The sequence below is a fragment of the Anser anser genome (assembly GCF_964211835.1).
Source record: "Anser anser genome assembly, chromosome: 3".
Taxonomy (NCBI): domain Eukaryota; kingdom Metazoa; phylum Chordata; class Aves; order Anseriformes; family Anatidae; genus Anser; species Anser anser.
Genome location: NC_139722.1, coordinates 70293725 through 70582082, shown reverse-complemented (window position 1 = coordinate 70582082; position 288358 = coordinate 70293725). Strand labels below are relative to the sequence as shown.

The 288358-nt window shown below is 41.5% G+C and overlaps 2 protein-coding genes and 2 long non-coding RNA genes across 20 annotated transcripts in view; 3 read left to right on the top strand and 1 right to left on the bottom strand.

The window, feature by feature from the left end:
* Positions 1-65001, top strand: part of SASH1 (SAM and SH3 domain containing 1) — a gene marked incomplete at its 5' end in the record, with an annotated part of 511807 nt that extends 446806 nt beyond the window's left edge. For 12 of the 15 annotated variants that reach the window (XM_083830239.1, XM_083830231.1, XM_083830241.1 and 9 more), the window contains 19 exons: positions 1162-1212; positions 1330-1379; positions 12715-12755; positions 14267-14353; positions 15626-15738; positions 16986-17087; positions 31546-31678; positions 35601-35947; positions 39671-39799; positions 40376-40447; positions 42861-43004; positions 45177-45312; positions 46337-46506; positions 47529-47738; positions 48464-48614; positions 50848-50961; positions 57446-58581; positions 60194-60325; positions 61174-65001. In XM_083830239.1, coding sequence (XP_083686365.1) covers positions 1162-1212; positions 1330-1379; positions 12715-12755; positions 14267-14353; positions 15626-15738; positions 16986-17087; positions 31546-31678; positions 35601-35947; positions 39671-39799; positions 40376-40447; positions 42861-43004; positions 45177-45312; positions 46337-46506; positions 47529-47738; positions 48464-48614; positions 50848-50961; positions 57446-58581; positions 60194-60325; positions 61174-61434 — 3579 coding nt within the window. In that variant the 3' untranslated portion in view covers positions 61435-65001. The remainder of the gene's footprint in view (positions 1-1161; positions 1213-1329; positions 1380-12714; positions 12756-14266; positions 14354-15625; positions 15739-16985; positions 17088-31545; positions 31679-35600; positions 35948-39670; positions 39800-40375; positions 40448-42860; positions 43005-45176; positions 45313-46336; positions 46507-47528; positions 47739-48463; positions 48615-50847; positions 50962-57445; positions 58582-60193; positions 60326-61173) is intronic. The other 3 variants (XM_083830240.1, XM_083830236.1, XM_083830238.1) reach the window with 2 other exon arrangements.
* Positions 65002-66878: 1877 nt separating this feature from the next.
* Positions 66879-72519, bottom strand: LOC310897071. Its single transcript, XR_014582028.1, has 2 exons — positions 68214-72519; positions 66879-67604 (listed from the first exon to the last, which is right to left on the bottom strand). It is a non-coding gene; the product is annotated as an uncharacterized lncRNA (long non-coding RNA).
* Positions 72520-81830: 9311 nt separating this feature from the next.
* On the top strand, positions 81831-104007 carry LOC310897285. Of its 2 annotated transcripts, none has more exons than XR_014582184.1 (3): positions 81831-83119; positions 96852-99235; positions 101677-104007. It is a non-coding gene; the product is annotated as an uncharacterized lncRNA (long non-coding RNA). The 2 variants fall into 2 exon arrangements; XR_014582185.1 differs by having other exon boundaries at positions 101653-104007.
* Positions 104008-110767: 6760 nt separating this feature from the next.
* On the top strand, positions 110768-275730 carry UST (uronyl 2-sulfotransferase; the record flags this gene model as incomplete). 2 transcript variants are annotated; one of them, XM_083829999.1, is made up of 9 exons in its annotated part: positions 110918-111424; positions 170727-170770; positions 190379-190534; positions 197459-197538; positions 212419-212572; positions 237345-237442; positions 239525-239682; positions 269526-269805; positions 275667-275730. In XM_083829999.1, exons 1-9 carry the CDS (start codon positions 111154-111156, stop codon positions 275728-275730), a joined length of 1305 nt encoding a protein of 434 aa, XP_083686125.1. In that variant the 5' UTR covers positions 110918-111153. The 2 variants fall into 2 exon arrangements, with proteins under 2 accessions (XP_083686126.1, XP_083686125.1); XM_083830000.1 differs by lacking the exon at positions 275667-275730 and having other exon boundaries at positions 110768-111424; positions 269526-273172.
* Between the last annotated feature and the right edge of the window lie 12628 nt (positions 275731-288358).

The following is a 288358-nucleotide window of genomic DNA, read 5'->3' as shown; positions in this document are numbered from 1 at the left end:
TTATTCTTTAAAACAAATTGTCAGCAAATCATCTTGAATTTAACTAATAAGTTGTGTGATGGTATAGTGTAATTTTTGCATCTTTTATATCTTTGCTTCTTTTTAATCCACAGCTGTAGTAGAAATACAGATACCTACATGAGGAAAGTTCTTGTTGGTAGTGGTATTTTCACCAAAGGATGTTTTGTGATGCATAACCCCAAACCTCAACTGCCTAATTTCTGAAACTCATTTTTTATTTTATTCATTTGAGAAACTAAAGCCTGTGAATGTTTTTTCTCGCCACATTGTTAGTATGATAATTGGGACCCAAAAGTTGTAGGCATTGTTCCTGGCTCTTATGCACTGTCACTGAGCAACGCCCTGAACACTGGGCTATGGAAAATGGTTATTTTATCTGGCAGTGAACTGACTTGGCATTTTCTGTCTGGCTTGGAATAGAAAATATTTAGTGAAAAATACTGCTTTCGCACTTAGTTATTATCTATTATTCTTTATAAATGATACCTTAAAGTTTCAAAACAGCAATTTTTTTGTTGTAGCTAAGCATTTGTAAATTATGTTTTTTGTAAATCTTGTATCACAGGTGCCAATGGTTAGAAGGCTGGGGAATGGTTCATGATGTGTATGTAGTCACAGTCTGCTCTAGCCAAGTACGTTTAGGCTCATGCAGTCTGTGAACAGAAACAGATCCTGAGCTTTCACTCTGTCCCCCATGTTTGTCAGGTACTGTAACCTTTTTAGAACCCTGTACAGAGCCTAGAGACACCAAGTGGCTTAACAAGAAATCACTAATAAATATATAAGGGAGGGAATTCTGAAATACGGAAAGGAGTAACAGGCCTTTTCCATGAGCATCTTTTAAGCATTGACCATTTAGAGAAAACAACTCGTTCCTCCTGTTAAGTTTTGAATCCCTTCTGTGTGGCAATCTTACATTTTTCTGTAACCTCCAGTGATAAGGAATAGAATTAGCTTTTGCTGGAGTATTTCAGAATGTATCCAGAGAGTGGTTCCTCCTGGAGAGGTTAATGTTTCCCATTCAGCAGGTTTTGAGGTAGCCCAAGGTTCTGTTATCCTGTTTCTTCCTTTTTCTCCGCTTCCAGTTTCTTCTTCCTGTTGTTTGGACATTTTATTAACCTGGCATCTGTTCTGTTTTAGGAGAAACCTGATGCCAGCCCCACATCTCTACAGCTGAGATCCCAAATTGAGGTAAACACTTTGGTTTTGGTCATCTATTTTTGTTTGTTTTTTAATTTGATATTCTGCATAAACTGGGCAAAGGCTGCTCTCACATCTGCTCTCACTGCTGTGTGTCTTCTCTTGCAGGAGTCACTGGGTCTCAGCAGCACCGCGTCAACACCAGACACTGAAAGAAAGTAAGTGAGGGCACAGGAGGCAAGAAAGGAGAGGGGAAATTTGGTGTTTTCTTTTTCCTTGTAGTAAATTAATTTAAAATTGCATTGGTACTTCGAGATTTAAGATCCAGCCTCTATTATGTTTGGTTCCCATTTTGGAACCTGCTCTCTCTCTCCTCTTTTGGCATTTTATTATTTTTTTTTTAAATCAAGGGAGAGTTATCTTTTCTCCCTTCTGTGTGCACTTGGGACATGCATACACTGATAAAACTGGTAGTCATTTCTCAGAAACATCACTGATTGCACATTCTCTGCAAATTAAACCTGTTTAAAAATAACTTTCTGGGGCTAGACCTAAATGCAGCCAAAAAAGATAGATTAGAGGAAGGGAGAGCTACAAACTTAAACCACTTTCCTTTTCCTGTGCACTCCTGGGTTTGTAACTGTGCTTTTGAAGAAGGTGCCAAGGGAGTGAAGTATTTAAAAACCAAGTTAAAAGGAACTTTAATTTTAGCAGTCCTTAATAAAAAGCTCTCTGTGTGGACTGAGAGGGTTTCTGTTTACTGTCACCTCCTGCTGCAATGCGTGCTTGTTTTCTGCACCTCCTTCCTTTGATCCCAAGATCTCGGTTCCCTACTGCTAAGGGTAACGTGCACTAGTGCATGAAGACAACTGACACTGTATTTCCAATTGCCTGCACGTCGTAGGGTTGTGCCAGCTGGACTAGTTCAGAGGCAGTGCACGGAGTCCAGATCTGAATGTGAGGTGCTTTATTTAGTAAAGTTTTACGGTCTCGCATTTGAATAGCTTCTAGCGGAGCCATGATTCACCACTGGACCATAACAGGAAGGTTTTATAAAATTGCTGCCCATGCTCTTGCTCATTCAGGAGAACCAGCGTCAGTTCTAGAGAGAGCTGCAGTAGATGTGGTGCATGGGACTTGCCTCACTGAGTGTTGGCCGTATGGAAGTCAGGTGTTTGGTATGGAACAGCTCTTTAGGAGCTTCCTGCAAAAACGGCTAAAAGCTGATTCATGCTGAAGATCTTGGAAAGTGATGAATTATGTTTTAGAGGTGCCTTGTCTCTCTTCGTCACTCACAGAGAAAGCAGTGGATGGCTTGCTTGAGGTAGATACCTTATCCATCTTAGGCTGTTTTGAAAACGAGTGAATTTTACCTTGGTACCATCACTGGCCCCATTTGATGTGCTGTTAAGAGAGAAAGCCTACAAGCTTAAGATTTAAAAATGGTGCTTCAGATATTGAAACATGGAGAAGTTCTTTTCAAGGATACTTCCCTGCCTAGCATTGTAACGAAACTAAAAATGCCAAGTGGATGGGAACATGATGAGTACTGTAGTCTGGGAAGTAAGCCTCCAAGGTTATCCTGTAATCATAATACTTCTCCCTCAGTCTCAAAGCGCTTTCCCCATGGGTAAACAACATCATTATCCCACCTCAGATAATGATGAGATAAAATCTCACAGAAGGACAGCACACAACTGGTAATGAACTCCTCTTACAAGTTCTAGCCAGCTTCCTAAAATGTGTCTCTGTGTAGGTGTTGTACCACAAGTAACTGAGTAAGGAGACAGTATCTACAGAAACATCTTCTGAATGACTGTATTCCAAGAGTACCCATTTACTTCACTGAAAGGAAATTAACTTCATTATCTTAGTTGTGGTGGAAGAGACCTATGATTTTTGTAGACCTATCAAGAATACAGGTGTCCTTTTTGAGGATTTTTCTGTCAGCTGAGGGATGCATGTGGTTAACCCAATCAGATATGTGCAACTGGCACAGGGGAGGTCAGATCAAAACTTCGCACTTTAGAAAACAAGCCAACATAATGGATGCTAACTGGGCAGAGTGTTGAAAATAACAAGTATCTACTCGATGACATAGAAAATAATCAAAGCAGAAACGATACAGGCCTGTGCCTATTAGTGGCAGCCTGCCCCATCAATGCTAGTTTCAGTTCTCTAGCTTAGAGGCATTCCCGTGTCAGTTCAGCCCTCTTCCATGGAGGGAAAGGTTATAAAACTGATCTGCTGAAAAATGACTATTTTAAGTCCATCTGTACTTGTTACTAAGATGCTGAGTTTGATGTTTTGGGGGGAGGATGTGTCAGAACTAGAGCCTTTTTGTGTGCATTGTCTAATTTATGGCTTTCAGCTGAATTTTGCTGCATGGGCATGCTACAAGAGACAGGCAGTTTGTCCTTTTGGGGACAGTGCTCCTGTGGCCACCGCTGTTGTGTGATAGATCTGGGGTGAACCTTTTACAAAGCTTCTTTTGTTGTTGGAAGACTCCGTTTTGTCAAACATGAAACTGGACGTATATGTGCATTGGTTTCTTACATTCAGAAACAGATTTGGAGGTCTGAATTAGAAAGATTTGTCCCAAAATGCCCATCCAGACTTTTCGGAGCTGAAAAATCTGTTGTTGTGCATACTCTTCCAAAGCCCAAGTAAACACTTGGCCGACAAAAAATTACATGTCCATGTATTGAAAATACAAACTTTTTTCTAGGGTAAGCTAAGAAGAGTTGTTTGTATGGTGTCATGAGCGGGTTGCTTCAGAAAGTGGAAAAAAAAAAGAGAAAAACTCCTGTTGGGATGAGGAGTCGAGAGCAAGTGGCACAATGTATTGCAGGAGTCACCAGTAGCTCCCTCACCCAGAGCTGCTGTTTGCACACCCTGCAGCTTAACCCTACCAGGATCTAAAGCTCTAAAATAACACACCTGGATGGTTGTTTAATTTGACAGTTGAGAGATTCCAGACAGAAAGAGGCTTTGAGAGAGTCTGGAAGAAACTGTGTTTGTTTTAACCTTTGGTATGGTTTTCCTTTTCTGTGGTGCCCGATTGAAGAGAAAGTCTGACAGGCTCCACTGTGCACCGCAGTGAAAACAGCTCAGCCTTGATGCCCTGTGGTAGGAAAAAATCCCGTTTATGTGGACAGGCAGTGTATGTTCAGTCTTGCCTTGAGTCTTACTAACCGTACTGCCCAGGTCATTATTATTACCATCTGTTCAAAGCCAGCATGAAATTAGTTGGTCCCCTCAGTCCAGCAAGTTGCCGAGCAAGTCTCTGTCTAGTGGGTGATTTGCTGTAACACAGAAGAACAGCCGTAGTGCCTGGAGGGAGGCAAAAAGGGGTTAAACGAGCCTGGAGACAGCATGCTTGTCACTTCGAGTGGTTGTCCCTCCGAAAGGCATTTGGGGCGATGCCACCTTCCTCTGTTGCTGGCAACGCTGTTCCTGCTAATTGATGAAACTACAAGTAAAGACTGCACATATGAACCTGCTCTATGCATTATAAATGCCCTACCAAAGATGCTTTTTGTTTGATTGATTCTGACAAAGAGAGAAAAATCTTCACTGTAGCAAAGGCCTGTGAGATTCACGTGAAGGAGTGTGGAGGGTAACGCCAAGGGTACTGATGTGGCCTGGAAAGCTATCAATAAAGAGCAGAAAAGAAAGTAATGTTTGTTCAAGCTTCAGCTCACAATTCCTTTGAGTTTTTGGCCATGCTAGAGTTACTTCTGTAAATGAAGCAGTTGGGCAGGCTTCCTAGTCATATAATATTCAGCAAATAATGCAAGGCATGGAATGAGGTGTTTATAGTTTTTTTTTTCTCTTAATAATTAATTTCATTTCCCTTTGCCCTTTCCAAAATTTCCTTCTTTTAAACTGCAGTCATAGCATCAGATGTAGTGCTGGTGTAACTTCACAGATTCTCAGTCTGCCTCCAGCAAAGTGGCAGCAGCATCTCCCTCTATCCGTGACATTTCATTTTAAACAGAAGTCTCCCCAGAACTGCAAGTGCTCCTATTAGACACACTGACTTCTGATTTGCTAGAAGAATAATCACTGTAGCGAATAGGCAATAAGTGTGTTCTTAGTAGTTACTATTCCTTCTTTGTCCCCATAGCATGTTGATCTGGGGATGTGTTTGTATATACAATCCCTATTATTTCAAAGTGATGGCAACACCCCAAGGATGTTTACCCAGGCAGGGGACTGAGCAAGGTTTTCTCATAATTGTAAACAGAGCATTTAAAACAATGTAATCCAACTTTTAGCCTGTTCCCATTTTTGAGTATTCAGGCCTACATGACAAACTGATGAGCTCTGCATGTTTGCCAGGAAATCCAGGTTAAACCCAGTCCCCTGAACTCAGGCTTCTGCATCCTGACTCTCATCCTGTTTTCAGAAGAACTGGGGATGTTGCAGAGGGGAAGTTGTGTATTTTCCTTCTTGGGAAATAGATCTGCTTGCTCTTACTGCTCACTCCAGCAGCCTCTGGGCAAATTTCAAACGTGGTGCATCAGAGAACTGCCCGGAAAGAGAGAAGAGTGGGTGAGAGACCCAAGAGCACTACGTACAGGCAGGATGAGGTACAGTCACTCCTGTGTACTCATTCTTTTTTATTGCAGCTGCTAGAGAAAGGAAGGACACAAAATAATGCATGGGGTAATGCTTGTGGCATTTCACAGGCATCTTGCCACCTTTGCATGCCAGTGAATGTTGTGAATTGCCAACTTCTGCATGAGTCACTGGCTCTTTCTAGATCTGTACCACTCAAGAACACTGCTGACCAAGTAAATGGTCAATACTTCATATCAAGTGCCATGATTTGTCCAGCTATACTTCTCAGCCTGCAGCTCAGTACATTTTAAATGTTCTCTACCCAATGATCCTGAAATCCCAGACTCTGCCAGAGCAGCGAGCTGAGCAGAAACAGCCTCACGAAGCAGAAGATGCTGGCAAGCAGCTCATGCGTATGGGGCAGCATTGCTCGGGGGCTTTGCATTCCAGCACAGGGGAGCTGCTGTGCCTCTGGCAGCTGCGTGCTCAGCTCCTGGCTTCAGCTGCTCTCCAGAGTGAGTATCTTTGTCGTGTGCTCTGTGTGTGCAGGGTGCACGTCTTAAACCGAGCTTCTCCCACGTTGAGTGAGTGCATGCAGTTTGGCCGGCTCCTTGGTTGCTTGTTGTGGATGTCAGAGGAGGAGTTGCAGGCTGCTCAGTAGTTGGGGTTTTCTCTGAGGCTGTTAGCAGCCAGCCAGTGAAGCCAGGACAGAAGTGGTTATCTGCATGTTGTCAGCCCTGTAGGAGAAACTATTGACTGACTGAATCTGTTCTTAAGGATTTTCTGCAGTGGATGTGCCGTAGTAATGCCAGTCACACTCCTGCGGAATAAGCTTGAACTCCGCATCAGCCTAAGGCTGGGAGAGTGCCTGCAGTTTGGTGTCCCCATGTTCAGCAGTGTTTTCTACTGAAAACAGCAGTCTTTAAATAAAAACAGCTTTCATTTTACAGCAGAGTTCATGCAAGCCTAAATTCTGCCCCCTTTGGTACACTAATCTACTGGCCTTTGCCAGTAGTTTTTAACGCTAGATTTCCTAATCCTCTTCCCCTACCGCATCCAAACTACAGGTCAAGCTCAGAAAGCAGGAGGTTGTTAAATCATCACTCCAGGTCATGGATGGGGGGGCTTAAATTCTGTCATATTTGATTCTGGCAACTTGACAGGGTGCCCAAATTAACTTTGGCAGATATTTGAAAGCTCTTCTGCAAAGAAACAGGAGTCCTCTGCCAGAGGACGTGAGGCAAGGAGAGGGCAGAAACTGAGGAGAACAAAGCAGAAAACAAACAAAACCCTAAAGTGAGGATGCCAAAGGCTGCACTTAATTACTGACAGAATAAATTGTTCCTTTTGGGTCGGTTAAAAATGGAAAGGAGCGTTGGAAGGAAAAAAAGGAAGAAGTAAAAGCTTGCCATACTCGAGATGTCCTCATTTAAGACGCGTTTCTTTATACCCTGTGCTTGCAGGAATCAGAAAGAAGCAGTGAATGTGTACGGCCCTGTTGTCACTTGTTTGAGGCCCGATTTAGTCAAAGCCAAATTATTCATGCTGCCTTTAAACAGCCTCCTCGAGAGAAGTAGGGCAGGAAACTCCCACAATAACCCTCACAATGGGAGCGAGAGGCCAGCCAAGCGCCGCCTGGGACACGTGAGGAGGGGAACCAGTGCTCCTCCGAGCCGCTGGCAGGAGCTTTCCGTCCTGCCAGTTGGGTGCTGGGCAGCGTGAAGGCCGCCTTTCACGAGGAAGCCGAACTGCGAGCAGTGCACGCGGTGCGTCACCTCCGCTGCCTCATGCTTGGCCGTGGAGGAGCTTTCGTCTGACAGCGATCTGCCCCTGCCTCGGCCCGCTAGGCTGCTCGGGCGATGTGTGACGCAGCCCCACCGCCGGCCTCCATGTCGAGTGCCCGCGGGCAGCCCCGTGGCTCCGCCGTGGTCGTGGCAGGGGACACGCACACGCGCCCGCCCGCGGGCAGCCCCGTGTTTGTTTCCACTGAGAAAGTTTTGACCTGCTTAAAGAGCCATTGCTATGGAAACCTAATGAGAAGATAATTGAATGAAACGTCTTTGCTTTCCATCTCTTTCTCACACTGGTGCCAGCAAGGTCAGAATCTTGCAGGCCTGCTTTCTCTTCAGGTTCATGCAAATTTGATAAAAATACCAAAGGCCCATTTTCTTCCCTGTGCCAGCTCTGGTTAGATAAATTACCTTGTGTTCAGTCAGGAGCAGTTACAAGTCTGTCAGTTGATACTAATTATGTGACTGGGCCATTTCTAATGCACACGGATAACCAAATGGCTTGGCGGCAGAAGCCAGCGTGGGCTTTTACATCAGTTTGTCTGCTGCTATGAATGTGAATAATATCTGTAGACTGAAAATCCCATGAAAAGCATTTTCCTTAATGGTCTATAAATAGTCATCGGGAAAAAGGAGAGGGCCAGTATCAGTTTATTGAAGATCATAGCAGTAGTGGTTTCATTAACAGATGGTGCTGTGCACCTGTGGATTTTATGTGCCATAAACGAGACGTAGCTGTGTGTTAAAGCACATCTGCATCGAACATACTTAGTGGCAAAACAGAAACCCGTCAGCCTTCCTGTCATTCTCAGTCCCCGTGTTAGTTCTGCTTCAGGAATGATGAGCTTTCAAAAATGCTCGGGTGCATTCATAAAACCAGCACGTGGTGTCACTGGTTTCTTTTTCCCATTCTGTGGTGTACCAGCACACCATATCTTGAGGCGCGTGTGAACATGTGTCTTGAGAAATCAGCCGCTCCCTGTGCAAGACAAGCCATGGCATCTCTCTCTCTGGGTCAGAACCAGCCCAGAGTTAACAAGGGAAGCTGAACACAGCCAAGTTAAAAGCCTCTTTATGACCAGATTCAGTTGCAATGGGCTTGTGAAGCAAATTTGTGCATCAATTCTTCCTTGTATTCCAGTTTTTAGAGCCCACCTCCAGGATTTCAGAGATAATTTATAAAGGGAGAAGTTGCTTTGGTACATCAAGGTCATCCTAGCTGCAGCACTTTTATGGACAGATGGATTCAAAGACCATTGTGCTTGGCTGGCTTTGCTCTTGTTCATACAAAAGCAATGAACCCACAGTCTGCAAAAAGAACTAGAAGTGCCCTCCAGAGGCAGTCCTCATGTCCAGCTCATCCTCATCAGATGTCTGGTCTGGTCCACATCTTTCAGGCATCTTATCAGAAGCAGTTTTTAAAGCTGCCCTCCCATTCTCTACCTACTGGTCTAAGTTTGTCCAAATAGTTAGGAAATGGTAACTCCCTGTTTCTTACCACCTTATGTCTGCTTGTTCCTGTGCCTTTTTTATTAATAGGCAGTAAATTAATCTCCTTTCAGCTTTCAATTTGGCAAGCTGAAGAGGCAAAACTTTTCTAGCCTTCTCTGTTAAGATGAAGTGTTCAGTTCCCTGATCCTTACAGCTTTTCTCTTTACCTCTTCTGGTTGGAATTCATTTTTCTTGAACATGAGTAACTTCAGTCATAGAGGCTGTTCCCATATATATTCATTCTCCATACTGTCATTGGAATGTCCCATCCTTCTTTGTGCCTTTTAGGATTAAATTGTTACTGCATGGTTTTTTTTTTCTTTTTCCTGTCATTTTCTTCAGCAGGTATGTCCAAGTACTCTGTCATCTGCAAACCTCCAGCATTTGAAATACTGTCTTTTGTGTCAGTCTTGTTTGTGTATTAGCACATTTTGGCATTGAATGTTAAACCATTTCTGTTAAGTCAGTCTTTTTGATCATCTAGTTCCAAGCTACCAGGTCTTGCGTCACTGATCACTGAGTGTTCTGGTGTAATTTACTCACCTCCACTGAAAGCCGTCATCTCTCTGAGGCAGGAATGAAGTAATATCTTGTTATTCCCCAAAGTAGTAGCTCGATTTTTAGATACTCTATAGTGCTGCTTTTTTGTTGTTGTTTGTTTGTTATGGCAGCGTGGCTCTGAGAGGCCCTAAGTAAAGGCCTAGAAGATGGTTTTTAATTTGTGAGATTAATGGATTAAAGTTTTGATCCATTCGGAAGCTCACTCCCAGAGATTTGGGGCAGATACAAAAGTACTCCTTCCCTCTGGCCGTAAATCTTTTGTCTTCCTTTCTGTCTGAACATATACCCGTATATTTCTCCTGCTATATGCTGTGACATAGTACATTTCATCTGAAAGCTTGCTAATGAAGTTGTACATCAGACCACAACAAAAATGAAGGCCTCCGTGGTGGAGTAATGGCATTTGGCTCCCTTTCAGGCACGCAGTGCTGAGACTTCTGCCAAGTGTCACTGCATCATTAACTTTCAGTACAAGTTATCAGTCTATGAATGGAAGAACACAAATCACTTTCAGCGCACGTTCACAGAGGAGCTGCAGATTTAACAGGGTAAGGGAGTGTAATTGGCAAATCAGACGTAAAGCAACTCGGAGGTACTATGCTAGGAAGTAAAGCACTTGATTGATTTCACTGAGCATTTTTAAGTGTCAGAGTTGTCTGATAGAACTAAGAAGCAAATGCTTTGTCAGGCTCTGCGTGGTAGGCTTTGTTGGCATTTCCATCCTTTAAGACCAGCTGTTAGCATTTTCAAGGTCAGCCCAGACATGGAAGATTTCCTCTTCAGGGAATGCATGAAATGATAACTGGAATTTGCATCCTCTGATGAAACTCAGTATACTTATTAAATCAGATATAAAGGAGAAGGCAGTCTGCTTGCTGTGGATCCTACTCATCTCCTCACCCTCTCTGGCTCAGGAGCATCACAAGTATGCTCCTGTTGCTCTTCCCCTTCTTTGGAAACCAGCATGGAATGAGTTGGTGGCCTCAGGCTAATTCCCAGGGAACAGATGTCCACATCACAAACATTGCCACTACACCTGCTGCTTACTAGCATCATTGTTGGCAACTGTGGAAGAGAAGAAAAGAATTCAAATGGATTTGGAGGCTGAAGAGCGCAAGAGAGCGCCTCTGCTTTGAGGCTGATTTCACTAGTGAGGCGAAGTTCTGATAATTAAGAGATTTCACTCTCCAAGGATGGTGATTTGGTTCATTTTGTGAATACTGAATTAATTTAAGATAAAGTAACTGTTCACTTGGTGGGTGAGGTCAGTGCTCAGGTACAAAACATTTACTGGTTTAGTTCTGTCACTTCCAACAGGAGTTGGCTTTCTTTTTACTTTGTTGTCTCTGTATAAAAGCCCACATACTTTTAATCTGTTTTTCCTTTATTTAAAAAAAATACTCACTGACATCTTTACTTTAAATGTCTGGATGTGGAAAGTCTGGTTTTGGCACTGGATTTTCTGGTTATTTTACCCAGAAAGTATAGAGGGTTATTTTTCTTCTGCATTTCTTATTCTGATTTCTTAAATACCAAGCAGTTGGTGGCATACACCTATATCATTAACTTTTTCCCTTCAAAGGTAAACTTTATCAGCAAGGAAAACACTAAATGTCTCCCTCCACCTGATGCACTCCAAATCTGAAGTTTAGCTACTTCAGTTGGTTTGCAATCTGTGCTGGATTAACTTTTTAATCAGTCTGAGGTTGAAAGAGGTCAGATTTCAGCGCTTTGCTATGCCAAACCCTCTTTGCCTAGATGAATTTCTAAATCAAACTGAAACTTCATACTGTCTCATTTCCCCTCTAATGATGTCTTTGCAAATTGATGAGTGTGTTTTTCATGCTTACTAAACGTTGGCCAGTAATTGCTTACATCTTTTAAACTCGGAACTGGTTTAAACTAAAATTTCCCTTCAAGAGGTTTACTGAATTTATCAAAAACTCTTCATTGCCCTCTTCTGGGAGTCCAAGAAAATGCAAGGAACCCGTGTAAACACTATAGATGGCAACTAGAATATGACATGTATGTATTCCATGGCCTCATTCACAGAATGATTTGGCTTGAATTCTTCTTGGTATGCTGGGATGTATGTGTTTCCATTTTGCATGGGTACAGCACAGGCATGGCACAATAGGGCATTGTCATGTAACAGGGCAGAGCTCTCAGCCAAAAATACTGCAGTAATGCTTTGCACTTGGAGCCTCAAGCAAAGCCGTTGAAGCTGGCAAGAGTAATTTCACTGGCTTGGCTCAGCCTGGTTAGAGATTCCTGTAGGAAGGCTTCAAAGAATTTCACAAGATTTGGTAATTTCTATTAGCTCCATTTACACAGAGAGAAAAAAAGGCAATGAGGGGGGGCTGGGGGTGGGAGGGTAATGTTGTCTCATCAGAGGTCCCACAATGAACGTTGGCACTGAGTTGGAATCCATTATGGAAAACTGGTTCAATGAACATAAAGACCGAGAACAAAAGACTTATGTACTATATTAGTGGGTTGTTTGTAAAGTCCATGTTCGGTTAAAATAAGTCTCTCTAACTAGCTTTTTAGTAAGGGAGCATAAACTGGTGGGAAAGCACACAGAAGGGAAAAAGGAGGAAGCAGCTGTAGTCGCCGGTCATCTGTTGTCCCACTTCACGGGGTCTGGACAAGTTTTCTTCAGCGTGTCTTTAAATCTCTACTCCTGTCTTCCTCGTGGTGGCTTTCTGAAAGTTTAATGAATGCGTATTTATAAAGCATTTCCAGATGAAAGACAAAAAGGCCCACAACTGTTAAAACCTAAACAAATACAGCATCCCAGTGCTACAGTTTCTAAAGCAGCCAATGAAATGAAAGGGAGGGAAGTATGTGAAAAAGTCTTTTTCTGAGGGATTCCGAGACGCTTTTGGCTTAACCATAGGCTTCTGTCAGTTATGTTTTTCTGTGCTGGTCAAAGGCGTTTTTCAGAGCTTGCAGAGGGAAACTCAGTTACTGTGGTCAGACCAGTGGGTTCAGGTTTTGTTTCCAACATGCTGCATTTGGAAGAAAGAGGAAGAGAAACGGCTCATGATGTATTGTTTGGAAACTATAATTTACTGTAATCAGACAGCTCCCATGAAATGTGAGAAGTCTGCATCAATAAGTCCATTTCTCTTTTGTGTTCTAGGCTCTCCATTCATAAATCAAGTTCGGAAGAAGGCTCTGTAGGTCAGTATATTTCATTTTATTTGATACTTATATTGAATTCTTAAACAGGTTTTCAGTTTCGCTTGTGCTAGGATGTGAAGAGCTGAGTAAACAGAATGCTAGCAGAAGTCAGCAGCATTTCTGTGCATGGGGAGGGAGCTTTAAACGTGAGATGCCAGGGGTCTCGGTGATCTCAGAGGCAGCTCAGCCAGCACTGCCATGTGATAAATGCACAGCTTTTGACTTGTTATATTGAATTTCAAATTCCTTAATGTTTGATCACTGCTAGCCTATCCATTTGTATTCTGAAAGTTACCACCACCAGTGAATAACTGTGTTTGTGCATGTCGTGCCAGAGGCTCGTCTTTTGTTTCTGAAATATTTTGCATTCTTAAATATGTATTTGTTTTCTGTTGTCTTTCACTTTTTTTTTTTAACTTACCATAATTAGTTCAAATTGGTATCCAAACTCATTAGTGAAATTGGTAAAATTCTGGATAGGGTGTTGGTTTTTTTTAGCGTTATTTTATTCACTGGAGAGTTGAAGAAAAATTAGAGCAGAGGGGTTGTTTCTTTTTAAAATTTTTTCTAGGATCATTTCCACACAGTGCAAAATTAAGCTGTTTTTCAAAGAGTCAATAAGCCCAACTCTGGGGCTTCTAAGGCAAGATCCAAAATACCATAGTCACGTGCTGAAACTCAGTGGCACAGAACAAACTGCATTCACTTGAATTTTTGAAAAACAGAGGGATGAAGTAGATCCAAATCGGTAGCATTTGTGCCAGATCAGGCACAGTATGTTCTCTTGCAGATGGCATAAACTTGGTAGCATGTGTCCTGGTTAATTCAACAGAGCACAATTATATGCCTTTTTTTGATCCAGATCCTGTTACTTTTCTAGAATAAATAATTTACTTCTGGGTCATCAAGCAGTATGCAGATCTGATTTTAATGGACATGTAGTCCCAGCCTTGCACAATCAAGGCATACAGTGAGCAAGAGTCAGATGTAGCTGAAGGTCTCCTGAAATTTCTCATGCCAAGTAGCAGAATGTATGTGTGTGTGTATTTATATACACAACGTGTTTATTTTCTATATAGATATGTACACATATATCAGAGAATTCCTTATCTGACTTGTAGCTTTTGCTGCGTAATCGTGGTTCAGCTAGAGAGAATAAAACAATGAAATACTTCAAAAACACTTCCAAACTTGACATTAACAGCTCAACAGATATCAAAATGAATGTAAAATATTTTCTGTTTATAGTTCAAAATATGTAAGTTATTGGCTTATCTCGGTCGTCTATAGCATTGGCAATTATAAAAGAATGTGCATTTCTCTGAATTAGCTACATCAGCATAGTTCTAGTACAGACTAACTCAAGAAACAGAGAAAATTTGGGATTTTTTAATCTCATTTTTGTCTTAGAAAATATAACTTGATAGCTTCTGTAGTGTTTACTAACTAATGTTTCCTTTTGAAATTCTTCTTCCCTTTCCCTTCTTTCCCCCTCCCTCATTTTCTCTTAGGGAAAGCAGACTGGAAAAAGAAAAATAAGTTTTTTTGGCAGAATTTCCGAAAGAACCAGAAAGGACTAATGAGGCAGACTTCCAAAGGTAAATGTTTTTAAAGGGCTTTTGAACCTATCCATATAAAATATAAGGATCCAACCTTACAAAAGAGTAAAACTCATTTGCAGCAGTGTGGTAGTTACAGATCTGTGGATCTGGAAGTATCGCTGACTTGGTCCATTGTGTCAGGGCTCACAGAAGGATGAGTTGCATTCTGTGAGGCCACAACTCCAAGTTGCTAGGACACCTTCAGTCCTTGTTGTCAGTGATGGCACATGCACAAAATGATGTGATTAACAGATACTTATAAATAACATATAAAAATGAATGATGCTTTTTCTTCTGATCCTGACTTGATGAGATAAATTTTTACCTGTTTTAATTAGAAAGGTGTTTCTCCTTTCTTTGGCATTTGATTATGTAGACCTGTTTGCGTTAGGCTTTAATCCAGCCTCTCATTGCAGGAAAAGACACTACAAGGAGTAGTGGAAATGCATCTGGTGAATAGTGAAAATTTAAGGATTGATTCCACTTAAACTGTCAGGTCTCCTTCTCTAATTCTTCAAAAAATGCAGCCGTGCATTGCTTTAAATATTTTGCTTCACAAAGAAAATTTCTTTTTTTTCCCATGTGTATCTGTTGGATCCTTCTGTTGCAAACAGATGCCTCCCTGCATCACCGTGACTGTGTTCAGATGGGTTGTGAAAAAATTTAGGAACCTGCTTATGAGGTTGAAAAGGGGCTCATTTATATTGTCAGTTAAGTGTGGGTCCTCGTTGGCTCTCAAGTTTTAACTCTCCATGCTGACGTTCCAAGCTCATGTCAGAAGAGGTCCTGGAGCTGGGAGGCCAAATACATCCAGCACTGTGTGCCAGCTCATGGCTCTACAGCAGAAAGCTAAGAGGGCCCAGCACACTTTTCCTGGAACGGCTTCCCATCCACTCAGCTGACCGAAGTATTCCTCAGGGCTGAGTTCAGGACTTTCCTGGCATTAGCACTTTCTCTTGATTCTTGTCTTTAGGGTCAATAACTATATCAGTCACATTTTATTTCTACTTCTCCTTCTACTGTCTTGATTTCAGTGTCAGTACACTTGTTTTTTCTAGCCCTAATTTACTTCATATCATTGCTTAGTTACTTCCAAATCATTCAGTCCTGTCAAATCATACTGAGATTGGTCTGGGGAGGGTCTATTCTGGCCAGCCAGATCTATGCGGTGACCACATCTCAGAGTCCAGCTAAAATCCAATTCCAGTACATACCACTCTGTGTGTGACCTCTTTCACACGGTTGTTTTATCGGTGCATTTCTCTGCAGGAGAGGATGTCGGGTACGTGGCCAGTGAGATCACGATGAGTGATGAGGAACGGATCCAGCTAATGATGATGGTCAAAGAGAAGATGATCACTATTGAGGAAGCACTTGCTAGGGTATGATAAGTACACACTTCAGTTTTCCTGGGAAACATGTTTTATGGTGTAGGATATACCAATTCAAAGTTTTCAGTTGCTCACAAAACAGAGAAGAAAGGGGGAAAAACTGCCTGTTTGTTACTTAGCACTAGGTAGTATAAATTAGATAGGAATTGCATTGTTCATGGGAAAACATAGCTTAGCTTACCCAAAAATAGATGCTTAATATATGACAAATGAATTGAGTCCTAAAAGTAAACATACTCAGCCATTTTTGGTGTTTGACATTAAAATCAGAACAGATGTAATTTTTGACAGGTTAGTGACTGACACAAGTGTTTCTTTACAAAATCTGAATTTTGATGAGCCACAGGAAAAACAACTGTTTTCTCAGAAGCCAAAAGGCCAATGATAAAGTTTGTATGCCACTCGTCATTTTGTTCCCTTGAGCAAAATAACGTGGTGGAGCACAGGATGTTCTGTATGGGTACCTGAGATTCAGAAAACATGAGCTCAATCGTGACTATAGGCTATCATAGAATATAAGGTTACATTATTGTCTGAAGAAAATACTGCTTTACTGGGAATCATAACATGAAAAAAATGCAAAAATTTGAAATCACCAGGGGGGTAATATTGGGATCTCTGCTGTTAAAAAAAAATTGTGGGAGAGAATTCTACCTGATCTTTAATATTCACTATATATACCAGTATTGTTTCCCTCTAGTGGTCTGAGCTATTAGCAGCAACTCTTTTTTTTTTTTCTCTCTTTTTTTTAATCATCAGTTCTTGATGATCCTCTCAACAATTTGACTCTGGTAGGGTTGGTTGTAAATATTTAGACTTTTATTGGAAAGTGGAAAAAATGTTCTTTAGTTGTAAAATTATAAAAATCGGTTCCTAGTCCTCACTGCAGATCATTTTCTTTATCAAGAAAATTGGTAGAATATTGTGAGTCTGTCCAGTATAAACTGTGCCTCTGATGGGGATGGGTAATTTATATTTTGCCAATGATAATTCATCAAAATTCGGTATTCACAGATCACCTTCTTTAAAAAATAAATCTCATCATTAAAACTGCTGATTGCAAAATAAATGAGTTTATTTTAAACAAGTGAGACAGACAATGCGAAAGGTCTGATTCTCCCCATTCCACAGTGATACTGGGGAAAAAAGAATGAAAAGACATTAACTCTTGCTATTTTAAAGAAGACTGATAGCTCCTTCTCACTGGAAAATGTGTTCTCTGTCTTTTCAAATTTCAGCTGAAGGAGTATGAAGCCCAGCACAGGCAATCAAGTACTGTAGATACTACAGACTGGCCTGATGGTTCTTACTCAACATTTGATGGGTCTTCCAATTGTAATGTAAGTACCTGTCCTTTTGATATAGCTTCCCAGTGTCATTTAATATTTAAAGTCTTTCATTGTGGTGCAGCAGTATCCTGATTTACTTGGTGATTTATAATAGCAAATCTATCATTTGACCTCATGATGATATGTTCTGTCTACAGCAAATCTTTAATAGAGATTTTAAATCTTTGGGTTCTGTTATTGTATTACATAGTTTTTGTTTTTTAACGCACAGAAAGAGGTGTGGGGTTTTTTTGTTTTGTTTTATATATATATACATATATTTAGAATTGTTTCACGTTACATCTCAGTTACTATGAATCATCAGAGTTTCTCAGGTCTTCCCAGCTGTTGATGCATCCTAGCTGAGGGTCTGGCTAAGTCCTAGCTGCCTGCTGCTTTCAAACAGTTTTAACTCTGTATTTTCTAACTCTCAGCGCAGAGTTTGCAGCTTTTGTGAGACCCATAAGTAGTAAGGCAGCTTTCTTCCCTTATTTTTACTTCTGAGTTTTGTAGCTTCTCTTGTTTTTATGGGCATCAGTCTTTGTGTCATGCCATACTGAATTAATTAATTTTTCGTTCCAAATATCTTCATTTCCACAGAGTAGTTTATTTCACTTGATTTCTCTAATTGAAAGTTCACTGATAAATCTTACAGAAGAACACATTTGGCTGTCAAATCCAAGCTCTTAGTAACCCATATAATTGAATCATAGACTTCTGAGCCCATTGATTGATTTATTTATTTTATTGTCAATGGAATTTCCTGCTAACTGCAGCAGACGGTTAGCTTCTCCTCCCTAAATGAAAAGAGGAATGCTGTGTCATTTTATGAGATGTTTAAAATATTTTGTGGTGGAGAAGGATTTTCTTGTTTGTATTCAAAAAAAAATGCCCATCTTCAGTTAGGTGGGAACAGAGAGGAACAGATGTTGCCTTCTACTCTGTTCAGCTATATCAGAAATGTGCAAAGAATATAGAAGGAAGAATCCTTGCTCTTCTGCATTGGTTCTTTAGCCAAGGGAAAGTGTCTTGATCTTTTTCCTCATTAGTGTTTATAGCCTGGACAGTCCCCCCTTAAGGCCTTTGACTAAAATACTTAAAGCAGAAAAGCCACAAAACTCTCATTTACTTTAGTAAAATCTCAGAGGTCTACTGAGTTTTACTCTTAAATATTCTGATAATGGTTTATGCTTGTGTTGAAGTTACCGAAAGCTGTATATACCTCTGAGGACTAAATATGACTCAGTATTTGCTCCCGAATGGAATGACTTGGCACATCTTCTCTAAAATTATTTTCGTAAGCTGTCTTTACTCTTCCAGCCAAGAGCTTTCTTGCATCTCTCTGTTGTTCTGGTGGGATTTGAACCATCTTCCTGCTAACATCAATGAGGGAATCCGTATTCTATTGTTCTAAATACCTCTCCAGATTTTTGCCCTTGTTGCTATTTTTTATCCTCGTTACATTTAACAGAAGCTGTGAAACTGCATGTCTTCAAGTGAAGAGCAGATCATGTGCAGAAACAAAAGTTCTTGTTAGAACAAATGTCAGCTTGGCTTCTTTCTGGACCAAAAAGCAACTAGGGTTAACTGGGGTGAAAGACTCTGAGCTGTAACTGCCGTGCAAGAGGGAGGAAAACAAGTAGTGTAAAGTGTCAGATATGTCTAGAGATAGCGCATGTGTTCACCCAGACTGTTTTGCCAAAGGACATCTCTATTAATCTAAAATGACCAGCTTGTGAGAGGCACAGAGATGATTCTGTGTCCAAGCACTTCCTTTGCTAAATCGGTTGACTTTCAGTGCCATTTGTGTGATTTGTACTCTGCAGACTTGGAAACTCAGAACTGCCACACTCATTTTATAGAGTCCAAGGAGCAAAGATGTTTTTCCATATATTAGAAACATTCTGTTAGATAGCCCACTGTCTTCTAGCCCCAGAAAGCAATTTAAAATATGAGTCACTGAAATTGAAGTTTCTGGTTTGAATTAAAACTCCTTGGGCAATGACTCTTCTGATTCTGTTGGCATTTTTTCTGATTTCTGTTTTTTTCAGTCTTGTGGCCAAATTGTTACTAGGCAATTTCTAATGGAACACTGTGATCATACTTGATCATTTTGTGAACATTTCGTACACACAAATGATAAAAGTGAATTGTAGGATACTTGCAGATTGAGGAAATTCAGGAAAATCATAATTTTAATTCACTTGTTATACATTTGTTTAATAACTTTGGGGATTTAAGAGAGATCAAAACACTAGTATAGTTTGGTTTTTTTTTTCCATTTCTTGTTTTCTTGTTTTATTTTCCCAGGCAAAGAGACCTGCTGGTAGTTAGGAGGACTTGGGAGGATGGGTCATTATGTTTTTACAGAGAATCTTGGTCTAGTTTTGCCTGATAACAACATTTCAGGACCAAAAAAAAAAAAAAAAAACAAAAAAAAAACCTAAGCATTCAGAGAATCTAAAAATGTAGGCAGAACATCTGGAGATCTGTAAGTGCTCCATACTTTCAAGTCAGGTCTGCCTAAAACATAAGAACATCCACCAATGAGATAACCTCTAAAGGGCAAATACCATTAGCTGTTGTTTTTCTTTTGTTAAAAAAATAAATAGGAAACTCACACTTTTTTTTTTTAGCTTGTGTAACTGTCATGTGTTTATGACTAACATCCTTGGTGTTGCTGCTAAACTCATTTCAAAGATTTAAAGATTCTTTTTCCCAGCTCCTCTTCTTTTAAATTACTGTGCCAGGGAATGGAAACTTGCATTTCGTACCCTTTTAAAATTAAATCCAAGAGATAAACAACAAAGGGCTGAAGGGTCATCTCCTCAGTATCCAAAGGGAGGCAGCCCGATGTAATTTCTGTGTTGTTACTTGTATGTCCTGTTTGCTTGCTGTTAAGAAACAAACAAACAAACAAAAGCCTTCCCAAGCCAGTAGGTGACTTGGTTCTCTGCCACTTTAGAGCAGTTGGTGGGTTTAAACCTCACTGTGAACCTTTGTTTCACAACAAAGTTATGTGTATTATTTATTTCATAATGTGGAAATGCAGTTGAAATTGTTTTTCTTCTTAGTGAGATGTATAAAGCTGAAATACCTCACCATTTTTTACAAATTGATTTGTGAATATTGATTTTTCATCTCTGTTGAAATGAAGGCTGCTCACTGTAGCTCTAGACAAGCTTTCATTGCCTTTTGCCAAGTGTTGGGTTGTAAAACAGGTGCAGATTACAAATGAATCCCTTTCTGGGTTTTAGATAAGGACCTATTTGTCCTCAGGATTCAGAAAGTCCAGGGAAAGAGGATTTCAAAATTACCACATTCTTTCCCATTACTGAGGTGCCTTTTATGCTTCTTAAAGACAGGAGCTCATTTGATAACTTTGGGGGGCTGAAATTCTCTGTCCATCTTAAAAAGAAGCCTGGAAGGGCAGCTCCATCCCCAGAGCTCTGCTTGAAGGACCAATATTAGGAGAAACCCATATAAATCCTGTTCTGTGCCCTCTGCTGAAAGACTGCTAATTGGTACCGGTTGTCATATTTGATGCAGAAGTTGGGGAAAGGAGAGAAAAAGGAGGGAGATTGTGACAGAAGTGTGTGTATCATGCGCACGCTGTCACAGAAACAAACCACTAATTAGCTTCACCGACAGCTTCTGTAGATGCAAGTTCAATGAAGTTGTAATTATCCCTGGACTGAGCTGTTTTGTTGGTCTCGTTGGGCTTGTGCGCTGCCGTTTTGATCATCACATAATGGTCGGCCACGCAGAGCTCATTAGCGCAGGCACCCAGGTAGCGACACATGCCTTCATTTGAGGAGAGCTGCCCCGAGCCCCCCTCCCCGCTACGTACCACCTTATCAGCCTCATTAGAGAGGCCTTACAATTTATGAGCCTGGAGAACAAAAAACACATCTCCCTCTGACAGAATGGCTGGGTGAGGAGAGAGCAGCAGTGCCTTCACCTGCTTTCTGGAAGCTTCTTCGGCCAGGTCTGCCAGCACGGCACCTTTACGGGTAGGAAACTTGCCCTCTGCTTGTTCTCCCTGAAGCAGTTCTGCAAAACTGGAGGCGAGCAGTGCAGATCTTCATCTACCATGAGGCCATAGCTCTGGAAAGCTTCCAGTCCCGTTTTTGCTCTTTTCCATCTGCTATTGATCTGTCTCATAGCAGAAGGCAGCAAATTGAGTCCACACAGAGACAGGCCTAGTTAGGCCGAAATATCCTTTTGTTGTTCCTGGGTTTTGTATTATATTTCCTGAGGGCTTCTTCATTTGTCCAGCCATTAAATGGGGCTAAAAGCTGAATAAGCATTCGGTATTGGTTCTGTATCTACTACCATTGTGAAAAGCAAAATAATGGGCGAGAAAGGTGTTTGGGTCCTATTCATTTGAGTGGGTGACGTGTTGTAGCTGTTGAATCAGGATTGTATTACCCGTGCACCTGCTCCCTTTTTGGCATAAAGCTAACTCTGATAAAAGACCAAGTCTGATAGTTATCTCTGACTCACAACAGTTACTACTATGTTGTTACGTGCAAGACTAAGAAGAAAAGAAATAATTACAATATAACTTCCATAGCACCAATTGCCTCCGAGCAAATCTAAGTGTAGCTACAGCAAATCCATATTATTCAGGGTTATACTGTATTTCAGTGATTCAGATTGCTGAAGCTTTCTAAATACTTCAGTTTTAAAATTGATTTTTGTTCTTATTACTGATGGATTTTTGAAGTGGTTAACCATTTGTTAATGTTGTCATTGCTAATTACATAGGGCTGTATGTTACAGGAAAAAAAAGCCCTTTTTAACTTGTTAGAGCTAAGGTAGAAGTCAGTGAATATTCAGAACTGGTGTTAGATGTGAAGGGAGACTAGGGTAGGATGAGATTTTGTAATTTAAATAGTAGTGTTTAAACTGAAACAACATGAATACTTTGAGCATTTTGAAAGCTATGCACTTTCAGGCCTGGATTTGCTGTTACCAGAGGATCTACCAGTTTTTGTAACTTTTTTTTTTTTTCCTTGAAAGGCTTAGGAGTGGCACAGGATGTTCCCAAGTTTCAGTTCTTGGAGATCTTGTTGCTGCCTCCAGGCCCTGTGTGCTCTTTGAAGTAGCAGAGGGGAGCTGATACTCAGTATGGCTGTGAATGAATGCAGAGCATTCAGCTTTGCTCTGAAGAGTCTAGTGACCCAATTTGTGTGAAGATCTCCTGAAAGACACTAATGCCCCTCATTGTGTTGGATAGTATATTTATTATTCATTTCCAAGTTTCTGTAATATTCCCAGCACTTATTAATAGTAACGATGAAGAAAGAGCCAATAATAAGACAGCATCAAAATGCAGAATTCCCAGGCTGTATGTACGTCTAGCTGGGGATCTGTCTGGGGTGGCACTGTCTGTCCTTGTTCTCCAGTGATCTCAGTCAGCGGAGGTGTCCAGCACCTCGCACTGGAATCTAGTAGCAGAAGAATAACTGCATTTTTATTACGAACTTCCCCCTCATCTCTGTCCATGCTTAACAGCAGGGTTTCCCATGCGTGTAGTAACACAAGAGCATTCGTGAGAGAAACACAAATTGCCATTACAGTTTCCAGGGCACTACACAAAGTTTGAAGTTAGATCAGTGCTGTACAGAGTGGGAAATCATGGATGTGTTTATATGTTGCTTTGAAGAACACTGTAAGGTGTTGGCTGGGTTGTTTTGGTTTTCTTTTAACCTATTTGGTCTGATTTTTTCCAGAATGTTTTAGAATTTGGAGAATAAATAAATTTATTTAGGATTAAAACTATATCGCTTCAATAAGTACTACTTACCATGGAAGACCTGCCCAAGTTGTCCTCATGTACCGTTTAGCTACGTGTGTGTCTCTTTAGCTGGTGGGACCAAATATTGCCACCACAAGGTTGTACACAGAAATTGACAATGGTATAGGCCAAGTACACCTCCTGTTCACTGCCAGTAGGAGTTGCTCCTGCATATGTGAAGACTGGATGTAATTAGTCTGTAGGAAGGTCTCTTTGAAAAATCTTCCTGCTATCATGACAGAGAAGAGAGAGCTTGCGGTGATGCACAGGTGGTGACTGTGATTAACCACTTCTGTTTTGACTGCATTCAAACAATCCCCATTGACTAACTTCACCACAAAATGTGTGGCCACATATTACAGGAGGGTGGAAGGTGGGAAGGCAAATTAGTTGAATATTCATTCTAACACCTTATTTTGTCTTGTATACCTTTCGGCCTTTGGGCAGCTGCCTAATTTCTCTGCATATTACCTAGAGGGTGTGAGACCATGAGTTACAGCTTTTTCCTGTGACCATTCTCACTGCATGCATCAGCCAGCAGGAGATGCTGTAATCCATAATGTGGTTTCCCTGCCCCCATCTTTTCAGAGACCGAGCCTATTAAATTGGAACAAAGCCCTGCTCAGTTCAAGAACTAAGAATCTCAAAAGCCATGTGTTTCACTGCCCTATTTGGCAGACCCAGGCTGAATAATCTTTACTTGTGGTACAATAGAAGATTTTAATTGTGCTCCTGTCGTTTACCACTTGCCCCTTTCCCCCTACACTGCTGGTGTTTACTTCTCGCACATAGGACAGTAGCATTAATAGTTTGATTGTTCAAAAATACGATAAGAATATGATTTAACTTACCACACCCTTTGCTAAAGGGCTATCATTGTTTTCTTGTTGTTGTTGTTTTCCCTAAACAATCTCTGATATGAATTTCACTGTATTTCATGTATTGCCTTTCCACCGCTGGTTTTCTGAAATGCTCGGAAGTTGGTTTCCAGGTCCAGTGGTGTACTCCATTCATCAATAACAGTCTACACCAAAGAGTAGGGATTCTCCTCATGCCCTCTTAGCCTTGCCAAAACACGCGATGAAGTAGAGACTCTCTCTCCCGTGTGTAGAAAAGTCTGCAGGAGAATTGGAAAGGAATGCTGTATGGTAACAGATACAAAGTAATGTAACGCAGAGCTTCATTCTGCCATATACCTATGACGGGTGGTACGTGAGCGCAGTCGTAATGTCATTAAAATTAATTATTCTAATCAGCAAGAGAAACAGTTCACCGTGAAGAAATGTATCTGGCTTGCAGATGCAAACGTCAGCAATGTGCTTCTCAAAATTATTTAACTAAAACCTGGAAACAGTTAACATCTAGGAATTTGCCTAAGCAGCTATTCTAGTATCAAGACAGACCTCCAGGGGGAATTAAATTATTGTGCTCTCGTTACTTATGACAAATATTTCCCACTAATTTCAGCAAGCAGTGTCGTCACCAGCTAATGTGTAATATGTCTTTCACCAAAGTAGTCGTTAGACTCTCCTTTGATTTCCTTGTAAGTAACCACAGGCCAAACCCAGACATGGGACGGCTTTTTTCTTCAGTTTACCTGGGGGGCTGACACTACTGCTACATGTTTTAGACTCACGGAGTCTTTGCAATTCATGCTCTTGCAGTTAATTTTGTGAAGTGGCAAAAAAACTTTATGACCATGTGCAATTTTCTCTAAAATTTTGGAGGCCCTTTTTTGTAACCTCAGAATATGATAAGAATTATCACATCTGAATTTCACACACTTTTCTATAAACAGCCTCTCTAAGGATTAGAGGTTTGTGAAAATTTCTTAGTGAAACCCAAAACCTTCAAAACTCAAGTTGCAAGCCCAAAACTAGATCAGTTTCACTCCCGGCCATGAACTTTAAGGGAATCTGGGATACGTTTCAAGGAAGTCGCTGTCATGTTTCACTTGATGTGGGCTGGTATGTTATTGAAATTGGAGAACACCAGCTGGTTTTATCCGAAGCTTAGAATTTTCCATGGGGCTTTACATCAGAGTTTTGGGGCTGAAGTAATTCAAGGGTAAAATCCCAGCTACAACATGCCAGTAAATCTAGTTTACATGACTGTTAGGGAATAGAAAAGCTGTAAAATTGGTAATACAAAGATGGAGAAAATTGAAGAAAGATACGTGGCCAGGTGGCTATTTAAAATCAGCCCGTCATCAAAGGAAGTAGATACTTAGTCCTGCTATGATTTCATCGTGTGACTGATCTGGAGTGAACCCAGATTAACTGTCCATTAAAGGTATTGTTCTGAGTAAGGGGAAATCGTATATTCTTGGCTTAAAGAGGGTGCTGTTGTATTCCTTCACTACTGCTTCCCACCACTGGATAGCATTGCTCCTAATTAGCAGAGGTTTTGCTCCATTTTCTTGTGCTTTGGAAAGAATTGCCCAAATTCTGGATTTGTCTCAAGGTCCAGGATTAGGTACGGTTGACTGTAATTTACTTGAGCATCTCAGAGCCTGTTTCTTAGGAAGGGAGGTTTGAGCCCAGCCTAGGAGGAGAAGTTGGAAGTCATGCTACAGTGTTTCATAAAGCCACAATGTGGCCAATTCTAGACCAGGCTGAGATTGCTGAACTAAACATCATTGCCAGTTGTTAGTGATGTTCTTTTTTTTTTACAGCACTGCAAACCAAGAAAAAAAAAAGTAAGTTTGCTAATTTAAAGAACATTAAAGTAGGTTTATTTTTGTGTCAAATTAGCCCTTTATAAAGGGAAATTATCAGGGGGGCTTTTGTCAGAAGAATTTAAAAGTGAAAATTAAAAGCGCCTGGTAAAGGGCTTAAGTTATATTTCCTATAGACACAGCCTCTGCTCTAGCGGTTGCGTTTGAGGGTCAGTCTTCGTCCTGGCTTTGCACAGATTCTCTGTATTTTTTTCTTTAACTGAAATTCCATAGACAGTAATTAAGGAACTGGAGGCCAGCAAGAGGTCAGCAAGCCTTCGTCAGTGAAAACAGGGATTGTTTGCCATGTACAACACTCCCTTTTTTCCTTGTGGTGAATAGAAGATTTGCTTAGAGCTGATGACTTATGCCTTTCTTGCAAGTTATGCAGCTAGCGAGTAACTGGGGGAATCAATCAGTGAGCAGAAAACAGCTAATTGAGTCCAGCATCACGCTTTTTTTCTTCTTTACATATTCAGCGCTGAAATCAGAGCCAGTTTGGTGTCTGATAATGTAACTCCAGAGAAGAGGCATTTTGTGCACGGGATTCTGAGCGAATGCAATACTTCAGAAGAAGGGTCTAATCCTAAATTTCAGGGTAACGAAGCTGACAGCAGCTGAGCACTCGGGGGGAATTACTCGAAACTGAGCTTTAGGCCTATAAATGCCGAAGCTGGTAAGTCGCTGAGCATGTAGCGTGATGTGGAGAGGATGTGCCTCCTGTTTCAGAGAGGGAGAAAGAGAAAAGGCTTTTGTGGTTATTCTTAGGCACAGCACAGCATGTATAGCTTTTCTTAGTTTTTCTCTTCCTTTCCTTGGGCTTTTAAGTTCTTTTCTGTTCTATTTTCCTGTCTCTGACTTTGTCCAGGCATCTTTAATACAAAAAAAAAAGTTAGAACGGTTGTTTTTTTTGGCGAATGCAAAGCCTGTTTGAGAGAGAGAGAAAGAAGAAAGGACACGTGTAGCCACGTCTCCTAAAAGGAGCAGCAAAATGTCTTTGCATTTGCAGTGAGCTTGTAGTTCTGAAGTGAGCTGGCAAGGGGTAGATGATGTGATATGCCACAGATCTGCATGTGTATTTGTGCCCCTCTTTGCTGGATAAGAATTGTCTGATAGCCAGAAATAATTGAAGTTTAGGCGTAAGCAGATATTAAGAGATTCTCCAGTTCCTTAGATGGGGGATTTCCTAGAGATTTCAGTTTGGGGCTGTACGATTGCTGGGCATGAAGTGGGTTGTAAAAGTTTAACATCCCTCTAAATGGCTTCATACGGCTCACGTAAAAGTTATGTATGTTTTTGTTTATGGAGCTGAAACAGATTAATCACTTGTGATACCTTTAACTGCCTGTTGCCCTGATGCTTCTTACACATTTTTATTAGGACCTGGTCAGCGAGTCTTGCGTATCTTGTGTTTTTCAAGCGCTGCTGCTATAACCCTGTAGTGTTTCTAAACATAGTCGTGCCGAAAGCAAGCTACTTACTTCTGGTTTACATTTGGCCTATTAATTCCAAGTACCATAATAAACGATAGCTGTGTGCGCACGCGCGTGTGTGTAAAGCACTAATTCAGAGGGCGAGGTTAGGATTGTGGGCTCTTGTTCTTTCTGTGGCGTGTGAAAGGGGCTCGATGTTTTACAGCTAGAGAGCCACGCGTGCTGCTTGCCTCCAGAGCAGGCAGCAGTGAAGAGCCTGTGTGAGAAAAGCAGCCGAGAAAGCGAGGAGGATGCCGGGAGCAGAATGCTGCAGCGCACGTGTTAATTTCTTGCTTGTTCCTGGATGCGCGGCTTTTTGTTTGGTTTATGTACGAGGCGACGCAGAGCGCAGCCTTTGGGATGCACACGTAGGGGAGGTGTCCAAGCAGACGGGGTGGTAGGGACAGCAGAGGGAATCGGTCTCTCTTTCAGATTCGAGACCGTCTTTGCAGGCTACGGCCACGCTCGCTAGCGGCAGAGAGCTGTGTGGCGGGGCTGGGCCTTGGCCTCTCCGCCGTTTCCCAGCCATGCGGTACGTGGTGGCTGCTGTCCTCCGCGTGCAGCCCTGGGTACTTACAGATGCTGTTAATTTAGTCCCCGTTTCCCCGTGGCCCCGCACGCGCTCGTGCAGCAGAGCTCTCCAAGCTGGCGGCCTCGCGCGCTGTGAGAGCAGCGCAGATGTGTCGGGGCCGCACTTGCTCCAAGGCGAGCGGGAAGGCGACTCCGCCCGGCCGGCCCCGCCAAGGGGCCCCGCCGGCCGCGCTGGCTCCCCGGCAGCGCTATCTCTTTAAAGCGAGCGCGATTTTTGTGCGTTGGCTTGGCCAATTTGTTATGGTTTAGGACTGTGGAGCCAGCTGTCTGCAATCTGATGTAATGTTGCTGTGGAAACCAGAAATGAAACACTTAAGCATTCACCACAGAATTACTACATACAGCATTAGCCAAAATAATTAAAAGTTGAGCCATATGGGCCTTTGGATGGAAAAATTTGGAGCGGAGGAGATGGAAGTTCAGTTGTTCCTATTTACAGTACTGCAAATCCATTTGTTTTCCCCTTGGAGCACGCGGAGAGGCCTGTGCCCACGGCCGCGGGGCGGCGGAGGGGCCCGGCTGTTCCACCAGCCCCGCGCGCCCGGCCTGGCCCCTGCCTGGCCATTGGCAGGCACGTTGTCCCCTTCTCGATGTGTTTCTGCCCTTCTGTAGTGCCACAGAGTGCTGAAACACACGAAAGGACGGAGAAAGAGAGAGGGGGCATGAGGGCCGGCAGCGCTGCAGCCCCCTGCTAGGACATTGCTGCCCCAGAGACCTCGTGCCCGGCCCGCCACGGGTCAGTGGGATCAGGCTGATTTTCCCATCCGAAGTCAGGAGCCGCAACCAAAAAAGGCCATTCTGTCGTCTTGAAACCCGGAGAGGAAAAATGGGCCGTATGAGTCAAAACGTCAAAGTTTGATAATTTCCAAATATGTCATTTAGGCCTGGATGCTTTACATTTCTGTTTTCTGTTTAATATTAGCTGCAAAAGAAAACACTGCTTGAACTGGAAAATTAAGCTCTGTTTTCCGTGTGCCAAAATGGAGTCTTTTGATAATTTCAAGGTGTTTGTTTTTTTGTTGTTGTTGTTTTTTAAATCATTTGGAAATCAGGAAATGAAACAAAAGTGATCCTCTTTCAAAACAGTTTCATTTTCAAGCAATCAGCATTATTTGACAAAAAAGTTTCCTGATCAGCACCACTGGCGTAGTCACAGATGTTTTTAGGCCTTTCTGTGTAACCTTATTAGCCGTCCTTTTCCTTTACAAAAGATTTTCCATGCCACTTGCGACCCAATGTGGTAGGAAATAGACTGTTGGAGAGAAGCTCTGACTTAGTTTTTAGTCAGGCTATTATCCGGCGGTTCCTGTTGTTAAATACAGGCTGTTCTCGGCTCTCCCAGCCGAGCATCAGGGCTAGGAAGTGTCTGTCACTGCACATAAAGGATCCTGGCTGCTGGAACAAAGGGTACCAAGAGTCCTGAAATGGCAGGAAATACCAGCTAGCCTTTTATTAGGACGGTACTTCATGTATTTTGAAGTGTGGTAGGGATCCACCGTACCACCCACTCGGGTTTGATGTCAGTACCTTGTATGGAGGCTATTTCGGCACTTGCTTTCGCTGCGGTAGTAGTGAATGCAAATGTCAGACATTGTAAAAGCTTTTGTTATTGCTGCGGAATCTTTGTGGAGGACACTGAGGGGACAGGTCTTTCTTGGACACCGGTAGTGCAGAAGTCAGGCCAGTTGATTCTCAACGCAACTTTCGTATTCGTCAGTGACATCCTGGGAGGGAGGACCGGGTGTGAGCTATTCCCCAAATCATACAGAGCTCACGGTTCTATAAACAGGAGCCTTGCATACCAAGGATGGATGCAAAGTAATGAAGGAAAGCAATTGCTTAGAGTAATTGCATTTAAAATAAATGTATCTGGAGTGCAGAGCATGCATGATGGTTGCTTGCCAAGATGTGCTTAGTGGCCTAAGAAGTCTTGACTGAAGTTCCTGATTACAGTCAATAATCCATTCTTCATCTTATCTAAATATGTCTGAGGTATATCTTGTTGTTTGACATGTCACTAAGTTGTCCCAGCCGGAATCTGTGAATTAATGCTCTTCTTGCTGCTTAATTTATCTTGATATAAACAAGGCTGTTACCCCTCTCTACTGCCTTATTTCTCCTGAAGGAAGATTATTAATTACCTCTCCAGTCTGTACCCATAATGAATGCATTCCTGCGGCTCTTGGATGGCAGCATGGTAATTCCTTCTGCCATATGTGGTCCATTCGGTATTCCGTCTTGTTTCGGAATATCAGGAAGTTTGTGGGGTATCGGTAATTGGCAGTGCCCTCGCAGAAAGTGGCTGGCGTTTGCTCTGGCACGGTTCTGCTGGCTCTGTGAAATGTGTTCCTACAAGGTAGACTTTCAAAGCTGCGCTGATTCCTTCAGGCGCTATTTGTGCCTTTGAAAACGTACTCGTGCATATACAGCTGCTAATTGGTGTCCTGTCCCGTGGCATCTAATGCTGCTACCACATCCTGATATTTAAGTACCTTTGAAAAGCAGAAAGCGTTTTTATACTTGGGCTGTCTTTTATTCGGTCCCTGGATAAGCAAAGAGAGCATTTTTATTGGGGAAGGGGAGAGGGTGAATTTTTACTTTTTTGCTTCCCTTTTTTTGGCTCGCGTCTGTTTGGGATTTTTCTTTTTTCCAAGTTTAATTCGGGAGAAGGAGAAAAAGCATGGGAGCGCTGTGGAACCCCAGATAGCTTCACCGACAGGAAGTCGCATTAAGGTTTTAGAGCCGACCATTACGAATGCAGGGAATTGGCTGGGACCACGGGCGAAAACAAAGTAAGGTATACAATCTGTACCGCGCTCCAGCTGGAGCCCGCGCGGCGCGCAGGAATGTGCAGCGCACAGTGCCAGGGCTGTCCTGGCCGGGCTGGAGCGTCCTGCCGGCCTCCTCTCCCCTTCCCCCCGCCGCCTCTCGCATTCTGAACTGATTAAAACAGAGGAAGTAGCACATCGAGCGCTGGATCTGGCTCGAAAATCGAAGTCGTCTTCTCGTTCACAAGGAATGGATTGTTTCAGCTTGTTGTGTCACTGCTGCTGGAGAGGGAGAATTTTTTTTTGTCTCTGTAATGTTTGATACTTGAGGGAAAACAGCTGGAACTGAGCATACTGGATCAGATGCAAAACGAAACGGGATGCTGGGGAATATGGACTGCACTGTATATCTGAAAAGGTCAGAGTTTTCCCTTGGTCAGTGTTGGAGGAATGCTGTGTCCATCTTAATTCCAGCCTCGAGAGCCTTCAGGAGGAGTGTAGGGAGCAGGGAGGAGGAAAGGAGTATTTTGTAGCTGTGGCAGTTTCTGAGCAAGGCAGATGAGGTCTCCTCCTTCCTTTTCCTTCCCGTCCCTTTCTTGTGCTGCTGTTTTTGATTTTCTGGGAAGACTGAGGGGAAAAAAAAGAGAAGTCGTCAATGACAGAGTTTCGGTTTGGAGAAGCTGTTTATAACCAGGTTTAAACAGCAAGTTCTGAGATGCCAGACAGACCAGTGACTGACCCAAACCACAGGAGCATAACTGGTATGGTAAGAAGAGCCCTGGGAAAGAGCCCTGCCTGAAACGCACTGAGCGAGGACGTGGAAGTAGTTATTACACAATGCATGGGAAGAAAGACAAGGGCAGGAATGCATTTCAATGCCTAGGATCTTACGTTGCACAGATTTAGAAATCAAAATGGTATGTCACGCTTTCAGAAAAAGAAAAAGAAAAAAAGAAAACCCTCGCTAATTTAAATGTTTCTCTCTGACCTGGGCTGAAAATGTAATACCAGTTACAGAGCTGCATTGACACAGCGCAGCAGATGAACTGGGTTAACTTGACTCGAAGGAGCAAGCCGTGGAACGACTACTTTATTAATATTCCCTTTGTTTCTTTGCCAGTCAAGAGAACAGTCCGATGATGAAACAGAGGAGTCGGTGAAGTTTAAGAGGTTGCACAAGCTGGTAAATTCTACTCGCAGAGTCAGGAAGAAACTCATAAGAGTGGAAGAAATGAAAAAACCCAGCACAGAAGGTAAAATCGGTGCGCATATGGTTGGAGTGTATGTGTTAATGCATTTTTCTGTTGAGAGGGGACAGAAAAGGGGCGGGGGTGGGAAGTGTTCTTAGGGGGCAGTGGGAAAGGCTGCCTTGTCTACGGTGCATGCATTACCCAAGTAATTACATTTTGAGTCTGTAGAAGGAGGAAAGTGACAGTCTAGGATGTGGTTACTGCTGATCTCCAGGCGTTCCCAGAGCGGTGCTGGAGAGCCCTTCATTAAGAGATTAGAACTCGGTTTATGTTTTGTGCCCCGCACTGGAGGGAATGAGACTGGGAGTGACTCCAGCCGGCTGCCCCCCAGGCACTGCAAGGAGGTGAGCAGAGCAGTTTTGCTCCCTCCTCTCAGGCCTGGGAGACAGCTGGGGAGGGCGCACAGGTGAGGCTATTAACTAGTTTTGGGAGGGGAGCAGCCGATGGGTAGAGCAGTTGCTCTACATGGCCTCATCCTGTGGCAAAAGTACAGAAACTCCATCAGACATTCTTGTGGGATAGCTGCTGCCTCATGTAATATTACCTCCTCGTTCAGGGGGAGCCTGCTTGCAGTTTGACTCCTGAATGAGCCACGCTGCCAAGAGAGAGGGGGAGTGGGAGAGAGAATGGAGGAGGACTAGGAGGGTGGGGAAACGGGAAGCAGTTCAGCCCCTGGGAATGCCATGCTGCAAAATTAACTCTGGATGACCTGTATCCGTGTGTGAGCACGCAGCCTAAAGAAGCCTGAGCCTCAGTAGCCTCTCTGTGAAGCCCTGCTTGAGTCCTTACTGGAACTGCGGCTACTTCTCTCTGTCAGTGGCCTTCCCAGGATCAGACACTGTGATTCCCTTCAGCTTTGCAGTGAGCTGAACCATATTATGGATCCTTCTGAGTGTATTTAAGGAGAACACGTGCATCTTCTTGGGTATGTGGCAGGAAGCTGTTGGCAGATTTATGGTCGAGCCTGCCTCTCCCATGCACAATGGTCATGTAACTAACTGGAGTGAAAGGCTCAGCCAGCCTAGAGTTCTGGGCAGCTATCTTGGTCTGAAAAGGTTTATTCACCTCACAGGGGAGACAAAGAGAGCATGAAGGTGGGTTATCTTGGAAGTAAAAACATGTTTTATGGGAAGGAGCAAACAAAACAGGGCTGGTTTTCCCCTGCTCTGAGGGAAGAACGCCAGAGATGCTTTTCCTACCCCCTGGGGGTCTGGGAAAAGACTGCAGGGGTAGGAGCAGCTGCAGGACCAGGCAGCCCAAGGGCATGCAGGCGCCTTCCTACAGTTTGACCAGGCTGTCTCTTCAGCATGTTAACTGTTTTGTTCTTAATTCCTTCTCTCGCAGTGCTTCACTTGCAATTCTATTTCATTTCCTTTTTTATTTTCTCCCTCGGTCTTTCACTTACGTGTCTCAGTTCCTTCCAGGTTTTTTTCCACTGAGTTTTTCCACCCCTGCTCCCCAACTCATTGAATGAACTCCAAAAAATCTTGCCCTGCTTCCTTGTTTCTCCATCTCCTGCCCATCTTCTCTGTTTTAATGCTAGGCTTTTCTGAGTAATTCATCTGTAATTCAGAGTTTGTGCTTCATTCAGGACAGTGGAGTTTCTTTGTAGATTGGCTCTTGGTGAATTCTGTAGCAAAAAAATAACGTTGTTAAATAACAAGATGGATTACTTCTACATAAGTAGAAGGTGCCTTAAGGCATCAATTACACATTAGGAGTTGATATCCATCAGCAAGGTCTCCCCATACCCAAATTTTCATAGGGCAAACTAGAAGTGCTTCATAAATGCTGTCCAGGTATTCCTGTTTGAATATGTCAGAGGACTCTGCAAGATCACAAAAGATATTTTGGTCAGATTTGGGGATTGCCATCTGCCCTTCCAAGTCACCTGCAGTTGACTAAATCGGTTCTTGAGGTGTTTGCTGCTATTATTTAACCAGTATATAAATGTGAAGTCATGTGAAATCCTAGATGGCTAGGATTTTGAGAGCTGGACTGAGTGAGAGATGTATTTGATACAGTAGCATCAGCATAACTTCAGTAAATTCACTGGTGTTCAACAGCCTTTGTTAAAGTATGACAGTAGGCTCAGTTTGAAAACCAACATGAAATTCCCCAGAAGAAAGATTCCTCATAACCCTCCTCAGGAATTTCTTTACAAAGAAGAAAAGCTTTTCCAAATTTCCTTACACATTACCATTGTTTTTAAAGTACCTTACCCCCAGATCCTTCTCCCACATTTCTGCTAGTGAGTCTTTTGTTGCACTAAATATAAATTTGACAGTCACGAGAATGTGCCAATATCTGAATCCGTGTGTATTGTGTTAGTCTTCTCTCAGTGAGCTGACTAAGTGAAGGTTCTGATTCTTGGGCACCGCTCTTATATAGCATTTAAAAACATTTAAATCTACATCTGTGTCATTATGGCTTTGTGTCATGGACTGACTCCAAATAACATCTGTTACAATGTTGACACACAATGCATATTTTACAAGCTGTTTGAAAACATATTTACTCAGTGGACTAAAATTGTTTATCAGCACATATTCAGTCCCAGGAGAAAGTCAATTTTCTGTTCAAACTGAGAATTAGGGGAGAAAAAGAGCAAGCTGGACAGTCCAGTGAAAGTGGAGTTAAAATGAGGCTCCAATCTACAGACCTACCCCAAAAAAGTTCTCAGCGGTGAAAGTTGTGTCAGATGCGATCTGCTATCCCTTCACTGTCACAGTGAGTTTTATTTTGGTAAAACAGTGTCTTAGGTTTCAGCAAATAAGTGTCAAATATGTTTTGCCAGCTGAGTGACTGAAGATGAGACAGGAAGCCTGTACAAGGCAACTAATTTTTTTTGTCTTGATTTTTTCCCTCGTTAGTGAATAAATGACTTTAGTAAATCATAGGTATTTTGGTAATGATGTTTCTGATATATACCCGTGACTGCCATGAAATTTGTCAAGCAGGACTGAGCAAGATGTGTATTCTCATTTGATTCTTTCCTTGTTACTACATCTAATAATATCTGAGCTTATATTTTGCTCAGTAGAAAACACTAGACAAAAATGTTTCTTGAATGATAAATGTGAAAAGGAGTCGCAGTTCCAGGTACTCTTCTCCCTTCACTCCATTCCAGAAAGGAGACCTGGCTACTTTCCCATATCCACTTGTGTTTCAAAAAGTTTTCTTCCCTTTCTGTGAAATATGTATTTGCTGAAAACAATGTGTTTCTGTCATTAACAGGACAGTGTTGAAATTGGCACAACCACAATCTGACCTACTTTGGCTTTTTTTACTTTGCATCTGTTTGTTAAGTGAATTCTGTATCATTAAAATTGGTTCCTTTTCCCCTGTGGAAATCCCAGATCTTTTCATTTCAGCCCTGAGCTTAACTCTGTAACTTTCTGGGACAAATACTGTTTTCTACTGCAGAAGCATTGGGTGTTTGAAAACTGGACCCAAATGAGAGATGCATGTGGTTTGGTTTGGTTTGGTTTTTAATACCTGGGTATGCTTCCGACTTACTGTGATTTCATTAGAGCAGAGCTTTAGTAGGCCATCGTAGCAAGCATCAGAAGGAGAACATGAGAAACAGATCCCAGTTCCAGCTTTTCAAGGATTTCTAAGTGAGAGCATCTGTGGTCTTATTTAGCAGCGGATGAAAGAGAGAAACTTAAAATAGCAGTTGTTTTATTTACATGCTGTTATAGTCTATTTATTGTTATCTCATCCCAAAACTCTCACTTCGCAAATGGAAGTTGCTGATTCAGATTTATCCAGCTGCAAATACCTTCTGGGCTTCTTGAATCAGGAAGAGTTTTGCTTCCATTTTAAGTGGATGATTGTTGATAATTAAATAAAATTTTACAGGGGAACGTCTTAGAGAGTTATGAACAATGACATCCGTTGTCCTGCTTTCGTCCCCCTGCAGGTGTGGAAGAGCACTCACTTGACAACTCGCCTATACTGGATGACAGATCGGCACTTTACTCTGGAGTTCACAAGAAGCAATTCTACTTCGATGGCTCCTGTGAGAAGCAGCCAGAGGATGACTCGGACTCACTTACTACTTCTCCCTCATCTAGCAGTCTTGATACGTGGGGAGCCAACCGGAAGCTGGTGAAGACCTTCAGCAAAACTGATAGCCGTGGCCTTATCAAGCCTCCCAAGAAACTTGGGACATTTTTCTCTTACCCAGAAGAGGAGAAGACCCAGAAAGTTTGCCGCTCCTTGACAGATGGGGAAATGAAGAAGAGCCTCGGCTCGCTGAGCCATGGGGTAAGTACAGAAAGCATTTGCTTTTATGACAGCAACAGGCACAAGCACCATCTTCTGGTGTCCCTGGAGGAGATTCAGAGTGTAAGGAAGCAGATCCGATTGAAGAAAATGGATACTAACTATTCCTGTTCCAGAGCTTTTCTTTGCCAGCGCCCTGCTAGGAAAGGAGCATCCCCCACAACTTGCGACCTACAATTACTGCGGCACAAAGCGAAAGGGGGTGGAGGTTGTGGCTTCCCAAACAGAAGGCTACGAGGGCGCACTTCTGTCAGCGAATTCAATATTACCTATGTGGTGGAGAAAAGCCTGTACAGTCACCTCAACCTCTCACAGCTGGTGCGTCCCGTTACTGACAGGACCCTGAGCAAGGCCGACAAGCAGGACCTGAGGAGATGCCTGCTAGAGGAGGATGAGGAAGCCAAGAGGAAGTGGGCTGCCACAGTGGATCGCTGTACTAAAAGGGTTCTCTTGAGAATCCACCAAAAGTCTGTGAGTCAAAGAGTTGTCATGAAGGTGGTCTTCCAGTTTCTGTGAGGTTGCAGTCAACACTGTTTCTGCTTTATACTTTTAACTAAAACTCAGCGCTTCTCCTGCTTTCATTGCCATTATAAACTCTTAAGCACTGGAATTCAGCTATACGGGAAGAGTAAGCCATGAGGAGCTTGATGTAATTCCATCAGAGAAGAGTTTTGTTGATTCTGCAGTTTTTATGTGCACAGAGTAACTCGATGAGAAAGAGCAAATATGACAAAATGCTGTGTTTTTTTTTTTTTAAATTCCCTTAGAGCAGAAATCGAGATGACTGATGAAAAGCTTTGAGACAGTATAAAAATGTTTTTTATGATGCTTTGGAAGTCAGCATTCTCTTAAAGGCACACTGAGAGATATACAAGATTTCCAAAGGATTAGAGTATGCTTAGTCAACTGTGCTCCGTTTCTCTCCTGCCCTCTGTCATTGCCTCATCTTGGCCCTTCACAACTCAGTTTACATCTCACCAGGTTGCCCATCCAGCTCTGTAGTCTCTGTCAACACACACAGCTGCAGAAAGACAGGGAGTTTTACGTTATCTAGACACTGCCCTCCTGCTTGCTGCTCACCACCACCAAAAGTGCCCCTTCTGCTCTGTCCCTGGCCACTGCTCCTCCTTTCTTGCATGAGGTGAAGGTGTTAGCTTCCCTCAGAGCATTGTGGAAAAGGAACAAGGGGTGGCCAAAAAAAGAAATGGTGCTGTACAATGGGAAATTAAGTGATTTGAGCACTCCAGAGACCCAAAGTCTCTTCCTGACTATATGACCCAGTTTTGACCATTCCCTTCACCATGATGCTGAGTTTCCTGGGAACTTGCCTTTGGGGCCAGCCAGATCTCCAAAGCTGAACCAGTTAGTCTCTTGTCTTGTAGAAAATATAGGCATGTTCTCTCCCTCAGTGGGTGGAAACAGCAGTACACTGATAACATTTAGCAAGATATCCCAGTGAACAATACAGTAAAAACAGCTTTTCTTCTTGAATTACAGGTTTTATTTTGAGAGGCCTCTGCTTCATTTCCACAGGTGTGAGTTATTCTTAATATAAGAGCCCACAGACATGGTCTCCCTGAATAACATGTGGGAGCTGACCGTATCTTTGTGGTCCACTTTTTGCTCTATGGATGCAAAATTAAGGGATTTTTTTCCTTCTCAGTAGCACGAATATTCTTTCTCGGCTGCTTCGCTATTTCTTCTGCATTTACTGCTTGCCCTGCCGCTGACATGATACTGTTTGTTTTCATAAACATTGTACTCAGAAGACATTGTTTTCCCATAATGATATTACAAAGATAAGAGAAAGCTTTTTTGTCCTTCTGAGGGTTGAGCAGTAGGTGGTATCTCAGGCAAAAGAGCATATTCGTTTGGGCTAGAGATGCTACATAGTTAAAAATGCTTTCTAAAGCTGTCTTTGTAAATACTGATGTCAGAAACAAGCTTTTCAGTTCTTCTAGAAAGTGGTCTTACTATAGTAATTTCTTTATGAAAACCATCTGGGCTGACTTTTGTGTATTCACAGAGATACAGTCAGAGAAGAAATGGATAGCATTTTGGTGTTGTTGTTGAGGAACTCCTCAGTTAACTGCTTCTCCAGCCTCATTACAATGAGATGAAAGGTGGAGACGCACTGCTCTTACTAGCTTTTTCAACGCACTTCTTCCTGAAACCACAGAAAGCCGGCAAACTTGAGCTAATGCCACTCCTTCTTCCTAGAAACACTTAATGTTTGTTTGCTGCAACCTCAGGGAAATTGCAATGCCTATGTATTCAGTGGAATCGGTCACTATGTCTTGCCTTGCCATTCATTTGTGTCATTTATATTTGTTTCAGTGACCTGGACATGCATGGAATTTTCAAATAGCATCAGTTTTTCTTTTCTCCCAAAATGATAATATTTTTTAATGCATGGCCATTCCATTGAATATCCCTTTCCTCATCCACAGACCTTTTGTTTGGTACAGAATTACCAGGATCATTACTGGAATTGAAGGCTGAAGATAATGTTGTACATAGGGGAGGTCCATAATGAATAACAATGTCCATAACAATAAAAGTCCTTAATATGGTACATTTATGCAGAAGCTTTTAACCAACAGGCATTTTGCTGTCTCAGAAGACTGCTATAGGAGGAGCTTTGGCTGGTTTGACAGATGAGTTTGCTCAGAGCAGTTCCAGATGTCCTGTCTTCATTGTTGGATTGACCATACGCTGCAGGATTAGTTAGAATGGACTCTTCACAGGAGAACATTACTCATAGCTGAACGCGCTGTGCTTTAAAAACTGATCTTATTCCTTGTGGTTGGTCTCAAATCGCAACACTTTTTTGGATGGGGGGGGCATAGACAAAGTTGGATTTGAGTTTAGGTAGAGCTGTGATGGGTACAAAAATTGGCATTCAAGCACTGTGTACAGCACCCACCATAAAGCCAGAAAAGAAAACTTTTTAAAAGCAATTAACGCATATGTTGATTAGTAGTGAATGGGGCAAGAATAATGTTCACATTAACAGAACTAGTTGATCTAATTGTTTGTTAAGTGGCACAGTTTATAGGGCTTGCTTCATTGGAATAGAGTGTTGAAGCAGACCACCGGCTGGTTCTCAGGTGGTGGATCTTTGCAGCTCCCAAGTACACACTCATAGGACTAATTTGGCAATCCTTTGTAGGTCTGATCTGATGCTTAAAGTGTCTTAAGCTGAGTCTTAAGGTGTCTTTGAATTTACCACATGGAGTGGTTCAGGCCCTAAGAATTTACAGTTTGCAAGTTGCTGATTTTCTCCTGTTTGTCTCAGGTCTAACTCTAAAGAGGATACTTATAACAGAGAGGTGACCATCTCAAAACCCCTGCCTAGGGCCCAGAGTTGAAGCTGTGCAAGTAAATTTTAGCGGCCATGTCCTCATTTTCCTGGATTGCCCTGTGAGGCTGTTGTCAGGGGCGGGTATTTGAGTGCTGTGCAGCTGGTTGTTCAGTGGCCAGAAAAAAGTCAAAGGTTTGGCCTTTTGGGTTACAAGGCAAAAGCTGGATTCTCTCTGAGCCCCCTAAGTGGCTGGTCTGTTTTCAAGCAATACCAAAGCTTTAGCAGACTCATCTGTTACACAATCTGGTTTTGGCTGTGGAAATGCAACTGTACTGAGTTTAGTTGCCTTCTGCTCTTAGGAGGGAAGTGGTGTCATAGTGCTGATTTTCTTTCTTATGCAGGATGATTATGATAAACTGCACCTGTGCATTCAGCCAAAACTGAGTCACTCAGGTGATTGTGCCACTGCAAATATGACGTACTTTCTCCCAGAAGTAGCAGAGCTGCCATGTGCCACCAGAGGTGTGATGGTAAATACCTAATCTGGAATTGGGGCTTACTGAATCACTGGGGACACAATGCTGACAGATATCTGGGTGGCTTTTTCCCTCCTCTTACCGAGGGCTTTGCCCTACAAGGTAGCATTTCCCTGTATTTCAGTGGAAATGGAGTGCATGCAGCAATTCCCAGAAGGTAGGTTATTCGATGCTTTAAAAGATTGGTGGTTCTCTGTTCCAGTGCCACTGTGGACTAATTTATGAAGGCAGATGGGAGTGCTGAGGTGGAGTTGCCAGCAACCTGGAAAACTTGATGCATAAGATCAACAGTTTCCTCAGACCAGAAAGTCTTTTTTCTTTTTAAAAAGAAGAGTAGGCAAGAGATGACTCAACAGCAGCAGACCTTAGGCCAAGGAGTTGTCTCTGGAAAAGACAAATGACTCAAATTGCTTTTAACAGCATTCTTGGTTTATAATCTCCCATCATTTTGTTTGTTTGTTTGTTTCCATTTTTGCAGATGTGTGTGTTTTCACTGGTGTTCTTCAAATCACAATGTTTCAAGTGTGCTAATCATTGTGATAGAACTGTTTCCATCCTTTTTTTTTGCAGAGAACCTGCAGCTTTGGAGGATTTGACTTGACAAATCGTTCCCTTCATATCGGAAACAATTCTGAACAAATGGTGAGTATAAGACAAGGCACAGCCTTGAAATAGCAGAAAATGAAATGCACAATAGAGTTATAATAGACTGAAGTGTAATTTAGGTCCATAATAGCAGTTTGGGGATCCAAGAAAGTAAATTATCTTTGTTAACCACAGACTTCCTTAGCTTTGAGAATAACATATCCACCCATATCCATGTGTGTGTAAGTATTTATACACCATATGTGTAAAGGGGCAGGAACAAGTGATCAAAGCACAGATCTGGGGGCACATCTGTGGACTATCCCTGTGTCTGACTTCCTCAGAGCGACACCCCAGGCAAATCATAGAACTACTACCTTTTCTTGGTAAAACTTTTTGGAATAATGAGGAATCTTTGTTCAGTTGAAATCTGCAGGTTATTGGGGTGGAAGTCATTTTGTAAGAGACATTATTTCTTTTCTCATTGTATCTACAAGTTCTGAAGTAGACCAGGACCCAGTTGTTCTGGGTGCTGCACAATTGAACACAGAGCTCTTTGTCTATAAGAGAACTTTTTCTATATAATAAAGTATCTCCCCAGAGAGTTAATTCCATTTTATGTTACTCATGTTGATCCTAGTGTTGCTGTTGGTCAGCCTGTGGCTAAAAATAAAAGAATAGAAATGAATCAGAATGTTACATCAAATGAAATTGCCAACATTTTTTCTTTTCGTCCATATATTTTTTTCTTTTCTGATTCAACTTTGGCTCTGATAACTTCTCTGTTAACTTAAAACAAATCTAAATTGTGAAACATTTTACATGTCAGCGTTTAAACAGCTGGTTTTTGTTTTTGTTAGCAGTGTTTTGTTGTTGTTGTTTTAACATTGTAAATTCGCCCTTTATTGGTCAAAACTGTGGATGGATATTTTATTCATCAATTTTCAACTCAGTAAAAAAGCTAAATTCCAAACTTACACTGATTATCCCTAAACATAGCTAATTTGACATGTTTTGTTCAGATTATGTTTTTAACATTGGAGAGTGTGAATTCTAGATGTTAACGGTTTTCCTACTAATGTCACCTGTCTTGCATGGTGGGACAGGTGAAGTATGCCAGATTAATTAATATATGCAGATCAAGGTTGTTGTTTGTTTGTTTTTTAAACGTTTAAGTTCACTAACTTAATGTGTGTGGGAGGGGGTCCAAAAAGGCAAAGAGCTGTCCTTATTTTCTACTGCAAGACCAAAAGTTAGCAAAGACATTGTAATCACTTATAAAGGGAAAAAAAAATAGAATGGTCAGTAATAAATTGTCAGTTGAACATCAGAGAATGTTTTTGGCAGAACATCAGTAAAGTAGCAAACATGCATAAATTTAGGGGAAAAAAAAGATAAATCTTTTATGTAGAATATAGTGTACACTTATTTTACTGTTACTTTGTGTACTTAAGTTTTCCTCTAAAGGATTATTGAACCAAGTCAGAGACCAAAGTCAGTATTCAATTTGATTGTTGCCGAGCAGATTTTGGTCCTTCTTGCATTGTGATTTTTGGTGCATCTGTACTGATGGCAGTGCTGGTAGAACTCTAATAGAGCTGCCTTGCTGTGGTTCCTGAAATGCTGTAGGATGAAGTACTGTGTTTAACATGCAACTTGGAATATCTGAAAAAGGGCTGAGTCATACAAGTTCTGCAAAATGTTAGCTGATCCGTGGTAATTCTTTGTGTGTGCTTGTGGCAAAAGTAAATGCTAGGTATCTTAAGCTAGTTTAGAAAAGGTTAAATGCATTCAAAGCAGCTGGCTTTTGTCATCCACTATATGTGGACCAGCTAATTTAGTTCAGCAGCAGTTTATGGCTGTGTTTTAAGAATAGGTGTGCAAGTGCAACCTTCCACCATGGCTGATGGATTTAGTAGCTTTTGCTTGCATTTTTTTTAATAAACAATCCACAGTAAAACCACAAAGACAGTCATCAAGAGAGGTTAGCTGAATGCTTGTCTGAAAATAGAACATAAATTTGAGTAGCCAAATATAGGTATCTGTGTGTATATATGTATATATATTTGTCTAGGATTTCAGACGTACCTTGAGTCCTGTAAAACTGTAGTACTGACCAACATGAGACACAACTACTGTTGTATGTCCCATCAGCAGCGCTTAGCCTGAGATCATTGAGCTCTCTGTCAAGTCAAATACTTATCTGAAACCCGAAGGGACAAAGACATGCCAACAGACCCCAAAACTGTCTACACACAGTACCTGCAGGAAAGTTACAAGTCAGGCCTTAAGAGTAAGTTATGGCAGACTGCTACAGTGGTTCTCGGAAGGTCTCAACAGAGGATTTAAAGCAATAAACAGAACACCACACTACCATCCTGCATCTGTCTGGGTACCTCTGCAGTGACTGCTGGACGGAGAAGAAATTGGATCTATATTTTATAGGTGTAAACCCTGGTTTGTTTTACAGGGCAAAGAAGGAGACTTTGTTTATAAAGAAGTGATCAAATCACCCTCTGCCTCCCGTATATCTCTGGGGAAAAAGGTGAAATCTGTAAAGGAAACCATGAAGAAAAGGATGTCTAAAAAATACAGCAGCTCTCTGTCTGAGCAGGTGTGTAAGGTCTCATTGGACTCTGCTTAATAACGTAGAAGCGATAATCAGTATTGATTACCAGGCTTCGAGGTATCACAAGACATCTGTAAAGAAATTTCTAACAAGAATGTGTGGTGTGGCTTATTCCTATGTTCTTATAAAATCCCTCACTGTGAAATGGCTTCTTGTAGAAGCACAACCATGAAAATGCATTTTCAGATTTTCATTCAAGTAGCTCATCAGCAGAAGCTTGTGGTTGATGGCACTGCACATCTTGCTCTATATTTCCATCTCTTTATCTATCATCCTTATTTATTAAGGGAACTGGCCTGTGACACGGGGTCACAGTGATATATTTAATCTGCAATTTACACCTGAGTTTAAATTCCCAGCATAACATCTCATACACAGTGCCTGTCTGTTATTACAGAGCTGTTTTCCATCATAGCTTGCCTTCTGTAGCAGCTCACTAAAACAGATGCACAATGTAGTCAGAAAGGGGCATCCCACAGAAGATTTTCCTATTATTCTTTCATTATGGAATTTTATGGCTCAGTCTTAAAGGCAAACCTGAAGTACATTAATTGTAAATAAGGCTTTGAATTTTAGTGGCCTAGGAACAATTGCTGGCTTTTTCCATAGATACCCCTTCTGGTATACTTTGGGTTCGTTGCTTTGGTGGAGTGTCAAAAATTCGTCAGCGTTTGTTTAAAACTATTGAAATGTGTAAGTAATAGCTTACAAAACCGCCGGGAAAGCAGAGCTTTCTCTGGCAAACATCGCCCCCAAGTGGCCTCTTACCAGTCGCCGGACGACCAGGGATGCTCGCAGCAATAGAAAAATGGAAATGGAAACGGAAATGCTGTCATGCCCTACCAGACAGGGCGTTTTGGCATTAATGCAAAGCGCTGTTGCTTGTAGAAGGAGCTTCAATTAATAAGATTCGAGATAACAACCCCAAAGTGCAAAATACAGAGACAGCACAGCAGGCAGGTACATGAACAGACTTACGCAATGCACTGTAACATTAGAATTCCTTTCCTGGGGGACTGCTTGCCCTACTGGTTCATAACCAGGGGCAGTGCCATAGTTATGGTTACATTTCATTTATAATTAAAGCATTTTAAGGCCTAAAATTATGATTTGATAGTGATAAGATGCTTTGGTGTCTTACTGTCCTTAAAGTGCCCCTCCGGAAAATCTCCCTGAGGAAGGGATGCACTGAGAACTCAGTGGGTTAGCAATACTTCTGCTCTCTAGCTCTCTGCAAGATTGACTAGGCCTCTGAAGTTTTATGCTGGGATGACCTTTTTTCTGATGATTCTGCAGTATGCAAATAATAGGTTTCATCTAAAAGCTTCATGACCACACACCAGCTCAAAACCCTCTTCTTGTATGCAAGCTAGAATTCTTTTCCAGCTTCTTGGCACAGTCATTTCAGAATATTTTTACCTTCTATCTTTCTGGCATGACTCAGACTATGTGCCAATATCCCTGCCTGCATTCAGAGAAAACAAGCAAAAACTGTTCTGCCACAAGTAATCTGCTTTGCTTCAATTGTGTGTCACAGAGGCTGACAGAATTTCAATTTAGGAAAGACCTTGTTGGATTTCCTGTAATGTTTGACTGAATGAAAAGGGAAATTGCTCACCTATTGCATATGTGGCAAAATCGTTCTTTTTTTTTATTTATGCATTTAGGTTTGTGTGTTGTATGTACGTATATAATGCACAGGCTGCATAAAAAAATACTAGTAATTCACTGCAAAAAAAAAAATTTACATTGCTGTGTTTTTCACTTGCATTGTCTGATTTGTTTGTATTCACCTTTATACAAAATCCTGATTCAGAAAGCTGAATTTGGCTTTGGCTGTTTGGCAAGCACTGCTGATAAAAAATATTGTGTGTTTTGAAAACCTTGAATTTGGAGTTTTGTGTAATGTTTCTTTCTACTTGCAGTGCTAGCTTTCTCAGAGAATTATTGATTTCTCCTGTGTTTGCCATCATGCCTAATAAAGTGGGGTGTCAGCCACAGCTGAGTATCACTAAATAAGTTGATAAATGTGTTATGCTTCTGTCTTGTCTCTGAAGAGCGGGAAAATACAAGAAGTTCTCTCCTCAGATATGAATGAGCAGCTCCTGTCAATACCTGTGCTCGTTTACCAAACTGAAATGGTTCAATGCCTTGCAGGAGTCCAGCCCTGGGGTCATGCCAGGTTCTCCGCAGTCACCGCCGCCAGACACTGACTCCCTGGACAAGCCCAAGCTGAAAGCTGGTGGCTCAGTAGAGAGCCTGAGGAGTTCCTTAAGTGGCCAGAGCTCAATGAGTAAGTCCTGTTCTAATTGTGTTGCTCCATTTTTGTGGCTGCAGGAAGCAGAGATCTCCACAGTAAGCAGAATCAGAGAAAGGCAAAACAGAAACAGTGGTTAAAAGTAAAAAAGGGTTAGTCACTAAGGGCTTACAAAGAACCGTAAGCTATTTGGTGCAGAGACTGTCTCTTTTGCTCAGTGTTTATACAGAGCCCTGAAAAAGTGAAATCCTTTCTGGCTGGGTCTGCTGGTCCTACTGTTATAATGCAAATGATTGGAGTGAGAATCACAGTCCGTCACCTGTAACAATGCAGTGAAAGTGCTTTTTTGATTCCAGATCAAGGACAAGTAGCAAACAAGCACATCTTCACACTAGATTTCTGCTGGGCACTCCTGCTGGGCTTTTTTTTGGTTCCCCTCCGGAGAGACCTTGAGGTTTTCTCATTAAGTAGCTAGAGGAGTATTATTTAAAACCTCTCTGGTTAAGATTGTCTCTAGCACAAAGCAGAGTTCAAGCAGGATCCAGATGGGGTGAACTTAATGCTATGAACTACTGATCAATAGAAGACAAGAACATACTGGGCAAAAACACTGAAGAAAAAGCTCAATGCTTAAATAACTGAAAGTGTGTTCTGAATATAATCTGATTTTTTTTTTAAATAACAACACAAAGTGTCACCATAAAACCAAACTTGTGAATATGAGGGACCCGTCATATAGGACTCAGAGCTCAATTTCCTCACATCACTATGCTTTTTTGTGGGCAAAACTTCGCAAAAAGATGACAATATCACTCCTGTGACATATCATAGGTGAGGCACTAGTTAATCATCTTCTCAGTTAAATATCGAGGAGAATAATTTGGTGTAAGAAAGGGCATTCAGGGAGTTCCAACTCCCATGACAATATTTTGTAGGAAAAAAAAAAAAGTTTCCTAGGAAGCTCTGACTGCTTTTTTGGTTTTGCTTCTGCTTAATAACCTTCACAAAGAGTTTGTTTTTTTGTGGACTGATATTAAGTATGTCGCATACATGTGCTTAGGTGGTCAGACAGTGAGCACAACGGATTCCTCAACCAGCAACAGGGAGAGCGTAAAATCGGAAGATGGTGATGATGAAGAACCTCCTTACAGAGGACCTTTCTGTGGAAGAGCCAGGGTTCACACTGATTTCACTCCAAGTCCCTATGATACAGACTCTCTGAAGCTCAAGGTACCAGCTATGTTTGTTTTTAAGGGGTCAAATGTTTATTTTGGCAAAACTCTCACATAAGAGCTCCTTGTAAGAACTGTACAATTCTTGGTCTGTTAATGAGGTTGCCTGTGGGTTTTTTAGGCCTTTTAACCTATCTTATTTTGATGCATTTGAGAGTTGCTCAAATTACACTGAAAGGTTAGAAAACGCAAGTAAGTATTAGTATTTCCACACATCCAAGGAAAGACACTTACATTTTTAGGAAAAATAAAAATAAGTCACACATTCGTTTCTCTTTTGCAAGGATTTTGTTTGAAAGATTGGAAAACTACTTTACCTGCTGCAATGACTTAGTCCATCAATGGCATAATTTTCAAAATCTTTGGAAGAAATGTGGTTGCACCTACACACAATGTCCTATAAAGGCATTTTAGTTAATTTAAGTTAATTTGAACTAATACTGAATTAATTGACCATGAGTTGTTACTCCCTTTTAATTTTTCTGGGTATCAGTGTTTATTTTATTTGTGCAGTATTCAGTCCAAACTATCTGACTTTGTACAGGGCATTAATTACTTAAAATTCCAAGGGCAGCTAATTCCTATTAAAGCAGGTGTAAGTAAGGTAATCTCTCTGAGGATACAAAAACTTGTGCATCCTTTTCTTTGTTACGGTCAGATAATTGGTAGGAAAACCAACAGTTTTGCAGAGCTCTTTCTGCATGTGCCTACTTCCCTTGCAAGATCTGATGCAAGAATGTATCCTTATATGCTGAGCAGTCTGATCTGTTCTTATTTGCACCAGTTTTGGATAGTTGCACTGCTTGGAGACATCTGTACGAAACAGCAGCAATGCACCACTGGGCTGTAATCTTTGCAAAAGGTCTCATTAACTTTTTGAAAACTAAAGGGTGTTTTCCATTCTGTGTACTGTGTTCTGTCCATTCTGGGCATACGAAAAACTAAGGAAAAATGATGTGTTTGCTTGAATATTCATCACAAAGCATGCCTAAATGACTTCCTTGCTTTTTTGGTCTGCAGAAAGGCGACATCATTGATATCATCAGCAAACCCCCCATGGGCACTTGGATGGGCCTGTTGAACAACAAAGTCGGCACTTTCAAATTTATCTACGTGGATGTGTTAAATGAAGAGGAAGAGAAGCCAAAGCGGCCCACCAGGAGACGCCGGAAAAGCAGACCCCCACAACCCAAGTCAGTTGAGGATCTCTTGGATCGCATCAACTTAAAGGTCTGACCACATTTTTTATCTGTTTTCCCTTCAGTTTTGCTTGTGGGAAGGGTAACACCTTTGGAGTTACTAGTTTTGAAAGTTGCACAGCAGATTCATAGTCCTAAAGAATATTACCCCACTTAACAGAATCAGGTCTTAGCTGCAAAGTGGAAATAGCTATGGCCAGGCAGAACTGCCCGTGAGGAAGTGCTGCAGGCTTCTTTGTTGTATGCGCCCAGGGAGCACATTGTAGTCATTATAAATCTTTGTGTGGTATGCCTACCAGCTAACACTCATCAAAAGCAAGGAAAAGTATAGAAGAAAAAAAAAAAGAAAATAACAATAGTTACCCTATCTTTAAAAAGTAAGTTATTTTCCACGGTGCTGTTCAGGGAGCTGGAGATAAATTGGTGTGGCTGTTGTTCATTGTTTGCAGTACTCTGTTCATACGGAGCTGTGCCATATTACGCGGATGGGTAGCACGCTACCCGGGCAATTTAATACACTGCATTCCAAATACAGAAATATGCGCAGTATTCTAGCCTGGCACAGCTACCTCCCTGAACTCTGAGCAATGTTTATACAAGCTGTAGTCCTATAATTTTGCTGTTATACAGTGGTTTGCATTTGCTAAACTACTGATATTTTTGCTGGTTGTGAAAATCTCCTCTAGTATTTTTATTGCCAAAATAAGTTGAATGAATATGTTGTCTTATAGCTCTTTGCTTTTTCATCTTATGCAGGAGCATATGCCCACTTTTCTGTTCAATGGTTATGAAGATCTGGATACCTTTAAGCTTTTAGAAGAAGAGGATTTAGATGAACTGAACATCCGAGATCCTGAGCACAGAGCTGTTCTCCTCACAGCCGTGGAACTTCTACAGGAGTATGATAGTACGTGAGATGTTTGAGGTTTTCAGTTTCAACAGAGCTCTGCCAGGAACCTTGTGAACCCCTTAAAGCAGGGAACTGGTTCATGGATTTACTTTTTTTTCCTACTCTAGTTATTTCCAGGGTCTTCCTATGTAGCAGCATGTAGATTTTTGAGGAATGACTTAAGATTTGCATTTGTTCTGACAGAATTCTTTGTTTTTGTAAGCCCTGCATACCTAGCCTATTCAAATGATGTCAAACATACATCACCTACCCATTAGAATACTGATGTTTGAGAATAAATCCTCAGGTAACCTACTCAAAATAAGAAGCTGAGGTATGGTGAATAGTCAAGAAGACACTTCTAGACCAGAGAGAAGAGATTGAGGTTATCAGGGATAGGAAAAAGATCAAAGCTGGAGGGCTGTGGAGAAGGATAATGTGATTTAAGCTTTGTCCGATTTTACCTGCAAATGAATATGATTCTTGGACTTACAGGATTGTACAGGTAGCCTCAGATTGTGCATACATCAGTACAGCGATTTTCACAGGAGGGAGGAACTATATTGTTCAAATACAAAGAGTGAAAGACAGTGAACCAGCTGTCTAATGTGCAGCAGTGCAACTCTGTCCATTGTCCAGATGGTCTCAGGCGAGTGGTTACACAAATAAGGGAAAGCAGGGTAAGCACTGGCAGTCAAACTGGACAGGGTCTTTGCTGCACAGCAAGAAGCGGTGCAGTAGCCAAGAGTCACAGTACAGTAGAATCATTTATATGAAAAGCAAGTCTTGCCTGAGACAGGAATTGAGATGCTTTCAGTGCCTACTTGAAACAACCAAAGATGTACTGAATTTCCCCTTCATCCCTAAATTTTGGCAGAAGTTTAGTATCCCACAGATGAGAATCGGTGGAATGAATTGTGGGAGGACTTTCTCAGCTGCTTCTGTGCAAAATCCTACAGTTTAGCTTAAACTGTCATAGCAACAATTTAAACAGCTGCTTATTAAGTGGGAAATGCTTAATTCTGTTATAAAGAGATTTGTGGTTAGCATCTTTGGATTGTGCTTTTTGGCCTGAGCTTTCACTGACGTGTCTCTCTCTTGTATGGTTCCCAAAGAGGCATCCAGAGTTTCTCTGCCTTTTGCCACCACCCAACAAAACTACAGTTGCAGAATTGGATTATTTTCACTTATAACAGAGTAGCTTCATGTCACCTAATATGAACTTCTCTTTAATATTTGCAAAGCTATTTAGAATGTTTGCTTCCCTGAAGGAATCTTTTTCTTTTTAGGGACCTTCAATTTTGGTCAAGAACTATTTGATGTGGTGGCTGGAAAGTATAAATTCCGGCTCCAAGTCAGGATGTTGAGCAGAGAGAAATGGGGACCAGACAGCTGGAACCTGGGAGGGGCAGCAGCACTTCTTTCCACTCCATAATTACCTTGCATGTGCTGAGAATAGGAATCAGAAGAACCATTTCTGACATTGTGTTGCCGGGGTGGAGAGGAATGCAGCATAAACTGAGTCCTTGCGTCATGAAGTTTCTTTTCTGTGTCTTCAGCTCCAGATTTAGTTTCTTTACAAGACGTGGTTTCTAACTGAATGCTATGAGTAAGTTCCTGGAATCTGGTCTATGCAGCCTAAACTGGACCACACTCAAGTGTTGGTTCTTTGCACAGATCAAGGAAGGAAGGAAATTTTTACCACCAGTCTCTCCCTTGTCACTTCCCGCTTTCTCAGGAGACATTGCCTAACTTTGCCAGACTGATTCCTGATTCCCGATCCTTCCTCTTGGTCCCATCTGGAAAATAAGTCAGGGTTAGGATTTTTTTTTTCCCTTTTTTTTTTTTTTTTAACTTTATTTGGTTCTCTCAATTCTTTTTGCCTTTTTTTTTTTAATTCTTAGAAAAATCTTTGACACCATAATTTTAAATAAATTTTGGTGGTTGTAAATTGTAGGACTTGTCCCCAAGGCAACTGAGGACACACAGCTCATTCTGCCTTTATTGTGTACAGCAATGTTCCCTGACACTTGTGCTGATGTTGTTGCTTAATCCCGTGCCAAACATGATGAATGCTTACAACAGTGTTTACTACTTTGTGATGGCTGTTCCTAATGCTCACTGTTTTTTAAACATGGATCTGTTGTAGTTGTTATAACAATGAAAATAATGATGTTAGAAATGGAAGGTTGATAAGTTCAACTGGATTCTCTGTTTGTCTCTGTTTTCACTGTATTCTCATTTCCTCTAGGTAACAGTGACCAGTCAGGATCTCAGGAGAAACTTCTCATCGAAGGCCAAGGGCTTAGTGGATGCTCTCCTCGGGATTCAGGCTGCTACGAAAGCAGTGAAAACCTGGAGAATGGTAATAATGTCCTCAAATAGCCTTAAAATCCTTGCAGCCTGTTTTCAGTAGATAACTTAGTACATTTTCTGCTCCTGTGCTAGCTTATGCGAACTACTTCATGCTTGACTTTCTCCCTTGCTCTGGCTGCCTCTTCCCTCTTGATTTGGGCCATTGGTTTTCATTGCTGCTGTTTCTAATTTATTTATTTGCATTGGTAGAAAACATCACGATTCACAAATCATCTGCTATTTTTTTGTGATCATAAGGCAGCAGGTACTCTCACTGCCATTCTTTGTCTTGTCCACTCCCTATCATAGTCTTGCAGCCATGCCTCGTGAGGCTTACGCTACTTACACCCAGAGAGCATTTTGCTAAGGGATCACTGACAATGGAAAAGTATCTGAACTACACTGGGATTAGGCGAATTGCTGCTTAACTTATACAGAAACTGTTTATAAGATAAACAGTTAAAATGCACTGTGGTTTTGGCTGTTTTTTTGTTGTTGTTATTTTTGTTTTCATTTTGCTCAGGTTGCATGTTGCATTCCCATCTGATCAGAGGCCAGGTGCAGAGATTTAGGATTTTTAGTGTATGAACGAGTAGCTAGCAAGTTAACTTAATTGAAAAGCTTGTGAGAAAATAAACTAAAACAAAAGCAAGAACTGCTTATGCTCAGTTCCAACTACCTTGTCTTGCGCATCAATGAAAGGTGATGCGCTGAAAAATTACTGAGATGGATGCTAATCAAGATTACTCTCCCTGTTCTGAAGAAATCAGATTGTTGTGTTGACTGAGGATTGCTTACTTGAGGGATGTAAGCTTGTACACACAAATATTTCATTAGAGATTAAATATTGGAGTGGATTAAACTGGTTTGTATTTCACTTGGTGCTTGGCATTATCAGTCCAAGCTTTTGAGTCTTGTTTTGGCCTCAGACTGCCTGGTTTCATCACTAACATCCAGTATAAACAGGAATCCAAGAACAAAATAAACAGAGACGCTGTATGCCCCTTGTAGTAGCCATTTCTCCCATTTAAAATACAAGCTAAAGATCTTTCTCTTAGTATGTGCATTTTCTGTCAGTCTGTCACTCAGAAATAACCATTTATTGAAGAAAATTGCAATTTGCTTTGAAGCTGAATGCCTGAAATTGGCAATATACTAAATTCCTGAAAGCAGAGGGAATTTTCTTCTTGAACATGAATCCTCGTGGAGCAGGCATGCTAGAATGTAATCATAGCTAGATATATGGCATATGTGACAATTTTCTTTCCTTTTTATCTCTAAGTGCCATCATTATGATAGCTATAGCACTGAAGTTAAACTGCTGCCTGTACATTTTCCTTATTTTAACAATATAATAAAATCTTTTGAAAGCAATTGTTATTGCCTGTCTGCTTAGATACTTTTACATTTAAGCTATTATTTTTATCTGAGTTTTGCAGAATGTGAAATACCACTAATGATTTTTATATTGCTTTTCATCTATGGCTTGCTGCATTTCTGTATCATTTTTGCTCACAAATGCATTTAGTGCTTGCTTTGAAAACCATTATGAAAAGAACATTCAGTATGGGAGTCATTCAGAGATTTTGTCAAGGCTGGTTAATCTGAAATGTGCTCCACCTTCTCTGCAAAGTTCATGGACAGTAATGGCTTGCATATATATTGTTTACAAAATACATTGGAGGCTCAACTGTTAAAATAAGGATAATCATTTGTCTAATATAAACATCATAATGTGCAGATCAGCAATAATAAACTGCTTTTCATAAAGAGGAAAATTAAATTATGAGACGAAACCGGCCTTCACATTTCCTGGGGAATGGTTTTGCATAATGTTTTAATGGCCAGTATAGGGCCCTCTTTTAGGCTGATATTGCACCTTTTGGCATCAGTTCAAGATTTCAGAGCTCTTCTTGCAGTTTGGATAAAAATGGCTTGCCACGTATTATGGCAGTGATACAGGTGTATTTCTTTAAGGTACTTCTCTGGATCCCCCTGCAGAAATACTTACATTTCTCATAGGTATCCACAGTGTACTTACAGCAACATTGTGATTTTAATGCAATTTGCAGAGAGCAAGGACTATAAAGTTTGCAACTTACTTGGTTATAGACAGGAAGAAAATAAGAGCAGAAAGCAACCATACAGGATCAGACCATTAGTCCATATAGACCAGTTCTTTGGTTTGAAACAAGGCACAGAGAGATGAACTCTCCTTTAGACTTCTGATAACAGTGCAGTTACTTGAGAAGAGTTTTTCTTGCATGCAGTTGTTGTCTGTCTGAGACACATTTGGAAACCTTATCAGAAATCTAGTTCTTTCAGGAAGCAGCCAAAAGCAAGTAGTTGGGAGAACAGTGTAAGAACAGAGTAAGCATATTTGAGGCTTCCCAAGGTATTCTTGGGGAATTAATCATTTAAGGAGTTAAGGATTCCATAATTTGGTTCAGTTTCCTGGCATTCATCCATTTTCTTCAAACTGTTTCTTTTTATGAACATCCCTGGTCTTCCTTAAAACCTCCGTACTTAGCATTGTCTTTGTATAGACCTCTGTCATACTCCTTCTCAACTTATCTCTTTCCTAGTCTAAGTCCTGTTAATTAGTCATTATAAGTCATTCCATATCTCCGATCAAGCCTGGCTTCTTTGAACCTTTCCCAGTTGTGATGCATGGCTTTTTAAGGAGGGAGGGGCTGTGAAAGGAATAGGAATTGCATATGCAAGGCACAGAGCTGAAGAGGCAGACAAACCATGACTGTATCAGGTGGATAATGATGTTCTCTAATTTGTTCAGGAACTGAAGCCCAAATTTCCATAGTGCCAAGTGAGCATCCAAAGCACTTAAGCATTCACTACTAATTAGTCAGAAGAGGAAGCAACAAAACAGATGGCACATTGTCTGATGTAGGGTGGTTTTCTGCTAGTTTGTATTCATAAAAAAGCAGTGATGTAAGGATTGTCTCAGGTGCCATCATCTTCATTGTGTCAGTAGAGATGTTTGAAATGCACACAGAAATACTGGCACAGAAAGCAACGCCAAAAAGAAGTTAAAGAAATCTGGGATCTATACAGGCCATTGAACATGTTCTGTATCTGGTTTTGAGTTCTTAATTCCCTGAGGGTGATCTTCCACACAGAAAAGGTTTTGAGGGAAACACTCAAAATTTATTGCTGTAGCTCTGGTACCTCTGGAAATATTCCCAAGGAGAATTTTCTTTCTTCTGAGGCAGATGATGACAGAGTATTGCAAGGTTCATTCTGTGTATTCTAACAGCAATAACTATATCATGAGGTGGACACAGCTTTATTTAACAAACACTGCAGCATAACGTTAGACAAAAGGGTAAAGTATGCTTGTAGCTTGAACTGAACCTTCTGTATTGAAAATAATACAAACTTTCTGTTAATTTTGTGTAAGGATCACCTTGGTTATCTTATTTTTCACCCAGACACCTATGTTCTTCTGCACATATATAAATCAGAGATGCAGCTGTGGTTGACAGCACAGTGAAAGGCATTAGACTGCTTACCTATACCAGGGAGTCATAAAAATGAATTATTAGCAAAAATGCTAACATTAAAAAATGTGTTTTAAACCTTAATAGCTATATACTTAAACCAATGTAGGTTTTCTCTTTTTCATTTTCTTTTTTTTTTCTTTTTTTTTTCGAGATGGAAGGGAATGTTACATTTGTAGACATTGCTTATATAGGTCCCCACTTTATAAAAACAACTTAAAAACATACTTAAAAGCCTGTTTTCAGGAAATATGGCCTTCCTTTCTTAATTTCACAAGAGCATAATGAAATTATACCCCTCAGTCAGGAGGAGGGAAGGAATAGGTAGAAAAGGAGAAATCACAGTGGTCATACTGGTACATTGCTCATGACAAATCTATGTAAGAGAAATTATATTCTGAACCCTTGTCCTTTGTACAAAACAGTAGCATTGAAGCATTGATCCCACTGCTTTTTTAAACAATTTTGAAGCAGAGACCTTAAAGATTACATATTCAGTTACTTACTTTGCAGAAAAAAATGCTTTTTTTCCCCTCACTCTCACCACTTCTGTATTTTTTTGTGAATCAGGGCTGGAATGAACTAAAGTTTGCTTTTGCTTTCCTAGATTTTTTATTCTCTTATTTTTTCTGTTTTCTTCCTCCTTTTCCTATTCCCCATTTCTTCTTTTTCTCATCCTCAGGTTACTGCACTTTACACAGACATATCCCAAAGAAACAAAATGATGTTTACTAGATACCATTATAACTTCAGTAAAAGCCTAATATCGCACAGCAGTAGCATTTGTCAGAACTTTTCTTTTAGGTGTTGAGGTACCTCAGTGTGCCTTTCTAAAACCAGTGTAAGCCCTGATGAATATTTCAGGCTGAAAAGAAAGTACACGGATTTTGTTAAGTGAGCTGTGACAGCAAGCCCTAGACAATATGGTGAATCTCTGCCCAAGTCAGACATGTAGTAGCAAATATGAATAATGAACAGAGAACACTCCTTTCCATGCTCACTACATATTGACGTTAGTGCCTGGGGCACTAAAAAATGAATGTAATGTTTCTTAAACATGCCTTTTTAATGTGGTTGTAAGTTATTTTCAGAAGGCAGTGGTCTCACTCCACAAAAAGGTGCAGGTAGTTAAGTTTTTCTACTACTTCTCGAAGTTACCTGAATACAAGGATGTAGTAAAGGGACCAAGTTCATGTGTGATGTGTCTTTATTAGCTTTTTGGGAAAATGGTGATATTTAGCTGGAGCTGAACTGTACAGATTCTGAGAAAGGAGTTCTTGTATGCTTGTATTCATCATTGTGGGCACATGTTGGTTTTAGACAGAATAACCTGGCTGGCATACCAGTAAATGTGGCCAACTCCCTTTTGAGGGGGAATGTTTTCCTTATTTCTCTTTAAAGGTAACCTCAGCCTTCTTTGCTAGTTTTCTGACTACTTTGATTTTAAATTCCTTGAGCAGAGAAAGAGGGAAAGCAAGCTATTTCCCTTTTAGGTTATGCAAGTGCTTTCTTTGAATAACAGAAATTTTGGAAATAGGATATTCCTAAGTAAAACACACACTAGATTTATGTTAGCATTCATATTTAAGGTGAGCAATATATATTATTCAAAAACAAAACATTAAGCTTCTCTTAGGATAAAGTTTTGAAGGCAAACTAAAGAAAGCATCTATTGCTTAAAAGTACACTAGGTTAATTCATTTTGAATGAAGTTAGCACAAGTTCTCAGATCTCTAAGACTAAATGATCCTTTAATTGACAGCAATTAATTAGCTGTTATTATTGGATTTTGGTAGCATTTAGTCAAAGCTTTTTTCTTCCTTTTCTCCACTGGAAAAAGAAGTTCCAAGCTTTAGCTATCTGTCATTGTTTTAGAAAGTTTACTGTAGGTGGGCAAAAGTAACATTGTCACCCAGAAAAAAATAATTATTCAGGATATGCTGTTCGTTCTGAGAGATTGTCTGCTCTGAGACGAATTTACTTCAGTCTTGTAAATATATATATATCTACGCAGCACTGGAGAAATGGCCTTGTATTTCATGCTCATGAATAGAGTAATGAGATCAGAATTTTTCTGTCAAGCAGATTTGATGGACTTCTACACTGTCTTAAAGTATTGGTGCATATCTCATAAAAATATGAAATAAAGCTTACAAAGGACATGTGGTTCATATTGGTTCAAGTCCTCACATCTTAAATCGTTATAATAAAACACCACATTTCTAAGAATTTCCACTCTGATAAAGCATATGGCATGAGAATAACACTAAGATTAGTCACTCTTGAAAATTACTTTTGTAACAATCTCAGTTTCATAGTGTAAGGCCTTTTTCCATAAAACCTTTGTTCCTAAAAGTAACTTTACAAAGGGATTGTTGCAACACCAGTCTTCCTGGAACCTTTTTGCTTTCTGATTTACCATCAAAAATAGTTTGCTGTTTACTTAAGAGATGAAATAACACTATTGACATACATAGTAATAAAATTAAAAAAAAAATCTTTTTTTTTTGAGCATTCCTGCATTTTTAAAGCAATCTAGTAAACTTCATTAGGAGGTGAACATATTTATCAACATCCTAAAGGAATTAGAAGAGTGGAGAAAAATGGCAGAACTTACGAGTTATTTCTGCATGGGGTCAAATCAGTTCATACAACAGGTATAGAGTATCAGGTCTAAGTGCAGGATATATTGTCATTTAAAAAGGTTTAAGTGACCTAGACCTCAAAGCTGTGTAAACAGGGGAGTAGACGGGACAGTAATTATTGTAAAGGTATTTTCCTTACTTGAAAGCAATTATCAGTTCTTCATTAGTAAAGCTGAAACTCAGAAATTCATGTTTAAAATGGCAGTGGGTTCTTGTGCATTTAGAGTTAAAAAATAGTAAGTTACTGTGTTTCAGAGTCATTTAGAAGTGATCCCCTATTAATACACAGGGGATATTTTTTAATGATGAATTGTGATTTATTTCCTTCTAGGTAAAACTCGAAGGACCTGTCATCTGCCCTCAAAATCAGCAAGTGAGCACAGCTTTAAGGACTTCAGCAGAAACCAGCTATCAAATTATCCTACACTCCCACTGACCAAGTCAATAGAAACTCTACAGCAAGGGGAAAAAGAAAGCCGGTTGAGTTGTTCACATTGTGCTCTGAAGAGCTCTGTCAAACCTCCAGCTGTTATGGGTCTGAAGAAGAACCGTAGGAGTTTACCAGTTGCTGTCTGTCGGAGCTATGAAACTCTGGATGGCCCCCAGGGTGTGGATACCTGGCCAAGATCTCACTCCCTGGACGATCTCCAGGGAGAATCCAATACCAACCTACAGGACACTAGCAAGAAAGATTCTTTTCCTCAGGATTCACTGGATATAGCAAAAAAGGCAACTGGATCTGCCCTGCCACCTCAGCCTCATGGGGGCAGTTGTATGGTAGGTGACTTGATGCCTAAGCAAGGTAAGGGAGCTGCCAGTTCTCAGAAGGGAAGAGGTAAGGAGTTGGACTGCTCTGTAATGGAAAGTGCAAGTGGAAAGTCTGTTCCGTTCCCCCTGAAAAACTGTGAAGCTCAGGCTGCCTTGGTGACACATCCTGCAACAAGGACACCTCTTGAAATACAGAATAAGGGCTTTCATGACCTTGCACGGGCTGATTATGCTCCGGTCCTCAAGGGCGGTCTAGAAGCTGAGCAAAAAGGCACAAACGAGGCAAGAATGCAACCAAAAAATCCCTCTCAGCCACCACCTGTCCCTGCCAAAAAATGCCGAGAACGCCTTTCTAACGGATTATATCATCCTCCCGTGACCGCAAGCGGGAACCACTCAAGTCTAGAAGCACCGTGTTTGCCGGTGAAAAAGTCCAGCCCATCTGCTCCCGTTGATTTTCATGGAGTCCCTGTCCATAGGACATCTTCTGAACAGGAGCCCAGTACTCCTCCTAGCCCACTGCCGCCCTGGCTGTCAGAGCTCCCAGAGACTGCTAGTGTTCAGCAGCACGTGATAAAGCTAGGTCCTGCTTCGGCAAGGAAAGTCTCCTGTAGCAGGGGAATGGATCTGGAAATGGTGATAGAAAACAAGTTGCAGTCTGAAGACATTGATCTTACTGAAGAACCATACTCAGACAAGGTAAGCGGAGCACATTGCTTCAGTCTTTTTATTCTACCGGTGTTCCAAGGGCTAGTCTTTTGTTTATCTATCTGTTGGGTTTTTGCAAGTAACCAGCCTAGATAAACCATAAATCATTAAGACTCTAGACATTACATATCTGTGCTTGTCTTTAATATTGAGCCTTCTTCCTAAAATATCTATCTAGATATGTTGTAGAGGGACGGAGATATCAGACTTATTCTGAGTCTTCATCTCTTAAGGCCACCAGTACTGTGGTGGCACCGAGCACAGAACTCTCTTCTTCTGCCACTGTAGGGAAGTGGAGCTGAAGAAGGAAGTCACGTAGATTTCCAAGAAAATCTGAATCGATAGCATAGTGATGAGGACATCATTTTGGGAAGGAAGGAGTCCTAACTTCCAGTCCGTCCTTTGAGGATTGCTTTTTCAGTTTTCTTGGAAGAGTCGTTGGCTAATATGCATGAGCAGTGTTAGAAGGAAGAAAAGAACATGGTAATTTCCCATATCCCAGAAGTATCTTTGTCAGTAAATAAGGCTTGTTCATTTCTTGTTTTTTCTGGACTATCCTCTTCTGCACCCTTCAGAAGCAGAACTGATCCAGCAGCTGACTTGCAGGAATTCTATGCTTCTGACCCCTTTCAAAAGCTGAGGCAAATTTTGACACGTGGTATGTCTCATGCTACAAAGGAGGATGTTACTAAGCTTGTAATAGCCCAAAGCTTTTGATGCCTGGGATACGTTATGATTCAAAACACAGTTGCTGATTGATTCAGAAGTCTTCTGCAGTTAAGTGGTGCCCGGGAGTAGGTGGTCTGGAGCAGTCGGGGAGAACTCTGCACCAGCACAGGATAGGTGGTCCAACTGCAGTGTCAGAGTGCATGGGGAGATGCAAGTAGTAGTTTACCGGTATCCTGTCCCGGTAGGAGATGTATAGAAATCCTTTTTTAAAGAGAACATAGAATAAACATGAACTGAGGAAAGATTATCAGTCCTCGCATGAAGAACAAATTAAATTAGGATAATTGGAAAGAGTAAATCAGAATTTAAGAAATGTTCTTTGACATGAGCTGTGCTGTTACTGGTCTGTCTCTGGCAGACCTTGCCCTGCCGCTGCTGTTGGAGACTTGCTGCATCTGTCACGCAGCCTCCGAAAGAACCAGGGAACAGCTGGGCTGAAGGATCACATCAGTTAACTGATTAAACCAAACCTCATAAAATTATCCAGAGAAACTTACCGTCGTGAAAATGAATTACCGTTCAGTAGCTTATGGGAGTCGAGTTTCATCAGAAAACGGTAACAACATACCCTTTGGGGACACCCCAGTTCAAGTTAAGCAATAGGATTTTTGCTGTTGATTTCAGTGAGACTGGAACTGATCTTAAAGCTCGTAGAAAGGTATGTACTGCTATTTGTTAAAGACACTGCTAAAGATATATACTGCTATTTTTGCACCTCCCCACCATCATGCTTTATAGCAAAGTAAAATTATTTTCGTCAATCTCAAGGAAAAATGCTTCTTGCTCCCATCCCACGCTTCTTTATGTTGATTGATCTGTACTGATACGATTCTTTCACCTGTCCTCTCCTTTGTGGCTGGCTGGGAACATTCAGCATGGTCGCTGTGGCATTCCCGAGGCTTTGGTACAGAGGTACTCAGAAGACTTAGACCAGCCTGTAAAGGATGTCGCCGCAAACATGGACCAAATCCGGGTAAAGCAGCTGAGGAAGCAGCATCGCATGGCAGTAAGTATTTCCTTAAACCCAAGTTTTCTTAATTATGAGCAGACCTTATAAAAAGGACTGACTACTGGTAAAGGGAGGTAGCTGTCAAGTCCTGGTACAAAAATGTTACCTGTGCTCACCCGGCAAGTATGACATACGTAGGGGTACTACAGGGGCAGTAGGTCCCTCCCCCTGTCCCAAGGGAGGACATTTAGTAGTTAAAAGAAGAGTGGATAGCCCTTTATCCTGACCAAATCCCTGGAAAGTCTAAGGAGACTGTTAGCAGGTGTAACAGAGTGTCGCTCACTAAGGATGGTGTGTATTGAACAGCTCAGTGTTGATATCTGAAAGGTTTTGCACCCTTTTTTCATTTTTGCACCCTTTTTTCAATTATCAAAATGTGCCATTTTGCACTCCTCTCCCTAGAAAAAGCAGGAGGGGGAAACAATCAAAAACTTTTATGTCTTTTTATAAAAGAGCTTGGTCTGTCTGAGGAGGTAATAGGCAAAAGTGGTATTCTTTTGCCTTGGATCAACCTGGAATGGATCAGCCCAGGAAGACTTAACACTGGGTATTTTTGAGTGATTTCAAACTAATTCAGAATGGTACGTGACAGTTGCCAAAGCAACGGAATACTGCCCACTGCATCTGCATTGCCAAAATTGTTGCTGTTTCTCCTTCTCTGTGGTGATCTTAGCCTTTCTGCCCACAGCTCACTCTCATACCTACATGCATCCCGTGAGAGGGAGAAGCTGTAACACCTGCTGTTGAATTCTACTGGCTTAGAAGAAGAACAGAAGATGACTTGCAGTAAAACAAGCAGTATGTTTAACGTTAATGTTTTTTCTTTTTTCTTCTCTTCTGCCCAGATTCCAAGTGGAGGGCTCACTGAAATTTGCCGAAAACCTGTCTCCCCAGGACTTATCACTTCTGTATCTGACTGGCTGATTTCCATTGGCCTACCTATGTATTCCAGCCCGCTCACAGAAGCAGGATTCAACACACTGAGCAAAGTGCCTTCTCTGTCACAAACTTACCTTCAAGAAGCTGGCATCACAGAGGAAAGGCACATAAGCAAGCTCCTGGCAGCAGCAAGACTCTTCAAACCTCTTGATCCAGAGGCAATTTAACGTGCTCCCTAGCATGGCATTGCCTGGTCAAGAACCCATTGCTCCTTCCTGCACCGATATTGCCCTAATTACTTCACATAGCTAAAGGGATCGAGGAAGTGGCTCCAAAGGACAGGCAGATATCTTCTTCAAAGGGTATGAAATGTTTCAATTGCTGTCTTTGGCAACCGAAGGAGAAGAGAAGCAACCACCAGGTAACATAGATGTGGTACTTCCCTCCCCCCTCACTCCCTTGTAAAGTATTCTTATTTCATAAAGTGCATAGGGCTGGCCTGAGATCAGACAGTCTCACAGAATTAAGGGACCCTTACATATTTTCCACAAGTTTGTGGAAGTGATACTAATAACAGGCCCCGTTTCTATGTAGAACTCCTTAGGTTGGGGGCCTTCTGTACACCTAGATACCTGGAGTCAAACCTACAGACCTTGTGCAAACCAAGGTGCAAGCCCCAGTAGAAGCTGTTTGGCAAACGCCATTTATTTAGCAGTCTAGAGCTAATCACATACCCCTCCTCCCTGGTCATCTTTGCCGTTGCTTGGTATAGGTCCCAATATGCCACAAAGCCTTTAGCTAGGCCAAAGTCAATGGACTGGAATTAGTTTACAGTATGGTCCATTTCTGTCACTCCAATGCAATTAACCCAAGGAGAGTCAGAAAGCTTCTTTTAATTTGTACAGAACTGAAGTCATTTTTATAACTGCTTTCTAGCAATCTGCTTTTTATTTGCCTTAAAACAAGCTTTTAAGCAGTTACCTAATGTTCACTTACCTGTATTCATGTTTCCCAAGCCTTTTTTCAACCTGTCACTCTTAAGCTGCATTTAGGGTGATATCTAGCTGAAGTAGCTTCTATAAATTGCCTCATCATGACATCTTATGGGTTATAGAGATGCTTTTACAAATGCAGGGTTATGCTAGGTTTTGGTTGTGAGGCTAACTTCTTGTTCACTACGGTCTGCATTTACTGTTCTTACTAAACAGTTCCAAGATATACTGCCTTGTATATATGTAACTGCTTTTCATTTTAATCATATTCTGTGTACTGTGTTATATTGTCAATCATTATGCTGCAGCTTTGACTTGGTATCCTGACCATATCGATTCCAAACAGTGGGTTTCTGCAAATGAAAAATCACTTGTGGGAGATAAAACGCATCAAAAAATCAAATTGTATCCCATAGAAATCATGAGATCCAGTAATTTCATTGCATGGACAAAAAATCCTATATAGTCTTATGAATTACACTGTGATTTTAAAACAGTTGATATCCTTCATGTCTGAGTGTTAATGTTACCTCTCACTGGAAGACAGCATTGTTCTGGCATATGTGGTGAATCATTTTTTCATGATGTAGTAATATTTTTCTGCCTAAATCCATGTAAAACGTTCCATTCATATATGTGGCTAATGACAGATTTTATTTTTCTATATGGGTACACATTTATATACCAAATACAGATTATCATGAATAGCGTATAACTATTTTTTTTTCTTTGGGGTCTATGTATGGTGTATCCTTTAGCTTCTTATAGCACAAGTGCTCCACGGAAGACAGAGCAAGCTTTACTCTGGTAGGCAAAGTGAGATGAAGAAACCTGGGCACAGGCCAGGAAGTGTGACTGTTTCCATTACCAGTTCTGATGTCAACTTACTGTATAAAACCAGACAAGTCACTTCACCGTGTGGTGCCTCAGTTATCCCAGCCTCATATTGAGCTAATTACGCTTACTTGTCCTGATGAAATGCTCTCAGGTTGATGAATGAGAAGTTGTGCTTACTACATGAGTCCTTACTATATGTGGTCCTTACATGGCCAAATTTTAAGTCAGATATATGCATTTTACTACAGATGACAATTAATTTGTCTCCTGGTGGAATTGATAGGTGTTAGGCTTGCTTTCCTAGCTTTAGAGCTGTTGACTGCTGGTATCATCAGCTTTGCATTCTGTCCCCATCAGGAATTACACCATCATGTGAAGGCAACTAATTCACCGGTATAACTTGAAATTGTTTCAAACAAAGTTCCTCCAGATATTTTGCTGCAATGTTGTCCTCAGTGTATAATTGGTGTGTTCTAATATGGCAGCATCAGGAAACATAACAGCATAGATGTTTCACACAGCTGGTGAAATTAAAAAAAAATTAAAAAGACTTTAATAATAATGATTTGTCATTTCCTCTCTGAGGTTTACATGGCAACTATCAGTAAGCAGGAGATGAAAAGAGTATTGAGACTTCCTGGGATTACTGGCAGGGGCCAGAACTGAGGAAAAGTAATTAGACAGCAGCTTCCTTGGAGCAAGGGAGAGCCCAAGCTGGCTATATGCAATAAAAAAAGGAAACATTTCTTCTTGTTGCAGGGAAGGCAACTCACATAATAAAGCCCTCCCATATTAATTACCTCCACTCTTTTAATAACAGAAGAAATACAGGAATAAGCCAAACCTGTGTGCCAAACTCTCTTTGTAACTCCTTGTTTTTAAATGATTTTATAGCCCAGGGAAACCAAATCCCACCCATCCAGGACTAGAGTGAGCAGTCTGAGGTGTGTGAGTTTTAGTAGTTGCTTTGTTTTCCTTTTTAAGACTGTGCTCTGTGGTCTTACTTGAATTATAATTTTAGTTTATATTTTAATCTAAAAAAGCCTTAAGCTTCTCAGTGTTCGAGCTTCCCTGCTGTGGTTTCAGTGACCCGTGGCATTCCCCAAGCAGGTGAGGCGATGCGGTGTGCAGCCGTAACACCTCTTACGTTTCCTCGCAGCCGTTCAGTGCTCTAAGCAAAAGTTTACTCTTTGACTCTTGGGAAGCACAAAAGAAACCTGCCGCTGGAATCCTAACCTGCTCTGCTCAGGCTAATGCTGTTAAGCATCTATCCATTGTGCCGTTGTAACTCAAATAGCTATTTAACAATAGAAGCAGCAAGCCCCAAATATTGCAGAATGCCGTCATAACTATGCGCTTCCATCAGTAACCCTCTACTACTACCCAGGTAGTCCTTGGGCTCTTCGAGGAGCCTGGCTTTAAATGCAAACTGGGAGCACGATCAGAAGCATTAAAACATTGTGTTACTCAAACAGGTCATCATCTCTAAGAGCAGCAACAGTGGTCGATTCACCAAGTCACAGCTGTGCAGTTGTACTGTATTATTTTTAGAATAAATAATACTTTTGGTCCAAGATACTTTTATCTTTAATTGACACCCTCTGGGGAATCAAAACTGTCAAGCAAGTTACGTAACAACTAACAAAGTTGCACTTTCTGTATATGAAATCAATATTTAAATAACTTATTTTTCTCCATTTGCTGTTCTTAAATGATGTAAGTAGCTGTAATATACCAGTACTCAATATGTCCTGCAGTTTGCTTCAACCCAAGAAAGCTGTGTATTGTAAAGAAAAAAAAAAGAAAAAAACAAAATATGAATGTGTAAAGATTATTGTGCTGTTTCATTTAGCAAAAAAAAAAAAAAAAGGTTGACAAAAGGGTTTTCCTGTGTATCAAAACTGTCTATAATTATATGTCATATGTTCATAGATAAAAAGTAAATAAATTTCCTTGGTCTCTCTCTTTTTTTGGTTGTTCTAAATGTAGCTAAAAGATCTACTTACTGGTGTGGTAGCAATGTGCAGCTATTTAATTTCCAATCCCAGGCTTCCTCTCTCCAGCTTACCAAGTCCATAGTTCCTCATGGCGTAAGCGTTCTCCACACATACCTACAGCTGGAAAAAAGCATTAAGAAAAAAAAATATACAAGCCCTGATAATCCGTGACTAGCAGGAGTCCTAAAAATGTGACGGAGTGGAACGTGAATCATCACTGTCTGAACTTCCTTGCCATGGTTTCAGTGAACTCAGCAGTTTCATGAACGGTTGTGGACTCTGCAGTTTATCAGTGTTAACCTGCTGTCCCCCTTCCTTGTCAAAACTCAGTACCCTGAACAGCCCTTGCTATGTTAATGCCTTGAGGAGGTTTGGATCTTTGTCTCTTACATACCTTTAATGTCCAGCTGCTGGGTTTAGGAAGATCTGGATGAGAGGTCTCTGAATTCTCCCCTTGGGAGCTTTTCCAGTTTGCAGTGGAATAATTAAATATTGGTAGAACCAGAGGAAGATACAGGAGCACAACTCGCAGGCGTTACAGCTCTTGCCTGAAAGAAGGGATTTCCAACCTGATTTTTGAATGCAGCTCAATGCCTTTGGGCTGGCGTAGGTGCCTCGTTGCGGAGAGGGTGGCTGTTAGTCCTGAGCAGGTAGGTCATCCCTGCAGTCCGTAAGATGTCAGTGTCCAGGTGGGAGGGCAAAGGAGCCTTAGGACGTGACTTCCTTGCTGCTGACCTAAGTCACTTCCTGCTTAGTGTGTTGGTCTTTGTTGCTCTAATTAAATTTGCTGAGTAATTAATGAGTACGATTAGCAATCTAGCAGTGATATCGAGTCCACTTGGCAACAGTGCACCATACCTAGAAGTTAATCCTGCATGGATCATTGCCCAAAGTGACAAGGGTGGACTGTGCCTGCTAACTTTTGCCATTGCTACCTGTGGAAATGACAAAAGGACAAAACATACCAAAAAATCCATCCTTTGGGTTGGGTCCAGGCAGCTGGATCTTCAGTTCCCCTTAAGCAACGCTCCCATCAGAACTGTACCACGTTGCAAACAGTTCATGGGAATGAGGCAGCATGCAGTAAAAATGTCAAGGATGAACTCTGAATTTTTTCCCCTCTATTCTTATCCTTCGGTTCAGCTGAGGACCAGGCCACTGCTGTGCTTGTGCACCAGAGGGCACTGCTCTGCTGGCTAGGGCAGCGCATTCAAACAGCCTCTAGGGACAGCAGCTGGCTCAAAGACAGGCTGTTTCCAAGAGTCTCTCAAGTAACAAAATAGAAATAAAAACAAAACAAACACTGAACGACATGAAAAGCCAAAGCGCTTGCCATTTCTGCAGCTGGAAGGAGTACTGCTTCCCTTCCAAGACTGCTGTGGTCCAGGATTGCTTTGGGAGCAGCTGAAACACAAAGCCCCTATCTGTTGCTCTCAGCATTTTGCTAGTTTGATCCAAATGTGTGCTAACCACCGTGACCACTGCCAAAAACAACCACAGCCACCCCCCAACACATATGTACCTATCCTCTTATTCTAAACATTCTCTCTTCACAGTGAAGCGTTACATCAGAAAAAAAAAAAAAAGAGAGATATAGAAGAAACATGTTAAAATTCCCTCTACTAATACTTCCAGAAAGAAACTTCATGCCTGAGCAGAAGGTTCACATGTAAACCCCTGCCGCACAGAGGTGTGCTGCCATTCTGGAGCGGCACGGGCTGCACTCGCTTACTGCCATCTCTCTCTCCAGTATGAGAGAATGCTGGAAAGGAGACCAGAAGGCAGTGGAGCTCACATACGGTAGGTCAGTCTTTCAACTTTCAAAAAAAAAATACCAAGGCTGCCTAGAAGAACTGTTTGGTGTGCCTTTTTTTTTAATTATCATCTGTTCCCATGCCCTCATAACAAGACATCTCTTTATTTTGTTAACTAGTCCTAATTTTTTAAAAGCCTCTTGTTCTCAAGTTTCACATTTCAGATAGCATATTCCTTCTTGTACCCACTTGCAGGCCTAGAAGACTAGTGGGGAGGAAGCCTACAGAGAATTGAAATCACCATGGAGAAACTTATTTACCCCCACTACAGCTTGGTCATTTTGGTATTCCCATGCAATGACATTTCTTCATAATATATATGTGTTATTTTTTTTAAGTTGCAAAGAGTTTTTTTTTTTGGTTGGTTGTTTTTTTTGAGTGGCCTTCAAACTTGCACTTCTAACATGACATAAGCCTCAGTTATTGCGAGGTCAGCTTTCCACCTTGTAGCAGAATACAGCAGGTTCGGAGAGAGACAGATTTAGTCCATATCCATTGGTTATGGTGATTCTTAAAGCACTGAACAGGATCTGTTTCAGGCTTGGGTTTTAACACAGTTTATAGTTATATGAGTCCACTGATTGACTGAAACTGTGTATTTTGGCCTGTGCAGTGTTTCCAGCTCATATTCTTGTAAGGATCAGCAGGACGTATTTGTACTATTTGGTTTATTTCATTAAGTTCTTCCATCTCTTGCTCTACAACTTCAAAGTATGAGCATCATAGAAGGTGCTTTGAATGTGAAGCAGTGTGGTTCCTGAAGAGCAGAAAAATGGTTTAGATTAATTCAGTTACACAAATAAGCACTCATCTAATTAAATGAGAGGAGAGACTCTCTCCATTCATTAAGCCTTTTCCCCTCGAGAGAGACTTTCCTAGCCCGCAAGGGCTGGATTAAGAACATCCCTTGGGACCAGTTGCTGCCATGTGAGTTTGCTCCTCCACAGCCTGATAAGAAACTGGGAAAGGATTTCAGGCTGCTTTCTAAAATACATGCACGTCTGAGTCAAAATTTGCCTTTTGGCACACCAAAAACCATGGAATGACTCGAGGCTGCCAAGAACCTTAAGTTTGTTTGTTTGTTTCTTCTTTTTTTGTGTATTTTAGCAATTTGATCAACTGTGTCTTGCTTCAGGAATATGTGAGGTTTCTATAAGAGCCTAGGAGGATTCATACAAGTTAACATTAAAAGCAATGTCACAAACTCATGCTTAATACCTGTCAGAGTGAAGACAGGCCTCCCCTGGAGCAGACAAGCATTTGCAACACACAGTGTTTAACCCAACCACAGGTATTTCGTGCCCAGGAAAAAAACAAACTCATCTGTGCTTGTCTGTATCGATAATAAGCCAAGATTCAGCCTTACTCCTTTTTGCAATCAGCATCTTAGTGTCACGGGGGCAAGAGGGCCAAGGCCAAGGTCCTGCTGAAGTCTGTTCTCCAGCTCATCTTTCAGTGCTTATTTAGGTGTGTGCATGAACAAAAGCAGCCCTCTGACCCCTGGTGCATGTAGCACCACAGGTGTGAATTGTCATGGAGAAACTCCAGCTGCTGTGACCTGATTTGGTGAATGCCTTGTCCGTGCCTCACAAAAAATACCACATTCAAATGGGAACCAGCCAGAGGCCTTCCAAGCTGGTAGCTATCTCTCTCTGCCCATTTTTTCAGGTGTATCTATTTTGCTGACCACTTTTATAAAGTTCTATGAAGTCAAAGTACCATTTGCAGAGGAGAAATTCAGTTAAATCAGGTAAGTGAGAGAAGCATTCAGGACAGATGCACTCGTTAATGCTGAGTAATGTTGCTTTTACTAGAAGCATTTGGGCCTGAGGCACAAACAACAAGAGACCCCGGAGGGCCAGCAGGTACAGGGGATAGTGGTAGGGTTCCCCAGGCAACATCTTCTTGATATACACAAAGTACATCTGGATAAATTTTATTTAGAACAAACTGTAGTGGTCTGTTGGATTGCACCCTGCGGCTTGTGTGAGATTTGCACAGCGCTAGAGTGGGAAGCATTTCTTTTCTTGTACTTGCTTTCTATCGTTTGATTTTTCTCCTTAGCCTCCATTATCATCCCCCTCAGCGTTCCTTCCATACTTCTGTGCAGCCCTGCTTCTGCTGGTGTGCTGGGTTTATGTGGCAAGGTTTTGGCAGTGTGGGGCTGCAGGGGTGGCCTCTGTGAGAAGAATCCAGAAGCTGCCCCATGTTAGATAAGGGCCAGCTCCAGCCAGCTCCAAAGGGATCCACTGCAGCCCAGAGTCAAACCAATAAATGATATTGTTTGTGCCTCTGTGAAAGCAGATTTAAGAGAGGGAAATAAACTGCACAACAGCAGCTTGGAGAGAGGAGTGAGAACATGAGAAAACCAGCCCCACAGGCACCAAGGTCAGGGCAGCAGGAGGGCAGGAGGTGCTCCAGGCACACAGCAGCAGTTCCCCTTTCCCCTGCGGCCTGTGGAGAGGCCCCTGGTGGAGCAGGCTGTCCCCCTGCAGCCCACGGGTCCCACACGGAGCAGATCTCCACGCTGCAGCCCGTGGAGGAGCCCCCGGTGGAGCAGGTGGATGTGGCCTGGAGGAGGCTGCGGCCCATGGAGAGCCCCCGCAGGAGCAGGCCCCGGGCCGGAGCTGCAGCCCGTGGAGAGGAGCCCACGCAGGAGCAGGGGTCTGGGGGGAGCTGCTGCCTGTGGGGGACCCGTGCTGGAGCAGTTTGCTCCTGGGGGATGGACCCCGTGGTACGGAGCCGTGTGGGAGCAGTTCCTGAAGAGCTGCTGCCTGTGGGCAGCCCCCGCAGGCTCAGTTCGGGCAGGACGGCATCCCGTGGGAGGGACCCCACGGGGAGCAGGGGCAGGGAGGGACCCTGAGGGAGCGGCGGAGACAAAGCATCAGGGACTGACCACAGCCCCCATTCCCTGTGCCCCTTGGGGGGGGGAGAAGGTAGAAGAGGGTGGATGGGGGCAAGGTGGTTTTGGTTTGTTTGTTTTTTGTTTGTTTCTCACTGATCTCGCTTGTTAACAATAGGTAATAAATTTTATTCATCTCCCTATGCTGTGTCAGTTTTGCCCATGATGATAATTGTTGAGTGATCTCCCTGTCCTTATCTCAACCCTTGAGCCCTTTCCATTGTATTTTCTCCCCCTTTCCCTTTGAGGAGGGGCAGTGAGAGAGTTGTTGTGGTGGAGCTCAGCTGCCCAGCTGGGTAAAACCACCACAGCTGGGGACGTAATGCTGATGAGCTGTGCCTCTGCTCTTCCTTCATGCCCTCTTCATCTGCAGCTGAATCATACAACCCTGACATCTTCCTGAGCAGTCCAAGCATAAAACAGGAATATTCCTGTCGCTTATTTGCTCTAGTCTCATTAGGAAGACAGGAGAAGGGAAAATGGGTCACCCAGCTCATGGAACAGCTGAGATGGTGGTGAGGACTGCTGGGAGAGAGAGGAGCAAGAGAAGGAAGGGATGGGTAAAGAAACTAGTGGAAAGCTGATAAATGTCATAAAACTAAGAGCAGCATTGCTACCTTCCGGGAATGTAGAGGGTTTCGGAAGTACATTTGTTGTATCTTAGAGAAGTCTGTCCATCAATCTAATGAATCAGTTCTAAACCACATGTTTCAAAGAGGATCTACTTAAAAATATGTGAAGAAGTTAAGGAAAAAAACCTAAGTTCTAGTTTATTTCTAAGTGCTTGTGGCAAATCCTGGCCATTAATCCTCAAAACAGTCATCACATGGCTCAGGACAATTACTACTAGACAAGACACCAGTTTTTCAGAGGTAATGAATACATGCAACCACTTTTCACTTGTTTCAGTAGAGTTTGTAGATTTGCAGCACTTCTGCAAAACACACTGTAGGAAAGGACCCCATTGGCAAATCCTGGTGGCAGAATAAGTTTGATTATGCCAAAGGACAGAAATGTTTGTTTGTTTTAACTTTTATTAAGTATTTCTGTTAGAAGTTTGGATTCTGCAGTTGAGTATGTTTGCCAGATCTTCATTTGATTTAGTTATCAAGCAAAGAGGTACTTGTCAAACTCTGGTAGAATTGATCAGATCTGAAATCATCAGTAATTAGCTTTAATTGAAAATATTTCTATTTCACTTTTCTCCCTACGAGTCTAAATTCCTTGTCAGCATTTGTTGAAGAAGCAGAGACTACCAGAGGAAGTATTAGAGCACACAGTATAAAAGAAACAAGAGAACTTGCTCAACTCTTAGCATGGCAAGCCATTCTTTATTTCTGAGCTCTTATGAGCAGGCTGTCACTAGCTCTAAATCACAACAGTGTCTGATTCATCCTTTCTCACACAGAGGAATGGGAATACAAAGTAGGTTGTTAATTTTTCCAGCCGCGTACTTTCTGCTTGCTGGCTTGACTTTTAAAGAAAGTAGCAGATACAAGGTTTGTCATTGCCATTGTGTTAACTACCTCTAAAGACCGAGGGCTTAAAAATAAATAAATAAATAAAGATGAAATCACACAAAATTAGCAACCCCACACTGGTTGCTCATGAGGCAATTAACCAATATATGGTATGAGTACCTCTGAAGGAAATAGAAACATAGAAACTCACTTAGTGCCTGTTATCTGCATCCCATGCAAACCTAAAGTTTGCCTCCAGCTCCTCTTCGATCCAAAGTAGAATACAAACAGTAATTGATGCTAGTATGAGGCTCTGAAAATGGAAACTGCTCTGCAAGTGCTGCTGCCATTCATCTCTGTTATGGAAATGTCAAATATTTGCCCAAAGGCCCTTTTTGCATCTATCAATCCACACTTTTAGAAGATACAAAACTTCACACTAAATGTATAAATGGAACAATGAATAAAACCTATGTGGTTGGGCAAGATTATTAAATATAAGAAAAATGGAGTTGAATCTCTATTTGTATTTACAGGCACATTTGCTGTAACTTCTTTTCTGTGTCTGTGTACTGAAAAACAATAGAGTTGATCTGCTGTGGAGTATGGTTTTATCACTTGACTAATGCTAGCCAGGTGTTGGTAAGGAATACAATCCGTCTGTTATCAAAACAAGTGGTGCAGTGATTTTATTGGAAATAAGGACATCACTCTTGAGAACTTTCCCAGCAAAAACAGAACAGAGCTTTCCTTCCCCCCATCTCACAAAGAAAATTCGTCAGATGCCCGAGCAGGGACTTACTATGGAGACCAGGACTGCTCTTCTTGGAGGCTGGGACGTCTCTTGTGAGTGACCTGCTCTAGTTCTCACCTGACATGAAGGAAGCTTGTAAAAGTGAGCACAGGGGAGGAAAATGATCGAACCATCAAGTAAAAGGAAAGTTTTAAAAGTATAATTTACTTGGTAAGTCTGTCTTGGAATGGGATATGTTTCATCTTGGTTATACTAAGAGTTGTTCTTGCAAAACTAAGGTAGAAACTAACGGTGTGTCTTACCAAATCTTTGTTACAAAAATGGCCTTCTAAGAGGAAATAGCATATTAGGAATTGGGACTGCTAACTGTGCTTTCCTTTAACGCACTTTAACTGGGGGTGGGAAAGGTATCTAACTGATTGCCTGGACAATGCAAAGAAAATAACTCCTCATGCTTCAAAGATGTCCCTTCTATCACGTGGCCCTTGCTGTCTTCCCTCTCCTTTGCAACTTACTGACTTGTTACGCTTTTTCACACACCCACACCCGCCCGCTCACCCCCTCCCTCCCAGCTCTGCAGGAGGACACCACCGCTCTCACCGAGCCCAAGTTCAGCTGAAGCAGTGGGCAGTGAGGTGAGTGTCCAGGCTACCAGCTGAGGCAGGGACTCCGCCCAAGCTGGGGTATTTTGTGGCTTGGATCTTACAATGACAATCTCAGAAATGGTCCTAGAGCAATGGTAATATGCAGAAAATCACGGGCACATAGGACATGTAGCCATGGTCTGGAAGTAAGTCAAATAGAAGGGAGAATATTCAGACAGTTCTGTGCAATTTTTTTATTTTTTATTTTTAAACACAGGAGATTGATTTACACTATGTTAAGTGCAACTGAAATTCCAAACAAGTAGACACTAAAATTTATATATATATTTTTACCTCCAAAGGCTTCTAAATATGTCAGTATAAGCGACTGTCAGCACTAAAACAACCGGCATCCCTTCAAGATGGAAAGATCTTCCAATTTGCTGACATTTCCCCCACACACTTCTCAAGTCAAATTTGTGCTGGTGTTTGTCCTGAGCTGGCCAGCAACGTAACATAACATCAGTTAAATGATTCACTTGGATGATGTTCTCAGTCCGAAGTTGCACTTACAATATATAATTAAAGCCCCTGTGGACTTTTGTACAGAGGAGTTTCTTCACATGATAGTTTTACTGGCCAAGTACTGGATTGCCATCTACTGGAGGCTAAAGAAATAAAATCCCATAAACAGATATTACATAGCAGGGGAACTATGTGGTCTGTGCTTTTTTGTTTTTCATTTTCCCTGCTTCTATACAATTAATCCAAGACTATGATGGCCTATAAAATTGTTTTTCTGTTGTGGCAAATATAACTATAATATTCACCATCTTCAAAGTTCTCCTCACAAGTTAGACCACATAAATATTACTTTTATTAAGGCACTTCAAAAATAATTTTAAAAATATTTCTTCAAAATGAGCATATATAGTCCTTTTAGAGCTGGAATTAGTAGATAAGCAGCTAGGAACAAATGTTGCCAGGAATTAAATCTTTCTTAGTCCTGGACTTCTGTATTTGTGGTCTGAGTCATAGGAATGGCTACTGGATAGTTAAAGGGTATAACTATAGGCAGATAAAATTGCTATTAGCAGAATTTATGCCAAATACAAATTAAAATTAAATTTCTAAAACTTTCTACCTCCGTCCAACTCCTTTTGCTTGTTTAATGAATCTGGGTGTTTAAGCCTGTTAATATACAGTAATCTCTTGCTGCCTTCCAGAAATTAAAAAAGAGGACTTTAGAGTAAAATGTTCTTAGAAGATAGAAAGTGGAAGAATGAATGCTGATTTTACGGCCTCCGTTCACCCTGTCGAGTCCTCTGCAACTGCCCCTGATGATCTGAACATGTTCTCTCCACGATGCTCCTCTCAGTCCATGCAGAACCGGACTTTGCATTAAGAAACAGTCCAGGTGGAAAATTGAAAACAAGAAGAAGAAAAAATAGATATTTCTATAGGACTGTGGGCTGCATTGCTAAGGAAATTTGGGGCAGATAGCAAACAAGGCCGAGCTGTACAGTAACAAAAAGAATGGGTTTGTGTCTGCGTCAGCTGAGACTGGTTTAAGTCATACCTGTAACACAAGAAATCCAAAAACAAACAAAAAACAGATATTTTTTTTAAAAGGACAGATGAAGAGTATTAAAAGGCTGGCTGTGATTCAAGAAGAACATGCTCCAGCCACCACAGCTCTTCTGACCCTTTCTGTCCACCTGCCACCTCCCTGCATCTCTTTCATTTTGAAGTCTCTCCTGTGCCAGCCCTGTATTTTCACTCCCCCTTTTCTTCTCTTCACCTCCCCGTGCTTAGTCTGTCATCATATAACCTGTTAGGGTGCCTATGCCAGCAGCCTATGCCTTCCACCTGAATGCTGTAGCCGTGGGTATGTCACAGAGGATGATGTAGTTGCTCGTTGCTGCCTACACTCAACTGGAGCAGCTCAAGAAAAACATTTCAGGGAACGCCCCGGTCAGACCCAGCAGTGTTACAGCCAGTTTGCTGAACAGCTTTGCATGGTGCCCAGTGGCTGCAGCCAGCATTAAGACTCAATTTATGCTGGACCATTTTCAGTGCAAAATAAACTATCTAACTATCTCATTATTTAACTGTTACACTTCAGCAAGTAAAAAAAGATCACAGAGGGGATATGACCCAGACTTCACCAACATCCATGATCCTAATGAAATGACATAGTGAGTGCTTGATGAGAAAAGTTTTTGTTATTATTATTATTTCCTTTTTTTTTTTTCTTAATTGGTTGCACTATTTTTCTTAGGGGAGAAAAATAACAGTCAGTAGTATAACCAGGAGAGTCCAGCCTCCCAGTGCTGGACACTGCTAGTTATTAGAATAGGGTTTACCATCACATTGATTTGGATTTTTCTTTCTAGAGGAAAGTAAATTTATGCTAATCTCGTTTACCCTGAAACCAAACCACATACTAGTTTTATTCTCTGCCCGTCACACAGTGCATGCTGTATCTCTCCAGAGACAATCCACCATGTTACCTGACTTTGACTGTACTCCAGTTTGTGGCAACCGGTGAGACAGAGGCAAATCTCAGTGCTAAGCTTTGCGAGTGGTACAATTATCCTCCAGGCTCTGAGTCAGGAAAACACTCTATCGATTTAATGTTCTGTGCAGCAGTTTGGATATTTTTCCATTTTGATGAAAATATATTTCTTGAAATCAAAGAGAAGCAGCCAAATAGGGTGGATGTGGGGATGTTTACAGGTCAAGCTCTGAGAGACAGTGGTGCAAGAGAAAGCAAATACAGAGACGATGTTATAATTCTTTTGTCCAATAACTTTTTCTGAATGACATCAAAAGAAAATATCTCTCTGATGCACTGTTGTTCAATAACTTTTCATGTAGCTCTATGCCATGCACCTTTATATGTTAGTGTTAGGTCAGAGGTTGGACTCGGTGATCTTGGAGGTCTCTTCCAACCTAGATGATTCTGTGATTCTGTGATTTATCTACATCATGTAACCCCTACAATAATCAATATTACATGTTAGCCAACCTGAGAGTCTTATTTTAGAGCTTTCTGATAGCCTTGAATTTGCATCCTGCTGCCAGTGGCTGCTTTACATATACCTGAAAATGAGTGTTCATGTTCCCTTTGCCTCATCGTGAGTCAGTTAACCTACAGCTGTGACGCAGGGTGCAAAACCATTATCCTGGATATCCAGAGTATGTCTCGTGGAAGCTGAAACCATTACAGGCACACTTGGGGAGGGAGAGAATGAGAAGTTGGCAAAGTATTTTTTTCCAGTTCTTTCAGTATTCTTATTCAGAGACTAAAGATATTCTGCAGTATCACAGGCACCTCCACAGGCTGCCCTGAACTAAGGTCCTGGAAAAGTAACTCCTGTCATGAGCTACCATGCACCAGCTGAGCCAGTGCCCTGCCCTGCCCGTGCTTTTGGCCTGCAGCAAACGGGAGGTAGGCCTGGGGAGCTAGAAGCTGTGCAAGCAAAGGGGTTTTTGCTTTCCAAATTTGAAGTCTGAGAGAGCGGTGGCTCACTGGTGTTTCATTCAGTTTTTGGTGAAGGGAGGAAAAGAAGACCATCCCTGCGGTGCCCGAAAGACCCCCAGGAGAGCACGAAGGAGAGGAAATACGTCTGCTGGAGAGCAAAGGGAAAGGGAAGGGTCTGCCATGCTTCTTCTGTGGAGAAATTATGAGCTCACATTGCTCAGTCCTAAGGTTAGAGAGGTTGTAGCGTATACCTTTTCAGACATTTAGAGCTGGAAAAGGGAGATCCTCTCAGGACTATTGTCGGGTAATGCTTCGCCTTCTGAAAAACTCAGTTTTTTGTAGGAAGTCTTTTCTTTTATTTCTCTTTTTACTATCATTAAATTTCCATTAGTTTTAAATCCCTGTTCAAAAGCTCCTGTCTGGGATTGGATTATTATTCGTTCCTGAGCACCGTGTATATGGAGCTGGAGTTTGAGCCAGCTGTGGGGGCCCGGAGGCGGCCATCCTGGACGGCCCACTTGGAGAGGAGATATTCGCGATACCCTTGGGCTGAATTAAGGTGACGTAGCACCAAACGATTGATTGAAAAGTTTTATTGACGGCAGAAGCTACTCTGGTAGAAACTGATTAAGCCATGTTATCTATAATGGGAGCAGTTTAAACCTTGTTATTTCACAACGGGCTGAGTGGCCCATAACATATGAGGGGGAGAGAGAGAGAAAGACAGAGAGGTAGAAGCAGAGGAAAGGCCCGGATCACCACCCTGGGCTCCACCAACATCTCTGGTCTGGGTCTTATTGTCTACAATGGTGCTGGGTGCTCACATGACTCCTCTGAGCTGTGCTACCTACAAGCAAGCCCCCACTTCCAGTTCTGGCTTTGTGTGCTAATTACTCCACATGTGCAGCCTGTGTCCCAGAGCCTTCTTGAGAGGAGGAGGTCAGTGGAAAGAGGTTGTTAATACTTTTCCTCCCCCGGCTGCCAGAACCACAGGCTCCAAGATGTCTCAGATGGTTAACCAAGATAAGAAAGTAGACCCCAGAAAAGTGCAACCCCACCTTCACAGGATCCCCTTTTCTGACTGTATCTTGTCACCCTTTTCTGCCAAGTGCCTGAGACGTCATTCTTTTTTTGGCTTCTCAGTCTCTTATACCAGCATCATTTCTAATTTTAATATAAATCACCTGGAACTCAACCCGATTCTTTTTGCTACCAAACAGCTCTTGGGAGAAGGGAGAAGCTCAGATTTCAGGTGAGCTAAAAGCACGTGTGCTGCCAATACCACAGCTCTGCTGACACAAGGAGGAGTTTGCTAACACACTGTGAGCCAGCAGTGTGGCTGTTCTCTCCTGGCTTTCCTTCCCAACCCCTTCACGAGCCCTCCTGGCCCTTCCCTGTCATTTTTCACTCAGCAGCAAGATCCCGATTCCTGCTTCCACTCATGGTTACATGTCATGGTCTCTTCCCTGGCCACATCCCATGGCTGAGCAGACCTCATCCATAGATCCATGCCAAGTTACTTTACATCCTTCAAAGCTCTCTTTAAAGATTCCCTGGTGTCACTGCAGCCTCAATGGTGTTTCAGGTGCTGGTGTGGTGAAGCCTCTAGTTCATGTTTTGGCGTTGGCCAGGACCATTCCTCTTGCTGCTCCCCATCCAGAGGCCGTATTCCCCATTTTTGCTTCTCATACCTGGGTTGTGAGTGCTTCAGGGAACCAATCTTTCATCCTTTGGTAGCACAGTGATGAGCCCAGCTGGGTTGTGGTGCCAGCTTCCAGGCATTCCAGCAGCACTGGCTCCTATGCCATGGCAAAGCCTGCTCTGAGGCTCTTCTCCTGAGCAAATGGCTCCTAAAGCTTCAGTTGTTCGAACTGAAGGATGGCTGTGTTACTCGTATTTGAAAATAATTTGTGTAAGCTTGGCTCCAACAAACGCGGGGATTTCTGCTGTTAATGAAGCATGGCAGGGAGCACAGCTTCTTGACAGACTGCAGAGAGGTTTGGGTAATTGCATGATGCTCTGCAGGAACATGTCTCTCCGTGTGATATATGTTCCTCCTGCTAGAAACCGCTGAGAGGCAAACATCCGAGCTGTCTTTTACCGTGTTTTCAAAGAGATTAATAAACTAATAATGCCTTTCTCTGTGAGGATTACTGAAAGAAGCAAACCGCTCTTTCAAGTGTGTCCTTGTACAGAGGTCAGCAGTGGATTCCCACTGACTGCAGTGAAATAGTGGAAACAGTCCCCATCCACCTGTCTTGTGACATTACAGGGGCACACATTTATGTTAACAGACACAGGTTTGGAGCAAACCCTGCTCTGTGCTAGGGCAAACCGAAGCGTGCCCTGCACAATCAGCAGAGCCCACAAGGGCTGGATTTCTGGTAAGGTAAATGTGGGTCACAACCAAGCAGGGGGGACTTTGTTCTCTCAGTGCAGCTGAGCTAGTAATATTGAATTTAATAACTTTCTTCCTAACTTAATAGCTGTGGAGTTTAAGTGTTTACCAATCTTTTACCTACTTAATTAAATAAGGTAGAGGGAGAGGAAAGGGATGATCAGTGCAGCACAGCTTTCATGTGAAGAGAGATTAAATAGCTCTTGAGGTTTGAAGGGAGAGACTGAGGCAAGATATGGTGAAGGCCAGTGAAGCAATGATGGCCAGGGAAAATGTGAATGGGAAACAGTTTGCTCGTGGCCTTCATGAAGCAGTGAATCACTGCCTTTAAATCAGCAAGAGGAAACAATTGTTCATGACACTGCAGTTAGACTGTGGAGTTCCTTACAGCAGGCTGATTCAGAAGCCAGGAGAAATAAAGGATCGAGAAGCTTCTGGAAGATAGATAGCTTCATTTGTGGCTGATGAAAAAATGATGGTGTGAATGTAGGCTTGATGTCAAGACACACTTAAACCACAGATAGCTGGGAGAGTATACAGGGGAAATGGTCTCATACTCTTTCCACAAATTTCCAGTTTAGGGTGCATTTGAAGAAGTGATACCAAGACGAATAAAACTTCAGTCCAATCTAACGTAACTGTTCTTAAATTAATGTACTCATAGGCTGGAAGATGCAGCTTGTGCTTTTCTCTTTGTATCTCATTTTTTCCATAGTCTGGACTAGCGGTAACAAAGTGGGTTTTGCCACAGTGGTCAAATGTGAGATCACTTTTCTTCTGGCTGAGAGGGCTGCAGTACCTCACACCCCATTTTAATTGCCCAGGATCCTGGGAGAATTCAAATGAAAAAGGAAAGGTCTTTCCTATTAAAAATAAATAAATAAATAAATAAAAACGAGCAGCTAACTACTGTGTTACTCCACAGGACTTCCCAAACTTCATCTGATGCCAACAGCAGCAGCTGAGGAATGCTCTCCTGGCTTACACTCCCTTTTCGTGTACAATATATAGAGCTTAGTTTTAATATATAGCCTTAAACACATGCTGCTTTTCTCCTTCTGTGTGATAATGAAGCTTGTGACAAAACCAGGAGTACCTGATGAGAAGGACTGGATGCAGAAGGGTCACCACGGAGAGCCGTGGGTAGGCTTGACCACTGTGCAGCCGGTGATGCAGACGTGGCTCGGGCGCTACCTTTGCCCTCCCGTCCTCCCTTTCCAGCTTTCCGCTCAGGCCTTTCAAAGCAGGAACCAGAGGAACCATCCCGCTTAGTCCAGACAAGTTCCAGACATCTGCTTTCTCCCTGTTATTTCAATCACTATTTTTTCAGGGTTGAAGTGACCACGCAAACCAGAGGAACAACAGCGGCAGCATCGGCCAGGCCCCCATCGCCTGCCCTGGGAGGAGGCCAGAGGCCACCTGGCTGAGCCTCCCCCTGGCCCGCCGGCCCAGCACACACCCCTCAGCTCTGCTTTCACCGCTGTCCACCACAAGCAAACGGCTCCTTGCAGCCCATAAAGTCCTGTTCGCCATCCACAGCGTGAAGTCTACTCCCAGCCATTGTTTTTTTCTGCTGGAAAGTGAGTAAAAATCCTTCTGTCAGTGCCATGTTGTTTTTCCAGGAACGGGGCCTGTCGTGATTATGTGCGCATGAGAGAGCTTTCCAAGCTTGAGCAATCCATCTGGCACGAGCGTGCAGTGCTCTAAGGTCTGCTTCTGCAGCGCAGCACCAAGGCCGATTTAATCGTGTTACTCGCCCAGCAGCAGCACCGCTCTGCTTGGACCTGAGGCGCTGGCCGACCTCAAGCCTCGTGGTTATTTTAACTCTGTTTGCTTGACCTTTTCGGTGGTCCAGGTCCCTCGGGGAGCTGAAGAATGCCTCTTCCCCCTCTGTCACCTCTGAAGGGAAGAGCGACTAGGGCCAAGGGTTAGGATAAATATCAGGATTCATCTTCACAGGGAAGGCGCTGCCTCTTACCGACTGGCTGATGAGAAACTGATTTTTAAATAGAGACTGAATTTGGTGGGAAAGGAGGAAATGAAGCTGGCTTCTGCTTACTGCTTCCATTATAATTAAACATCTCTTTCTCTCTTTTTTTTTTCTTTTTTTTTTTTTTTTGTTAGCTGTGAGATTTCTTTATAGACAAATAAATGAGTAAATCCATAGAACAGAATCAAAACCTTACACTTAGGCTCGGATTCAAGTTTTCCCAAAATTGTGGGCATTCGAGTCATGCATGTCACACACTGATTCAAGCAGGATAAAATAAAGAAGCTGAAAAAGTTATATCCTGATAGAAAGCTTTCAAAGTCCAGCAGGGCTCTGTCTTCGAAGCAGATCATTTGAAGGTACATATTGTGTACCTAATACCATTACTTGCTGCAATTCCTATTACTGTAGACAAAGCATTGCACAAGTTTGAGTAAGTCTCCAAATAATGTTTCTAAAAAACTGTTTACTGCCAGAACGTTATTTTTTTAACCTCTTGAGCCAAACTCTCTCAAACTCCACAGCATCTGGGGAGGAAATTACTGCTCAATTTGCCAGTGTCAGGACACACGCCAGACAAACTTTTTCTGTAGCAGTGATATCTCACTCATTGCTGTCTGAATTACACACTTGTGCCTTGGACTCCTGCACTCTTCAGCGTTCAGGAAAGCACTGGTCAAAGCTGAGCTGGTGCAGCAATTTTTGAGGAAGCCTGGTCACAGCTGACTTTGACTCCCATCAGCTGGATTACTCCTGCATGGCAGGGCCAGAAAGAGGAGAAAAGCCAGAAGGAAGCTTGGATCAAACATTCTGTAAAGCTGCGACACTTACAGACAAGTCATATGGAAATAAAGACTAAATATATAAATTTTATTGTATGATACCTGAGATTGTATTATATGCATCATATGGCGTTTGAAAGACCTCCACACAAACCATAAATTTGATAGCCCAAAATTATTGAATCATAGCACACTACCACAAGAATCAAATCTCTGTTTTAATTATCTTTATCTCTCAAGATCTTAGCAAAATTTGACAATGTATTCTTTTTAAAATATCCAACAGCACTGAGTTTTGAGTATGACAAAGATGATCTAAATGTACTTATGGGTTATTTCTGTTCACCTCAACAATGAGCTTCCAGGTTGATGCTCCCAAATTTGGAATACTTCCCCCTCCAGGCAAGGCTGCTTTTAGCAGAAATACTTTTGAAACTATTTGAAATTTCCTGATTAACGCTTCTGGGATCCTGTCAATCACTGTCGAGGAAGACATCTGTGTCCAGATAAAAGGTGTTCACAGATTCCCTGTCAGTGAGGTGCAATCCCCAGAGCAGCTTTACCAGCAACCTCCATGAGCCAGAGCAGACTGTGAAAATGATGCCTCTGCTACTGCAAAGGGTGAGAGAGACAAGCGGGTGGCCACATGCAGGCACTGACTCTGGAGGTCAGCCGGGACTCCAGTAGAGCCTCCAGTGCAATTTTTAATAGGAAGAAAGATAACATTTAAATTCCACAAGACATATATTTGCTAGATTTAACTCAGCTCAGGGAGTTGTGGCAATCAGCAGCTGTGTTTTCAAAATTCACTTTTATGGCATGAAACTGCTTTGCAACGTAAAGGCAGGGGAGGGAATTGAGGTTTGGTTTGAGCAGAAAGTTAGCTAAGAGAAATTTAGTCTGAAATGTTAACTAAAACATGATAACCTTTCTTCCTGTACTGCCATATAAACATGTATGGTATGGCTCCGTCCCAGCCTCTGAGGTTAAGAGCTCCAACTCCATCTCTACTCTGAAAAGATGTTCTGTAAAAATACACATCCGCATTTATCGTCTCTCAGTCACTCAAACCTCAGATTTGTTCGTGTAAAAGTAAAAAAAAAAAAAAAAAAAAAAAGTATTTTCCTGCTGCCAGTGCTTAAACTGCACCTGGCTCACAAATCATCTCTCGTACATTTCAGCTGCACCTTAACTATGCCTGCGAGGCATCTTGCTGGGTCGGGATTATGGATGAGGCAGTAGGTGCCAGGAAGTACACAGCTCGTCTTTCACATCCCTGAGAGGGTGTGCAGGGCTGGCAGCCTCATAAAGCATCTTTTTTGCTTCAAAGCTGCAAGCATTCAATCTGCCGGCCAGCCAAGAAGTTCCAGAAATCACACGAAGTTGTGCTGGATGCCCAAAAGCAAAGGTTAGATGCGGCACACGTTCATCCAGCAGTTAATTGGGGTGGTCGTTATTCTTCCTTTAATGAGGTGGGCCAGCTCTGTCACCACACATCTGGCTTCCTGACAGCTCTCTGAGCAACGTGAGGACAGCCGGTGGCTGGGGGGACCGCAGTGGCCATGGGGAGGATGCGCTGTGGTGGGAGATGCCGGCCCTGCCCCAGCGCGACCGACCGCTGGGCCTATCGGCAGGAAACCCACAGGGCCTGCAGCAGGATGGGTTGGGGCTGGGTGATGCTGAAATGCTCGTGGGTAAGGTCGATCCTGTGCTAGAGACAGGGCTAGAGCCAAGCAGAGAGGCACAAGTGTGGCTGCACCTGTAGTGAGGCTCAGCTGAAAAAAATTCAAAGGGGAAAAAAATAAATAAAGGAGGTGTGCCCCTCTGCTAATTGCTAATTAGTTCCTACCTGCAGGGAAGCTGGAGGCTGTGTCAGAAGTAGGGAAGGAGTGAGCAGTGAGCTGCTTTTGCTGAGGTAAGGGCTGCACCCGCACTTCTGCCCAACGTTTCCCCTTGTGTCAGGGCTGTGGTGTGAGGGGATGGATGTTGGGGCAGGGTGGACAATGGGTCAGGCACACCATGTCCCTCGAAAGAAGCCAGGTTTGGGCCACCCTAGACCTTCTTCTGTAAGTGTAATGCTCCCCAGGCATTTACTGACTGCTATGGCAGCAAGAGTGATGGCTCTCAGGTGTGTTTCTTGGGGAAATGTCTGTATTTTACCCTTGGAAAATGAACTTGTGTCAGGAAGCACAGGGTGAGCTGAGGGAGTGTGTGTCCCATGGCTGCCTGACACAACTCAATGCAAGGTGTGTCCTTTCCCGTGGCTGAGCCCAGGTCTGGTTCCTCAACATGTGTACCCAGCAGGATCGCTTTGCCACCCCCCTTTCTCAATTTCTTTTTCAGCCTCCCCCTTACCCCAACATGCTTTGACTTATTAAACTAATGGTTCATCACTCAGCTTTAAAGTCTGTCATCTCTCACTAAAAGCTTTCATTGTAACTAAACCACTGAACTCCTTCTGGTTGGCTAAGCAGTGCTGGAGAGCTCTTTGCGTGTTTTCCATTCCCTTTGCAACTTGTTTTTATTTCTCTTGTGCAGTTTTCTGAATGTCCTTTTCCTGTTGCCTCTACTCCCTCCTAATAAGTTTCACCTTCCAAATCTGTTTTTCCACTTCAGTGATGGTTTTTATATCTTATCTAGGCATGTGTGGCTGTGCATATACTAATAACAGGGTTCAGTGCTTTGCAACACAAGGTAATTTTCATTGCATTATGAACATGCATAAATATGCTTATTTGGAAATGGTTTTATCTGTGCTCTCACTTGTTAGAATGATAAGGAATAGTCTTGCTGAGTAACTGCCCATCTATTTTCAAGCAGTCCACTTTAAAGAGGAAAAAAAGTTGGCAGATATTTAATTTATTAACTTAATGTCAGTGCAGTCATGCTTTTAAATGGATAAGGTCTTTTAATGGAGGGGTGAAATCTGCCTAGTATTGGCCATCATAGTGTTGTTATGAATTGCTTCTAAGTGGCAAAGCCAATATAAAGAATCTCTGTGTGGCTAATAAATTCATTATCATCTTTAAGCTATAAAAAATAAGCTAGTCTCACCTCCCTTAGGAAGGAAGGTAGGTATCATTTATCAACCGATGCGGCTTAAGGGGGGTAAGAGTTCAAGATGCTGTGTGGTGATGTAAGCACACTTCTTGCACAATGCTTAACCTGTAGGGAGTGACTTCATTTCTGTCTTAAGGCTAAGAGGCAACTGAACTTCTAACGTGGGTCTAAGGTATACATATATATGTGTGTTTATTTTGTTTGTAGTTCGGTTAAATCTCAGTAAATAGGGTTATGCGTACAACGATAAAAATAATTTTTGACAGTGATGGCAGAAAGCAAGAGAGGCTATAGGATAGTTCACAACACTAAATACTGCCTTCTAATTAGGGATAAGGCATGTGGCTGTGAGGTGTGGGGGACCATCCTTTTGTTTACTCTCCCCAGGAGCACAATGGGAGAAGAGGTCTAGTTCCCACCAGTAGCTAATTCTCTTTGTGCTGTGCAATTTAGAGGAAGGGTGGGTTGTTTGTTTGTTTTTCTTTTTATTTCTGAAAGAAAGAGGGGAAATTAATGCCATGAAATGGATAGAGATTGTGCAGCTCATCCTTTCTGTTTTTTGTCATGGCTCCAGGGAGCACAGAGCTTTGACGTCAGCCTAACCCGATCTATTGGTGGCTGTAATTTCTACCATCCCTTATATTAGGGAGATTTACTAGGGCTTTATTTCTCTAAGTCACTGTGCAAAAGTGATGGTATTTGCAAAGAGGCAATGATGAACTACTGCTACCTGTGGGAATCACTCCTGCTATATACAGGAAGCAGTGCTGTTGGAGGGTAGTATCTGCCTGGTAGCAGGCAGTGGCAGGAATACAGTGAGAGCGGTGGGACTAGAGAGGCTAATCACCATCGCACTCTTCCTGCTCTGCAGCAGCTTGGCTTTTAGTGGGATGGCTTTGGGGCTGATATAGTAAATATGCTGTTTGCATTACTCACTTAGAGATATGCTTAAACACTGCGTTTGCTGAAACAAAAGGCTGAGACCTGAGAAGGGAGTGAAACCAAAAGAAATATAGCACGCTCCTCTGCAACGTGCTCATCCCATTCCCCTCTGCAACACTGGCTGGATCTTCAAAGCTCTCTAGCAAATGTATTCCTCCAACATCACCTATGTTTACGTTTTCACAAAAGTGCCCATCAGGGTCCAATTAAAAACAGAATATGCTTCTTCTAGACCTGGTCTGGGTTATCAAAGAGTTAGTCTGGTAGAGCCAGAACGCTCTCTGTAGGTGGGTACAATCCTGTGGGCATATCCTCCTCTCACACAGGTCTGCTCCATGCCCCATCCTACCTGCTACCTGTTTTCAGGACATGCTTAAAAATATCAATGCTGGGAACATATTTAAAATCTTCTAAGAAGACAGTCCTTTAAAAATAGAAAGGAATGCAGGCTGCTTCCCCCACCCCCCCTGCCTTTTAGGCCCATTTTTCCATATGGGAATAATGAGTATAGAACTGTGCAAAAATGATACCCTCTTCTCCCCTCACTTTCAACTCTAACAGGCTTGTTCAGAACATCATCTGTTCAGAAAAAGCCAAAGGCATCAAAGGTTTCTTTCCCACTTCAGGAGACTGCAATCTTGCACAACTGCCAACTGCCAAGATCATTCATCCAGTCATCTGTCACTTACCATCTTGTTTCATGAACTTAATGACATTTCAGGGGCCTCTTTTTATGGAAAGAGGAACAAACCTAGTGAATTTTTGACTTTGAAACAAGTCAGTTCCACAAATGCTGCTCACTGAGGATTTCAGATATAAATAAGCCAACATAAAAGCTTTCATTTAGTTATTTCTGTGAAAAAAAATATTAATTTTTCCTGCATTGTGAAAAACACTCATAAAAATGCAGAAATATAACATTCTAATATTAATATATGAAATGTATGTGGAAATGTATGTGTCTTGGCTTCGAGAGCATTTAACCTTATCATGGGACTCACGCTAATTATATGACTTTTTTCGAGTGCGTGCATTTGTAACAAAGGACCTAACATCACGGAGGGCACGCTCCCACAATACACAGGAGCTATTCAATACCCGTTTGAATAATTAGGTGTTTTGTAGTGTGCTTCATGGTCTTTCCTTTTCACCAGTCCTAACCAAAGAGAGCAATGCGCTGTGTTCGTGCAGTTACATTATAAGTACCGTGTCTAAGCAACTTCCTAGTTTGGTCACTTCTACCTCATCCCGAGTACTGGCACGATGACAGAGCACAGATAACAGCGGGAACATTTGCACAGGCAGGCATCCAGGAGGCTTTGTTTGGAGGCTGGCTGGCACGGAGCTGCACGCAGATCGTGAGCCCTACAAGCAGGCACCCTGGGCAACCCCTGGTTGGGGTGCAGAGTCGCTCTGCACCGTGCATGGTACCACAACAGGCCCCGAAGCTGAGAACAACATGGCAAAGATGTCCAACCTCAGACCATCTCGGGCAAGCTTTTTAGCTCCGGTGTGGACATAACCAGCTCCGGGGCATCTCTGAAATAGAGCAGTGGTGTGTTGGTGAGGCAGTTGGAGGGGATGACGCCACCCATCATTTAGATATGGAAAACCACAGGAATTCAGTCTTTAGGGCTATTGAAAGTTACTCTCCTAAAAAAAGCAGCTCCTAAAAAAGCTGCTCTTCCAGAAGTACGAAACTGTCTGTTTTGATCACTGTCTTTTCATCTCGGTACCAGACTCAAGCCCTCTGGGAGTTTAATGAATTTTTGAATATATGGCTTAATGTATATATGCACTAAATGGTAGTGTTGTGACCTGTCACCCAGATCTCACAGGGCAGAACCAAGCTATGGAATGCCTGCATGTTACTTGATTTATACATGTAATACACAGTTTCTGTAATTATAATATGAGCATTATAATATTGTGTACGGGGTATAAAATAGCTTGCGGAACCATGTTCAAAATTCAGTGACATATTTGAAATACTATTCAGTATAGCAAACTGAACAAGGAAGAAATTCAATTCAACCTGTGGTGTACCTGAGCACCTGAGTCTAAATGTAGAGACTGAAATGCTAATTGTGATATTTTCAGATTGATGTTTGCAATTGTGCATCTTTATTGACAACCAGTTCTACTTTGTGAATACTGCAAGAATTAACTTGTGACTCCCATATGATCCAATGCTAGTGGGAGGCCAGTCCTCTGTTCCCCTTACCTGAGTAAATGCTTTATACGCTCTGTGAAAGAGGAGATGCAGAAATAGATTCTTACCTCTGCACAATTCAGGGAAAATTGTGTGTTCAGGTCCTTCATCCCCAGAACGTCTGTAGCTAGATAAAGAGAGGTTACGGTGCAGTGTAAATCCAGATCACTATGGCCAATATTTGAAAAAAAGAAGTTATTCAGATATTTTGTTGATTAAATGTGCTGATAGAAAGGCAAAAATCTGCGGAGTGTATCTCATTTTTATCACGCTGAGGTGAATTCCACTGAGGCTTCATGTTGTGTAGGAGCACAGCGAGATTGAAAGCCAGGTTCAGGAAACCTTTAGTATAATCAATTCAAAATTTGGTTGTTGGATTTGTTTTTCTCCCAGTGGAAAATCAAATAAGGGTTCAGGATTGCTAACATGCTAGCTTTAAGGAAAATAACGGAGAAATTTCCCAAATCTGTGGAGCAGGATTACAAGTAGGGTTTCTGTGAGTACTATCTGTTGGCCTAGTTTAGGTTTAGATCTTTTTCAGAAAAGAAGCATTCTGTTTTACCATGGCTGAGTGTTTCTCCTGTTCTGTTTTTAAACTTTAGAGCCAAAGCTTTATTTAAAAAAAAAAAAGGCTGACAGGGATCCAGCACACTTTTGTAAACCTAGCAGTTTTTGTCATTTGGAGATGTTGTAGACCACCACTGAGTACATATATTCTATACATATACATTCCTACATGTAGTTTGGCACTTTGTCTGGATAATTTTCTATTAATGATCTAGGCAACCTATCTAAGCTCCACCTCCTGTGTATGCCTTACTACTTCTTGGTAAGTCTTAACATTTTCTTCATCACTGAAACTCGCAGTGTGTACTCAACCATCTGTTGCCAAGAGAAATAATGTTCCTCATGATGTTCTTAGTGATGAAAATGTTTTTTTAAGGCTTAAGTGCTAATGCCAAACTCATTTGCAGTTACTTTTAGTGTTGTAGGCAATAGGGCTGTGCATTCTGTTCTGAAAGTATGTGAAAACTTCAGTCAAGTAAACAAAAAATCCTTTTACATTCCTTTTACATTCTATATAGAAAGGGGGGGTAGCCTGAAGAAAAAGTGTTGGAAACTTATTTCAAAGACAGGTTACAGATTATTGAAGAGAGAAATAGTAAAATCGGGGATGAATGATCTGTTCCAGAGCCAAAAGAGTTTGAAGAAAAAGCTCAACCTGTTGGAAGAATGCAATAGATGACTTGGTCAGCTTCAGTCAAGCAGAAGAGCAAAACCTGATTTCCTGGGAATTCATGAAAAGAGATATTTCAAAGAATGAAATAAAGTGATGATGCTGTATCCATATGGTCAAAATTACGTAGTAAAAAACTGTCTTCACAGGTGGAGATTGCCAGCCTTTTCAAGTGCTGATGTCAAGTCTCATCAGCTGAGGAACTGCAGATGTGAGCAGTAGCTGGGCAAGAGGTGTCAGAAAAATTCACAAGCTCTTTACTTCTCACAGTGACTCTTGAGGTGTTTTTTCTTACTCGGGACAGAGCACATGCCCTGTCTTGGTGCCGAAAGGTGCCATCCTTACAGTGAAGGAGGAAAATTGAGCTGCTGGCCTTCATAGTAATCTTTGCATAATTAAGAGTGATGATTTCCACCCCAGTCATGGTTTTTGTTTTGGTTTGTTACTTAAAAACATTTCCTGAAGGACAGAATGTCTTAAAGTTTTGAAAACAATAATACAGATGTAAGTGCTGGGACTGAAATATCTGAACTGGAGATGAGAAGCAATGAGCTAGCCCAGAAATACTGACTCCAAACCTTTCAGACTGTAGATGTCCTCTTGAGGAAAAACATATGTAGTGCTGCCCCTCTGCTGGAGGATGAAGTTCTGGGAGTCAAGAAAGAGGGATTGCTGGCTGCAAAAGTTCCAGCCATCTGAAGCTCTCCTACATTAAAAAGGAAAGTTTTGAGTACAGCATTACTGTGTCTTCAGGCACTGTTTTTCACTTTTTCACAACTTGTACTGTTGCTGTTGATTAAAAAATCCAGGTGGTAACTTTTCTTCTCATTTCCACTTTCCCTCTTTAATCTGCCATCCGGTCCTTTCTTGTATCACGGTTTTCTTTGTTTTGTTTTGTTTGTTTTTCACATAATCCCTATATATTCACCTAGCATTCTACATTTATAAATTTGGGTCGGTGAAGATAGTAAGTTGTTATTCTTGTGCTCATCTGCCTAGACTGTTGACGTTAAAATCCTGAAATAGTTTGGTGTGGTGTTTTTGTCATTATTCATATATATAGATATATGTGCATGCTCACAATTTACACACAGAAAATCCAGAGAGGAATATGCAACAGCAATGAAACTTATGAAACACCAACTGAAAATGCATTTGTAATGGAGAAAACAAATTGTTAAGAAGCCTAGTGAAAGAGAATCCCATTCTATGTCTCTGAAAGGAAGACTTCGAAAATCTACATAATTTTGCCCCAGGATGGTCCAAGGTGCCAAAAAAAGCAGAGGAGCCAAATGTTAGTTGAGCTAATGAGGCTTTAGGTTCAGGTTTTGTCAAAGACTTCCTCTTTTCGCTTTGCTTTGAGGAGCTTGTCCTGAAAAACCAAGTAGAAAGACTGCCAAAAGAAACTTATGGAAAGCCAATTCTAAGCAATAGGTTTCAGTGAAAAATAAAGTTTACTTGAAATTAATTTGATGATAGAAATGTGATAATTGTCACAATGACTAAGTAATATAAAAACTTGAAAAAATGACCTTTCAATTTGGGATGAGTGAATCAATTTTCAGCTACTGCCTCTAGTTTTTTTTTCTAGATGGCCTTGAAAAATTGAGTTCATCACAAATATTCAGAAAAGAATGATTTATGAACATATTTTTGAGATTCTGTTCAGAAATAGTACAATCAGCTTAAAGTGGAAAATAATGTCATTCATATACAAGGAGGCTGATTCACTGCTCTAAGTAAAACAAGCATATTCTTGTCTTTAAGTATAGTTTTTATATTGGCAGACTTTTTCTACTAAAATGATCAGCAGTAAATGATAACAATGTCAACATTTAATCTGTCATCTTCAGATTTCAGAGTTAGTATTGTATAGGGATGAGCTGTTCACACCAATTGAAAATTATTCTTTTGACTGCCTTTGGTCTCTTGAAGATAAGGCTGCGTCAGTTCTGTCTCATGTTTTCAAGGATTTCTTCATGGTCATGACTCTTAGGAACAATTTTATTTTACATGGGAGGTAAGACTTCAGAGCACCAGCTTGATCACAAATTTAATAATGGTATAAAACTTTGTCTGAATCCAGTACAAGAAATTTCAGAAACATAGGAATTCAGTCGAGGATGCCCTTCTTCCTTCTACCACCTTGCTTTCTCCCTGTCATATCACAGAATAGAAGGGGTTGGAAGGGACCTCGAAAGATCATCGGGTCCAACCCCCCTGCCCAAGCAGGTTCCTTAGAGTAGGCGTCCAGATGTGCCTTGAATATCTCCAGAGGAGGAGACTCCACAACCTCCCTGGGCAGCCTGTTCCAGTGCCCTGTCACCCTCACCGTGAAGAAGTTCTTTCTCATGTTGGTGCGGAACTTCCTGTGCTCCATCCTATGGCCATTACCTCTTGTCCTGTCCCCACAAACCACTGAGAAGAGGTTGACCAAATCCCTTTGTCTCCCACACCTCAGGTATTTATACACATTGATGAGATCCCCTCTCCGTCATCTTTTCTCCAGGCTGAACAGACCCAGGTCTCTCAGCCTTTCCCCATAGGGAAGATGCTCTAGGCCCCGTATCATCTTTGTGGCCCTCTGCTGGACTCTTTCCAGGAGGTTCCTGTCTTTTTTTGTACCGGGGAGCCCAGAACTGGACACAGTACTCCAGGTGAGGCCTGACCAGGGCAGAGTAGAGGGGGAGGATCGCCTCCCTTGGCCTGCTGGCCATGCTTCTTTTAATGCATGCCAGGATCCCATTGGCCCTCTTGGCCATGAGAGTGCACTGCTGGCTCATGGTCAACCTGTCATCCACCAGGACCCCCAGGTCCTTCTCCTCAGAGCTCCTCTCCAGCAGGTTGTCCCCCAGCCTGTACTGATACGTCCGGTTGTTCCTTCCCAGGTGCAGGACCCTATGCTTGCTCTTATTAAATCTCATTTGGTTTCCTCCTGCCCATCTTTCCAGCCTGTCCAGGTCTTGCTGAATGGCAGCACAGCCTTCTGGTGTGTCAGCCACTCCTTCCAGCTTTGTGTCATCAGTGTACTTGCTGAGGGCAGACACTATTCCCTCATCAAGGTCGTCGATGAAGATGTTGAACGAGACCAGACCAGCACCGACCCCTGGGGAATGCCGCTAGTCACAGGTCTCCAGCCGGACTCTGTGCCAGTGATCACCACCCTCTGAGCTCGGCCAGTCAGACAGTTCCCAGCCCACCTTACTGTCCACTCCTCTACCCCACACTTTCTCAGTTTTGCTATCAGGATGTCATGGGAGACAGTATCGAAAGCCTTGCTAAAGTCAAGGTAGATGACATCCACTGCTCTCCCCACATCTACCCAGTTGGTGATGCCATCACAGAAGGCAACGAGGTTGGTTGAGCACGACTTCCCCTTGGTGAATCCATGACTACTCCTGACTACTCCTCATAACATTCTTCTCTTCCAATTGCTTGGAGATGGCATCCAGAACAAGCTGTTCCAACACCTTTCCAGGGACAGAGGTGAGACTGACCGGCCTGTAGTTTCCTGGATCCTCCTTCTTGCCCTTCTTGAAGACCGGAGTGACATTGGCTATCCTCCAGTCTTCAGGCACCTCTACTGTTCTCCAGGACCTTTCAAAGATGACAGAGCGGTTCAGCGATCACCTCTGCCAACTCCCTTAGCACACGTGGATGCATCCCATCGGGACCCATGGATTTGTGTGCGTTGAGCCCGCTCAGATGCTCCCAAACCACTCTTTTGTCAACCAGGGGGGAGCCCTCCATTTCCCAGAACCTTTGTCCATATACTTAAGTTCAGATTGGGGTGTGGTTTTTTGCGTATATTTACACAGGAAGCTAACACCAGCTATCATCTCTCAGTACTTCCTGTCTGTTTATTACCAACACCATGAAATATTTAGTGCTGTTTCTTCTATTCTTATATCCTGAGGGTTATAGGTTTTGTTTACATCTCAATAGCACTAAGTAGGAGAATGTATTTGCACAACCTTACAGGCACGTTCTTCTTTGGTCAGTTTAGTTGTTAATTACTACTGCTCTTGAGGGACTTAAAAGCTGAAGTTTTATAAGTAAAAATATATGTTTCTGGCAGAAAAGGAAGTGTTTTACATTACATAATGGGAAGGAATGTGTAATTTGTGGACAGTTTACCCAGCTGAGCTGTTTATTTGCCTGTGGTAATACATTTACTTTGTACATTTCTACTCTTGATGTGTTTCACAATTCTGTACACTTACCCACAAGGAGGCAAGGATACAACCTGATCATCTGGCAGAGGGTTTGATGGTTTAGAATTTGTGTGTTCCCAAATCTACTGTCAAACTACTCCTTATCCGTAGTTAAATTTACAAAAAGAGGCAGTGCTCTTACCAGAGTAACACTTGATTTACAGGCAAGCATAGTTCTGCTATGTAAAGTGTGTGAGATGAGTGGTGAGCCTTCCTCCTGCCTCAGACCATTTAGGTATGCCTGTACTGCTAAATAAACTACGGAAGGAAGCAATACACGGCCAAGTGGTGTAGGACACATCCTGTCAGTCCTCCCAGTGCCTGGCTGCCCTCCAAGCAGAAAGTGCCCAGATGGCCTGCGCAGTGCTCAACCCTGCACTTTTTTGAGACCTCAGTTGATGCACTGAGATCCCGGGAGATGATTGTTTTTATTCTTTTTATTTTTTTTCTTTCCATTTCAGAGCATCTGAAGCAATCTGAGCTGCACTACAGCCCGCAATGTTAATGTTTTTACAGCATGAAACCGAGGTTATTGTCATATTCCATGGGGGTCATGTGGGAAACATTTTGTAGTACACAGCCTGCTAGAATAATGTTAGAAAACTGTGCAAGGTGGAGGGAGACAAACTTGGGGCAGCTGGGTCCATATTGCACTTTGGGAACCATCCATGGCGTGATTTCCAGATCTGTGACCAGACTTTGTCACAGAGAAGGTTATCGGGTGTAGCCCAGAACAGGAGCTCACCAGAGAATGAGTAATATAACTCATCAGACCTATGGTGCTGAGGCTTGCTGCATGGTCATCTTTTAATTCAGCAGCAGGGTCATGCTCGATGAATCTCAGCAGAGGCCATGAGCTACAGTTTGTCCTTGTGCAGAGGTAGGCTGTAATGAGGGAACACAGGCTGCTGGAGGGTTTTTGCTTCCCAAATTGCAAATACTGAGTTTAATTGAGCCACAGGATGTTTTTGGCTTGGAAAAAGAAAAACAAAGATGACTCTTGCAACTTTTAAAAATCTGTACATTTAATATGGTTTTAATAGTCAAAATACATCAAGGAAATATGTGTCTCTAAAAAGAAAAAAAATCAACAATAAAAACAAAAGAAATTGAGACTGGAACAGGACATACAAAGAAGGATTAGGAGGTTTGAGGGTATTTTTAAACATAGATAAAAAATAAACATTTTATTTCTGATCTTACATTGGTTTTTTTAGATCTAGGCCACATATTTCAAAAAACTAATCTAATAACCTTTAATACATAATAAAGCTCCTAAATCACTTACATACTGCAGAAATGAATCCCCACCTCTAGTTTCTAAGTAACTTGTTAACTTACTTAGAAAAAGACAACCTTGTTAAAGAACAGCTTAAGTTAAAAGTTTGCACATCCTGTCATTTGTTGTATGGAATAAGAAAAGGTTGCCCAAGAAGTCAGGAGAGCCTTGATTAATGTTCCTATACCTGCACGAGAATAGAATTTAGACTACTTTTGTTATGTTTCAAGGAAAATGTTAGTGAAAAGATTATTGGTTGGCTTCCAACTTTCACTGATAATTAGGACTCTTAATTAGGACTCACTTCATCACCTTGCTGCTTGCATTGTCTGTGAAAATGAGAAGTTTGGGTCCCAGAGAGCAGACTTAAATGGCTCAAGGCAGAGCTGCCTGCTCTGGTGAGACATCATCAAACTTTAGTACTGTCTCTGCTTTTCAGCACCACGTCATAAAAAGTGTATTGAACAACTGAAGAGTCGTAGGAGAGCAACAGTGGTGAGCAGAGCCTGAGGAAACAAGATTGGTGATGAAAGGCACAGGAATTTGTTTCAGTTAGCTTAGAGAAAAGATCATTTAGAAAAATGGTAATAACAATTAGAAATGCTTTAGCAGAAATTCTAAAGACCACCAGGAAAAAGAAAAACAGTTATTAAGCTGTTCTCCACAACTGCTGTGATTGGGACAAGAAGTAATGAACTCAAACTGGATCAAGTGAGATTAGCTGAGACATCAGGGAAACCTTTTCACCAGTCAGAATAGTGAAGCAGTGGCAGCGTGTGTCCAGTGAGGCTGCAGGCCCTTTATTGTCAGAGGTTCGAAGAATATCTCTTCAGATGTTTAAGTGCAAACATCTTTCAGGATAGGTTAGGCATAGCCAGTTCTACCTTGGGAGCGGTGGACGTGCTAAATGACCTACCAAGGTTCCTCATGGAGCTATTTCCACCATTCTCCTGCTCTTTGTTTTGGTTTTGTTTGTTTGTTTTATTTCAACAAAAACAAAACACTGTTTAGTGTTTAGCTACTATACAGTATTACACATTAAGAAAAAAAATATATATATTGTTTCCTAATGCTATCTTCTCCAGGGCCACAAATGATACAGGGATCCAAGAGCTGTGAGAATTCTGAGAAACTATTTGGTAAAAGTTTGGATGTTTTTCTACCCCTTCTCACCCCTACATAGTCCTAGAAATTTGTTTTGCGTTTGAAGGGGGGGAAAATAATTATCTTCATGCTCAGCCTTCACCACGGTAATTCGGAAAGAGACGTGTTTTACATGAGCAAAAACATGTCTCCCTTTTTGGAAAGTGTTTTTCATGTTTATGATCTTGGCTACAGGAGAAGAAAGCGAATGATATATAGCTGTACCCATTGCACATTGCTTTTTTTCATTGAAGGTAACGGCACAAACCACAACTACAGTATTGCCTTCTGTTATGTCCTTCAGTTTCCGTAATTGGCTAGGATTGTTCCTGGAGTCACTCCACACCACTTTTAAGCTTATTCAAAGATATGCAATCTTTTCCTACCTCTAAAATTTAAAGCTGCTTGGCCTTTCACGTTACAGTAAGTATGAGAGAGATTTTTGAAATAATAGCATAGATTTCTATTCAGCAAAATGTGTACAGATGTGCTTTTGGAATCCATTTAATTCACTGTTGGTACCTGAATACACTCAGGCACGAGCCTTGCTGAGTTGCAATTGTGCTGTCCTTAGACTCTGATGGTTCGTAATTGCGAAGCTGGTAGCTTAGAAGCACAGCACTCCCTGAGAAGGCTTGAATACCTCCTAAATATTTTGAAATGAAAATACACAATAGTGAGAAGAATAGCTTTATTTTCTTCCATTCTATGTGTGTACTGCACTCTTCTCTTTCTGGTCCTGATATGTTTATTGAAGCCTGCCTGGTCCAGCTGACTCGGTCATTTGCTTTTGAACATCTTCTGTTAACCAGTGGTGACTCAACTCGTTATTCAGCACGTCCTCTCTGCTGCCATGCCGCCCCCTTCTTAATGTCACTGTTCCAGATTACACTTCTTGATTCTGATTGCTTCTCATTTCAGATCATCTTAGGTGAAGATCAAGTCTTCTAAGCATCCTGTCTATCTTTCTTAGTCCATATAATATGCATATATCGCTATTATACCTTGAAATGTCTATTCTTCAGAAAATGCCATTGAGCATGTTTTACACTTCTGTTCTTGTTACTGGTTTTCACTTCTGCCTTCTGCAGTTCAAGTCGATCATTAATATATACCAGCTTCAGCCACATTCTCACACTGTTTTATTCTCCAGGGATTTAAATTCGAGGCTTCAGTAGCATCGGAAACCCCACACCAAGAGCAGAACACTTTAAAACGTAGCATGTCAACTCTTGGCCACAAAGAGGCATCTATCTCCCAAATGCTATGCCTGGGAGGCATGACATGGAAAGATCAACAGCATTACGCTGGAGAGCTCTGACCAGGGTTAAGCCTAGTAATTGGGCCATGGGACTTGTGAGATGAGCAAGCCGTACCCCACCGGAGTGTTTCGTTAGGATCGCTGAGCACTGACGTGACCCCGGGTCTTCCCATTCTGCTCTGCTGCACCCAACAGTAATTTCGCTGGGGCAGAGCCCTGCTTGCCTTGTGACTGAAAGTAGAAGTCTCAAAACGAATGTTATTTCAACAGCTTTCATTTCTGGCTTTCTTTCTGGACAGGAGACCATTCTGAAGTGAATCTGGAAGACAAGAAACCAAATATAACTGCACTGTGTTCATAGCTCGTATCACCCAGAAGAAAGGTGTGGAGGAAGAAGAGGATGACAGTGCCTGCCGAAGGCTGGGAAGGACAACAGGGCTCCTCCAAAGGAGGAGGCAGGAGGGAGAAGAGCAAAATTGCAGCCAGTTATGGAAGCAAAGGGGAGGACCAGGTTTCGAGCAGTCAGCAGTGCCCATAGCATCTGGCAGGCAGCTGAGGACATGTTCTGCACTGAGCTTTGGAAACCTTGACAAGAGCAGCATGCCTGTTCTGTAAGCAAGAAGCTGCATTTTTTTAGCCTCTAAAGTAGCAGTATTTCTAAATCACTTCTAACCTCCCCAGGAAAGGCCCCAGGTCAAAGTTAAGTATTGTAGTTTGATCTGTATCCCTGACTAATGTAAGAGACAAGTTTTGCTTATCACCTATTAATTTATTCATTCTTCCTGTGTTCAAAAACCCCTTATGTGACAGGTATTCTGTAACAACAAAACACCAAAGAAATTGTACTGAGCTGACATATTTCTCCTCAACTAGATTATACTCAGCTAACTGCGTCATCTGAAAGTGGATAAGCAAGCTACCTTTTTGTAGTGTGGAGGGAATAGGAATTAAGCTGCAATGCATAGTGTTTGTACGTCCATCATGTATACAACTACTCTGCTTCCAAAATATTAACACTGCAATTTGAGTTAGAAAAATCTATCCAGTCATTCACCAGCATAATATTACACAAAGAATAGATAACATAAAACACTGCTGTCTTTTTCTCCCTTCCATTTTTGCTGCTATTACTAAGGACAGTAAGAAGTAAGAAAAAATCTATTATGCAAGGTAGGTTATTCAGGAAGCTAGTTACAATTCATACAGAATCAGAATATTGATTTTATGGAAAGGCTGAAATAAGATGAAAAGATATAAAGCATACTTATGTCAGGTACATTTATGGGGCAAAATGCTTCAACCACATTCAGAAACAAAACCTGCACATCTAAAAAGAAATAATCTTGATAACAAGACTGCAAGACTGTGACACATCTAAGTAATAAAATTTTTCTCATGAAATGACAATGGGTGAAAATAGGAACACTTATCATGGACAGAATGATCCACGGGAAGAAAGTAGTAGATGCCAGTTTCACTCTAATTTCTTTTTCCTTTTGTTCTTTTCCCCTGTGGAAAATCAATGACCTATGATGTATAGTAAATTAGTTAATGATGTATGATGTCAGACCTTGTAAATGATGTGAGGTTTGATCTTACCAATCAGTCTTGCCTGTGAGAAGTTTTGCAATAATAAGTACTAGTGATTAAAATGCCAGCATGAAAGACTGCTGCGGATTCTACCACTATAATAACAGAATATAACAACTGCATGCTTGGAAAGCCCACATAATAAAAAATCAAAAGTTCAAATTATTTTAAAGGGTAGTTACAATTGAAAATTAAGACACACCTCTAAGGTGCAATAAGGTGCTCTCCACATGTCCTTTTTTCTTTTTTTTTTAAATCAGAACATACTCTACAGCTGCCTTTGCAGAACAGGTACTACCCTGCCAGCCAGAGAACCCGTGTGTGGGGACAGTGTCAGATTGTCCGTGTCTGGCTTTTGCAAGAACTGTGCATATTCTGAACATGATGTATTTGGAATTTCTTAAAACACTTTCCTATTTTCAGTTATTTGCATTTTTCATTTCCCAGCCAGCCAAATCCCAACAGGAATTGACAGTTTTAATGACAGCAGTTTCTTCTCACATTCAAATGCATAACAGAAAGAAAACACAGCAGGATTCCAATAGGCTTTACCTTTCTTCCTTACGTAGTACTTGTGTTCAATATGAGATTCAGTCCTTTGTCTACAGGTCTAGTACTACTGTTTTTAAGTGTGAAAGAGAATTCTTGCATCACACAGTGATTACAGCTCAAAACTGAACTCCTGCAGTGGCAATTTAGGTTTACTTGGTAGGCAATGTCTTCTTCAAACGATAATGCGGCATTATGTGTATTTGGCACATGCTTAAATGTAGAATGTTGGAAAATAGTGGCCATGGGGAAAAAAAATATTTGGGTGGTGATAACAGGATGTGTCTCAATTTGGAAATTTCCCTACTGTATTTTTTTTACATTCTTTTCCAATTTAGAATTGCCTTCCTATAACTTGCTTTCATTCAACTGGAATACAGTTTGTCCAATTTTGTTGTTGTTACAGAAGCATCTTGCATGCTTCAAGACTTCTGATGGTATTTTTTTGCTTCTTAAACTTCTCAAAAATTTTTCTTTTAAGCATCATTGTCCCTGAAACACCCTCTTCGATAATTCCTTCTAGCTGGCGACACTGCCAAAGCAGGTATGTAATCATTCCTTTTGGGGAGAGAGTGTTACAGAGCGTGCTAGAAGTGCAAACATCTGGCAGCCTGCTTTCTGAAGCCATTGACTGAGTTGTATATAGCACACCAAGCGTCCTGTTTCAGACTGGGCACTTTCAGACCGCAGGCGCTCCCAAAGCACTAGCATGTTTTCATATTCACTTAGTAAAGGATAGTTAGAGCTTAAATTAGGAGACACTGGACAAACTATGGAAATTCTCACCTTGCTATCACTAGCTAATCCTTGCCTCTTTGCAAGTTAGCCTGCAGTGCTGCAGGAGGGGGTAGATTTCTACTCACAGTAGAAATCGCACTATGAGTAATTTCCCTTGAAAAACATAAGACAATGATGTAAAGGTTATAAAATGTTTCACAGCCTCTCTGCCAAACTTCTTTGGGATCTTCCAGCCCTGCTTTAATTTACAAAAGTCTTGAGCTATGCAGAAAAACAACACGTGGGGTACTTGCGTGCCTTCACCATTTAATAAGCAATGTTATCCAAACTCTTCTAAAAATATATAGATTTAAGGTTTGATATGTTTGCTTGCTTCTCAGAGTTTTCCCAGCCATAAAACTCCAGTAAAAAGACTACCATCACCCCCTTCCTAGTTATGGTTGCTTAGCTGTATGTTTGCTAAAACAAACCTATTTAATCTATTGGACAGAAAAGGCCTATATGACAGATCCAAGGGGTGAGAAGTAGAGGCATCCTTAGGGTTGAAGGTAGTGTTGGTGAATTATCTTGATTTTAATTTTGTTCCCTGTAATTTATCAAACAAAATCCAATGGAAGGAATATTCATATGGCTGAGATACAGGAAATATGTGACTGTCTTCAAGTGAGGTGTGGTTTTGCCCCAACAGTAAATGAGTTACCCAAGGAAAGGGAAAGACTTGGGAAAGGCAGCTTGTAAGGCTTGTAAACCAGGATTCACCTTTCTACAGACTTGTAGGCAGCAGATATCTGTTCAAATATTCGCAAATGAAGCGAAGGCCTGGAGACTCATTCTGTGTAGCCATTTGGCCACTCAGTTTTGCAGAGGCTGGGAAAGAATTTAAATGAGAAGATTAAATTAGTTGTGTCACACAAGATCTTGCCGTTCCATAGATCATCAGGAGACATGTATGGCTGTCAGCAGAGGAAGGCATGTTGTCTCCTTACAATTTGAGAGCAATAGGAGTCCTGGCTTGCAGTACGCAGGGCAATTTAATTGACCCCCTGCTGTATGGCCCACTGAACTCAGATACCAGATGCTGAGTTTTTCTGGTATTAGGCATATAATAAGTGATATATAAATAATAAAACTTCGAGCTTTGTTTCAATATTACAGCAAATATCTGAACTTGTAGTTCTTGTGCATCCAAAACACTCCCAAGATGGATTTAGACTTCCACATCCACAAGCTCAGAAAAGTTGAAATGTCTCCAATACAAAGTAAGAAGACTGGTAATTACAAGAACCTTAGTTGTGTATTAATACTAGATATTTTGACTGGTAATAAATAGAAAATAAAAAGTGTTTTACTCATCTTGTGTTGTCTTAAGAATTCAGAGAACACAAGTGAAAAGACTTTTAAAAATAGAAAATACAGTGAGTTGCAAAAGGAGTCAGGAGAGAACAGGAAAATAGGAGAGAATGTATCCTCTGTAACAAGAGATGAATGTTTGTCATTAGTTTAATGAAGGGGCCCCAGAAACCTCCTGCAGCCCCCCATTAGTCTAACAGTTAGTCTATTGTATGCATATACAATACACAGTCACTTGTCCTTGTGGGGGATCACGCCTGGGTCAAGTCTCAAGGCTAAAAATGAAGCCATTTCCACTTTTCTGAAGCTTAAAGTATTTTATTTTTTTTTTTTTAGAAAACATTCAGGGTCCATGTTTTTCTAAAATAATGTGTCGTTTCTCCACCAAACTTTCTCCTTTGCTTTTGGCTGAGGGTGTAGTCTAACCATGATTGATTTCCATCTAATATTTAAGTTTCTGTTAGAAGGAGAAGAATTTTCAAAACACCAGAGTTCAGTTTTGCACCTACTTTCCCTGGCTTGAACAAGCAAGGTACATTTGTGAAAAGAGGGACATTTTGGCACTTGTGTGACCAATACTTGCAGTAGCAAAGAGTTGCAAAATTATAGACTCCTACCATGAGAAGAGTTAGCGACACAAGGCTGTCATTTGGAGCTTGAACAACAATAAGAGGTGCAGTTTGTCCTCTAACTGCCATGATCCATAACTATATGGATGCTGATGTAACACTCAAGAGAATTGCAGTTAAAGTAGTTGTTTAGTTACTCTCTTGGGGTGAAATTCAACTCTTGCCAAGATCAACAAGCCAATCAAATCTCTGAATTCAGTGGGAGAATCACAGTTTTGACCCTGTATCATAATTTCTTCCACAGCACTTGCATTTCTTACATTTGCAGTGTAGTGCTGTAGCTGTTTCCTGACCTGGGATCAGACGCAGATGATCGCAGGAGGAATAAATCTGCATCGTGCTGTGCTTGGCCCAAGAAACCTAGGCTGGGGTCCAGAGGAGTGGAGATGCAGCTGGTGCAATGTGTGGATTTTGGAGAAATAGCCTTGTCCTGCCACCCTGCTCTCGTTATCTGCCCAGACAGAGGGGGATTTATGTACCATGTGATCTTCCTTTGTATTTGGGGGTTTCCATTACCCAATTCAGGGTGAGATTTCCTACCCAGATGCACATCTGTCATTTCCCATCCTTTGGCCAACACAAGACTTGACAAATCTGCGAGGTCTGCAACTCATCTAGAGAGTGTAAGCAAGGACTGTCATACATAGTCCTTGCAACAAACTTCTGTTGCAAGGATGGATGGATGCGGTTGTGAATAAAGAGGCAAGGCTGAGCAGAAGGTGATGTGACCTTTCTTTTGCAGTAAATTAACAAACATTTATTGTAAAATTATAAACATACACCCTTTTTTGCTTTATGTCATTTCAGTATGAAAAGGCATAAACACTTTAAGCAGATCTTCCAAGGACAGGGTGTACTGTTCTCTAAGTGCAAATGACATATGGTTGAGCCTGGTTGTGTTAATTTGAGATAAAAAGAGGAAAAAAAAAGTTAACATCTTTTGAAAGAGCCTCCCATAAGGGCAATACTAGCTGCCTTTACAAGGTGTGATGTGAAAGTCTGGCTTAGCTCAATCAGCAGCACGCACGGTCCCACTGAAACAGCAAAGGTTGCTGCAGCAGGAAGCACAAAATTAGAAGTATAAAGGATACAAAATAATAGCAGCAGCAACAGCAGAATCAATTGTTATTTCATCAAGCAACAGAAATCAGACCAGTTGATCGTGTTGGTTGCTCTGGTTTTTAAACTCAAGTCTCCCCATCAGGAGATTGCTCAGTTGAAAGCCCCGTACAGTGAGAATATATGCTTTCTTTTTCCACAAGAATTGGAAGTAGTATCAGCTAAGACTGACAACCCCAGCATCTGGGAGTGCTTAAAGCAATTCATAGTTTTGCTCCAGTCACATGACTCTGGCCAAAGACTGCAGAAAAGCCAAACTGGTCCAGAGGAAGCCTTGGTGTTGGGTAAAATTCAATAAATTGAGAAAGGATCCTTTGACTTATTTGTCCTAGATCATTGTAAATGAATTATATTCTTTCTCCTTTTGCAAATACTTATCTGCTATTTATTACATATCCAACATTCATGACCATGCTAATTGCATTGTATCTTTTACCTTAATTTTATAAACATTATTGTTCTGCTTTAGAGGTCCTGATTAGTTGATTTATACAGTCTCTTTTCCACAGGCATTTTCATAGGCATTGTCTTCCAGATGTATTTTGTATAGGTTTAAAGGAAATGTTTACTGCATTCCAGAAATACTGCTGCCAAGGTCTCTAATTTAGGGGGGTGGGAATAGTTTATGATAGGCAGATCTACTTGACACTTTGCATATTTCACTTTTAACCAGATGAAATTGTAAGAGTAACATGAATGAATTATACAAATGAGAGAAATTCTTACTTAATTAAAACATTAAAAAGTTCCATATATCCAATAGTTACTCTACAGCTGGCACCGAATAAAATTCCTAATCTGAACAGAGAGAATCAAAATGAAACTTTACTCACAACTTTAAAACTTTCAGGTTTATATGTGCATACATTAAGGAAATGATAGGAAGCCAAGTTTATATATGTAACTGTGTGGGAAATGAGTCAAAACCAAGTTGGAAAAAAGCTCTGGGCTGTTGAAATACACTAGTTCAGGCAGGCTAAGTTACACGTAGTATATGTGTGTGCCTACTTGTATACAGGACAGGCTCTTGCGGAGAGTTATCAGAAAATTACTCTAGCAATTTGAATATTATTCTGTTGGCTTGAGGTTTTTAAATTTTGACCTGCCTTTTCAGTTCTCAGCAATGTATCACCATTCTGCCAGTTACACACTTGCTGGTAAAATTGAGTACCTGGAAGACAAAGTTACCTGTGCAGTAGAGGCAAACCATTTGGTAGGATGTTCCCTCTGCTGTAGCTAACTAGTGAAGTTTATATTATCTGACATAGGGTCCACTTCTGTTTTGGGGTTGGAAGCAGCAGGTCATCGCATTGGTAACTGAAGGAACAGCAAAGGCAGTTTCATGCAAAAGTTTTGTGCAGTGAGGGACCACAACTTGTGTGGGCAGTCAGAAGATGAAGTGACCTGATTTACAGACCTTACAGTAAATTTTTAGCTTGTGGGTGTGTCCCTTTTCTGTACATTGCTTTTTCCAAAATTTGACCTAACATATGTAATGACATCCCTATGGCAGTTTATATAAAAGCAGTTGATGCATAATAGTATTATTTTCTTTATTATTTTTTTTTGTGAATACCACTTTACCGAGTGAAGGATTCATGACAGAGCTTGACATTTGCTGGCTTTTTGATGTGTGAACTAACAGTTTTTCTGAAATACTTTGGTTAGATGAAATCTGCATATGAATAATTCAATAAGGTAACTTCCAGCTTGTGAATTGCTAATTGGTTGAGGAAAGTGATTGTCCTGCTCTACTCTGTGCTGGTGAGGCCTCATCTCGAGTACTGTGTGCAGTTCTGGGCACCACAGTACAAAAAGGATGCGAAACTGTTGGAGTGTCCAGAGGAGGGCTACGAAGATGTGAAGGGCCTAGAGGGGAAGACGTATGAGGAGCGGCTGAGGTCACTTGCCTTGTTCAGCCTGGAAAAGAGGAGGCTGAGGGGAGACCTCATCGTGGTCTACAGCTTCCTCATGAGGGGGAGTGGAGGGGCAGGCGCCGACCTATTCTCTTTAGTGACCAGCGATAGGACCCGAGGGAATGGAATCAAGCTGCAACAGGGGAGGTTCAGGCTGGGTATCAGGAAGAGGTTCTTCACCGAGAGGGTGGTCGCGCACTGGAACAGGCTCCCCAGGGATGGAGTCACAGTACCAAGCGTGTTGGAGTTTAAGAAGAGTTTGGACTGTGCACTTAGTCACATGGTCTGAATTTTTGGGTAGACCTGTGTGGAGCCAGGAGTTGGACTTGATGATCCTTATGGGTCCCTCCCAACTCAGGATGTTCTATGATTCTATATAATGCCTGAGATGAGCTGAAAATACACAGGGCCAAATTTACCGAGGGATTTAGACCCCCAGTTATTCAGACCTCTGCTTTTGAAAATCCCATCAGGAGCCTGCCCTGAGTGGCTGGCCCTGGAAGTGCTCACCTGTGGATTAGATCCCCTGCTCCTTAACTGGCAAGTGCTGTCGGTCCTGGGGTCTGAGAGTGCATCTGCCACACAGCTCTGCATCAGCTTACAGCACCTGCCTGCCAGGAGCTGAAGCAGCATCCTCCAGGACCGGCAGCTCTGTCGCTTGTCCACTGATAGCACCTGGAGGGACCATCCGATGGGCATCCCTGGTACACCTCTTCCAGACTAGACGCCACAGAGAAACATCCTACCTCTTCTGCTGTTGAAGGATTAAAGCGGGATAAGAAAACGTAAAGTTCTCTCTCCTGTCTGAGGGCGTTTGACTGCTGAAGGCATTCACTGGTAAGGAATGAGAGGAAAAGAGAGACCTTTTTCTACAGGAAAGAGAGACCTGGTTCATAGGTATGCCTTGTTTGATAAGAGAGTAGTGGTGTTACTATTAGTAGAACATGAGTAAAGACATTTTTAGGGGTGGTTTCGGAGATGTGGATTGAGGTTTCCTATAGGCTAGGCTAGATGTATGCCAGCCTGTTTCACCGTCCCATAACATTCCCAGCTGCTGCATCAACACACCTCTTGGTGCATCAGCTTACTTCCCCCAACATTTTTCCTTGTGATACAGACTGCAGTGCACTGCAGGGAGCTGTGGAATCGCTCTGGGACAGGAGGAGGTGAGGCAGTGCCAGGATGGCTCTCTGCCCTCCCTCATTCATTCTGCTGCGAGCGCTGCGCTGGCCTGGCTCTGCTGCTCCCTGTTATCACCATGGCATAGCCCCGCATGGTGCTGCACACACCCACTGGCTACTTTAGAGAGAGCCTGGTGCTCCTAGCATATTCTGTACAATTCCTAGATTCAGACATGTCTCACTATCTATTTTATTTGGTACCTCATTAGCACCAGTGCTGTATTTTCCCCATGTGACGGTCTCCGTCTTTACATGTCTAAATCTGTCCGGTACATCGTATGGTGCTATTCTGTTAACTGTCTAAACAAGCGTGGCTTTTAACGGGTCTGCTGTGTGAAAACTCATGTTTACACATGGAAACTTCTGCCTTTCTGCTGTCAGTTTCTGGAGATATATGCAAGAATTAGATTACTATTGGAAAATCAATACAAAGAGGACACAAAGTCAAAGTCAAATTCAGTTGGGCTGTTATGAGTGGGTATTTATGATGGGGGAAAAATTGATCATTAAGACTATACATTATACAAGGTCCTCTTGTACCATCTGCTTTCATTGCTGCTTCTCAATAATATGCATACTGCTTAAAAAAAGAAAGGGTCCTGGTTTAATTCCTGTTGGCCATTTTGTTTTCAGATAAAATTAAACACCACCATTGTAATCAGGAGTAAGGACAGCCCTGCGAGTAGCACTTTGCTGGGGAGAGCCAGCAATGTCAAGAGATTAATATGAATTCATTTTGATAAGTCCTATTACTCTCCAAGTGACGTTGATAGACCATGTTCATGTACTTTCAAATAGCATTTTAATTAAAAATTATAAATGCCTTTTCTGGAATGACCCTGCACTGTCAGAGTGTCACTAGGTTGTACCTGTATGACGTATGAGCTATAGGATGTGGTTCATGTACCTGTCTTCAGCCATTTACTGTCGTATTTTTCCCAGAAATGTATTCCTGAACCTTCCACAAAGGACAAAATTAATACAACCAGACAGCACAGACCTACAATCCTAGTGCAGTCAAGGAAGATGAAATTTGCAAGCATTTTGTGTGCATGAAATGAAAAGCCATGGTGCACCCTTATTTCATCTCCATCAAATTATCGACTGTTGCTGAATAAAGTAAAATAAAGCCCACACGGCTGTCATCAATTACCCTGTTATGCTTTCAACCCTTTCCAAATCAGAGAGAGAGTGCTGGAGGAATCTCAAGCTGCAGTCTTTCATGGGTGCTTCTCAGATGACATTACATTAGGTTATTCCATTAAACCAGTGAGTCTTTACTCAGTGTAGCCTTGCATCTAAATTTCCTGTCTTTGCTGTCTTATGAAAATCAGGGCCTGGGTTATACCTTACCCCTCTCGAGTTGCTTATGCCTTTGCAAACTGCCTATTATGGCATACCCCAGCTGGGGAATTTGGCATAATGAGAATTTATCTAGAAAATTTAAACAAAAAAAAATATTCAGATGTCAGTAAGAATAAGTGAAAGATGTTTTGCCTACGCTAGAATCAAAATCCTACTGCTGCAAAAATGAGAAATTGCAATGCCTCTGCTCCTTGGAGCACCGGTGTTTGTTTTTAGGCATGTGGTTTCTGCTCTTCCCATGGAAGACTACAGATCTCGACGTGACCTCAGGCTGTGTGCGCTCAGCAGAGCGGAGCTGCAGCCCCCAGCAGCCTGGTGCAGCCATTCCCAGGCAAGCAAGCAGTGCACTGGGCTCAGAGCCATGAGCACGCAGCTCTGTGGGTGCGTCGGCATCCCTGGGCTGGCGAGCAGCCGACCTGACAAGCTGGGCAGATGAGGCCACTGGGCTACTGGCACCTAAACCAGGACCTTTGCCAAGTGCAGCCGTGTGTCGCACTGACACACGACCTCCTTGTGCTCATCTTGCTCACTGAGCTAATTTCTGAGTGGGGGTTACAAGTTTGCTCATCAGTCTCTAGCGTAGTGCTGAGGTAGACCCGCCTGGGAATTTTTGGCAGCGATATTCTCCGCTCCTTTGATGGTTCTGAGCATCCTCCTCCAGCCCCTGGGAGCTACCTCTGTGCTCGCAGTGTCCTCCTTGCTGGAACCATTGCAGCCAGGAGGGGGTTCAGCCGGCGCAAAGCTGAGCAAAAGCTGGACCTACTCTGGATGAGGTCATGGAAGGAAACACACTTGGACAAAGATCCTGGAGCTGAGACTGGGTCTAGGAGAGGAGGAAAAAAAGGAGTGGGACAAGGTCAAGACGGGCAAAGAGCAGGAAGACTGCTGCAGGGAATACTGCTCTGAAAATTATCGGTGGTGTGCCTGCTAGCACCACAGCAATCCTGTGTGGTGTCGAGCCAATTGCTTGAACTGACTGGCCACTGAGTGGTCGTTTTATGCCTGGTGTTCGGTCTGAGAGCCTGGGCTCTGATTTGTACAAGTCGTTATCATTCACAGCTGTGTCTAAAGTCCATGGGAGCTATGCTTTGAACGTACAAAGTGCTTCATGATGCTAAGTATTTCGCTAAGGCAAACCCCAGTCATCTCAAGCCTGGCAACCTAAATTAATAGACATGTTTGACCTTAATCTCTCTGTGTCCCATTTGCACAATCTGTAAAGTGGTGATATTAGCTGCATCGCACGAAAGTAATTCAGAAACATTCCTCATATGCTCAAGGTACTGTAACAATGGATGCCGTGGAAAAGCCTATTACGACATTAATAATTCCATATTACAGACAGGATTTAGATAGCTTTAAACAAAGCCTGAGGACATATGTTGAACAAAGAGATTAAAAATAAACCGAAAAGCTGCGCGTTCAATGATCAGTGACTGTCGCAGACACCATACGAGGCGGCAGTCTTGGGAGCAAACAATATAATCACGCAATTAAAGGCTGAATTGCGACTCATATCCTCTACAAGTTAAAACAAGATTGTCTGAAAAATTTTACCTTTGGATTTTCCTCAAGCGTTGACATGGCTTTTCAACCATATCATTCCTTTAATGTGGGTTTTCATTCTTCTGTGTGTGTATGTGTGTTTGAATGCAAAAATCCAGCTAAGGATACATATGTTTTAATTGTTTCATGCTGTGCAAGCAAAATCGTACTGTTTTTGTAAAAGTTGATAAGTAACAGGGGAATTAAGAATAGGGAAACAGTTACACTACATCAAGCTATAACATAAAGTAAACAATATTTATTTTCCTACTCATTGTCCTCCTTTGATTTTAGGCATTTTAATTGATAGAATAACATAGGTGTGATAGTTCATACATATGAAAGGACCAATGATTTCTCTTCTTCCTCTTAAGAGAATTTTTATCTGTCGATGGAAGGAGCGCTCTCAACAGCACCACCTTCCCAATTAATTTTAACTCTATTGAAAGGATTGCTTTTCTATCTTTTTTTTTTTTCAAAATCTCTTCCTAGAGATCAAAGACATTCTTTGCAACTAGAAAAATAAAGATTTATTGATTCACCTTACAGATGTTGTCTGTGTTCTTGCCAAAGCATCCATTTTTCTCAAACGTTCAATGTAAATGCTTACCCTTTTTTTTTTTTTGCAACAGCAACTAGCACTGCGAAATGAATATGCAGTGTGGTCATTGCAAGCTGCCTGGTAGACAACATAGGTGTTCAAAAGAATATAAAATAATGCAAGACATCCACGGCAGCAGAGCAGGTTATGTAAGCCCCTCACACTTAGTGGTTCTTGTGAATGTCAGTTTGAAACACAAAGTGGTAGTCGAACTGTGCAAATACACGTAGGACTGTATCTGCTGAATATTATTGGGGGTTTCTGTTTAAAGCAACTTGCAGTCCTAAAGATTGACCTTTTATGTCACTTTTGATGCTTAAGCACTAGCCCAAAGTGGAACTTTTATATTATATCATTTCTGTTTTCTCTTTCTGAGAAATGAGGTGTCATTGTTCCTAACTTTGTTTTTGTTTGGGTTTTGTGTAGATTTTGAAGGATCTGTGCAGTGATGCCACAGACTGTAACCAAACCCAATAGATTCCTCTCCAAGCCGTCTAAGGTCTGATCTTTCAACCACTGTGGGGGTATTGTTTATCAGTGAATCCAGTGGGATTGCTCACTAGTTGTTTATTTTCAGGTTCTGGCTCTATGGTTCTATCCACGCCACCAAGGTTAATTTCCCTGTTTCAGCAGATGCACTTTACTGCTGGAAGCCAGCAACAAATCTAAGCCAGTAAGGTAGGTGGGATTCAGGCACTTACACGTGCCTTTCAATGTCAGTGGCAAAAACGCCTGAATCCAGCCTACTGCGCAGAATTTGCAGCTGCGAGTGCTAAAGGATTATGAGTCAGGGCCCCTCAATCAGGATGCATTTTTTTAAGCCTAAAAAGGAAAAGGGTGATTGCATTTTGGTTTGTGACCTGGCGAGTTGCACTTGGGTCATGATTTCCTACTTTTCTCCCAAACCACAGAGGACAGAACTTGCTGTTGGCTAAAAGCGAAAGAAGACTGTCGTGGGATCGCATGAAGGGCAGGAAGCCCTCCCCTTCCAGCGAGGTCCATAAAATGCGACTGTGGACTGGCAACACCGTACCAGGCCTCCTCCCCCCATTGTTGTGTTGGCAGTGCGGCCACAGGATGCACCGAAATGCACTGCAGCTGCGGACAGTGCCTGGGGGCACGAACAGTCCCAAACGAGACGTACCTTGCATGAAGAGGATGAAGCCATTAAACAGCCCAGCACGAAGTGAGGACCCTTCACCCTGTGCGTTGTGTGAAGCAGCTTTGTGGGCACGACCAAGTCATGAGGGACAGCACCGTGAGCCACCTGTGGAAGGGGGTCAAACTGGGGTTGTGTGAGGCGATCTCCGTTTCGTGATCCCCGCTCTCTCCCAGAGCCTCGCCTCGGCGGTCCCGTCGCCCCCACGACCGTCCTGAGGCTCGGGGGAAGCCCCGCGGCCCCTGCCCGAGCCCAGACCGCGGGGGCAGCCCGAGGCCGAGGCCAGGAGCGCCCGGGGCAGGTGCCTCGGGCCGGGCCGGGCCCATGGAGGCGGCGCCCGCCGGCGCCCGCAGGGGTCGCTCGCGGGGAGGCAACGGCGGCGCCGCGGGGACCGGGGCCGGGCCGGGCCGGGCCGGGCCGGGGTGGGCGGGCGGCGGGGGCCGGGCCGGGGGCGGCGGGGCCGGGGCGGGGGCCGGGCGTCGCGCAGGGCTCGGCCGCGGGCTGCGGGCGGGCGGCGGCGGAGCGGCGGCTGTAACTCGACACCGGGGCGAGAGGCCGAGCGGAGCGCGGCGGCGGGGCAGCAGCGGCGGCAGCAGGAGGAGGAGGAGGAGGAGGAGGAGAGGAGCCCCGGGAGCGGGATGGTGGCCACCTCCTTCCCCTCCCCTTAGCGGCGCTCCGCAGCCGCCGCGCCGGGTTCTGCCGCCTGCAGCGGGGGCCGGGGGCGGCGGGCGATGGGCACGGGACGGGCCCCCTGAGCCGCCGGCAACTTTCCCCGCCGCGGGCAGCCGGAGCCGAGCAGGCGGATGGAGGATGCGCCTTCCCCGGCGGGCTGCGTGACCCGGCGGCGGCCAAGGGGAGGATGAAGAAGAAGCAGCAGCAGCAGCAGCACGGCGGCGGCGGCGGGGGCTGCCCGGACGCCCGGCCCCCCGCGGCGGCGGCGGCGGCCGGAGGGGGCCCGGGCCCGGGCGGGGGCTGGAGGCGGCGGCGGCCGCTGTCGCTGCTGCCCTTCCTCTCGCTGCGCGACTACGGCTTCTGCATGGCCGCCCTGCTGCTCTTCTGCCTGGGCTCCCTCTTCTACCAGCTCAACGGGGGGCCCCCGCACTTTCTGCTGGACCTGCGGCACTATCTGGGTAAGCGCGGCCCGGCGCGGCGGGGACTTGTTGCGCCTCGGGGCGGGGGGGGGGGGGCGCCTCTTTGTTCGCTGCCGAGCCGGGGCCGGGGGGGAGCTGCGGCCGCTGTCAGCCGGCGGCGAGGGGGCGAGGGCACGGCGAGCTCCCCCCGCTCAGGTGCGTGCGGGGCCGGCACGGGACGGGCGCGATGCTGGGCGGCGCCGTGCACGGCAGAAGATGCCCGCGTCGCCCCCCCGGGGGGCAGAGCCGCAGCCCTGCAGCGATCCGGGATGGGGTGCCCCCCGTGCCTGCCCCGCTGGCAGCTGCTTCTCCCTGCCCCGCAGGGAAGCTGGGGGAAGCGGAGCGCACCGCGAGGTCGTGCAAGTGCCTCGCCGCGGCAGGACTGATCCGCACGGGGAACGAAAGCTGCGGGCTTCTCCTCCTCACGGGGAGGTACCAGCTTTTACCACGTTAGCTCCTCTTGCCTGCGAAGGCAAGCCGTCAGCATGAAGCCCTGCAAAAGGGCAGCCCGTAAGAGACAGCAGCACTAGGTTGGAAACTAGAGCGCAGTACTTGTGTTTCAGAAAAATAAGCTGAAATCCGTATGTGTGCATGCGTGTTTTATGAACATCCTACGAGTACATCTCAGTGTGTGCCTGTGTTGCTTCTCTTTAAAGGAAAGCTGTCCCGTATCCTCAGTTAAAGGATGAGAGGACAAAGCCGGGCTCTTCTGGGAGGTGCACGGCAGTGGGACAAGAGGCAACAGACGAAGTTGCAGCAAGGGAAGTGCCAATGAGATGTTAGGGAAAGAAATTTCAACATGAGGGTGGTCAAACGTCTGAACAGGCTACCCAGAGGTCTGGCTGTCCTTGCAGGCACTCAGAGCTCAGCTGGACGAGGTCCTGAGCAGCCCGCTTCGAGTTGTCCCTGTTTTGTGGGTTGGGGGCGAGGACCAGGCGGGCAGAAATCCTGTCCAGTTCGTAGTCTGTGAGTCTGCTGTAACTGGAGAAAAAGGTCAATGAAAATTCAAGTGAGAACAGAAGAAACTCTTTGAATGTTACTTCGCAAATGCACCAGCATATTGCCTTTTTGGCTTGGATTTTACTGACCCTTTTTCTTCATGTAATGTTAGTTAAGATATTCCTCCACTGAAGAGGAAACAGACAAGTTTTCCACCAAGGCAGAAACAGGTTTTGCTTACAACTGTTGGACTTTTTAATTGGATCAAGTACAGATATCTCTGTTTCAAAGCAAAGTAGATGCCAATTTTTTAATTTTAATCTTCACCAAGGATGAGTCTTGCTTGGCTTGTGTGAGAATAGACTGTGAGGAACACGGGGTTAGACAGCTTCTCATTTTGTGGCCTTTTGACTGCTCTTGAAGGATCCAGGAAATAAAACTGGGTTCGGATGCTTGAACCACCATAGCCGGTAGCTGTCTCTGCTGGAAAGTCTTCTGAGGCCTGGAGATGAAAAGCTTGGAAGACGCTGGATCTTGGTGAATGGGTGGTGATCGTTTTTGTGAGGTGCTTAGCAGGTGCCAAGGAGCCTTTGCTGTACGTGCCTAAACGTGGCAAGTTCCTGGGGAAGGGGTGAGGTGTTCTTTGAAAAGGGGGGTGGTTGTTTTTGTTGTGTGGTCACTTTTTTTTTGTTGTTTTTTTAAATGTTGGCTTCCCTCAGGAGGAAAATAGACGGATCTATTCATATCTCACCATTAGCAAACTTCTGCACTTGTTAGCCTAGGAGTTTCCTCCTTGTGCCCAGGTCACCTGGGATGTTGAGGGCGAGGACTTGTCTCAAGCCCTGCAGCAGGCTGGTGCCTGGGTGGGAAGCAGGGTCCTTGTGGCTTGAACCCTGGTACCCAACAAGCAAACTGCACCGCTGCCACTTCTGGTGAAGGGAGCATGTTCTGCCTCAATGTAAACGTGCTTGTTTGAACGGTATTTTCTACAGCTACTTTACCCTTGCTGGTGTACGGTGCCATTTGGGCTGTCACCCTATGGATGACATTGTTAAAGAGCTTTTATATATTTAGTGTACATTTTGCAAGAACAGTGCCATACTCCTTGATTTGCCCAACTGGTAAGGTTTGCAAATTGTGAACGTTTCTTTGTAGCCAGGTAGTCTTGTTGCCTTCCAGGAGACTTTGAAGCATTTGGAGGAGTAGGCAGCGGACACCTGGCCTTGCTAATGACCAAAGCCCTACATATGTGCATGGTGCTTTGTAAAACAGCTTGACTAGTCAAGTCTCATGGCGTTAAAGAAAATCAAACTTTTTCTTTCCCCTGAAGCCACAGATCCAGTGAACAGGCAACTCTTTCCTTCCAGTCCTTCCAAGCCACAGTTTATGGTGTGAAAATTTAAATCCCCAATCAGACAGACAGCTAGTTTGCAAACCATGTTTCCAGTGTGTGAATTTTGCAGCCGCCCTTATTGCATTTATAGCTACAAGAACCGAGAGGCAGTAGACCAAAGGGAAAACTTATTTCTCAGTTTAATTACTCTGAGGCCTCCGTAGCGTGAGGGGGGCCGTCTTGTCCAGCTTTGCTTTTTTATTTGCATTTCAGGTTTCAGTGTGTTGTTCCTGGTTAGTTATGTTACTCTGGAAGGAATGCTTGGATGTTTTTTACTTCAAAACTTGAAAGAAAGTTCACAAGTAACAAGCACAAGACTTCAATGGCAATGAGGATGCAAATCACACCTGTGTTGGGCAGGTGTGTGCTTTAAAGGAAATCTAGGTGGTGAGAGAACACCGAGGCTGAACAGCTTTCATTTAGTTCTTAGGCCTGCAGCATACTCTGTGGAGGAGGAATAAGTTTGTTTTCAAAGGAATTAAGTGTGAAGGTTTGCTAATTCTCTGAACTTACCTTTGGTGAGGTAGGGGACGGGGTTGGGGGCAGATGACTGTATTTTTAGAATATTCAGACTACTAGTAACCTTTTTTCCTCCTGGACCAGATTCACTGGTGTTTTGTCCATATTTGTCTCCCTTTTTGCTTAGTTGCTGTACTGACTGGGGAGAATCAGTTGGAAAAATGTTGTGGCATCTTGTAGGGGGAGAAAGTAGCTCTATTCAGTATTTCCACTTTGCGTTGCCATCTCTTCTCTTTTGCAGAGCTCTGGAAGGGTCATATGGGGAAAATGGGAGGAGATCTGTAGATATGAGGCTGCGCTTTTTTTTTTTTATCCTGTTCTGAATTCAAGCTCATAATAGGTCTAATAGGAATAAAGGTCTGTGGAATGCTGTTGGTTTCCGCTGTCCGTTCTGGCTGTGGTTCACGAGAACAGGGCTCAAGTTTCACGCTGTAGTCATGCCATCGGGATAGATGTAGAGCACTGGTTTGCAGCACGTAATCTGTGGGAGCATGGGTATTAGCCAGCTATTTCTAAAGAATCTGTGGAAGATAGTTCATAAAAACATGCCTGTTGCCAGTGGGCTTAAATTTACTGTGTGGGGGCGCATATCAGTCCTGGACCATCTATGAGCTTCAAAAATAAGAAAGCTTAAAAGCTGCCAGGCTTTTCAGTAATGCACTGGAGTATTGGGATTTACACAACATCTATGAGGTCTTGCTTGTTGCTTCTGCCAAGGTAACCCTGGCTCGCTAACCAAAATGCGGCTCCAGCACTTGGAGGAAGTGAGGAGGATCTTCTGCAAGATGTGTAGGACAGAGCTCGTAAATCTTGGATGGTCCCGTGGCATCTGGGGAAGGCACTGGGGACTCCTTTCCCTTGGAACAGCGGTGGTTTTACATTGCTGTAGTCTTCCCTGCTTTGGCTTGTGATACAGACATGCTTCAAAACACAGAAACGGGTATTTCCAAGGGCTGCTAGCAACCCTCTAATGGCCAATAAAAAAAAAAATATATATCTTTTGATCTTCAGTATTTGCAGTGCAAACTTGTTGTTGTTGTTGTTCGTGTCAATTAAATCATTTCCCCTGTTGAACTCCCCGGGAGACTGCCAACAAGTGCACCGCTTGATGTCAGTGGTTTGATTGCATGTGGAAATTGCCTGTGCCGTGCTTCCTATGCAAGACAAAAGGCTGAAGTGGCCAGTTGTGCTGAAGCAGGCTCTAAATTGCTCCCCGCTCTCAATCCTCATTCCGCTGGAAGCTCTCAAGTGTTTTGGCCAGGAGATGTGCTCCGTAGGCTTGAAGTTGTCACAACAAGGGTGACTGTTTATTTTGGATGCACGGGAAAATCCAACCGTAATTCTGTCAGGTGGAGGCAGCAGAAAGAAATCTTTCAGGGGAAGCTGTAGCAGAAATCTTCAAAATATTTTAAAGCAAACCCAAAGTGAAGAATTTTCATTGAGGTAGTATGAGTTGGTTTTATTTCAGTACAGTTTGGCTGTTGATTTCTATTTTGTGTTTTTTCTGGTGTCTCTTTTTCTCCCCGTTAACATGTTAAGAGAGGTGCAAAAGAAAAAAAGAGAAAAAAAAACAACTATCCAAATGAAATAATAAAAGTGGCTGACAGAGTGTTGAATACACCCTTTATTTCTAAGCTGTTGGAGGAGGGAAAAAGTCTTTTTTCCCCTTTCTTGTAATATTTCACTTATATCTCAAATGATGAAAAGCTCATAATTTTTCAGAGCAGGGTTTCCTAAGGAGTGAAAACACCTATCATGCTTCATTTTAGGTAGACAGCATGTTATTTTGTTGTTGGGGTTTTGTTTTGTTTTTTAATGGCCAAAAAGTTGGCTCATCCAGTTTTGTTTTTGCATGTCGATCGTCAGTATGGTTTTCCACAAAGTTGTCAGTTTTGAATGCCTGTCAGGCGTATGAGTAGGAGAAACACGTTCAAGGAAAGACAGCCTCCTCTATGGATGAAGTCAATATGGTGATACGCAGTATCCGCTTCTTAAATTAATATGCTTTTAACAAGGCCCTGGTTATGTTCCTATTGACTTTTTTTTTTCCCCCCTCATCATTTCAAGAACATGCGGTGTTCTCAAAAGAGCTCTTCAGTACTTTTAAGCATTTCGATTTTTGTCTGGCTTTTCAGTGGGCTGTTTAAGAATACATTACGCTTGGAATTTATTACATTTTAAAATTCATTAACGTTACAAGGCACTGAAAGGTCAGCTTAGAAGCTGCTTCTTAAAGCTTTGAAAAGAGAGATGCTGAGCCAAAATGACAAATCTGTAGCTGTATCTTTCTTCATTGACTTTTCTGTTCTCTTTGGACTTCCTAATTTTGCTATGGAGAATGTGGTACATGTTTTCTTTTGAGGTAGAATATGTTCGGACTTCAATGTATGTTGCTAGATTCTCATGTTATAACCGAGCTATTTTGGAAAAACAAAGATGTGCCTCATCTCCAAGAAACTTCTATTAAAAGGCTGCAAGACATGCTCATCATTCACCACTTGTCCAGTTGTAAGATCAACAGAGCTCTACCTAACACATGATGCTGTCAAGGAATACTCTAAGCAGGAACGGAATGCCCCTTGTTTTATGACTGACTCAAGCCTTTTCCTCTCAGAAAGATGAAGTGGTCGCTGCACTACGTTACCACAGAATCACAGAACGTTATCCTGCCTGGCCATGAAACACTTTGTACAGCAAAGTCATAGCAAAAAGTGTTTAAGCTTGCATGAAAGTGTGATGATGATATTCTAAATATATTTGGAAAATTGGATGATATTCATTCAGAGGTACATTTTCTGCTTTACAAAGTCAACCGCCAGCCTGGAAATCAGGTATTGTGTATGTGCAGCTGTGTACATTTTTCTGTTTCATCTTGTCAGCTTTGTCTGTGACCTTGAAAAGATTAATTCAATTCTTGATGAGAGGGAATATTACTGCAACTTTTTCCAAAATTTATTTATATATATATATATATTTCTAATTTGAAATTATATGATACAGACCTAGGTATATACACCTGTGAGAGGATGAGTCTACTAATAGTAAATGGGATGCTACAGTTGGACTTGGGGGAGTGGGGGATGCTTCAGTTCTTGGCTGTGACAGACTTCATGTGACTTTGAACAAGTTGTACATTAATTCCATCTTGTTTTAATCCCTTTTGCCCAAAGGACATAATGAAGATAAATGTGTAATAGGATATGATACTCTCAGATAGTATGGTGATGTTAGGCATAGAAATATTTAAAGAAAAAAAAGATACTCGTGATTTTGGCCATTTTTAAAAGTGTTAAGGCAGGCAGAGTGTTGGAAGGGAGATCCCATGTAGGCTGAGGCAGTCAGCAGTCCAGCTATTCCTATTAACAATATTGCTACTGTTCATTAACACAGTCTCTATGCGGTTTTACTTCAGGAGTTACTGTCATAATTGATAGCCACAGTCTCATCAAAGGGTGTCAGTTTCTAATAGTTGTGCATGTATGTCTTCATAGCAAAGGCTTCGTGTCCAGGGGAACGCAGTCGGATCGTGTACTTCTTGCTTCCATTCGTGCTGCATAGACTTCATTTGCAAAAACAAAAGTAAAACCATAGTTTCCTGAAGCATCGTTCACCTCCAGTGGATGGCAAGCATTTTGTGCTCTGTCAGGGAATACTTAGCCAAATGAATGGTGGCTGTCACAGGAGGAAAAAAGGTGATTGATGGAGTAGCTCTTCTATTTTCATATGAAATTAGGGAGGAAGAAAATTGCTTTTGCTCAGGGTTTGGCAAAGAATGATAAGCATTAAAGGGTGTTGGAAAGGAGACTAGCAATAGTTACTCATACAAAAGCTTCATAGTGCACTGTGGGGAGAATAAAGGCTATTTAAAATAATATTTAAAAAAAAAAACAGTAAATGGTTTGGATTAACATCTGTGCTAGCTCTACCACACTGATTCCTGATAAAACTATTCTGAAGTCAGTAGCTCATGTCAGAATCAGCAGAGACAGTAAGTGAAGGTTTTTCATCTGTTACTTAAGTGTAGGTCTAGCTTGTCAAAATTTCTGGAACATAGGATAAAAGTACAATGTAGATCTTTGATTTTTGGTGGGAACACTCTGTAAAATGGCTGAACAGGTCAACTTCGGTCCTAGGACAGTTCTGGCACAAAAGCCTGAAAGAGAAAATACAGTGGGGTAAAAAGAAAAAGAACATCACTTTTTTTTTTTTCCTTTCTCTCTCTTTTTTTTCTGGTATGCTGTTCTATCCCTTGTTTCCAGCTGGTAATTGATTCTTTCTCCTACCTCTTCTTCTGATTCTGTCATTTAAAAGTATATATTAGGCACAAAAAAAGAGTTTCTAATCTCTTCTGTGGGTAGCAAGAAACTGAAATTACTGGAACCGCTTGAGTGGTATTTTTGTGATATTAACCTGTTTTTTTCAGACAATAAATTTGGGGCACCTAAGAGGAACAGAGCCCTTCTTCCTGGGTTGTCTTAGCTTTGAGGGGAAGTGCTCACATGTTAACTTCTGATTCCAGTAACTCATTCAAGAAGTTTCTAGTAGCTATTTTGGACTTGTAGCTGTTCCTATAAGCAAAGACGAAGTTTGTAGATGAGATGTAAGAATTTACTTTTTTTTTTCTTCCAGTCCAAGATTAAAAAAAAAAGTCTGTTTATCCTTTTTTTGGAAGTTGTGACTGTGCACCTGCTGCTGACCCCCTGCAAGCGCTGTTCCAAATTGCAGCGCTGTGAAAGGAAGCCCTGTGTTTTTCTGGTGTTATGAAGCACAGCCAGCGGAGCGAATAGCTGCTTTCTGTGTTCATCCGACTTTGGATGAACACACTCAAGAAAATAAACTACCACGTTGTTACTCAGGACACATAATTTTTAAGGACAGCCAATTCAAATTTTTTTTTCTTTTGTGGAGCATTGGGTGGTTGGGGAAGGTCCCCATGCCCACTGCTCTGTGTTGTTTTACTTCTGGAATAGTGGGTTCAGGAGCCAGGGCTTACAAGGGTCCAGAACCTGATCTTTCGTAACATGGAGGTACAAAAGGGATGAGAATCATTTTGAAATGCGTGAGAATTAGGTGCCTGTTTGGATCTTGCTCTAAGACTGTATCTCCTGAGTTAGGTATCCACTCTCAGCTAGTTATCCCTTCTCTAATCATTAAGGGGTGAGAGCTGCTTCCAGATCAATACAGCTTGTGATAGATGTGTAATACAAGTGGGATCAGTTATTTTCAGAGACGTCAGTTGTAGCATGTTGCCATTAAGGTGAAAGGGAGCACCAGGCTTGGGTACCCCACTGCTGTCTCAGCCACAGCCGCCTTCCCGTGGGCAGCGGAGTTTCTTGTCTCCAGCACCTCATCTGACCAATGCAGCAATGGCTCAAAAGCATAAGCTAAAAGCTTGTTTGTTTGCTTTGTTTTGTTTTTTAACTTTTGAGTGAAAGCCATGGAAAATGATGACACATGACTTTTCACCAAAAGTTTCCCCATCGTTATTGTTGAGCAGGCAAGTAGATTTTTAAACATAGCTTATGTTTATATATCAAGGCATTTGTTTTTCTTTGTTTTAGAATCTGGGTTAGAGGATGTTTGGAGAATGGAGGGTGGATAGGAAGTGGAGAGCAATAATTTGTCTGAAATTTATTTTACTCTCTTGCTCTTGAGAGCTGCAATGAGGGAAGCAGGGCTTGTTGTGTGGAAAATAGATGTTTGGCTTTAAGTGTGGAAGCGTGATGAAGAGGTTTGCATTAGGGTTTGTGAGTACTACTGCTTCAGAAACGGGCATTTGGATGCTTGCCAAAGCTTTCTTCTGCCACACTTAATGATTCAGAGTGGAAGTTGTCATGAAACTGGGATGGAGATCATGGAGCCCCTGGCAATTTGGGTAAAGAAGCAGAGCGTCTCTGCCATACCTGAGAAGCAGGTTTTAGTGCTCCCACTCCTGAGCTTGTTGACTTGAAGGAGAACCAACCATCCACTTGGCCAGCAGAGGTTTTTAATGTGTCAGCCCCAGATACGTTGTGAATAATAACATAGTATTCATAGGAGGTCACCAAACTGCTAGCACATCGCAGATCTTTGAGATGAGCTGCCAGCGGCCAGATCAAAAGCTGCTAATCAAGGGGGTTTGACTCATCATTTCCATTTTTTCCCCAATTTGGAAAGTCTGTTGTTTTTCTGAATAGACTATTTTTGTAATTACCTATTTAGAATATGAAATTGTACTCTTTTGCTCCATGGCAGTTTCATTTTTCAATTTTAATTTCCATTTTCAACTTGTGTTCAAAACAACGTGAGACCTGTGGGGATTGGGATGGGTGAGGAGATCTGAAAAGAAAGCAAGTCTGATGAAACTTTTTCAGGAAGTGTTTGAGAATTTGTCTCCCAGTGTACCACTTCCAGCTTCAATTTCAAATGACACAATAATTTTATGAATGCCTACACTAATTGATTAGTATTACTATCGCTTTATCTCACAGCAAATACCATGTTCAAGGCTTTCATATGGCCACTTTTTCCCACTTATTTTTATCAGAAAGGAGATAAATATAGTACTGGTCTTTTTTTTTTTTTTCTGGTTTAATTTCCTCATTTTTTCATTGCCTTGTAAGATGTAACCATCTCCGTTTCCCTCTGCTTCTGTTTTATTTACGGGTAGTGGCCCAGTCCCCTGGTTAATCATTTCCTGTACAGCACCAGACCAAATTTAGCAGCTGGTGGCTTCCAGAGTGGCTTCTCTTTCCTTGGTGGCTTCCATGCCTCTCTTGTCTGACCTACATCTGGCAAAGAGCTATCTGAATCTGTGTTGAAAATCAGGAGTAAGGATCTTAGGAGAAGTGTCCCACAAGTATCCTGTTCCTTTGTGTTCTTAAAAAGCAAGGAAAAATGCAAATAGGGTATTTTGAAACACACCAAAAGGTCGTAGAGATGAGACATTTGTAGGCCTCTTTTGAAGTTTGATGAGTTAATAGATGGAAATGGCACTCAGATGGGACAACAGTGTTCCAAGAAGAGATTAAGTGGAAGAGAACTGCTTGGGGGAAGAGGGGACAGGAAGGGGTCTTTGATGATCAGAAAAAGTTGCATGAAATTTAGACCGAGTCTGGCATGTCCTCAAGGCCCTGACTTCTCCTTTCAAAGGTTCCCTCTGAAGCCATCAGGGAGAGGCAGAAGTCACTCCAAAGAGCAATAGGGCCACCTGTGTCTTCACGACAGCCAAGTCCTTGACTTCTGAAGTTTGATGGCAAGAATCTGGGTCGTCGTGGCATTTATTCTTAAAAATATGGGTTGATGACTAGTGGAGATGAGGGGGAGGGAGAGGAGACTGGAAGCCCCGCTACCAAGATTTTTAGGTTGAGAGAGCACTTCATGTCAGTGGGTCATGGAAACCTCAGTGCTTAGGATGCCTAGAAATAAAGACTGCATAAAACACTGGAAAACTAACACCACAGGGGATATCTATCACTGCTTGATGGGTGGATTTGATAACACGGTATGCGTATTTCTCCCTAAGTCTCACAGTTCCATGAAAAGGGTGTGCGAAAAGGGTTGTGATATAATCTAAAACATTATAGCAGATATTGTAAGGCAAAGGCTGTGAAAATGCTGACTTCTCAGTTCTTTTCATATCTGCAGCTGATTGTTCTTTCCTACCAGAACTTCCCATACAAATGTACAGATTTCTTTTGTCTTGCCCACTGGGACGTAGCACAATAAGTAAATTATGTAGAATAACAAAATAGCAGTGCCTAAACCTTAGCACCTGTGGTTCTTTGTGATTTTTTTTTGTCTGCTTTTTCCAGTTGTGTCATTTTGGTCATCACTGCATCTGTGCAACAGGCTGATAGAGGTAACAGTATGTATAAGTAATGAATAATATATAAGCAAATGTATTGGCTGCCATTAGGAAGAGGCATGGAGGCAGGTGAGACTGAGAGTTAGCTGCAACCTGAGGATGTGTTGCCACTTACTGGTTGAGGAAACATTGAAACCAGAGGTAATTTGGGAAGAAAGACAAGGCTGTTTTATGAAAAACAAGGTGTGGCCTCACCTTCTGGACAAGGGAATGTGATTTGGGAATGAGAGGGAAGTCCTTTGCAAAATACAGGCTTCCTTGGAAGTCTGTTTCAGCACGTATATGAGGGAGAAAGGAATCCAAATAAATACCTAGTGCTTGCATATTGCCTTTTTGGTGTTGATTTATTTCTTAAATCACTTTTGAACTGATAAACAGCCTTGATTATTAATCTTGTTGCATTTCCCCACTCTAGTTTTGAATCTTACACTCATCTAGTCAATGAGGCAAGCCTTGGGGAAGCTCTGGGATTCTTTGTAGCTCAGCAGTCACCTACTTTCTGCGCTGTGCTACATGGAAACAGCTGACAGCTTCATTTTTTTTCCCTGGAATGTTTTGGTTATGAATGTTGGAAGCTGAAAGATTTTTAAGTTGCGTGCAGTGTCTTTCACCTTCTGACCCCAGCTCCAGTAGAGCTGAGGTTGGCAGTAGCTGGATCTCATTACTGGGGTGAGGTGTTCAGTGACTCGCATGCAGTAAGTTCATTGTGTAAGCCGTGATACCATTGCTGGCATTGCCACTCGCATTTTTGCTCCTCTGGCTCCAGACTAAGGCATGTCAGGCTGGAGTGTGAGCATGCAGCAGCAGCACTGCAGGGTCCGATGCTTTTTACCTGGCAAGGATCCCAATGAGCTGCATGTTCTGGGCTCGGTGCTGGCACACGCAATGCCCATGCTTTGGGCACAAGGGAAGTAAGACTCGGTGAGATTTTACTGAGGGTATAAAGCTTGGGGGGGGTGTTGACCCAACTGTCCCCAAGATAACAGCAGTCTCCGTTTAGTAGATTTGTTTGTACTACCCCTGCTCTGCATGGGAGAGATGTTTGTCTGGAGCTATTGTGTCAATTATAAACTTATTTCTTAAAAATAAAAAAATCTTGGAATTTCCTGCTTGGTGTCATAGACCAAGAAGTTTTTCAGCTTTTGCAAGGGAGCTGCCGAGTGTCTTCCTCTCTTCCGCTTCTCTCTGACTGCGGAGCAGAGTACATCTTTCTGTTTTTTATCTTCATGCAGCAGTTTCCATCCAACACTTCAAAGAGGAAAGTAAATATTAACACCTTTTATTTAAGGCACACAGGGAGGCTTTCTAACTTGCTTGGTGTTGTTTGCTTGGTGAATAGAAGTATCAAGAATAGATCCACAATTTCCTGGACTCAGAAGGACAGGGATTTGCCTGGAAATGCATGCAGCATGTCTGATGAAACACTGATGCTTAACAAAAACAGAAGCCCTTGTGCTTGCCTTTTTCACAGCACTTACCTGGCTTGCCTGGTAGGGGTGATTTGAGTTTATGCAATCTCTGGGGTGCGTATCTGCACAATATTCCTGAAAGGCAATGGAGTTACTTCTTTTTTTTTGGGGGGGAGGGATGCTTTTTAAGGCGCAAAATAGTTCAGAAGAGAGTGAAACCAAGTTTGACCAGGTTAGATGAGGCCCTGGGCAACCTGATCTAGTGGGTGGCAGCCCTGCCAATGGCAGAGGGTTTGGAACTGGATAAGGTCCCTTCCCACCCGAGCTGTGCTGATCCTGTGAAGTCTGCCAGGCTGCGGAGTAGCTTTTACCCAGCAGAGCCCCTGCCCTGTGTACATATGGTAACTTGCATTTTCCTTTCTGCAAGCAGCCACTTTTTAGTCTTCGCTCAACCTGTTCCCACCAACAGGAGAAGCCTGCTGCTGCAGAACCATACGTAATGCTTGAGTCTCTCAAAAGAAAAGCAAAGTGCATGGGAAGAAGTGATAACTGGGAGGGGAAAAAGTGGGGTGAGAGAAGGACAGGTTGCTGGGTGAATCTTTCCTGATTTAAGCTAGAACAGAATACCTCTTACTGTGCTCTGCTTAAAAGGAGTGAGCAGGAGACAGAAATAGTAGTGGGGGAGCAGATAGGCGATAAACGGCACGTTGTGGAGCCTGTTCCCCCTGAAAAGGTAATTGGCCTATTTCTTGTTGCCTTCTGCAGCTGTCTTCATCACCTCTGTGTAATTTGTTCACCAAAGCCCCTACTGTCATTGGTAAAAATGTATTTGTGGCATGGGTAGATGTTAAAACAGCTTCCTTTGTAGCCAACAGAGTTTAAAAGCTGTATATTCAGCTTCAGAAACACTTCCTTATCTGTGCTGAAGACAAATGTTTTTAGTACAAAGGATCTCATAATGTGAGAGAGTCAATGAGCTTCATGCAAGCTTCATCTATTTAGGCCCTGTGGCTACAACTGGTTAAAATTTTACATTCACAAATTGCCTTAATTCACAGGTAATTACTGCATGGTATGAGGAAAAAAGACCAGGGAATTTATTTTCTCATTCTATCAGAATCGTTACCATGTAAAAACAAAAGAGCAATAAAAAAAAAAAATTAAGGCAGATCAATTGAGTGGTTTATGTGGTAGCTTTTTGCTCTTATGTGATTACATTTTGGCTAAGAAAGTACGAACATTTTCCATTTTCAGGCACAGTACTCTGGATCCTAATTCAAACTTGAAATTTCATTTATGTAACAAATAAATGTGGCGATCTTGAACTATTTTTTTTGTGTATATGTTCAACATCAAGGAAAATAAGAGACTCACAGTGCTTCAATATATAGTTAAGTTTGAGTTACAAGTGGCAGGTTTAGCTGTTCAATTGTAGTATGGCTCTGGTTCAAAAAGATTTCCTTACTCCTACTCCATAAATAACATCATAAGTATGGTTTACACTCTTTTCTTTCTCCAAACATCCATGCTTTTCTTCTCTTGTAGGCTGTTTGCACTCCTGATCCTTGACTGCACAGGGTCCTGCCTACTGACCAAGCATTAGTAATCTCTTTTATTTGCTTTGGTAGCGTGCTAGGGCAGTGAATGGTTGCTGGATTGCAGACCCAAGGATTTTGAGTCCACATGACTGGATAGATTTATTAGTGCATACCTGTATGCGTTTGGTCGTATCTCACAGAGGCTTACAGTACTGTGCAGGTCACATGTGTTGTCTGGAAAATGTTCCTGTTCAACTTGGAAAGAAAGTTGGAGGGAAGAACAAGGAAGAGGAAAAGTGTAAGCATTTTTCCTTGTTCCTTCCCTTGCTGTGTTTTTGGACACTTATAACAAAATGATGTTAGTACTAATGTATGGCTAAATGCGTTCTGCCTCCCGCAGCTGTAATTCTTTGTGAACCACAAAGAACAGTTTATATAAAGTACAAATTTGTGAAATGCTCTTTTGTGTGCTTTTGAATGCATTGCAATTTCTTTGACCAAAAAAAATTTTGCTTTACCAGCTTAAAAGTCCTGTAGAGTAAAGGAGTTTAGAATGGGAAAGTGTGTGTTAAGCAACTAAAAAGCCAGAGCTTGCGTTAATAGTCCTTATGTGAATTATACCAATTTCAGTGTGTCTGTGACACAAATGCTAAGTTACTGCTGAGGACTGCAGTTCAGTAGGGCCTGATGTTTATTTTCTTTAACTAGAAATAACATAAAGTGTGTGACCAAACTAGGTTTATTGTACTGCTGTATATTGAAATTTCTCAGAATTTACATTTCATTATTTAATATTATTCTATTTATGTAACTTTATCTTCAGTTTGTTTTATTTGGAGTTCAGTCTGTAGTGTCACATGTTCATTTTTTAGGAGGAAGATCTGCTAGATTTTTCTTCAGTGGTAGTTTTTTTCCTGCATGTTTTTGAGTACGGAGATGGTGCAGAGTTTAGGCGCTGGGTTACAGGACTCTTACCTTAATAGAAATAAAACGTAATGTGATTATGGAAAAAACAGCATCAATAATGTGTGTATATGTATGAAAAGAGAAATTATATCCTTTGTTACAGTTTAATCAATATGAAAAAGATGCATAGTTTAATGCACTGTTGAGCATGTGCTTACTTCTTTGCCTTGCTATGCAGAGGTCAGTATGTGTGTCTTCCCTCTAATTTACAATCGAATTAGGAATGGCTGTAAGGAATTAAAACATCTACCGTTGGATCTCCTTTACTCTTGAGATACAGATGGGAAGTTGAGGTTCTGCTGCTGAATAAGGTGGGGCCCTGGTGACAAAGGACACAGAAGAGGCTGAGGCGCTTAACAGCATCTTTGCCTCAACCTTTCCTGGTGCAACCGGCTTTCAGAAATCCCAGGCAAGGAAGACTTGCCCTCAGATGAGGTGGATCAAGTTAGGGAACATTTACACAAACATCACGTACAGGGTCTGTGGGCCCTGATCTAGTGAAAGATGTCCCTGCCCGCAGCGGGGGAGTTGACTTTAAGGGTCATTTCCCACCCAAACCATTCCATGATTCTATGAGCATGCAGTGTGCTCCCACAGCAAAGAGGGCCAGCAGCATCCTAAGCTGCATGAGGAGCAGTGTTGTCAGCAGGTTGGGGGAGGAGGTCCTTCCTCTGTACTTGGCCCTGGTGAGCCACATTAGGAGCACTTAGCCCAGTGTCGGGAGTGAATCTGGTGCAGGCCCACCGGAGTGAGGAGGGGCTGAGAGTGCTGGAACTGTTCCTCCTGGAGAACAGCTCAGGGGGATCTCATCAATGTGTACAAATATCTGATGGGTGAGTAAAGGAAATGGAGCCAAAATCTTCACAGTAACGCCCAGCAACAGGACAAGAGGCGCAGTGGGCGTGAACTGAAATACAGGAAGTTCCATTAAAACATTTTTTTGTGTGTGTGATCAAGCCCTGACATAAGTTGCCTCAAGATATTCCAAACCTGTCCCTGAGCTCTGTGCTCCAGCTGACCCTACCCTGAGCAGGTGGGCTGGAGTAGATGACCTCCTGAGGTGCCTTCCCATCTCTGCCACACTGTGCAAAGCTGACTTCACGTTCTGTCCTACTAGAAATTTGGTTAAGAGTGGGAATGAAAAGTCAGCTCTAGCATGAAGTGTGAAGGAAGTGTTTCTTCTCTTGTGCTGGGAAGTGAAAGGGCATAGAAAAAGCAGTCATCGTACTACTCTGTATTTCCAGTTGTAGATGAGATCTTGTAAAACAAAGCCTTTGAATGCAGTGAGAACAGAATCCAGTTCATGAAGCCAGTTTTTCACTGTTTGTTGTGCTGTACTTTGCGCGGAGCTGTTTAGAATCTAGAGTGGGGGTGCGTTGAGGGCGATCGGTGTGACAGACATGTTGCTGATCGGGTGCAGATTTAGGAGTAGGGCCTAGGTCCAAGCTTCAGTTGCAGCCTAAAGGAGATGGATATGTCAAAATTGCACGTCACATTCACAAATCACTTCTAAAACTTGAATATTTTTTTGGAGTCTGGACTTTATTACTAAACTTGCTCTTAAGTTTTACACAGTTAAATATCCAGATGGACATGAGCCTAGGAGTCAAAATAAAACGATTTAGACCTACAATTTATTGTAGCAGAAAACATTTTAGAAGTACGGTTTGATGCATGTATTTTGCAAAGTTAAGTTCTCCCAAAACAACAACAACAAAATCCTGGAGAACATATATGTCTGAGGGAGAGGGAATGGATAGGAAGTTCAAGAGAGGATGTAAATATGATTATAGTGGGAAGGGATTGCTCCTGAGTGATTCCAGCTACCTTTTACCCTTTTCAGCGCAATCCTTTTCTCTCATTTTCATCTCGTTTTGTGTATTTTTTCCTCTTAGGCCAGTAGGAGAGCGATTTCTTAGAACAGGGAAGTAGTACAGTAAATCCATTGTGCCTCTAGGATGTATTAACTTCAAAAGATATGATGCTTCAGTCTCTTCGCTGAAGTTAGATAAAAGCAAGCCTGCTTGTTTTTGTTACTCTGACTCCAGTGTGATTCTGTCTTGAAAGAAATTAGACTGTGCCTTTGCAAGTTAAAAATATTGAAGCAGATTTGTTTCAATGAAACCGATACCTCTGGCAGGTTGGATCTAATCCAGATTGGTGTTCCAAGGATGGGAGACTTGAAGTTTGAGGAGACAAAAAAAAAAAAAAAAAAAAAAGAAAACCTTTTATCAATTATAGTTTAATTTAAAAGAAATTATAGCAAGCTTAGCTTAAAATTACTTGTGGATTGAGAGAGGAATTGCTATTGTGTTAATTTATTTTCTGAGATTAGCAGTAATATTCTGAGATTTCCTTCAGCACACACAAGACATTCATATTTGGCACTGGCAAGCATTCCTATCTGAAGGAATTTTGCCTGTTTTTTCTTCTTTTTTCCTCCAGTACTTTCTCCGTTTCCTGGAGTTAAGGAAGATCAGCTTGAGTACTTTTGTATCCTTTTTCCTACTGTCCTCCTGTAATTGCATATGTTAGGTGGATCTAGTTAAATTGTTGGGAGACTTGGAGCAAGTTCTAAAGGAAACCTTTAAAGTTTAAAAGGAAACCTTTAAGCTTCAAGACTGAAAGAAGCAGAGGTGCTTTGTCAAGGCAGGTTCTTACGCCTTTGCAGAGGTTCAATGCCCACAGTGATACTGCATGCTGGAAAACAATTCATTTGAATAGTTCAAGTTATAGAATTGGGACATAGTTCCATATCATTGATGTTTTTATCCTCCACTTCCTTTTCATCAAATGTTTTAATAGATCACAGAAGTCTTTCTTGTGAAGTTCTCCATTTAAAGAGATACCAAGTACTTTTCTCTTTTAGAAGGCTTTTTCTCTTGATTCTTTGTTGCTCTCCCAACTGGATTGATTGCCCACTGGGCAGCAATTCTCAGGTAATAGGGATGTGTAGTTTTCACATAAAATTGTCAAATGCTTTGTTGCTCTGAGAGTGGTGATTTGCCCTGGGAGCTGCAGGCCATGCAAAAGATCTTTCTGGTTTCTGTTACCGTGACGGGTTGGCTTGCCTAAGAAATAAATTAAAAGCATTTCTGCTGTTTTATTGACCTGATTCTTTGACATAAACTTAACCCAGTGAAATTGTTGATGAACACCAGCACCGAGACTGCAAGTAAGAGGTGGGTGAGAGTGTCCTTGAGAGGGAAGAGGATCAGTTGGATCAGTGCAGGACGGCACCACTCACCAGTGGTCACTTAGAGCTAATGAGTCTTGGCTCTGAGAAAGAAATACAGATCAGCCTTGGTACTATAAAGTGAATATTTAATCCTTCTTTATTATGGTAGACTTGTGCGCCATTTTCACAGTGCTGCACTTTGTTGCTCTATAGAACTGTATGTGCTGCTGCAAGGAATAGGAAATAAGGTAACAGCCGTTTCTCAGCCCTTTGTGAGGTGGCAATTTTGTGATGTGCTGGCAATGAGCATTCATTCCTTCATCCACCATGTTTGCTTTTCAGGTCTACCTCACCTTGGAAAGGCAGGGCGTAAGCAGTAGCAAAAGAAAAGATTACGGTCTGTAACATAAGTGTGCATGTATAATAATAATATATGATGTAATAGCTAGAGTAATATGATAGTATAAGTACATGATACAAGGAACATATCTTTGGAGATGAAGGAGAAGAAATGGAACTTTTATAGTGGAAAAAACAGTACTTTGACCAACAAACGTGAACATCATTATAGGGTAAGGTAGAGTAATGTAGACTTAGCTAAGAAATGCTTGTGTTGCTTGTCTTTCATTAAACCAGTCATAAACAGTTCTCTCATGCACAGCTCCAAGCTCAAGTTATCTGATTTACTTTCTATCAACACACTGGCTGAAATAATTTAGTTTAAAAAAAAAAATCAGCTTCCATTACGAATTATGCTTAGTACTCAAACATGAGCAACTCTTTGAGCAAGATCACAAAAGTGCAGCTGATTTCTTCATGGAAAGACCTTTAAGCCTTGTGCTGCTATGATAGAAGTCTCATTTTAGAGTGTATTGTGGTGTGCCCCATTTCTCTCACTTGCAGATTATTATGAATATTGCTTACTTGGTAAAAAGTAATTTTTGTTATAAAAAATATACAGGGAGCCACTGTAAGGAAAAACTCTTGTATGTGATATCTAGGAACTTTTCCAGAGATCCAGAAACTTTTGTTGATTAGTGGTTTAGCTAGGTTTAAACTCATAATGTCTTCACTATATATATAATATAATATATATATATATTTATTTATTTGTAAGGTTTTCAGAGCAGCTGGGTTTTGTTTCAGCTGATGGGTTCCTACAAGAGATGTTTCTGTCATTCTGTCATTTCCATCTTCAGTTCATAAGAAACCCATGAGCTGTTACTTGATTTTGCTTCTGAAATAGTCATACCGGTGACATGGCCTGCAGTAGAGCTAGCTAATAAGGAAAGAGTTTCAGAAGGAGTATGTTCATAGATTGTTTTTTTTGGTTTTGTTTTTACTTTTAATAATTGGTATCAAGTATATTTTCACTCCCTTTCTGGACTTTTGTTGTTGTTGTTGTTCTGTACGAATAGAATTATCAATCAACATTGAAAAAGTGTTTCATAACTATAGCTGTTTTGTTTTTTTTAATGAAAGTTCATCTGGACATTTCTATAGTTCATGGTTTGCTGTGTTTTTCCGTTTGCTTTTTTTTGGAAAGGAAATCTGTGATGCTTTAATCTAGAAAAAGGACTTTAAACAAGACAGGGCACTCATGGAAATATTCGAAGAGTTATGGTTCTGGCGTTTTTTTTATATTCCAGTCATAATAATGCACTGCATTATGCTTTGTCTGTTCTCACATGTAAATGGAGCTGAATGACAGCTGAATGATAACCATTTTAATGATTACATGATTCTTGTTAATATGGTAATAAGAATTTACATTGAAGTTGCATAGGAAATGAAAACTAATCTCCTTATTACACACCCAATACTTTACACTGTGGCTTAATTTTATTGTTTGTAAAAGTGATTATGTGATTTCTGGTGCTTCTGGAGCTGTAATTTCCTTGCAAACTGAAAAGTTCTGAAGTTACAAATCCAGGTTATCAGAGCAAGGTTGTAGAAACAATGCCTATCAGAAACCAAAACTAAAAACACAACACAGATACCTTATAAAGAACACTTGAGTCAAAAAGAGGAAATAGTCTAGGAGATGATGTTCATTATTATTAGAAACATAAAGTAAACGTCAAGATGTATGAACTTTGATCTAGATAGACAAGAACTCACAAAGAGGGAACCTTCTGTAGCTATGGGGCAAAATGAGAAAATTGCTTGAGTTTTAAACTTGTTTCTGTCAGTGTGCCGTTCATGTGGTGCACAGAATGGCACACTGACAAGTATCTAGAAACAACTGGGAAATCAGCAGGGATTTCAGAAAGTTAGCAGTGTTTTAATCTTCAGCGAGGAACGTTTGAAAGTGCAGGAACTTCTGAATATCACTTTTGCTGGTCTCTTTAAGAGACACCTGGGATGTGCATCTGAATCTGGCTTTCTGAAAGTGAGTATCAATATGTTTTGTAAATTTTTAAAATAATGCAGTTGTCATCCCATAGCTGATGCTTCCTACTAATAGTTAAGAAAAAAACCCTGATTTAACGAGAACAAATAACCACTGCTTTACTGTTGGACTTGCATCAAAATCATTCTCTCTCTCTCAGAAAAATGCAGTTGGTTGTAGCTGCCAGCTAGTGTACAAACAGAGCTGAGAGAGGGAACAGCTGCGCTCTGAAAAATAGCATAGCTCAAAGGCAGCAGTGCTGGCCACGCTCACTGTGGTGGGGTTTTTTGTCTGTTTTTTGTTTCAGACTGTTATCTATTTTGGGGGTCATTTTGCATATGTAAATAAGCTTTTCTATGTGATATTTAGGATTAAAGATTTTTTACTCAAAAAGAAAAAAGTATAGCAATGTGTTGGCTTTAAGAGTTACTGCATCAGTTTTTCCTTACCTTTGTGCTTCTCCATGTTTCTGTGATACTCAGTCAGTGGCTGTCAGATGAGGACAGCTGGCATCCTTGAAGCTATTTGATCATGCGTTGGTCAAAAAAATTCACTCGCGTGAGTAGGAGTATCATCTAAAAAGGCGGTGGTGGTGGCCTAACAGGGCATTTTTACTTGGTGGTCTTCTGTGTTGCAGGATGTGAGTACTTAGGAGCAAATAGTGGGTGTTGCATTTCAGTAAAGACTGCAACTGAATCTGCGTACTGGCAGATTTAAAATAAAAGAATAAGTTGTGACTACAGTATAAGGCAATAAGTGACAGTATAAGAAAAATGGAAATACTAAGTATAAAGCGATAAATATAGTGTGCATTCATGCAGCATTTTGTGTGTAGCACGGTGTGCAAAATATCACTTTATATCTCATTGGGATGTTAAACTTTTGTTTCCATACGACCTCTCTTACAAGCTATAAACTCTTGACTAACCATTTTCTAGTGAATATAAATTTAGTACTGCCATAAAATCTGACTGTTCTAAGTGACTCAAGGTTTTTATGTAGTATTATTTCCATCAGTTATTACTGAGAACTGACACGGCTCTGTCTGCGTTGCTGTTGTGTGTCCTGTTCCAGACGGCGCAGGACAAAATAACTTACTTCTGAACTTCACAAAATAAGCTACTGCTCTTTTGGCTTGCAGCAAATAGTGTTATGCACTACTTGGGTCTTAGACAATGCACAGTATTTTAGAAAAGGTGGAACACTGGAATTTTCTAGGTAGTACAAATATAATTTGTCATGCAGGAAAACATTTGCGTGTAGCTTGTCTTAATTTCTGCAGAGGTAACGTGATTCTGGATTCATGTTGCTGAGTTTTGGATTACTGCCTGGATAAGGTTTGCTCCTCATGGGAGCATATGGCATTTTGTTTTCTGCGTAAAACCTAGTAATTTTCAAAGGTCTGACAATTGCAACTTCTTTTCTGTTTTTAGAAACTTGGGTGCTACTGTAGCCAAACATATAAAGTAATGGTTTTCGTTGTTTTTTTGACAGGGACTAACGTGTAGCCAGGATCTGTGTCTGCTCCTTCCTTGATGCCTTGCTCCTGCAAAGTCCTCCAATTCAGGGAACATTTCCACCTGTCCCCACCTTGCTGCCCTGGGGTCCGTCACCTCACCTGGCCATGGGGCACACTGTGTGTGGGCAGAGTAATGGTCTTCATCACTGGGTGTTGTTCTGAACACAAATTGGCTGATAAATGATAATGAATTTTCTAATGTTCTTCATCAAGCAGGGACACTCTGGCCTTGGTTATGATACCTGATTCCATCTGTCGTGTCTGTTGATATCTGTTTAATGTTCTGTCATCTTACTGGAAAGCATGTTAACACTTGAAAGTAGTTGTTTGCTCGTTTGTTTTCTGTGATACAAAAACTGGCAATATGAGATTGGAGAAATCTTCCCTTTCCTGCAGATTTGAGAGAGTGACATTCTCCAAAGCTGGAGATAATGCACTGGATTAGGTTTTGGAGGTTTTTTTATTTTATTTTTTTGCTTTTTAGTGCTGTTGAAAACTGATGGCAGCAAAGTTTTTGATTTGGGCACTGCCAAGTTCCCAAGGAGTGCTGTCTCCGTCTTTCGAGCTGTTTGGATGTCTAACATTTCTTTAGAGTGCTATACAGAAGTGCTGAAAATACATGCATTTAGCTATGGCTTTATGGAAGTATTTGCAGCATAAAGAAGTGAAAACACTGTTGGGCTGTGTCTTCTCAGATGCCGAGAATCTTTGGAATACAGTGGTTAAGATGTTCTGCTTCTTTCTTTTCTTTTTTTTTTTTTTTCCTGTATGTTAAGCACTGTTGACATTTTAGGAATTTTTGTAACAACAATTCAGCGGAAGAAAATGTGGATTGGAGGATTGGGATGAGGAGACAACCCATGTTTTGTGTGCCTCTTCCTACTGGTTACATTTGGTACGTTTAATATAGCGTACCTTTTTTTGGCCTTTCGATAAGCATATGGGCTAAGCCATTTGTTTTTAAATAGCAAACCACACTGCGGTGGTTCTGGATGCGTAATTACTGGAAAGACTCTGAACGTAATCAAACCTGCTCTTTTGGCATTGTCTCAGTTCGACCAAAATAAACAGCTTTTAATAGCACGTATCAACAAAGCTGTTTATTTAAAAGGTGTTGACTTTATTACCGACACTTGAATTTTAAAATTGAGCTGAAACTTTAAGATGATGTGGCATCATTTGCTGAAAACGTTGTTTTTGTTTTATTATCTCTTGTTGTGTTGTCAAAAGTGGAAATTTGCAAGTAGGCCAAAAAAAATCTGTCGCTGACCCACTTCCAGATTTGATTTGTATGTTCAGCGGCACAAGCGTGGCGCTGTGTTTGAGGAGGCTTTCCACACATTTTCTGAGGACATTGGCCATCAGGAACAGAATGCAGAAGTGGCAGTTGCCGGAAGTCCACAACAAAGATTTAGTTTCTCTGTTAGGTATTTGTGGATTGAGCCCTATTATTAGAAATGGTCTAGCTTGTAATATTTTCTGGTTACAGGTGATTATTTTTTTTTGTAATGCAGCTCAGCATACATCGCTTACTACAGATTGAAAACAAGAAAAGTGCAAACTAAGAGGGAAGAGTTGGTGTTAACTGTTTTGGAATTATCTGAAGTAGGTTTTGTTGAAATTAAGTTTAGTCTCTCTACCTCATAGGTAGCTATCACTCCACTGTGCGTTTCATACCTGTTGGTGCCTCTGCATGTTGATTGAACTGTAAGGTGAAGGACTGAAGTTGTGCTGGGGGGATGATCTTGTGTTAAATCCCTGATCTGTCTCTCTAGAAATACCACCGGAGCAGTAAACTGTGGCCCAAGAGGCAGCAGTAATGGTGTTGAAACTTCTGGTGTCAGATCTCTCAACCCCAGCAGTTAGCTGAGGTTAGATTTTCACCTCCTCCTTAGCAAATTATTTTTCTAATTTTACATCACAGTAATTTTTTTAGATGACTGAGCTTGCAAGTGGTTTTGAAACTGTAGCAGAGTGTTGTTAAGGTATCGGGGCACCCAACTGTAAGGGCTGATCATCGTTCTTGTGCATCCCACTTCAGCATCATTTCTCCTTCATGTTCTCTCTGCCTCTAGGATGACTTTGAAAACTTAACCTCCCTTTTTGGAGTTCTCCTGATCCCAACTTGCTTACTCTGGCAACAACATGAGATTATGGGGGTGGAGGGGTGTGTGTTTTGCCCAGCAGCTGAAATCCCTTCCCATGTGTTTTCTAAGAATATGCATAAATCTGTTGACAAAAGAAGATTACAGGTTTGTTTGTACATGCTGCATTAAAGGAGGATTTTATGGGTACCAGGTATACTGGGATAAAACAAACTACAGTATCAGCTTGGTTGTCTGCCAGACTGAAAGGAGAAAATTGCAGAACATTACCTGAAGAAATCTCGGGTGCTCTTTCCTTCTTTTCTTTCTTCTGAGCAGAACTAGAGAGTTTTGAGCTATGTAATACAGAAATCAAAGTTAGCAATACAGGAGGGAAGGACCCCAAAATCCAGTCCGGTACTATTGTAAGCAACTAACTACTATAATCCCTTTTAATAACTGTTCAGATTTAATCTTAGAGCTAGTTAGGTTTGATTACTTCTGTATTCTTACTGAAAGCTTGGTACTGAACAACACCGCTCAGATGTTCAGAAAATTCCTTGGACTTCCAGCTGAAACTTCTCCATGACATCTTTGTGCATCTTTGCTCTTGTGCCACTTTTTTTTTTTTTTTTTGTAGCTTAAATAGCTCTTGTTCCTCTGAGCCATGCCCAGTTGACCAGCCTGTATGAGCTAACATAACCCTTTAATGTAAAGAAAAACGGTGCTTTTTAGGTTCTGCTGATACCCTCCTTACCTCTGATGGTGCTAGTAACATGTCACACACCTGTTACAGAGTGAACTACTCTTTCTAGAACAAAATTGACAAGAATGGTTTACAATATTCTATAAACAGTCTCCTTCAGTACTTTGTTCAGCGGTAATAATTACTACATCCTTTTCCTCTCCTGGACATAACTTTCCTGATGCATGTTATGCTGTTGTTTGCCTTTCTTGGCATTCACTGTTATCTTTTTATAGATCTGGACACAATAATCAATACCCAGTGTTTCCATCTGAAAAGCTCCAGCCTTATTAGGGAAGATCTCTCAGTGTGTGGTTTTGTACTACTTAGCTTTGACCCTTTTGCTTTATTCTAACCCTGAGCATCGCCACAGTTCTCCATACACCCCATTGTAATCCTCCTCTGCTGACAGCTCCTTTCAGCTTTGTGTCACCAGGAAACTTCATTGTAGCAGTCCTAACCTTTTCCCAAAGTAATTTCCAAAATTATGCCTTCTGATTATAGGCTACAAGATGTCCAAAGTAAGGTTTGTGCAACTTCTGGTTCATATTATACAGTTACAAACTTCCTTTCTGTCTGTCTCAGACAAAGGATTAGGTTGAAAGCAGAGGGCCAAATGCTTAAGTTGTGTTTTGTTTTGATGTTGACCTACAGTCATTGTATGAAACTGTAACAGTTCTGCATTTCTTCTTGTAACAGATTTAAGATTAATTGTGGTATAAGAAGCCTTTCACTTTCAATTTGCTGTTTCAGTTCTTATAACTTCAAATACATTTGTGAAATATAAACACACACTTGGGAATAGTGTACGTGCTGAGATGGGTGGTACCAGGGAGCGCTCCGGTTGCTAATTAGAACTGTGTAACTGTTACTTTGGCTTTTTGCCTCTATTCTTCTGCCCTGTACCTGAAGATGCTCCATGGCAGCTGGTGCCATGTGTTCCTTCCGCAGCCCTAGTGGAGCTTGCATGGAAACCAAAATCAAGATATGAGAAAGTGGGGAGATTCATGCATGGATGCTTTCTCTGACTGCATCCTAAAAGTCTTGTCACTAGTTACTTGTGTGTTGAATAGTAACACTGAATATTTGGAAACTCACAATATAGTTATTTTCGAAATGGTAAGATCTAATAATTCACTGAACTATAGTTTTTTATACATATTTTTTTAAACCAGGTAAGAAAAAATATTAGTGATGGGTTTTAACAAATCTCTCTTGAAGGGAGCTTAGTTTTGTACTCCATCTTACAGGAAGATTGCTAAACTAAGATAATGTCAGTCAGTTCTCTCATGGCAGTTTCTATGTATGTGATCTGGATTTAGAGATAGGGTTGAAAAGTTCTGTGACACGTTATGCTGAAAAGTCATTTTGGATATGAGGAGCCATTTCAGCAGTTGTTATAAGACCTGTGAATTTATTTTATGAATGAATACCACAAGTGAAATCTTAGTGTGGTAGGTGTAAGCTGCATACCTTTCCCTTTCCACACGTGTCAGATACAATACAGCTGACTCTGGATATTATTGGCTGGCTTCAGAGGACTTTCTTTCAGAAAAACATATGGAGTCATTTATGTGAGATACTAAAGTATCTTTCTGTCATTTAAAAATGGGATATACTTTTAATTGTTGACCTCTGCTGCCTCTAATTTTTTTTCTGTCCACTAAAGCAAATGAACTGTCATGATGAGGATAGATGTTTCTACCTTGTAAAACCCGTAAGAGCTGATCAATTAGGCAAAAGGAGGACTACACATCTGCGAGGGAAACTTTGTGTAGAGCTTTAAATGCATGGGTGGTCTTTTTTCACGCTTGGAGTTTTTGAAGGTTGGCAAATGAATGTGTTACCGCAAAGAAAAGCTTTCTGATGTTTTCTTGTGCCGGACATAGGCAGTGTTTGGCCTTTTGTTTGGAGACAGAGGGAGAACTAGTTTGAGTTTCATGTTGGGCAAGAAAACCCTGCTAAAGAGACTTGCAAACAAATTTTGTTGAAGATTGGCCTAGGTGCCCTGATCATGATGTGTAGCCCTGGAGTGGCTACATCATCTCTTGTTCTTCCTGCTGAATTAGGCAGTTGGTAACGTGGCAGATAGGATGTTTGAAAAGTAACATCTGCTGTTTGAAAACCTTCTAAAATGCCTTAAGTACACTGTTTCTGCTTTCTTACGGCATTTGTTTCTATCTGTTAAACAACAAAAAGTTTGTCCAGATGCTGACAAGTGCTGTAAGTGGTTTTAAAGTATTCACGAGATCTGCTCAGTATTGCCAAAACTGAGTTGCAGGTCTGTCTGTTCAAGTGCTCCCGCTCCCAGTCCTAAAGAGGTGGTTAGACCATCTTACAGTACCCTACCTGATGCAGTGAATTTTGTTAGGAACTTAGCTTGGACCATTCTGAAGGAAGTGGTAGTTTACATGAGCAATCACTGTTCCTAACGTGATAATGGATATGTAGGAAAGTGAATGTCAGGCAAACATTTTGTGGAAGATATGGGATTCGGGAAGCAACTTTTTAGTTGTTCAGAGTCTGATTGCAGTGGGACCTGTGCATATATCAGTGTGATGGATGATGCTTTGTTTAACCTCTGGAAACCTAGTCCTTGTTTACCAAGAGTGAACAAATTCCTACTTCATTTCTCTTCTGCTCCCACTCACTGATTCCAACGGGAGGGGATTCAGGTTTATTTGTGGACTGATACTCTGCGTTTTTTACTGTTGGTGTCTCTGTGTTCTTCTGCTGCAGTGAAGCAGAGCCCTATGTCCAGCACACACTATAAGAGTCTGATGGGCGTACAGAAGAACTCCCCAAAATGGGGAGAAGCTAGCATGTATTTATAGCAGAGTCTTTTATTCTCTTGGTTGTTCTTCTCAACTGTTGTTGCATATTGATGGCCCTTGAGGATCTGCCTTGAATAGAATGGGTGGCTCAAGGTGGAATAGGAATAGGAGGAGGGATCCTACTCTAGTCATCTTCCCTAACTTTTTTGGGGTTTTGCTGACACTTTTGGGTAAATTATTTCCATCTAAAATGGTTTAATACACAGTTGCCTGTAAAGCAATGCAGGAGCAGCCAGCCACTTTGCATCTGAAATTCCTGGTTTTATTGTAGCCTGTAACTTAAATGACTAAGAAAACTGTGAAAAATGGCACTGTGTCATCCTTCAAACTATGTTACTCTAAACTGCATTGAAGAAAAATTGCAGTAACTTCCGGGATACTTCTCAAAGCAGAGTAAAAACATTACAGTTCCCTGCCCATAAAACAGGCTGACAGTCTTGCAGGTCAGTACACCCCTGGTGAAGAACTCATCTTCTTACATCTTCCTCATACCTTATGACAACTGGCTTAAGGATTAATATGGAAAGTGGTAACTGGTAACAGTTACTCTTCCAACTCTTCCCTCAGCTAAGTTGGGAAAAACAGTGAAGAGCCCCCCCAGTACTGGTTTTAGTTTGTTCTGGATACTGACTGCCTTTCCATGGTTGTAAATTCTATTTTACTAGAATAAAGAATATCTTTATCATATCATGGCCATAGTCTGCAATTCCAACCTTCGTGAGCAGCTCTTACGGTTTAAATGTATAACTCGTTCAGTTAAAGGGAACGATGGAAAGTGGTTGAGTTTTGGCAATTATCAACTCCTTGTCCTAGGAAAGAGCTTGTGGTCCCAAAGAAATCCTTCTTCCTCACATCAGATAGTTCTCCCTCACATCAGATAGCACTCTTCATGCAAAATACTTGAAAGGTTTCCACTTCTATATTCACGATACAGACAAATTAACACTTAAAATTATTATATGTGGAGTTGCTCATATTTGCAGAAAATGGTACTCCGGGAGGTAATGAGAGCACAGTGAAGACATGGTCCTCATTGTAACAACCTTTAAAGTGTATGAGCATATTCAACCTCTGTTTCTTTATTCCTGCCTCTCCATGTGCCAGGACAAGGCTTTAAGCAGCAGTGAGCCTGCATCTGAAGTGATGCTTATGCCTAACAGGTGAAGGCCTCCTCTTCTGAAACAGGATTTCTTCTCTTTTTGAAGGTTATTTCTTTGTAATCAGCTTTGTTTGTTTTGAGTGACATGTTTAGTCCAGAGAATGAGGGTGGAAGGATGCTTTGAGTGCGGTTCATTACCTTTACTGCTTTTTCTCTGGAAGAGATGACTGCTCATTGTACTGTGTTAAGCCAGCAGAAAGCTTTTTTCTTTTTTTGTGATTAGTGTGCTGGTTAGTGTTGTTTGTGAAGTAGGTCAAAGGGGTTTGAAGATATACAAAAAGATGAGAGGCATATGTTGGGTTTTTCATAGTTAGGCGATTAAGTAATGGTGTTACAATAGCAACAGAAATGAAACAAACTGTGCCACATGCTAGAATCTGCAGGCTGAGGGATTTCATGCATATAATTGAAGCCCTTGTTGTGGATTAGAGTAATTTGCCTAAAACATAGGGATTGTATAATAATGAAAGATATTACTTCAGTTATATGTTTCCCAGGAGGAAGAATTTGAATCCTTTATTTAGGGAATACCTATTTTAGTAACAGTGCAGTCCAGCATTTCTATTCAGAGAATGGGCGAAGGGCGGTTGAATTGGCCGCTGTAAGAGAGCCCTTGGAGATGCAGAAGAGGTGCCAGGAGGTCAAGCAGTGGAGAACGTGGTTCTGGTGGCAACAGCAGGTCCTCTCAGGAGGCAAGAATACATCTCATTATACAGCTCGTTATACAGTCCCAGCCAGTTCCGGAGGTGGGCCCTGTGCCTACTGGAGGTGACTTGGGTCATCAGCATGTCAGAGAGAAGTGTTTCCTTCCGCCACCCTTCCTCTCCTGCCTATGCGCTTTGCTTACATGAGTAGTTGTGCTCACAGGGGCAGGATTACTTTGAGGTCTGTGGCTTTGGGTATCTTGTGGCCGCAACTCCTCCAGAAGTACAGGCACTTGGGAAGTGTGTGAGTGTTTTTAGCAATTGGAAATGTTTGGGAATAGCTATAAAACAGACACTTTATGTCTGGAGGGATAGAAAAGGATATAGTACGTAATATGAGGGACAGAGAGGAAAAAGAAACCTTCACAGTTGTCCCAGATTAGTACATCCCTTCTTGTTCTGGCTTGAAGAGATGAAAAATGTGGCATTTCTACAGAAGGACTGATGAAGCTGACTATTGTGGAAAGAGGGCTAGTGTTTGGTTTTTTTTATTAGATAACAGTTTTGATTGGGAAAAAAAATGTTGGAAAATAAAAATTGCTAGTTGAGGTGACAAGTTTGTGACAGCATCGTTTCTTACTAGCTCTGGAGATGTGCTCAATATTCATCATCTTTAATGTCATGGAGATCCTGTTTTAATTGCTCTTCATCTTGTAGGTAACCCCCTTATTTAGTATTTTTTATTTAGTCAGTAGGGTACTACACTGAACAGTATTTTATGGCTTGCTCTCATGAAGTATGTGCACATCTCAGTAAGATTTATGCTGATCTTCCTCATCTTGCAAAACTGCCAGTGGTAAATAAGCACTTTCTCTCTCAGGTAGTCTTTAATCGTTCTTGCTTGTGTATTTGATTAGAGAAGACTCCCTTTTTGCATATGTCAGATGTTAATTCCAGAATACCTACGGCATAAGACACATGTTTGATGTGGAAAATACTGGATAAAACGGCCAAAGCTCTTTTAGTTTCTAAGCAGCTGTAAATAAGACCTTGCAATAGGAGGTGAATGCCAACCTGGGTAATGGTCAGAGCAAGCAGCGTGCCCACAGCTGCCCTTGTGCAAGGCCCTGTGTCCACCTCGTGTTTCCGTCTGTCCAGGTCTGTGACCCTGTTCATACACAGGGCCTCATCTGCAGTGCTGTGACACCACGAAGAGCACCGAGATGCCCATGCCGGTGAGGGCAGATATCCCCAGGCATGGGACTGGGGCAGCATGCACGTGTCCCTGAGCAGCGCAGTGGCACACCATGGTGCTCTGTGGCTCTGGATAGCGTCCCAGTCCACACGCCAGCCCACCATCGGTGTGGTACACCGCTTGTTCCCAGGTGCGGCTCTGCTGTCATACACCACCTTCTGTGCGGAACAGAGGTGTCCACTGTTGCATGCTTTCGTGTTGTCATCAGTCATATTTTGGTGAAATCTAGACGTGAATACATTTAAGTGTTTCCTTGCTTCCCACCAGCTTTATGGCCAGCTCTAATGATGTTCATCATTTATTATGAGAAGGACTTGTCAGCATGAGGGTGGTTCAACAGATGCAGCAAAGAAATGCTATTTTGAAGAAAGGACTTCTAATGGAAACGGAATGTGAAAAAGAACTACTGGAGACCTTTGGAAAAAAAGTGTTTTTCTTGTTTCTGGTACTAGCAGAATGTCATGATTTAAAGCTGTGCCAGCAGATCAGTGAGGAAGAAGGAACTGGTGCTTGCAGAGGTGTATGTTAACATTTGGACAGATCGAGATTTTAAATTGTTAGTTGAGATTTGCTTGATTTGTATTTATGAGTAATCCAAAATATAAAATCTGTGATAGTCAAAATACAAAGGGGGAATGGAAAGAGCTGAGAATCTTCTTAAAATTCTCTGGGCATTGTCTGTGTTGTTTGTGTTGAAAGGGCAGATGTTGAGTGTAGTTTTTGCCTTATTTTAACACCTAAGCCAAGATGAAGGCAAGGAAGTGCTGATGCACATCTGTGTACATCTGTCTGTGTCACCATAACAGCTTAAGAAACTGCTTCTACTTATGGGAAAAAGGGAGAAAAAAATCTACAGGATACTCAAAAAAAATAAATATAACAAAGTTATTTGGGATTTAAAACATTGTAGCCGTTTTGACTGTGTCTAGGGAAACATTTCCTCTAGAAATTGAAGAATTGAAGGTTTTTCAAAGACCTTGAAATTCTGCAGGAAACTATTTCTTTTATATGGAGGAAAAAGGGCATTTCCAGTCTATATCAGGAATGCCAACAGTGTTTTCCTACAAAACATGATGTCTGTATGATGACCAAAAATGCAAACAGATTTTAATGACAGTCATGTTTTGACTTCTGTTGCTGTAGACTTCATTTTTTTTTTAATGTAGACATGCTGTTTCACTTCAGAAATATTTAATAACAGTGACTAACTTAAGGTCTAGTTCAATGGCAATTGACGAAATAGCAGCTTTAAATTATAATTTGCCAGAGATAAGATGCTGGGGTCCCTTTAGAATCAGTTGGTACCTGCTGTATTTTTGATTAAAATATCTGATGCTAAATATTGTGTCTGTGACCAACCAGAAATCAGTCCTAATTCATAGGTTAAAGACAGAATTTTTAAAGACTAATTCTGAAAATGAGTTGGACGAGTAATACTTGTAAACTCTATTTAGTGTGCGGCATTGTCCAGCTTGTTTTTTCTTATCCATTAGCATTGCTGGTATCAAGCGTAGTAACTGAAGGAGTAAAACTTGCTTTGGTTTACACAGATATTTTTATATATTTCAGTATTTTTAATTTTAGCGTAAGCAGTAAGAAGTAGTATAATGTTTGCTATCTAGATTTAGAATCCTTGCAAATATTAATGTACATAAAATTGCTCAGTTGTGAAGGTCAGTATTCAAGGTTAAGCTTGCTTTATATATAATGTTCTTTCTCTAATATATTGGCATGCGCTTCAGGCTGGTGCCGTAGTGAGAAGGAATAATTTGCTCTGATGCAAGTAAACAAAAACAATTAGAAGACATTTATCTCCGTACATAGTGTAATTTTGAACAGCCACATTTTTTAGAAGGAAAAATATATTGGAGAGAATACCAGGAAAATAAAAGCTGCTAAATTGATTTGAGGGCTGGAAAAAAAATGTTGCAATACGAACTCAGTAAGTATTGGTTTAGCATAAAGAAGACTGGGATATAACTTGGTTACATTGGTCAAGTACCTTTGCTGGGCAAAAATACTGAGAAAATTACAGTACACGAGAAACTTATAACAGGAAGCAATAGCTGGAAGCTGAAATCAGATAAATTTTTATTGAATGTAGCAATGATAATCTCATTACGTGGAGAAATCTGGGGTCAGCCCTAAGAGATGTACAGAGAAAAACCTGCCACAGAGCATCTGGCTGCAACAAAGTATCAGTAGCAAGTTTTTTGAAAATCACATTTTGAGAATCATTCTGGCTTTCCTGTGCTGTTTGTGTAGAAGCCATGGAGAAAAAGGGAGAAAAAAAAAACAAAACACAAAACAAAAAATGTAATGAAGGGAGGAGAAAATGTTCTGGGAAGTTATCAAAAATGTAGGACAAAAACATTTCTTGTGGCAAGGGCTCAGATGTGTCTTTTCTGGAAAAAAAGTGGAAACATTTTGCTGACTTCTTTGGTGAATGCCAGGGTTGAAATACTCAACACTTCAAAAACAAGTCTTTAAAAAAATAATAATAATAATAATCACGGCACTTTAGTTTTGAAATAAAACTGGCTGCAACAGTCTTTGTCAAAATCGACTTGAGCTGCTTTGAGCAGTATCAAATTCTTTGGTTCTGCCTTCAAAAGTGGCAGCTCTCACTGAGGGTGGGCAAGTAAATACTCCGTAAGTACTCCACTACAGGGGAGAGCTGGGCAGTAATTGAGGGGTAAACTTCTCTAACCTGTTGTACAGGACGATGATATAAGGATAATTTCTTCTGGCATCTGGAAGGGGAGCAAAGGGAAATTCTTTTCGCTTTCAGGAAGGAATCTGAACTTTATGCGGCATTTTCTGCTGTGTGCTCATTTTACATACTTTGCCCAAGGGTTAAACGTTTTGTGCTTGAGCTGGATATTTGTCCCTTTACAAAATACAGGAGCTGTGAGGCTTGGTATTACTAAACAACTGTGGATAATAGCTTACTCATGACACAGCCTTGAACAAGTAGCTTGTGTGCAAGCCAAGGAGAGAGGAGCACTCCTGGGCTCTAGCAAACTTTCAGTCGCCAGCAGACCTACAAAGTTTTGCTGAAAATGAATTCCCCATGAACTGTCCAAACAGGACGTGTGAGTTTTCATTTTGCTAAGTAAATTTATGCAACAAGAATAGTTTCCCATCTGTTTTTTTCTCCCACATGGTTCCCCCCCCCCCAAGATCATCCTCCCTTTTGACAGCAAGGGAGGAAGAAAGTTTGCAGACAAAATATGATTCGGGAGGGTGCCTGGGCACGGGCAAAGAAGATGCTTCACAGAGACAAGGTCTGGAAGAGCCAGTTGCGTTTTGCAGATATCAGCAGAGAGAGGAAGCAGGCTGAGGAGGAGGCAGTGGGAGCCAGGGAGGCTGGCAGAGGCTCTGCAGAGCGCAGCCAGCAGGCGAGGGCTGCCTTCGGGCTCCACGAGTGAGCCAGGTCTCGCGGCTGACAGCGGGAGTGCAGCAGGCCCATCCGAGAAGCAGAGCCAAGGACCAGTTAAACAATCATAGCTGCTCCTGGGAAATCTTCAGATGTGCCAGGAGAAGGCTTTGATGCTCATGCTTTTCTTGGAGCTCTGTGTTGGGCTTTTCGTAGAACACAGCGAGAGGTTTAGCGTTGGATTGAATTTGGAGTTTGACCTCCTGGGAAGGTGAAGTTGGAAAACAGCAAGCGAAGTGCATGAATTCCTGTAGCTTAAGAGCAGATGTCCAGCTAATATCATATACTTCCCCAAAACACGTAATCTTTCCAAACAATTCTAAAAGAGTACCAAATATCAACATCAGTATTAGTACCATGTTTCTGTATTGGTCTTGCGATGCTTGGGCTCCATTCACATGGATGGCAGTCAGTCTTCTCTCGTAATGATAGCTGAGCCTTTTGTACTACTCTTCTTAATGTTTTCAACAACAGGACTGTAAATGTTGAGTGATGATTCTTTCCTTACTGTAAAATTGCAGGAAAAGTAGGAGATTAGTCCTCTGTAATAGGGGAATAAACCCAGCTGCTCTTCCTCTCTGTTACAGTTGGTCCTAGGCTTTCACATGTCAGGAGTACCACGCACAGCATTACCTGTGTGAGCTGCATGCTGGTAATCTGTTCCAAGATAAACCAGAAAAGTGCTTTTTGCTTGGGCTTACCATCAGCATGTCACTAAGCAAGCTAATTTTATATATGGAATGGTTTTAGAAAAACAAACATACTCATTCTTGTATGCATGCAGTTTAGTCAGATGTGGTAGGTAACAATTTGGAAAGAAGTATTTTTGTCATTTGAAACTGTGTGACCTGAGGCATGGAAACGATTTTATAAACTTTGAGATGTCAGTTGCTTCTCACAGAGGCACCTCAAAACAAATGCTGTCATGTCTCTTCCCTATTTTACATGGAAGTTATTTATGTTCTGTAGAACAGGGCTTGACACTCTGATTTGAGTGTGCGTGCTGAGCTTACAGAAAGCATGAAGTAGTTTCTCAGGTTTTAAATCTGTTTATTCTGAAACCAACGTTTGCTATTTTGGAGAAAAATTAATACCTTAAAATTAATATCAGGCTTACAATGGCTGATAGGCATTATTATATTGTCATGTGGTTTGATTACTTCATTGTGGATTTGGTGCTGTATTTACAACTTCATAGAGGATTCACAGGTCACAAGCTGCACATCCCCACCCTTTCAATAACACAGCCTTTCATTCCCATATGCTGGTCAGCCTATTAGATCTCCAGCTTTATTAATCAACAGACAGTTCTCTCTATAAATCTGGAGGAAAGGCATAAATGCTTACATTTAAATAATGGGGTATTACAAATGGGACTGGATTCACTTACTTTTATTGGATGGTGTAGAGACAGCAAAAGAAGCTAATGGGTTCAAGCTGTGCAAAGGAAAGTGTTCACGTGGACAGTGTTGCAAGGCTTGTTGCTCTTACCCTGGGTGCTTGCTGAATTCTGAACTTCTGTCTTGTCTCTTGTTTTTGAACAAATATTTCTGGAAAGAAAGGTGGATCAGATACAAACAAATATTTCAATAAATTTTGGTTAGACATCAGAAAGGAGAATAAGGTGGTTTTTATAAGAAGAGAGTAGTCATGGCTCCTGTGAAATGCAGAACAGCCTGAGACACCTCTGTATGTGGAAGAGGATGCAACGTGCTAACACCTATCAGTCAGGGTAGCCACCCACAAAGAGACTGGGGGAAGAGTCCATTGTGATCTGTTAATGAACTAATCAGTGTCTGAAAATACCCTAAGTAGGTATTTTATCTGTATTGACTGGCTTGACTGGATCAGCATCTAGTATCCCCCCCCACAAGCTACTGCTGTCCCTCATTGGCAATAACGGTGTGTCTCCAATTTAATGTGTTTTAGCGAGAGTATTCCATCTTCCTCCCATGTGCTGTGTGCAATACTGCTGTGGGTTTTTGTGAATGTTCAAGATTTTGCACCTTTCAGTGCACGTGCTCGCAGCCCTGGTGGACAACTCTGCTCCTTGATGTCTTGTAACAGTGGTACTCTGTCCCAGGCTTCCTGGGTGAGCAGTGATGCTCTGTGCTCATGATCGTGGCAGGTTTTGGAGGGGAAGTTTGGATGGTCATTTACACCTTCAATCCTGCAGGTCAGTTCCAGCCTGTAGGTTTGCATATGAGACATTCTCCAAGTGAAAATTGGACAGTTGACGCCAGGGTTATGCTTCCAGAGAAACCCAAATAGTCACAAATGACAGCAGAAAGAAGCTACTGACTACTTCTGTGTTGTTGCATCAGAACTTTCTGTGTATCGATCTCTGCATATCAACTGTGAAATGATATTTGAAAATACTAGGCAAAACATAACTCTTAATTACATGCATTTTTCAAGTTTCCTGATTTATTTGAGTGGCCTTTATTTTACCAGGAACAAACTGAACTGTAATCTATCCTTTTCTGAAGAAAAGTCGTTGCAAAGAGGCACCTGGGAACAAATTAGCTGTATGCTCAAGACTTTGAGGAAAAACAACTACATCTGAAATTCAGAACATATGAATTAGTATAACAGCATGACTACGGCACATACCCCTGCACTACTGCAATGTGGTCACATTCCATGTTTCTTTTGCACACAATTTTTTTGAAAAACTTGGATTGTGCTTTTTCTGTCCCGTGATGCTGTCATTCAACAAAAATGAGATCACATAGTTAATTTTTTAGTATTTTAAAAAACAAAACAAAAACGCAAACCCCGTAACAAAACTTCTGTTAATTGAATTCAGATGTCTTGGTTGGAGGACATTCAATTAAACACAAAAATAGGATACTCTTTGGTTCAACAAAAAGTGGTTTTTAATTTTAATTTCTTTTGTTTCTTACTGTATAATTATGGTTTTTTACATGTACTGTAAACCCTCTGGATAGCACAATATCACACTGTTGTCTGCATGTGTTGTCTTGCTTTCCTATTTTTCTGCTTAGTAAAAAAAAAAAAGGTGCATTTCCAGCTGCAATTTCCATGTCTAGTTTGAGAATCTGTTTCAGAATAAATGTTCACTGTTTTTACATAAAAGTTTAGAAGGGAAATGCTGAAAGTTGTTCACACATTCTGCAGTCTTCAGATTATAGAAATGTCATTTGTAAAAATTAACATTTAAATCTTCTTCATAACATAGCTTTATGGCAGAAATGATACCATGTTGTGGAAATAATGGCTTTGCAGGGGTGAAGGAGGTGAGCAAAAGTGAGTGCGTTAAGTTGTAATACTGCCATGTGGAGCTGCAGACAGTTAAAATACAGATAGTTAAAACGTTAGTGATGTTTCTTTCAACCATTTTCATGAAAAGCATTCACCCTTTTCAATTAGGTGTTCTGTTGTCAACTGGGGGAAGGTCAGAAAGAGCAGGCAGTCTCCTGTGCCCACCTAGGCAGTCCCTGGGCAGCACAGTGTAACTGTAAGGACATGTATTGATACACGTGTCAGGAAGACATGTATTGATAGATTGAAAGTGGCAGTGATGGACGTCAAAGAGAGCAAGTAGAAAAGCTGAAAAATAGGTGCAAGGAGGAGCAGGGAGGAAATTAATTTCTTTTTGTCTTATATCAGGGTGGCAGGCTGCTCTCAGCTTCATCAAGTGCCACTGGTCACATGTGAGGCAGATAATGGGGGATAGGATAGGATAGGATAGGATGGAGCAACACAGTTCTGCTGCAGACTGGCCTTCACTCTCATGTCTGCAGCAGGTACGCCTCTGAGCAGCTCAGCTCAGTGAAAGTGTCTGTAGGGGGTCACAAACTGAGTATTCTTTGTTTTCTAGACAACAGGAAAAAAAATCAGTCAGATTTCTGAAACCTTTAGGTGTGCAAATGAAGTCAGCTGCGGTTCAGGCAGGATGATTCTTCTGCCCTATGTGTGGACAGCAGTCCTCTGCTCCCTCATGGACTAAATCATAAAATTGGAAAAATTCCAATTTTGGCTGATGGTAGTAGGATGAAGACAAGCTCCTAGGACTCACTTGTGTTCTGATTTTCCTGTCAGTCCATTTTGTACTTGGGGGAAAATTTGACCAAAGTGGTGTTCACCCACTTCTAGTATAGACAGCGGCCATTTTACCTCCTGCTCAAACCTGTCCAGCAAGTGAATTTACCCATCTGGTTTTGTTGACTGCTCTGTGACTCCAGCAGCTGTTGTGCCTATGGATCATGTGCTTGCTGATGCTCTCCAGTTGCATGTGTACCTTGGCCTGTGCTAGCAGTGAATATCGTATAATCATTTAGGTTGGAAAAGACCCGTAAGATCATCAAGTCCAACCACGACCTAACACTACCCTTTCCACCATTAAGCCATATCCACACATCTATTAAATACCTCCAGGGAAGGCGACTCTACCACTTCCCTGGGCAGCCTGTTCCAATGCCTAACCACTCTTCTCTGTGAAGAAATTCTTCCTGACATCTAATCTAAACATCCCCTGACACAACTTGAGACTGTTTCCTCACATCCTATTACTTCTCACCTAAGAAAAGAGTCTAGCACCCACCTTAGTCCAACCTCATTACAGGTGGTGGTAGGGAGCGATGAGGTCTGCCCTCGCCTCTTCCACACTAAACAACCCCAGTGCCCTCAGCTACTCCTCATATGTCTTGTTTTCCAGTCCCTTTTACCATCTCCATTGCTCTTTTCTGAACATGTTGCAGCAACTCAGGTTCCTTCTTGTACTGTGGGGCCCAAAGCTGAACACAGTACTCGAGGTGCAGCCTCACCAGAGCAGAGTACAGAGGGACAATCACTTCCCTCGTGCTGCTGGCCATGCTATTTCTGATACAAGCCAGGATGGCATTGGCATTCTTGGCCACCTGAGCACACTGCTGGCTCATGTTCAACCAGCAAGTAGCCTTGTTCCCCTGGACAGCCTTTCTCAGATTAAACATCACTGTGGCTGCCTGTGTGGCCGTGGCAAATTTACCATGGCCACAGGTCTGAGGGTTGGTGTAGGACTGCAGGGCCTCTGTGGGAGGCAGAAATTCCTGCTGGATGCCTGTGGATATGGGGAACATGAGTGTTTCCGTGGTGGCCTTGCACTAGGTTTCCTTGTGGCCACGCTTGCAGAATGCTCCCATGGGGGTGTCGGCCGGGGCCTGGCTCAGCTCGCGCAGGAGCTGCCGGTGGCGATGGCAACGGCAACAGGCCCTGCAAGGGGAGCGCGGTCACTCAGCTCCGCTGGGGGCTTGGATTCCTGCACTGAGGGAGGTGGCGATTCAAAAACTGTGAGACTGTAAGGTTCAGTCGATGCCCACCTGACTCACACTGTATGTATGCCATGGATTTCAGCAAGAGACTCTCAGAAAGCTTAGTTTGGTTTGTATCGTAAGTGAAATGTATCTGTAGCACTTGAGGGAAGCTGTCATTCCTATTTACTGCGTGTTTTGGGTTGTGGTTTGGAGCTTTTCTTCATTATTATTACATTAAAACTACATTGCTAACAGCTGAAGGAGATGCAGAAGTGTCATAGTTGACATGTGTATAGGAAACGTAAACATATGATGGAGTGTAGTGGAAGAGCTAGGCTTGCCTAGTGTTGTTAATCTGTTTTAATTAAAAAAAAATCACTGATGAGTAGTGGGTTATTCAGCTGTTGCTTTGAATGTTTGCACTCTCCATGCTTTTTTTTCCATTGTTGCCAATCAGGTGAATCACAGAGTCAGGAGGGGGTTCAGCAGCAGCCGAATCAGCAGTAGCACAGCTCTACCACTGTTCAGTATGGGATGCTCTTGGCACACCAGAAGTGTTGTTATTATCATTATTTTTAACCTATTATGCAGAACTGGAATTTCTGCTAAAGTAAAAGCAAGAGGTTAAATGAAAGTGTTCATGTATTTGAGTTTTTTCTCAAAACAGCAGTAGCAAGAGAAAGCAGATAAGGTCTGATTTCCATAGAAGCAAAGGGAGGAAAAAAGAATTGTCTCAAAACAGCTTTAATTCCTGTTTCACCTTTCTAGTTTTAACACTTAGCCAGAAGTCTCAAAAGCAACCAGCTTGTCATGGGTCCTGCTTTCAAACTGCACGATTTCAATTCAGGGCTGCTAGAAACTAGAACACAGTAAAGAATTGTGTCCCAGTGAATAATTTCATACGTGCCACGTTGTAGTTTTGGAACATTTGAAGCTGTAGTTAATGATTCAATCATAAACTAATTCAAGTTTATAGATGTCATGGTGTTTAGTGCTGGCAGCCCTGAAGTTTTTCTTATCGGAGCCATTAACATTTGAGTGCTTTGCACGGTGCGCAGAGGAAGCAGCGTGTGGCTGCTGTGTGCTTGTGACAGTGGCCTTGCTCAAGTGGCTCAGAGGTTGTAGTCAAAAGCCTTTTGCTTATTGTATGAGCTGATTTTTCTCTAAGATGGTAGTGAGTAAATTCCCAGCAGTGTCCTGGGCATGGTTGTCATGTTTCTAGTAAGTCTCAGTAGGTTTTATTAACTTCCTTCACATCAAATCTGGAGAGTTCAGAAGGGGAACCTTGTTGCTTACTGTAGTGACGTTGAGTAATGTGGTAGGTGGGTAGGGAGGACAGTAAGGCAACCTGGGCTGGCTCCACGTGCAGCTTGGTTTCATGCTGAGGAGTAGAGGTGGCAGAGCTGTGACTCAAACCCCAAAGCTGCAGCTGCACGAGCAGGAGCTGCACTGGGAATTTGCGTCCAGGTATCCCTCGGGGCAGGCTTGCAGAAGGCAGAGCATGACCATGTGCTGGTTGTGTGAGCCTCTTGTGGTGCTGAGGATGCTGCTGGTGGCTGGACGCAGTTTTGTACCATGTAAGCTGAGCTAGAGTGCATCACTGAAATTCTAAACAGAAAACTGATGATGATGTACAGAAGCTAAGTCTCTTTCCTTCATCTAACCCGCACTCTCCATTAGCATATATATTCTTAATTGATGAGATTAACAGCAATGATTATAATACTTTTCACGTAGTGCAGTGTTAAGCTCTAACAGCATATGTACGTGTTGAAGAAGGTATCTATTAAGGATCAGTACTCTCGTTTCGTTTAACATCTGCATTAGTGCTCAAGAAGTGCAGAGTTAACGTTTTGATTATATTTGCAGATGATTCTGAAGTAAAGATACTGTAAAAGCTGGAAAGGGCACAGATGTGTGTCAGAACAATCTAGAAAAATCAGATTGACAGTAAATACCAGGTCAGTTTTGGAAAAAATGTGGAGCTGGCATTTTTGCAGAAAAATAGTCCAAAACACAAAAACTGCATAATGTTCTAAGTACTAACTAGCATGCTAAAAACAGACGTCAATTCAAAAACAGGTTGTATGCCAGATTGCAAAGAAATAAAAAAGAGTATAATTTCAGCTGTGTGAAAACAGTGTTATGTTAGAGGTGATGGTATTCTTCCATTTGCAATGGCAGAAATTTCTAATCACTGAAGACATCCGAACTGGGCTTCTGACATTTCTGTGCTGCCTTTATGAGTTTCCTGAAAAGTGTGAACTGCCTTCATTTATTTCTGTATTGAAAACAATTTCTGAAACTGTAAAACGCCTGTTCCTCTGTGATCGTTTTAACAGAAACCTTAGCTCCTCCAGGATATTGGTGAGTGGCTGGGAGGAGTAAAACTACTTTCCCCTTTGTGATCTTTGAATGAGTAAATTATTCCTAGATCTTAGCTATACTATGAAATCACATTTCCCAACCTACTCTAATTACTTCTGATATTGCTGTCCTGTTCTAGCAGTGCGAAGCCGTTGCTGGATCTAAAAATGTCACACAGAGTACTTGAAGTTCTTGAAGTTTCAAAGTTGCTTTTTTGTGTGTATGTGGAAAGTGCTTGTGCACTTACGGATGCACGCATGCTTTGGGAAGGGTGCCTTGTCTGTCTGGTATTTTTGTGTTAACGTTTTTGGAATATGACATGGAATGTGCAGTATCATAAATGTCCATCTTATATACAACAACTCAGGTTCGTGCAGAGTTGTTCTTTAAGCAGAGAAACAATTTTGCATAGCCAAGAGATGGCTTCTAGCAAAAATTGTTTTAAAAGTTCATTTGGGTTCTAATGACTTGAGTATCTGTCCTCTGGAATGGTTGAGAAGTGGGTGTAGGGAATCCCTAGGTAAATGGCAGTAGTGGTGGGTTTTGTTCTTTTTTTTTTCTTTGTTTGTGGCTAGAACACCATAGTCCAATGTGATGATACAACCTATTCACTTCTTCTGCTTGGTCTGCCATAGTCCCAGCAATGATACCGATGTCAGTCAATGTCTTAGCTCGAGTCTGTTGAATCTCCAAGCTGAGGAAACAGCAAAGTCCCTAAACTCCTTAACAACTCTTCGGCTTACTAGTATTTGTTTGCCAATCCACTTTTGATAAAAGAGGAGAGGGACCTGCCTCACCTGATGCTTAACGCTTTGCTCCAGATTTCCTGGGGCTCATCAGTAGTGTCCTTTCTCCTTGCTAGTTCTTGCAGTAACTGAATGTTTTTACAGTATAAACCAAGACTCACAATTCCCAGGAGCTGTGAATGCTGGCAGTTGCGAAAACTGTCTCAGGCACTGTGGACGTTTAACTTAAAAGAAGTGGTCCAGCTGTTTGCTGGTAACAGTTCCAGGTTCAGCGGTGATGCTGAAGGTGGTCAAAGACCTGACCCGATCCCTTGAAGTAAGGCTGGCATTTGGCATGGGCTCTGGGCTCTGCCAGGGGTTGGCTAAGCTGCCCAGTCAACCCAGGAGGTTGCAGTGTAGGGCTAAGATTTTGCAATGTCACTGACGAGGTGTGATATCCTTGTTTCTGTTTGTTTGTTTTTTCTTCTCCCAGGGAATTCATAAGGGATGACTTCTGTTTGTTAATAGCTTTCAGTCGTGGTACTTAAAATGTGACTAAACATTCGGCGAGTGCCATGAGAATACATGGTAAAAATGTATCCTGTTAGTTAACTGCGTTATGTAAATGAAGAATACCATCAAAATACTATACTGGAGAATACTATCAAAACCACAGTTAGTGCTGGAAACAAGCAGAAGGTCTTGAAATCTTTTACTCGACTGGAGGTGGCGGAAGAGGGTATGCTGAGCATGCTGGCATCCTTCCCAGCCCCAGCAGAAATATAGTAGCTTAATACAACATGATAAATCAAGTACGAAGTTACTTTTCTACCCCTGGAAATTATATGTAGAATAATCTGTGATTCCTTTGTGATAAAGGCAGCCTTCTAAAGGAGTGGATGAGGGGGAAGGAGAGAAGCAACAAAGCCAAAAAGGATTTTTGAGGGCAAAGCTGGCCTTCCCAGTTCTGCTGTGAAGCTTTGGGCAGAATGCTTTGTGTGTTGTGCAGATTTTTTAATTTTATTTCTGGTGTGTGCGCACCCTAGTTTCCCGCTGTGACTCATTTGCCAGGCCGTTCGTTTTAGAAAGCAAACAAAAGAGACCCAACTTCCCCACTTTCCATCCACTGTGGTATGTGGGAGTCTAAGTCTTGTAAGGCTGTTGTAAAATGCTATAGTTTTATAGGAGCCTCGTATAGTCAGCCGCCTGTGCAAAATCCTATTTGTGTTTACTCACCACATTTTCCAACAGACAGCACCGTATTTATGCCTTTTCCTTTAATTTTCCATGAACTAAAATGGCAGCATATTGCAGGGATTCTCCAGAGCTGGATACGATGCTTGTTTACATCCCAAAGAAACAGGAAAAAGTACAAGAGTATATATAAAGTCCTGGAATTAAACAGATGAATACAAATCTCTTAGTGGTGCTGGAAGCTTGATGTGCTTTAATTAATTATGAAGTTAGTGAGTGTTGGGCGCTGTATGAACATGTCAGAGTAAAGTAACCCTTCACAGGGCTTTTAGATTGATTCCCTTCTGTAAGGGCTCTTACAAAACATCTCGAGCGATGATCTGGATTTTAAGATGGCTCGGAAGAAAAGCAATTCTTGTTAGAGATGTCGGAGGAAACACAGTTCTGTCCTGCTATAGGGAAGGATTGCAAAGGGAGGGAAACTGCCTGGCATCAGAGCAGGAGCTCTGGGCCCAGCTGAGTCATCTGAAACACTTTACTGCTTATGCCTTGGCTGTGAACACACGTTACAGCCTGAGCTGAGTAAATACACCGTTGAATTCCGAAATACGAATATTAGTAATCCCAGTACCACAGCATTTTGTCAAGGTTTCTACCCCCTTCTTTTACCTCCTTAACGTCCCATTTTCAACTTCCTAATTTTCAACAGATTGGCTTATTTTATTTGCAGTGCCAAGAGTCTGTCTCAGGATGATTTTTTTTTCTTAATTCCTAGTTTAATTTGAGTAAAAAAGTAATGTACTGTTTTCGAGGAGGCAGCTAGGGGAATTACATTCTTTCTTACTGTTTGACAAAAATAAGTTCTGGAAAGCTCTTCGTTGGTAAATAATGTAATACAGTGGAAACTGCTGTGGGAAACAAGAAGAAAACAGTGGAGACCTTTAAAATGGCTTGCATAAAATTGCAACAGCCACTGAGAGGATGTATTTTCACAGCTGTATTTTGTTTGGAGGCAGGGGAGCTGAGGAGCTGACATTCTGGCTGACCATAGCATGAGAGCTGCTGATAGTGGATCATAGTGGATCCATAAGGACATCAAGACCTGGAACATGATGACTTATGGTAGGAAGCCTGGGATGAATTCTTGAAGACCAGAGAGGAAAATAATGCCAAAAAGCCCTGACATGTGTCCCAATGCCTAGAGCTTTGTCAGGCCTAAGATGCTGGAGCATTAAGCAATCTGCTGCAGCCACTGGCCAAAGGTTATTTACCTTCATAGCAAGGTAGCAGACCAAGCGTGACCCCTGCTGTGGCAGGGCAGTGCAGTCGAATGCACTCACTTAAGGCTGCATTCAGATCAAAACAAATTTGATGTTGGCCTTATACCGATTTTTAGATGTTACCAGAAATAGAATTCATTTCCCACAAGAGTTCTTCTAAATCAGAGTTCGATATTCTTCAAAAAGCATCCTCTGTCTTTGGATCAGAGGTCAGAACAATCCACAGAGGTGTTAAGCTGTCCATGAGTGACTAATATCAGTACTGCAGGTACCATCCACGTATTTGTCTGTTTATTCTGATGTCCTTTACACTGCAGACCATTTTTTCTGCCTGGAGATGCTAGCTTCTTTGGCTCGTAGGTAATTTGCCACCATGTGTACCTGGCTTCAGAAAATTCTGAGCATCTACCCTCTGAAAATGGCCTCTTTCACGCTGTTAGCTTTAAAACTTAAGCATTAAAAAGGCAAAACCTTTAAGCAAAGAACACATCAATAAATGGGATGAGATTTGATTTAGTTTCTATGGTACCTATGTGAAAACTGTTCTGTTATACATCTCCAGGGTAAGGACCTCCAGTCGTGCTAAATAGGGCTCACTTTGGAGAACTGAGTTTTGCAATTTGCTGCTGATGGAACAATGCAGTAATTTAACTTCAGATTTAGTGTACTTACAGAACCTCTGCTGTAAAGGGAGAGAAATCCCGCATGACGAAAGAAAAAGCTGTAAGAAAATTAATGGATGAGATTGGGATGAGCTTGCCTTAGGAATATTTTCACTTAAGGAAACAGCACATAAGAGGAAACTAAGTTGTAGTTATATGTTAGTATTTAAACCTCTAATACACAAAAAAGGCATAACTCTATAGACTTTGTAATAAGGGAGAAGATGCTTTTTATGGATTAAATTAGTGTAAGTAATTTTTTTGCATTCTTATTTTCTCAGCTGTAGGAAAAAAAAGTCATGTTTTGGAGTTAATCATGAATTTTGTACATTCATATTAGCAAGTGCTCCAGTTGGCAGACAATATTAAACAGCAGCATGGCTTCACTTTAGAGGTTCTTCAAGCTTCTTTCTATGGAAAACAGTAAAAATTATGTAGAATTGTAGAAAGGTGAAGAATTGCATTTTTTCAGGTATCTGGATGTTAATTTCAGTATGCTTCAATTTCTTTATTCTGTATCTCAGCCAAGCTCAATGCAAATTTCTAGAAATTAAATACTGTCATTGAAATGACCCCGTGAAATGTTGCAGGATTACGCCATTATGCCTGCTATATGATTAGAACAATAAGCCTCTTCTCACTTTTCAGCAAAAGTGTAAAAGTTTTGCGATAATGAATGCTCTGGCATTAAAGCACTATTACCCTTACAAAATAGGCGAAGGCATGTCTTAGTGATAATACACCCTCTAAGAACATAATTCAATAATACATCTGTGTTATATTGTCCAGTAGTAAGTGCCAGTATGAACTGATACCTTTGCTTTTATTTTTTTAAACAACTAATTTCATTGTTGGTTAGGAGTCTCCCAACCATTCATGCAAACCAGAGTTTGTTGCTGATACATATTTATATAGTTATATGTAAATATAGTAAAAAGCTTTTCTTAATGCATATGTACACTGAGAAGCCAAATTTAGATTATGGCTAAATGGCTTTAGATATATGTTGATAGCCTACATAGCACAGATGTTTGTTGTGTATTTTGAGATGTCTCTTATAAGAATCATGGTCTGTAGGAGGGCTGGTGAGTGGCAGTTAGAGATCTATTAAACTACCATGTCTTAGTTGTGACATCCTGATGTGGTTCTCAAAGCTAAATAAAACACAGGAAAATGATATAAAAAGAAAGAGCACGCCTAGGTAATTGTTACCAGGAGTGAATGTTTGCATCTCAGAGTTCATAAGTGCGGTCAAAGCAACCAAGAGCAGTCCTAAATAAACAAACAGTTATCCAAGTGAGTCAAAATGCATTTGAGACCTTCTTAGCATCTTCATCGAGCTGAATTCCTCACCAGGAGGAGCAAGTGTTTAGTAGCATATAAAAGAGCAAATGTTTCTGGGACAGATAGAGAGCATGAAAGGGAATAATGCCGTTTTGAAAAATCCTGCTGAGGTCAATGAAACTTGGACTACTTGTGTGGTTGTATGACACTGCATTGTTATGACACTGCATAGTTCCTTTTTTAACATAAGAATGTTAATGTAGAACCTGGCATTGCTGACATTTTTGGGAGACTATTTTGGTCATTAGAGAGCTTAAAGCTGCAGGAATTAAGCAACACATCTGAACACTGTTCATATGTCCACTGTCTTCCACATGTTTTTACCTAAACTTCTGAAAGTCAAAAGTATACTAAATGCTTAATAATTGAGGGCCAGATCTTTTTTGTTCACAGTCTGGGAAAAAACACCAGTACATACTTATATTTTTTTGCTGTATGCTTTTTGTGAGTTCATGAAAGTCACGAGGGTTACACTGTCTTTTTCATACAGGTAAGTCTTGTGTATGCCATGTGGATCTTAGACTTAAGTAATAAAGGCAACATTAGATTTTGAAGAGCAAAAATGCTTTATGGCAATTCATTGAATTATTAGAGCACCTTACAGAATGTTTACAAATCAATCTAGCAAATCAAGCACTGGTACAAAAATGAGTACATGTCTTGCTTAAGATCATGAGAAGTGAGGCTGAAGGCAGGAAAACTCGGCTTTTTAAATCATGACATTTATACTGGACAGATAGATATAGAAGGAGAGAATTATTTCAGAAATGTTGAGTTTTATGTTGCTTGTTCCATGTGCAAAAATGACTTTTTCAGTAAAGGCTGAAAACTGAATTTGAGGAATATGTATTGCAAGGGGTTGGAATGGCAGGAATGGGGTCAATCCTGTCCTTTTGCATATGTAGGAGGTGAAGGGGTGCTCAAATGGAAAGGCAGGTTTAAGCAAAGTCCAGTGCTCTATGATTGCTAAATCTTGCCTGTTATTTTTAAAGATGCAATTTCTGCATAGAAGTCCCTAAAATACAGAACACTTACACTGAGAAGTCTCTCTGTCATTAAAGTGCATTTGTTTGAGTCAGGTAGAAAGGAGTTAAAATGTCTTCATGAACTGAAGCCAGTAGCTGGATAGTGTGAAAATTGAGTAGTTTGGCCAAAGCATTTATAGTAATGGAAAATATTTACATTAAATCATATTGAAGTCTAGAAAACCATCTGACATTTCAGCATTTTTTGTAATAGAGATTAATAAAACTTTATGCTAATGTGTCATAAAGAAGAAATAGTTCATTTAAGTACGGTATGTTCCTTATCTGGCCTACTTATATATTCTGTTTTGCAGTTGTAGGCTTCTAACAGACTTTGGCAAGAAATGCTACTTCAGTGTTTTATGCTTGTTAAACCTTTTGAGGAAGGGAAACTAATAATAGTTAAACAACTTGTATTTTTTTTTCATGTTTTCTTCACAGAGGAAAGCAACATGAAGGCAGTTCTGTGGAGTGCTTTTGCTTTCCAAAAGGTATATAAGTGTAGGGAAGAGTTTTACAGTGATCTCCTAATGGCACAAAAAAAATGATAGAGGAGAAGAAAAGGAGACAGGCTTTATTTTTTTTTTTAATAAAAAAGCAGAAGTATCTTCTTCTGTTTTCAGTAGTACTTTTTAAGATCAGATAGAAAGGGAGCCTGACTGTAAAGAAAGCAGAAGACTGTAGAGACACATATCTTGATCCTGCACAAATTCCTCAGATGGGGGGTCCATTATCCTAAATGCAGCTGCATCTATAACGATGTGTGACAAAGTCATAGCAACCATATGACCTGAGGGATGTTGTGAAAAGCATATGCACAAAAACTCATCTGCTTTTAGTATGATAAAAATATGAATAATTCTTTAGAGCTTTATGCAATCAATTATCTGTGAAGCACGTTCATTTCTTCTCCGCTAGGAAGATGCCGCTGGGGTCAGACCGCAGCCCCGAGCAGTTCTTGGAAATGTGCCTCCCGGGACAGGAACTTCAAACCAAACACCCAACAAACAACCCATTCTGGACAGCATTTGCTGCATAGTGCTTAATAATAATAACAGTAATAAAAATCTTCCTTGAATAAATGGTGACTTGCCAGCTGGGCGTTTTCCAAAATTCATTGACTTGCTGGTTTCCAAGATTGCCTGTGCAGGGGGAACAGAGAGAAAAAAATATCTGAAAATATCTGCATAAACGCAATGAACAGGAATAAAACTTGCAAGTTGGCATAAGTTTAACTAAGCAAATAAAATCCTTGTCTCTGGAAAAACATCATGCAAAAGACCAGAGCTGATGTCTGGTACTGATGTAATAGGAAACTCTTGAGAATGGTATCATCTGAGAAGGTGTCTGGTCGATACAGATTCCCTGGAGTTTGCAGTCTGAATGGCAGAGTGAAGTGAGAATAAGAGGCGTCGCACTTGACAGGGTCTTCATTGAAGCTTCATCATTATGTCCATTGTCCAGCCATCACGCCCATCTTTAAATTGTCGTCACTTTGGTAAGGAGAGTCTTGTAAAGAGAAAGTTGATCTGTGGAATTGCAGTCCCAAACTTCAGATGTGCATTTGGAAATTCCCTGAATTTGATGTGTCCTGACTCTGTCAGCATCTTTTGTCCAACAAAGTTTCTTCCTCTGTGTCATGCATTCTGCAGGTAACAGCAAAAAAAAAAAAAAAAATCCTCTGATGAAGGCAAATGGTCTTAAAATATCCTCACGTGAATCTCTCACTCTGGAGGAGGAGGGAAACAGGCTTTCAAGGCTTAATCCTAAGAAGATTAGTTAAAATGGAGTTTTTGCCAAGCTAGTGAAAGTATCACCGGACATTCAGCTGGAATGGAAGGATGAATGGAAGGATCTTTCTGAAAAGTTTTCACAGAGTACTCAAAGAAATCCAAAGGAAGCAAATTGGTATTCATTTCCCATCATCTCTCCCTGTGCTCTTCTTTTCTGCAGTTTCTCCATTGTTTCCCATTCTGCTTTTTTGAAGACGTTGCTCTTATCTGAGTTGAAATTTTTTTAGTTGTTGTTACTGAGTTGCATCTAGTGTTTTCAGGCCGTTTCATTGAATGATCAAGATCTTTTTGACTCTGTCTGTGGTGCTTTTAGCCAGCTGGGCAGCTGAGCTCCACCACAACAACACTCTCACTCCCCCTCCTCAGAGGAAAGAGGGAGAAAATGTCATGGAAGGGGCTCAGGGCTTAAGATAAGGATAGGGAGATCACTCAGTGATCATTGTCATGGGCAAAATTGACTCAGCGTAGGGAGATTAATATAATGTATTGCCTATCACTAGCAGATTAGATCAGTGAGAAACTTAAAGCAAAATAAAAACACTTTCTCCCCCCCATACACCTTCGCCCCCCATACACCCTCTTCTACCTCCTCCTCTGGAGCAGCACAGGGGAACAGGGAATGGGGGCTGCGCTCAGTCCCTAACGCTGCTTCAACTCCGCCGCTCCCTCACGGTCCCTCCCTGCCCCTGCTCCCCGTGGGGTCCCTCCCACGGGATGCCGTCCTGCCCGAACTGAGCCTGCGGGGGCTGCCCACAGGCAGCAGCTCTTCAGGAACTGCTCCCACACGGCTCCGTACCACGGGGTCCATCCCCCAGGAGCAAACTGCTCCAGCACGGGTCCCCCACGGGCGGCAGCTCCCCCCAGACCCCCTGCTCCTGCGGGGGCTCCTCTTCACGGGCTGCAGCTCCGGCCCGGGGCCTGCTCCTGCGGGGGCTCTCCATGGGCCGCAGCCTCCTCCAGGCCACATCCACCTGCTCCACCGGGGGCTCCTCCACGGGCTGCAGCGTGGAGATCTGCTCCGTGTGGGACCCATGGGCTGCAGGGGGACAGCCTGCTCCACCAGGGGCCTCTCCACAGGCCGCAGGGGAACTGCTGCTGTGTGCATGGAGCACCTCCTGCCCTCCTGCTGCACTCCCAGCTGCTGTTGTGCAGCAGTTTTTTTTCCCTCGTTCTTAAATCTGCCTCTCCCAGAGGCCCAGCCAGCATCCCTGATGGGTTCAGCTGTGGCTAGCAGTGGGTCCGTTTTTGGAGCTAGCAGGAGCTGGCTCTGGTCTGACATGGGGCAGCTGCTGGGCTCTTCTCATAGAGGCCGCTCCAATAGACCCCTGCTTCCCAAACTTTGCCACATAAACTTAATACGATGTCCCAGAGTTCCTCTGGTGTCAAATCTCTTTGTTTGGTATGGTTACCAAATTTAATACCAGTACTGTGTACTGCATTTTTCAATAAATGAATGAAAATATTGAATGATAGGACACAGTACAACACCCAGGGAAATTTTGTTTGATTAAAAAAAAATTAAGAAGTAAGGCTGGAATGGGATCTAGAGTATTATGTTTGGTCTAAGCAGCATGGTGATGCCTGTGTCATTCCTGGCAGTGCCTGCTTGATCTGCTCCTAAATATCCCTGGTGATGGCCAATCCTCACAATTTACTGCAACATCTTTCTGTGCTTAATCCTTTCAGTTTAAGAGTTTTGATATCTGTTTTCAGAGGATTGTCTTTCACTCATTCCTTTTCTACGAATTCTCAAAGATAGTGGTTAGTGCAGACTGCTGGCAGTTTCCCAAGCATGCAACGTGAATTTCTTTAAGTCTACCTCATTTCAGAATGTCATGTTTCTAACTACTCTCTTGCAGAGAAACTTGACAGTTTCTATGCGACGCAAATCGTTTTTGTATTCAGCCACAGTAATTTGACACAGCTTCCACTGTTATTCTCATGTTAGCCAGTTAGGAAATAAAGTCGGGGGCCAGTCTTTCTGTCTGAGTGATTTGAATTGGTGGCACTTCAGCAGTCAGTCTCAGCTTGCCCCTCAAATTTTGAACAGCATGGTTTGCAGTGGCCTAGCGAGGACAATTTTTTCAGAAGGACTCCCTGAAGGACACAGGGGAGTACAGTACTGAATTTATATAGATAATTTACTCTGCCTTTTTGTGGTGGTGAATCTTTGCTAAAGAAATAGAGAAGTAAACAAAAGTCATTGCAAAATACCTGGCACACATTGTGACAGAAAGCAGGGTAAAAATCTTCTCTGAAAAGAAAAACCTCTTATTTAATCAGTGTTCACTTGCTGTGTGATATCAGAAAGCAGAATTTGAGAACCAGCTGAAAAACAGAGTGAAGATGAAGAACAGATTAATGCAGATTTGAAATGCAGTTAGCAAAGAGCTACCTGGCAGTGGGGATAGACAGCAGTCTTTGTTCTCATAGAGAAACGCGTTCAAGTAACATTGAAATAGTTTTGCTTAATGGCACCTCCTTTTTTTGGATGTTAGGGTTTTTTTATACACTGTCTTGAGCACAGGAAAATAGCTGTTTTTCTTAGTTGATTTTATTTTGTTTTCTTCTCTCTGCCTCCAGTGGTAGTAAAGCAGCGTATTGACAAAACAAACAGTAAAATGGAACGCGTGCCTGTACATTTGCAGTGGAAAGGTTTGTTGCCTTTCTGTCGCAGGCATGTTGAAACAAAGCTTAAGCACACAATTCAGAGCTGTTTTGCCTTCTGGAGTCTCCTTTCTTTGCAGGAGGAGGGCTGTGTGTAGTGTGCACTTTCCCCTGCCCTGCCTGCATCTCTGCTGCACATGCAGGTTAGGAAAGGTCTCTCAGAAAGAGTCTCAGAGCAGAATATTCCAGTGCTTGGTCTGTACACGGGAAGAATACATGATGATATGGCTAGTAATAGGAAGATTTTGAACTTTTATTTCAAACTGGCTGGTTCTGTCTTTGTTAGTTTGTAAGATGGAAGGATTTTTCTCCTTATTTGAGACCAGTTATAGCCAAGAGTTGTCATTATTGAATATTTGGATTCCATTTCATCTGGACAGCATTTCTAGTTGTTCATTAAACTGTGACTTTCATCTTGTAGAAGTATAGACTGGAAAGTTTGTCTCATAAGAGTGTAGAAGCAAAGTTAAAAACAAAACAAAACAAAAAAAACATTAGTAATATCACAAATAAACCAATGTCTGTGATATTTCATAGAATCATATCATAGAGTGGCTCAGGTTGGAAGGGACCTCATAGATCATCTAGTTCCAACCCCCCTGCCATAGGCAGGGACACCACCCACCAGATCAGGTCACTCAGGGCCTCATCTAACCTGGCCTTGAACACCTCCAGGGACTGGGCATCCACAGCTTCTCTGGGCAACCTGTGCCAGTGCCTCACCACCCTCTGAGTGAAGAATTTCTTCCTAATCTCTAATCTAAATCTCCCCTCTTTTGGTTTACAACCATTCCCCCCAACCAAGTCCTGTCATTGTCTGATTGAGCAAAGAGTCACTCTCCTTTTTTTTTTTTTTTTTTTATAAATTACCTTTAAGTACTGAAAAGCTGCAATGAGGTCCCCCCCAGAGCCTTCTGTAGGCTGAACATCCCCAGCTCTCTCAGCCTCCCTTCATAGGAGAGGTGCTCCAGCCCTTTGATCATCTTTGTGGTCCTCCTCTGGACCTGTTCTAACACATCAACATCCTTCTTGTGCTGGGGACCCCAGCCCTGGATGCAGCACTCCAGGTGGGGCCTCACAAGGGCAGAGCAGAGGGGGACAGTCACCTCCCTCTACCTGCTGGCCACTCCTCTGGTGATGCAGCCCAGGGTTCAGTTGGCCTTCTGGGCTGCAGGCACGCACTGCTGGCTCATGTCAAGCTTTTCATCCACCAGAACCCCCAAGTCCTTCTCTGCAGGGCTGCTCTCAATGAGTTCTTCTCCCAGCCTGTTCTCATGTCTGGGATTGCCCTATTTCCATCACAGTGTTTACTGCAGTTCACACAATTTGGATAAATTTGGTCATATTAGAAATTTGGTTTGTTATTTGAATGAAATCACTGAAAGTTTTGATTTTCTTCTTTTATTTATTGTAATTATACATTCAGTATGTTGGAATGTAACAAATACAATTGGTATGGACATTTTTCCTAAGAAATTGATCTACGGAACAATTTAACTCCCTAGCCTGATTATATTAAAAGGGAAACGTATAAGCAGTAATAGATTTGGACAAGCTTGTAAGTATAAAGAAAGTCAGTATTTATATATGTGTGTGTATAAAATATATATACTGTATATTTTTCATATATATATATAAAGGTATTTTTCTTCCCTTAGAATCTTTCTTTGATATATGTTCTGCATTACTTTAGAACCTGCAGTTATTTAAACCCTCTGTGTCCATATAATAGTAGTATTCTTATATACATTACATATGTTGAATTACAAGTAAGTTTTCAAAAACTGTACTTGAATGCGCTGGTTTCTCTCCTCTTTGTGTTAGAGCAAACTTGCAGGTAAACAAATCTGAATTATATCTTAATGAAATTTCCAGGGTTCAGTGACTGGGAAGTAAAGCCAAACAGGTATTTTAGTCATCTTTCAGGTTCATTGCATGCGGTGACATGGAATTAGTTTAATATGTGGCTTTGGGGTTATTTTGGGGGTATTTATGACTTTAAAAAAATGAGAAATAACTAAGAGGTTTTGAAAGGCAAGAAAGGAAGCAGAAAAATGTATTTCAGAATGCTTTAAAAAATAATACTGTACATTTTTCCATTTTCAAAATGAAAATTTTGACAGGTGTTAGTCTTATGCTGAGGAAACCACTTGTAGGTACAGGACCTTTTATGTATAATGGAAGAAATTGCAGCGAATCACTGTGTATCGCAGTGCAGGCTGGTCAGTAGGGTTTTACTATGTTAATCTTTTCTGCACACCTGTGAAAAAAATCCCTCTGTTGAGGCTGGTACAGCTCTGCTGACCTCAGCAATCAGAGGGTTTTCTTTCTATATTACATTTGAGCTGGGCAACATCACACTGCTAAGCTCCTGGTTTTCAAGTTGTAGTCCATATCCCTCTTCCTGCCTTTGATCCATAAAGGGCTCCAGGAAATGATGACTAAGAATGTCATATTATTTCAGATGTGTAAAAATCCACAAGATTTCTGAGGATGTCCACTGCTCCCTTGAAAAAAAAATAGAGAGACCTATAAAACGCAGAGGGCTGAGAACAACCCCGGCACCTTCAGTCTGTTGTTTCTGGCAGTCCTGGCTGGTCTTGGTACCTGCTGCCGGCCACAGGCATCCTGATCAAATTAACGCTCCTACTGGTGGAGCCCCCACAGTCTTTCCCGTCCTGGGAAATTTTACATGGTGGAAAGAAAAGAGAAAGTGAGGAAAATGTGTAGTATAATTGACGATTGGCACTGGGGAGCCATGAACTGATTTTGATTGTGAGTGGCTTTTCAGATTCTTGTTTAAATAACTTTTGGCTGAAAGCAGAGCAGAACTAATCCTCTTCTGAGTAGTCATTGGCACTTTCATTTATTTTGTAGATGGTATGCCAAGAAACATTACATTGGCTAGTAGAAATTTGAGGCAGTGACCAAATGAAGAGAACAAAGTGGTGTTTTCAGAAGACATGATAAATTTGGCAGTAACTGCATCCCAGTTCCCTTAGACCACTTCTTGTGATCCCCACCAAGGGAAAAACCTGCTCCAGGAAAATAGTAAAAATGCCATATTTTCCATGTTGGCTTTCTCCCTTCATCTCTGACCATTTCTTTCCATATGATATCTAAATTGTTCAAATGGAGTGATTGTGTTTCAGTTACTATCAAAGGATCTTCAGTTCATACATAAGCCCGTTTACCACCTCTTCCCGTACTCTCCAGTCTTTTTTTCTTTTCTTTTCTTTTTTTTTTTTAAGATGTTTTTCCAGGATTGCAATTAATCTTGTCTTCTGTGGTTATGAACTGCACACAGTCATGTTTGTCCTTAATCCTGGAGACTGACCATCTTTTTCTGTTTAAACTTGGCTTGCTTCAAGCAAAAACCCCCACACTTCAGTGATTCCAAGAAAAAAGGAACATAACCACAAGGTTTCCCCAAAGATTTTGCATACATCTGATTCACTTAACCTCAAAGATAATAAATTATGGAGAAAATTGGACTGCTTCCATATATTCACCATGTTCTGTAATAAAGCTGAACTTTTTTTTTTCCCTGAGACACGGGAGAAGACTGTGTTCAGTCAGTGCAAGTGTGCTGCTGAGCGTGTTTGTGGAATGCATAATACCACTGTTTTGACCGTTGATTATTCTGTCTGCTTTGTAGTTTCTAATGGTTGACTGTTGTGCTATTAAAGGAAGGCAGAATAAGTTATAAGGCAGATTTTTTATTTATTTTTTTTAAAGAATAAATACTCTGTTCCAGAAAAAAAAAAATTAAATGTCTCATTGGATGACAGACAAGAATAAAAGCTTTATTAAAGGTTTATTAAAGGATTTCAGAAAAATCCTCGTAATAATTCAATGAAATAGGTTATTTCAGGAGAACGGAGTAGATTCTTAATGAAAAACTGTTGACTTCTATCACTTCACACAGAAAGCAACACCACAGAAAGCGTTTTCTCTTCCTGTGACACTTAGTAACGTCAAAAACCTATTTGTGTAAGTTCTAGTTGTTGTCTTCCAGAGCATATAAAAGCTGAATAATCATATTCTCCATCTGAGATTAGCTGGTTGTGTTGATGTAGTTACAATAAACACTTCAGCCTGATGAAGTGGTTTCAGTGTTTATGGTAGTCATTCCTAAGTTCCCGATTTTTACTGTGCAACTTTCCTTTTTTGTACTTCTGTGTCATCTCTTAGTATGAAATAGTTCATAGATTGGCTTTACCTTGATTTTTCTTCACTGTTGCAATACCTATCATGCTGATTTTTCTTTCCTTTTTTTTTTTTTTTTAATTAACATAGTCTGATATGTATTCTCTGAGAAGTGGCACTAAAAGTTCATACAATTTGTAAATACCCAACTTAGGAGCTATGTGTAACATGCATGGCCTCTTCTTGTATTAGAAATTATTCTTTCCTTCAGGTTTTCTGCAGAAATATTCTGAGCTTGGTGTGCATTTTTCAGGATATTTCTGCACATGTTAAGGCTCAAGTAGTGTTGCCCTGCTTTTGCTGGCCAAAGGGAATGATATCTTCTATGATAAGATGCTCAATGAGAGCACGTGAAGGACTTCACAGGGTTAAGGAGCTGGCAGACAGACCACAGAGCCTGCTCGCTCCACGCCATCACAGCTGGATTTGTTGAATTATTTTAGTGTTTTTACTAAGGGTATGGTATGAATCATACAGCAAAAGGTTTCACTTTTATTACTGAAAACAAATACTCATTTTAAACATGAACCTAAAAGAATTCAGACTATTGAATTGGTCTGGCACACTGTGGATGCTGAAATCAGCTCCAGTTTATATGCCTGAGGAGCCCAAGAAGAAGAACTGGCAGGAGAAGGAAACTAATTCAGCACGTGGCATTTGGGGCAGTGTAAGGGAGTGGTGAATTTCTGCAGCTTTCATCCTCTTCTCTTGATTTGTAAGGTATTCTGACTGGATTTCAAATCAGTACTCTGAATTTGCTTGACTACTTGTGTCAGTCTTGTGATTATTTTACGTAGCCGGTTGTTGCTTCTGGATTTGAGTAAGAAATTGCTATGAAAAAGAGCTTTATAAAGTGGTCCAAAACTTACTATTGTCTTAAAGTGGATACAGCAGTAACTAGACTGTGCTTAGAAAAAAAAAATTAAGAGCAGAAATCAAGCCTACAGGATACATGTTCGATGCCAGGAAGATTTGGATTTAATTTTAATAACTAAAAACTGACAGAGGAAGGAAAATGCAGTATGCATACTAACAACATAGATTAGTGATACAGAAAAGTGAAATTGCTTAGTTATTGGCTCCTTAATTTTAAAGGATATCTCAAAAATGTTTCTTGTAATATATTTCAGATTCTCTTGACACTGCAGTCTAAGATATCATATAAACAATGGCTGTAATTATCTGTTTCTCAATAGAAGACAATTCAAATCCTTCTCCTCGGCAAAATGAACTATGATGGGTGTTTGCTAAAGATGAAGTGGCAGTATTTCAGCCCGATTAATTGCAAAGAGGTGAAAGTTGCTATGAAGCCTGATCCTACAGGAAAATTAACTTCTGAGTAAGTGCAGGAGGAGAAGCACTAACAGGGCTTTCTTTGCACCACTCCAATGTATAACTCCACATTTTTCTGAAAAGCTTATTTTCGAGACCATCTCTATGTGTACAGGTGGCTATTTTACCAGAAAGCCATACAGGAGACTCTGTTAGCAGTATGTGCACTGGAAGACTATCCTGGTAATTAGAATTATAAGAGAAGAAAGGATAATAGAAATTTTTCATCCCTGAATATAGGGGATCGTTGAAATTATCCGTGGCATTAAAATAATCAGCCGTGTCATTCAAAGGATGGGTATTTGTGTCAAATATATAGAAAGGTGAGTTTTTCTGCATCAGAATTATGGAAAACACTTGAACGGTAAAATAGTATACCCCAGAAGGTGACTCTCACGGCCACAGAAAAGTTGGCCTCCTGGACCCAGTTCTTTGTGTTTGTTTTTTTTTCTGACACTCTCAAAAATTATGTGATACACCATCCTTTTGGCCAGATTGACAAGAGAGGAGCTCTTTGGTAGCAAGTTATGTTTTCCCCAGCTAGCTTGTGTTCCCCCAGAGGCATCACCTGCTGCTCCTTCAACACCCCAAGAGTAGAGATGCTCGCTAATGGGTCATGCTTTTTAGAGACTCACCAATGTGACGTTTGAGTATTTAGTAGACACTTGTTAAAAGTTATTCTCATAGTCCATGCTGCAGTAAGTTTAGTACAGAGGTATTTTTGCTGTCTTTGATATGAGGATGACTGAGAGGATATGTATGCATGGCCTGAGGAGAACTTCTCGGCCTGCTCCAAGGTTTTGTGCTCTGCTGGGACATGTTGGGAAAGCTCCTGGTTAATCCTTTGGCAGAAGGGTTCAGAAAGGACAGCTGGAGAGGAGACATCATGTGGATGAGTGTGGGAGAGATTATTTTATTTATCAGTGTGTGTGTGTAAGTAATAGGTGAAAACTCTGAAATTGCTGCCTTTTCTATTGTAACTAGCTAAAAAGGGAGCAATTTAGAATTTCAGAAGCTTTTTTTCTGAAGATTTTCTTCTGAAATAAAAGAGCATCTTGAAAAGGCAAATGTAAGCACATCGGAATACAGATCCTATTCAATCTGTACTGTTCAGGAACAAAGGTGCAGCTTGGAGGTTGGGAAAAACCCTTGTTAGAAGGAAGATAGTGAATGCTTGTGAACTACATCAGAGAAAAATCTGTTGAAGGCCTTTGATACTTTACTATTTAAGAATCTCTTTAAGGTTAACTGTATTCATTTGCTTGAAGTGTACCAGGGTGCAGCTGACAGCTTTTGTCATGCAAATAATTGAATGCCATGACTGTTTAATTAAAGCTGCCTTGGCCCATTTAATTTTATGCTTTAAAAAAAAAAAAAGTGCATCTAATCTTTTATCATAAATTTAGCCAAATCAAATTAATATTGTTTTTCTCATTTGAAGCAGAATTTAAAGCAGAGGGTATTTATTTTCCTTGAACTATTTGACACCACAGAACCAATGCAATAAAGGTACACTGTTTCCATGTATGGCAAGTTTTGAAGTTGCATTGAATGAGTTTTTATTTATTTTCACCCTTCTTTTTGTAGGAAATTCCACTTACTTGGATGACCATGGACCACCCCCTCAAAAGGTGAGCTGCTTGTATTTTGCATTTGCTTTCTTCTTGCTTGTGCTTTCTTTCATTTTATTTTTTAACTGTTAGCATGTTTACTTGTTCTGGAATATGTGCAAAACAGCCTTCCTGAGTTTACATCAACAGCACTTGGCCTTTCTGACTTTTTTTCCCAGTGTTTTCAGGCATTTGTAAGTAACTTGGGTTAAATGTCTGGGTGATTAAACTAATGGGATTCTTGTCATTGAGTCAAGGGGATATAGGATTCTAGTGATTAATTTTTTCTGTCAGCAAAGTCATGCAAAGACAAGATTTGTCTCTCTTGGACAAGCGTCCCTTAATTGTTTTGGAAATCATACCAGTTGTTGCAATGTTGTTTTTCTTGCAAAGTATTTGCTTGCAAATGGTCAACTCTTGGTGAACTACTTTCATTCAGTGCTTGGGGGAAAAACTGTATTGGTGCTAGAATGTCTGATCTATAACTGTTTTCATTTTGTATGAATATTTGAGTATTTGTATGGTTATAGCATTGCAAGTATGCAGCAGGAGGCCTGACACCACTGTGAGAGCTAATAAGGGAAGTGAAGATGGCCTTTTTGCTGGTAGCAGTTCCTGGAGCATGGGCTCTGCTGCAGAAGCAATCCTTTCAAGCACAGTGGAAGGATATATTTAATAAATGTACATAATGAGCCATTTTATGGGGATAGAATATACTTTTCCTATCAAGTATGGCTGAGTGGTGGTGACTATACCCTTACTGTAATCATGGCATCTCATGACATTACAGCTGAGAGCCAACATTGTGATGGTTTCTTCAAGAGGAAGAAGTGGAAGCAGAAATTTAGAGTCTCTTGTGTTGTTTTGTTTTGCTGGTTTATTTTCTAAAACCTGATTTGATACTATCTTCTATCTGTCTTTCCAGACAGTAAGGCTCTAATAACTCCTTCTGTATAGTAGCATTTTCAAAAAAAAAAAAAAAAAGATTTCTCCTGATGTTTTAATTTCTCCAGACTCACTTTATTTCTGCTGGTACAGTGTGTTATCTTACTGAGGTATTTGGGTAGAACTGTGGTTTTGTAGTCTTTATGCTGTGCAACTGAAACACTTCAAGGTGCATTTTTTATGAAAGTTTCCTTTCCAAATTATGCTGAATTTTCACTGTTACTTGTAAAACACCAAAGCAGAAGGGGACATACTTGAAGTAATGCTGTTTTAATGGGACTTAGATGCTTGAATGCTTTTCTAAGCGCTCTTGGCCTTTCAGTAGAAATTTTACCTACTTTAAGAACTCCTCATCAAAAGGTGAAATTCTGTGATCACTTCAAGCCAAAAAGGTGTAGTGTGCTGATGGAAGGGTCATTTTTCACAGTGGTGCAGGATTCCCACTGGGCTGATACAGCTGTTCACGTGGGAGAGCTGGAGCAGTTACCTGAAAATGCATATTTCTTCTAGTTTAGTTTTCAGACAGATTGCTTCACTGATGTGGCCCACTGTGAATGCCAATGCAGCAGGTAAGAGGAGTAAGAGATGGGGTGGAGGTGAAGAGCCACTCATTCTGATGGCATTTCCCACTCATATCTGTTTAAAGTGACCATGAAATCACATCCTGAGTCTTCAGTTTAAATGCCTTCACTTTAAATGCTCAACCACATGTGTAAGATAATGTGGTGAAACGGTTGGCTTTTGGTCAGAGGAAGTAGGGTAATGTGGAAACAAATTTGATTTAACTCAGTTCTCAGTGAAAGCAAGCTACTGGGATTCTTCACTTTATTTTTTTCCCCTGCAAATTCTGTGTGCACATGAGATCTGTAACTTTCAGCAAGTATGTGGAAATTTGTTACACTCAAGTTCACACAGTCCAATTAAAGAGGGATGGTGGACTTTTGATTTTTGTCCCCTCAAAGAACAGAAGTTACTTGTGTTTTCTGCATGCACAAATGCAAATGGCTGTATACAGAAGTGATTTAATCACCTGTTAACTTAATCATTATTAACTGAGATTGGGGTGAGAGGGAGGTAGAGGGGAAGTCTAAAGCTAAACAAATGTTCCATACTTAAAATTAAATTAGTACCCTCTTGTGGTCTTTAAATTTTTTCCTAATTATTTGGGTAGTCAGCTTCTGTTTCCCAGAAGTACATCAGCCTCCATGATTGTGTTTGCCTGGTCTCCACAGTGAACCCTCAGCTCCAAAGAACAAAGCAATGCTTATTCCAGACCTGTAGTTTTCATGCTTGCATTTGCATTCAGATATGCTTAGCTGTACCAGTAGGGAAAAGGCATTAATCTAAATAAGAGTTCTGAACTTTGAAAATTTTATTCAGATTTAGCATTTTGGTAACTTTTACTTCAGGAATTTTGTTTTGTTGATGAAAAGTACTGTGGATAGCAACTATGCCCCAATGGATAGTAGCCGTTGGCCGGATTTATCCAACACAGACACTTTCCTGTTTACATTGGGAAAATTTCCTTGCCTTTCTAAACACATAGTTTGAGGCTGTGTGAACACAGCCTCATCCAGCTGGAACTCAGCTGTCTCTAGAAAGGCCAGCTGATTAGGTACCTAGGTGACTGATTACTTACACAATCTTTGATTAGCTGCCTACATGGTCAGTAAAGTTTTAGGGCTTTTCATGTAATCATCCTCACTCCTGAAAGCTTGGTGGATAGCTCAGTGGAATAGCAGGATATAGCCTTGTATTAGTCACAGGTAATTTGCTTTTTGAAGTATTTGCCTGTGTTTAGAGACACTGATAACAGATGATGTGGTGGTTTTACCCTCCTACACAGCTGAGCTCCACCACAACCACTCTCTCACTCCCCCTCCTCAGGGGAAAGAGGAAGAAAATGTCATGGAAGGGGCTCAAGGCTTAAGATAAGGACAGGGAGATCACTCAACAATTACCATCAGAGGCAAAACAGACTCAGCGTAGGGAGATTAATATAATGTAGTGCCTATCACTAGGAGACTAGTGCAGTGAAAAACTAAAAGCAAATTAAAAACTTCTTCACACACCCCCCCCATACACCCTCTTCTACCTCCTCCCCCCAGAGCAGCACAGGGGAACAGGGAATGGGGGCTGCGCTCAGTCCCTAGCGCTGCTTCGACTCCACCGCTCCCTCACGGTCACTCCCTGCCCCTGCTCCCCGTGGGGTCCCTCCCACGGGATGCCGTCCTGCCCGAACTGAGCCTGCGGGGGCTGCCCACAGGCAGCAGCTCTTCAGGAACTGCTCCCACACGGCTCCGTACCACGGGGTCCATCCCCCAGGAGCAAACTGCTCCAACATGGGCTCCCCATGGGCTCCCTCCCCTCACCCTGCTGGCCACACTTCTTTTGGTGCAGCCCAGGATATGGTTGGCTTTCTGGGCTGCAAGTGCACACTGCCTGCTTATGTTGAGCTTCTCATCAACCAACATCCCCAGGTCCTTTTCCTCAAGGCTGCTCTCAATCCATTCTCTGCCCAGCCTGTATCTATGCTTAGGATTGCCCTGTCCCAGATGCAGGACCTTGCGCTTGGCCTTGTTGAACTTCATGAGGTTTGCACAAGCCCACCTCTCAAGCCTGTCCAGGTCCCTCTGGATGGCATCCCTTCTCTCCAGTGTGTCAGCCACACCCACAGCTTGTTGTCATTGGGAAACTTGCTGAGGGTGCACTCAATTTCACTGTCCATTTCACAGACAAAGACGTTAAACAACGCTGGTCCCAGTACTGACCCCTGAGGAACACCACTTGTCACTGATCTCCACCTGGAGTTTGAGCCGTTGACCACAACTCTTTGAGTGTGACCATCCAGACAACTTCCTTACCGAGCAAGTGATTCATCCATCAAATCCATGTCTCTCCAATTTGGAGACAAGGGTATTGTGCAGGATAGTGCCAAATGTTTTGCACAAGTCTAGATAGATGATGTCAGTTGCTCCTCCCCTGTCCACCAATGCTGTAACCTCATCAAAGAAAGCCACCAGATTTGTCAAGCATGATCTGCCATAAGTGAAGCCATGTTGACTGTTACCAGTCACCTATTTATTTTCCTTGTGCCTTAGCATAGTTTCCAGGAAGATCTGCTCCATGATCTTGCCATGAGGTGAGACTGACTGGCCAATAGTTCCATGGGTTTTACTTATTTCCCTTTTTTAAAATGGGGTTTATGTTTCCCCTCTTCCAGTCAGTGGAAACTTCACTGGACTGCCACAGCCTCTCAAATATGATGGATAGTGGCTTAGCAGCTACATCTGTCAGTTCCCTCAGGACTCACAGATGTATCCCAACAGGTCCCATGGAGCTGTGCACGTTTAGGTTCCTTAACTGGTCTCACACCTGATCTTTTCCTACAGTAGATGGTTCATCATTCTCCCAGTCCCTGTCTTTGCCTTCTGGGGCTTGGGCTGTGTGGATAGAGCTCTTGACGGTGAAGACTGAGGCAAAAAAGTCATTGAGTACCTCAGCCTTCTCCATATCTCAGGTAGACAGGTCTCCCACTTCCTTCCAGAGAGGGCCCACAATTTCCCTAGCCTTCCTTTTATCACCGACATACCTGATGTACCTATAGAAGCTATGCATGGCTTCTATACACGATACAGCTTTCCTTATTAGTATGCATAATGAATAGACAAAAAAGCCCTTGATTTGTTTCTTGCAATCCTGGCAGTCACTTATCCTGGGAAGTATATCCTTGTCTTGCTGCATTCAACTGGGGTCAGTCCTACTTGGCACTGTTATGTGAAGCTCTCCAGTGTTTTCCTAATGCCAGCTGCATTAATCAGAGGGAATTACAACATGCCATGAAGGAAATGAAAACATGAGAGGGATATTTGATGGGTTTATGAGGTAAATTTTAGAATCAAAGGGTTTCTAATTTTGTGTGTCTACTTTAAAATGCTTAAGAAATAGGAATGAAGTTAATGAACAACAATTCATTGTCCAGGGTTGAAATGAATGATAGTGATATGTATGATCAGTGATATGTAGTTGTAGAAGAAAGCCACCAACAGCTGATACTCACTGAATAGTAGCTGTTTTGCGGAATTTATTGTAATATTTTACTGTAAATCATATTTGTTTTGGTTTTTCATCATGGCTAGGTGCCTTTTTAAAAAAAAAAATTTGGTTTACGTACCATTTTTTTTCCCAGTGGAAGAACTGAAAGTAGCACCTTTTCTCTGAACAAGGAATAGCACGCTTACATGTCAGGTCAGGGTTCTGGGTTGCTCTTTCAAATAAAGGTATCAGCAGCAGTTTTCCCAATGCAGGTAGACAAGGAAAGTTTTGTTCAGTGGCACAGATGAATATCACCGAGGTGGTTCTGGTTCTCCCTTTACATCCCATTCAGCCGGCTTTTCCAGTCTTCCCCCAGCTGAGGCTTCCTTCATTGTTAAGGGGAATGTGCCAGTGGTATGAAGGTAACACACCTAGCATAGGCCACTCTTCTTTGGTCCTTGGGAACTGAAGGCTTGACCAGTGATTTACTAATCTTAGACTTTCTCTAGTTCCAAAATAGATCTGTCTGTGCTTTTCTGCGTGTAGAAGCAACTTCCAGTAACACTAACATAGCCTGATCTTGCTGGTATTATTAGCATGTGGCAGATAAAAAGGGAATACAGTTGAGCCAAACATAACCTCCTATTCTATCAGTAAAAATTAACTCTTGAAGTTAAAGCATTGGATTTCCTAGTTTGAGTGTCTATTTCATTCTCTTGGTTTTTTTTTTGTTTTGTTTTGTTTGTTTGTTTTCCTTATAAACATCTGAAAAGGTTAATTTTAAGCTTTTTGCAGGGTTTTCGTTTGTTTATCCATTCCATGTAGATTGGAATCTAAGTAATGCCTATCAATGACTAGCCTATTGTAAAAAACACTTGTGAAATTGATGCTAATTAGTGTCAGATGATGTTCAGTTGATTTTTTTCTTGTGTGAGCATTTCAGTGAATAAAAATGGTGTACTCTGTTCTAGTATTTGGGCTAGCTATTTCCTTAGCGAATCAGATGTTTTTTCTCCATCCATGAGGGTGAACCTGACCTTTGAGGGCTAGTGATGTGATCTTCATCAAACCTACTGTTTTTACTGATGAGAGCTTCTCCCCTGAGAACTTGCTAAGAGCATCAGGATACATCCCTCTTTTGGTGCAGCTGATATATATGTGTAAAGGAGCCCTGCACACAGATGACAAATGACTTTCAAGTGGTCCCTTCTCTTTTTCTTGATGGCTTTCCCATGGGATGCCTGTCATGGCTCTGATGCCTTTTGGCAGCTGTTTAGGTGTCAGTGAAATCTTGTCCTTAGCACTTGTGTGACAGTACTTCAAAGCTTTAAGTGAACACAAAAATGGATGTGGGTCAGGATGAGGTCAAAACAACAACAACAAAATGCGTGCACAAAATAAAATTTAAATTGATTTTGTTGTTTGAAGCTGGAAAGTGGATAAATTCCTTCTACACCGTTATTTTAGTTATTACCTACTACTTATGCACTAATTGTTCATGTTTTCCATATGGATCAAGACTACAGGAAAATATAGCAGAAATCTTGAGCAGCCTTTGATATGCACTGTACCCATTCATTGCCACACACAGCTATCAAATACATACTTTCTTTTAATTATTGTATTTTGTCGTGATGTCAGCATTGCCTCCATTACTTCGAGTTTTCGTATTCATCAGGTTTGCCAGCTTCATTTTTTCCAATTATTTGGTAGCACTACAAGGATAACAGCCAAGAGTTGTATATTTTTCTTTGTTAAGATTTTTTTTTTGAGTGGATACTTCCTGTTTCACTTGAACTTTTGCTTTATTGCTAGCAATCTTTTTGAGAGCATGGGTTTCTACTCCTGTAGTGCTATATGCTATTAAGTGATCAATTTGTTAGGGATGAATTAGTTGACTTAAAAAACTACACAAAAAATGACTGCTTTCTTTCATTCTGATTAGGAATTTTAAAATCATGAATCAGAAGTGTCTGTGCTTTTGATAGAATTGAAATTCTCTGTTCTAAAACAAATGGTGGATAATCTTTGAAGCAAGCCATCCTATAGTTTGCTGCAGTCTAGGTTAAACACAGAGAAACAGTCAATCTGGATGAGGGTGGAGGGAGGAAGGCAGAAATTTCAGTGATTTAAAAATAGCCTATCCTGCTTATAGGGTGAAGAACTGTTTATGACATGATTGTGCAGTGTGAAAGTTTTCATCTAGCAAAAATTGTCAGAATTCAGAAATGCTAAAATACAGTAAGTAACTTCCTGCAGTTGCAAGACTTATTACATGTATGATAAAATCAAAATATTAAAAGAGAATTCTGTGTCTTAACAGCAAGGACCCCCCCTTCACAGTTTGAAGTACTGTTTTACTATATGACTGGGCTTCTGAGCCTAGTACAATCAATAAATACTTAGATTTAAAAATACATATTAAATACTTCTCAATTTCCTTAATTTTGTTAAAGGGTTGTAAAATAATAGTTGAAATATTGGCAATCATTACTTTATGTTCTTCTGAAATTGTGTTCTTGCTTATAAATTACAGTATCTCAAGAGAATAAAAATATACCATTGTATATTATTTATAATCAGTTGGAATCCTCCTAAAGCTATAGCTGGTGAATGATGTAGCCCTCTAGTATTAGCGAGACATTGCCAAAAGCTACAATATAATCTGCACTATTAAGTTTGAATTGTTTTGTAAAAATATTTGAATAGTTCTAGAGCACTAATTTCTGTTTGGTTTGTTCATATTCATTTACTGATATAGAATCTTCAGGAAAATAAATAGTTTTACGCTGTTTTTCCCCAAAATAGAGAAGATTATTATTTATTTTTTTCTTCTTCAGTTCATAGTATATCAGAAACATGTTCATATGGGAAGGTTGATTGATAGTAAATGGACAGTACAAAGAGACTTGGGAAATTAAAGCCAGACTGCCTGTCACAAGAAGATAAATCCATGAGGGATACTATGCATGCTGATATCCTGAAAAAGTTCCAACAATGGAGAATTTGCTTTTTACTAAGCCTTACATTTTCAGCCTCTCAATTTTGAAAGACTGAGCAACAACAGGGATGCAGGTTTTTTGTGAATGGTAGCAGTCTGTAGTTTTCATCTAACTTATTTCAAAGATGCTTCGAAAGTGTCTTGTATTTGACTTGTGCTCTAATTGTCAAGTTGCATGCATAGTTAAAGGTGGATTTTTCTTGCCGATGGTATTAACACAGCAGCCACTCCAGTATTACACAAAACAGAAAAATTCTGATATCACCAACTTTTTCATCTGTAGTTTTTGTTTTATACCATGTACAATAGCTAAAAAACTGTCCAAGGCATTAGTGTCCCCACTTCTGAAGCTAACAGAGCTCTGTATTTTCATTGAAATTTAGGACATAATTTGTACTGAGTTGATTTTTGTTTACCTGCTAAGCATCCTTGCAGATTATTTCACAGCATATGAAGATCTTTTACAGATTGCAGTTTCAAATTTCCAGCTGCCCAGTTCATTCTCCCTGTTCTTCCCCTTCATGACAGGAATGTATTCATAAACTAACATAGCACAGAAGGACATTATAGTCACTTAGTTATATCCACTCGAATAAGAATACTGTTGTATCAAATATATTCCAATGGATATATGTTACAGTACATAAGAAAACTTAGAAGAAATACATGGCTCCACAGAATGCCAGGTAAATAAGAAATATAATAAATCACGTCCGCCTTGATTATATGTTGTTTAGGAAATGCTGGTTCATAATACTGAGGTCCAATTTACAGCTAGGTCTGGATGACCTAAACCTTCAGTGGAGAAAACAAAAATCTGCCATTCTGGATTAGAGTAGCACAACAGGATATCTTGTAAAAGTGACAAACTGATTTGGTTGAAGTTTCTAAGCCTTGTGACTCAGTTGAGTAACATTCATGATTTTACCACAAACCTCATCTTCCTTGATAATGTTCTTAAAACCTGAACTATTAACATTAAACAATTCTGAAAGAATCTCTGTTGACTTGAAAAAAAAATTCCTTTTCCAGCCACTCTGTTTGAAGAAAAAACAAACAAACAAACAAACAAAAAAAACATGAAAACCCAGATGTTATAAAGGCTTGCAAAACTGAAAAACAAATTCTAATGTTAATTTGAAAGCCTCATGATTTAAAAAGCAAGCTTGTAGCTCCTGGCACTTTTCTACTATATAGTTTTGTAACTAAGAAATATAGCTCAGGGAACAGTAAATAGTGATGAAGTACTTCAACAACAGCCATGAGCTTTAATCAGAAAGGAGATTGGGAGCTCAACTATGTGTGGTCAACCCTAGACTCAGAACTGAGCAAAGAGGACAGTTTGTCTTGAGTGGGCCAGTGTGAGAGTGATGGTATCATGGTAACTCAGGTGGAGGAGGAGTTTGGGTGAGTAATATAAGCAAGGGGCCTTGGGGATATGAACAGGTAATTCTCAGGATGATACCTATAATGCCCTGGCATCCTGGGGGAACATGGAGCCCTTTGCTGCTGGAACCATTTGGGATTTTTGAGTAGGTGCAGGGAGAAGTTCCTTCCATTGTAATGGAAAGGAGTCCTTCCCTGTCCAGCATGAGGTTTGGTTTGCCTGAGCAAGCCAGATTCATCATTTCAGACTGCAGCAGGGTAAAATGGGAGCACTTCATACTGGGCCCCCACAATGTAGCATCTCCAAAGTCATGGGATACACTTGTGGCTCAGATGTGAACTCTGGTCAGTTGGGAAAGTTATTCTGGCCCTGTGTGTAATAATGGCCCTGGAAGAGTTGCCCAGCAGTACATCATCCTTCATGTAGGTGCTTCTTGTTGCTCCTTCCAGGTGGTGACAAATTGTGATGAACCAGATTTGAATCTGTTACCTGCAGAAGCTCTGAAGGAAATCCAGATCCTCTGAGTTCCTCTGACCATGTGGAGCAGGAGCACCTCAGAGCCAGCCTGCCAGTGTCAGCACAACTGGCCTGTTTTACAAATTAAAATTTAGTTATGGCTATAAACAACATTTCATACTGCAATTGACTTGTAAAGTGCCTGCACGGAGTGCAATGGAAAATACGGACATGATTAAGACCATGCTGGAAAGATTAAAATAATATGTGAAAGTACTGAAGAGGGGCTAAAGTAAAGGATAGGAGGGCAAATTGAGACACAGCGTGACAGATCCTTGGTAGGGGTGAAGCCATGATGTGTTACACTAGCTACAGCCTGACTGATAGTCAACCACAATAGATACAAAAGAGTTAAACCTTAACGTGAAGCAAGACAAATGCATATAAAGGAATAAATTATTTAGTCTACCACTCACCATGGTCAAATCCAATATTATTGGCTCCCTGGGTGAATTCATGAATATTGCATTGGAAGCACAGAAACTGCTACAAGGTAGTTAGGTTACTTAAGGGAACTCCAATGCCACAATGTATTATAAAAAGTTTTAAAACCAGGCTTAGCTACTTAATATCTCTTATTTCGTAAGTATCCAATATAAATATGTGGGTTGGAAGTGATAGGATTTACTACTTACGCAGAGAATAACCGTGCCAGCGTGTTCTGAGCACATCACAGAGTGTACAAAACCCTGGGCTCAGGAGGAAAACCAATCAGTTTTAAACTTTACAGTTCCAACATTTTTATTTTCACAGATATATATATATATATATATATATATATATAAATGTGAAGGTGCTCTGGAGTTAGAATGTGGCTTGCAAAAATTTTGCAACTTAAGGGTTTTTCAATAGTACATGGAAACCTTTCAGTGGAAAGCTGGGTGATTGAAGTGACATGAAAAATTTTAACCTATCTGAATTCATGCTCGTTCTCTCAATTGCCAGCATCAGTGAACAATTTGCATCACTGATCTCCTTTATCTTGTTATGAGATAGGCACATGCCAGCAAGAGGAATTACACAATGTGAGGAACTTCATAACTAAAAGATGAAAATATTGCTTTTCAGAAGAGAACTAATGACAGCCTTACCATTCTTTATTTTCTGTTGTGATCTGCATACACCCATGTAAGATTGAGAGAGGTTAAACCACAGGAAAAGAGTAAGGTCTTTCTGTTCTGCACCCCTCTGTATATGAGAGACAGTCTTTGATTCTTTTAAATGTAATTCTCAGCTGTATTAAAAAGGGACATCTGCAAGATATGAATGGTAGTTGTTCAGTTCTCTTTGGTGCTAAGGTGAAAAGGTACAGCATTGTGTCTAATTTTGGTTCCAGAACAGGCGAACAAGTTGCCAACTGCAGAGGAAAGCAAGAAGAATGAGGAGGAGGTTGAAAAGCATGCTGTGCTAAGAAAGGGTGAAAGGAAAAGACATGGTTAATCTAGCAGGCATTCAGCTGTAGCCCCAGTCATTACCTGCTTGGTGGGGTGATTCCCTGTCACCTGCTTCATCCCCGAGAGGAATTGGAGCTGCCGCCACTTCCATACAGGTCTGAGGGATTAGATCCAGGAGTCTGCTCGCACTTCAAGGTGCTGCCTAATACCGGTGACCACCTGAAACTGCCAAGTGAACTGAACATCTGCTCTCTACCAGTCTCTTTCACTTTTTGTATGCATGTGCTGAATTTAAAAATTGCGGTCATTTCACATACCTGAAATAAACTTGGTCTCTGTTCTCTTTTCTGGGAAGTCTTGAGCAGCAGATTGCAGAAGTAGGGGTTTTGCTCACCTGCAAGCTGCTGTTGTAGGAAAATAAATCAGACATGAGGGATAAAATGAGCAAAACCAAATGTGTTGACGGGGTTCAGCCTTAACTTTGAAAGCTTGCTCTTTGCAATTTTCTTTTCGCAGGTTGTTACTGATATTATCAAAGTATCAATTTGCTGTATGTATAGATGTGGTATCTTGTAATAGGACCTGGTATCTTGTAATAGGATCTGATCCAAGACTTAACAGGCAGACATCTTTATGCTTTGGTATTAGCTCTTTTTAGAATTGTAGGGGTTCAGTACTTCCAAGAAAAAAAAAAAAGTATATATATATAGGTGGGTTTTGGATTGGCTATATAGATATGTTTTGTAGGATGAATCGGGAATCATTAACATTGGAGGACACTTTATAGTAATGGTTTTCTTCTGTCTTAGTAAGTGGAAGGACTGAGTCTACATCCAGTCTCCTTTTGTTGCTTGTGCTCCATGCTTATGTTTTTAATTATTTTGGTACTTAGGGATGTTGAATCATTAGGGAACACATTTTAACTTATTCGTCCAAATATGTTAGCTGCCAAAAAGATGAAATGCTTTGTTTTTAAAAGTCATGCTTTTTCAATTGAATTAGTTGCTTAATGAAGATGCAACAGAAGAATCTTCTGTTTATTCTTCTGCCTATTTTCAGGGCTCCACTGCAGCTGTATGGACTTCAGACTTTGCAAACAAACCTCACCCGTATCTTTCTTGTGGTTTTAAGTGTATTTTCAGTGAACCGTAAAGGGGATGATGCTGTCTAGTCTGCTTTAGAGTTGGTTACTTCCACAAGCTTGTCTTTGTCTACTGCCACTACACTCTACAGGTAGACAGACAGGTACCGATGAGTATCTGGACTTTTGCAAAACATTTGACACTGTCCTGCATGACATCCTTGTTTCCAAATTGGAGAGACATGAATTTGATGGATGGACCACTCAGTGGATAAGTAATTGGCTGGATGATTGCACTGAGAAAGCTGGGGTTATTTAGCCTAGAGAAGAGAAGGCTCTGGAGAAACCTTATAGCAGCCTTCCAATATTTAAAGGGGGCCTAAAAGAAAGATGAGGAGAGACTCTTTATCAGGGGATGTAGTAACATGACAAGGGGTAACAGTTTTAAACTAAAAAAGGATAGGTTAAGATTAGATGTGAGGAAAAAAATCTTTACTGTAACGTTGGTAGGGCACTGGAACGGGCAGCCCAGAGAATCACAGAATGGTTTGGATTGGAAGGGACCTTAAAGACCACCCAGTTCCACCCCCCTGCCATGGGCAGGTACACCTCCCACTAGATCAGGTTGCTCAAAGCCCCATCCAGCCTGGCCTTGAGCACTTCAAGAATGGGGCATCCACAGCTTCTAAAACCTGTATGCAAGTTTTAAACTAAAAGAGGGTAGATTTAGATTAGATATAAGGAAGAAATTCTTTGCTCGGAGGGTGGTGAGATACTGGCGCAGGTTGCCCAGAGAAGCATGATGGTACTTGACAGAATTGTGCCTATGATGTTTAGCTGGGAGAGAGGGAGGGTAACTTTTTCACCTTTCAACCACGCTTTCTACTGGCAAATCTTTGTGTTAGTAATTCTTTGTTGTAGGCGCTTTTATGTGAGAATAAGGTAATTTTTGTTTGGAAAGGGATTTTTTATTTTTGGCAATTCCTGAAGTTATCTTTGGGATATGCTATCTCTTATTGGCCTCAATGTTTGTCTTTTAGTAGCCTGTGTCAGGCTTGTTAGAAACCTCACAGAAAAAGAGGCATCAGATGGATCCAAGATCTCAAAGCTAGTAATTGAGTTATCTAATCTGTCTTCTTGAAACCCACAATGTGAGAATGAGTGTTCACTGGAACAGTAGAAGATAAGGTAAAAATTAAATGTATGGTGGTTAATAAAATTCTGGAATTTCTTTTGTGTGCTCTGGAAGAGGAGGAGAAATGTCAGAGAGAAATGGTCTGCAGCCAGTGTTGGGTGTTGCTTGCTCTCCGTAATGAGCATCCTCCACCACTCATGAGCCAAACAGACCGTTGCTTTGACACAGTAAGCCATTTTTGAAGTTTTATGATTGTGTCTCAGCTGTGCAGGAAGAAAATGGAGGGGTTGCAGAGGGAAGATTTAATATTACATAGAGATGTGTGACATCAGTAAGTGTTTTTCACGATCTTGTCACTTGCGTGTGTGTTGGTTGGCCTCATTCACATGGTTAAGGTGGAGCATCTTCTGCCCACAAGTTAGTGTCTGCTGAGAAAGGAGAAGCCAGTTACGGCATCAGCTTCAGGCCTCTCTTATACCTAAGGACAGGGTTCACTGGAGTGAGTCACTTACCTGCAAAATTTGTGGAGATAATGGTCTGCTTTTGAGTATGTGCATCTCTGATATGAGTTATTTATCTGGGGAAATTCTTACTGGCCTAAAGAGCTCTTTGACAGTTGTCATCCTTAATGCAAATTCATTTTGGGATAAAAATGATTTTTCTTCCACTGGATTTCATTCAGAATGGTTCTTGTCAACTTCTTTAACTGTGGAACAAAAGGGAAAAAAAAAAACACAGTTTGAATTGACAAGTAAATTGTTGTATAACTTTTCAATTCCTTGGAAAGAGCTGTTGTAATTATACTGTGGGTTTTACTTTTCTATAACTGTAAGTACCAATTTTGTAAGTACCAATTTGTATAACTCCAAAATTAATTATATGTTTGAATTGTTTTTAGTACCTCTGGGCTTTGATGCCATGCTCAACAAAGTCACTCTAATTGTTTTGAAGTTGTGCATTGTTACATGAATATTATGTTGCCGAGCATCACCTCAGCTAATTAGCCTATATGGTGCAACTCCCATTGCAAAATGAAATGTAACCCAATTAGCAGTTTGTAAATCCCAAACCTCTGTTTTCCATCTTGTTTTTTCTAATATTATAGGAGCATTCTTTTCAAGTGTCTCTTCTGCCACGGTCTCTTATATCGTCTGACTGTTGCTGTTGTGTGCATTGTGAGTGGGAAAACAAAGTTCCTCTTTTAAAGTTCCTTTTAAGTTCCTCGTTTTCTCTGTCTTGCATTTCTAGATCTGCCTGATACAAACTCGGGTTTCTAGAAGTGTTTCTTCTTCCAAGAAATTACTTTTACTCTTTCTAAAATGCAGAAAGCAGATTTGCAGTGTCCTAAGAGAAATGGACAAAAATTTGTTTAAGTACCAAAAGCCTCTGTGCTGCATGGCTTTGTGTATTGGGCACACTCTGTTGCATTTAGGTGTGTAAGTGGAATGGTGACGTTAATAGATAAAAGATTAGCAAAGCATCAGCAATGAATCCTTAAAACTAGCCACATTCAGCAGTGCTACAAGTGAAGTTTTGATTACAGCTAATTATTGTGTTCTTCTAAAGCAATCTTAGGGCTGTAGTGTTTATCTTGAATCTTGTCTGATTTTACCCAAGTGCATTCACATGTTTACTCAATCAAGGCATTGATATATTGGCCTGCTTTAAACTAAACAGTTGTCTGGAAATAATAGCCCTTTATTTCAGTTTTCTCTATCTGTAGTGAGCATTTGCTTTTGGTTTCTTTTTTTTTGCGTTGCCATGGCTATTTTCTGCATGCAGAGCAGAACTGCATTACATAAGAAGGTGAGTTTCAGAAACAAAGGTGAAAACTGGCCAAAATTGGTTAGTAGATGTTAGCTGGCAAAGTTATTTGCACTTAGGCCTTTGTAAAGTTTCTGTTCTACTTTCATTTTCTTTCTTTTTTTTTTTAAAGAATTTTATTATTAAGTTTCACCCGAAAGTTATTGGGTAATAAAATCAGGGATTTCATTAGAAGTTGAATTTAATCTGAGTGCAGCAAAATTTCACTTGGAATGAGTTAAGTATCAATGTAGAAAAACTTTTGCTCACTATATTGCAAAGTGCAACTCTGCTATGAAAATCAAAGCAGTTCATAATTATGAAGCATTGTTTAACATTTCCAAACTCTACCCTACATACTCGTACCAGTATCAAAGGTTAGCTACTGCTGCACCATCCAGTTCATCACTTTTGGAGTTCTGTAACCACTGAGGATGGGATTTTGCATTTCATGGGAAGCAAAGCTTCTGTAGGATTGTAGATTGATAAAGAATAAGGGGGCTGATTTTCTCATAGAAAACCTTTATATGAGTGTGGCAAAATAGTGAAGACGTGGTGTGTTATGTGTGTTTTATGGGGCCCATGTTCACTTGCTGAATCAGCAGATGAGATATACTGGAGAAAGCTCAAACAAGACAGTGACCACCAAATACCTACCCCTTCCACAGCTGATCTGGGGAGTCACAGCTTTTATAGTTATGTTGCAATGAAGGATATCCTAAACGTTGCTACTAGTAGCAATAGTAATGTTCTTTTGGTCTTGAAGTGTAATGATGATAGCAAAGTGCCATGAATGACCAACACTTTATATAATATTCAACATTATATATGATGTTACCATTATATATAAGGGTATCTAGATTTTTCCTTTTATTTTTGTTCTAGTTAGCAGTTCTCTATGAAAGTAATCTGAAGGGTTTCCTGAGGAAGCATTTTCCTTCTCTGATGAAGATCTGTTAGCTGCTCCAATATCACGAGAAGTGCCAGAAGCCCATATGCCTCTTCTGACTGCTGTTATGTTAGAAATCCTCCTGCTAGAGAACATGATTGCACCACCAGCAAAAGTAACTGTAGGTTGAGACACACCATTGCTTTGGCACATGACCTGTTCCTTGTGCTGAAAATGTCTTGCCTAGAACCACGTTGCAGGCCTTGTGTCAGGAAACATTTTGTGCAGTCGTCTTAATAGAAAAACAAGCTTTCACTAAGTGCCATACGTGTACTGCTGTAGGTGAAACCATGAGGTCCTGACAACGTTAGCCAATTTAAAGATCTTGAAAACAGATGACTCTTGGTCTATAGTATTAGATGCTGCTGCTATTTGCTATACCAGCTGTTTGTCTAATGCGATAATGTGACTTCAGAATGCCTTTTACTGATGGAATAGCCCTTGGAAATCATCCAGGAACAAAACAAGGCTGCATCCAGCTTTCTTTAGAACAGTGAATTGCTACTTGCACTTTCTGGTTTCCCAGTTTTATGAGTTAAGCTTCTAAAGCAGTCTGCAGATCTCAAATCTGATATGGAATAGTACTCTTTCCTCTTCACTCCAGTTTTATCTGTTCCTAACATCTCTTATCAGTAGTGACCCTAATCAGTAGAATAGCTCTATGTGCTTGTTTTATGTACTTCAATAGACTGCTTTTTACTTATTTTTATTTATTTTTTTAAACATAGTGCATGTAACAATCGTACTCTGACTTCTGACATATTAGAAGTATATACCGGAATGACAAAATACTCTGCTCTTAGAAGATAAATAACAAGCACCAGTTTTATTATCTTACAAAATAGGCAGGAGAGTCTTTTCTATATCCTGCAGGAATGGCTATGCAAAATGGTTTCCTACAACATTATGCAATTTCTCATCATTTTGCTTCGGTATCTAGCCTAAGTCAAGGAAATTGTGGACTATCAGACAGCAGTAACATTTGGTCAGTAAATAGTACAATGAAATGCGTTGTAGTGTGTTTTGAGGATCTGAGTTCCAAGAGACGCAGCATGGGTGACATGGAGCTGAGAGATTGGCATCCCCAGGAGCAACAGTAGACTAGTATAGGCAAGGTCAGTGCTTCATTGATCTTCTCTTCACTACCAGTAAGGAGCAGCTGAAATTTAGGAGCTAGAAGGGTTTTTTTAAGGCAATAGCTAAAATTAGCATGCAATACATAATGGATAAGAAACAGTGACCTTATCTCAATGTCACTGAAGAAATCAAAACTGCTGAGTGAGCAGAAAGCTAGTTGTGCCCACTCATTCCTGCAGAGGAAGCCTTGTTTGCCTCTTGTAGAGGTTGTGCTGTGCCTATGTTAGTGAGGGAGATCTGTAGCGGACATGGAGAGAGCACAGCAAGGACAGTACAGAAGAGGTGTTGCTGTGCTTGGGGCACCACGTCTGCCATGACTGAATCCAAACAAATCATTAAGTAGCAAAAAATGAAAGCTTCTGCATGAAAAATGTCTGAAGTGTGATAGGACATAGGGTATTTAAAAGATGAGTCCATCACTCATGACATTGGTTGTCTTGCCTCAAAGGCAAGACAGACATTTTCCAGAAGTGGAAAACAGCTGGTGCAAATGTATGAAAGCAGGCTTAATGAAGTTCAGTTTGTAAGCTGGCAGTTAATGAAAACTATTTCTAAATATTCATTTGGAGAAGTAATCAAAAGCCTTTTTCCTGCCGACAGTCTGAATGGAAATAGCCAAAATAAGGCTTCACTGAGTGGAGCAGAGGTGGGTGCTTACCCATGCATGGCAGATCTCAGCTTGGCAAGCCTGTAGGTGGTTGTAGAAGGCACTTAGTAATGCTGGACTTTGGTACCATTTAATGTTAGGTGCAGACTTGTGGCCATAATTCCTCACTGGACTTACTGTAATAGCGTTTGTGATTTTCATATCCTGTTGGTTTTTATGTCCATGAATCATGATATCAAATTCACCTCTCAGTTGTCCTATTCTTTCATCCTTGAAAGTTTTGACTGTAGCTCTGTTACCTTTCCCCAGGTGATCTGGGGTTAAAACCAAACTGCTTCCTGTATTATTGACCTTATTATTCCTGTGATTGCTCTAAGCTGAGTTTCAATATGTCTAGTAATAAAACTTCCTAATTAACATGCTAAATTTTCTCATGTTAGTCTAGCATACAAAGCACCATCAATGACATGTTGTTTTGTTTATTTTTGAAGCACTTCTCTTCTAGAATACCTGAGCTGTCTAAAAGCATTTAGTTAACTATTATGAGCTGCTCTTTTGGTTGTGCCTTGCAGAAATACTGTTAAAACCGCACAGGTACCCCACCCGCACCCCTGGTCCCTCCTTCTTTGCCTCAAAGACAGTAATAATTATAATAATAAATGTTGCCAAATTGTAATAGGAATTTCTGAGAAATAACTGAAAGAAGAAATTTCAAACTTTTCTACCTTCTGTTTGATGTTCTTGGAGCCAAAAAAAGAAACTTACCTTCAGCTTCAGAGAGATGGTATTCAGTAAAGAGCACTGATGCCTGCAACAGTTGCATGAAGAGTGCCAAGCCTGGGATCGCAGCTGCCCATGCTGTTAAATTATCTGAATAGTCCTTGGCATAGTTTTAGCCCAAGTCAACTATCAGTCTCCTGAGTGGGGACAGGAGTGTGGTGCAAGAGACTTGAGCTGGAGATCATTGCCGGTAGGTGGGTGGGATGTGGCTGGTCTGGTTTGATGCCTGGTGAATGTCACCTGTGTGGCTGTGACCAGACCGTGCCATTTGTCCTCCAGGCCCGGCAGTGTCTTCTGGCTTGGTTTATTGCACAAGTACGTACCTCACCAGTGGCATGATTCCTTCTCTAAAACTTTGGAAGATTCATGTTTATATTTTACGTTGAAACGGTTGATTAATTTTAGCGTTCTCCAATTGGTTGTTGCTTCTCTAAAGCTGAAGTTTTGCAACTCGAGCATTCCTCTTTCATTAGACCAACTTCACTTCGAGCTGCCAAACTGTAGCACAAGTTCACTGCTCTTCATTCTTGTATGGAGGCAGTCAACAAGCTTAAGTCCATCATCATCTTCACTGGAAGTCATCAGCCATGGCTTAGTGTTTCTTGTGTAGCTACTGATCTGTGCTGTTACTTTAAAGTAGGTCATGAGGGGGAAGTCTATGTTTGCCATCTCCTGAGCCACGTGTTTTTATTATAAAGAGCTTATAGCTTGCTGGTGGAAATGAATGTTTCTGACCTGGGCAGGGTCCTAGAAATTCTCTTCTACATACCTGTTGGCTGACGGGCAAAATATTCTGTGACTGAGATACAAAGCCAAAAATAGCAATATACTGACTCATTTTTTTTCAATCTTTATTTAGGTACTTCCTTTCCCCAGCCAGGTGGTCTACAACAGAGTTGGAAAGTGTGGAAGTCGAACTGTGGTTTTGCTTTTAAGAATTTTATCAGAGAAACATGGATTCAACCTGGTAACGTCTGACATTCATAACAAAACAAGACTGACCAAAAATGAACAGGTAAGTTACTCCTGCTCAACTTAGATCCTGTTCTCTTATTGTGTTTGTGAAGCTGAGAAACAAAGGGATCTAGCACAAATCATATTGAAAAGATGTATTATCTGAGTAATCTGCCAGTATTCATCATCTTCTAAGTAGCTTTAGTTAACAGGAGAAATGGATGGTAGAGCCAAGAGCAACATGATGTGGAGGGTTATGCTAAAAAAAAAAAAAAAAAAGCTTCCAGTGAGACAGCCCTTGAATGTACTCGACATAGCAGTTAGCCCAGCAGAGATGCAAGAAGAGTTACTACAAGTGAAGTTAGGTGCTAACAGCTTCTCAGACCTGTATTAAGGTATCTGCAGGGCACAGCCTTTTGTCACGTAGGCATGCCGGCTTATTCAGACCTAACTTGGATCTCTTTAAGCAGAGTATGAATAAATAATAGCCAACAGTTTCTCTGCTGGCTTTTCCCATTCACTTTTAGTAATCACTTGCATCAATTTTTTTTTTCCCCAGGCCATGCTAATTCATGTTGCTGTAGTCTGACACATCCCTGAACCCATCTCAGCATCTCACTTGTCTACCTTTTTCACATTATAATACAGCCCTCACTGAAGCAATGCCAAATGAAACCTCTTTGCCCAGACACCCCTCTTCATGTTCCCTTAAAGCTGTAGAGGGCATTATTTTTGCAGGTTTGATTCCACAAAAGATCTGGTTATTTAAATTCACTTGTATCTAGGGTAACCGTGTGCCCGCCAGAACTATCAATGCCATCCATAGATATTGATGCAAGTAACGCAAAAAAACTCGGTCTCCAAAGTGTGCTGATTAACGCAGATGCCTTACACACAGCTGTTTCACACGTTGCCCACAGCTGTTCTTTTGATCTGCTGATTCAGGCAAGTGCTGCAGTAGTTGCCTGCATCACTCCTGAGATGAGCGATCTACAAACCACAAAAGGATATGTGCAGTGATCAAAACACAGGGATGGGCCTACCAGTGGCATCATCCTGTGGTTAGGGGTTATTTATCTGTAACGTGTTTATGAGCATAAGTTTCAATGTTTGTTATTTTAGATATAGCAGTTCATTCCAGATTAAAGTTTGGGAGCGGATGTCACTGCTGCAGTTCCCGGGTTCCTTCCTTCCAGTGTAGCCTTTCGGGTCCCACAGGCAGCAATTCACCTAACCCTTTAGGTCATTTGTGTGTGGCCAGAGGCAGGGACTGGCTATCAGGGGCTGCCCACCAGCCAAAAGGCTGTGGAAGAGACCAGTGCCCCCTCTGCTGCCCCTGCTCAGCCTCACTGAGTGACCAAGGGAAGGGGCAAAGACCAGGGCTGTAGCTGCCACAGCATCCTTCTGTGCACAGCGAAATGGAGCCTGGGGAGTTTGCAGAATGGTCAGGTCAGGGGCAAACTGTCTTGTGTTATTTTTTCTGCGTTTTACTTTTTCTGGTTAACTGTTGGATATGCAGTAGGGGATTTCTATTGGTATGATTGTTTTTGTGTTTGGGGTTGTTTGGGTTTTGTTTTGATTATGTCCTTCATTGTGTTTCATTGCTAACTGGGAGATAAAATCTAAAAACCTCAAAAGTATTAACAGCCACAGTCTTTCATCCTCATAATCTGCTGCATTTCTCTGGTAGGCAGAGAACATGTTAAACATGATAACAGATCCCATGTAAACAGTCTTCCGTGCTTTGGTCCAACATGTCAAGATTCCAAAAAAGCCCAGACTGATTTGTGATGCAAGCAATATACTGACAGAGGATAAATAGGTGCATTATTTTTTTCACTCCAGAAGCTTTGGGTTACTGTTCAGTGAATGTGCAGGAACACAGATAGCGGTAGACATACTGTTACAGAGCTGATGATTTACTCTCTAGCATGCCCTGCTATAACATGAGTCTCTCTATTTTAATTTATGGCTTATTTACGTAGTTACAATAGGTTCATAATTTAATGAGTACTTTTGCTGAAAAGCACATTTGATCACCAGGTTACATGCCTGGAGACACTAACTGTTCTGTTGTTTAGGGTATTTTCAGTTGTCTTCCCATTTTTTATGAGTAAAATATGAAAATGAATTACTTCTCCCACCTTTAATGTGGTACACACAAGAGGAAATTAAGAGAATGAATGGTCTCAGGCTTCAGGCATTGGAATGAGAGAAAAGAGGTCTGGGCTGGGCTGCAGGCTCCCCACATAAGAAACTCGCTCGAGATGTTATTGCTCTCTCCCTTCTGTCATTTGTCTGTCCCGTGTTTGGTTAAAGCTCTGATCCAGCCAAGACTTTTCTGTAAATATTTAGCTTGCGCAGTCTGCTATTGTTAAATAAAGCATGTAGGTGTTCTTAATGACTATGGAGATTGCATTTAACTGGAGTCTATATGCTCATTGCCTTTTCCAGTCTTCATCCTACTAAGAAATTTTCCCAGATTGTGTCTGCCTGTCAGCAATTAGAAGTGTAGCCATTGAACATCCATGGGCATAAAGGAGTGGCTTCTGGAAGCAGATGAGTTAATTAGGTCCTTGCCATTTACTATAATATTTTCAATTAATAATTAGAAGCTTACAGCTACAGAACTTACGCGTAGTATTCACGTATACAAAGTCAACCTAATTGCTCTGGCTTTAAAGTGACAGATGTATGGGTGCAACATGAATTCTTGCCCATCCATGACTGCTCCAGTCCTGACTTCTTTTTTACACTCAGAAGTAAGAATGAGAGTGCTTACAGATATGCAAATACTGACCACATATAGGAGTACCTGATAGTATGTCCTCACATCATTTCCCTCTACCACCCATCCTTTGGGCAGACAGCTGGCTTTATATATAATTCAAGTTTAACACACTAAAAATCCATTGCTAATTTTTCTTAAATTCTTTTGAAGGCAGAAAATTGGTCATAGCAGCTCAGAGAATTTAAGAAATTTTTGAAACAATTCCAAATCTCTGAGAGTTGAAAATGAAGATCTGTTCTCATTCCTGTGAGCTGTGAATTGTTTATGGAAATGAAGTAAGACTGAGATGAAAGTGATACACCAAACGCCTGTAGATACTTGTGCCTCCTGGACACTACACGCCTTCATTAGAGACCGTAACCAGTATAAAAGAAGGTGAACAACTCAAAAGAGAGACAAATACTGAGAATTTTTTGTCCTATTTGCATCAATGTTAGCAGAAACCATAGTGTCATCCACTTGGAAAATCAGTTGCATCACCGTTTTTATATATTTTGACCTCAGATTCTCTCCCAATGAAATGAATCGGCTTCAAAAAGTAGGAACATGTTGGCTGTTCTCTAGATAAGATTATTATCTGATTATTTCTTTCTGTACCCAGTGCAATTAACTATTACAAATCTCAAACGCAATGGGACTGCTCTCAGCAGGCCAGCATGTGGAGCTAGATGTTTATGGAAGGGGGAAAGAAGGTGTCCTATCTCACAAGGCTGGGCTGAGTTTTGATGCAGGAACAATGCTGTGGCTGGAGCAAAGCCATCGTCCACGTTTCTTTCCTTTCGGGGAGGGCCCCAAGCAGTCTCTCTCCAAGTCATTTCACTGTGCCATCTGCTGGATTGTTATTTACAATGCAGCAGCGACTGAAAAATACGCCGCTGATGCTGAGCCATGGTGACTTGATTCTTTCAGCATGGCCAGCTGAGATGCTACAACGATAGTGTAGGACAGTAGTCTGAGGGAAATTTTTTTCCCTTGGAGTATTGCCTCTTGGTTTTCTTGCTCAGGTGGGCTTTAGGATTCAGAAATAGCTGGTGATTTACAGAGTTGCCTCTAATTGCAGATCTGGTCTTGTTTAAAGATCTCGTTTTAAAGTCAGAAAATTTATTTTGGAGAAAAAATAGAATGAAAGTTCAAGCAAGGAGTCACAGTGGTAGAAAGACTATTCCTTGCAGTGAATTGCTACTGAGGGGGATTGTGTTCTTCTGCTCATGTAATTTATCTTTAAATTTCAAATATTTCTGTCAATGATAGCAAATGCCTCAGCACAGTTGAACGAGCCACAGTGCTCCTTGCAGCTGCTCGCTTTGGTTTAGTAGCCCTCCCGAACGCCTGCTGTGGGCCGTGCAGTCTCACTCTCCTCGGCAGCACAGCACAGGCAGAGGTTTGGGCTCACTTTTGCCCAGAGACTGAGCTGAAGTGCTCGGGCAGCACCATGGGCTCTGCTGGCAGATGTGAGTACATGGGCCCAGGGTGCCACTGCCTGTCTCTGTCCACACACTCTTCATGTCCTGGCATTTCCCCCTCCCTTAGATCTTTATTCAGCAGCATCAACTTTCTGGTGCAATTTAGTTAATTTCCAAAGCATTTGGTATCTTTGTAAGCACTGTTTCACTGAAAGAGCTAGAGATTAACTCTTGCAGGGGAGCTCAGGGTAACAGTGAGAAAGGTGGACGGCTCTTACAGTCCCATGTCCTAGCGGGCGTGTGTGCCTTTCAGGCTTCCCCCAGATATTTTTGCAGCTTCCTTCCCCAAACATGGATGTGTTCTGGTTCCTCTCTCCCCCTGATGGCGTTTGCTAGCGTAATTGTAGTATCTGTTACTATACCAGGGAGTATCTGCTGCTGCTTGTATGTCTTCACCCCTTTTGAAATTTAGGTTGGTTTAAGACTGTCTCCTAGATGATCTGTACTTATATCTATCTCCTTCCTGCATGCCCCATTCCATCCAAAGGTGCTCACATTCCTGAGCTATCGTCCACTCCTCACTCTTCCTCTATACCGGTTTTCTTGTAGAAAAGAAATCCTAGACACCCTACTCTTCTGGGAGACATTGGACGATTTTTTATTTGGTTTTGCATCATCTTAAAAGGAGAGCTGATTGCTTGGTATTCCTGAGCAGTGCATTTGGCTTGTTAAGCTGAAATCAGTTCAGCACAGAGGGATCAGAGAGAGAGGCCCATGGGAAATATGGCCACAATTTGCATGTGGCCGTGAGCCATTACAGTTATTTATTTTTCCCTACTGACATCTGTGTGTTGTTTCTGTTGAGCCTTACTTACCCTTTTGGCAGGGTTTTTTAAAGAATGTTTTTTGCTTGTTTGTTCATATGCACGTTGTAGCTTTATCCACATCTGCTTACAAGCCCAGCTGAACATTAAGTGTCTAAGTATGAAGGTACTTCAAGTCAAAACAAAATTCTGTGTCTGCCTTAGAGTAAGTTACCATGGCACAAGACATTGAGTTTGGTAGCAAGAGCTTAAAAAAAAAAGCCAGGCACCCAGATGCTGTGCAGCCATCTGCATGCATCTTTGCAGACTGCCTGTGCTGCTGATGCCAAAGTGCCTCTGCTGGTCCAGCAGCAGGCTGACATAAGCCTGACGCATCACGTGAAGTGCAATAGGCAGCACTGCGGTACTGCACCATGAATCAACGCAGTCCTATATCCAGTTGGCACCTGCCACGGGGAGAGGTGATGGACAAGGAACGCTGGAGAGGTACTTTGTAATGCTGACATGTACCCCACTGCACACATTTATCTGTCATTAAAAATACAGGCAACTTTAATAAACATAATTACTTTGTATGTTTATAATAGCTTTACATCTCCATATTTATGCCATAATGATGGTACCTCATCTATTCCAAGAAGGAGTTATAGTGATGACTGTAGTGACATGAATAGAGGTTTTATCCCGTATGAATATTTTCCTTCTGACACTCATTCATGCAGATAGAATAACACAGGTAAAATACCAATACAGCAGAAAGCTTCGTACAGTTTTGAGAACTTCAATTCTCCTGTAACTTGGCTGGATAAAAATTAACACATGCAAAAAGAGAAACAAAGTGAGACATCTGATATCCAGCCCCTAGAGTCTCTCCTCTGTTTCTTTCTGGAAACAAGGTGGATGAATATATTTTTTTGGCACAGAGAGTTACAAGTCCTAACTGGATGTCAGCTATTTGGGTTGCTAGAACAGCTCTTGTCATCTCAGAGCATTAACAAAATGTACTTAATTATTTTGTGACCGTTATTACAAAGTGTCCTGGGCTTTCTATTGGGGCCGGGCAAGTTCTGCTCTTTAGGTTTCTGAATTTCTTGCTGATAGCAGTTTTATTGTGCTGGAGGAGCTGTGTAAAGATATGTTTGTCTAAACAGAGTCTAAAGATGGCCAACTAAAGCTAAGTGGCCTCTTCCCTTCCTGCCTGATGGATGAACAGTTTGCTTCAGTGCTTGTTGTATGCATATACAAATGTTGAAGGCAGAGGAAAGTAGGGAAGAACATATTTGTGTGTGTGCTTTTTCATTTGGTCCTAGGAAATAAATGGCTATACCTTGTCTTGTCTGAAAGACAAAGGTAGGTTGTGTGTCCTAGGAAAAAAAAATGGAGAATGAAAAATGGATGAGGAGCAACAAAATGTGATATGCAATGTAAAAACCATGGCAAAAAGTTCGAATATCAAAACTAAGAAATACAGAAAAAATTAATGATTGATCTCCCTTAGAGGCAGTTTAATATTTTTATAGTCTGGATATGATTTTCTGCCATGCTCTTATGGACATTGGCTCAAGTCCTGTTTTCTGTTACATTTTCAGTTATTTTACATTTTGGCATTCTAGCTAATGGATCCGGTGTCTTCAGAAGGCAGCTGCCACTTCCAAGTTTCTGGTGCAGATTTAGACAGGATTTCAATTTTTCCTTTGGTTTAAGCCTTTCTCTAAATTGATATCCACTTTTAGAAGTACATAAGCTCTGTGATAGCATGATGGTGTCTGCATCTTTAACCTGCCTTGCTTAGGCATGAAACAGTGATAGTGCTATCTTGATAACAATGTTTGGGAGGGACAGTGGGAAAGGAGCTCCTGAGTAATGCTGACTTGAAAATTACATTACTATATGTTGTTTAAATTATATTTGTCTCCATAATGTGCCTTGACATAACATGGAAAATTTGATTTGTTAATTCTTTTCAGATGGAATTGATTAAAAACATAAGCACTGCTGAGCAGCCCTATTTATTCACTAGACATGTTCATTTCCTCAACTTCTCAAGGTAAGACATTTTTTCACTTAAAAGTATTTTTCACTGGTTTCTATCACTTGTAATATGTAGAATATTTTCCTTTCTTTTACAAATAGAAACAATGGACTTTTTCTCCTTTCTGGTACTGGAAGTCACATTTCAGAGGGTTTTTTTCTCTATTGTCTCTTTCCTACCGAGTAGTTATATATAGTATGTTTTTGAAAAGCCAGAAAGCTATTGCATGCTTTTGCCAAGATTACCTTGGTTTATAACATTTCCAGCCAACACACTTGAGGTGGTAACTTGGGTCTTTAAGCTGTGCACTAGTGTTTTAAGAGTGGCAGCAGCCTGTTGTGCCACAGTTGTGTGGCATCTCTGTATAATTAGATACTAATCTAAGAATGAAAGCTCAGCTAAGCTCATTAATTTTGTATCTGGAATGACTTTTATTTAACCAATTTAACCAATTTTATTTAACCAATTTAATTTTGTACTGATAAAATAGTCCCCATTCCACAGGATACAGAAGTATTTAGAAACCATGCAAATGAATTACACTCCATACCATGGGAGTGCAGTCCCTTCTGGCATAAAAAGTAGCAGCTATTTAAATTACACAGTAAGACTCTAGAGAAATTTATAGCATAGAATGTGAAGAAAATTGAATTTGGATGAAACTTCTGAGGAACTTTTGGAACGGTGTGAATGAGTTATGCCAGTTAGCATTTAGCCAGGATACAGAGTTTAAAGCTGACTGCAGATAGTTATTGCCCAGGCTTTAAATTTCATTTAAAAATTATAATCAGGAAGTGTGCCATCTGTGCTACTAAGTTGGATTCCTGGTATTTAGATGAAAGAATTTCTGTGGAAGTGTGAATTTTCTAGTGCTTTGCAAGAGCTTGCCTAGCTTCCCAGTGTATTGTTTATGCCATAATATTAGTGGATGTGCTTTGAATGTATGGCTTCAGGCATGGGTAGAGAATGTAGTAAGAAATGCTAAATTTTGGGAGGGGTTGGTGGTATTGTGTTTTTGTTTTTTTTTTTTTTTAGAAAATACATTATTCTGAGCAATTGAAAGTTCACTTGCCTGTTACAGGCTATGGGCAATTTTCACTGAATGAAAACCTGAAGAGTAAAACAGAATTTTGGTCTTCCGTGTTCTCTGTTCTGATTCTATGACAGTTCCATTATTAATACATTATTTTTAAATTATAAAACTCATTAGAATAGAGCTTCACATCTTTGGTAAATGATCTTTTCTCCCAGCCAAAATGCAGGATCAAACAAGTAGCCTGCCTGAGGGTCAAAGGGAAGTTCTTGATTAAACTGATTTTTTCAAAGGTGGTACACAGCATTAGATACATGAGAAAAACATGAACACGGTTACCTCTTGCTCCTCCTATGATTACATTTCCTGTAAATACGGTACATCCTTGTCGCATAGATAACATGTACCTTCTGCAGTCCTTCCATAAGATTAAATCCATCTACACTTTTCTTAAGTACAAATTTGTGAAAATATATAGAACTGTGTAAAATATGTTAAAATATTTGCAGCTTCCTTTTTGGCTGTTACTTGCAAACCAGGAAAATGTATTTTTCCTTTTCTTGAGAGAAAACTTGGTTTAACTGATGGCTGTCTAGTAGTGAAGAGGCTGATTAGTCTTTTAAATGGGCTACCATCGAGGGGTATCAACATTGCTTACTTTTGGTTTAGCATTTCCTAGTGTTTTCCAATAAATTAAACATTTGTGAGAGTTTCAGTCTTTAGTTTCAAAATACATTGTTGGTGTTCCATCTAATGGTGAAGCAGGGTGTTGGGTATTTTTCTTTGTTCTTTAATTCTATGATGTTATTTTTAGACTGTATTTCATTAGGGAGCAGTGTGTCAAGTACTGATTTTGCAGAATTTTCAAGAATGTGATTTAAGTAGGCGTTATAAATAGTACAGTATTGTGAAGGTGTTCTACTTTTGCCTGTGCATTATTTTTTTTTCTTTCTTGTTGATTGGGGAATGGTGGTTTGTTTTTTTTTTTTGAACTATTCAGTTATGGTCCATCCGTAGTGGATAGCAAATTCCATTGCCTATGGAATTTGCTTCTTCCTGTTTGACTTAGCCTTTCTACTAGCTCAACATAAAAGCTATGTAATACCCCAGAAACTTAAAAAAAAAAACAAACAAACAAACAAACAAACAAACAAACAAAAAAAACAACAGTCTCAATGTATCAGTGTGGTGTTCCTTGACTGACAGCTCAAGACCTTACACACAGCACCTCTTGGTGAGAAGCCAGCACAGCGGGGAGTGAGGCTGAAGGTAGGAGACAACTTAGTTTAAAGGTAAAAGAAGCCCACTTTGGTGAAAATCATTGCTCCTTCACAAGGAAAGGGATGAGGCTTTCTTCAAGGTATTGTAGCACAACCTTTACTGGAGATCACAAAGTTTTTCCCAGGCAGCCATCCTGGATGTTAGTCCAGTGAACAAACTCACTTCACCTTTGGTGTTTTGTACCTTTGAAACTAGGCTTTTGTTTGCAGGAAGGGATAGAGAACACTTTATTCTCCTTCCACCTGTGTTTATCGAGCAGACAGGTGGGAGGTAAAGGCATGTTATCTTCACCACTCTTTTAGTAAGCCTCAAGGTCGTTGCACATCTTTGTTTGAGTGCTTTCAGGATCTGAAGACGTTCCTGTAAGCAGTTCAGAGCATAGCATTGGCTACTAGAGAAGCAGATAAAACATAAGCAGAGGCCTGCAAAAAGGGAGTCTGCTTCACCTCCAGTTAGTTATTGGTGCCTCGCAGCTTCCCAAACAGTAGTAGGAAAAATAAACTTGCTTTTGTTTAATGTCCCTGATGTGAATAACAGCAATGACAGACCGTTTGGATTTTCCTCCTTTGCATCCTGCACCTGCTTATAAACCTGTCAGCACTTAAAGCTCTCTGAATATTCAGAAAAGCATTGTGGCATTTATTTATGCTGTTTAGTTTGTTTCCAACTGGAGAGGGAAAAAAAAAAAAAAGAAAAAGAAAAAAAGAAAGGCCTACATCACTTACATCTTCTTTCCAGAAAAAATCTCCTGTGGAAGTGAGCTAAGGCTTAGGTCACCGGTGAATTTGAGCACATGCATGTTTCAGAGGCACTGTTAGTTCTGCTGAATAAAGTTCTGAAAATTCGAAAATCCCATCCCAACCTGGATGCTTGCCAGGGACATTTTCCTCTCTTTTTAAACAACAATATAAGAGTGTCTGCTGGTTCAGCTGCAGTCATGAATCTTCATTTAACTTTCCTACATTCTTGTCTTTCTTTAGTTCAGTACTATTTTTTCTCAATCCAAAAGAGTGTAGAGAGGCAGACAAAAAGTTAAATCTTAACAGAACACATTAAAGCAAATCTTTATGTGAAGTTCTACTGACATAAATCTAATTAATTGCAGCTTCAAACAGAAGACAAAAAAAGAATGTTTCTTGCTGTTTTCTGATGTGAGGGAATTTCTGTGTAGCACTTGTCACAGACCAGTTAAGGAAAAACTTTATTCACAGAGTTTCCCAGCTTGTGTTTCCAGTCTGCCTTGTGTCTGTCCAGCTTTAGGAGACATCCCCATGCCTCAGATGGGTGGCTGCCCCATCCGGTCCATTTCGGGACTATTTCTTTTGGGCAAAATGGTGCTGTTTATTGAATTCTCCTTTGCTTGTGATTCTTGAATGAGGCTTTTCTTTGAGGATCATTGTTCTGCTCGGGTAATTTTAACTGACTTCTCCATGTCTGGCTTTCTTCTGATAACCCTACTTTGAAATGTTGTTATCTGCAGAGGTAAATGTTTGAATGCTTTTTGGTTTCATACTAGCTGTTGCTGTTTATAAAAAATAAAAAAAGGAAGGAAGAAAAAAAAGAAAAAAAATCTCATGTACCCAAGGAGGTTAAAAGTTGTCAGTAATAACCTGTGCTTAATCCCAAAATGCACATGGCAGAAGCACCCATCACCACTTACAAGGATCTCAAGAATTCCAAAGGTTTGCATCCGTGCATGGATGCCTGCCTGAAAAGGACAAGTGGCAGGATCAGGATGACAGCTGTCATTTAGCTTTGTCATATTCCAATTCCTTTTCAGTATCAATACTGTGTCTACTTAAAAAGAACTGTGGGAACAATTCCATTATTAAAAATACTGTGGGTTTTGTGGCAGCTTTCATAAGGTCTCTTACATGTCTCTTTCTGAATTGAATTTTCTACATTAATATTGCTGTGAAAAGCTTCTGAAATGTTAATCAGAAGCAAATAAGAATGTATATGCTCAAAGCAGGTACAGACTTAGATGCTGCTGCTACATTTGCTGAGATGGCAGGTGTTATCAGTAGATGCAAGTAGCATAGTGTTAGACCGTAGAAGCTTTGAAAAACTGGAATAACTTGCAGAAACACGAAAAGCTATTTCATATTTCAAATTCACTGTGTGTTATCATAGATGCCCCTTGTCATCTGTTTATTTAGCCTGAGAAAAATTAAGTGGGAAGAAGCTTCAAGTCTGTGGAAAAGCCCCGCTTGAACTCTTAGCAATCTTCTGATGAATTAAGTAACTATAACAGTCTTCGGGCAACCGTTCAAGATCATTGGAGTGTGCTCCAAGTGTCACAGATTTCAGAGAAGCAGAAGAACATTTGCAGGAATGCATATAGGGGCAGCGAGGCCAAGGCTTTGGTTCAGGATGAGTCAGGGATCGGGAGAGTTGCACAACTCCCAGTCTGGATGTGGTAAGGCAGCTTTCTTCCCTCCAACACCTAATCACAGTAGGTGTTTTTATATCTTCGGAACATGCACTTACAGCCCCCGGTTCAAGCAGAGCTGGAAGCCTGCCTGCTCCCTCCTGTCTCAGGGTAAATGAACATTACACAGGAATGTGTTAAAGTCTAAAGGCGTGCCTCTGTCAGTGACTGGTAAGTGATTTTTGCTTGCATAAAGGCTGGCTGGTTAGGTCAGGGTAAAGTCATAGGTGGGAGAAGCATTAAAAAGACCACCCAGAGAGAGAAACAGGCTTTTTCAGGTTTCACCGAAGCAATGAATTCTTTACTTACTCTAGGAGGAGTCATAGGCCACTGGAGAGTGATCTCCTGTAAAATGTCTTATGATGTGGTAAATAGATGCAAAGAGATGAAGCGTGAACTCAATTTAATCTCACGTTTTAATTAGCCCTTAAATTTCAGTATATCTTATTTGTCTGAGAAGCCAGAATGAATTAACGCCCAGCAGTAGGATGCGAGGAATCGGCCTTTCTGCACTGTTGGGCTGCTGCCCCGTTCTTCTCTTCAGTTGCAGCTTAATACCTGCGGTGTGTCTGCATTTGGTGTCTGTGTGCCTGTGCTTGACAGGAGGGGACAATGCGTTCCTTTTAGCACAATTTTCTAAATTCTAAAGTAAGGCTCATACAGCTGTTCCAGCTGTTCCGCCTCCCTTTCCAGTTTCCCCCCACGCCTAATTCCTGAATAACTTCTGAACCCATTGGCCAGTTTCAAATACAATTTGTAAGGCCAGTAGAAAACCCAGAGACAACCACGTTGCTGCAGGTGCCTCCGTTGAAAGGAAAGCCAAGCAAGACGGAGCTGCCAGGCTTCTGCTGGGCCACAGCCAGTGGCCACCACCCTCTGCCCTGCTTGAACGCCAGCCCCAGCTCTGCTGTGTCTTTCCTGCTCGGTGCACAAGGGATGTGGGGGACAGGTTTGGAGGAGGAGAGAAAAATCTGTTAGGTCTTCTGCTCCTGAGGGTACTTGTCTTGAGTCCCTGGCATCAACATAAGAAATGTTTCTGGTTTTCTGTTATTCATTAGTAAAGTTAATGTGCAAAGCCCTTGTTTTTCTTGAAAAAAATCTTTTTTTTGGTAAACAGTCTGTATCAGCATTACTGATTTTTATGTTACTTTTTAAAACAGACACAGAGACCAATACTAACTAATAAAAATCAGCCTGTTGTAGGGACAGACCCAGTCACGTGCAGTAGTGCTGATGAGTTTGGACCCTTTGCTTCAACTCAGACCCGAGTTCTGAATTATGGGTACCAGTACATCACGTGCTATATGAAGCAGATATAGGCAGAGAGAGATTCAGTACGGATAAGTGCAAAACTGTGCTTGATTTCTGAATGTTGTTCAGTTTTTGTTGTTGTTATTCTTTGCCAGTTGTGTTCCTTCTGATGCAGAAAATGACAGTTCAACACAGCACTTTTACATTACAGCGTTCCCTGTTCTTGGGCTCTGTAAAAACGTGTCCATAGCCAAGAAACAAAAAGCAGGTAACTCTTGGAAAAGTAACTTGCCTATACATCATGCGAATCAGCTGCATGTTTGAAAGCAGGAGCGCTCTGCATTGATTGGAAGCTTGGCTTTTGAAAGCCTTGCATGTTAGATTTTGATTGTTCGTAAGGGTTGTATGATACAATGATACGATTTAAAAATGATTCCCATTTTTAAAAAAACAGGTCATCTTGCTTCGCCATGGCTTAACCTGCACATGTGTCTCTGACCTGTCAATTTGGAAATATAATTTAACTTTTAAATGTTTTATAGACTGCTAAGACGTCTGTAAAACAGCGGTGATTCTGTGATGCTGCTCTCTTTGACTTAAAACAGAGCCATGGAATATTTGTCATAACCCTCCCATTTATTAACAGCTTGAGAATTCTTGTTTCTCCAAATTCTCCAGAGCAAGTAATACCACACAGAACGCAGATGTTTTGCAGAACATGCCAATTATGTGTTTTAACTGTCCTCAGCTAGCTTTTGAGAAAAGTGTTCAGGGCAAATGTGTGGAGCTGGCCTTAGAAGATGCTGAATGTCCGTGCCCCTTCAAATACAAGCCATAGTATACTCTGCATGAAATGCAGTAGATCAGTCAGCTTGCACTCATTTTGTACAGTTCAGTGGTAGGAGGGATTGGGCTTTTGAAATACCTCCTTGAAATGACATCTTGAAACAATGATAGCAGCCTAAGTTTATGTACTAAAGTAGTTTCATGTTGTGGATTTTTTCTCCTTTAAAAAAAGAGAATGTCATTAAAAATATGCTAAGAAAAAAAATTAGTAACCTTTGGGTAAGCCCTTAAAAGTAGGGAAATGTCAGCTAAACCTATGTGCCCGGCTTTAACACTATGTCTTTATGTGTGTTCATTATAATCTATATTTTTTGCTAACACATCATGAAACACTTTCTACCATCATGTGAGGTCCGCCTTGTAAAGTACACATCTCATGAATGGCCACATGGTGCTGTAATCCCTCCTACATCTTTTTTTCTTTTTTTATACTAATTTTTTTTTTATGATGTGACAGTGTAATGATATTTTTTAACTGTGACTTGATGGAAGGCTAAGCACAAATCTAACGTGGAGTTTGACCTTTGTATGATCTAAGAGTTTGGGGGTTTTGTGGTTGGTTTTTTGTTGTTGTTTGAAAACATTGCTCTGTAGTGAGTTTTTTCACAGTTTTTTAGATTATCTTATTTAAAATTTATTTCCATAGATTTCCTATGTTCTTCACATAGTAGACTTTTCAGCTTTCATTTAGCAGGTAATACAATATTCAATGAATAGAAATCATTACTTGAAATTTAGTTACTGTGGACTGAAGGCCAGTGGGATTAGGCAAAATGCTTAAATTATCCTTTTTTACTGTTGTTTTGGTTTCTGTGCTCATATTTGCACTGTAGATTATATTGCCAATTTTGGAGTACATTAACTTGAGAAAGATGTTCATTAATCAGAAAGAGCCCAAAAGCAAGTAAAGGAAAAGATCAGAGAGAAAAAAGTGACCTGTGACAAAAGATTGAAAGGGCAGAGAAAGAAACAAGAGAGAAGACTGGGAAAGAGGGGACTGTGATAAGATAAAGGAAATATACTGTTCTTTGAAAGTAATGATATCAGAAGTGGTGGTCTTAAATTGCATCAGCAGAGTTCTAGATTAGCAATCTGAGAGAATGCTTGAACAAAGACAACAGCAAAGTAACAAAATGCAATATACTCATGGATGTTGGAGTTGGTAGTGACAACTGCATAGCTGATTCTGCCTTGGGGCAAAAAGTTGGATTGTGGCAATCAAGTCATTTCTGTAGTCTTTCTTACCCCTGTGCAACGCATTATACAGGCTATTTAGTTTTGAACTACAGCATATCCTTTAGGACAAAAATTTAAGCCTTGATTCAAAATTACCGATGATGGAGAATCCGCTATCCTTGGTAAATTCTCCTAATATGTAATTGTTGTAAATATTGTAAATATGTGAATATTGTCCTGTAATTCTAAATTTTGAGTTGTTTTTCCTCATAATTGTTTCTGAGAAAGCCAATTGATTCCTTTTTATTGGATCTCAGAATCCATTTGCCTGCTACGTGAAGACTCCTTTTATCTAATTTTTCTCCTATGCTATCTTTCATGTGTAAGTTCTTATGCTGTGGTAAAATCACCTCCCAGCCTTCTCAGGTGTTTTTATTTTCCTTTTTGTTCTCTTTTCAAGGTGAAGGCTCTGCCCTTCTTGACATCTTTTCATTGCAATGTATTTTTTCATCATCGTGAGTCTGCTCTGAACTTTGTGCATTCTTTGCTTGAAAAGGACTTGGAGCTCGGTCAGTGGTCGTGTCGGTACAGTGTCAGGTCTTTGCTCCTCTCTGCTCTTTCATCGTGGAAGAAGGGAAACCAGGATCATTTTGGCCTAGAAAATCTCACGCTGCTGATAATTTGTGCAGGCATGCAGGTCCTTATCAGAATTGCTCCTTCCCTGTGAGTGTCCTCTGCTCTTGGTTCTAGGCGCTTTGTTTTTGTTTTTGTTTTTTCTGTCCAACAATGTGTGTGTGCTTACATCTTGCTTGCGCTGTGGCTTGCTCAAGTGTCTCTGTATCATCAAACCACTCCATTTATTGTTCTCACCTCTTGCTACTTCGTTATCTGAAACTGTTATCAGTGGTTTTCTGCTTTTCTCCTGAACCACAGATAATGATATTAGACAGTATAGATTCAAATACTCAAACATGATAATATCCACAGATCCTTATATTCGATGGCGATTGCCTAGAATTTCACTTTGGGGACATGGCTGCCATGTTTTCAGTTGTTTTTTTCAATCACGTTACATTGATTTTTATATTCTGTGCGTTGTCACACAACATTTACTACTACCAAGTTATGGGGTGTGATGAGAGGTGACTTTTCACTACGCCTAGTTTACTGTATTTGAATTTCCATATGGCACTCAGCATTGTCTTCAGTTGCTCTGTGACAGCCATTTCCACAAAACAGCTGGAGTCCCCATTAACAACCCTGATAAAAGCATGCAGACAGGAAGCTGCATATGCAATACCGAGTAACTTCTGACCCTTGCCTACATCCTCTGCATGATAGCCTTCCTAAGAAGTCAGGTCACAAGATTTATGTGAATAACCATCTCAACCAAATCTGTGCTCCCGGTCAGTTTTGAAGATGCATCTTTTCTGCATACCACATTGGTTGATTTAATACTTCCTAAAGTGTTGTATCAGCTATTCTACTATTAATGGGGATTTGTCATAATAATTTGTAATTATTTTTTCCATTCCTCTATATAATGTGCAACATTTGCTTTTGATGGAACATCTCCAAATTGTAGCAAAATGTTAACTAGAGGTCTAGAGAGTTCCTGAGCCTGACCTTTTGAAAGCCTTGAATGCAAAGTATCTGGAATTAAGTGATTTTAAATCATGCAGAGTTTGACTTTAGCTGCTATTAGTGTTGTGTTTATAATTAGTGTTTTCACTCTTGCTTCCAGCTGTTCATAAACTAAACCACAAATAGTAGTTCCTTCTCAAGTATTCCCTTTACTTGAGCTGGGGATGCTACCTAGACATGGGCAGGAGTTGTATCAGTGTTGGTGCTGTTCATTATCAATTTATATTTCAAACTACTTTGATATCCTTAGTGTAAGGAAAGGCATAGATACAGATAATTTTCAGTATGTTTGCCATGCATGAATGTAAAAGGCTGGCAGAAATACAGCATAAAATATTTTGGGAGATCTACAGTGGTGTAATCTGCCAGTCTAAGGCAGTTTACTAAGCAATTCCTTTGGTATTTTTTTATGATGACATTACCCAGACAAGTCACTCAGAAGCTGAAATTTCTGCTGTTAATGTCACAGCTCCAGAAGGGGTAGTTTCTGAGAGCAGTGTTGCCAGTTTTCACCATTTTACTGTTAACCTTGAACCACTGGGCACTTCGGATCACACCTCCCATTCGAGGCCAGCCCAGCCAGGAATGCAGTCTTGAAATTAAAAGGATTATCTCAGCACACTTTTTCTTTTTTTCCTCCTAATTCCAAAGAAAAGCTTGAAAGCATGGCCACAGCACAGGGTAAAGGCACAAAAGCAAGAAGATAAACTCCTTGAGTTAGGAGTCTGGCAGTACAATGCAGCACCACACAGGCAATCCCTCAGCCTGCTCCTCTGGGATTTGTTGCAAAAAAGGTGGCAGCTCATCCTTGAGGAGGGTCAGTGGAGCAACCCAGACTTGCCTGATGCCTCATGTACAGAATGGGGTTGCTTCGCCAGAAATGTATGTTAGTAAGAGAGATTACAGTGACCTTTCATTTCTAATTCTTCAAATAAGATACCTTTTTTGAAAGACAGAATTTGATATGACTGCATCTGTTTAAGTCCTGAAAAGCTGGAAGTTGTACATTGGGGTTTTTACATGATCTCTCCTTGAATCTGTGCTGCAGACCAGGTAATGGAGCTGTAAGAACAATTAATCTGTAAAGCTTCCTGGGCAATTATGCTCTCGGTGTGGTTGTATGAAGCTGCAAAAGGAAATTGGGCTTCCTTTCTGAGAAGGACGCAATATACCTGTCCATGTTAATCTGACTGTCAGTTCTTCTTTGTTTCCATTATATTTAACTTACAGCAACTAACTCATTTGTTTAAGAGGACATTCTTCACATTAAAAGAGTAACAGGCAGCCGATGTTCTTACAGAGAAAAGGTTGGGAATCTTGATTTCCTCTAGGAACGTGCTCTGCCTGTAGGGATGAAGAAGCCTGCTTCTGCTTGTGCAAAGAGTTTTGTGCTGAGCAGAACGGCAGCAGCCTCCTGAAGTGAAGTGACAGGACTGCATTCATATTTAACCTTCCTTTAAAAAGGAGCTTAAATGAAGAATTACAGGAGCTGAGATATCCTCCATTTTACAGCAAAATAAGTTGCTTTGGTTGAATTTCTTGAAATCTTTTACTGCTTTTTTCTTCCTGACTCAGATGGGGCTTGCTAACTGTTTTGGGCACAGGTTTTGCTCATGTAAATAATAAAATCAGAATTCATCAGAGAAGTTTTTTCTATGACAGAGTTACAACATCTGGTATATTTCTCAGCCTTTTTTTCCTCCTTTTTTTTTAAAAAAAAAAAAAAAAGGGATGGGGAAATGCTACAAATGAATCTAAGTATCATTGATTGAAGCCTGCAAATATGCTAGTTATTTTGATGAGGAATCTGAAAATACATCTGTCACAACAGAGTAATTAAAATTAATGCGATGTAATTGTATATGCTAAATAAATCAGAAGCTAAGTGCAGAAAGAGCATTGCGGAGGATCAGTGTGTACACTTTCAGCTCTCCATTGGAGAGGTTGTGTCCTGTCCTACTCAACCCAATTATGGCAATGTGCTGCTGGGCATGAGAAGGACCCAGTGTATTTACCAGGCAGGATCCAAATGTGATTCCTCTTATAGAATATAAGCCTTCTGCTCAGGCCTGGAAGAGCATAATTGGGTTTCTTTCTGAATCCTTCACCACAGATACTTGGGGATACATAAGATGATAAGATGTATAATGAGAGCACTGTATGATGTTATTGTTTGCAAGAGCATTTTCAAGTGGGTGTTATTAATTTGAAAAGTTGCATTTGGGAGAGCTAAGTAATATTTAATATGATGACTGATAGATATCTAAAAATGGGCAGAATGTACTTGAACAAATGGAGCATTGATTTTCTTTTTTTTATCTAAACAGCCTAAGGTTATTGATTTTTAACCATTAGGATTTTTTTATGCCCTGCAACTGCTGCTTAGCTTCCATCAGAGTCCCAGTACAGTCCGTACAAACAAATGGTTGGAATTTGAAGTATTATAAACCGTGCTTAAAAAATGCAGATTTGAATAAGAGCCAGAACAGATTTAAGTTTTCTAAAAATTCCCTGCTTGCTGCCTGACGGAGCAACTGCAGCTGGGTGTATACCAGGCCGGTTAAAGTGTGCAGGAAGTCAGAAATTTGAGCCGTGTGGTGTTTTGGAAGGCCACAGTCTCCATTTCCAAATGAGAAGTTCCTCTGCAGTTCTTTGTGAAAGAGTGACTTCCCATCCCAGCTGTCCTCTAGGGACAGACAAGCCTCTTCTCTCAGAGCTGTTGGTACTGAGTTTACAGTTCACGTGTTCAGGGACACGACCTTACCAGAAAAAGAGCAGGCTTTAATGCTTTGGGTGGTTAGTTATGCAATCTGACCACTCCTTTTACTTCAGAAAAGACAATGATTATTTGTTGAATATTGTATCTAGGCAAATAATAACTGCCTGGTTTTGCTTTTTTTCCTCTGCTGAGGAGCGTTTAGGCTTAGCATCTTCTACAAACCCCAGGCTGGATACCCCTGCTCTTTCGCTTCTCTGACTTGTAATCTTTCTCTCTCTGTCTTAAGACAACTTGCTGCTGCTGTCATCTGTTCTTGCTGTTTTCATTGCTTTCCCTTTTCTTTACTATTCTCCTCTCGCATCTGTCTTTAGATTACTGTCGATCTGCATCAAGCAGCAGGAAAATAATATGTTTGGTAATTTAGGTGCAACCTAATCTTGCCAGCAATTTCACTTGAAAAAGTAGTTTTCATGGCTACCAACCACGGCATTCACCTACCTTTTTCTATTTAAATGTATATTGTCAAAGGTTTACGTCTTTAATTTTCTACGGTAATTGCAGGAATGTCTGTTTTTTATGTAAGTTTTATTTCTGCATAAAGGCAAAGACAGCAGCAAAAACAATCTCAGAGAAGAATTCAGGATGCTTCCGTTACAGACATATGTCCAAATTGGGCTATGTGCTAATCAGGAAGCAAGGAGCATCTGCCTTCTTAATTGGATTGTTTCAAAGTTTTCTGCTGTCTGTGCATCTACAAATTATGAGAGTGATCCTGCAACATTAAGGTCAATGAGATTACTGATACGCATACATAAATAATTATAAATTACTGGTATACGTAAATAGATATGCATAAATAATAAGTTATAAATATACACAAACCTTTGCAGGCTGTGTTTACTGGTCTGGGGAATCATGCAGAATAAGAATAAAGTTGGAACTGTGGGATTTTTCTCATCTCTTACTATAAATCATATTTTTAAACAATTTTGCTGTGTCTTTAATATTTATGAGGAGCCCTGATCTTTTATTATATATATTCAATTATTTATCTGACTCAAAAAATGAAGAAAACCTGAGAGTTGTGGGGTTTTTTTTCATCTAAATGATGTCTTCTGTTTTCTCTCTTCTAATCTAATATTTCACATTTTAAAATAAAGAAATACAACCTGTGGCTTAGAAAATCATCTGAAGAGCATTTAAATACTTAAATATGGCTATGTCCTTCACCTCCCAAAAATAAAATATGAGCTAGTGCTTAGCTAAAGATTGTTCTCCTAAAGGGGGGAAACACTGTGGAGAAACATAATGCATGCTCTTAGATCAGGAAAATTTTAAGTAGGATTTATCCTAGGAATAACTCTATCCAAATAAGTTTTACTTCGCTCTGTCTCACATCATTTGCAGTCCATAAGTCTGTTGCAGAGCATCAATGTTCATCCTTCTGTTTTGACCAAGGAAGAATATAAGCACCTTTCCTCTTTCCTTCCCCTGGGTTGGCAATTAGCCCTATTCTGCTAGTGATACATGTTGTTGTAAAATAAGCAGCCAATATTTTAACACTCTGAAAATACATTAAAATCACGTGCCTTATCTTCTCAAGCTCTCTTTTTCCTTCCCTTTCTCCTTTTGTATCCCATATATTAAACTGAACATGTTTGTCTTAACTACCAGGAGGAGGCAGGTACTCTAAACTGCAGGTATCTTTGCTGTCTTTTGCTTTTGAACAGACCCTGGTCACAGATGATTTTACCCCTTCCTTTTCCTTGGACTTGTGTGTACTTGAAATTAATACTTCATTATTTTTTTTTGAAGCAGGATTTTTCATATTGACTTTTTTTTCTCTTCCATGAAATGCAGTACGAGTGCAAGGTGCTATATAACCACTAAATAACCTCAAATCCAGCAGGTGGGGCAGGTTTGGGGATGAGAGGAGGAATATCTGCGCAAGTTACAGCAAATAAATAGATGGAAATACCATGCATATCTGTCAGTTCATCCAAAAGAAGCCTTTTGAAATACGCTTGAATGTTGCAAAATCCTTAGCATGTTCCCACTCCTACTGTACAGATGAAGGTGATGCAAAGCTGCCCTATGGCAGTTAGTGTCAGGCACTGCCTGCTCTGACATGACTTTCCAGACGGGAAGCAAGTGTTTAGAAAAAGAAATGTTCATCCTTGGATTCAGCTGCAAAAGGTTCTTCATCTGAAAATTGTGAGGAGAAAACTGAGAAGGGTAATCCTTTGACACAGTGGAAAAAAATGGTCTTAAGCTAAAATGTTCATAGTCCACATACAGCTTAATGTGATATCATATTTACCTTTAGCCCTAAAGAAATCTCATGTGTTTTTACAGAGTTTTGTAACTAGTCATAAGCATCTCAACTTTACTTCTAGCCTTGTAAATGCTGTGAACTCTGTAGAGAATAGTTTGAAAGCATTCAGGGGAAAGACATACATTTGCCTCTCTGAAACCTTCTGGTAAGATTGATTCACCCATTTTTCTTCCCACCAGGTTTGGAGGAGACCAGCCAGTGTACATCAATATTATTAGAGATCCTGTCAATCGATTTTTATCCAATTATTTTTTTCGACGTTTTGGAGACTGGAGAGGAGAACAGAATCACATGATCCGTACCCCAAGCATGAGGCAGGAGGAGAGATATCTGGTATGTTTAAACAAAGGCTCCAATTACTGATTTCCGTGCGTAGATACATAATGCTGATGTTCAAACTGGGTGCTTGAAAAGTGGGAGACCAAGGCATCTTCAGTGTTGCGTTTTTCATCTGACTTCATCTTTCTTGGTCGTTAGTTTGGCCATCTTTAATGTGAAGACTGTTGCTGATGAATTCAGTTACCCTGTTTGATCCTGTATAAGCTGGCAGCAAGTCCCAAATGCCATTGAATTTCAGTCCTCCCAGTGACCTGGATCTGGACCGTACAGTAGTTAGATGTAATAATTCTGCCAATAGTTATCATTGGGAATATTTGGATAAATTTCTAGGCTGAAGCTGCGGCTGTAACTGTGAAGCCTCACTAGAGGAAAATTGGGAAAAGGAGCAATTCAGTGCACCCAAGTCTGATATTTTTGCTGGTGGTTTGTGCACAGTTTCTTCACACCAGGGCTCTCATCTCATTTCTAGGTTTGACTTTGTATTCTCTTTTGGATTAAGAAGATGGTAATAATGCTTGACAAGCTGCTGTCCATAACATCAGTTTTTGTTTTGCACAACTGCTGAACTATCATAATGCTCATAAACCTTTGTCACAGATGAGGATCCCATGTCAGTAGGTGTACAAATGCTGAGCGAGGAACATGGAAGTAGGGGTGCTGGTTCACTTGTTTGGTGCCTGATAACTGATCTCTTTGCATGCTCACCACCACCTACCTAAGAAGGCAAAAAGGTGGAATTAAATATTAACTTCTCTATAATGGAGATCCAGTTTGGTTGGACTCAGCCTTCAGCCACACATGATCCTGCAGAGAGGATTCAGTGACACAACTGTGACAAGACAGCGTGATGTTCTCCTATGAGATGTTACAAGCCAGATGTACTGAAACGTACAGACCTAATTCCTGTTGTGTTTGTATGGGTTTAAAAGCTAAGAGAAAAAAAAAATTCACCTCTTATTTTCATTTGTGTCGGGATGTTCTTTAGGAAGTTATATTTAATTATTTATATGCATGTACACATATGTACACATACACAAATCGTTAAAAAAGCTACAAACAAAAGGAAATATTAAGTGGCCATCTGTTGAGGACATTAGTCATTTTGTTGTAAAGGCTGTTTGTCATTCTGAGACTCTGATCATAACCTTCATAACCTTCATCAAAAATATTTTTCTTTTTTGCTTCGATCTCCAATTCATTGTTAGAAGCCTGGAAATGTTTTTTGGCATCTGACCTCCACCTCTCCTTGGCAAAGTTTGATTGTCAGTCACGCTGCTCAAAGAGGGTGGTTGGTCCTGTCAGAGTAACATATAGGCCACCTGCCAGTGAAATTAATTTTAATGAAAGCCACTCATTCTGAATGTTAAGCATTTTTAAGACTTCTGCTATTCAACCAAGTAATGTATTATGTGACTGCATTTTAATCTTTTCCTCGGTGCTGCAAAAGAATCTGCTGGCATGCGTTTTAAAACTCAGGTAATGGATTTTGTGGTATAGTAGCTTCAGAAGCCTGCTAAATCAATTGCCTGGTCTAGCTGTGAAGAAACTAAGCAGTTGGTTTTACCTCTGTGCGTGTGAGCCAGTGCAGCACTTTAGCGCACAAGCGATGGCTGTCCTGATTGCTGTCCTTGTACCTCTCACAGGTTTTCCCTAATATTTGCCTTTTTATTTTACTGAAAATTCACCATAAAGTGTTGCTTTTTTGCAACTATCTGAATGATAAGCTTGAAGTTAAGAGATCTCAATTTCAAATGCTTAACGATAACACTAACATATTAAATAATTTCTGTATTTATGACAGAATTAAACCTAAATCATTTGGGATGAGATGTGCCTGACTGTGAGCAGATACTTGGAAAGCACAGGGAGGATACAAGAAGCTTTTACTTTTCTTCTTTTATTGTGCCTCAGATCAAAAGCTAGGAAAATACAAAACTGCTGGTTGTTACAGAAGGTTGTGCTCTTTGCTGAAGATCCTGAAAAGCCTTGTGCTGGTAGCAGTTAGTTACAAAATGGACTGGAGAATCTGTAAATGTCTAAGGCCAAGTAACTCCTCTGTTTTACCAGAGCCAGGTTTACATGAGGAAAGGTGTTCAGCCTTTGAAACTGGGATATTCAAGGGCTAATTGCTGTTTTCTCTTAGCACTGATGTTCCTGGCTTTGCTTCTCTTGGAAAGTGTTTTGGCCACCCTGGCATCATGGCCAATGACTATGAGCACTGCCCTTCTCTCTTGAAAAGCTGAGAGCATGCATTTTGTCTCAGAAACTTCAATGTGAAAGTGTGGGAGCTCAACATCTCTAAAAAGTGGGCTCTTAAATAAGGGAATGAAAACATTTTAAAATCAGGTTTTGTAAAGTTCTGTACCCAGTGAAGTCCTGCTGTGCCATCAGGTTGTGATATCGTTAATGGAGGCATTCCCTTCCCTTAGATCTGACCCATAAGGAAAAAAAAAACGGGGGGTAGGGGGCTAGGTAAAAAAACTTGAAGTCTTTTTGTTTTTTGGGTGCTCTTTTTTTAACTGTGAAAATCCTAACTGCTGACATTGCAAAGACGAGAAAAAAAAAAAAAGACAAATTTCTACTGTTCACTGATCATTTGAAATCTTCTCTGAATAGAGCTTCAGGCTTTGACTCCCCTCCAGAGAAAACAACTATTCATTCAGGAGTCAGATAAATTGTTTTAAATGTTTCGGCAAATGCCTGTGTTTACCAAAATTTAATTCAAAGCCAAGATAGAAAACAAGTCCTTTATTCACAAGCCAGATACGGTGGAGGCAGCTGCTGCAGTGTGAGACTTCCCATCCAGATTAGCCAGCTCCTTGCCCTGACCTGGCACTTTCTCAGCTGGAGTGAGTTACTGTCAGTCACCTAAACAGATCACTTCCAAGCTATCCCAAAACAAACAGCGACAACGCTTTAGCGTGGAATACTGCAGAGAGGGTGCTGGTCTGAAATCATAGCAAGCACTTCAGGTAAACTCTCAAGCGTGTTCATGGGAGAGTTGCCCTATCCTATGTTCCTGTAAGATGGGATGAATTCATGATAATGAATTCAAATTCATTGTAGTGGATGTGCTTCAGATTGAACTAGAATAAATACACTTCAATAAGGCAAGTAATCCCTTGTCAGTACAGCTGTGATCACTGCTTGTACCCAGCAAGAGAAGACTAGGCACCAGATGATATAGCTTAGGGCCTGAAAGTGCAGAAGGTAAGAAGCTCTCCTGACAGTGTGACTGCTGTAAATGTTTGAAAGTTTTGTATTAAAATTGTCCTTTCCAAAAAGCCTATTGATGATTGTCTGGCACTTATTACAACTGCAGTGTGAAACATCGAAAGCAAAAGACATGTATGGCTTTCTCATCTTCCTTTAATGCATTCTAAAACTTTGATGTAGGACTGCCAAGCCTGAATAAAGGTGTGAAGCAGTGTGAGCTGTGCCCTGTTGATTGAGTTGCAGAAAATCTGGCTCTGTGTGCTTCTGATCTCTTCTAATTCCGGGGTTGTTAGTAGCATGGCTTCTAACTCAAGACCTAAATATCTTCCAGCTAATTTGCCAGGAGAGATTTTGTGTAAAGAGAGAGAGAGAGAGCGAGCTTAGTAAATTAAGAACCTGTCACCTACATATAGGATGTTTCAGATTTTCATTATAATTAGTGGTTAAGTTTGCAGCGTATCTCTACCAGGCTCAGCATAGTCTTTCAACATCTCAGGAAAATAAATAGGAATTTCTCATCTAAAAAAATAATATTTGAACATATTCAGCTTTAAGTATGTTAAAGATTACAAACGCAAATAATTCTGTAAATTTGCATCTGTCTTTCCGTCTTTTTGTCTTTTCAGTTAAATTTGTAAAAAGTGCATTAGGATCACTGCAAAGGAACAAAGTAAAATTCAAAGGATTTTAAGAAACTTTTAAGTCAGATTTAGTATAATAACATAGACATCTCTGAAAAAAAATTCTTTTATTACTAAATTTTTAAAGCGGCCTGTTGGTTTTTAGGTTATTTCATAAATTTTAAACAAAATTCTAAAAAATGCTGAACAGTTAAACTCCATATAACATTTTTTGTATTCCTGAATTTAAGGAATTTGCTTTTATAACTACAGTGTTGTTCATTAATATGAAAAATTCACTAAATAAGCTCAGGAATTTTGTCACTTATATCCCTAAATTTCTATCAAGAGTGGAAAATGCTTTTTTACCAAATTGTATTGGTTTTCTGATGGCAGCTAGCTGTCTTAATCCCCACATTTATCTGAATAAGAAAAAATATTTAATTGTGGCTAACCGTATCTTGAATTTTCAGTATTAGTAAGACATTGAACTTTCTCCTTCATAACTTTAGCTAGGTTTCTTGAAGCTCTTCGTTTTGCCAGAGACATGGCCACCAGGAGAGGTCATGGTGCTGAACCTGTGGCTCTCCCTCCCTGCTGCCATTCTCCTGCGTGTTTCTAAAAAGGAGTGGGAGAGTTGCCTGCCTGCAGCTTGGGCACATTTCTATATGGGATTTTTCTGCTGAGGATCTCACAAATGGCCAGATGTTGATTGAACCACAGACTTTTTGGAGGGTCTGGTGAACTTAGTATCATTTGGATTTAAAAACTGAGGCATGCAGAGGTTAAAATGATTTTTTTTAGGTCTATGCAATGCGTACCAGGTATTAGGGATTTCTTATTCTTTTTTTTTCTTTTTTTTAAAGTACCATTTTCAGTTACTGGGTTCATATCTTTAGTTGAGAGACCAATATTTTACACACCCTCAGTGTTTTCCCTTCTTCCCAAACATACAGTAGTCATTTTGCTCCCCGTGCCATATATCGGTGCTGAGATGACTTGAAGTGGTCATTCGCGGCCCTGCAGCGTGTCCTGAGCTGCAGGGCAGCCTTGCAGCTGTACCCCTGGCCAGAGGATCACACAGTAGCATCAATCACTGCGGCTGCCGGGAGGGCACCGCTGAAGCGCAGCCACCTGTCAGCTGACCCAATTAGAACAGTTTGCTGCTTCTTCCTTCTAATGAGTGCTTTTAATAGTCTCCAGCTGTTCTCTTTTGCTGTATTAACTCTTCACAGTGTTTTTTTTTTTTCTCGTGTTTGTGTAACTCTTTGCCTGCTGTGTATGTTCCAAAGAACCGAGCAAACCATCCTGCCCTCAGATTCTCCCCATTTTGTATTAATAATATATTGGACCTTGAGGTTAAGGATAATTCAGACTCAGTTGGAGGAGAGACTGATTAAACAACTTATAAAGTAACATTAAAGGAAATGTTTTCATGGCTGACATTTACTTTTCAGTGACTTTAATTTACAGAGCAATATTTTTTAATGTTCCCCTGTGGATTTGCATTCCTAATGTTGCAACATTATGCAATTACATGAGAGTGAGAAAATGGGTCTTACTAATCTGTTTTCATTTACTGATCTGAGTCAGTTGCATAGGGTAAATAAGCAACATATCATGGTTTAACATTGCAGCACTAAAATCTTTTATGCAGTTCATAATAGATATATTAATAGCAAATATACAAAGATATGGATTTTATTAATATTGCTCTTTTATTTTCATTATATCATTCTGTATTGCATTCCTTTTCATGGAGGCAGGATACAGGATAACCACAATATTTGCTTCAGAATTTCAAAACATGAGGTATTTTTTTGTGCAATGTTCTACTGGTCAATTATATGTGACTGAAAAATTCTGGCTGTTGGAAACGTTAAGAAACTACATGAGAAATCTGAGGCCTTAACATAACAGAGTCTTAGCACCAGCAATAAACTGTACATGGTATTAAAGCATTTGTGTATATAATACTTTATGTTCTTATATTTAAGGATATAGCTGTATTAATCCCAGTTGAGAAATATGAATCTTCATTTTTATGGTGATTTTGCCAAGTTCGCTAATAGCATTTTTATGAGTATAAAGAATACAAGATAGGACTTGATGGTCTCTTTTTTTGGGTTGGTTGGTTGGTTCTAAATGCATTATGGTAGCATGGGGAACTAGTTTTCTGCAGCTTCGCTGTAGGAAGCTAGTGTTTGTAGGGTAGAAAATCCCAAATGCCAAACAGAGCGTCTAATACGTTGATGCTGGCCTTTTTAGGCCAAATAAACTGGATAAGGGAAGAGGTTATGTCCATGTTATATTTTCAGAACGTTTTGGAGATTTAAAAGAAGAACAAAAAAGAGCATTCTTGTGTAGCCCAGGGATAAAAGCCAGCCTCGCCTTCGGCGCAAGCGGGAGGGCAGTTGGAGGGGTGTGTAGGCCTCATTTCACAGAGGAAACGAGGTGGTCTCAGCGGACACTTACCAGTCAGTAGGGCCTGGGGTGTGGGGTGGATGGCTCTGCAATAGCATCAGCTCAGTTCTGGAAAAAAAAAAAAAAAAAAAAAAGCCACTGAGGACAAAACAGAGAGCGTCATTGTGTTTAAATCTGTAGTGTAGCTGCATTTAACCTCCTTGAACATTTGTGACCTCCTGTTTCCAAAATGGGTTTGGAAGAACTGGAAAATATCCAGAGCTGGGTAGGAGTAATGATGAAAGTATGGAATAATTTCCATGCAAGGAATGACTAAGTAGATTAGCACGCTTCAAATGAGGAAGAAATAAAGAGGGGAGAAGATATAACAAGACAAGTTTGCAGGAGGCATGGGAAAGTTGCATAAAGAATGAATATCCGGGCAAGATCTCTTCCTCAGGAAATCTCTGACTGGTACACAGCCCGAGCCTGGGGTGTAGAAGAAGGGTCTTGTTCTTTCAGTCCTGGCAAGGTGCATGCTAAGGGGCTCTGGTCAGGGTCCTGGCACAGGTGGGGCAGCCTGCAGATCTGAGACAGGATGGCCATCATATGCTGGAGCTGGTTTGTAATGGGAAGACACTGGGGGGACCCTGGGAGGCAGTGGAGGCACCATGTTTGGGGACTGGGGGAAGAAGAAGATTGGTTTGGAGCTCTTGGTGTAAGGCCAACAAGGTGTCTGCAGTGGTGCAAGCAGAATCGAGTATACGGGTGGCATTTTATTAGTTGGTTTGCATATATATATTTCATGTGTTAGCTAAGAGTTGACTTAACTCTTAGCTTTATTAAGCATTATTATGTCAGCCTATCTTTCCAATAACCTTAAGCTCTCATTCCCTACCCCAGGAAAAAGTGCTGAGAGTGTGCAATTCGCTTCCTCCTGTGCATACAGTAGATGTTCCTCATAGCCTATACCGAGTTTCTAAAATTAGTGGCTGATCCAAGTCAGTTAAAATCAAACTTTTATCAAGCATACCTGCAAATGAGTTCAACTGTTTGGTGATTGCACTTAGTTTTCCTTATAGACATTTCTAGTTAAACGTGTTGTGTCTTGACTTTAAAGCAATTGCATGTTTTTGGGTTTATGCCACAGTGGTTAAGGTTCTGTTGTCTTAGAGCTCTGCTGATTGAACTAAGTTTTATAATTTCCAAACTGGCCTGAAGCTCTTAATTGTTAACAATGTATTGATTATTCTCAAACTTATCTGAAAAAGATAAGAGACAAATATATTTACATTGTGAAATATACTCACAACTTTGCATTGTGCCCTGTGCCAAAACAGAAGATGTGAAAATAATTAATGTAGTGCTTTTAAACGTGCTTTTTTAAAATACGTTCTTTCCAAAATGTAGAAATCTATTGTTTTTGATGTGCAGTTTTTTCAGTAAGGATGAGTTTTAGGTGTTTCGATAATTTTTGTAACTCCTGATGGATTGTTCACATTTTCAGTTCGCCTCATGTATTTCATGTATTCTTGATTGCTGTCAATATGAAAACAACAGGAGGGCACAATTAAGGAGACAACAATTAATTGGTTCCCAATAAATGGTTACTTACAACAATTAGCTGGCAAGTAACCGTTGCATTTGAATGGAAACAAAGCTTAAGAGAATCTCCTTGTGTGATGTGCATGTCCTCTTAAATGCACAGTCCAACGTTTTGTGCTAAGCTAGAGTTCTGTGCTGTAGTAGTCATCCAGTAAAACCAATTATTGCTTGATACTTTCTTAGAATGGCAGGTTTTTTATCAAGAAGAAACGAATAACTCCAACTTCCTTTTCTGTTAGCATAAATTTTGAAATTAATGTCTTTAAAGTTACATTCTATACATTAGCTAAATAACATAGATTTTGCATTAAACAACAAATGATATTTTTTTAATACCATATAATCATATACGTATATTCAACAGTAGAAGCTTGATTTTTTTTAATGCTTGGTATTGTATTAATGCTTAATTAAAAAAGGTTTGAAGTCTTGTCTAATGTAGCCTTCACTAGAAAACCCTACTAAATACCTTCCTAGGTATTCCTTCCTTACTAGGAGTAGATCTGTTTGTTTTTCCTGGTTGCTTTATGCTCTAACTGCATTAAAACAAAAATGTTTTATTGACAGGGAGATGGGGAGGGAAACTGCAGGACCTTTTAGTCCTCTTTATAGATGGCCGAGAGGGAGGCACCACTCCTCTTACAGTCAATATATTGAACATGTTCAGCTTATGGTGTGAGAATGTAATTTCAAGCAGTCGGGTATACACTTCATTATGTAGGTATCAAAAAAAAAATGCAGGAACTGACAACCTGTCAGAAAAAAAATGAATTTATTAGCCTGTTTTATTTCTTGTCTGTCACTCTCCTTCCTCTTTCCTTTTTGTGGTTAATACATAAGTTTTCTGGCTGTCAGCACTGCCAGCAAAGTGAAATAAACTGAAATCCTGATCTCTGAAACATCTTTGCTAAAGCTTCCAGAAAGTGGAATCGCAGTGAGAGTTCAGTATCCTGGGGTTAGCAGAATAACCTGCCTATGGCACGCTGATAGCATGGTAAAATATAGCAGTCTTTTCCTAAAAACATTTAAGACTATACTGTGCTCTAGATTTCTGGCACATTCACAGCTGAGATATTTAAGGTATTGTGCAGTGTTAAACTGTTAGTGTGCACAGTTATACTGATGCCATGAATGTATTCTAAGTTATCTATTTCTCTCCTTATCGTTAGTTTAAACTGTGTATCATCAGCAAAGCGTTTTCCAGGCACATATTTTTTGGTGGTGGTGTGGACTCTTCTACTGAATGCAGAAAAACTGGATAAATTCTGTATTTCTAAGGCTGAAGTGGTTTATGGTTTATGCTGAAACCATGTGCAAGCCGACCAAGATGCAGCACGTTACAGAAAAAAAAAGGGACCTTCAGTGCCCAGGCATACTCAAGACTTAGCTTATCCTATTTCTTGTAGATTTCTTCCCTTCTGAAATCTTGTACCTACCCTTAGTGCCAGCTAGCATGGACCCAGGCGCCTTCATGAGCACACCATGCCCCATACTGGTCATCACCAGGCTCACGTCGCTGGAGCCAGGGTGCACGCAGGGTGCCCAAATGTCCCTGGGGGCACAGCTGAGGTGCACGTCTACGCTGGGACAGAGGGAGGCACTTCCAGAGGTTTCCTTCAGATGCTAAAGCTAGTATGTGGTTTTCTGCCCAGGCTAAATAAAACTGCTGGTGCCTGTGAATAGTAGCTCTTCTGTTGTGGCAACTTCTATCCCAATGCCATCTATTTGGACAATGTTAGACCGTGGATTTTTGGCTTTTCTATAAAGCCAAAAGCAGCGTGCTTACAATGCTAAAAGAATAGGGTGTCTTATTTACAAATAAAATTGACTGTAATCATTGGCTGACTAAACACACAAGCATAGGAAAGAACCCTCTGAATGACACAGTGAAAATGAAGCACAAAATGCAAATTTTGTTTTTGTTTGTCTCCTCACAGAATGAACAGATCTGAACTGGGGAGTAGTCTTCCCAACAACCAGATGTTGTCTGTCTAGTCTTGCTTTGTTTGCTTCAATATGCTCCTTAGAGGTAGAAATATGCATTTGTGTTTCTACAAAACAACTTCTAACTAGATACCAAACACCACAGATTTTTGTTGGCAACTGGATTTGGATGTTCTCTCCAGTGCTTGGTGCCACCTGGCAAGTGGCTGGTTTGCTTTCTCACAGGAGTGTCTTCAGGTGTCAGATATTCCAGATATTCAGATTTTCCATCTTGACATAAAGGGTATTAGAGTGGATGTTTTTCCTTCCTTTTTTTTTTTTGTAAGACTTAAAGTTTTATTATGAGGTTATCAGCATGCTAATAGCTTCAGTTAAATGAACTTAAATGAACTTTTTAACATGGGGGCCCTGGGCTGGTATTTAGTGTCCTCCCTTCTCATATTTTCCCAGAGGGATATGAAAGGATCAGGAACAATGAGTCAGAAGATCGGCCTCTTTGCCAGCCCGATAAGCAATTACAATCAAAAGAGCATTTGGCAAGTGCTTATTGCAGTTGCTTTGGGAAGAATAATGGTTTCTGTGCCCTGAGATGAGGACTGATTCGAACCACGTGCTCTGAGGTGTCTTGGCATCTTAATGAAATGAAAGCCCAATGGAAATAAACCCAGGCATCTGAGTGGTCACTGATGGTCACTGGGGGTACTTTAGAAAACTCTGCACAGCCTGTTTCCTTCGGCCTTTTTGTGATGGATTTTACTTGAATTAAAAAGTAAAAAACAAAACAAAAAACTAAAGCAACTTTTAATAGCATGGCAAGGTGGTGATGCCAGGAGAAAACTAGAGGGAACAGACTGGGACAAGCTGCAAACCTGTGTTTGTTGACATTGAGTGGGGTTTGGGGCACTTGGCCATTGTTTCCTTAAAGTCAGTCAACTAAGGAAAGGGATTGCTGCCAGGAACTCATTTTCTTGTCTTTCTTTATAATTCCCTGCTTTTTTAAAGAAAGAAATGGGAGGAAACATGAGACAGACGTCAACTGTTTCAGATGCTTTATTTTTTTCTTGGGATGACTAACGTTAAATAACCTTACTCAAAAAGCACAGCCACTCGCAGACCTGTTGGCTGATGATGCTGGTTACAGTTTGATGGTTACGAACTAGCACGGGAGGCAGTGGGGGCCTGTCTGGAACGAAAAGGTAAATCCTTCATTCAAAAGCAGCTGTAAACCATACATATCAGTTAAGAAATATGTTATCCATGAACTGTTTTAAGGTAGGGAAAATTTCCTATCAAGTAAAAGCGGTGTTCGTTTTTTCCGATTTTTTATTCTAAGCGTTCTCTTCTTGTGTCTCGTTGACTAGTATTTTCAAAGATCCTATAGCCCTTGCAACTATAGCTGCTATACCTAGACAAGAAAAGAAGAACAACAAGAGTGTTTAGCTGATTATTAGGGACTCTGGTAAAGGGACTGCCATTGTTTCAGCAAAGCTGCCTATTGCTCAGTGAATTATTGAAACACAGTCTAGTCAGGTTACCTTGAACTCAACTTTTTCCTATGAGCTCTGGTCCAAGCAAAGCCAGCTACTATTCATAACTAAGCTTGTCAAGAGTAATTTCCTTTTTCTTGGGGAAAAATCCACTAACTGGTGGCAAATAGGAAACTTTCCATGGTGAATGTGGGTTGCTAAATGAGATTTTTTAGAAATTAATTTTCTGTTCTCTTTAAAAGGGGAGAAAAAATAAAACAAAACTATGCATCAATGGTTGGAGGAAAAAAGAAAAATCAAAATTCTTCAGAAAGTAATCCAAAGAGATGATGTCTTCGATTTAAAAAAAAAAAATCTTTTTTTTCTCTCTTCCTCCTAGTAGAGTTATTAACTTACATGATTTATAATTGATCTTGTTACTTGTACTTTTTGAAGTAGCATCTGGAATGAGATGATAGATTCTGGATTTGCATGTAGGGAGGAAAACATTTTTCTGTTTTTCAAGGCTCTAGAAAAGAATTTCAGTAGATGACTCAAGGCTCAAAACTAAAAAAAAAAAAAAAAGCAAATAGGAACATTTTTATGTTTCTAAATCTTGTTATTTTAGGAGTTTAAAATACTTGGAGTTGTCCATACAGTGATTGTCTTGTCAAACTGACAGATGAAATCAACATGTTTGTTCCGTTTTCTTTCTGCTATTCAGAATGGCACTGCTAGAAATAATGCAAAGTATTAGTAATCATCCAGAAAAAAAAAAAAAAAGCATTAGAGCTGTTCAGCAGGGGGAAGATTATAAATAGGAAAATTAGATGGGGTCAGCAGAGTAGACACCATCCCCAGGTGCAGCAGCAGCAGGGAAGCCACGTGCAGAAGAAGCGGTTTTTTTCTTCTCTGCTTTTTTGTATCTAAGCCCTGAGAGGTGAAGGAAAAGATTCAAGGTCAGCAGACACAGCAGAAATCTGATAAGAAAACAGAATTAGGGCACAAGTCACACTTCTAGCTCTTTTCTCACCATTCAAAGGCTTGTGGTAAAGTGCCACAACAAGTGAAGTAGATTGAGAGGATATAGAAGACATTTAGACCTTGTTGCTATAAGGAAGCCTGTTGGTTTTTTCCTAGAGGTCAATACTGTGCTTTAAAAACTATCATCTAACTTAAAAAAAAAAAAAAAATAGCTAAAACAAAGGAATTTATTACCTGTACTGTATGATGATGATCATACCTTTTCTCATTTTTAATGAGAGGACAACAGTGTCCTTTTTATTTGTTCTTTTCTTTTTTTTAAGAAAAAAAAAGGGTTTTTTTTAAGTGTCTTTTTTAAGTGACAGTTATTTCAAGTACACATTGTAGGCTGTTGGCTACAGTCCCTTCCCCTGAAACACCATTGAAAGAGAATTGGAAAGTGAATGGCTGGAATTCACTAGAGAGCTAGACTAAGCTATGGCTGAGCTGTATGTTGAAATGAAAATTTTAAGCAACTCAGTGTTTCTTTTCTTTAACGAGAATTTTGCTTCATCTTCTGATGGGAGAAGCTTAGCAATATAAATAAATACTACAGGCTTCAGGAAAGCAGTTTTGCTTTTGTTTGTGTGTGTGGCATATTTTCCCTTCTCCGTATACATACTCTTGCTTTGAAGATTTATATTGAATAAAGTAAGCCCTTTTCTCCCTAATTTTTGTCATATGAACTTCCATTACAGCATGTGCAAATAGAATGGTCTCTTGTTTGTTCTGTCTCTGTCTTGATAGAATGAATAAGACAGCATTCATGTTTAATGCCTATTGCCAAGGAAATTAATTTCCCTTTGGCTCATGGATCATTTCTCTCTGATAACATCTTTAGTGTTCGGAACTCTGATACTTGTTTTAACTAGCCTTTAAAAAAAAAAACTTTCATATTATTAAAACTATTTATTTGTGGAGATTTACTGAAACAGTGTAATGTTATTGTCAAGATGTTACGGAGTTCATAGAACTTTAATGTCTTTCTGTTAGTATAGGTGTTTTGAGGTTTTTGCTAAAATCTGGTAAGCATGATTTGTGAGTATGAGGTCAGGGTTTAAAGGAATTGACCTGGGAAAGAAGACGTGAGAAAAATGCGAAACTACAGAAATGTCATGTTATTAAAATAGGCTTCCCTGTGTTATAGCAACTAAGCAATATTCTGAAAACTTTAAATCCCATGTTATCTGTGCAAACAACATAGTGTTGTAAGTAAACATATGGGAACTTCCTGCCTTAAGTCCTCGTTGGGAGCTGAACGTGAGATGAGATGTCCTGGGTGAGACAGGAGCACCATCCAGCCCGGCTGGGGAAGGGCTGCTTCCCCTCCAGCATCCTCCCAGCTCCTGACATTCTTCAGCTTACAGATTTCCTCAGCCAGACGTTGTTTTCATATCTGTGTTTAATAACCCTCGATAGACCATTCTTCCTTGAATTTCTCTTATTTTTAGATTTAAAAACCCAATTACACTTTTGTCATCCAAAGTATGCATTTACCGGCCCTGAATTTCTACCAGCATTTCATCACCTAATCATTTAGCATTATAGGGTTCTTCTATAACTCCCTGAGCTCAGATTTCTCATCCACTGTCACTAATATTCCCTGAAAAGCATTATTTTACTGTTAAGCCTTCTCAGTTATGCACAAGCGATGTCTCAGAACAGATGCTGTGCATCCCTACTCAGTGTCTCATTTCACTAAGAAAACTAGCCATTTTATTTCCTGCCTTTGGTTTCCTGTCCTTTATCAGCCCCTCCTCTATTTTTTTTCCTTGGGAATTTACGTACATAAGACTGTCTTTATCATATCTTTAGGGACTGAATCACAGAAGTGTCAGAAATTGGAGAGGCACAGCCTTCTCTGCTAAAATATGTCGATTCTTCCTCTTGCTAGTTGTGTTCTTCGTTATAGTGTCCTCTAATACTAGCTGGTTCTGGCAATCTTTTCTTATGTTCATTTTATCCATTTTTTCTAAAACATCTTTGGCTGTCACTTCATTTTGAAACTTTTCTTCTGATTAATTCCCTCCCTAGAGGGCCCTTTTCTGTATGTGAAAGCATCCCACCTCTCCTATGGGATAAGAGATATTTTTCTTCTGATACGATTTTTCATTCCAAACAATCTTTAATGCATATTATTGCTCAGTTCTGAGCAGGACTTGCTCTCAACTCAGTACGTGCTGAGTCTTAGTGTTGTAGTGTACTTGATTGGTCAGCAAGGCTTTTAACATAAATAGAGTGGTATAGTATAGAGGTGATGATCTGCAGTGTTGTACAATGATTTCTTCTGTATCTTATCCAATTTGGTTTTTAAAAAAGGTGTCGCACAAATCTGGGATCCAGCATTTCAAGTACAACAGAAGATGCTGGGCTCCAGGAGCCAGAGATATGAAATGATTCCTTCATTCTCTCCGTAGCACTCTCTTCTTCAGAAGAGAACTTACAGAAGACATCAGCAAGGTATCTTCTGCTTTATTTGGAGCTGGAAAAGCCTAAGTTAAATGTGCTCTGTTTTCAGACTTCTAAGAAATTGAAGAGAGTCCAGAAGATGTTCTGAAAAAGGAAATACTCCAGGGAAATGCAAATCTTCTGAGGAGTGAAAATGTGTTGTATAGCAGTTGTCCTCCAGTTATTCCACGTGTTCATCACAATTTAAGACAAAAAGGAGTTTCCTTAAATTACGTAAAGGTGTATTCATATCAGGTACTAGTAAATATTTTTTGACTATTAGAGAGAGAGAGGATATGGACATTTTTATGTACACATTGGAGAAATGACAGCCTTACTTTAGAAAAACATAGTTTTCCCTTAGCGAAGGATGGACTAAAAGGCTTCTCGAAGCCCTGGGTTGTCTGTAGCAGCCTTCCCCCCAAGCACAGGTAGCAGCCAGAGCTGTGCTGCATCCCACTGTCCCGGCACAGACCATGTCCCTACCTGTGCCACCACCCTTGCCATGGTAAGCCTCACCTGCCATCTGCGTCTGCTTCAACCCCACTGACTTCAGCATCTCAGTCCAGGCTGAGTCCATCATCTGTAGCTAGCTAACTTTATCCATGCTCCACAATTACCTTTTGTGAGCTGCATTTGTCTGTTGACTCACTGCTTTTCTCACGAGCATCTCTTGGCCAGCATCCAGCCACTGCATTCAGAAGGGCTGAGAAATCAGAGAGGTAGAGAGTGTTTCCTGTTCAGGGCTTGCAGGATTGCATACGTGCCATCCTTAATTGGCTTTATTAGGGGTTATCATCTGAGCAAACTAATTTTTCAGATTCTTCTATGAAGAAGTGTTGGTAAACAGAAGTGACAGATGTACTGTCTCGGTGCTGCTAGTTGCCACTGCAATTCATTCTTTATCACAGCATAATGCTCCTGCATAACAGGATGATTATTTAATGCTCATACACTTCTTCCAGCTGGCAGGTACTCTTTCTGGCATAATTTCTTTCTATTTTTTTAATATATTTCCTGTACTAAGATGGTTTGAGGTGAAAAATACAAAAGCAATGGAAAAGGAAGATGTCAGAAGATAACTACTTAAAACTGTTACAGAATCACAGAATGGTTTGGGTGGGAAGGGATCTTAAAGATCATCCAGTTCCAACCCCCCTGCCATGGGCAGGGATGCCACCCACTAGATCAGGCTGCCCAAAGCCCCATCCAACCTGGCCTTGAGCACCTCCAGGGATGGGGCATCCACAGCTTCTCTGGGCAGCCTGTGCCAGGGCCTCACCACCCTCTGAGTGAAGAATTTCTTCCTAATATCTCATCTAAATCTACCCACTTTTAATTTAAGGCTTTTAAGACTGCAATGAGGTCTGCCCGGAGCCTTCTCTTCTTAGGCTGAACATCCCCAGCTCTCTCATCCTTTCTTCGTAGGAGAGGTGCTACAGCACTAAGGAATGATTTGGTTCTAATTAGTAAATCTGATTGTCTACAAATTAATAATATTTCTGATAAGAGAGGAGTTATGAAATAGAAAATTGGGATCTGCAAATGCATTTGGTGTCTGTCAAATACATGTTGGAGTTGTGGGCAGAGTTGTTCACCTCTGCTATGTTAATGCCAGCAAAAGTTTGTACATGAATGAATAATTTATGCCTGTGCTAAATGAACATGCAGAAGACAGTTAGCAGAAGACACTGTTTTGTTAGGTGCTGCTTCGCTCGTTGGGATGCCAGGAAGAAGAGCTGAATACACTGCAGGCAGAAAAGCCAGGCAAACTAGCTGAGTGAAAAAAGTGGGAGTTCAACTTGGCAGCATATTTGCTTATGTGGTCTGGGGGAAAAATGAAAAACACACATTTTGCCAGAAAAAAATGGAAAGTCAATTCAAAGAAAACACAGAATTATCCTAAAAAAAAAAAAAAAAAAAAAAAAAAAACATAGGCTAGCCTAGGCTAGCTTTGAAAAGTCGAGTTTTCTCATTTGAATAAAATTAAAAGGCTTAAGTGAACCAGTCTTTGTATGGTAACAGTTGAAAATATTTTTGTCTCTTTCTCCAGATTTTCATAATAGAATTTTCTCTTGAATAGTTGTGCTCTTATAATACAGGCTTTTTTAATTAAAGAAAAATTATCTCATGCTATGAAACAAAGTGAAGTTTCATTAAGTTGTGAGTATAAATATCTAGCCTACCAATGCAGTTTTTCATGAAAAGTGTCAAACTTTGTGTGTATTCCTTATTACGCTACCTGTCCAGATATTTAGTCATCCACAGTAGCCAAGGTTTCTGTGAGCTCTGCATCCCCTCTCTCAAATACAGCGTTAGTCTGCTACCCTGGGCAGCGTGAGATAGAAATATTCACTAGTAAGTCTGCCCTGGTAAGCACAGGTAAAGGAGGCTTAGCAGAAGGCAGTGGGGAGTTATGGGACCAGCGGGGGGGGTGGTGGTACGCTTTGCCCACCCCAAAGAAGTGGGGAGGTGACCGTACCCCCAGGAGCCCAGCAGAATTATTAGCAAGCTGTGGGGACTCAGGACTGAGTGAAAGCTGCTGGGATGAGCGGCTGTACAGTCGCTGATATCCATGGCACCTCGACTAAAGCTGTTTCTGTCTGCGGGCACGGCAGTACTGCGCATCGCTTACAGCAGGCATTGCGTGCGGTTGGATGCCGTTTTGGGTACAGAGGTAAGTTCAGTTTTATCTAACCTTGCTAATTGGTGAAAGCTCATTCCCTGGAGATGAAACTGAAAGAGAAAACAATATTCCCAGGCTTGCCAAGATTTTATCACGTGTACCACAAGTACTTCTAAGGTTTGTTTTTTCAAGTCAACTCAGAGCACTTGCAGCCAGCCCCCTCCACCCTTTCTCAGGATGGCTGGTGGCCTTGCCCCTGCCTGGGGGAAGGAGAGCTGTCTGGGCTGTCTTCTCCTGACATCGGGTCCCTGAGCTGGAGGATCAGGAAGGTGAAGTGGTACAGTCATGCTCGTGGCAGCAAATGCCACGCTAAAGAACAGAACAGAAATACTAATTTTCCCTTAATTTTATTCATATTAAACATTGGAAAACATTTTTCAAGTTTCTCAAGTGCATTTTTCTTTAAAGAAAGATTTTTTCGAAGCAGAGACCTTTATGTTCCCCACTTTATCTTTGCAAGATGTTATATGGTATACGTTGTTGACTTGCTTCAAGTGACTTGCCATCTTGGTGTGACGTGCTACCCAGATCGGTACTGCCAGAGAGGGAACTTGCTCTCAGAGGGGACAAGATGCCTGTGGAGCCTTTTGGCAGCCTGACGAGGCAGAAAGGCAGATGTGGAGAAGAGCTAATGTGCAGGCATTTGAACGTTGCCTCTGCTTGTGGGTATCTGTTGTTTCCCTAGAACAATTGTGTACGTGGCAACTTTACATAAGATTCCTCTCAAAAATAGCCCTGTGAATACTCCCGAAAACATAGGAGGGTCCAGTCCTCCAAGTTGTCCTCATTGTTTCCCATGGGCTCCCGGGGGACCTTGTGCAAGACGCAGGGTTGGCATCGGTGGTCCGTGCGTGCTGACAGTGTTACACCACCACCTCTTGGTCTCCACATTTCTGGTCTTGTGAGCGAAAGGCAGCCATCCAGAGGGGAGAGGTGGGTAGGTAAGCAGTCCCACCCATCAACACGAGTAGTTAACTAATGCTTTGCGGGCAGAAGTGGGGTTGTAGGAAGCGTTTGAAGAATTGGAAAAGATGGGAAGGGATTTTTCACTTTCTATTTCCTGGAAATGAAAAATCATTTGGAGAAAAAAAATATATATATATATATTCAGTAAACCTTTTGTAAGAGCACATCGCTTTATTTTACAGGGTAATTTCTGTTTTGTACTAACCTTTACATCAGATAGCTGGAGGACAGCAGCTTGAATCAAAGGAGCTGGCTCTGCGGGGTGCTTTTGCTCTTCCAAGACACTGTTGCTAAGAGTCCCTGAAACTTTCTAAAGGATATTCCTTTGATCTCTTGTGTAGGCTGTTGTATTGTCTCCTTCACCAGCAGAGCACTGTGCCTTACAGCAGTGTGGGTGATGAGAGAGCTGACTTTTTCATTTTTCTCTTCTCATCGTTCTCTAGCTGCTTTTGCTGCTGCTTTTTATCAAATACTCGATTTAGCTTAAGGTGAAGAGCAACTTTTGGAAGAAATGATAATGAGGCTTTCCTGGGAATTTAGTAGATCAAGGTGGTGTGTTTTTGGTTTTTTTTTAAACATATTTCAGCTGCTGACAAACATGTGGAAGAAGGGAAGTTGAACACCTGCAGAAATGTGAAGTGTCTGTGCAGCCCTTTAAGAGCTGTACAAAAGATTTCAGAACTGTATCTCTTCAAAAACAGCCATGCAAAGTGAGAAAGAGTTGAAAGGAACATTTTTGGTGACTAAAACCAGCTTAAACCTTAGCTCAGCTTTCAACGTAGTGGTGGTCAGAGGTAAAGCAGTATTGCCGCTTGGCCTTGAAGCAGGAAAGGCGTGGTAGTGCCAGCTGAGAGAGGTCCCTGGGGAGCGAGGAGTTTCACAGTGCCACAGAAGAAAATGCTCAAAGCAACTCTGGTCCTGGCAGCCGCTAGGTGCATGTGTGAGCACGGATGCGCGTCTGCGTGGCGGCAGCATTTGGACACAGCGGGCAGCCAGTGCTGGGGTGAAATGACCACACGCTGTGGTGACAGTTTCCTAGTCATTGCAATGACCACATTAACAAAATAACTAAAAATTAAAGAGTGTAGCTGAAGACATTTGGTGCGGCCTGCATCACCTGGGGAGGGATGTAGAAGACCCCAGAAGACCCCTGGTAGAAGACAGGATCACAGAGTGGCTGAGGTTGGATGGGGCCATCAGGTCCAACCCCCTGCCGAGCAGGATCACCTAGCACACGCTGCACAGGATGGCATCCAGGTGGGTTTTGAATATCTCCGGAGCAGGAGACTCCACAGCCTCCCCAGGCAACCTATGCCAGTGGTCTGCCACCCTCCCAGTAAAGAAGTGCCCTCTCATATTCAGATGGAGAGACCAGGCAATGGAGGAAGAGGAAAGGCTTTCTGTTCCCTTTTTGAGCTGGTGGAGCCTACATGAGAGTGAAGGGGCAATCACAGCTGGTGCAGAGGTGCCGGCTGGGGACAGAAACCTGCATTTTGGTTAGCTAGATCAGCTCTGCCATCTCGTGGAGCTTCTCCCTGAAGTACCCGCGGCTCGCTCTGCAGTCTGCCGTTGGTGTTCAGATAGCTTTGACCAGCGTGCTGTAGTCTCTAGAGGACAGTCATCTGTTTGGGAAATCTCCCGTGCAGTTTGGCTCAATCCCCCCTGCCTGGCAGCAGTTCTCGGAGGGGCTCGATACCAGAACAGCACGGGCTGGGAAGCACTTGGCTTCAGCTGCGCTGGCAGCACTGGTCTGGGAAGCGATGCCCATCGCCTGCACACCTCACAGCCATCTCCTGCCAAAGTTGTTAGGCTTGATGCTCCACTAAGCACCAAATTCCTCCAGAATCTGAATAAAGCAGGTCTCCTTGCTGCAGCATGGCTCTAATTATCCAAATATTTGATTGCGATTGAATAAAAACCATGAATATTAACTGATGATGTAAAAATGTTTTTAACTGGGGTTAAAAATGCTTATGGCGTAGTTTATTTTATGTAAAAATACATAAATAGCTTGTGCTGCTAAATAACATTCAGTAAGACGTTACCTTTGTATTTGAAAACCTTAAGTCCAACTATATCTTGATTTTTCAGTTTCTCTGGAGCAAGGTATGTCTTTCTGCAGCCTTACAAAGTAGAAAACCATGCATTTCCTTCTTTCCTTTCATATTTGCACTTGCAAGGCAGTTTCTGAACTGTGTTGTTTACATTTTCTTCCCCATTGCTCTGTGGTACCCGCAGCTCCCTAGCCAGGGGTCAGAGGAAGAGGCAGATCATTTTATTTTTTTATTTCCATGTGGTTGTATTTAGTTTGTGTGATGCAACGTTGTCCTAAGGATGTAATGGTCAGCTTGACCTCCTTACAAACACTGAGCAAGTATGTGAGAAAACATTTAAAAAGCCGTGAGAGGATTCTGGGGTCTCTCAGCAGAGAAGAAAAATTATTCTTGGCCGCCCATGGTGAGGACTAGACTGGGCCATTGACTGCCACGGAGTATTAAGAGCAGCCTTGTAAGCAGGAGAGGTCACCATAGACTGGGCTCACTCACTGGTTTTCCACATCAGGTTATTTCATTTCCTTTCATGGGTATATTTCTCCTTGAAAGGTATTTATTTAGTTCCCCGCTTCCTCTGTAGCCCTCATGACACACCTTCACTTCACATCTGCTGCCTTCTGACATGAAAAAGGGGCATGCACCTTGACACAGCTGTAAGCAGGGTCTCCTGGCTCTATCACAGAAGCCACAATATCCAACCAGGGCAGGACATGGAAAGACTGTCTTATTTTGCATGGTGATTGTGAGAAAAGGAAAGGCCATTTTTTGTCTTCCCACAGGTTAATGGATAATTAATGGAAAAATATTTGCAATGCATCTGTGTATTTGAGTTATGAGTCTTTATTTTAAGTTGTTAATGGTATCAAAGATTGCCATGCATCCATGGCAGAATCTGGTATTTCTATAACTTTTGACTGAGACACTGAGGATCAACAAATATAGAATGTTTTGAAGCTCAGGTTTTCTTTTAACTTAGGTGTTCCATCTTCTGGCCAAAAAAATGATTTTTTCTTCCACCAGTACTGTTAGGATTTTACACTGGGGGGAAAAAAAAAGTCTCAAATCTAAAACTGGGTCTTTTGGTATATATTTTTATAATATTTGCAATGAATTAAAGACATTAACTTAGGTAAATTGTTTTATGTTTTACAGGAAGTGCTTTAAAGTTTGATCTTTTTATGACAGCACTAAAATTCCAGAAGAAATTTTGTATCCATAAATTTTTTTTAGCACATGCAGGCTTCCTCTTATAGCATATATGAACATGCTAGAGCAAATAAAACAGCTCTATTATTAACTTAAAAAAATTGATAGCACATCTTTGATACACCTCTGATAGATCAGTAGTCTGACTTGTTCACAGATTAGTGTATTAGGGAACATCATTATTTTTGTATGAAAGACAGTTTTACAAAAGGAAATAGACATTACTGTTACCAAAATGCCATTCCGGCCAGAATTGTAACAATAATAGAAAAACTCTTTTTAAAAGAAATCATTTGTTGTTACTGACAGCCCCAGGGCCACAGTGGGGAGGGGACCATTGCTGGTTCCCGGGCAGCCCTCTGCCTCCCTGCAGAGAGAAGCCCAGCAGGACACAAACAGTGTAGATCGCATCCAAGAGCTGAGGAATAAAGAAGGATCCCTCTTTCTTTATTGTGGAGAGGTCTGATCAAAGCAGGTTGTCCAAAGCCTCGTCCAATCTGGCCTTGAACACCTCCAGGGATGGGACATCCACAGCTTCTCTGGGCAGCCTGTGCCAGTGCCTCACCACCCTCCGAGTGAAGAATTTCTTCTTTATATCCAATCTAAATCCACCTTTTTCCAGCTGAAAACTGTTGCCACTTGACCTGTCACTACAGGCTGTGGTAAAAAGTCTTTCTCCATCTTTCTTATAAGCCTCCTTTATATATTGAAAGGTGGCCATAAGGTCTTTGAGAAAAAAAAAAAAAAAAAAAAAGAGAAAAAAAAACCTATTGGGATCATAGGAAGAGCAAATTAGCAAATTACCCGTGCCACCCTACTGTGCCACCAGTAGATTTCTCAGTGATGTTCATAGCAGTGAGAGCAAAGGGTGTTTATTAGGTTAAGCTCAGAGCCTTGAATTTCAAAATTTATGTCTTGAACATAAATCTTGCGGTATGTATCTTCTCAGTATGCCTGAATACATTGTGGGGAGCAGGGGAAATGGGTTGTTTGTATCCCAATTCGCACTTTTTATGCTGTTTTCTTTGATAGTTCCTCACCATGTAATTTATTTTGCAGTCCAGTATCTCCTGACTCATTAATAAAACCTGATTTACAGAAGTGTAAGATGGGAGGAAGAGGAAAATACTTTAAACAGGCTATTGGACCCAAATGTGAAACTAGTTAGGGCTTATGTTCTGTGAAGAGCTTTTCTGCACTGAGTTCTCAGACGCTGATGCTGCAGCCAGGGCCCTATACCCCACACGGCCCTAGGATTGCCCAAGGCACTTGTTGGTACAGTGGATGCTCTCCACAGCTCCCACGCTGCTGACCAACTCTGGCTCTTAGAGGGTGTGGTGCCCACAGAAATGTCCTCTGTCCCATCTCATTTACTTGATAAAGTATGGATGTTGTTTACCTAGACTTGAATAAAGCTTTTGACACTGCTTCCCACAGCATTCTTCTGGAAAAACTGGCTGATCATGGCTTGGACAGGTGTACGCTTTGCTAGTTAAAAAGCTGGCTGTGTGGCTGGGCCCAAAGAGGGGTATTGGTCAATAGCTAGCTGAATATGAGCCGGCAGTGTGCTTAGGTGGCCAAGAAAGCCAACAGCATCCTGGCTTGTATCAGAAATAGCATGGCCAGCAGTACCAAGGAAGTGATCGTCCCTCTGTACTCAGCTCTGGTGAGGCTGCACCTCAAGTGCTGTGTTCAGTTTTGGGCCATCGAGGCCCTGGAGCGTGCCCAGAGCAGGGCTACGAAGCTGGTGAAGGGCCTGGCTCACAAGTCCTGTGAGGAGCGGCTGAGGGAGCTGGGGGTGTTTGGCCTGGGGAAGAGGAGGCTCAGGGCAGACCTCATTGCTCTCTACAACCACCCGAAAGGAAGGTGTGGGGAGCTGGGGGTCGGCCTCTTCTCACAGATAACCAGTGATAGGACTGGAGGGAATGGCCTCAAGTTGTGCCGGGGAGGTTCAGGATGTATGTTAGGAAAAATTTCTTCACTGCAGTGGTTGTGAGGCACTGGGACAGGCTGCCCAGGGAAGTGGTTGAGTCAGCATCCCTGGAGGTATTTAGAAGACGTGTAGATGTGGTGCGTAGGGACGTCGTTTAGTGGTAGACTTGGCAGTGCTAGGTTAACAGTTGGACTTGATGATCTTAGAGGTCTTTGCCAACCTGAGTGAGTCTGTGATTCTATGGTTAGTCACTGGTTTCCTGTTCGTGTGTACCAAGGCTATTGCATTATAAAAGCACATGTTGAAGAACGATGGGAGAGGGCTTTTGCAAAGATATGATTCTTTCATCTTTGCTTATGTTGTCTTACCCTTTCTTTCCCTGGTAAGTCCCTTTGGAATCAGTGAGTCTGCCAGCAGAATAAGGGGTTATTAGGCTAGATAAGGGTGCTGTAATTCAATCCCACTTACAGGAGTGTTTGTTATTGAGCTGAGTAAAACTAGAAATGGGATGCAGTTCCTCAGGGTTCAGTAGCTATGCCTAGTCTTTTGAGAAATGAAAGATAGTGCCTAATTAGATGACTGATGAATCAGGAAAATGATAAATACTTTCTAATAAGTTCTTTTCTCAATGAGGGTTTACACAATAGGCTCAATTCTGAACATCTCAGGAATGTAATCAATGGTGATGTATGTTTTTATATCAGGAGCAAGCTGTGTGAATTGCAAGTCACATTTGCTCATTGCAGTCATTGTATGAAGCAGAATAATATAAATAAATAAAATAATCATTGTCTAAATTTGATTTATTCTGGCCACTTCTTGTTTCCCCTCGGGTGTGCTCAGAAGAAAGAAAAGTCTGAAAATAATATCCCAGCTATTTTAAATATATAATTCATTGTGAAAGTCGATCCATATGTCACGCTTTGAATCATGCATTAATCTCAATATAAAAATTGTGGTTTTTGCAGAAAGACGTTGTAGAACAAAATAACTTTTTTTTTTTCTCCTGCAACTTTCTAATAAAATGTAGCAAGTATTAAAATGACTGGTAGATTCCTTCTAAGGTATTTGGTATAGCCTCAGCACAATTCTTTGACTCTAGGATGTCTGTGTAAAGTGTGAGATTAATAAAACAGTTTTTAATAGAGAAAGGAAAACACAGTATTCAACCTCATTTTCTTTTCTCTCACCTACAGGACATTAATGTATGTATCCTTGAAAACTACCCTGAATGTTCCAATCCCAGGTTATTTTATATCATCCCATATTTCTGTGGACAGCATCCAAGATGCAGGTAAATAAATATAAAAGGTATCTCAATTTGTTCAGCAGTAGCGATTGACAGCATTTTGTCAGAAACTGGTAATTTGAAATAACAGTTATTTCAAGTACAAGAGCAAAGTGTAAGTACAATGTAATTCTGTATGTGGCAACTGCATGCATATATTTCGGAATAAGAGGGGTAGGATTATTTTTTTTCTGAGTTGGCAGAGTGACTTTATGTGCTTGTTAACCATTTTACCTGCACTGTAATTTTTTAATACACATTTTAGTTTTGCTCAGATGCTTATACCAGGTCTGTATCTTAGGAACACCAGGTTTCTGTTTCTATGTAAGAAATAGTGATCATGCTTAAAATTATGTAAAGTGGAGCCTTCTACTACTGTAATTGAACTAGCTCATTTTTAATGTCTATTTTTGCCATTCTCATGTTGCTGTATTATTGATGTGTAATAGTAAACTTTCATGCAGTGTGTGAATCATTTTAAATACCTACTTGTTTTCAAATATTTTTATATTTTGGGTCACAGCACATTCTTAAGTAGGCTTGTTCAACTTCGAGGTATTATATTTATTTATTATTACCACTTCTCTATAATGGAATAGCTGTGAATATTTTCAAAAATTTCTTTACAAAAGCCATACTTTAGCTGTAATAACAAGTGAAAATATGTTCATACTTTTGTCTCTGTTTCTAAGTATCTTTGCTGTAAAATTCTTCATTTCTTGGCATAAAGGAAGATAGTATTGAGAAAGCAGATTCATGTCTTCATTAAACATTTTTTTCTTCATGTATTTTGGCTTCATTTGCAAATGCTTATGGTCGCATATTTGACTTGTATATATGAGTAATCCCATCACCAAGAGTGACATGCATACTTTCACAATATATATCTATGAGGTTCCTCAACATTAAAATACCGGTTTTTAGCTTATTCTAGATCTGTCTTCTATCATGCTCTGGCTAGAAGTCTGAGAAGCAGCATGTCTTTAAACTGAAGTTTTCAAGATGAATTTCAGCATTACAGCCGCTTCGGCTGAGTGTGAGGAGTCAGAATGTGAGACCTGCTGTCTCCAAGATGTCATGGCCTCGCTGGGAAAACTTAATGCTGTCTCCAGCAGAAGAGCAGGGAAAGATTTTGAGAGATCCTAAATCCAGATGGGAATTGGCTAGGATAGACCACCTATCTTCATGATGTTGCACAACTGAAATACAGTATGGTTGTCTGTTCAGACCCGTGGCAAGAGAAAAACACATGCTTTTGGCCATGTGGTGGGTATATGTCCAGCCACGTTTAGCACCACATACAGGTTTTCTGTTGCAGGAACAGGTATGTGCTTGTCATATGACATAGCCTGTTGGTATGATGGAGATGCGGTAGTGTCCTGCTAGTTTCTGTCAGTGAGGGAAAAGATAGAATAACCCCCAAATGATCTTCAAAGCCAATATCTGTCAGAGAAAACAAATGTGAATCCAGTATCAGATCTGCAGGGTGGTCATGGGGTACTGGCAGAGAAAGGGAAGCTCCTGGAGACTTTGGCAGACTTTGTCCTTAAACCAAGGACAAGGCAGGAAACAGGCCAGTTGCCCCCTCCGTGGTATTCACTGGATAACAAAAGGCAGTGGTCGCATGCAGCATTTCTCCTGGTGTTGTTCAGAGTTATTCCCAGAGTCATCCCCCCAGAGCCATTCATCACCCAGGAAAATAATTGCTCCAGCAAGATGGGCTGTGCTTCTGAGCAGAAATGTGTGAATTCACAAGTGTGAGCTTTTAGACATCTCTGTGGAAGTTATCTATGGAACTGGGTACTTCCATACAGTTTTTAACCTCATTTTAATGTGATCATGTTTTTACATGTCAAATCAAGTCTAGATGTTGTGTGGAAAATCTCAGTAAGGCACGCAAGTTTTTTGTTTTGTTTTGTTTTTTAATCTTCTGTTGGAGGAACGGCATTCAGCACTGAATATTTTTCCCCCTGCAGTTGTCTTCTTGGCTTGAATTTCTGAAGTAAATGCATATTTAAACAGTCATTCTTTTTTTTTTTTTCTTTTCCTTTTTAATTCCATTCCTCTCCCTTGATTAATTTCATACAGGGAACCTGGTGAATGGGCCCTTGAAAGAGCAAAGCTGAACGTTAATGAAAATTTTCTGCTTGTGGGTATTCTGGAGGAGTTGGAGGATGTGCTGCTTTTATTAGAAAGATTCTTACCTCATTATTTCAAGGATGTGCTTAGCATCTACAAAAACCCAGGTAACTGTTTCCATTATACAGCTATTTTCACAGAAATTTTGGCAAAACTTAAATGACTACTGAAAGGTAGAGTATTTATGTCTTATTTAGTCAATGAAGAGATTTATCTTCCTTTTAGGGAGCAGATTTGATTGATGGGGAAAGGTATTTTTTCCGCTTTTATTCTTAACATCATTGTGTGGTTTTTATTCCCAGGCAAGCAGTTGGTGTTCCAGTAATCTTGCCACATGCTGGAAACCTTCCCAATTATCAGTAGAGTGACTTTTTCTTCTTTTAATTCTGGCATAGTGAGCTCTCAAATAATGTTGCCAATTCTCAGAATGTTGTCAGCAATATCTACCTAAGGAAATCTGGAATAAATTGGTCGGGGAGCTGGACAATGGGGATTCTTAAGTACCAGGTTGTTTTCCCTTAATCTTGACTGAGGGTTGCTAAGATTTTAATCAATTATGTTGGAATAATGGTTCACTTAAACAGGGATTAAGTGAGTACAAATAAAAATACAAATTTACAGCATGATGAATAGAAAGCATGGTCAGAAAAAAAGACTTAGGTGGCCTTCAGTAGATAAATGAAAACAGATCTTAATCTACCTCTTAATTTGCACCGTGGCATCAACCTGAAAGGTTTCTTTCATTGTGTTCAGTCCATCCCTCCCAATGCTTATTTTTGTTAACTTCTTTAGAAGATGGTTTTGTGTCCTATGCTTAAATCGAGAAATAAGATGTTCCTGTTTTTGCAGAACTGATCTACTGCTTACATTTGACTGGGATATTAACACGGTATGAACTAAGGAAGGGTAAAACTTCCCTTCTTTCCTGGTGACTCAGTTGCATTCATGTCAATTAGAAATGCCTACAGCCACTGAAAAGTGTGTTTTGTACCAATTTATATATCAAAAACACATTAATCAAATGTTGAATTTTGTTTGTAGTGCACAAAGCTTATCACTGGCTTTTGATTGAGAGCAGCTATAACAGTAATCAGTCACCTTGGAAAAATTATGGGTTTCAGTGGGTGACTGTCTCCCAGTCCCTATTTCTAGGACAGATCTTTGGAAGTTTTGTATAAAGCCATGATACAGATATTACAGGAAAAGAGTGGCGTTCTCTTTTCTTTGTAAATTAAAAAAATAAAAAGACATACATTTTTAGCATGTTGAAGTGTTCTTAAAGGTTTGCACAGTTCTGTCTCCAAGGTTTTTCCATAGGGATGCTAGACCGGAAGGAGGTTGGGGATCACTAGAAGGACACTCTCTGCAATCAGCAGATTTTTCTGTGGGAATCTGTAGGGTTTCCTCAGCTGTTCTATAGAACATAGATTTTCACTTCTTTTCCAATGTGGGAAGCTAACAAACAGCACATAGGATCTTGATTTTTCATCAGAGTGCCCTTGAAATCATCAGAAGTGAAATAAAAAATCTCCCAGAATCATTAAGTGCTGGATAATCTTTCTCGTCTCTGTGTATATTCCATTATATATGGGAGATTTGATCCCACATTTTGGGGTAGTGATTTCCTCTTCTCTGGGATTTCATGCATAAGACCTGTCTTGTCATTTCTTTGCTTCAATATTCTCTATGTGGATTAAAGTTTGTTTTATTCTTTCCGTTCACTGATTAACAAGGAGTAATAGAAAGGAAACTGTTTCCCTTTGTTAACCCTTCTCTACTCTTTTCATACATGCAAGGGTGTGTTGTTGTTTTTTGTTGGGTTTTTTTGAGTCACAAAAGACTTAACAAAATCAGTCAGAAAGAAAAAGAAACCAAGTGCTTTCTAAGAAATCCTGCATAGTTCTTTTCAGTGCACCTTAGACCTGATCTGCAACACCCTCTGCTGTTGCATCATGAAGTGCTGGGAGGAAGAGGTGCTATTCTCCTGCCCAGCTGTGTGGTACCCCACAGAGCAGCAGATACTTCAGGCCAAACACGACCTTTTGTTGTGACTAACGTTTGCAGGTAATTCTGTAAAATGTATAGTTCTGTGTGCTAACCTGCTGCTCCACCTGAGATACTGTTATGGCAGTCTGTCTTCTCTTCATATAAAAAAGGTAAAGCTTTGCCAGAACTTACTTTTTATCAATTTAACATATTCAGATGAGAAAAATACAGTGGAAGGACCTGTATGGGAAAGTGATTCTCTCCTAGTCTAATGAATCTCTGCACCAGAACTCACTGCAATAGGCAGTTCTGGATTAGAAAATTGCATTTATAGAGCTGTTTAGCAGCGGAAATTGGTTGAAGGAAGGCAGTCTCCATCCTTTAGTGGATTACATGGATTAGAAAGTAAAGTAACAACTTGGTGGCTGCTCTCCCACCAACATTGCAAACTAAACAAAATTAAGAGCACCTGCCTCCCACTGTAGGTAGTAAACTACTGGTTGTATTCATGTCCATACCTGCACTTCTTGATCTGCTGGAGGCTGCTTTGGGCATCTTGAAAAGCATTTAAGATACAGCTGTGGGAGTTCTGGGTTAAACCCCTTCTTCCTTCTCATTACAGGTGCTCTGGGTGGGCACCAGCTCACTACAGCTCCCATCCGAGCAAACTTGTTCTTATCAGGAACCTTCAGTGTAGCACAAATCAGTAAATATGGAAACTTTTTTTTCCTCATCTCTGCTTTTTTAACTATGAAAGTCTTATTCAAGTGTTTTTATCTCCTCTTTGTCTGCAGTAGGATTTGTCATCTGAGACAGTTTTTAATAACTTTTAATGAGAGACTCTTGCTTAGTGTTCTCCTAGCAAGAAAACAAAGCCTGGAGCCTTTTTACCATCAAAAAATACTTCGCTGTTATTGTTCTGAAGCAAAAGATCAGTAAATCTGTGGCTCTGTTGATCAGATAGGAGGACATTTACATCAGAGAGAACTAACTGAAGTGCGGCTGTCTGTCTATGTATAGTGACAGAGATGTGTCTTACATAAGCTGACAGGAGGAGACTGAAGGAAGGTAAACTTTTAAAGAAATTTCAGTGTCAGAGAACACTAGGAGAATAATTGTTCTCACTGCATTAATAACAATGCTTCCTTGAGCTAATCCATATGCCAAATATTTTGACTTGTGTATTTTATAACAATGTGCAACAAAATGTGACAGCTCTTTGTTGTACTAAAGCTTTCATTGGAACTATTAATCTTGTAGCTTTCTTTACAGCTATAGGCTTCCTGTTTCATTTTTCTGTTGTTGGTTTTTTCTTCCTTTTTCTACTCTCTCCTTGAAATTAAGTATCATGTTAATATCAATATCAAATCAAGCATTGCAAAGGGACTCCTCTTTTTTAAGTGCCTGTCTTGTCCAAAGTAAGAAACAGAATCACAGAATGGCCGAGGTGGGAAGGAGCCCCTGAAGATCATCCAGTCCAACCCCCTGCCAAGCAGGATCACCTAGAGCACACTTCCTACCTTGACAGCCACAACTGCTTTTGACAAGCGATCAAAAGTAGGGAGAGGATAGTGCAAAATATACACAGATAGAATTTAAAAAAAAAAAAAAAAAGGTATTACTTTGTTTATTGGATTTCTGTTCTGTGCTAAGCAGTAGAAGTTGCTCACTGTTCTGTCTTTCCCTTTTTTTTTTCCCCATCATTGGAGTAGATAGGGTCCAATTGCAGAGCCTTGGATTAGTTTTACTGCAGAATTTGAAAGTATTGCTTTGCAATGTGAAAGGCCCAAAATAGTTACAGAATAACTTCACATGCAAAATCTCTCCTCACTCTCAGGAGCACAACTGAAGGAAAAATAATTGGTCAGTCCTGTTCATTTTTGCTGGTTATAGCTCATTTCCATGGTCTGGCTGGTAGCCAGAAAGCAGAGAATGCTTACACAGTTTATTTTTAAATGGGCATGGGTGGGTTTTGTGTCTTTGGTGTTTTAAAGGGGCAGAAAATACACACAATGCACAGCAGAGCATGGAGGGTTTTTTGCCATTTCAACTTCTCTGACATGGGGTAAAAGTTAACAGCATCTAATGTAAAAGAATAGGCAATAAAAAGTTTTTTATCACCTCAGAAATAAGCCTTATCCTCTCACCTTTCTGTAGGAGTTCAGAAATTCTCTTTGGCACTAGAAGCCCTATAAAAACACTTCTTCCTGATATCAGAACTTTGTTTCTTGAACGTTACGCTTTGCTACAAAGGACATACAGATCTTACTGGAAAGCAAAAAGGCCAGCTTAGACTTTTCAGACAGATTTTTTTATTGACTGTAATGAAACTACTCATACTGTCAGCTGGAACAAAATATGTTGTTCAGGTAAAGTGTAAAATGATTTTTTTTGAAAATGTAATTCTTAAAGACAATCACATTTGCAGAGAATGTTTTTAAGTGTAGTAGTAATACTGTCCTAGGTAATATAAATATGCTGGTTTTTAAAATCCTTTGGTATTCATGAGTGCTGGTGATGGAGGGTTTTTTTGTTTTTTCTTTGTTTGTTTTGTTTTGTTTTATGAACTTTTCATTCTTTCTAAACTCAGTAAGGAGGGCGCTGCTGCCGTTTGTCTTTATTGCAAGGCTGAGATCCTGTGACACAGATAATAAACCCTTCTTTGGTAGAGTTAGGAAAAAGGTGAGATAAACTTCACTGAAGGTGTGACATGCCTTCAGATGGTTCTTGTGCTGGAAGTGGACAAGAACATTTTTTCCACTCTTTGTCAAAATAAAACTCTTTGCAAGTGGAGAAGGCTGAAAGAGGCTTTTCTTTCCTTATCCCCCATTCATGACAGTGCTCCCCCAGAAGAGAAAGACATTTCTGATACCTTTAGTACTAAGTTCCTCAGGCAGGCTTTCTGCCATCCTGTTCTTAGAGTGCTCCAGCACCCAAGACGTGGATGCTCTGTATTTGGAAATGTTCAGGAACTGATTATCGTTGCTGTGATATGGAGAAATGAAAGGGAGGGCAGGAAGGATCCCTCTGTGTTTTCCATCCAATAAATGAGAGGAAAGCCTTTGCAGATGTGACCTCTAAGAACAAAAACTCTGAGTAGGAAAGGTTGAAAGAAGTCTGATGGAAGGAGGCAGTGATTTTTGTGCAGTGTTAAACAGTGATTGTCTTGTACTCTGCCTTTGTTCAATACAAAATGAAAATTAATTAAAAAAAGTTAGGTCAGGTGATCTGTAGCTTCTAATATTCTACCTACTTCTCAAGAGCCATACTTTCTGGAGAGGGCAGAGCTAGCACTGATAGGTGGAAAGAGGATACATTGGCCCATCTCTTGTGCACAAATACACCTCTCTCTCTCCTACAAGCGTCTTTACTCTTGATGTGAGAAGAAGAGCAGCTTGGATGAGATTAAATCTAAATTCTCAGATTTTTTGCATCACTTCTTTGCATCTCTAACTTTCTTAAAACAGAATATGGGAAAACTTGGAATACGTTCAAATACACAAAAACTTTGGAGACTCCAAATATGCTGTCTATTCTTTTGCCTCACACTCTAAAACAGCTTTGTACTTTCCCTAAATAATACTGTGAAAAGGAATCACTACATATGAAAGTTTTCTACAGAAGAGGAAAATCATAAACTGTGCGTGGTGGTAGTACATGAAGTTGGACATGGGAAGTAACCAGCTGTATAATGTTTTGATGGCATGTTTCCATCCATTATGTGGAGCAAAATAATTGTATGTGTGACTTAAAAAGTTTTGTCCAGAAGGTGGTGTAATCTCCCTGCTTTTTCCGGACTTTCGGGGAAGTTGAACACTGTGCCAGTGGTAACAGCACATGTGAAGTTACATTCGGCCTGGGTGGCGTTTTCTTCTTTATCACCCAACATCCTGTTCTGAAAAAGAAAATAAAAGCAGGAATGTGGACGAGCCATTCATTTCTTCTCCCTCTGATGTCTGAACTTTCAAAATTATCTAGAAGAATGCTTTAAAATAATCTGTATGCTAAAACAGGCAGTTTATGCTCTAGGAAAAGTGTTTAATTTTGTTGTTGTTTATTGTATTGTAAAACAAATTCCCTGTTCTTTGTGTGCAAGAAAGATGGGGAGGGGAAGCCACAGCACATGTCCCAGGGGGATATTTGTTCCCCTTTTTGTCGATAGCATCTAGGACAGTTTACACAAAAAATCTGTTCTTTGGTTTGTTCTATAGAGCTGAGGACAGTGTAAAAAGCTGTAGATATATTATTTAGCTCTTCAGCCATGGAAATAAGGTTTAGAGAGCAGGGACAAAACCAGACTGCCTGATCTGGGGTGCCTTGAATTTAGTGGCTGCACCAATCAGTGATAAGCACAATCAGTGGAAATATTCTTCCTTTTTCCAATTCCATAAAAGGAAAATATGTTGTTTTCTGACTTTCAGAGGATTCAAATCCCATTGTGAATAAACCAAGCTGTTTTAAGAGTAGGAACTCTTGGAAGCATTTGAGTACTTCTAGACTTTCTCATGACTCTATTTTTCAAGAGAGCCTCTAGATCTTTTGAAGATTCATCTCAGAAACTAAACTTCTCAGTGGCAAGTTCTGCAGGAACAGTTGGCATCTCATAACAGCTGCAGTTTTTCATTCTGCTCAGGAAGGTGAAGCCAGCCCAGAGTATGTGTGTAATACATGGGAGACATAACTGTGGCACCAAAAGATTTATCCAAGATAGTTTAAATCTCATTGTTAAAATACCAGCAACACTGAAGTTGTGGCAATAGAGTTTGGCAAGGCTTTCCAAGCCCACAGGGAGCTTGTATGCATCCAGGATCAAGCCTGCTGTACGTACTGTTCCCTGCTAACATGTACTTATTAGATTGGAGTTAGTCCATATGTGCATGGTTATGCAGCAGAACAGTTGTTTATAAATGGTCCAAAATGAATGGTGCCTTTTGAGTCGAAAAGTGAGGTAGCTAAGAGCTTGACATGGTTACGGCTCGCATCCAGGGTAAATCTGCTCCCTGAGCTTAGGGTGTAGGAAAGTGCAATTTATGGGTCCATCTGCCAAAATTATTGCTGTGGTTCTTTGTCCTGAAGTGAAGATGTAATGGAAGGTGAAGCCCCTGTTTCCTTGGGTCATCCTTTGAAAAAAGCTAGATCAGATGTTTCTCTTCTACTAAAGCTTCTAAACACATGAGCTCATTAGCTGTGACAACTTACAAGGTATTGCAGAGATAGGCTAAGTATGACAGAATTACTCAGTCTTTCCTTTCTTTGTGCTATAATACATGCTGGCTGGATTAATATTGCTGGCTTGGGCACTAAGCTCAGTTCTAGTAGAAAAGGATTTCTGTAAGAGACTGAATCCGGTTTCTTGGCATGCTTGTCATAATTGTTCTCTCTGGAAACTCTTTGTTTCTTTGGCGTGGTGTTCCCTTGATGCACAGCTCTCGCTGGGTGCTGGTTTCACCTGTTCTTTGTGAACCTTTGCAGAGACCAAGCCCATACATCTCTGGCTGGTGTTCAGAACTGCAGGCTGTGCTCTGCAACAGGCTGCCCTTTTCTTATTTCTCTCTGCCACCTTTTTCTGGTTATCAGTTGGCAAAATCTTTGCCTGAAGCCATTTTATTGTTTCTCATGCTCTTGCCTGTACCTCTCCACCATGAACAGTTTCCCCTCTCTAAACTTTCTGTGTAACACACCTGTATCTGTAGGTCTATGAAGGCCAAGACTACCTGCAGTTTCGCCTTTGTCTTGTAGTGCAATTCCAAAAGACTTTAGTCTTCAGATCCTGCATTTCGTCCCCCATCTTCATTCTTTCAATTTCCTTTCATCAGATCTATTGATGGGCTGTCCAGTTTTGGACTAAACCCACAGATGTAATTTCATACTTTCTTGGAGTAAAAACAAAATGTATTTGTGGTCTAAATCCCAAGGGGTGTCAGCCAAACCCTTGCATCCCACATGTCAAGAATTCATGTGTATTCTCTTGTGTGAGCTCATTTTGAAGCATTGATGCTGTTATCTTTCAAGAAACTATAATGTTTATCTAATGAGTGTATCAGTCACTAAAGATGTTATGGATTTGTAACAGTGCTTCTGCTATTCATCTGAGGTTGATTCCCTGATGCATCTTTTCAATGTTTCCTGTTCCTAGCATAATAAAATGAAAAATCCATGGGCAAGCAGCATTGTTAAAGCTCTGGGACACAGGGCAAGCTGCATGCAGGTGCAGCATTAATATCTTATAAATAATCCAGGGTCACTGATGACAGAATGCCACAAACTTTTTAATGGCAGACAATTCAAGCTTGCATTGACAGTTCATTCCTTCTTGAATAACTTACCGAATAAAATCATAATGCTATTTTAATCACTAACTACCAGCTAAACCTCTGTTACTGTGTATGCTTTTAAAATAGCATTTGAATAAAAATTATAGTAGTAACACTATGCAAATTGCTTCTTCGGCAACTTTGACCTCTCTTTAGGCAGCATAAGGCATAGTGGACAAGGTGGATGGCTGCTAAATTCCAATTAATAGGCATGCTTCTGGTCTCAACTACAGCTCCAGTACATTTGCACAGGTCTTCATTTCACCTGCATGGAAACAACAGAATTGCACAAGGTGGCTGAGGCTGGAATATGAAGAACTTCTGTTACTAATAGGTGCATAACAACTCAAAATCTGGCATGATTATGACTCTGTGCCACATTACATTTGCAGGGTTAGTGTTTTGGTAGAAATATCTTTTACTGAAGCAACAATATGGAGCAGATCAGAGCTGACTATTCACTTTACTTTCAGGAACATAATCATATTTTCCATGTTGAAAGAAGCGGTTGTATTTTAACCTCAGACTAATCATAAGTTGTGCCTATTATAGCAGCAATAGAATAGGTTACATGTTAAACTGATTATTCTTATCCTGGAGACACATTGCAAAAGCAATGTGAGTACCATCAGAAAGTATCTTTGATGGTTCTGAAATGTTTTGAAAAGTATTAAAGGTAAGGTAACTGTATAACTAAACAGATTTTACCTGTAATTTTTATACAGTAAAGATGAGTAGCCATTCCTAAGGAATTACTTGGACATAATCATAGCAATTGCATAATCATAGCAATTTAAAATCAAGTTTTTACAGTGATTAAAATTAGTTGCTATAATAACTAAAATGCTGTAATAACAAAAATAAGGAAAACATGAAAGACCGTAAATTCTAACAAGTTGAATATGAAATTATAGCAAGTCATTTTCTTGCATGCAGCTTGCTAAAGGCATTAAAGCTAATACCAGAAGTTATTTTCAACCTGAACTGACTGGTCTGCCAGAGAGCTGGGAGGAGGGAGACAGTGGGTAGCTGGGAGAGGTGCCAGGCAGGCAGGCACTCTCAAGGAGCAGAAAGCCATCATAGAAAAGGTCACTGTACTTACCTTGCCTACAGGTAAAACACGAAGGCTCCATGTTGGGCCTATTCTTAGTACTGACAAGTATGAGGAGGCGTCACAGACTGAAGGGTCAGTAGAAAGGAGTTTTATTAAAAATCAGTAATATTAAGGGGCAAGTGCCTGGTGATCCTCAAACTGTGAGTTGTTACCCCTTCCTCACCTACAACTGCCAAACAGCCTGGGGTCTGTGAGTCCCTGGATGATGGTGGTTCTTTTCTTGAGACTGAAGCATCCCAAGAGTGTACCTGTAAATAGATAAGTTACTCCCAGAGTGGGAATCCTCTGGTCATCCAAAGACCTCTAAGTCACCTTAAGACTACTGTGATTACTCTTACCAAAAAAAAAAAAAAGTAAGTATTAGTAAATAAATTTCAGTGAAGTGTAAGGGTTGGTGCTTGGTTACAAAGTTAAAAGAATTAAAAATAAGGAAATGTATTAGCAGTGTAGCTCTCAGTTGCTACATGAGAATCCTTTTGGTATGTCTCCCACCATCACTCCTGAGGGGATAATCTGCTCGCTTGAGCAGAACTTCACACCATTCCTGTGCTCCTTCTTCAGAGCCCGTTTGCTGAAGACTGAGATCCCCTTTACCTGCCCTGGGGTAGGAGGCTGTTGTAATGCTGCTGAGCTGACCCCTTGCTCTTCCAAGAGCAAGTCTTCCTTGGAGTTTATGCTCCCCACTTCTTTTCCCAGTTGGAATTTTTCAGCCTTTTTGACCTGTCCCTCTTGAAATCTTGCTTTCCCAGAAGCAAGAGAAGAGGTTTTTACTAAATATGGCTAGGAAGATTCTTTTTTTCATCTTTTACTTTGTTCTTGGAGTCGAATCACACATTTACAAATGTAGTAGCAACGAGCATGTTCCCCTCCACTGCTCTCTGGCTCATCTTCCCTCTCTCAACCCTTTCTTCTGCATTGCAATCCTATTGTATTCCTTAATTAGTGTGTTATTTCCAGTTGGGCTGCTTTTTCTATCCCCAACATTTGCACAACAGTTACTGCACTTTAAAAATGTCATATTATGAGTTGTACATATCTTTTTGGACTAACTCTGAGTAACTTTTCAGTTATTTGCAGATGCCATCTATAATACAGGTAACAGATTTGGTGCTAGGGCATTTTTTTTTTCTCCTCAGTTATCTTTCCTCCTTGGCAGGGTCAAGATGCTGCTGTTGTAGCCACTACTCACATAGGATGTTTGTGAAACTGTAATTGCCAACTCTGCTGTGTGTCCTATCAATCCGCAGCTACGCTGGAAGAATAGAAGGTAGTTAACACGACTCCAAGTTTTTAAAGGACTGAAATGGTATCTAGACAGCTGCAGATGTAAGAATCCCATTTAGGTACTTCTAGAAATTATAAGAAAGAATGAAATTAATAGACATTTGAGAAAATTCAATGTGGCTTTTGTAGAGCCTCAAAAATCAACTAGTTCCTTGAAGGAGTCAGCAAGCGCATGGATATAAGATGGCGCACATTTGATTTTCAGCAGGATCTGTTCAAAAGCTCTTAAGGAAAGTAAGTTGTCCAGCTGTGAGAAAAAAAAAATGTTCTCCTGAAAGATAGAATTGGTTAAAGCGGTAGGCATTAATTATCTGGTAGTCTCCCCTTACTTTAAACAAGCAGTGAAGTCCTGCAGAGGCTGCTCAAGTCTGGGATAAATTTTCTCTTAAAAAGATGACAATGGGGTTAGAGTGCTCACTGCCAATTTGAAATCACCAGGAAGCAGCAAGAACAACACTGAAGTGTTGTAGTGCTTGTAACAAAGAAAGCAATGTATTAAAATTCAGCTTATGTGTAGTTCAGGAGGTCTGTCCTCAGCACTCAGGACTACAGTCCGCTCATCTGCTAGGTCCTGTTTTGTGTCCAAGTCATTAGGACAGTGCACAGATTGTCAGATAGGTGAGTGGTTTTTTTTTCTGCATAGAGAAGCAGTCTCCTACAGATCGCCTTAGTCACTGGACAGCAGCATTTCTACGGCAAAGAAGTTTTTATTGGAAGATAGGTCAAGCTATGGCTCAATTTTTCTAGGTAGCAGAAAATGATGACATAGGATGGAAAGGCTAAATCCTGGCTAAATCATAGGAGCAGCTGAAGGGAAGGCATTCACATCCGAGGTGCTGTCCTAGCTGCAGACCAGAGAGCTCATGCAGCTGTAGTCCTGATCTACCTTTAATTGCAGATATGTCAGGAGCATCAGTACGTACCTGCTCTTGCTCTGGTTTATCAGTTCTCTTTCAAGTCCATGTTCAGGGTAGGCAGAAGACGGTGAGGACGACAGTGAAGCCAAACAAAGGCAGTTTTTCTGTAGAAACACTGGGCCTCTTTTGCCAGCTAGATTTACCAGAGGAAGCAAGAAACTGTTGAGATGGGCTCTGGTTTTCTAGCAGTGAGCAGCAGCTGTTTTGGTAGCAGTAGCAGCAGCTCATATAACAAATGTTTCATGATGAATGCAAACAAAAGCCAGCCCTGAAATTCCAGCTCCACTATATACATATAAAATATAAAACCAGTTCAAAATAACATAAGCACTCAACTTAAGGGATTTTTCCCCCCTCTAAATAAATTCCATATGAGCATTAGTGTTTGGTCTGCTCGGTTCTCCAGGGCTCACCCAGAAAACATTTTTATCATACAAGTTGAGGGCAAAAAGTAAGCATAAAAACAGACCAAGAAGAAAATATTTTTAAAAGAAGTGCACGTGCAAAGAGGTGTGTGGTTTGGGGGAAGGCTTTCAGAATACCAAACATGCTTACCCGAATGAAATTACTGCTGATGTTTGTGAGTTGGCTGAATTCACTTGCCTCCAAAGTAGGTCTCGGAGGAATTCTTTGTGCACCTCCACGCAATTCGGTTTCTGAAGATGACTTGCGGTTTTAAAGGCATCTTCGTGTCAGAAGAGTGTTATGGCCTCTAGCATGAATGTCTTTCCAGACAGCTAGTGGGAGGATTTCTGAGGAATGCAAGTTGCTGATGAGTGCATACTCAGGGGAAATGAGGGTATTGAAGAGAAGGAAAAAAAAAATAATAATTGGAGACTCAGGAGAAATAGAAGAGCTATCCAGGGGGCAGTGCCTTAAATAGGCATCTTCCTGCAGTTGCTCAGTTAAAACAAGTAAATGCAAGCATTTATCCATCCCTCCCTGCTTTGCTGATTGTTGAAAGCCTGCAACAGCATCCGTTGTCTGTGACACAGTGCTCCCACTTTGTTCTCAGGACCTGAAATATTCTCTCTTCTCAATCAATTTACTTTCCCCATGGCTTTCTGTGATTCCTCTGTTCTGGCTTCCCTGTAACTATTGGATTACTCAGCTCTTTGTATCCACCATAAAAAGAAACCTTTATTTCCTGTGCTATGCCAGGTCAATGAAAAAACAATGTATCCCGATCCCACATCTTTTGTGGTATGGGTCCATGCTTTCTGCGTAGTGAAAGTGTTGAATAGGTAATTGCAGTGGTCTGTTCTCTTCCATAGCTTTTCTCCCAGTTGAGTTTCGGAAGGTACGTGAATCTGCTGTGTGATCGTGTGATGTATCGTGCTCTAAGTATATGTGTACCTGTAAATCGTAACACGTATTGCACCGTTGGTGTTACAGAGCATGAAAATGCAGGGCTTAGAGCAAAGTCTGTATGCTTGTCCCAGTCTCTTCTGCTCCTGCTGTTTGACTGTTTTGCTTCACTTACAGTCAGCTACATTATTTGATTTCTTGCTTTTCATGGAAAGGAAGGGAGAAGAGGAGAGGGATAACAAGCACCGTTGGACCTAGGAAAAAGGAAGGGAGGGAGGATTTTTCTTTGTTCCTAGCCAGGAAGAAATGATAGGTTATTCGGAACACTAGTGCAACATTAGGAAAATGTCTCTGAAGTGGGATTGATTTAAAAAAAAAAAAAAAGAAAAAGCAGTTCCTTACTAGGATTCTCAGTGGCCTTCTCCCTAGGTGTTAGGAGCTAGAGTTCAATTTTTCACAAGAGCAATGGTAAAACTTCTTTTCAATCGCTTACTTAACTATTTGTCTTCTACTTTCTGTTTATTTCTTTCTCTTTTATTGCACCCTTTAATTTTGCATCCTGCTTCTCATTGCTTTTTATTTCTGATCTTTTTTTTCCTCCCTCTCTCCCTCTCCTCACAACTTCTTTATCCTCCTCGCAGTCATACATCAGAGAGTTTTTCAATACGTAACAGGTAGTTTCAGCTGATGTCAGAAACTCTTGAGGTATATTGGAAATAAGGTTACTGCTGTCACTCGAATAAAGGGCATGACCCCTTACTAAATTGGTAGCTGTTGTAGGATTCGCGTGGTCACACACAGGCCCTCGTGCTTTGCAGGACTGTGCTCCCATTGCTTTCAGGGCATTGGGGAGTTTCAAGGTTTACTGCTTGGGCAGGAGCATGCACTTTTTCTGCCATGTGGAATGAGAGTGGAGGATTAATGAATGGCTGCTATATAGTATAAATCTCCTAAAAGCTAGTGGAAATTGGACATGACAATAGTGAGAACATAGCCAAAGCAAATTAATGTAATATGTTGAATGAAAATGTTCACCGAAAACTGTTTTAACCTTAATACTACTAAATATTATTTCAATGAAAATATTTTGAGGGGCTTTGTTTTCTTATTTGTATTTTTCAAGTTCTCTTCCACTCTCCACTGTCACTGTACATGCTGCGCCACTTTCACAGTAGCCATGACTGATCTTCGGAGGGTCTTCAGACCCTTACCAAACCTGGTTCACTTCACTGGGTATTGACTTTATGTAATGTCAGGTACTTTATGACGAGAAACTGAACTCTGCGTGGTCAGTGAACAGAAATGAACAGCTACTTTTCTCTTCAGGAGGTTGTTTGATGCCTTGAGTTTCTGACTGGAGTCCAGAAGTAGGAATATTTCTCTCTTGTGCTGTACACTTGTATAAAGTTGGGTGCAGATGGATGCTGTGAAGGAGCTTGCATTTGGTATTGTTTGTAGGAGCAAAGAAGAGGTATGCTTATAAAAACAGAGGTTATGCCATGCCTTACTAGTATTCTCCTTGCCTATCTAATAGACAAATATGTGTATGTGACCGCTATTTGAGCTGCTCTGGGGAGGCGGGGGGAAATGTCTGGGTGTTTGGTTTTTGTTGGTTGGTTGGTTGGTTTGGTTTGGTTTTCATAGCATCTTTTGTAATATTTTTTGCCGTGGTGTTTTCAGGAGCAAAGTATATGGCCTGGTTCCCTGTACAGCAAAGAAATGCAGTAGAAGCTCAGGACTTCTTTGCCAAGAGCAAAGGAGATAGATGAAAAGAAAGATCTACTGCAGTAAAATCTTGGGAACCCCCTGTGTGGAGACAAAAGCAGCTGCTAGAAGAATGCTTAGAGAGAATGAACTGCAGAAGGCAGGAAATCTGAGGAAGGAGTTTGTATAGTAAAACTGAAGAGATCTTGAAGAGGGTGAAGTGTGGCAGGACCAACTGGGGCATGATTAAATAAACTTGCTCGGATGTTTGACACTGGGGTAATTTTGCCAGCTGCCTGCTCCATGTTCTCTCCATGTGTGGTTTTTTTTGTATGCAACCACGTGTGAGGCGTCTCTGGTCTTGCCCTGTCCATAGCTCATGTTTCACTGCTTGAAAAGACCTCGATCATTTTTTCTGCACTGAATCCTAGTTCATAGTGACTATTGTTTGTCCAGTTTCACCATAAAGGCATCAGGTAATAGTGATTTACATGTCTTCGTTAGGGTTATTGTTTCAAGATTTGTGGATCTTTCAGGTGTTTTTTGTTTGTTTGTTTGTTTGTTTTTCTCTCCAAATTCTTAGCTTAAGCATTCCCATTCTGATTTTAGCCCAGTCAGATGTAGTGGTAAGTTCTGAGTGCCTGTGGTGCCAGTTAAATACCAGTAGAGATAGGGTATAAACTGGGAATCCTGAATGCCAAAGAGCGCTTTGAAGAGGTCGTGGGCTTTCCTATTTTGGGGTACTCAGTTTAGTCCATGATTCTCTATGCTAAACCAGCTGCTTTTCTTTACTGACAGATTTCTCTTGTTCAGATTATTTTGTTCTATTTGCCAATGGCAAATGATTCTTTTCAGTCTGCATGGTGAAAAAGGGTGAAATGAGTGCTGTTGGTGTCCAAGAGCTTGACAGAAAGACGTTATCCTGAATACCATCCAGATATACAAGTATACTCATCCTGATATACCAAGAAAAGCTCCTATGGAACTGCAAACCCTTTTCATAGTCAATCTCTTATTAGCTGAAAATAACAGGTACAAATTGCAGCTTGTACAGCTTTGCCTGTTTGGTGCAGCTATTCCAGTGCTGGTGGCTGATAGCAGAAAACCTGCCAAACTTTTGCAAACAGCTTACCAAAATGTCAGCCCAGTTCATCTAGAACTTCTAACAACAGAACAGCAGTGAAGTTGCAAAGTATATTTTTTGTGTATTGAATTTCGGTATTTATTTGGCACTGCCTTCTGCTGCTGTTGGAATATAGCATGTGGTCCCCTGCTAGCTCCAGTACTTTCTGCAGTTGCAGAATACGTTATTTAGCCTATTTTAAGGGCAGACTCGCTACTTAGCCAAAGGTTCTGCTTTGAATCGCTGAAAATTATTTTCCTTGGTGCATGTTTTTGCAAGCTGCCTGTAGAAATCAATGGTTTGAATTCTTGTTTAATTCAGCTATTTAATTTACAGTCTGTTTCTGTTATCCTTGCAGACCACATCTTGGTGCACATCCCACTTGTTCAACAGGTTTTATTTTAACATAAATAAGAATGTAGAGCCTAGACACTTCGGATCTCATGCACAGAAAAGGAAAAACTCCGAGCCCCGTGCATCTTTTTATACTGTATACGTGTGAGCAATCTTGTGAAGAAATGGCACGTGATACATTGGTATATTTTACTGGCAATTGGCAATGCCAGCCCAACATTTTGATTTCAAAGTAGAGGCAGAACTTACACAGCTTGCCATTAAAATCAAAGGAAGAATCTAGTACAGTGTCCATAAATCAGAGCAGACAGACTGGATAATTGAAGACAAAAGAAGCACAACAAACATATTTTGATAAACAGATGGTGGACACTTTAAAGCATTGAAACTCAGTTTAATTTTTCCCATGCTACATAAATAGTCCTTTCACTTCCTTCAACCTCGTGGTTTTTCGTTTCCCACTGTTACTCAGAGCAAATGAAAAAAAATTGTAGTTATGTTTATGAGGACTCTCTATTTGCTCAGTTTAGGGATTTTCGTTTCTGCAATAAATGTACTTAACAAAATTAAATGCTCTAGGCATATGCCAGAAATACTTTCAACCACTGTGGCAAGCAGATAGATGAAATGTCAGCTGAATATGATGTGCCTGGGTACCGTGTTTGTTCAGAAACTGATGACCATAGTCACTGGCCACACCAGTGAGGAATATATTTTTAAAAGACCTCAGAAGCACAATTTCATAACCCCAATACTTATAGGAGAACTTGGCCTTCATTTAAACACTAAACTAGAGAGTTTTAAGGAGTTCTGGGACCTATATACTCAACATTAAGAAAAAGTCTGATTATAACCTGATTATAACCTGATTATACATGCATTAGTGTCCAAAGGAGAGCAGAGCCTGTGTCAAAGTGTGGGCCTTATGGTCCTCCTGGCATGTATAAGGGCACGTGCACATCCAACACGGTAGGTGTCCCTTCCACGTAAACTCACTCCAAGTCTCCCAGAGACAATCTCTTTGGTTTTGGACGGGCCACGACAAGGCTCCCTTGATTTTATTTTTTTATTGTTTCTGTTACTATGGAAACCCTGAATTTACCATTCTCTCAGATATGTTTTCCACAGAACTTCATTAAAATCTCAGCGTTTATTCTTCTGATAACCTTACAAATAGGATTTGGATTTCATATATTTAGAATCCATTAGAGATGGGAATTTTTATTAGTTTTTAAGAAGAAAAAAAATGAAAGATTAATGTTTTTGAGGATTATCTGTTGAAAATGGCACTGAAATGTTAACTCCCATTTTTAATAACATTTTCTATGTTACTTTACCAGATAAATTAAATTTACTTGTAGGTGCCACTCTTGCTTTTAGAATTAGCCAATGAAGTTGAACATATCTCTTGCACTGAATTGCCTTTGTTCTTAAAGTAAAAGAAGTATTCTCAGTCTGTGCTTTGGGACAAGCAGTATTTCAAATCTATGTTAAATCTATGTATTTACTTCTGACTCTTACATATGAAAAAAGTTGAAATTAGTTATGTTGTACGTGCTTTTAACCACAAACTGCAGCATTTTCCCTGAGACTTCATTAATTATTTGTAGCTTTAATCACACTCTCTCAAAAAGTGTCTAGCAAAATTAGAGAAAGTACACAGCAGGAGCAATAGAGGTGGTCAGAGATAAGGAATGGCTCTGGTAGGAAGAGAAATTTAGTAAAGTAGGACCTTTGAGTTTGGAAAGAGACAGTTGAAGGGGGGATATGCTACAAATAAAAAATGAACTATGTAGAGAGATTGAATGCAGAATAATTAGTCATCATTTCTCAGGGAGACTCAGTTTTAAAAGGTTTAAAATAGAGGTAAAGTGTTGAGTGGTTTTGTGGATTTTTTTTTTCTTTTTAATCAACAAATCACTGTATTGTGGAATTACCTGGAATGCACCATGCTGATGACCAAAACCTTAATAGGACTGCAAAAGCACCGCATTCATGGAGAAGTTCATTGTGTCGTTTACATTTAGTAGCCATTCATGCAGCTTCTGGCCCGAGGAGTGCATAACCACCAAGCACCAGAAGCTGCAAGACGACACTGAGGGAGAAACACTCCGTGCATCCTTTTTTTTTTTGCACCTCCTTCTCCAAGCATCGACGGCAGGCCACCATTCCAATACTCAGCAGAGTGACTGAGTGGATACTTCATCTTAGCCACTGTGCCTGTTACATGCATCGTGTGTGAGTTATATGTGTATTTTAAGCTTCCTAGAGAAAGGTGTGGCAGGTTTGCCCACACCTGACAGCAGCCGTTTTTACTCTGGAAATGTAAATATGAGGTAAACGATAACGGCAGATGCACGTTGGCAGCTAAGCATAAAGGTATAAGCATTCACGTGGACATCTTTATCAAACGAACTCATGTTTCTGTCTTCTCTTGTTTCTTCTAACATCTTGGCATACAACCTACGCTCACTTTTCATTTATCTACATATATACACATTCTCTCTTCTTATCTGTGTCTTGCCTAAAACATTTTAATTTGTACTTTCTGTTGTTTGGCATAGAGGAATTTGTCAAAACTACCTCATCAGTGTGGTAACCGGGAGTAAAATCTTTTCTCCTGGCAGTTTCATCCTAGAGTCTGTAGGAGCTGAGCTCTTCTCTTCTGGCTTTGCTCTCAAAGTAAAATTTGTGATGTCTTTGTTTTAAAACATTAAAGATGACAGGGCTACAAGTACTCAGGTGGCCCCAAGTTGCTGAAAAATCAAAAACTTGACCCCCAAGGAAAGTACAAAATAGTGGCTCTATCTACACTGCCAAACGTGAAGGGTGAAGTGAACCTTTTAACTTGTGTCAGAGTGACCAGCCAAACACAAACCCAAGTGGTGACATGAGTGCCGAAGTGCTAATATGAAGTCAGAGATAACCTCAGCTGAAGTTATTGCCTTGGAGCCACGCAGAAGAATGACTGGAATTGAGGGACTGGGAAAAAGATTTATGTTCTCAAAAAGGCTTTACACAGCCATGCAAGACGGCCATGTACGAGTACAGCATGAAGGGTCCTCATCACAGACAGAAGTGATGGACAGCGATGCACAGCTGTGCTGGGGAGAGACATGGGGCAAATGACGAGGGGTTTTTTAGGTTAATAGTAATGTGGGAAAGGACACCGATGTCTCCGGTCCTGCTGTGTGTGTGCTGGCTCATGCAGGACCCTGCCTGCGTGTGGCAGCGCTGCCTCCCAGCCTATAGACTTCTCCTGGCTCTGCCTACCAAGCCTTGCAAAGCTGTTAGAGAGCTGCTGTCACTTGGAACAGCTCCCACATACCCTATGCCATCCTGCTTTCTCAAGCCCAGTGCTAGCATTATATCTTTTTTCTTTAAGTTTCTGCAGGAAGATGATAATGCTATTTTCCTGCCTTCTCATGCATGCTGTATCTGACATTTTTTTATGCATGTTTGAGTCCATGGCAGGACATGGCCGATGATGCTGACTCCCTGAGGAGTGCTGATGTCCCTGTGTCAGTGGGTGTTCTGGGGCTGGCTGGGTTGAAGTTAACTTTCTTCATAACAGCCTGTGTGGTGCTGGGTTTTGAATTAGTGGGTAAATGCACTGATAACACACCAACGTTGCGTTGTGGTTGTGGAACAGTGCTCACACAGGGTCAAGACCTCCTCTTTTCCTGACTCTTCCCTCTCAGCCAGTAGGCTGGGGATGAGCAAGAGCTTGGGAGGGGACACAGACAGGACAGCTGACCCAAACTGGTCAAAGGGATTGTCCGTAGCATGCAATTTCATACTCAGCAACAACAACAGGAGTAGAGGAGGAAGAAGAGGGGTTTGGGCTATTGCTCCGAGACTAGCTGAACTACTAGTCTAGCCGTGGGAGGTGCTGAGGGATTTCCTTTGCATCACTTTTTTATTTTTACTTTTTAATCCGTCCAGTAAACTGTTTTTATCTCCACCCAGGAGTTTTCTTCATTTTTTTCTTCCTGGTCTCTCTCTCATCCCACGGTGGGGGCCATGGTGGGAGGAGATAGCAAGTGGCTGTTGGTGCTTAGCTGCTGGCTGGGGTCGACCCACCACAAGAGGTTTTCTCTTTATCTTGATGCAACTCTTAACATTGCATGCCTCACGAGCAATGCTGGGGACCTCTGTTTCACTGGTCTTGAAAATTGCAATGTAGAAAATGGCAATCTTCTTCAACAAAAGCCTGGTTTGCTGCAGCTCTAGGGTTCTTTTTAGCAACCTGTCTCTTCAAAACTGATTTTTCTTGAAGCGTTCTCCTTAATTTCTGTCACATCCTTCCTGTTTTCTGTCCCATTTTGTACTCATTTGGAGGTGTTAATGTTTACATGCACATACAGAATATAGAAATAGAAAAATATAGAAATACAGAAATAAAAGAAGACAGCAGGTCATTTTTTCTCCTGTTTTCCTAGGCACAAAGGAAAGTTTTGTACAGTATAACCTTAAAGCACGGTAGTCATTATGTCATGGCTAGTATTGTCATTAAATCAAAAAAGTGCTGTCATCCTGGAAACTTTGATACTAGCCAGTCTCTCTTATGCTGGAATGAAACTACTGATTGAAATACTACAGACTCAAGGCAATTTGCAGGATCAAGTGCAGAAGTAGTGGCTTTTCATACCATCTAAATCTCCCATTCTGATTCATGTTTTCATAATACTCAGCTAATTCCTTTATCCTGCAATCGAGTTAAGGCTACTGAGAATATACTTCCTGTAAACAAGGTGATGGATGGCAGAACGATGTGCCCATGTATCTCTTCCCCTGTCAGCACAGTAATGCTAAATGCGACTTGAATTAAAAGGGATCACTGAGCAAACCCTGTTTCCTCAATGGGTTGCTCTCATGCTGACGCACAAGAACAGTCAAGGTGTGCTGGAACAGATCACACAAGCCTGAAGATAGATGAGAAGTGCTGCAGGGGAGCCTGTCTCTGCTACTGGCTGGTGCAGATGAACGGCATGTACACGGAGGCCTTCTCCTGCAAAGACCTCGGTCTTGTAAGTATGTGTCAGAAATGCCATTTCTCCACTTCAGGAGGAAAATCTATAGAGATTAGTAATACAGAGCAAGTACATTCATGTGTAAATCCTGATGGTCTTTGAACAGCATCTAAGCACTGAAAAGTGTCCTGTATTAATTTATTTTAACCCAAGCAGATGAAAATCACACTTCTTCTTGAGCTGGGGCCTGCTTCCGAAAACTTTCAGACACATGAATAATTGCTAGGGGAAGACTCCTGCAAGAGCTCACTGAGACACTACATCCTGTAATACAACCTCTGGAGTAGCTCACATCACTCAAGCACTTCAGTGCTCAGAGTCAAGTGGGTTGTCTCAGACCTAGAGCTTTTTCTGCCCTTTTCAAGTCCTCTGCCCTTGGCTGTGACTGAGCTCCAGAAGAGGAGGTGCAAGGGTGGCATGGATAACCACCATGTCTCTGTGTAACTTCTGCAACAGCATCTCCCTCACAGGTTTTGGGGAGGAGGGAGACCTCTCAGCCTGTGGGGAACCCTGAGTGTCCCATGTTCCCTATCACAGACCATGGATGCAGGCTCTGTTACAGAGTTGGCAACAAGCCCAGGTGTGAATCCACCTTCACTATGTTTTAACAACTTCGTGAAATCCAGTAGGAGCTTTGGTCATTGTGAATTCTCTAGATAGCTAAATACTTGCCTTCCTTATCTGGGAGAATCTTTAGGGTCTGTTGGAGCATGGAAATTTCTGCTATCTTTTTATGAATGAGGACACTTGCTCTTCATGTAAGCATACTAGGGCAGGCGTAGAGGGCAGTAGTGGGACACCTGGGGCTTCCTGAAAAGAAGAAAGATGCATTCTTGTTGCAGCAGCCTTATGGCTTTAACCCTGTTGAGACATTTCACTTTCCCTTCTAGCCAGAGAGGTAGACAGTCAAGACGTTCCCTCTTTGGGAAAGGCATGGAGCGAGAATTGCATTAGCCACACTAGGAGATTTCTCTTCTCTCTCAGGACTTTCAGTTAATATAATTCCCCTTATTTTTAGGTTTTGCTCTTGCTGAAGCAAGTCTGCCTGTGTTAAACAACGGGCCCTTTTCCTCGGTTTTGGCCAGAGGAGGAAGCCTTTGTCCCGATACCCTGGCGGCTGGCCAAGGCAGTCGGGCTGTGGGCCAGGAGGGGGTGAACTTGAAAGGAACAGTGTGTTGTTTCTGCTCTTGTAGCATTCTTCCTTCTTCACTAGTGCCTCAGCCCCTGGCCGCCTTCAGTTGCTCATTATACACAAAAGAACCTAAGGGGAAAAGAGAGAATTTTCTCTTGACCTTCTTTAACTTTTAATAAGAAATAAAGCAATTTCAGGACTTTGAGTTGTCTGTGTGCAGACACAGGAGAAAATCTTCTTAGAACCAGCAGCTTTCTCACAAGGGAGAAGAGAACTGGCACCTTCTTTTTTTTCTCCATTTTAATAGCTACTTGCATACAGTATTGTGTATCTTCCAGGCCCATTATACCATGTCAGTCGTGGTTTTACCTTGGCAATGCATTTTATTATTGGCCATTACTTTAGCTCTAGTTAGCATTTTTGCTCTAGTTTCTCATTTCAGTAGCTATTCTCATATAAAGCAATAAGCAGTCATACGTATGCACAAGGAAGGTGCAACACTTAGAATTAATAATTTTTAAGACCATGTACTCAAACTTTTATTTTAACCTAGTGTTTGTTATTTCACAGTCGCTCAGGGCCTGATATTGCAGGGCGGAGACCCCTGGGCTTCGAGCAGCCAAGGACTGAAAATGGTAGCAAATCAGGTGTTCAAACGTGTTCCTAAAATGACATTCACTTAGGTGTCTCAAAAGCACTCAGAAAAGGCTTTCAGAAGTGGTGCTACAGGCTTGGAAGCTGGGACGTGCAAGACTTTTGTAATCTGCAGCTATGAAAGTCCTACACGGACCACTGGATCATTTAGCTTGACTTTTTCTGTGCTACCAGCCACACAATTTCTCCTACTTCTGCACAGAGATCAGTAACTGGAATTGGTTAAGTTATCCAGTTCTGATGTAAAAACACCAAAATACTAAGTGAGGGCTAATCAACTGATTCTTTTTTTTTTCCTAGTGATTAATCACCTTCACCACTTGAAAAACTGTGCTTTATTTCCAGTTCATATTTCTTGGCTTCAACTTCCAACCCTGTTGAAGTATCTGTAGTTTTCTTACCATGAAAGTATGTGGATGCTGTAAACAAGTCACCTCTCAATCTTTTTTTGGTCAGCTGAACAGAGCAAATGTATCTTCTTTCTCTAAAGTCCTCCTTCCAACCCTGGTATTCATTCCGAGGCTCTTTTCGTATCCTGTCTGATTTAGGATGTGGTTACAAAGCTGAATGCTATATGCCAGTTGCACTCATCAATACTATATATGGAAATAAAGACACCTCCACCTCACTCCATCCCACTTAGACATTGTAAGCTTGCACTGCATGCCTCTTCCAAGGCTTCCTTTTTGTGGACACAAATCACAGATACCAGTCTACTGTGACTTGAAGCACGAAGACGAGATGCCCGCTCGAGTTGCTCGAGTCTCAGGCTGTACTTCTGTTTGCAGATTTTCTGTGTTACATATCTGTGGTGTAGCTTTTCCTGCTCATGAGCACAGCTGAAATTTGTCTCGATCACTCCAACTTTCTCTTCTCTCTGAAAAAAAAAAAAAAGTAATAATGGCAGTATCTGCCTAAACTACTATGTAGCACTGTTCACAAGTGATCATCTGTAAGAACCTATTTTTAAATTGTGGTTTTGTCAGATTGTCAGGTTGACTGGATTCATTCAGTAATACTTATACAGCTATAAAAGATATATTCAGAATTTCATATGAACTGCAAACCTAGCAATTCTCTCAGCAGCTTGAACTAGAGAATCCTGGCATTTCCTCTGCAGATGACTTTGGTTTTGGCACCTCCAACCCTGTCTAGTTTCAGCTCAGAAGTTGCTAAACAGCAGTAAAAGTACCTGACCACATTCTCATAAGAATTTGCCTCTTTACTCTACCAATGGGGGTTAATTTTCAACTTTTTTTTTTTTTCTGTGTTAGTTTATCTTAACTGGGAATGCAACGCATAAATTGAACCAAAGAAAAGGAGTCTCTCAGAAGATCCTGTTGAGATTTGTTATCTGATTGTGTGTGAGATACAGCACGTTTCCAGGCTTGGGCGGCACCACAGGCAGTATGTGCAGGAGAGTCAGCTGAGGTGTCCATGCAGCTGGAAATCCACATTGTTGTATCCACAGCTTTGAACGGGTAGAGACATCAGCATAATACTGTGAAAAGTTTCCAAGAGGAGAGTTGGAGACTTCATGATAAATACTTCCTAGCTGGAGAAGAGACCTCAGAGAGTGGTAGCTGTTTACAAAGTATAGAGAAAGATATATATTTGTGTTGTTGAATATGCTGTAAGGCAAGTGTTTCATAATAGTGATATGATGCCTTTGATAGCTTAAGCAGTATTGCAGAGCACTGTTGGATACATACCACTGTTACTTTGTCCAGTCCATGGCCAGGCCTGTGCAGTGTTTATCTCTGCGATATATTCCTAATATACGTTACATGCATACAACAGGAAGATGTTTCTTTTGTTATTTTGAGCCTTACTGACCCAAAGTATTACATACATTTATCATTAATATTTGCTTTCTCTTTCCCTTTCCTTTTCCCTTTCCCTTTCCTTTTCCCTTCTCCTTCCCTTTCCCCTTTCCTCCTTGTTCTGTTTTTGTCCCTTGCCTCCTTGGCGTTTATATCCTTCAGCATTAGTAATTGTTTGATTATGTGTCTTTCAGAATGCCTCTGTGAGCTGTTCCTGGCTAATCTCTTTTTTGGCATTCCTCCATTTCTCTCTGCTAGGTTATCATTCTCTGAGCTCCCTGCAGCTTGTCCATGTTACTGTTAATAAAATTATAAAATTATATTAGGTTAACAGCGATATTATTCTTCCCTTAGGTTTCCTTATACATTGTAGTGGTAACAAAGTAGAAACAGAACTGCTGTGATAGTCCCATCTAGTTCAGACGTTGTCATTGACAGCCATTTTGCAGTGTCTGCACTAATTACAATCTAGTGTATTTGCTCCCAAGATCCCTGCTTGATAATAAGGACATCAGATTTGCCTAGGACCAAAGGTCTGTGAAGTTTTGAGTGTTCCCATACCTCCAGATAGCTGTATTTTCAGAGAGATCCCTACCTGACAATTAAGAGATGGGCCATTACTGTGTGCCAGTGTGCTAGAGTTTTCTTTCTAATCCTCTGGAGTTGGGAATTGTCTCGTGCCATGAAGGAAACACAGTAATTAAGATAAAAATACTGAAACAAAGCAAGTATTGCTAGTGAGCTTAGCATAACTGTCCTCGGTATGCACACAAATGTTTAATCTTTATCTAAATGTTGTTAAATGTTACACCTTATTTTGTTAATGAGATTAACTGAGAGGAAGAGAGCTAACTTCTGTTTCTGCTCCCCAATGCATACAAGCAATAAGGAGGTTTATAAGTGGGATTCAGTGTATTTCAGACAGAGCTAGTAGATACTGTGGGACAAATTACTGCCTATTTTTTTCATCAGCTTCTTGTTTTAGTACACGTCACCTCAGCCAGTGACTCGGAGAGGTCTGCACCGCCCCAGCTCGGTGGGGCCGCAGGCCCCTGCCTGCCTCCTCCACCCGGCCCAGGAGCAGGCCCTGCCCGAGGGAAAGGCCAAACACAGCGGCATTTCCTCTGCTTTCCCAAAAACATCATTTCCCTGATGCCCATCAAGAGCCCAGCTAAAAAGTTAAGTCTGAAAAAGCGGTGCCTGAAAATGTTCAGCTGAGCTGCAGTTAAATACTCTGAGGGGAGATCACTCCTCACACAGCCACCAGAGTCCTCTTCTAGCACCGCACCGATTGTTTGAGTGGCACATCAAGCAGAGGCCCTCGGTGGTTCGTACGTCACGTCCAACCACAGCGACACTCATTTCTTTCCATTTAAAACCGTGGAGAAGTAGGTATGTGCTGCAGCTCAGCTGCGTGCGGCTGAGATGGGGGGCCTCCCTGCGTAGCTGCAGGAAATGAGTTTGCTCTATCTTTGACAACCATCGTGTTCGCTCAGTCCTAGAGCAGCAGAGCTCAGGGCAGAGTTTTTCCACCTTCTGCTCACCCACAGCTGGCCAGGCCTGGTGTGCATGGCCTGGCCTGGCCCCCGAGGCCGCTCGACTCCCCGCAGCTCTGCTTAGCTGGGAGTAAAGCTGGGGAGCGCGCACCTCGCGGGAGAAAGCACAACTCATAAATTCTCTTTGGAGGTAGTCTTTAGGATCGTTTTGTCTAAATATGGCAATCCAAGGTTTTTCAAGCCACAAAATGTAAAAAAAAAAAAAAAAAAAAAAAAAACCTCCTTCCCCTACAGTTTGGATTACTGCAGTGCGTAATGTCAGATTTCTTAATTAAAAAAAGAAGAAAGGAGAAGTGAAAGTGGAGAAAGTAACAGTAAATATTAATCACCTGGTAACCCAGAAGAATTTAATTTTCTTCACCCATATCTGTGTATCAATTTAGTCTTCACCACGTTAATTCAAGGCGTGAGCAGGCAGTACTGGGAGGTTTGGTTGCTGTATAGTACATTCTTTTTAGTAATTTAAAAGAACGCCAAAGCAAACACAGTTTAAAAAAATAACCCTAAAAAGTAAATGGTGTAGTTTGTTGCCCTCCATATGGTTAGCTGTCTCAAAGGTCATAAAATGGGGTCCTTTGGTGGGACAGCTGGGTTTATGTAGCATATGCAGATTGTTATTTTGGCTTTAAGCCAAATCTACATAATTTTTCCATCTTGCTTATACGATGAGGAGAAGTGGTTAAGGTGACTTCAAGGGGCAGTTCTATGATTTTATTCACATTTGTATTAAAGAGCCTTACAAGTGTTATTTAAGATTACAAACCAGTCTAAATAAAATTCAAGTGTAAAAAAAAAAAAAGTAAACTTGTTTTATCAAAATGCTACGCCTGAAGTCCCAACTAGCCCTGTCTGACAAGCAGCATCTCACAGCTAATTATGCACTGCAGTTTCTAATAGTTACACTGAGAGGCAAACTGAAAGGAGACAGAAAATATACATTGCTCCTTTCAGAGCATGTGCATTTCTGTCTGTCTGTGTATATCAATATATGCACATAGGTACGTTCATAGAGCAAAAAATAATTGCATACATCCAGGAATCCTCTATTTCATGCTTACTGCAATTGCAAAGCTCAGGCAAATTCAGCTCGAGTGTATTTAGCTGCTCGCTGGCTCTCCCCCGGCGGTGCCTGCCTGCGAGGGTGGCATGCAGCACCTGGCTCCTTGGCCGAGCTGGTGCTGGCGGGCTGCTCCCGGCCTGGCACAGCACCAGTAAGCCACCCTTTGGCTGGTCCCACCCTGTGCTGGTCACCCCCCAAGAAAACAGCCCAGCTCTTTTCACCTTGTCATCGTTGGCAGCACTCCTGGGCCGAACACAAGTGCCTCTCTCTGCTGGAAGGAGCAGCCACCAAAGGGAGCTGGTGCCTTAAGAAGTGGCTTTTCCCGGTTAGAGTCCTGGAGGGACCGTATAAATAAAGAGCTTTCTCCAGCGATGTAAATGGTGTTTTCTGTAACAGAAATAACCTACGTAAAATAAAAATGCAGTTGGCAAGCAGTACAAAGGCTTGAACTTAATAAATGAAATATTTAGTAGTGTATATTTGCTGCTGAGTTTGTAAAGAAAACCAGACTGCAAAGCTGGTGGAAGCTACCAACTAAGCACCAGAATGAGGAATTTTTTGAAGTGCTAAATCATCATAAGACAGCTCTTGCTTTCTTTCAAGGACAGACTGAGTTCAGTGTCCTCCCTTGAGCGCATTCGTCTAATGCCCATCAATGACAACGTGAACAACTGATTAAGAATTTAAAAACATGAGACCTTTGTTAGTCTATTTCAGTCTATGGATGTAGGCAGTGGAGAAGAGAGTAAGGTCTTGACCCCATTCGTTAGCTTTTTATGCTAATGCCAGTTTTAAATGCAAATATTTCATGAGCCTTCCTTTAAGCTTTTTCTTAGCTAGACAGCATATTAAAGATCACCCCCTTGATTGTTTTTAAAGTCAACTTCTGTGTATTTTAATAGTTTTACTCCTAACTAAAACTATACAAATTGACAAACCGTGAACAGTCAGTAAGTATAGAGCATGTCACCATTACTGTTGTAATTAAAGAACAAAAACTCAGTACAATAAGCTGGTTAATTATTTAGATATATGAGTAAAGATATCTCAGTGTTAAAAACTATGAAGTTTGGTGTAAAAGCTCCATTTAGTTACAGAACAGCATGTTTTAATTGTCAGCAAATAATTAAAACCATTATTCCTTTAGAGGAATTAAAAGTACAGATGCAAAATAAAATCAATGTTTAAATAATTTTTTTTGTGATTTATAACAACGTTAAGTTTGGTAGGCTAGTCAACCTGTTCTCTTTTTGTATCATATCCATTACAAATTACTGTGCTATAACTGGTGATCAAAAATGAGAGGGAAAATACCTCTTTCGGATAAAATTTTTTTCTTCTGCACCAGACGTGTTCACATGATAAAGCCAAAAGAATAGGAGAATTTCCAGCCCAGCAGCACTTGCTGTCTTGTGTCTTGCTGTCTTGCTCTTTGCTTACATGGCAAGTCCCATTCATCTTGCCTTGTCTGGACCAAGGGGTATTCTAAGGCTATTAGGATCATTTCTATGGGTGTCACTTCACGTAAAAGTAACACATGAACTTTGCTGGATTGGAGCACTGAGGTTTCAGAAAACCTGATTAATTACGGAGTCTACTGCTTCATCACTGTAACATTCATCTCCACTTCTCCATAAGACAGTTGTAGTAGGGGGGTCAGTACTCCCAGAGGTTATTGTTCTCTTCTTCGCAGTTGACCTTCAGTTACATTTCTGTATTGGAGAAGAAGAAAATACTTGGGATAGTCCAGCAGCCTGTTGCCATCTGGTAGAAAACAGCGAAATGGATGCTTGAAGTGGTTTACTTTGCACCTTATTCAAATAAATTAATCTCCAATGTTAGACTAATCTATTGATAGAGGAGGCAAAGAGAGAGGCAATACAGTACTTTTGCTAAATCTTTATCAGCAGTAATTGTGTTTTATTTCAGTTAAGCAATGCAAAAGTTATCAGGTGAAGAGAAACATACTGAAATCTTCCAGTCCCAGGACACAACAGGAAGATGGACTAGTGTAATTAATATGTACATCAAGATGACAAAGTCAACAGGCGCATTCAGTCTTGAGGTGTCATCTATTGATGCAACGGTGCTAGCCTGAGATGGATTCAGATTGATACATATCTGCTTAGGTTTGAACAGTAATAAAGCACAACTGCAACACTACATACTATGTCACATGGGAAGTAAATGATTAGTTCAGCTCAGCTGTGTGTCGGATATATATTTCACATGCATCAGGAAAAATCTCCAAAGCTAAGCAAGATTAGCACACAATTAGGTACTATGTGTATTTCCCTAAATGTAGTTTTTGCTCATAATTGGTGTGACCCGATTTGTATTTGCAGATAACCATTGCCTGTTAAGGTCCTCAACGACTATCTGCAATGCCAAATACTATGCATGAACTAGCCATATTTAAACATACAAGTCTAACTTCAAATCACTAAGAGTATTTACGTTATTAAGGAGGCAGATTTAGGTCATTTGTGCCAGTAATGCAGTACAGTCAAGTCTTAATGTTAACGAAAAAAAAAAGTTTAGGTGGTCTCATTAATCAGTACCCACCATGTGGCTTATTTTCTTTACAGAACATAGGAAACTTGGCAATCTGACTGTGACAGTGAAAAAGACCGTCCCCTCTCCAGAAGCAATACAGATCCTCTACCAACGCATGAGATATGAATATGAGTTTTATTACTATGTCAAAGAACAGTTCCACCTGCTAAAGCGCAAGTTTGGACTGAAGTCTCATATCAGGAAACCACGTCCCAGACCCGAGTTCTTCATTCCTTCTCCCCTGGAAACAGAAGAACCAATAGACGATGAGGAAGAAGATGATGAAAAGTGGCTAGAGGATATCTATAAAAGGTGATGGATGGAAGAGCTATCCTTTCTCTTCTGGTTACCCCTCCAGCTTTCTTAAGATTTTTTAATTATTATTAAAGTAATTCTTTAAGGAACTGAGTTAATGCGCAGCAGCATTTAAAACAGAACGAAACAGAACGTTCCCACATGTCGGGGCAATCGGGAGGTGCCTGATTTTGTGGGTTTGATGTTACTGTACTGTGCTGGCTCCATAGATTCCTTGCTATAGCATATTTCAAGAGAGAAGTATCTACTGTCTATCACAAAATAACTTTTGGAGTACACAACAGTCCCCTGGGCATCTGCAAAACATAAAAGAGTAGATTAGGCAGTATTTCAAGGTGAATTTTACAGATTCTCATCTCTCTCTTTCTCCAGAAACAAGTCTTCATTGCATAATACTGCGGCATTAACTACGGAAATGAGGAGTCAGTGAGCCATTTGGGAAGAGTGCCTCTCTCTGCCCAGAGAGCACTGGTATTCCAGTGATGCAGTCAGAGCCTTTGCCGTGTGTGCACATCCAAGGATAACAGGCTCAAGAGTGGGTTAGATAATGGCTTCTGAATTGCTCAGTGTGGGAGGAGCAAGTCTACTATTCTGGCAAATTAATGCGGCTGGTCATAAGGCAAGTTACAGGAACTAGATGTTTTTGGTAAGCCCTTCTAGTTCATAGAGCGGAAAAAGTTACCAGGTCAGTGAATTGCAAGAATGAAGAGTCTGTGGGGCAGGGTTATGCAAACTGCAGAGTTTTGCTTCTTGCAGCTGAGTACGTTTCTATTAGACTCTGAAGGAAAGGTGCAGTGTGTTTTTTATGTTCAGGGAGAGTATTTGTAGATTTGTATTTTTATTATGGATCAGAAATCCAAAGAGATACAGAAAAAGTCACTCAATGAAAAAACTTAAATGGTATGGAGCTCCGATTCAACATAAACAATGTTTCTGTGATCACAGAATTTAATTGTTCGTGTCTGAAGCACAGCACAGCTGCCACAACAGTGCAAACAGCAGACATCTGCTATTAGTATGACTAGAAGTAAAATTAACAGTATGGAGACACTCCACTTCTCTAGTTGAAATACTTCAGAATGATAAAACAAAGAAAAGAAAAAGCTATGCTCTGTAAAACCAAAGCCAGTTCAACGACGCATTGTTAAGAGAGGCACTGTGCAAGCCTGCCCTTGCTGATCACTGCAAGTATTAGCAGCAAACACTGTGAAGTGGAGTAGTGTTGGCTGGGAGGAGAAGTAGGAATAGCTCCCATATGCAACACGCTGTTGTCTTTAAGGCAGGTGTCCCTGGGGTTCCCAGTGATGAACTGCCTGGGCTGCAGGTGCAGAACCAACAGACCTGCACACAGCAATGGGCAGAGCCACCCTGCTCCACAGCAGAACAGGGGGACCTAGGGGTTCTCAGTGAGGCCTTGGCCTCTTGTGCACCCTTAGGCCCAGAGGAAACTAAACCAGTAGAGGATAATAGTAATAAATTCCTGTCCCAGAGCACAGCTGAAGAACTGCATCATGAGTAACACTTCTGGAGTAAAGCACCTGTGTCCAGCTCGTGCCCTCTCAAACATCTCCCAGGCACTGTTGGCTTCCTATCCTGCGGCTGTCTCAGCAGCACGCCTGCTGTCTGCAAGGTAATCCTTCAGTTTGAACTAACAGCAAAAGTTATTTTGTGATGGACGAGGCACATGAACTCAGGCTAAGCTCGAATGTGCTTTTCAAGGGCTTCCTCTGCCCTGAGCCTGCTGAGAGCCAATACCCATTATGGCCTGTCTTCATCAGCAGTCAGTCTTTACCGTACCTACATGCAGAGAACAAGAATAAAGAATTGTAATCGTGTTAAAACAAGATGTTTATTTACAGAAAATGCTACGTAGAAGACTGTTCTCATGATTAACATCCCAGGTTGGTGGTAGCAATGCGCTGCCATGAGGGAGCGCATTAAAGAAAGTTGAAAATGGCACAGATAACAACTAACATGTTAGCTAAAATATGAATCTGCTGCATTGTATATTTTAAGTGGTTTCTATGAAATTACATTGAAAGAGTAATGATTAGTTTACACACTGTGGAATTGTTATATTTTGGAAAGAAAATTAATATTCTCACCTTTCAGAAGTTCTGTTTGAATCCTTTTTGCCAACATTGTAACAGAATAATCAGTCACTTAACACATTCACCCTTCCTGCAAGTTCACTGCCGCTTACTGTAAAGTCTATTTTTATCTGTTTATTTAATGGTATCTTCAGCCATCACTACTTGTAACCCAAATACAAAAACTGTTAAACAATTTACTTGCTAGGTTTTAACGTTGTTGTATTTTTCTTAACAATCAACCTGGCCTCTCCTCCTCAAATGGTACTTCATAAATTTATCTGGCACATAGCATCTAAGATTCCTGGTCCTACAGCTTATTTGTCTGTCATTAAATATATTTTACGTAATTGTTAAAAGGTACGTTTTAAGCTGGTTAATCTTTGACTTATTTATTGAAACTTTTCAGCACATTCCAAATTCTAAGTTTCTCAGGAAGAAGTTGATTTAAATGATTATATTTTGGTCTGATGAATTTTTCTTATTCAAGAAAAGAAAAAAAAAAACATTGTTTTTAAGCCTTTAGCCCACGACAGCTTTGGAGGAAGTGCCATGCATGTACTTGTAAATCTTTGTGGGGGAAAAAGGTGGATGCTTGACATTTCTGAAAATAAGAAAACTTATGTGTACATTAGCTTAGCTATCAATGAAAGCAGCGTATGTTTTGGGATGAAATATTCTTTAACTTATTCACTACCATCTCCTGAAAGATAAATAAGCCATACGAATATTTTTCAGCCCAGCCATGTTTAAAAATAAAACTTGTACATTTCTTCATAGCACTATAATCTAATTGCTTACACTAGTTTTCTTGCCTGGGTGTACTGGCTATGGGGACATGTCGGAATGGCACCAGGCGGAACAGGATTTTATACGGCACAGTTTATTATCTAAAGGTCAAACTTCAGCAGAGAGGTTGGGGCAGGTTGTTCCTGGGTTATTTTCTGTGTCCAGAACCGCCTGGAGGTGTGAGATTGAAAGCAGAATTATTTTGCTCACCTGAGATACATGCAGTAAGTTCCCCGAAATACCTTGTGTCATCTGCCTTATGGCTGCTTAATTAGAAAGAAGTTTTATGTAGAAGGGAAACAGCTTGGTTCCCATACACAGCATTTTACTAGACGTGGTATTTGATGGCCAGGCTGAAAAGCTCCAGAAGTCCAAATCAATGTTATAATGTAAGCAAAACATCAGTGCTTTCACACTAAAGAATCAACCATTGTTAAAATGCAGCATTCTGGAAAAAAAAAATAAATCTTAGTTTTAAGTTTCAATGACGGTGACAAATGGTGCATTTCTTTGTTCCTGTTTAATTCACCTCTCTTCCACATAAATTGTTCTGATGGTGTATGGCTAAATCAGAGTATCTAAAGTGTTCTCTACTTACCCAGAGAAGTAGCTCAGCAGAACTCAAGGTACGTAAAGTCAGTGGTATATTTGAGGTATTTCAATTTGTAAATGATTCTTTACCACCGGTACATAGTGTCATAAAGACACAAAACAAAATTACAAATTTAAAACACTGGAGAACACATCTGTGGATGTCAGCCATTGAACTCGTCCTCCTTTCAATATTTGATGTAATAAAGACAAATATTCAATATAAAGGTACATTTTTTGCCTAACAAAGGAAACCACACTGCATGCCAACATAGACCCTCTTTATCAAATGAAAATGCATGGTCTGCCAGAGAACAGAACTCCCCATCTTATTAAAAAATAAAGCTCTGTAATTCCAAGTTAAGGGTGATGGTGCTCTGAACTTTTCCTCCATTTTAAGAAAGGGAACATCTGTGACAGTAGACCATAGCCTAAAACGACAGCAGCAGCATTTTTGAGAGCAACGAGACTGTAATACAATACTGCACCATTCTTTGTTTTATTTTTAAGGTTTCAGCCTTTATTGCAAAGATTTGAGCAAATATATAAAACAATGTCGATCAATCTGCTCGCATGAGCCAAGACCAGAAAAAAAGAACTGAGCCTTGTTATGTATAGACCTCTATAACCAGACTCCATGTGAAAAATGAAGAGCATCTGGTAAGATGCTTGAAAATGCCTGCCCAGTGGCGTTGCTGGGACCACTTCTGTTGTTACAGTGTAGTGTCCCAAGGGAGAGTTTGCAGAATTAGGCTCGGCTTAGATGCGCGGAGGTGAAGTGTGCTGGAAGACAGCTTGGTGACAAACAGACACCGGAGAAAAAAGGCAAAAGGTTAGGCATAGATGGAAGGGATCTTGTGCTGAAGGTTGAAAGCTACATCTCAGCTCCTCAGCCAGCATAAATCAGCTGCTAATGTCTCACTTCCAACTGAAAAACTCTCGTATCTTTTCTTCAGTTTGTCCATGCATGCCACAGCAGTCGTGTCGTGGCAGAGTGCGTGGGGCTGCCACACTTCGGGAGCCTGGAGGCGGGGTGGAAGGTTGCTCCGGGGGCAACAGCGGGTTGGGAAAGGGGGGGGGGATTTTCTGCAAACATGTATTCGGCCTTTCAGATGCTGGAAAATGGTAAGATCTCACCAATGGTATATTTGGATGTGGATTTTGAATATAAACATGTGGATTTCCTTTTCTGAGTACATAAAGGAAGAATGCAAGTCTGTTTTTGCATTTAACTGATTGTGGACGAATTTAGCTGTCATGTAAGGGTAAGTAATAACACTGGTGTCAGCGAGGCATGGTAGGAGTGTGTTTTATTCAGACTTTCACCATCCTTCAGTTCCCTTCCTCGTATCAGATGGGCAGAAAGGAGAATGTCAAAGAAATCTGCTAGACTGGGGGGGAATTAGTGCTGTGAAAAGCAGGAGTACATGGAGGCAATGCTGTTAAGTACGGTGGTCTAAACACTAGGATGACACAGAGCATCCAGCAGAAGTGTTACACAAATTCACTCTCATTTTGTCTTTGGCTCATCTGGAGAACTTGAGACCATGGTTTAAAATAAAATGCTGCTTCATATGTGCTTGTATTTAGTTAGCACTCTCAGCTTTTCCCATGCACTTCCAGATTGCTACCCTACCTAAAAAGCTTGGCAGAGCACACAGCCTGTACATGTATCTGATGTGCAGGAGCTGATCTGATACAAGGGTTTGATCCTTCAGCACCCCTCTCTCCAGGCTGAGTGCTGCTGATAAGCTGATAAGTGCAGCAGTGCTGCTAGCAAGCTGCGTAATACTCAGGTACAGTGCCACAAAGGAAGGCACTGCCACAGTTTTCAGATGCCAGGACAATGCAGGAGACTGTAGATAACCTCAGGGCTCGTGGGAGTGGAGTCAGATAGCAAAGGCCAATGACATCTCCCAGTTTTGAACTCATGATCGTCTCCAGATCAGGTGCAGGAAAGAAACAGAGGCTGTTCCAGCCCATGCCAGATGCAAGAGAGAAAGTCCAGAGCACGGCTTCCCATGGCACATCGGGATTTCTCCTTTGGGCACCTCCAGTCTGGCTTGTGTGGTAGTAAACTCAGGAAGGGAAGGAGGAAGGGGAGACCAACTACACAGTTGCTAGTCTCTTCCCTGATTCCCCAAAGAAGACAAGATTCATAAGATCACACTGAAGAGATTTGCTGAAGAAGTGACAATGAGGCACCCATGCCTCCCTGAAGAGCTGCAAGCCTTTCTTATTTTTGCTTTCTCCATTTGTTTTGCATTTGAACAAACCATAGGCTTTGGTATATTTCCCAAAGTCAGTCTGTGTAGGGTACTTCTGCACTAACAATATTGCCTGAGCGTCTTGGAAAATGATTAATACCTTTATCCTTTTGATCCACAGTGGAGGTAAAGAAGTGCTGTTATCCCCATTTCATACACTGGGAACGGATACAGCAAGTGGGTAAGTGATATTCCCAACGTTGCACAGCACGGTTGTGAAGAAGACACCGATTACAATTTAGTCAAGTGTCTTAACCCTTTACCCTTCTTTCCTGCTCTAACACTGGCCCTAGATATAAGAAGACAAAACAAGTTATGTGAAAATTTTTAGTTCCCTTTATCTTTTCCTTGAAACTTCCAAACTTTTCAGGTAACAGCCCAAATAGGAATGACTTTTTAGCCATTCATCAGATCTTTTATGTCCTTTGGGGACAAAAGTTATTTCCTATCTTACTTGGTTACACAACAGACACCTGTAGAAATGGAGTGGCTATACATCAGTTTTATATTTGTGAAAGGCAATCCTGCAGTAATAGGGAAAGATACGGGGATGGATGGGTGGATGAAGTCACATCTTGCAAATTTAACCATTTGCAAGAGTATGGTCACTTTTTCTCCTGAAAAGTAGCCTACCTGAAAAGTCATCAAATCTGTTTGCATACGTAGTCTAAACCAATTTTTCCTTCTGTTTCCAATAGCGCTTAGAAGCCCAGACCATGGTGCGATGCCTTCCTGCTCAGCAACCAACACCAGCACAGAGTGAAAGGACAGCCCCCACTCTGCCCATCGTGCCGTTGGTTTGGCGTGGAGTATCCCCAGGCAAGACAGCTTCTCCAGCTGCCAGGCAAGGCATATGCCTCTCAGCTGACAGGCACGGCGCTTTCCCTCATCTCCTCCCTGCCTTACCACGGTGCCTCAGCAGAGCGCGTTGTTGGAGCTTTGCCTGTGTCTTCTGGGAGCATCTTCAGGGAGAGTGAACAAGCCTGGACGTAATCCCAGCCCCTCTGTCTGAGTGCTTTGTGGAGGAGCGAGAGCTGCTGAGCCTTGGCCTAAACTTTGATACCGGGGCAAAGATGTTGAGGTTGAGCCCACCCTGGAGGTGTCAGCTTCACCCCTGCTCCCGTTTCTGCTCTGAGTACTGGGGCTAGTCATGGCCTGCCTCTGTTGAAATAACTGAGGCTTAGCAATGCCAAATCCGCCCCCTTTGGCTTGGGGCCGGGAGGCTGAAATGCGCTGGCAGGTGAGAGCACCAGGGTGCAAAAAAGTCTCAGCGGCGTCAGGCCTCAGACACAAGAACAGGCTCTTGGTCCGCAGCAGCCCTGGAGGCCAGTGTCTGAGGGGAGAGAGGGAGACGGAGCCAGTTTCTTCGCTGTAGCTAGCTGGTGGGCATTTCTGCCAAATCTCCTTTGGACAACTCTGTGCTAGTCCTGTCAGCACTTGCTGTGGGAAAAACCTTTCTTCCCGCACTTCTCGGGACAGAAAGCTGGCAAGCGGAGCCCGGCAGCGCCTCTCTTCCAGGGAGGCTGGAGGCATCCAGCAAGGACAGCAGCCTCCTGCCTGCCCGCCGCATGGGGGCTGAGCTCCGGGCTGTTCCTCTCCAGGCCCAGGCAGGAGCGTGCAGATGGAGGACAGCACTGCTCCTCAGAGCATGAAACTGAGCTCCTCACAATGGGGTTTCTTGTCCAGAAACTTCGCTGTGAAAACTCCCCAAATTCTCCACATAGCTGAAACTTTCCAGCAGGTTTTGCCCCAGTGAACGTGATGTGGCCCATCAGTGCTGGCTGGAAACTGGGCTTTTGAGTGACTCCACAATCCTGGCCTTGTCAGTCACGCCACTTCGGTCCGTGCATGGGGCTCTTTGTGATAAACCTCACTGGAATTTGGAAACCATTCAGCAAATTTGACCTCTACTTTGTCTTATAAATATCACAGTGTCAAGCAGCATCGTGCATGTCTTATCACTCAAAAACTGGGAGAAGGGGATGGAATTATGATGTAGTCAGCTCTGATTTTCCAAAACAATGTCTTCTGAGACAAAGGAAAAGCTTTTGCTTCTCTGACAGGAAAGCAAATGTCCTCTTTCTGCCTGGGGGAAGGAGGCTTTTCTGAAGCTTGCTCCGATCCCGCATGTGCATGTACCAGTAACGCCAAAGGGGCCTAAAGCGTTTCTGTACAGCATAGGTAGAGTGCAATAGCAGCCAGCTCCTGTGAGGAAGACAAGAACAGCCCAGTTTCTCTGTTCTCATCATAGGAAAAGGAACAGAGGCAGCAGCAAAACCTTGGCCAAGACCAGCTCTGACCAAAGCTAAGAGCTTCTAACTTCCCTGCAAAACAGATAGAAAAGTGCAAAATACATAGGAAACCTTACCAGAGCAATCCAGAAAGTCCAGGGGGAGAGCAAACAGGGAAAACACATTTAACTCCCAGCCTGCATCTTTTAGGTGAGCTGCTTCTCCTCGCTAAGGTGAGCAAGGTCAGACCCTTTCTTCCCTAAAAAATGCATGTGGTCCTGCAGTACCCCTCCCCAGGCTGCGATGTGGGTCACGCTGTGGGTCGCAGTGTGGGTCACACTGCTGTCCCAGGCACAGAGGAGCACGCAGAGGCACGGCTGCCTCGGGAGCCCCGCGCAGCTGGCAGCCCGGCCGGCTGCCGAATCGCTGTGTGGCCTGGCCTAATTGCTTAAAGCTTTCCCTCTCCCTCGCTGCAAGGGCTGGAGCGTAGTATTTATCTACTCTGCAAAACTTTTATTAGGATTGGTGCCGTTTTGTAGAATTCCTGAATAACGCGGATCACAATAGCTGTGGTAGAGCCTGGCTTCGCAGGCTCAGATGCTTTTCAGTGGTTGCTTTATTTACACGCAGCCTCCGAAGCCAGGGCCTCGTTCAGAGAGAGCAGAAAACTTGCCCCTCTGCTCCCACTGGCTCCAGCAGCAAGTGCCCTGAGGAGCTCCAAACCACCTGGTTTGCCCAAGGCTTCCACCTCCCTTTTCCAGCATCTGTAATGAGCCAAAAAAAATCCTTTTTTATGCAGAAGAATCCTTATGCAAGAGGAGGGCGAGTGCAGGTTAAGCTGTGGGAGCCTCTTGCTGAGAAGGACCAGGTTACATGCCTCGATCCTTGGCGTGTTGCTAGCTTTTCTTTCTTCCCTCCCCTCCAGCGCTTGCTAGTCATTTCAGTTTAGATGAAACAGCCTCTTATAAAAAAAAAAAAGCCCAACAAAACCAAAGTATCCATTATTTTTCCAGCCTGTACCTCCAAAAGCAGTTTGCTTTAGCCCAATAAGTTGAAAACTATTACTTACTCATCATTCCTGTTTGCATTTAAGAATAGAAATGGCATGAACAAACCCCAAAAACTGCACTGGAAGCTACTGGGGCTGGGTAGCTCACCCCTGGGGAAGCACTGCATTAGCTGTTGCTTCAGGCTGGGAGACTGTGTAATGGTTACTGCTGTTTGACCAGGGCCAATGGAGCTGGCACGGAGGTGCCTCCACAAAGGGCGCTGCAGCCTGAAAAAATCGAGTGGAACAAAAACGGGGCTGGCACACGTAGCGATGTGTCCCTGTGTAGCACTGCGGTGAGGCAGTGAGCACGTGTTGGGTTGCTGGGTGAGGTGGAAGGAGCAGGGCTCTGTGCAAAGGGCACCGAGGGAAGATACTCCCCAGGCAGGTGTTAAAGGGCTGGGCATCCATACCAGAGCTCACAGAAAGGCAGTCGCAGCCTCTCTGGCTCCACTCTCCATGCTGCTGCTGCTGTAGGCACACTTCATGAAAAGCCTTCGCCTGATAAAAGTCAGGAGCACAGAGCAGCAGGGAAAGAATTCAGCCCCGGTCCAGAAGTAGTGATGGGTCCCGGTGATGCTACTTAAAAAACCTCACCAGCTTTCATGTCCTGGAGCCAGCCTGAGGGAAGTGGAGCAGAGACGGGCGTTTCTTCATTCAGCTCCCTTCAGCAAAGGCCACTGCTGGTGCAAACTGATACCGCACATTTATAAAAGGAAGCAAGGCCGCCTATTGCATTGTTTCAAGCTTTATTCTAGCAACCGGCCAATATCAGCTTTGTTTAAAGGTTTTCTCTCACCTCTTAGTCCCAACCCCGTGCCCTCTGCTTCTCCAAAACAAAGTGCTAAAGCCTAGGGAGCCTCCGGGCCGATTCACTTTTCTCTGGGGAGGTTTTTACCTCCCTCCTGCTGCTGCAGCCCCTTGCTCCCGTACCTGGAGGACGTCAGAGCACCAGGCGCAGCCCGAGCTGTCACAGGCTGCATGTTTATGTCACCTCCCCCCAGCCCAGCATCTTGTTTTGGGGAAAATATCTTCTGTAATGGGATGGGGGGAAGCGAGCAAACGTCTTCCTTTCTCCCTTGGCTCCCCTTGGGTTTTATTTGTGTGGGGGCTATTTATTTACACAATAACCACAAAACATCCAGCAAGGCAGCGCTGCTCCCTGCTCAGACATGCGGTGCTCCCAGCCTCCCGAGCCGCAGCCCTGGCGGATTACCGCTTTTCCCTCGGAAAAAAATAACGATGAAAAAGGGCAAGGCCCGGCTGCCTGCGGGCCGCGGGCAGGTGCCGCCCCGCCGGGCGCTAGGGGGAGCCGCAGGCGCGGCGATGGGGCCGGGCCCGGGGCCGGGGCCGGGGCCTGGAGGGCGGGCAGCCGACCTCGGGAGCCGGGCGGAGGAGCGGGGGAGCCCGGCGGTGGGAGCCCGGCTCTGCCCGAGCTCCGGGAGCCTGCCCCCGGCCCCCGTCCCCGGCAGCAGCCGGTGGGTGCGGGCGTTACCCGGGGCGCGCCCGGCCGTGGCTCCCCGCTGGCTATTTCGGTCGGGACGCAGGCACGGAGGGATGAGTTGGTTGAAGCCTTCTGCCTCGGGCCCCTCTCCAAGGAAGAGCTGCTGCTGACTTACAGCTGTCTCGTGCTCTCTGTGGAATGAGAGGGAAGTCCATTCAGTCTGGTGAAAATAAACCCACCGTCATAGCTGGCATTCCCGGTGGCAGTCTCAGCGCGGAGGCCAAGGATTTGAGGGCTGTGACACATGAGGCATCTCGCTCCTAAAGAGCTCGATCTGGGTTGAAACGTGTCATCAGGAAAGCATGAGGAGCCTTGTGCTCCCGCTGTCAATACAGTACTTGCCCTCTTCACATAGACCAGCCTTCTTTTTCTGTCCTGCCAGGCTGGCACAGAGCATGGGGACCATTTACTGTACGCCGACGTTAAAGGAGAAGGACACGCGGTTTCCTCTCACTGAGCTCAAGGACTCAACCATCAATCCCGCACCCAGTGCTCCTTCATCACCGTTTGCTCTTCCCTCCTCCAGGATAAAAGGCCATGGCCAACCCCGTCACCTCCTTTGCATGTCTATCCCCCTCTCGTGTTCCCCGGCTCCTCCTGCACATGAAGCTGGGTGCCCAGGCAGTGTGTGGATACAGTGACACAGGGATGGGCAGGCGGTCAAGTGGGTGACAGCAGTGAGATGTCGTCCTGTTACAGCCTGCTGAGGAGGAACCGAGAGGCTTTGCAGACACGACTGCACCACAATGTGCCCCCGGGCAGTGGTCATCGTGTTTGCTCTCCTAATGGCCTTGAAAGACTCGACAGAGACCTCTGGAGCTCTCCAGCTCTGCAGTATCAGCCCTCCGAGCATCTTCAAAGAGCCAGGCTTCTGTGAGGAAAAGTGCTTCTGTTTTCTGGAGCACTGCTGGCTGGAGGGACATGAAAATTGTGTGCACGCATTTTATTTGTCACTCTTCACATCATTTACAATGAAGCTGCTTCGAGACATTGCAAAAGGGGATGTTAAACAGAGTAATTAGTTAAACCTCATAGAAAAATTGCTCAGCTCACTGACCTGCCCCAGGCGCTGCTCTGACCAACACGAGTGTCAGCAGCTCTCCAGGAGCACTGCAGCAACATAGCACTGAACGTGCTCTGCCTCCCCTTTCAGTTTAGGGTCAGGAGCAAGTCCGGGGCTGTGCAAGATGCTATTCCAGGCAAGAAGTGTTGACTATAATAAGGATGATATGAGAAAGCAGAAGCTTTCATCATAGATGCCTGGAGTTTTTTCTTTACCCTGTTATCACCAGATCTGAGAGTTTATACAGGCTCTTCATAAGGGGTGAGATCCATTTTGAAGTAGGTTTCATAATGTTTCCTCCTGAATTCACATAATAGCGTAAACCTAAGTGTAGCACCCAGAAAGCAGGCTGCGTCCTGAAGTTCTGCGAGACGAGAAGGTACGGCGAGCAGGATGGACAGGCGCGGTGGTGGGACACACCACCAGCAAGACCTCAAGCACAACGGGAAGCCTTCTAGAATGGTTACCATCCATCTAAAATAATTTGCCACTGTACATCACCACTGTAATGATCTCACATTTCACAAGCTTTTTCTGATGGAGCCCAATCCAACTGCCAGTGCCTCTGCGGATGAAATTAAAGAGGTGCATCACCCTGGAGATGACCTGTGATCTTTTTAAGTAAAAGAGCACTCAGACAAGTAAATAAATAAATAAAAGGACTGAAAAAAAAATAATCTGTCACATCTCCAAGCTTTCCCAAGCAATTCTGGGTGGCCCAGTTTAATCTCTTCCCCCCGCCGTCAGTGACATAGGTGTTTTTTTGATATGACTTCCACATACTCACTGTGAGCCCTCCTCAGACCTGAACATGCTATGTTCTCATTTTCCAACTTAAAAAAAAAAAAAAAAGAAAAAAAAAAAGGCTGGAAAATGTAAAATGCAGTGAGGCTGTGCAGACAGTTCGTCAGAGTTTGCAATGCTGCAATCCTGCACACCTTCCCTTGAAGGATATAGAAATGGTTTTAAACTAAATGGTGCCAAGAGAAGGGGAGGCCCACAGCTGCTTGGAGTCCTTGGGTGAGGAAGTCAAAAGAATAAAAGAATTAGAGGCAGGTCTTTCACTCAGCTGATTAGTGCACTGGAATGTCACATTCGGCAAAGAAAGTTTGCTTATCAAGCTGCAGATTTATTAAATGTGTTCCAGACTTGCATTGCTTCATTCAAGTTTAACAGAGCTGTAATACTTAATATGCCCTTTAGCAATTTAATACTCTCTTGTACAAATCATTGGAAAATTTAAAATAGAAAAATATGTCCAGGCTTAACTGTAAAAAGAAGGGGAACTCTTTACAAAAACAGAGGAGAAAGAATGCATGGGTAAAGCTGAATATTACTGAATATATTACCACATGTACTATTCTGCTGCATTATTAGTACATGCACTCTCATCTGCAGGCCAAAGGAGGAACTAACACTAATGAGTTACAGAAGAACAATTTTCAGCATCAGGGCTCGAGACTGGCATCACATCATGCCCAGAAATTACTCCTCAGAAAACACGTTTTATACATTTTTTGCCTTCAGAGAGTACAAATGTGGGTTTCTTCTTTAAGGAAATGAAAATCAGTTGTTGGTCCTGCTGGTAAGAGACAGGAAATATTGCTGTCAAACATCAAACAGCCACATTCACAGTAAAAAGGGATGTAAACATTGAACTGGTACATCATTAGGACATTAAAGACACTATTTGTTGGAGACAGAGAGAGGACAAGCCTGTAAAATGTCTAGCTGCTGCATAATTACTTGTGAATATAAACACATCCATACAAACATATTTGTGCATAAATATTTTAGGCCATAGACTCTGTGTAAGAAAGCTCTTTGGAGGCTCTGCGTGCCCAGCATGCGCAGGGATCTGTCCCAGTTCAGACAAGAAGATGTTATTTAATATTGTGCATGCATGTGGGAAAGAAGAGAAGGGCTTTATTTTGCGGCAGTCAATTAGAGTGCTCAACTTCTGCTTTTTTTAAAGGAGTAAAGGCTCTTAAAGCAGCCTTCCCAACCGATTAGCTGCAGTGTAGATGCATGCTCCTGAATCTGCAACTGCCCTGCAGAGGGCTGGAGCAGAAGATGCAGCAGTGCCTGCTGCACCCCACCAGGAGATGTTCCAGGAGGGCAGGGCAGTGACGAGTACATCCTTCTCAATCCAGGTGCAAACGACACAAAGCCCTGTGTAACAACGGCCACTTCTAAGGTCCCCGAATAACTGTGTCACTCAACGTGCTGCTAGCGTGTACTGAGCCTGACTGGGTGCCAGCAGCCAGGCTGAGTCAGTGGCACACACAGCCCACGGGGCCGTACAGAAGCTGCGAAGACAAGGGAAACTCGTTGGGAACATAAAGGACAGCGTGCTTAAGGATTTGCCAAAACGCACGAACTGAGTTAAGGAGCTGGGCTTTGAATCTCCCCTCTCCTGCCCTCCTCACACACGACCAGGCCCTAAGCCGCTTTTAACAATTATCGTTGCCTTCCTCTGGCGACCTCAAACTAACTCTTTCCAGCCGCAGGCCTGGAAGTGACCTCCTGAATCACTGATCCCAGTCCTTCCTAATTGGAGGCGACCGCATCATATGATACCAGTCAGAAATGCCTCAAAGTGAGCGGGCGGGAGGACGTGTGATGATTTCATCCTTCCAAATTCCATGGGCAACACCCAAGTGTCTGTGGCAGTGATTGTCTCTTGCTCAGACCTTATGGGAAGACGGCCATCGCCTGTTAAGGAATTGGTGCTGTAAGGTGGTTTGTTTTGCTTGCAGTTTTCTTGGTGTGGCTGCGGCAATGCAAATGGGATGGGCAGCCACTCATCTCTCCCACCACGCTACGTACCAATGGCATGAAGTACTAAACAGAGGCTTGCCAGCATCCGAGATGCTAGGAGAGTCTGCTAGACTTCAGAAAGCTCTATTAAAGCAGAAGCCGGTACAATGTAATGAAGGGCAGCAAAATCTGGTGTCTGATAATGGAGACTAATTTAGGCATGAATTTGCCTTTGAAAGGCAAATGTTTTGTGGCCTCTGGGATGCACAGAATCTGTTTCCCTGGGCAGGTGAAGGAGGCTTTAATCCTCCTTCTTCGTTAGCCTCCAAATCCCACTGTGCTGTAGCTTTAGTATGGGGCAGCCTGCCCCTATACCTGCAGCAATGACAGGAGAGAGCACCTGGGCAGCAGGCGCTCCATCTGCAGGGTGCAGGTCTGAGAGAGAAGGGTTTTCTTTGTTATCTGATCCGCTTGGTGGAAGGGATGCACGGTGGGATCAGCCCTCTGGTTTGCTGTGGTTCCCATCCTGCAAAGTGCATCTCCTACCGGTCCTTTCAGAGGCCACAAACTGGGGAGCAGGGTGGAAGCAGCACCATGCAACTTAGGTGGGGACAGGTGACAGAAAGAGTGAGGCAAGTGAGTAGGTTTGCTCGGATTTTGAGGGTGGGATAGAGAAGCAAGTAACACACGAGGTATGGGGCTGCCACACCAGCCTCTCTGCAGGCTGCTGGGGGGTCTGGGTCACCTGGATGCTGCCTAAGAAGTGCTCTTGGACGCAGGTGATATTTGAGGGAGTCTGAATATGGGAAGAAGGAGTAAAGCGGATGGAAAGTGCCTTAGAAGGAAGGGAATGGACGCTTGCAGCAGTTCCTGGCTAGAAAGCAAGGGCTCCTAGCATGTGTTGGGTTCACCAAGGCATTGCGAGGCCCAACAGCATCTTCCATCACGGCATGGCAGAAACAAGCAGCAGGAACCTGGGACTTCTGGCCTTCCACAGAAACAACCTCCTTGTGCTTGTGTCTCCAAAGAAGCTGCCAAAATACAATGGTCAACAGCTACACGTTAAAGAACAAAGGCCCATTAAATATCAAATGGTTTTTTTAACTTGCTCCAGAATCCAGGGACGAAATTCAGTTTCCTGTCACCACTGAATTGTGACAAGCTACCAGCTAAAGCTACTCTGGAGAAGCTGGCATGGTTTCCATAGCTGATATCCACGAGCTATGTAGAATTATCTGTGGCAACAAAGTGAGAGTAACGAGCAAAAGAGATTCTGTTGTCAGGAGCAGGAAAGGGGACTCACATAGCTGAGATGTACTGAGGCAGACGATCCAAATGGCTCGGGGGTTTTTTATTCCCATCTTCGACAAATACCTAACAAGACTGACCAAAGCTGCTTTCTCAGGAAGATGGAGACAGATCACTTGTATGGATTGTGTCTAATTCACGTATAATTAATAAGCTGCTACTATCACTGTAACTTGAGTGCAGGTTATTTTACTTACATTTAAATTTTAAAATTTAGAAGTAACACTCTCATGAGTCCTGCGATTTAAGGTAATGTAGATTAGTGTAAGCTAGGAGTCAAGATTTGGGGTTTGGGCTGGGAAGAAGTAGTGTGGACCCCTTCCAGAAAATTTTGTAGTCCTAAATTAATGGCTTGAGAGGTCCATCATTCACAGCAAGGGGAAAATAATTGACAGGTACAGAGAAGTTCAGCACAATGCCATGCAGTTAAATCTGTCATTCATTGTGAGGAGCTGCAGAGCAGGGGCTTGGGAATACTTTGTACATCAACAAATGTTTGGGCAGCCAACACGCTCCAATTTTTCCCTGTCTTCTCATAAGACCCTGGCATACCCTTGGGAGCTGAATTCAGGGAGAACCTTTCAGGACACACAAACATACACAGAAGGATTCATCCATTTCTGCTGGATATTTATCTGGCTATTTCTACATATGGTTGTGTAAAATTTCTTGGCAAAGTTCAGCTTTTAGGAAGGATATTATAGAATGGAGATTGTGCTGCATCAGCATTGTGTGAAGAGATACTAAAAATAGACATAAATAGGAATGGCAGGTGTTGGTAGCATCAGTCTTCAAGTCTATCACATGTGGTTTCCATAAAGTCCTTTCTTTATGAAAATCAGTGCTAAGAAAATATGATGACTTCTGCACCTACTCTGGAAACAAAGAGATCGCTGTGCTAGCCCTGAGGAGGAGAGCTCCTCGGCTGAAAATGAAGCAGCGTGGTGGCAGCTCCCGTTGCCGCCTTCTGTGCCCTCAGCCTGCTGCTATCCCTGGCGCAGGAGCCGTGGCAGAGCGGCAATCAAGGAGCCAGGACTTCTGCTCCCACTGCTCTTTCTTGCCTTCCTTATGGTCATGTTTTCTCCCAAAGCTGATGAGGAAAGACATGGTGTGGGCATAGGCTTGGATTGGAACAATAAGGAGGGATTAAGCACAGTAATTTTTACATCAAAACCAATTTGGAACGTGCCCAGATGGGGTGGCAGTGGCTAGCAGTGGCGTAACAAAGCTGTTCAGTGCCTGTGGCAGATCAGATCTAAAAGGCTGAGAAAGTGCTGTGGTGAACAGCTGGTTTCTCCCAGTAGTTTATGCTGCTACATAGACAAATGGGATCCACCTGCACAGGTCCAAGGATAAGTTCTCATTGCAGGTAGCCAGATCCAGATGTTCCTCTCAGGTTTCAGGTTCACCAGCACATCTCTAACAAGAGCAGTACGTTTGGGGCACTGCTTTTGTCCTACAGGCTCTCCCTCCTCCCCATGTCTCTCTGGAGTGATCCACCAGAAGTGCACTCTCACCCTGCTCCTGAGCCATTTTTCCTTGTTCCTCCACCAGAGGTAACTCAGTCTCACATCATCCCACCTTACAGCAGCTCCCACCAGGTCCTGCAGCAGACCAGCCTCTGTCAGCAAGAAAGGATTTAGCCTGGGGGATCTGAAGATTTTAATTTCCTTTCTTCTCTCTCCGACTTTACCAATTTCCTTCCTCTGATGTCTTGTACATGCACAGCTTGTAAACAGCGGGGAGAAGAAGAAGGAAGGGTCTCAAATTAGCCTGACTGCGTGGTAAACTCTGGTCAGGTAGTGGTCTTCACAGGTCTGTGGGAAGGTAAGGTGCCAGCCACGGTAAAGGTGGACTGTGGGAGTGCAGCCTCCAGGATATTAGAGAGGGAAGACTGTAAATTTCAACAGAGTATTCTTCACTTCTATAAGGAGAATATTCAGCTTATATTTCCAAGAAAATACTGGCAGCCCAGACATGTCTTCACTGTCACGATGGATCTATTACAGATGTGGGAAAATGTTCCCCCACCCAAATCTGGGACTCCCTAAGCTTGCCCACTCTAAGAGTCCTAACAGAGAAATTAGAAGGTGACCGTGGCCTACCAGTTTCTTAATAAATGGTTCCATTTCTTACAGTATTTGAAATGTGAGATCCTGAGATAATGACTCTAGGATTGCTCAAGAGCACACAATGCAACCTCTCTGAGGAGCTTGCCTCTCTCCCCTCTCTGCTCCCTGACTGGTAAGACAGCTAATAAACATCTTCTGGAATGGAGCTTGCTCACATTGCCAAAATTCAATTTGTGTTTTTGTTCTTCCGAGGCAAAGATGTTGAATGATGTAAACCGAAATGCCAGTCAGTAACACCAGTTAATAACACCAGTTAATATTCTGTAGCCCGGAAAAAAGTTCCTGTACCTGCATTCCTTCCAGGTGCAGCTCACTTAAGCATTTCAAGTAACCACTGAGTGAATACTCTGGGGCTTGGAGTCAGCAGTGGTTAAAACATAAACACACAGAGGCTGGCTTGCAGAGCAAGTTCTTTGACTGGAGAAAACGAGATAGAAACCAGCACTTTTTCCTGGGGCACAAAAGAAAGAGGTTAACTTAAGAGCTTGAACAGCCTGCCCTCTGTTACCATACACATGGTTCTGTCCCAGCTGATTCAGCGGCCAGGTCACAGCAGCGTGCCCTGGCAAGCGAGCTCCCAAGCCCCGAACAGCTACGGTTTCTAGCAGCATAGATGAGGCCTTCAGCTGCTGCACTGTGCACCTCATGGCAGCAACAGTGGTACTGATACCACTTTGGGTTAGACTGCACACCAGTCTGGATATAAGACACTGCACCCATGGCTTTGCGTCTAGGAACATGAATCCCTTACCTCCAGGTGCTGCATG